General features: G+C 41.3%; 6 protein-coding genes and 2 long non-coding RNA genes across 13 annotated transcripts in view; 4 read left to right on the top strand and 4 right to left on the bottom strand.

Annotated features, from left to right (window-relative positions):
• The first annotated feature begins 43,390 nt into the window (after window positions 1-43,390).
• LOC121403922 (protein qua-1-like) lies at window positions 43,391-43,930 on the top strand. Its single transcript, XM_041592214.1, has one exon. The coding sequence runs from the start codon at window positions 43,391-43,393 to the stop codon at window positions 43,928-43,930; it is 540 nt and encodes a 179-aa protein (XP_041448148.1).
• A 21,994-nt stretch (window positions 43,931-65,924) lies between these two features.
• LOC111075307 (sarcoplasmic calcium-binding protein, beta chain) lies at window positions 65,925-92,673 on the top strand. The gene is made up of 6 exons (XM_022368496.1): window positions 65,925-66,015; window positions 66,122-66,212; window positions 67,700-67,866; window positions 89,602-89,682; window positions 91,990-92,142; window positions 92,208-92,673. Exons 2-6 carry the CDS (start codon window positions 66,161-66,163, stop codon window positions 92,322-92,324), a joined length of 570 nt encoding a protein of 189 aa, XP_022224188.1. The 5' UTR covers window positions 65,925-66,015; window positions 66,122-66,160; the 3' UTR covers window positions 92,325-92,673.
• A 15,049-nt stretch (window positions 92,674-107,722) lies between these two features.
• Window positions 107,723-108,995, bottom strand: LOC111081886. The gene is made up of 2 exons (XM_022378039.2): window positions 107,828-108,995; window positions 107,723-107,759 (listed from the first exon to the last, which is right to left on the bottom strand). Exon 1 carries the CDS (start codon window positions 108,850-108,852, stop codon window positions 108,433-108,435), a length of 420 nt encoding a protein of 139 aa, XP_022233731.2. The 5' UTR covers window positions 108,853-108,995; the 3' UTR covers window positions 107,723-107,759; window positions 107,828-108,432.
• A 3,799-nt stretch (window positions 108,996-112,794) lies between these two features.
• On the bottom strand, window positions 112,795-232,111 carry LOC111075308 (insulin receptor substrate 1). Of its 6 annotated transcripts, XM_022368500.2 has the most exons (10): window positions 232,015-232,030; window positions 222,054-222,102; window positions 211,435-211,819; window positions 188,873-189,053; window positions 187,494-187,625; window positions 172,049-172,236; window positions 138,590-138,842; window positions 121,375-121,460; window positions 121,131-121,311; window positions 112,795-114,330 (listed from the first exon to the last, which is right to left on the bottom strand). In XM_022368500.2, exons 3-10 carry the CDS (start codon window positions 211,799-211,801, stop codon window positions 112,938-112,940), a joined length of 2,781 nt encoding a protein of 926 aa, XP_022224192.1. In that variant the 5' UTR covers window positions 211,802-211,819; window positions 222,054-222,102; window positions 232,015-232,030; the 3' UTR covers window positions 112,795-112,937. The 6 variants fall into 6 exon arrangements, with proteins under 6 accessions (XP_022224192.1, XP_022224191.1, XP_022224190.2 ...); XM_022368499.2 differs by lacking the exon at window positions 222,054-222,102 and having other exon boundaries at window positions 232,015-232,111; XM_022368498.2 differs by lacking the exons at window positions 222,054-222,102; window positions 232,015-232,030 and adding an exon at window positions 231,874-231,938.
• On the top strand, window positions 115,935-116,543 carry LOC111075310. The gene is made up of 2 exons (XR_002607919.1): window positions 115,935-115,970; window positions 116,033-116,543. It is a non-coding gene; the product is annotated as an uncharacterized LOC111075310 (long non-coding RNA).
• Window positions 163,475-165,726, bottom strand: LOC111075309. The gene is made up of 3 exons (XM_022368504.2): window positions 165,690-165,726; window positions 165,123-165,626; window positions 163,475-165,056 (listed from the first exon to the last, which is right to left on the bottom strand). Exons 2-3 carry the CDS (start codon window positions 165,177-165,179, stop codon window positions 164,187-164,189), a joined length of 927 nt encoding a protein of 308 aa, XP_022224196.2. The 5' UTR covers window positions 165,180-165,626; window positions 165,690-165,726; the 3' UTR covers window positions 163,475-164,186.
• Window positions 232,112-249,320: 17,209 nt separating the features above from the next.
• Window positions 249,321-269,409, top strand: LOC121403921. Its single transcript, XM_041592213.1, has 5 exons — window positions 249,321-249,419; window positions 252,312-252,772; window positions 252,830-254,587; window positions 254,658-255,933; window positions 269,285-269,409. The coding sequence occupies exons 1-5, from the start codon at window positions 249,321-249,323 to the stop codon at window positions 269,384-269,386; spliced, it is 3,696 nt and encodes a 1,231-aa protein (XP_041448147.1). The 3' UTR covers window positions 269,387-269,409.
• Window positions 269,410-281,606: 12,197 nt separating this feature from the next.
• The window catches only part of LOC121403925, a 6,025-nt gene continuing 3,903 nt past the window's right edge, over window positions 281,607-283,728 (bottom strand). Inside the window, exon 3 of the long non-coding RNA XR_005967560.1 lies at window positions 281,607-281,688. This is a non-coding gene — a long non-coding RNA (uncharacterized LOC121403925). The remainder of the gene's footprint in view (window positions 281,689-283,728) is intronic.

Genomic DNA, 283,728 nt, shown 5'->3' with positions numbered 1-283,728 from the left:
ATTATAAAATTTGAATTTGAAAGCTTAATATCTTCCAGGCGTTAAGCTGCAGATACAAAAGATCTGGGTCGGACTTATAGATGCGTTTATCAGCTTTTCAGAACTCCAAAGTTCTATGCAACCAGATATAAAATACTTAAGTTATGTGAAAAAAGAAGCATTACCTCTGAAAAAAAAAACAAACAAAATTACCAGATTTTAAAAAATTCTTTAAAACAAAACTATACCATAAAAAAAAATAATAATTCGTTAAAAATTGTTAAACCCCGAAATCTATAAGAATCTAAATTTTGGGCCACAGCCTGATTCTAGTGTTGACTAGTGTAATTAGAGCATAAAATTCGAAAAGGGTCGTGTTGACGAAGGGACGGGTAGGTCTAAGGGGAACAGAGAAGTCAAGATTTTTTTTGGACCGATTCGAGAATGGACTGTTGATCCTTGTACTGTGGACTCCACACACAAGAACAATATTCCAGAATAGGACGAACCAAGGAAACATACAGTGTTTTGGTGACATTAATACGCTATTAAAACACATTCTATGATCGAAAAGAGCTCCAAGGTCATTTGAGCTCGAAATTCGTTCGAGAGCATGATTTCCTAGAGCGTACGAGACAAACGTGGAGCGCGACGGTAAAATGTCAAAAGTTTGCATTTAGAAAGGTTCAGAAAAAGGAGATTTTCGAACACCAAATTAGCAACTCATTTAGGTCGAGTTGAAGGCGTTTGTGCAGGTACCAATCAGAGTAGGAGAGATAGATTTTAACATCGTCAGCGTACATTAGTGTAGAAGAGTATGTTATAACTTGAGGAAGGTCATTCACAAATAAGATAAAGAGAAGTGGACCTAAATGACTACCTTGTGGCACTCCTGATGTAACATTGACGACATTCTCAATGTGAGATTTTGAACCCTTTTTGTGAAGCGGAAGGACGTAGGATTCGTTCCAAATCACCGGAAGACAAGACCGTTCCAATGACAGGTTGAAAATATATGTAAAGGGTTTGCATATGGACTGCGCACAGAGAGAATGAATGTTTGACAACCTTCTAGAATCTCACTTTCCTCAAAGAAAGGCAGAAAAATGCTATTGGAATGAGGTAAATGGTAGGGATACGGAGTGGATGCGTGGTAGATATGAGACGAGTACATTGATTGGAAGAAGGTGGCAAATAAATTTTCAATACCAGCAGCAGAAGATTCTGATGTGTTTTGATAATGAAGGGATGGAGGAAATGCATTGGACTTACGTTTAGAATTTACGAACGAATAGAATTTTGTTGGATCACTACGGACATTTTTACTACACCGAGAAAGGTATTGATTATAACACAGATTATTAACAGTAAGAAATTGATAACGAACAGAAGAATATTGGGCGAAGAAAGACATAGATCCAGTATTCTGATACTTTTTATAGAGCCTAGTTTTTCTATTCTTTAAATGAGGCAAGGTCTTAGAGAAACAGGAAGGTTTTGACGAAACAGATTTGATAACAGGACATATATATTAAGGGCGTCATTTATAGTATCATAGCACGAATTGACTGTGTCGTCAATGTTCTGTAACGCGTGGAGAAAAGACCAGATAGCGTGCGAGAGGCGAAAACTTAGCTCAGCAAAATTTTTTTTCCGAAAACATTTTATGCGGCTGGGTGCCAAGGGATTGGCTGCACAACTGGATCGGACACACTCAATGGTAAGGGTCTTCAGGAAGTGATACTGGACTTACTCTGGAGACCGTAGCTAGAGCAGCATCATAAACAAACATAAGGTCTAGGAGTCTGTCCCTACTATTTCTTTTTTTTTTGTCTGGACGTTGATATGCAATGACTGCACCATAAAGTGGCCCAAGCGACACCAATCCGGAGCCTGTTATGCGCGAAACCCAGGCGGAAACGCAGCCCCTCCTCCCGCCCAACCGACCGAGGGGCGCAGCCGCATGACGCGCGACGCGTGTTACCGAACCGATCGTGAGCATGCAGGAAAGATAGGTGTTAGATTAAAATTCCAAGAAAATTAGAGCTAAACACAACTCAAAGAGCTAAACATGCAAAGATAGCTAACAGATAGTACTAATTACGGGAAAGGTATATTAGTATTAGTGATTTAAGAAGAGGAAGGGAATTAGTAGTGGATATTATATGGTAGAGGGAATTGAAGTCCGAGCATAGGAATTCTTATTGACTTGATTTGGACAAGGGAGACATCGGTAAGCCCGTCGATAAAATCGGTGTGGTGATTAGGTAGCAACAGGTTAGACTCATCACTAGGCAGCCAAGAAAGAAGTGGTAAGTTAATATCACCCATGACAATAATATGATCGATGCAACCTAAAGTAGATGCAATAGTCTGAATTGCAGAAAGGTGATATGAGTAAACCTCAGCCTCTGATATGGGAGGAATGTAGGAGCAAGTCAAATAGATCGATACCGATCCAACACAAACTTTGACTGCAATGAATTCAATGCCATAGATATTGTTGAATGGGAACAACTCAGATGAGAAAGCCGTTTAAACAGCAATCAGAACCCCACCAGCAAAAGATGGACGGTCCATTGTATAAGTTATAAACTTAGGAATGAAAATTTCATGATCATAGACGGAAGAGTTAAACCAGGTTTCAGTTAAAGCGACAGCGTCAAAGTCAAAAGAGGCACTATTCGTATGTATTTGACACAATTTGCCTAGTCTGTTAGGCGTACGTTCTGGTAATTAGTGATAAAAAGGTTATTTAGTTTTTTGAACTACCAGGGAAAATAATATTGGGACTCTGGATAGAGTCTATATGTAGGAACTCATGCATAAATGTATGCTCAGGCCAAATAGACGGATCAAGTGTTCTAGATAGTAAAGAATCAGGAAGAAGAATCTTAATGGAGGAAATATTGCGCTTATGTCTAAAGATGAATTTGGTCACAATTATGTCATTAAGCGAGGCGTTAAGTCTAGAGCGAAGATGTTGCTTAACATTCTCTATTGTAGCCTCCGGTATAAGACGGGAGACAAAGATAGCCTTTCTAGGTACCACTGCTCTTAGTTGAAGTCCCGAGCGAAAGAGCGAAGGTGGAGCCACTCCCAAAAGAGATCTCGTGGCAGAAACGATGGCAGTGTCGGTAGCAACGGAAGGAACAGGAACAGTGACAGGAACGGTGGGGACATCATCAGCGGCCAGCACGTCCACACTGGGAGCAATCACAGCGGAGCCGAGAATGATGGACGTAGTAACTGCTTCATTGCTATTCGGTATGAGAAACACCGGAGCGACTGAAGGCGGATTGACTAACGGCGAGGCATGACCGCTCGGAGTATCAAAGAATTCCGATGTGTGTAGATGAGAAGCAGGCGTTTCAACTCCAATAGGTTGCAAGAGGTGGTTGTTACCACCACCAGCACATTTTATATGGGCGACATAGCCAGCAGCTGAGGAATGAATCGCCGACTATGTTGCCACCGAATTCGCGTTTCTTTGCACTGCAGACAACATCCATTTTTGAAAGCAGTCTAATCACTGTGCTCGAAGAAAAACGCAAAGTGGGAGCGTAAGCGAAGTAAGAGAGCTGGCAGCAGAGCGAGCGACGATCAGCAGCAGCGGCTGAGAATCCAGCGAAGTGACGAAAACAAACGGTGAAGCTCACGAAAGAAGAGGTACCATGAGAGCAATTCAAGAAGATGCAGATGCAGAGAGAGTGAAAGCAAGAGAGCTTGCATAGGCGATGCAACGGATGAAGCGCACGACCGGTGAGCAATGATCCCAAGCGGAATGGAGGTACACGATTAGTTGTAATTAATTTTGAATTAAATTGGCAAGAAATGCAGAAAATGCAGGAGCGAGGTAAAAAGAGGTCAGCCGGTCAAGCAAGAGCTAATAGCTATGATACTTCGCACCGTACTGCCACCAGGAGAATCCAGCGGAAAGGGCGGACAGAACAGTGAAGACGATGATTGCCCAAATCGTAGAAGACCACCAGAACACATGGGATGAGCTTATACCCGAGATATCTCTAGCGACCAATTCAAGCTTCTCCGAGACAACCGGGCTTAGCCCAGCATTCCTACTGCATGAAAGAGAGCCTAGCCTACCTAGAGCCCTCTTTGACGAAGTTACGCAAGGGACAGGAAGCCCTCTGGATACAGCCCTGAGCAAAGCAACAAGGCTGAAGGAGGTATTTGCAATCGTCAGGAATAATATCCAAAGATCAAGTTAAGAGCAAGGACGACAATCTCCGCCGGGGACAATGATGCCCTACGGTGGGCTCATTAGTACTGGTTCATCTCTCTAACGCATCTCTCATCCGGAAACAAAATAAAATAGTTCCACGACGAGGCAAGCCAGCAGTTTATCGGCAAGCACTCCAATGAGTCAGTCCGGAACGCAGTTCGCAACAGTCAGTCAGTGACATAACAATATACTACCAATGAAAGAACAACAAAGAACGTCAACGGATAAAAACCATTAAAGACAAAAACCCAACCCTTTGAGTTCCCACCGACTCCTCCGTATCCTCACATCGGACAACGGCCAACCCCACTGCCCTGAAAGTTCCCAGCGATTTACAAATTTCTTGTAGTAGAATCCTGGACTGACTGAGCCTACCTTAGCCTGAGATAGGTCCTCACGAGATTCCTAATATTTCATCCATTATTTGTATTTGTATATATTTTCTAAGGTTCAACCATGAGCAGTTAAACTAACGAAATTTAAAGTAATATGAATATGACAAAAACCTGAATCACCAGACTATGGCTATTGTCCTGAACCAATAGGACTAACTTATTGGCCCAAGTGGCTCCACGGCTTTCGAGGAGCCGGAGCCTACTCTCATAAGAAGGAAGATGTCTAAAGGGGTCCAAATTAAGGCATTAATTTTTGTATAATGAATTATGGTTTTTTTTCTACGGCAGAACTTTTTTAAAGAGTTTTAAAAAATGGTATTTTGTATGCTTCTTCAGAGGCAGCGCTTCTTTTTTTACATAACTTAAGTTGAGGAGAGGGCCCGATTGTGGACATAGTTTTTTTTTCCCTCATACTCTTGACCAATTGCATATTATACCAACATATGTGTACCAATTTAAAGGTATATGTATTAGCTAACTAATAGTCAAGAAAAAAATTGATTCCTTCATTCAGAAAAATTGTATCAAGAATTTAGTGAAGTAACCTTTTTTTCGAGAAAAAAAAATATAGGCATGTGTACACCCCTGAAAAAACCAATTAAAATTAAAAAATATGAATGAAAATCACCACAAATAACGTGAAATTGGAAGTTTTTTTATTTTAGAAGCCTACTGTCATAGAGAAAAAGAAAGATGACGTACTTTGCGGCGGAAACTGCAGAAGGTGCAGACAGATGATGCAAAAATCCTTGGTTCTCTTAGCTGCTGGTTAGGCTAATGATGCCTTCCGTCCACGTTTTTTCTGGGCAGAAACAGATGCCTGCATTTTTTTTTTACCTTTGAATCTTTCCTATCTTTTTTATTTTTCAAAGAAGCAGTGCAATCTGGTAAAGTAAGATTTCCATCAGAGCTTTCCATCAGCTTTCTACCACGATTCGGCGGCGTCTTTGGTTCAACCGCTTTCAGAGGACAAATTTCCTCAAAAAGTTATAGGCAGTCGTTGAACTACATTACCATAAACAATAATATTCAGGCAGGTTCAGTTTTTCACTTTCAAAAAAAAAAATGTGATTTACTTTTCAGAACGAAAAGTAAGGTGCTTGCATTCGTAAAACGCAAGACTTTTCCGTTTTCAAAACGGCAACAAATTTTTCGCCGAAATAAAGTAAACGCTTTTTATACAACTAACCAAATCTTATTTGCAAAAGGAAAAATAAAGTTTACTTTTTGATGCATTGACATGAATTTGACACAATTACCAGGGCTATTGAGCTTCTGACCTTTGCATAAATAATTTTTTTTTAAGCCAACCTAAAACTTAAATCTGAAAAAAATTGGTCAGGGCAAAAAATAGGGAATTGCTCCGAACAGTTGTGGCAGTCCGATTTGGCTATATATAAATCTCTGTTAAACAGAACAGAAACCTTTTGTATGAGCTGGCACTAACGCGTGGGTATAGCAGCAGTAAAATTTGCGATTAACAGTACAGGAGCAAAAAAAAATTAACTTTTGTGGATTCCAGAGCGGCTTGAAATGAAAAGTATGACTTTTTGCTTAAAAGTAAAACGCAAAATAAATGTGAAAACCGGAGCATGTCTGATTATGCAGATTCTCTACCAAATACACGCATTAAATACAAAAAACAGGGTGTCCACAACAGGTATCATGTCGTCATAGCCGGGCCTAGCAAACAATTAAAAAAAAATTTTTCCAATACACAGAACTGTGTATTGTTAACGAATATAATAGTCAGATCAGTAGCATCTACTTGCTGTCCAAGTTTTTGGGGTGGTGGTCACAACTAGTACCCGGTCCACAACAAGGCCCTCTCCCTTATTTTAAATCTGGTTTTAATCATCTGAAATCATTCTGAAAAGCTAATATGTGCAGCTTGGACATAATTGCCATATGACATCAGACTTTGCTAACTGACTAGCTCGACAAATAAAGATGACCTTATGGAAAATGTCTGCAGTCAGAGAGAGAGAGAGCTATATGCGTCAAGCTGGCTGACCAGTCTAGCTGGGAGCAGCGCTGCGGCAGAATTTATCGAAAAATTTACTTTGCGGATACAATTTTACTGGCTTGGTGTCTGTGTTCTGCTGAAAATAACATTGTGTGTCAAGTAGTGCCTCAGTTATTCTACTAAAGGCCATTAGATGTGTCTAGAGACGGCTACGAACAATAATGTTGCATTTTGTCTCTATTGCTATCCCTCTCTACGTCCAAGTCTAATGTCATATGGCTATAAGCACTTTGTTGTTTCCGTTTACTGTCTGAGAAATATTAAGCTTTCAAATGCAAAATAAATAATTTTTGTGCTGTACCTTTTGGAACGTTGCTGTCTGTTTTTTACTCAGAGTCTGCAGCGCAGATATACAGAATAAAAAGATTGACAAGAAAATTGTACCACCTGTCACAGGATTTTAGATTCGTGGTGATAAAATAGATATACATGAAGACATAGCGAATCAAAGTTGAAATTTACAGTTTTTGAAACTTAGGTCTTTTTATTTTCCAACATGAAATTTTTAACGTCATCTATTCTTAACAATATAAGATATTAATAAATAAAGTTCATCAAAGAATGGCAACAGTACGATGATTTTACCCCACCTTATATATGTTTGTTTACTTAGTTTGTAATTCCAATTTTGCTAAATGTAAAATTCAAAAATGTCAAAACATTTTTCATTGCTTGGTGAAATATAAAATGGTCTATATTGACTAAGAAACACGTTCCACAAAATTTTGCATTTGATAGCTTGAAATCTGCATTTATTACATTTTCAGAAAGACAAATATGGTAACAAACAGATGAAAGATACTTAAAGCCTAGAACTCAGACGCGCTAAATTTTCCGCATGGAAACGATAAGAAATCATCCCTGCTTTTCGGTCGACAAAAAATTTCGCAGCAGGCGTTTTGCAGACCGGTACTCAGTTCGGAAAAAAGACAAGTCGATAGATTTTATGCCCAGTATGTGCTCATTTTAATCATTTAAAAGGAGATAAAAACCATGTTTATGCATATCTGTCCAGCAGGATACGATTTATGCAATATTACAGTGTCCATTATCATCCTCCAGCTGCACAGCGCAGCAGGCATTTCTGCCTGCTTTAATACAACACAAAACAGTGCAACCGCAGAGCATGCAGCTTGACAACTTTGGTCACACTGAACACCGAGCGGAATATATAGCACTTCCGGTCGACGGAAAATGTAGCGCGTCTGAGTACTAGGCTTAAGTATGTGACAAAAAGCGCTTCCTCTGAACAAAGCACACAATTCTTTAAAGCACCATGCTATTATTTTTCGTTCCGATTTTTAATTGACCATCGAGAAAACCGTATTGTTTTATCGATAAGTTTATCTGGTGGTCAACTTTATCCTAACGAAAACTACCCGGTACTGTACCCCGAAGTCGAGAAACCGGCCCATAATTTTTCCTTTGGTCAGATTAAAATTTTAATTGTCATAATAATAATTCAAAAGTATTTATATTTGTAGGTGACAAACCACATGGCTGCCCGATTTGTAACAAAAAATTTGCTCTGGCGTGTAATTTAAGAGCACATATGAAGACTCATGAAGGTAAGCGTAGTCTTAGATTTTATTGCGACTGTAACATATGTTCATTTGCATCGACTTTTAACCCATTTAAGCCCGCTCCAAACCGATGATTTCGCCTTGTTGTACACGGTACTCGAAGAGTGGTGGATGCGTGTAAAACCCAGAAACAAGCGCTTAGACCCCATGAAGTATATATGTACATTAGGTTGAGACAAACAAAATTTTTTTTTAATTTAAACGGGACTCCTTAATGTTGTTATCTTGGGATTGATAGTAATATTGAAATATTTTTTTTTATTTAAAAAAATTTTTAATTATTTTATTTTTAATTTCTTTTTCTGAATGAATTGGATAATGTGGTGAAATCTATTGCATATATATTAAAACCATTAATATCGTCATTAATCAGTTATTGGCAGTGAAAAACCTGCACTAGTTTTTGCGAACAAGTTAACTAAATATATCAACCTCAGCTGAACTTCCAGACTTTCACCAATTTTAAACAGTAACTGAAAAGAAAACAAAAATACCTTGTGATCAATATGAACTAGTTTCTAAGTTTCAATATTATTTGAAAAAACCGACGAATTTAATTTTTTTTAATGTATATTTAACCAAAAAAGTGTATATTCTTTTAGTGGTAGCAACGGCCTAACATTAAACTAAAAATTTGAAAAATATTGTATAATTTTATTTACTATCAAAGAAGAGAAAAAAGAAGTGTCCGCTTGAAAAAAAATTTATATTTTGATCAAATTTGTGTTGAAAAGAGTTTGACTAATGCCGTGGAAATTATATTTTAACAGAAAACAGGTAGCCGTTGCGTTCGTTCACTTGCAATGTTTATTTGTGACTGATGAGAAGTTCTGCTCGCAGGCAGATGGAAACCAAAGAAGAAAACAAAAAGTAAAAAGAAGATGAGAAGATGTTGCTTCGACACGTCTCTCACTCATACATGTAAATATACATATGTGTGTCAAATAATGCGTGCATTGATAGCAATGGTAATGGTAATAATTCAACACCCTTGCTTACAATTGCATAAAATTCATTTGATTCAATTTAAACATAACATTTTAGTAAATGCTTTCTCTTAGGGAGATTCTTGGTCAAGACATCAGCAATCATATCGTTTGAACTAGCATACTTTAAGTTAATTGACCTTCTTCTACAACATGACGAGCGAAATGGTATCTTATATCAATATGCTTGGTCCTTGAGTGATGAACTGGGTTCTTAGCGAGCTCCTGTGCGCTCAGATTATCGCCATACAGGGTAGTTGCAGTAGTTTTATCTCCACAACCGATTTCGATAATCAAGCGCCGTAAGAATATGGATTCCTTACACGCAGCCGACAGTGCCATGTATTCTGCTTCCGTGCTGATAAGTGCCACGCTTCGTTGTTTCTCGGATCGCCAAGAAATTGGACCACCTGCCAAAAAATATACGTAGCCCGTATAGGACTTCTGGTTAGTTCGGTCTCCGCCCCAATCCGCATCCACATATCCAGTCAGAGGCTGATGACACTTTTTGGAGTGTATTTTGAAATTGACCGTTGCTCCTAGGTAACTTAGAACGTGTTTTACGCCAGCCAGATGCTCAGCGTGCGAATCTTGATTTGTCTGGGCCAACTTTGCAACTGAAAGCAAAATGTCTGGTCTGGTTGTGAGTGCCAGCCACATCAGCTCACCAATCATGGTTTGATACTTGACAGTATCAACTCTTTGACACTGCCCATCAGTACAATCTACCTGGAAACCCGCATCCAACGGAGTAGCCCCTGGTCTACATTTCTCCATGCTGTGAGCTTGCAATAGTTCCTTGATATATTGCGAATGCGATATATTGCCTAGGCCCAAGCTATCCTTCACGGTGCACCTCCATACTCCAAAAAAAAAACAGCTCAGGAACACCTTTGTCAACGCATTCGAACAAATTGGAAATAGCCGATTTAATACTGAGCAAGTCTTCTTTGGATTGGCATGCTATAAGTAAACCGTCACATATACCAGGATTAACGATAAGTTCCCTATCCCTATTTGCTGGTAGAGACAAGGCTCATTATCGCAGGAAAAAAAATCCCAATTTATTAAGGATGCCATTTCGTTTAGCATTCCATTCCCTTCCTGATTGCTTCAATCTATATATTGCCTTTTTAAGCAACAAAGCCTTACCTGGATGAGGTCTGTCAATGTACCCTTGTGGTTGCTTCATGTACACCATATAACTCAGGTCACTGTTGAGGTATACCGTGCACACATCCATTTGGTTGACAAAAAATTTCAGTTCTGCTGCTAAAGCGAGAATAAATCGCACGCTCTCCAGTCTGCAAACTGGTGAAAGTGTTTTGGCATAGTTTATGCCATACTGTTGGGAGCAACCTTTGCTACCAACCGTGCTTTGAACCGTTCAATCTGGCCATCTTTACCGCGTTTCAGGCTATACACCCATTTGCATCCAAGTGCCCGATGTCCTGTTGGTAGGTTTGCCAACTGCCATGTCTGGTTCAACATTAGTGAATCATATTCGCGTTACATCGCTTCAGGCCACTGTGATGCATGAGTACTTTTTAATGCCTCCTCATCGGATATTGGAATCTTCACGTTGCTGGCAACCAGAGAACGAAGGATGTTGTACTCCTTTCTCGGGCGGCCAGGTTTGCCGGTTCGAATCAGCCTTGGTCTGCCCGGTCCAACACGAGGGGCCGTATCATCTGAGTCTGCTTTCTCAGTTGCGCTCTCGTAGGCGTTAGAATCGCTGCTACTGGTATTGTCGTCGACATTGCTTCCTCCATCGCTGCTGTCATCCTCATCATAACTTCCCCCATAGGAAATCCGATTGTGACTGCATCCCTGTCGCTTTGGAACTCGTTAAAAAGGACATCTCGTCTCTCAATCACCAGATGGGACACCGGATCATACAGTCGATAGTCTTTAGCTGCAACCGAATACCCAATCATGCGATATTCTTTGCCTTTTGGTTGAAGCTTACTCTTCCTTGGACCCTAGTCAAAGGCAACTGCAATGGAGCCAAAAACTTTTAGATGACCAACAAAAGGTTTCTTACCAGTCTACGCTTCCATAGGCGTCATACTGGTCAGCGCACTGGTTGGTGAGCGATCCCGTTGACTGCCTCAGCCCACAAGGATTCGCCTAGTCCTGATTGGACCAGCATACACCTTGACATCTCAACTAGGGTGCGGTTTGCTCTCTCAGCAACGCCGTTTTGTTGTGGAGTGTATGCGACTGTCAGCTGCCTCTCGATTTCATGGTTCTTCAAAATTTCACCGCCATTGTCGCTCCGGATACATTTAAGGTTTTTTCCCGTTTGCCGCTCAACCAGTGTTTTAAACTCGACAAACTTATTGAAGACTTCATCCATCCGCCGTAGAAACTACACAAATATACGTCTTAATTTGTCATCGATGAAGCTTAGAAAATACTTCGATCCAGCAAATGATTGTGTGCCAAATGGCCCGCACACATCTGCATGAATTAATTTCAATATATCTTGCGCTCTATTGGTGGATGCAATAGGAAATGGCTGCGCATAAATCTTGCTGAGCATGCCAGTTTTACAATTCATACTTGCTGGGAAAACCATATTTTCAATGCCACGCACCATTCCTTTGCTTTGTAAGTCTTTCATACTGCTGATATTCAAATGGCCATATCTTTCATGCCACAAGACACTATCAGCCATAATCGCAAAAAAACAGCTGTTTTGTTTTCCTTGAAGCATATATAAGTTTCTAACTGTGATTGCCTTTATAATACAATCACCATCCTGGACGGCAACATAGTGAACATTTTGAAATAACAGCGTACATATCTCTGTCTTTAGCTGAATCTCTGCTTTACCTTCAGCTTTTAGAAAACCTGAGTCAGCCAGACCAATCATTTCTGTGTGTTTTTCTAACTTTGTGAATAACTGCCTTTCACAACACATGTGGCTTGTCGCAGCACTATCCAAACACCACCCTGCAGTACGGGTAAGCGATGTGTAAGCAACCATACATCGATGGCAACGTCATGCAACTCGATGACATAAGCGATGACCTGCCATACGATGGGTTGTTTACTTTAGCACAGGGATGTCCTAGGAACATAATCGATGACATAGTAAGCGAGAATTAGCCGAAAGTCAAGCCTTAATAAGCGCAAAATTTCCCTTAAAAAGTAAGGCCTTAATAAGCGATGAATTTCCCTTGAAAAGTAAGGCCCTAATAAGTGATGTATTTAAGTAAAAAATTTAAATATTTTGAGCAAAAAGGCATGGGTAAATTCTGTTTTAAAATATTAAATTTCTTTTATTTAATGTTTTCTTATAAAAATGTATACATATTCACATTTTTGTGCTGTGTGTTCTTTTTTCCACAGAACCTTTTTAGTTTTTTTGATTTGCTCATGTTCGCACTTCAACTGAATCGCCTTTAAAATAAGTTGGGTTAATTAAAATATTTTTAAATTTGTTAACAATGCTCTCAGTAGATCAGCAGTGCCAAAAACAAAACACCCGCCAAGATATGAATCTGTTCGACTCAAGACTCGCAAGAACCACTCAGGTGGTTTTTTTTTTTCTGTTTTCGTTGTTGGAAATGAAAAATTTCGTCCAAAACGCATTTAATTTCGCAAAATCACATTTTCTTCATTTTTTACAACGCACAATAGACTATTTTTAATTAAATGAAACACTTCACTTACCTGATAATAATTTTGCCCAAAATAAACAAAACCTGCGTCTCACTTTTCACCTCACAATTCTAACCACTTTGTCGACGCCGACGGCAAAACCGAATTCTGTTACGGCACGCGTCGTAACAGAAAGAAACAAGGAAAAAAAAGAGTTTGGTCTGACCGACGCGTTGATCGCGACGTCGACGTCATATTCTACTCGTCTGTCTTAGCGGCAGAGAAAAAATCCTGAATGACGCGTAGTTGACATTTGACATCGCTCACATCCGGTAATGCAGGGCACATACTATTTTTCAAATTATCTACGTCCATCGCATTTAATAGGCTGCACTGCTTGTTCTCTCCTTTTTTCTGATTTTCCTTCGTTTGAGCTCTCTTTCTTACACTGAGCCTTCATATGCCCGTGCTCTTATTTTTCTCGTATTTTGCGCTCTCTGCACGGCCGGCTTCTGCCTTACTTTCGGTTAGTTCTCGCTTACTATGGCATCGATTACACTACTCGACAAACCGCTCATTAAAATCTATGGAGAGAATTTGGAGCTAAAATTCGTTAACCAAACCTAAAATATGGAAAAAATGAACAAATAATACCTTTTGGAAGGTTGCTACGAACACGAAAAAGGGTTATACATTTGGTACCTGATCGCGTTCCTTTGTTCCCAATGGGCAGTTTTAGCTCCAAAGTCTCTCCATAGATTTTAATGAGCGATACCTTAAACGACGCCAAATTAAAGCACCTATACAGAAAAAAATAGAGGACACAGTATATAATTTTTTTTCGACTTTTCCTGAGTTTTTAAAGTCAAAATTTCGTAAAAAATACCTAGGACATTCCTGTGTTAAAGTAAACAGCCCATCGTATGGCAGGTCATCGCTTATGTCATCGAGCTGCATGACGTTGCCATCGATGTGTGATTGCTTACACATCGCTGCCTCGTACTGCAGGGAATGGTAATTTTCAACAACTTTGGCCCAGTCTAATGTATATTGTCCTGTACATTGGCCAAGTTACCAAATCTAAACGAAATATTCCGCACTCTATCGAGCTATACTAATATATATTTTCAATAAATTCCCGGTGGGAACTTGGCGCCCCCTAAAATGTTGTGCCTAGGGCACCCGCCCTCGAGACCGTGCCCTTATTTTACAACCCTGATTTAGTATTACTGTTATCGATGTAGAAGCCAACTGGCCCACTACGCAAATATGGACTATATTCCATATTCCTAGCATGCCCAATGCTATTTCATGATTTCAGGTGGTAATCGGATTTCTATGTATGCCAAAAATATTCTTTTGAGTCTATCTTACCATATAATACAACTTTACTATCATCAGTCAACATCATTTTTGTCACTGTGAACACAGGCCATTCCACATGCGTTTTTCGTAACTGAAGTCGTGCTCATTTGTACTGTACTCTCAGACCCAAACGCGGAGCTTTCTGGGACTTCTTGCATTCAAATAATGTTTAATCAACCGTCTACGAACTGTCACATCACTGGCAGAGCGATTTAAATTTTGCTTCATACTATTTGAGGATATTGAAGGCATGGTCTTGCTTTCGACCATCGCCGACCATCCTCTAAAAAAAAGTTTTTGTATACAAAATCGATTTTCAGTCTGCTTCTTATAGTTAATTGGGTTAAATATAATAGTGAGAGTGCATACAACTTAGCTTTCAATCCCATTATACCGCCTGCCTTAAGTTTTTGGTCTAACTTTTAGGTCTCCTCTTCTGGACCGAGAAATGATTTCTTCAACGCTCCAAGATCAAAGTACCGCTATGTCTAAGACTTTCTTTCATCCAATTATTCGATATCTAAATTAAACTTACGGATGGTGGCTTATTTAAAATAATTTGCTTTGTTTTTTCATTTTCAAAAATTAATTTAACACTACTGTTTTATTGAAAAGCAGATATCATGGGTAGTTGTCGAAAGTCATGAAAAACAAGAAGATGAAGTGCAAATATAACGGGGTTTCTTCGAATTTCTAATGCTTACATTCCAGGCTTTCCGTAAAGGTCACTTGTTCAATTTGAAAGACTAGAAATCTCTCAAAAAGAGTTTTGAAAGTAGTGAGGTGCGGCACCAATATTTCATTGAACACAACTGTTTAAAATGATAAGTTTTTCTTCATTTTTACAAGTTATTTTACAGTTATTCAATATTTACATTATACGCGGCATTTTGAAGCTTCACAGTTGCCAAGCAAAATGCATCGCTGATGAAATTATGCCAATCGAATTTCTCAATTATTTCAAGCTAACCCCTCAAAACATTTTAATGTCAAACCATTAATATCACTACAGCCACATTATCAGTATATGTCCAGTCTATCCAGCTACAGTAATAAAGGCTTGAATCTGCTCTGCAAGTTGTCAAACAACTTTTTGAAAATCTTGGGACAGACTCATCATTTGACAATTTATCTCGCCGAAGACGAAAGAAGAGGATGTTTGAATACGAGTGTCAAAATGAGTTTACAAACTTCACCAGAACATTAATTAAGAACTACATTTTTCATTGTTCTGCTTGCTATGGCTCTTAGTTCTGTTATGGAAAGATTTGAGAAGATGAAAAATCATTAAAAATCAATGGGGCACTGACTCTCCAGTAACTGTTGCTTGCAGGGAGCGAAGTTTTTTAAAATTCATCAGCTCTACTCTGTCAATATAGATAAAAGTCTTCGGCTAAATTATCTATTAAAAGAGAGGTTGCTACTCAGCTGAACTTATCGAAGACTATAAAAAAATTCACGCAGCCCAAAAACACAAAAAGATGTAATAACTAAAAAAAAACGAAACGCAAAAAGTTACGATTTGACAGTCAAATCACAAAAAAGCGTGCTCCGGTTTTTGTAAATCGTAAGATTTTTACGATTTTGAGCCGGTTGCTAGTGAACTCGCGATTTCAAAACGTTGTGATTTAACTGTCAACTTTTTGCGAAAAACGGAGCATGGCTCCGTATATGGCTCCGTATTTACATTAGGTTGAGCCAAAAAATGTTTTTTTTTAATAAAATTTTCCACTTGAAAGAAAAAAAAATGTTTTAATCAAACTTTGGTCCAGCCTTATATACATAGAATAGAATAGAATAGAAGAACTGAAAAAAAAAAAAAGTTTTTGAAAAATTCTTAAAAAAACAACCATAATTAAAAACCATAATTCTTAAAAAAAATTGTAAATCCCGAAATCTATCAAAAAAAGTCATTTGGCCACAGCGAAAATGTCGTGTCGACTAGTGTAAATGCATTTTGAAAGCAGCATATAAGCTATTTTTGCGTTCTGTCTGTATAAATCGCTGCATTCTTTCTCGGCTCTCAGCACTTTTATAGCTCTAGCATTTTCGATCTCGCTCGCCCAGTCTACGCTTCGCCTGCATTTAGGCTAGGTCAATTAGGTTTGTAGCTGCAATTACTCTTTAGTTTATCTCATCTTCAATCGATCCTACATATGTTGAAAGTGCAACCTAAATATCCCTCGAACTTTCGTTATTCCTTGCGGCTATGAATCGTGGTGAAATGTAAATTTTAAGAAATAAGCGTTTATCTTGTCATAATACTATTATTATTATTATTATGATAATACAAATTATCATTGAAATTAATTCTTCTTTTTTTAGGGTATCTTCAAACGGGCTGCAGTAAAGAAGGCCTTCAATGTGCCAACAACCGCATTCATATGGACAGAAAACTGTGTGAAAGATGTAGTACAATAAATTAAAAAAAAAAAATGGTGTTGAAAATGCTTTGGTAGATACAGAAGTTACTAAAAAAGAGGACTTAGATAATTTTTTCGTATGTTTCTGAGTTTATTCAATCCATATAAAATTTATCTAGTACATAAGGTGTGATAATAATTCGAAATAAAATAAGAAAATATCTTTAACACTTTTTGATTTCTTCTTTACAGAGGTTCCAAACAACCTGTTTGGATTAGAAATTATTTTCGGAGCATCGTTGCAAACATGAGAATATTTTGAAAACCCTTAGAGCCGGTTTTTCGACTTCAGTTTAACATTAGCTGGCCGGAAGCCTGTTAACTTCCAAAAGCCGCTGAGTAGGGCCTTCGGCCATTTCAGGAAAGAGAAATATTTCAAAATTTAGTCTGCTAGATGAAATGGTGCTACAAAGACTAGAAGCTTTACAATAAACAGTCAAAGTTGAACTTTGATTCCGGTGAATATTTGCCTGTTTTCGGCGCATTTTGTGCTAGGCTTGGTTTTTTTCCATCGATAAATAAAGTTTAACGGTTATTATCACTACATATAATAATTTAAAATTTTATTTTTAATCAAATATAATTTTAAACAACTTTTGAAAAAAATACAATTTTTTATTATTAAACTTATAAGTATATAAATAGAGGGTAGGGTATAAGAAGAGTCACGTCCCCAGATGCGACTAAAACGTTCCTTCTCGTTTTGTTTACAAATTTTGTTAAAATTCGGTATTAAACTCTAAAAAATGTTTTTTAAATAAAAATAAAAACTTTAATATTACTATCAATCCCAAGATAACAAAATTAAGGGGGTCCCGTTTAAATTAAAAAAAAACACATTTTTTTGACCCAACCTAATGTACAGTTGTGTTCAATGAAATAGTAGTGCCGCTCCTTATCACTTTCAAAACTCTTTTGGCGACTGGACTACACAGGAATAGACTGTTAGCATTAGAAATCCGAAGAAATACCCATACATTTGAGTTCCATTTTCTTGTTTTACATGACATAAGACCCATGAAGTATGCTGTTCAATGAATTAGTAGTGTTTTTTTTAGAAAATTAAAAAAAACAACGAAACTCACATAAAAACATATATTTCATGTTCTTAAGGTTTCTTGAGTTTTAATATTTAGTTTTTAATAAATTTGGTTTTCATTGCGAACTTGCACCGGCCGAACATGGGTCATTAATCTCTTGCCAACGCTTCAATAGGATTTGAGCCAATAATCTTTGAACCACTTGCTAAAACATTGCTCTGGTTGACCGATTTGCAGTTGCAATAATGTATTTGGTATTCCAGCATAAGATTCCGATGAGATTAATATCCAGTTGGACCGTTGGTCGTCTTTTCCGATAAAAATTAATGCCTAGCGAGCTTTTATGGGTGTTACAAGTCATTATCCAGTTAAAAGATCCTTTTTTCAACTTTAATATGAATTAAATTTATTCTAAAGTATGCCTTCATACACCGTTTTGCTCAATACCATACTATACTCAAACGCTAGAAAGTACTAGCTCATATGAGCTGATTTCAGGTGGTAGTCGGATTTCTATGTATGCCAAAAATATTCGTTTGAGTCTATCTTACCATATAATACAACTTTACTATCATCAGTCAACATCATTTTTGTCACTGTGAACACAGGCCATTCCACATGCGTTTTTCCTAACTGAAGTCGTGCACCTATGTACTGTACTCTCAGACCCAAACGCGGAGCTTTCTGGGACTTCTTGCATTCAAATAATGTTTAACCGTCTACGAACTGTCACATCACTGGCAGAGCGATTTAAATTTTGCTTCATACTATTTGAGGATATTGAAGGCATGGTCTTGCTTTCGACCATCGCCGACCATCCTCTAAAAAAAAAGTTTTTGTATACAAAATCGATTTTCAGTCTACTTCTTATAGTTAATTGGGTTAAATATAATAGTGAGAGTGCATACAACTAAGCTTTCAATCCCATTATACCTCCTGCCTTAAGTTTTTGGTCTAACTCTTAGGTCTCCTCTTCTGGACCGAGAAATGATTTCTTCAACGCTCCAAGATCAAAGTACCGCTATGTCTAAGACTTTCTTACATCCAATTATTCGATATCTAAATTAAGCTTACGGATGGTGGCTTATTTAAAATAATTTGCTATGTTTTTTCATTTTCAAAAATTAATTTAACACTACTGTTTTATTGAACAGCAGATATCATGGGTAGTTGTCGAATGTCAAGAAAAACAAGAAGATGAAGTGCAAATATAACGGGGTTTTTTGAATTTCTAATGCTTACATTCCAGGCTTTCCGTAAAGGTCACTTGTTCAATTTTAAATACTAGAAATCTCTCAAAAAGAGTTTTGAAAGTAGTGAGGTGCGGCACCAATATTTCATTGAACACAACTGTTTAAAATGATAAGTTTTTCTTCATTTTTACAAGTTATTTTACAATTATTCAATATTTACATTATACGCGGCATTTTGAAGCTTCACAGTTGCCAAGCAAAATGCATGGCTGATGAAATTATGCCAATCGAATTTCTCAATTATTTCAAGCTAACCCCTCAAAACATTTTAATGTCAAACCATTAATATCACTGCAGCCACATTATCAGTATATGTCCAGTCTATCCAGCTACAGTAATAAAGGCTTGAATCTGCTCTGCAAGTTGTCAAACAACTTTTTGAAAATCTTGGGACAGACTCATCATTTGATAATTTATCTCGCCGAAGACGAAAGAAGAGGATGTTTGAATACGAGTGTCAAAATGAGTTTACAAACTTCACCAGAACATTAATTAAGAACTACATTTTTCATTGTTCTGCTTGCTATGGCTTTTAGTTCTGTTATGGAAAGATTTGAGAAGATGAAAAATCATTAAAAATCAATGGGGCACTGACTCTCCAGTAACTGTTGCTTGCAGGGAGCGAAGTTTTTTAAAATTCATCAGCTCTACTCTGTCAATATAGATAAAAAGTCTTCGGCTAAATTATCTATTAAAAGAGAGGTTGCTACTCAGCTGAACTTATCGAAGACTATAAAAAAATTCACGCAGGCCAAAAACACAAAAAGATGTAATAACTAAAAAAAAACGAAACGCAAAAAGTTACGATTTGACAGTCAAATCACAAAAAAGCGTGCTCCGGTTTTTGTAAATCGTAAGATTTTTACGATTTTGAGCCGGTTGCTAGTGAACTCGCGATTTCAAAACGTTGTGATTTAACTGTCAACTTTTTGCGAAAAACGGAGCATGGCTCCGTATATGGCTCCGTATTTACATTAGGTTGAGCCAAAAAATGTTTTTTTTTTAATAAAATTTTCCACTTGAAAGAAAAAAAATGTTTTAATCAAACTTTGGTCCAGCCTAATCTACATAGAATAGAAGAACTGAAAAAAAAAAAAAAAGTTTTTAAAAAATTCTTAAAAAAAACAACCATAATTAAAAACCATAATTCTTAAAAAAAATTGTAAGTCCCGAAATCTATCAGAAAAAGTCATTTGGCCACAGCGAAAATGTCGTGTCGGCTAGTGTAAATGCATTTTGAAAGCAGCATATAAGCTATTTTTGCGTTCTGTCTGTATAAATCGCTGCATTCTTTCTCGGCTCTCAGCACTTTTATAGCTCTAGCATTTTCGATCTCGCTCGCCCAGTCTACGCTTCGCCTGCATTTAGGCTAGGTCAATTAGGTTTGTAGCTGCAATTACTCTTGAGTTTATCTCATCTTCAATCGATCCTACATATGTTGAAAGTGCAACCTAAATATCTCTCGAACTTTCGTTATTCCTTGCGGCTATGAATCGTGGTGAAATGTAAATTTAAGAAATAAGCGTTTATCTTGTCATATTACTATTATTATTATTATTATGATAATACAAATTATCATTGAAATTAATTCTTCTTTTTTTAGGGTATCTTCAAACGGACTGCAGTAAAGAAGGCCTTCAATGTGCCAACAACCGCATTTATATGGACAGAAAATTGTGTGAAGGATGTACTACAATAAATTAAAAAAAAAAAATGGTGTTGAAAATGCTTTGGTAGATACAGAAGTTACTAAAAAAGAGGACTTAGATAATTTTTTCGTATGTTTCTGAGTTTATTCAATCCATATAAAATTTATCTAGTACATAAGGTGTGATAATAATTCGAAATAAAATAAGAAAATATCTTTAACACTTTTTGATTTCTTCTTTACAGAGGTTCCAAACAACCTGTTTGGATTAGAAATTATTTTCGGAGCATCGTTGCAAACATGAGAATATTTTGAAAACCCTTAGAGCCGGTTTTTCGACTTCAGTTTAACATTAGCTGGCCGGAAGCCTGTTAACTTCCAACGGCCGCTGAGTTCAGGAAAGGAAAATATTTCAAAATTTAGTCTGCTAGATGAAATGGTGCTACAAAGACTAGAAGCTTTACAATAAACAGTCAAAGTTGAACTTTGATTCCGGTGAATATTTGCCTGTTTTCGGTGCATTTTGTGCTACGCTTGGTTTTTTTCCATCGATAAATAAAGTTTAATGGTTATTATCACTACATATAATAATTTAAAATTTTATTTTTAATCAAATATAATTTTAAACAACTTAAAAAATACATTTTTTATTATAAAACTTATAAGTATATAAATAGAGGGTAGGGTATAAGAAGAGTCGCGTCCCCAGATGCGACTAAAACGTTCCTTCTCGTTTTGTTCACAAATTTTCTTAAAATTCGGTATTAAACTCTAAAAAATGTTTTTAAATAAAAATAAAAACTTTAATATAAGGAGTCCCGTTTAAATTTAAAAAAAAAACACATTTTTTTGACCCAACCTAATGTACAGTTGTGTTCAATGAAATAGTAGTGCCGCTCCTCATCACTTTCAAAACTCTTTTGGCGACTGGACTACACAGGAATAGACTGTTAGCATTAGAAATCCGAAGAAATACCCATACATTTGAGTTCCATTTTCTTGTTTTACATGACATAAGCCCATGAAGTATGCTGTTCAATGAATTAGTAGTGTTTTTTTTAGAAAATTAAAAAAAACAACGAAACTCACATAAAAACATATATTTCATGTTCTTAAGGTTTCTTGAGTTTTAATATTTAGTTTTTAATAAATTTGGTTTTCATTGCGAACTTGCACCGGCCGAACATGGGTCATTAATCTCTTGCCAACGCTTCAATAGGATTTGAGCCAATAATCTTTGAACCACTTGCTAAAACATTGCTCTGGTTGACCGATTTGCAGTTGCAATAATGTATTTGGTATTCCAGCATAAGATTCCGATGAGATTAATATCCAGTTGGACCGTTGGTCGTCTTTTCCGATAAAAATTAATGCCTAGCGAGCTTTTATGGGTGTTACAAGTCATTATCCAGTTAAAAGATCCTTTTTTCAACTTTAATATGAATTAAATTTATTCTAAAGTATGCCTTCATACACCGTTTTGCTCAATACCATACTATACTCAAACGCTAGAAAGTACTAGCTCATATGAACTGGGCCTCATAAGGCTCAGCCTAGCATGCCCAAAGCTATTTCATGATTTCAGGTGGTAGTCGGATTTCTATGTATGCCAAAAATATTCGTTTGAGTCTATCTTACCATATAATACAACTTTACTATCATCAGTCAACATCATTTTTGTCACTGTGAACACAGGCCATTCCACATGCGTTTTTCCTAACTGAAGTCGTGCACCTATGTACTGTACTCTCAGACCCAAACGCGGAGCTTTCTGGGACTTCTTGCATTCAAATAATGTTTAACCGTCTACGAACTGTCACATCACTGGCAGAGCGATTTAAATTTTGCTTCATACTATTTGAGGATATTGAAGGCATGGTCTTGCTTTCGACCATCGCCGACCATCCTCTAAAAAAAAAGTTTTTGTATACAAAATCGGTTTTCAGTCTACTTCTTATAGTTAATTGGGTTAAATATAATAGTGAGAGTGCATACAACTAAGCTTTCAATCCCATTATACCTCCTGCCTTAAGTTTTTGGTCTAACTCTTAGGTCTCCTCTTCTGGACCGAGAAATGATTTCTTCAACGCTCCAAGATCAAAGTACCGCTATGTCTAAGACTTTCTTACATCCAATTATTCGATATCTAAATTAAGCTTACGGATGGTGGCTTATTTAAAATAATTTGCTTTGTTTTTTCATTTTCAAAAATTAATTTAACACTACTGTTTTATTGAACAGCAGATATCATGGGTAGTTGTCGAATGTCAAGAAAAACAAGAAGATGAAGTGCAAATATAACGGGGTTTTTTGAATTTCTAATGCTTACATTCCAGGCTTTCCGTAAAGGTCACTTGTTCAATTTTAAATACTAGAAATCTCTCAAAAAGAGTTTTGAAAGTAGTGAGGTGCGGCACCAATATTTCATTGAACACAACTGTTTAAAATGATAAGTTTTTCTTCATTTTTACAAGTTATTTTACAATTATTCAATATTTACATTATTCGCGGCATTTTGAAGCTTCACAGTTGCCAAGCAAAATGCATGGCTGATGAAATTATGCCAATCGAATTTCTCAATTATTTCAAGCTAACCCCTCAAAACATTTTAATGTCAAACCATTAATATCACTGCAGCCACATTATCAGTATATGTCCAGTCTATCCAGCTACAGTAATAAAGGCTTGAATCTGCTCTGCAAGTTGTCAAACAACTTTTTGAAAATCTTGGGACAGACTCATCATTTGATAATTTATCTCGCCGAAGACGAAAGAAGAGGATGTTTGAATACGAGTGTCAAAATGAGTTTACAAACTTCACCAGAACATTAATTAAGAACTACATTTTTCATTGTTCTGCTTGCTATGGCTCTTAGTTCTGTTATGGAAAGATTTGAGAAGATGAAAAATCATTAAAAATCAATGGGGCACTGACTCTCCAGTAACTGTTGCTTGCAGGGAGCGAAGTTTTTTAAAATTCATCAGCTCTACTCTGTCAATATAGATAAAAGTCTTCGGCTAAATTATCTATTAAAAGAGAGGTTGCTACTCAGCTGAACTTATCGAAGACTATAAAAAAATTCACGCAGCCCAAAAACACAAAAAGATGTAATAACTAAAAAAAAACGAAACGCAAAAAGTTACGATTTGACAGTCAAAGCACAAAAAAGCGTGCTCCGGTTTTTGTAAATCGTAAGATTTTTACGATTTTGAGCCGTATATGGCTCCGTATTTACATTAGGTTGAGCCAAAAAATGTTTTTTTTTAATAAAATTTTCCACTTGAAAGAAAAAAAAATGTTTTAATCAAACTTTGGTCCAGCCTTATATACATAGAATAGAAGAACTGAAAAAAATAAAAAGTTTTTGAAAAATTCTTTAAAAAAACAACCATAATTAAAAACCATAATTCTTAAAAAAAATTGTAAATCCCGAAATCTATCAAAAAAAGTCATTTGGCCACAGCGAAAATGTCGTGTCGACTAGTGTAAATGCATTTTGAAAGCAGCATATAAGCTATTTTTGCGTTCTGTCTGTATAAATCGCTGCATTCTTTCTCGGCTCTCAGCACTTTTATAGCTCTAGCATTTTCGATCTCGCTCGCCCAGTCTACGCTTCGCCTGCATTTAGGCTAGGTCAATTAGGTTTGTAGCTGCAATTACTCTTTAGTTTATCTCATCTTCAATCGATCCTACATATGTTGAAAGTGCAACCTAAATATCCCTCGAACTTTCGTTATTCCTTGCGGCTATGAATCGTGGTGAAATGTAAATTTAAGAAATAAGCGTTTATCTTGTCATAATACTATTATTATTATTATTATGATAATACAAATTATCATTGAAATTAATTCTTCTTTTTTTAGGGTATCTTCAAACGGGCTGCAGTAAAGAAGGCCTTCAATGTGCCAACAACCGCATTCATATGGACAGAAAATTGTGTGAAAGATGTAGTACAATAAATTTAAAAAAAAAAATGGCGTTGAAAATGCTTTGGTAGATACAGAAGTTACTAAAAAAGAGGACTTAGATAATTTTTTCGTATGTTTCTGAGTTTATTCAATCCATATAAAATTTATCTACTACATAAGGTGTGATAATAATTCGAAATAAAATAAGAAAATATCTTTAACACTTTTTGATTTCTTCTTTACAGAGGTTCCAAACAACCTGTTTGGATTAGAAATTATTTTCGGAGCATCGTTGCAAACATGAGAATATTTTGAAAACCCTTAGAGCCGGTTTTTCGACTTCAGTTTAACATTAGCTGGCCGGAAGCCTGTTAACTTCCAAAAGCCGCTGAGTAGGGCCTTCGGCCATTTCAGGAAAGAGAAATATTTCAAAATTTAGTCTGCTAGATGAAATGGTGCTACAAAGACTAGAAGCTTTACAATAAACAGTCAAAGTTGAACTTTGATTCCGGTGAATATTTGCCTGTTTTCGGCGCATTTTGTGCTAGGCTTGGTTTTTTTCCATCGATAAATAAAGTTTAACGGTTATTATCACTACATATAATAATTTAAAATTTTATTTTTAATCAAATATAATTTTAAACAACTTTTGAAAAAAATACATTTTTTATTATTAAACTTATAAGTATATAAATAGAGGGTAGGGTATAAGAAGAGTCGCGTCCCCAGATGCGACTAAAACGTTCCTTCTCGTTTTGTTTACAAATTTTGTTAAAATTCGGTATTAAACTCTAAAAAATGTTTTTAAATAAAAATAAAAACTTTAATATTACTATCAATCCCAAGATAACAAAATTAAGGGGGTCCCGTTTAAATTTAAAAAAAAACACATTTTTTTGACCCAACCTAATGTACAGTTGTGTTCAATGAAATAGTAGTGCCGCTCCTCATCACTTTCAAAACTCTTTTGGCGACTGGACTACACAGGAATAGACTGTTAGCATTAGAAATCCGAAGAAATACCCATACATTTGAGTTCCATTTTCTTGTTTTACATGACATAAGACCCATGAAGTATGCTGTTCAATGAATTAGTAGTGTTTTTTTAGAAAATTAAAAAAAACAACGAAACTCACATAAAAACATATATTTCATGTTCTTAAGGTTTCTTGAGTTTTAATATTTAGTTTTTAATAAATTTGGTTTTCATTGCGAACTTGCACCGGCCGAACATGGGTCATTAATCTCTTGCCAACGCTTCAATAGGATTTGAGCCAATAATCTTTGAACCACTTGCTAAAACATTGCTCTGGTTGACGGATTTGCAGTTGCAATAATGTATTTGGTATTCCAGCATAAGATTCCGATGAGATTAATATCCAGCTGGACCGTTGGTCGTCCGATAAAAATTAATTCCTAGCGAGCTTTTATGAGTGTTTCAAGTCATTATCCAGTTAAAAGATCCTTTTTTCAACTTTAATATGAATTATATGTATTCTAAGGTATGCCTTCATACGCCGTTTTGCTCAATACCATACTATACTCAAACGCCAGGCTAGAAAGTACTAGCTCATATGAGCTGGGCCTCATAAGGCTCAGCTTATCATGCCCAATGCTATTTCATGATTTCAGGTGGTAGTCGGATTTCTATGTATGCCAAAAATATTCGTTTGAGTCTATCTTACCATATAATACAACTTTACTATCATCAGTCAACATCATTTTTGTCACTGTGAACACAGGCCATTCCACATGCGTTTTTCCTAACTGAAGTCGTGCACCTATGTACTGTACTCTCAGACCCAAACGCGGAGCTTTCTGGGACTTCTTGCATTCAAATAATGTTTAATCAACCGTCTACGAACTGTCACATCACTGGCAGAGCGATTTAAATTTGTCTCATACATATTGAAGGCATGGTCTTGCTTTCGACCATCGCGGACCATCCTCTAAAAAAAAAGTTGTTGTATACAAAATCGATTTTCAGTCTGCTTCTTATAGTTAATTGGGTTAAATATAATAGTGAGAGTGCATACAACTAAGCTTTCAATCCCATTATACCCCCTGCCTTAAGTTTTTGGTCTAACTCTTAGGTCTCCTCTTCTGGACCGAGAAATGATTTCTTCAAGATCAAAGTACCGCTATGTCTAAGACTTTCTTTCATCCAATTATTCGATATCTAAATTAATCTTACGGATGGTGGCTTATTTAAAATAATTTGCTTTGTTTTTTCATTTTCAAAAATTAATTTAACACTACTGTTTTATTGAACAGCAGATATCATGGGTAGTTGTCGAAAGTCATGAAAAACAAGAAGATGAAGCGCAAATATAACGGGGTTTCTTCGAATTTCTAATGCTTACATTCCAGGCTTTCCGTAAAGGTCACTTGTTCAATTTGAAAGACTAGAAATCTCTCAAAAAGAGTTTTGAAGGTAGTGAGGTGCGGCACCAATATTTCATTGAACACAACTGTTTAAAATGATAAGTTTTTCTTCATTTTTACAAGTTATTTTACAATTATTCAATATTTACATTATACGCGGCATTTTGAAGCTTCACAGTTGCCAAGCAAAATGCATGGCTGATGAAATTATGCCAATCGAATTTCTCAATTATTTCAAGCTAACCCCTTAAAACATTTTAATGTCAAACCATTAATATCACTGCAGCCACATTATCAGTATATGTTCAGTCTATCCAGCTACAGTAATAAAGGCTTGAATCTGCTCTGCAAGTTGTCAAACAACTTTTTGAAAATCTTGGGACAGACTCATCATTTGACAATTTATCTCGCCGAAGACGAAAGAAGAGGATGTTTGAATACGAGTGTCAAAATGAGTTAACAAACTTCACCAGAACATTGTTTTCAAAACATTTTGTCTTCACGGTGGTTGGCACGGGAGGCGTCGCCATCTGTTGTTGCTGATAGTCAGACACATTACCTTGCCAATAAAATATTGGGGAGCCCAGGATATGCCTGGGGAAGAGCGACCCCAGCCGAAGAATTTTATGAATTTCATTTTACTTTATTTATTTTATTAACTTTAAACAAAACCAAGCAGCTGTCTGAGCAGTGTAACCATACGGAATGCAGTGCACACCTCTAGTCAAACCACTGGCCACTAGAAGAGTATATGACATTTGTTTGCTAGCAAACAGTTTTTGGATCTGAGTACTAGGCTTTAGAAATAAATTTATTAAATATATTAGGATATACGAAAAACGACTTTTAATAATATAAATATAAACTTAAAACATCAGTACAGTTGTTTATATTTTTACCCGCTCATTCAAGTTTTTATTTAGGTGCTATGTACAATTCGTTTTGAAATCGCGAGCTCACTAACAACCGGTTTAAAATCTTGCAATTTACGAAAACCGCAGCACGCTTTTTTGCGACTTAACTGTAAACTTTTTGCGAAAAACGAAGCATGGCTGTTTATTCATTAGGTTGAGCCAAAAAATGTTTTTTTTTTTTAAATATAAACGGAACACGCCTTAATTTTGTTATCTGGGAATTAATTAGAGGTTGGAACCGAATTTTAAAACTTTTTGCAAAAAAAAAAAAATAATAATAATAATATCGTCATTAATCAGTTATTGGCAGTAAAAAACCTGCACAAGTTTCTGCGAACAAGTTAACCAAATATATCAACCTCATCTGAACTTAACGTAATTTTTGAACAATAACTGAAAAAACAAGAAGGAACGTGTGAGTCGCTTTTAAAGACGCGACTCTACTTTTAGCATTTTAGCATTAAAAAAAAATTTTACATATTACATTTTTTTGCTACATCTGTTATCTACATCTACATATATTATGTATATTCTACATCTAAAATGTAGATTGTACATGTACCATTTAGATTCTACATCTCCTCCGCTAGGGGTTGCTCGCGCACTGAACGCGGCAGAGTGTGCGAGCGAGATGGAAAATGAGTTATAGGGTCGTTGGCAGGAGGGGGCAGCGGAAGCAACTGAAAATTAATTTCGTCATTCTGGCTATAAATATGATCCGATCTGATTCAGATTCAGCAGTCTGGTAGATATGGGCATTTTCTACGATACTGCGTTTTTAGTTTTATCGTATTTTTAAAAATGTGCCTGCCACAGATTTTCGTTCTTTGGGGGGCGGAAGGGGGCGGGGCGAAATTTTGAAATACACTTGTAGCAGTGGGATGTCACATGAGTCTGGAAACCAAATTTGGTTGCCCTAGCTTTTATAGTCTCTGAGATCTAGGCGCTCAACAAGTCAGACAGACGGACAGACAGACATGGCTATATCGACTCGGCTATTGATGCTGATCAAGAATATATATACTTTATGGGGTCGGAAACGTTTCCTTCTCTGCGTTACACACATCAACTTTTACCACAAATCTAATATACCCCTTAACTCTTTTTTGAGTACGGGTATAAAAACGAGAAGGAACGAGAAGGAACTACTTACACCCGTACTCAGTCAGTATATATGTCTGGACGTTGATATGCAATGACTGCACCATCAAGTGGCCCATGCGACACCAAGCCGAAGCCTGTTACGCGCGGAACCCAGGCAGAAACGCAGCCCTCCTCCCGCCCAACCGACCGAGGGGCGCTGCCGCATGACGCGTGACGCGTGTTACCGAACCGATCGCGAGCATGCAGGAAAGATAGGTGTTAGACTAAAATTCGAGAAAAATGAGAGCTAAACACAGCTCAAAGAGCTAAACATGCAAAGATAGCTAAGAAATATAACTAATTACGGGAAAGGTATGTTAGTATTAGTGATTTAAGAAGAGGAAGGGAATTAGTAGTTGATATTATGTGGTACAGGGAATTGAAGTCCGAGCAAAGTACCCTAAATGGTTCGTGCAAGGAATAATTCGATCTACAAAGCGGAAGGAACAAAGGAATGAAGTTTCTAGTAGATCTAATAGGGATCGTAAAGTTTATGCGGCTCAACAAGTCAGGGCTATCTACGTCACCCTTGATCAGGTTGTGCATAAAAATCACACCAAGCATTTTTCTACGACTAACTAAGGTTGGAAGGTTTATTAAAAGCAATCTACGAGGATAAGATGGCAGTCTCACACCTGCATCCCAGTTAAGGCCACGCAGAGCAAAAAGTAAAAAGTTTTTCTGGACTGATTCTATACGGTCCTGGTGTACTTTGTACTGGGGGCACCATACACAAGAGCCGTACTCTAAAATCGGACGAACAAGCGAGATGTAGAGAGTCTTCGTTATATAGGGGTCGTCAAATTCCTTTGACCACCTCTTTATAAACCCAAGCACACCCATGGCCCTATTTACCATGGTAGAAATGTGTTCAGAAAACTTTAACTTTGGGTCTAATTTAACACCAAGATCATCAACCAAGGTAATTCTCTCAAGAGAACCACCGCAGAGGCTATAAGGAGCCAAAAGGGGGCTGGAGCGATGAAATGTCATTACTTTGCATTTCGAGGCATTTAGGTGTAACATATTTGCACAACACCATGATTGAAAGTTATTGAGATCGGATTGCAAGCGAGAGTGAAATGAAATGTCCTTATACTGGACACAAAGTTTAACATCATCCGCATACATGAGTACTCGAGAGTTTGTTAATACTGAAGGCAGATCATTAATAAAGAGTGTGAATAGTAGGGGGCCTAGGTGGCTGCCCTGTGGTACTCCAGAAGTAACCTTAACAGGTGAAGAGAAGGAGTTTTTGAAGAGGACTCTTTGAGACCTAGAACGAAGGTAGCTAGAAATCCATCTCAAAAGATTAGGCGGAAACCCTAAAAGGTCAAGTTTTTGTGCTAAAAGGGAATGGTTTACAGAATCGAATGCTTTACTGAAATCAGTGTAAATGACATCCGTGTGCCAGTTAGCTTGAAAGCCTTTAATGATAAAAGAGGTAAACTCTAATAAATTTGTGGTTGTTGATCGTCGCCTTATAAATCCGTGCTGGGACGGAGATATAAGTGATTTGCAGAGATGTTGCAAATGCGGAGTTAAAATTTTTTCAAACATTTTAGGAATAGCGGATAACTTAGATATACCTCTATAATTATTTGCATCAGACTTGCTACCTTTCTTATGGAGCGGAATAATAAAAGATTCCTTCCAGATGGGGGGGAAGCATGAAGAGTTAATGGAAAGGGTGAATAGTTTAAGCAAGGGTCCACACAGAGCGTCGGCACAGTACCTAAGGTGGTGAAAACACCGGCTTAACTAGTCGAAGATCATGAAGCAGTGAGCTTTCATTTAACAAGGGGCTGAAGATGCCATTCGACCTTGGTAAACTGTATGGATACGGCTGACCAGAGTAGCTTTCATGAGAATAGGTTGTTTGGAAAAATTTGGCAAAAAGATCGGCAATTGCCTGATCATTGTTTGCTGACATATTGAGAAAAGATAACGAGGATTGATGTGCGGACGTTCTACGCTTACTATTTACAATGCTGTAAAACTGTTTATGGTCCTGTGAAAATCGTATCCTGCATCGAGATAGGTAGTTTTTATAACATTGAGCGTTAAGAACGGAGAAATTTGACCGAGCTAATACATAGTGAGAAAGAGAAGAGGGAGAAAAAATTCTCAAAATTTTTTATAAAGTCTTGATTTTAAATTTTTTAGACTTGGTAAACCAAGGAGGCTTTCCAGATCTAACCGGACAAGAAGTCAAACAAGAATCAAAAAATGTGTTAAGTACATTGTAAAAAATGTTTGTGCCTTTCATAACGTCAGTGCACAAGTACAGAGCGGACCAATCAAAGTCCCTAATAAGGTTATTAAGCTTCGTAAACTCGGCTTTACGAAAGCAGCGGACACGTTCAGATAGCCTATCCATTCGATCCAATACAGTAGGCCCAATATCGACCAACACTTCGAATGTAGGATGGTAGGAGTCTTCAGGTATAGTGAGCGGAAGGGCTCGGGTTTGCAACGCTATAGTCGGATCCGTGACAAAGCACAGATCAAGCAATCGACCCAAGGAATTTTTCACATGGTTGACTTGAGACAGGGATAGGTCTAGCAAGCCGTCGATAAAGTCATGTCGTGACATGGGCACAAGGTTATTAGACTCGTTTACCGAACACCAAACAGTACCTGGCAAATTGGTCATATGGTCTTTATCTGATAGCGAGGAAGAAACTGTTTTTAAAGCGGGGATGCTCGTATATTAAGATATCCGAGGAAGGTGGAATATACGAGCAAGTAATGAAAATGGAAAAGCCTGGGAGAATCAGTTTTACGCACAGGAATTCCAGGTCTTGTTGAACCTCGACCATGAAATGTTCCGACGTGAATTTTGAGTCCACTGCAATGGGGACCCCACCTCCACGCGAGACGAACGGTCATTTCTAAAATTGTGTACCGACCTGCCAAAACTTCGGAACTAAGGATGTCCGGCTTTAACCAGGTCTCGGTGAACACAATAACGTGGGATGAAAATGCGAGACTCTCAAGGAAAAGAGTGCTGAGCTTACTACGCAAGCCTCTAGCATTCTGGTAGGTAACTAAGAGAGAGGAAGTTAGTTTTTTGGATGGGTGGAAGTAGAGGTGGAAGATGAGGATGGAGATGGAGCACTGGTCTGAATGCTAGGAAGAGTAATGGGGGGCATATTCTTTTTCTTAGCCTTAAACTCTTTAACCACCAAATGCTCTGGCCAAAACTTGGCGGAACAAATGGTTTCAAATTGAGTTGGGGAGACGCTTATCTTGAAGGAAGATATCTCCCTGGCGTAAGAAAAGTTAAATTTTTCCACCTTTAAGCCGACGGCTTTTATTTTGCTTTGCATAAAAGCGGTCACATCATTGGATGTGAGGTCAGGGGCTAGCCGCGAGACAAAAACTTGTCGCTTTGGTGGGACTCCCACCAGTTGTTTTGGCACCACAGGCCTTGTACCTGTGATGGCAATATCCGGTGGTCCTGGACATCTATTAGCTGGTGGGAGCGAAACTGATGGGATAGTTAAGGAGTTGGGTGCGGACTCGACGGACACGGACGCTACAGACATTTCTAACTGCATACTCTCCGAAGTGATGCATTCGGCTCCCGAATCAGCATCACCATCAGTGATCGTTACCCTTGGAGTAGCAAACGTAATCAACTGCTGCACTAAGAAAGTGGTCGGAGTAAGTTTTTCAGATGCCGGTGGAGATGAGGCAGTCGGCACTTGCAAGTCCCGCGGAGTCGACTTCTTGCGCCTCGGAGACTCAGCCAGCAGCTGTAAACTGCTGAGCTGAGTGTTCATGGCCAAGAGCCGATCATATTGCTGTTTAAAGCCTACGATCAGCTCTTTGAAGCCACTCCGCGTCTGCCTCATGAACGAACGCATGTCGTTTTCCACAGCACTGCATTCCTCACAACTATAATGTAGGCCGTTGTTTTGGGAAATGGCGTCTCCTACACGGCCTGAGATCCCTACACATTTTGCGTGCACTACGCTTTCGCAAAGCCAGCAGGGGATATTGGGCTGGTCATGGGTGATCTGCTTCTTGCAGGTTTTTTTGGCACAGACGACAGAAAATTCCATATTTATGTCTTTTATTTTTTTTACTTTGGGAAAAAAAAGTTCAAAACAAATAGCAATCAGACCACTGTGCAGAGCAAATGCTTAGAGCAATGCTTAAAGCGAAATTGGTAAAAGATGAGAGAGGAGAGTGGTTGCAGCAACAGCTTATAAGTGAGAGCGTTACTGCACAAAAAGTTACAAAGAGCGAGAGCGAAAGAACAGTTATTGAGAGTTAGGTGATAGAGAGAGTGATAGACGGCAATATCTACGACAAAGAGCGGCTAAATGTAATGAGAGGGCGTACTTACGAAAAGCAACAACACAAACACACGACTAACCGACGCACAAAATTTATTAAATAAGTTGTGTTTTTACACAATTATCAGGCATGCACCCGCGGTAAAAGTATGATTTTAATGTAACTTAGTTAGAGAGTTAAATTATAGATTAAAAACACCGGCTGTTTAAGTTAAACAAGAGGAAAATGCGTTTTGATTAAATTTTTTCTAATTTTAGAATTAAACGAGAAGGAACGTGTGAGTCGCTTCTGGGGACGCGACTCTACTTATACCCGTACTCAGTCAGTATATACATTTTTGAGCTTATGATTTTTTAAGAATTTTAGAAAAAAAAAAAAATTTTACATTTTACATTTTTTTGCTACATTTGTTATCTACATCTACATATACAATATATATTCTACATCTAACATGTAGATTGTACATGTACCATTTAGATTCTACATCTCCTCCGCTAGGGGTTGCTCGCGCACTGAACGCGGCAGAGTGTGCGAGCGAGAAGGAAAATGAGTTATAGGGTCGTTGGCAGGAGGGGGCAGCGGAAGCAACTGAAAATTAATTTCGTCATTCTGGCTATAAATATGATCCGATCTGATTCAGATTCAGCAGTCTGGTAGATATGGGCATTCTCTACGATACTGCGTTTTTAGTTTTATCGTATCTTTAAAACTGTGCCTGCCACAGATTTTCGTCCTTTGTGTGGGCGGAAGGGGGCGGGGCGAAATTTTGAAATACACTTGTAGCAGTGTGATATCACATGAGTCTGGAAACCAAATTTGGTTTCTCTAGCTCTTATAGTCTCTGAGATCCAGGCGCTCATCAAGACAGACGGACGGACAGACGGACAGTCGGACAGACGGACAGACGGACGGACAGACGGACATGGCTATATAGACTCGGCTATTGATGCTGATCAAGAATATATATACTTTATGGGGTCGGAAACGTTTCCTTCTCTGCGTTGCACACATCCACTTTTACCACAAATCTAATATACCCCTTAACTCTTTTTTGAGTACGGGTATAAAAAAAAGTTTACATTTTAAATTTTTTTGATACATCTATTATCTACATCTACAATGTATATTATACATATAACGTGTAGGTTATAGATATACCATTTATATTCTACATCTCCTCCGCTAGAGGTTCCTCGCGCACTGAACGCGGCAGAGTGTGCGAGCGAGAAAGAGAATGAGTAGCTTGGTCGTTAGCAGGATGGAGCGGGGGAAACAACTAAAAATCAATTTCCTCATTCTGGCTATAATTATGATCCGATCTGATTCAGATTCGGCAATCTGGTAGAAATGGTCATTTTCTACGATACTGCGTTTAGTTTTAGCGTATCTTTAAAATTGTGGCTGCTACAGATTTTCGTCGTTTGTGGTGGCGGAAGGGGGCGGGGCGAAATTTTGAAATACACTTGTAGCAGTGTGATATCACATGAGTCTGAAAACCAAATTTGGTTCCTCTAGCTTTTATAGTCTCTGAGATCCAGGCGTCAAACAAGACGGACGGACGGACAGACAGACATGGCTCTATCGACTCGGCTGATCAAGAATATATATACTTTATGGGGTCGGAAACGTTTCCTTCTCTGCGTTACACACATCCACTTTTACCAAAAATCGAATATACCCCTTAACTCTTTTTGAGTACGGGTATAAAAAATACCTATTATCAGAATGAACTAGTTTCTAAGTTTTAATATTATTGGAAAAAAAACCGACAAACTCAATTTTTTTAATGTATATTTAACCAAAAAGTTTATTTTCTTTTCATGGTAGCAAACGCCAAGCTTTGCCCTACAAATTAAAAAAAAATTTCCACTTGAAAGAAAACAAAATATTTTGATCAAGCCTAATATAATAAAAATAGAAAAACTACCTCTGCAAAAAAAAAAAAAGGTTTTTAAAAAATTCTTAAAAAAAACCAAAAACCATAATTTTTAAAAAAATTGTAAATCCCAACTATCAGAAAAAGTCATTTGGCCACAGCGAAAATGTCGTGTCGACCAGGTAATCATTTTTTTAGCTCTTTTTGCCTGTCTGTAGTAAATCGCTGCATTCTTTCTCGGCTCTCACACTTTTATAGCTCTACCTTCGCTCGTCCAGTCTACCTCCTTGCTCATTTAGGTTCAATTAGGTTTGAAGTACAATCTCTTTTTTCTCATCTTCAATCGATCCTACATATCTTGAAAGTGCAACCTAAATATCTCTCGAACTTTCGTTATTCCTTGCGGCTATGAATCGTGGTGAAATGTAAATTTAAGAAATAAGCGTTTATCTTGTCATAATACTATTATTATTATTATTATGATAATACAAATTATCATTGAAATTAATTCTTCTTTTTTTAGGGTATCTTCAAACGGACTGCAGTAAAGAAGGCCTTCAATGTGCCAACAACCGCATTCATATGGACAGAAAATTGTGTGAAAGATGTAGTACAATAAATTAAAAAAAAAAAAATGGTGTTGAAAATGCTTTGGTAGATACAGAAGTTACTAAAAAAGAGGACTTAGATAATTTTTTCGTATGTTTCTGAGTTTATTCAATCCATATAAAATTTATCTAGTACATAAGGTGTGATAATAATTCGAAATAAAATAAGAAAATATCTTTAACACTTTTTGATTTCTTCTTTACAGAGGTTCCAAACAACGTGTTTGGATTAGAAATTATTTTCGGAGCATCGTTGCAAACATGAGAATATTTTGAAAACCCTTAGAGCCGGTTTTTCGACTTCAGTTTAACATTAGCTGGCCGGAAGCCTGTTAACTTCCAACCGCCGCTGAGTAGGGCCTTCGGCCATTTCAGGAAAGGGAAATATTTCAAAATTTAGTCTGCTAGATGAAATGGTGCTACAAAGACTAGACGCTTTACAATAAACAGTCAAAGTTCAACTTTGATTCCGGTGAATATTTGCCTGTTTTCGGCGCATTTTGTGCTAGGCTTAGTTTTTTTCCATCGATAAATAAAGTTTAATGGTTATTATCACTACATATAATAATTTAACATTTTATTTTTAATCAAATATATTTTTAAACAACTTTTGAAAAAAAATACATTTTTTATTATAAAACTTATTACAAAAATTTTTTTTTATATGCTTCTACCCTGTAGAAAATATCTCATAAACTTAAAATTTCTATACAAGAACTATTTTCCGATTTGTTGTGAGATATCACATGTCTAATGGATGAAATATATGAAATCATTAGAATCGACCTCATTTTTGGCCGTTTTTTCAACTTTGACCTGAATTTAAAAAAATATGTATTTGTATTCCAGACATTTTTTTATCGTGCTCTTTGCATATTCCTCTTCCTAAGTTTTAAGGCCCTTTTTGCACTTTTGAGTGACACTGGATTTTATATGGGAGATAAAGCTGCGACAACCCAATTTTCGCCGTTAAACTTTTATTTTTGAGAGCTTTGGAATATTATCTATCGGATTCGTGTTTTGGTGTATTTTTCTGCTTTAAAAGAAGATGAAAAAGAGACTATTGAAACCCTGATTTAAGAAAACCAGATCAAACAGAAGAATAATTGCGTTTAATTCTTGTAAAAATCACATCACGAACGAAAGTAACAAAGCATAAAAAGCTGATGCAATAAGATTACTCGAATTTGAAAGAAAAATTTGTTATCTGGTGTTATTTTTTCAGACTTTTTTTTTTAAATTTAAAAAAACTGGTATTTTTTTCAGACGTAAACTATTCTTGTTGTTTTTTTCCATAGCAGAACTTATTTTAAAATAGCTAAAAAATCTTGAAACAGAAAAAAAATTTTCGTCAACCAATTTTAAAGCCCCAAATATATCAGCAAAAGGTGGTTTGGTTCCTTGAAGCAATCGTGTGTTTTGCACTATACAGCATATTTGTGTTCTTAAGCACCCTGATATGTTTTTTTTCAGCGCCAACCTTCAAGAAAACCGAATTGTTTTATCAACAAGTTTATGTGGTGGTCAACATTAGCCCAACGACAACTAACAGGTACCGTTAGCGGAAGTCAAGAAACCGGCACTTAGTCAAGGACTAGAGACTATCCGCTATGCTCTGGTTGTTGTACATTTTTATACACGTACTCAAAAAGAGTTAAGGGGTATTTGTGGTAAAAGTGGATGTGTGCAAAGCAGAGAAGGAAACGTTTCCGACCCCATAAAGTATTGTGAGGAACATGGTTCCACACAGGGTTGCGAGGGTAAAGGTCGGGAAGGGTTTATTCGAGGATATCCGGCCGCGGCGAAATCACCCGGGTGGCTCTCGGAGAGCGGCAGAGAGTGGGTCGCAGATAGAGGGAGCGAGTCTCGTGAGAGATGTGGGAAGCCGGGATCGGGCCGGCAGCGCTTGGACGCATGTCCTAATAAGGTCATGAAATCACGCCACCGGTCCCGTTAAGAAGATCGTGGAGGCCGCAGAATCGCCGATGGAATAGTACTGGCCACGTGGGAGTACGTTGGCTGAGGCCTATATAAGGCGGCCGGTGGCGATGGCAAGGAGCTTCTATGCGCGCGCGTGGCCAAGGCAACAAGTCTAGTGAATAGGTGTGAAAAACGAGTGCGGTGAGAAGAAAGTGCAAGAGTGCCATGGAGTGCGCAGGGCCCAGGACAAATTCTCAGAGTGAGTCCAGCAGTGAAAAAGAGTCAATATCGACCCGGCGGTGTAACCACTGAAAGGCGAACCGTTAGAGTGCGGAATGGGTGTGGCGGGTCGTAGCGTAAGCTGCCCCCACTGGCCCCTGACAAGCAACCTTATATTAGTACATACAACATACATAAAGAGATCAATATCAGAAATCCTACACATCGTGTTTACCTGGTCGGTGGTAAAATACAAATTCGTTGCAGCGACACCCCACGATCGCTGAGTTAGCTCAGCAGAGCTAGACGGCCGGACAAAGGGCTCGTTACAACTGGCTCCCAACGTGGGGCCTCGTCGACCAGAAGGACTAGAATAGGCATATAAGAAGCGCCACTATGGGAAAGGGACATTGGATTCATACCCTTAAGAAGAAGGAGCTCGTCTAGTGTGGCCAAGCCGTTGGCGTGCATCTGGACGGCACCGTGGATGAAATGCGGAAGACATTCAAGGAATGGATGAAGGCCCTTGGGACGAAACCCGAATGGGCGGAATTACTTGAGGCATGGGAATACTGGGCAGGCAAGGCCGCGCCAGCACTCAGGGCTGACCACAAGCAAGGCGCACGGGACCACCTGTTGCTCCCGGACGACATGGCGGCGGCGACACTGTGGAAAACGCCGACGGAAAAACAACAGGAGCTCATCGCGAGCCTGGCGGTGCCGAAACGATTGGCCACTCCGACCCCTAGCCGACACCGACACGCAAGTCGAGATAGAAGCCGGGAGCTAGAGAGAACGCCTGACATCCCAAACACGAGGCCGGCACATCTGGATTACGCCAGGGTGGCTAAACAGGTGAGAGAGTGGTCGTTTCGGTTTGACGGGACGACGAAGCCCCTCGAGTTCTTGGAACAGGTCGAGTGGTCAGCCGAGACGTACGGTCTGAATCCGGATCTGATTCCAAGGGCGATGCCAGAGCTTCTAAAGGTGCGGGCGTTGATGTGTTTTGTGGCGAACAATCGGCAGTGGCAAACAAGTATAGACTTCTCCGATAGTTTCCAGGCGTATTTTTCCTCACTCGTGAGCCTTCCAACTAGGGTGTGGGGGCGGTTTCCTGCGACCCCGGCACAACCCTCCTCGGGTTGGGTCGCGGGGCCTTTCCCGTCTTCTTGCAACAATCCCATGTTGACTTTCCGACCTTCCCGCATCTCCAGCAATATGTGAGAGGCCGAGCACTGCCTTCTCGCGACCAATGCTCTTCGAGAAGCTACTACAAGAAGGACCCGGAAGCAAAAGTGGGGAGAGACGTTTAAGGAGTATATTGTGGAAATGCAGACGCTCATGCCACCCCTAAAATGTCCCAGGAAGAACAAACGGAGCTGATAAAAGAGAACAGCATGCCAGATTTGAGGGCATACATGCGGTCGCATAGATGCCGGGATTTGGATGCGATGATGGCGTTGGCGGACGAGTTCGAAGAGTTGGAGAGGGATAGCGTAGACTTCCAACGAGAGTACCCCACAACTAAAGCATGGGCGGCCAATCCGCTCGCTTTCCTCATCCGAGAGAGTGGGTGTGGCGTAGAGTGAGGGTGGGGCGTTTCGGCCTGTGGGTGGAACTGTGGGTGGCGTGGGAGAGTGTGAGGGTAGTGAAAAACTAACCCACTCCAATATATAATCCTTCCAAGGAAGGATCGACCGCACAAAAGGGAGAAGAAACCAAGTCAGCGGCCACGCCCACAATGACAAGCCACATCCAGAACGGGTAAAGAAGCGGAGAGCATTGGTCGCGAGAAGGCAGTGCTCGGCCTCTCACATATTGCTGGAGATGCGGGAAGGTCGGAAAGTCAACATGGGATTGTTGCAAGAAGACGGGAAAGGCCCCGCGACCCAACCCGAGGAGGGTTGTGCCGGGGTCGCAGGAAACCGCCCCCACACCCTAGTTGGAAGGCTCACGAGTGAGGAAATTCAGCTGGCCGCAGTGGTGACGATCGCGGGAGCTGCAGGCTACGGTGGATACGGGAGCCACCAGTAGTTTCATCAGTTTCGAATGGGCGGACAGATTAGGAGGGGCCGGGAGAAAGATAGCTACGAGGAAGAGGGTGCGTCTGGCCGCCGGCCATAGTCAAGAAATAAAGAGACAACTCGAGGTGCAGATGGCCTCCGGGAACCAGGAAGTGTCGTTGAAGTTGCTAATATTGCCGGGCGTGATCGTCGAGTTGGTTCTAGGGTGGGATTTCCTTAGATCGGTCGGGGCGGTGGTGACCTGTGCGGGGCACAGGGTGGTGAGCCCCGTCAGAGATCAGATTCGAGAAGGAATAGAAGAGAGACTGTCAGTGGCGATAGTGGAGACCGCGAACACGGCTTCGGAACCGGCAGCTTCGGCGGGGGGACCCAGGCAGAGGCCACGGCTGTGACTCCCACTGGAGCTCGGCCAGACGAAGCGCCAAGTGAGGAGTCGGTAGAGACTTCCCTCGCCCGGGAATCAGGCTGAAGCTGAAGGGAGTATCCAACGTGGCAACGCACCCAATCACCATGAGTAATGCACAGCCGGTCAAACAGCGGTTCTATCCGAACAACCCCAAGATGCAAGCAGAGATTAAAAGGAAAGTGGATGATTTGCTAGAGTTGGGATGCATAGAGCCATCGAAGAGTCCCTACAGTTCCCCGATAGTCATGGTAAAGAAAAAGACGGGCCAATTGACGATGTGTGTCGACTTTTGACAGGTGAATACCAAGTCTGTGCAGGATCGAGTACGAGTACCGAGGATCGACTATATATCCTAGAACAGCTGCGAGAGGCACGTTTCATCAGCAGTTTGGATCTGAAGGACGGATACTGGCAGATACCGCTGGAGGAAAAGTGCCGGCAGATCACTGCCTTCACCGTGCCTGGGAAGGGGTTGTACCAATGGAAGGTAATGCCGTTCGGTCTGCACTCGGCGTCGGCTACATTCCAATATCCGATATCCGAATTAAAACCGCCAATACCGGGGGGTGGCGTCATGGTATCGCTGGTTCCTGCCCGACTTTGCAACGTTGGTGCAACCACTCAAGGCATTGCTGAAGAAGAAGGTAGCCTGGGAGTGGACCAGTGAAGGGTCGACTGGTGGCAGGCCCCGTGTTGGCATGCCCAGACTTTTCAAAGAAGATTGTGTTACAAACGGACGCAAGTGATTACGGTTTGGGAGCGATTCTGATACAGGAGACAGAACGGGGAGAACGGGTAATATCGTATGCCAGCAGGTCGCTGAATGGTGCTGAGAGAAATTACTCAGCAACCAAGAAGGAATGTCTGGCCATAGTATGGGCTGTCAGGCGGCTGAAACCATACCTAGAAGGATACCGCTTCAAGGTGGTCACGGCTCACATGGTTCTGAAATAGCTGAACAGCATAGAGAGTCCGGCAGGGAGGGTGGCCAGATGGGCGTTGGAACTGCAACAGTATGACTTTGAAGTGGCATACAGGAAAGGGCAGCTCAACGTGGTCGCGAAAGCACTCTCTAGGCAGCCAGTGATGGAACGATGCCTTTGAATGGACAAGAAAGAGGGCGATGATAAGGCGGAAGGAACACCCTGCAAATGGATGACTGGCCTGAGGAAAACGCGTCAAAAAGGAACCCCAAAAGTAACCGGACTATGTGGAAAAGGCGGCAGGCCTATACCGACATATTACCCATCGAGCAGGAAACGAGGAAGTGGCTTCATGGAAGTTATGTGTGCCACGAGAGGGCCGGTAAAGGGTGCTGAAGGAGAATAACGATGACCCGGAAGCACGCGGGAGGAAGAAGGACTGCGTTGCGAATAGCGGCCAGGTATAACTGGCCGGGGATGCATAGAGACGTGAGACAGTACGTGCGGAAGCGCGACCTATGTTGACCCAAATCCTAGAGGAGCCGTGGGCGATGGTGTGTGCCAACTTCGTGGGACCACTGCCGAGGTCTAAACATGGAAATTCGGTGCTACTGGTACTCGTAGATCGTTTCTCCAAATGGACCGAACTAGTGCTAATAAGGAAGGCCACGGCCAAAGCACTCACAAAGGCGTTTAGGGAGCGCATCGTATCGCGGTTCAGGGTGCCTAAGGTGGTGATTATTTACAACGGGGTCCAATTCACAAGTCGGGCTTTCAAAAGGTTCGTCGTGGGAATGGGCGTCTGCCACCAATTAACAATTGCAAGAATTGCACGGTGAAGACCATGATAGCGCAATATACCGAGGGGAATCAGAGATGTTGGGACGATAAATGGCCTGAGTCATGTTGGTCATGAATTCTGGGGTTTCAGAATCGACGGGATATTCGCCGGCATTCATTGTCCAGGAGATAGAGAGAGCCCCGATTGCCAAGAGCCTTGTATGACGAGGAGACAATTGGAACTGGACAAGAGACTCAGACAACGGAAGATAACGCCACGCGGCTGAAAGAATTATTACAACTGGTGCGTCGGAATTTTGAGAAAGCTGCCCAGGATCAAGCCAGGTATTACAATCTGCCAAGGAGGCCGTGGAAGCCGAAGGTGGGAGAAGTGGTATGGGTTAAGCAACATCACTTGTCGAGCGCGGCGGATGGTTTCGCGGCAAAGCTGGCCCCAAGATATGATGGGCCCTGTCAAATAGTAAATTTCGTGTCGCCCGTGACAGTGAAATTAAAGAAGGAGGGTGACAAACGAACGCGGAACGCGCACATAGGGGACCTAAAGCCGCAGCCAACGGACTAATAAAAAAAAGGAGGTAGTAGGGGGCGGAGGAAGAAGTATCATCGCGCAGGATGAACGAGAAGGATTAACACTAAAAATTATTGCTAAAAGTACACCGGCAAGATGATGGTCCAGGACCAGGCTCTTACCACAGCAGACGAGCCAAGAGCGGGGACGAACATCGGAACTGATGGCGTGTGCCGCCCATGCGTGGTCTGCCGAGCGAGGTGTTGGATGAGCCTCGCGTACGAGCCACTGCATGGGGGAGTCACACGACCGAGAGTCAGATCGAGGAGACTGACCGTGGGAGGATAAGGTGAACGCAGTGATTGATTTTGTAAGCGAGCAGAACGAGATTTTGCAGGAAGGTGGCTGCGATGTCACCACCCTCAGTCAGCGACGGGCGGAAATGCTCTCGCGAGGTGACGAGGGAGGGGGCGGAGTAGCTCACCGGAGCTGCAGTTGATGGTGTCGCCGGCAACCTCGGGGCCCGAGACGAGCACGCCGATCGTGTCTCCCGGTGGCAGCGGCTCCGAAGAGATCGAGGTGGTGGAAGCGGAGCGAGGAGAGCGGTCAGCTAGCAGGAGAAACGACGGGCAGCATGGCGACGCAAGACGGCGAATGCAGCCGAAAAGGAGAGCCTCCGAATCCAGTAGGTGAGGCAGGTGATCGCAGAGATGGCGCGGCGCATCAGGGCCAAGCAGGAAGAATGACAGCAGAGGCACGCGGCGGTGACCTCCGAGGAGAGTACCAGCGAGTCGAAGGAGGAATCCGACGGCGACGGTGAAGAGAAGCCGCGCACACGTGTGGGAGGAGTTTCCGCAGCGGAGCAACAAACGTGATCCGCGGAATAGGGGCGCGGGATGGAAGGTAAACGCGGCAACGGCAGCGGAGACGGCGACGGCAGAGGCGGCGACGTGGGCGTCAGCAGAGGTACCGACAGCAGAGACGGCGACGACAGAAGCGGCGACGTTTGCGGAAACGGCGACGGCAGAGGTGCTGACGGCAGAGGAAGCGACGGCAGACGCGGCGACGGCGGCAGAGACGGCGGCAGAGACGGCGCCGGTGGCACCGACGAAGATCAGGGCGGAGATGGAGACCGGCAGGCCGAGCACAGTGACCGACACGTCGGAGAACCCACCTGGGAGGCCGGAGATCGAGTCCTGGGAGCGCGGGCCATGGGAGTGGCCGAGTACAGTGGCGGCAACGGCCGGAAGGCCCTGCCTGAAAGGGCAGGCATCGTGCCCGGAGCCTCGGACGGTCGCGGGAGCGCAGGCCCGGATCCGGTTGGTGGGGCGCCGGGTGAAGAAACTGATCAGCGTGCGGGGAGTGCTGGTACCGCCAGATGGCGCACGTCGCAGTACAGAAATCCCGCCCAATGCCAGATTCAAAACGATGGATGAGCAGCCGCCACGACGGGGCAGAAAAGGGAGTTTTCCGCTATCGGAAGAAAGAGGAGAGTGTGAGGAACATGGTTCCACACAGTGTTGCGGGGAATAAGGTCGGGAAGGGTTTATCCGAAAATATCCGGTCGCGGCAAAATCACCCGGGTTGCTCTCCGATAGCGGCAGAGAAAGGGCCGCAAATAGAGGGGCGAGTCGCGTGAGAGATGTGGAAAGCCGGGATCGGGCCGCCAGCGCTTGGACGCATGTCCTAATAAGGTGTAATATGTGTCAGTTTGATTGTTCTTTTAATCAAGAGGAACATCCGTTCCCCTCGTCTGTTCTTTATTGAATGTCTTTTTATATTTCTTACAAAGAGTTTCTTAGATAGGGCCGCATAGCTGCGCTGGCCGAGACGCCGGCAGCGGAGCGGCCGCATTCGTTTATTCTCATATATTTGTATATGCTTAGCGCTTCTGAAAGCGGGGGGGCGCGAAGGGAATATGCACATTTTTGTGCGGATCATATTCATGTGCCGTCGGCTATGTGAAATATGACGACGCTGCACTAATGTTGTACCAGGCATAAATGTGTAATCGTATTTCGTCGCACTTGAAATATGCCTGGGAATATTTATTGCATAAGCACTGCAACAAAATTTTACAGTGTGGTCCCTTTAAGTACTCTTGGTACAGTGGGTATTGGCTATATATGCATACTACATCTCCCTCCTTTTGAAAAATAACGTAATATATATGAAGTTATTTTTTTTAAACTAAATTATAGTTATGTTTATTACTTATCATATATGTATAGAAAAGTGTATTTAGAAGAAGTTAAAAATTTAATTTTTTTTTTTAATTTTTTTTTTTTTCAAATTCATTCCTATGCGTGGCCACACTAAATACAATTATGAAATACAAATTTTTAATCTATCCTTATGAACTGTTTGCTTCCTTTTTTTATTATTCGTTATTATAATGTTATTTCTATATCCTATTTCCGTTACTTTTTACGGACCAGTATATTTAGAATCTAACTTATGACCTGTTTCGTTTCTTAGCAAAACTTTATCACCTACTGATATATCGATATTTCTTACTTTCTGATCATATAGTTTCTGATTTCTTTTCTTATTTTCTTCTATCATAATTCTAGCTCTTTTGTATGCTACCTCTAGTCTATATTTACTTTTCTTAGCATAGTCATCTATATTATATATCGGTTCTATGTTATCTATACTATTAAATTCTTTTGGTAAATTATTTGTTTTACCAAAAACTAACTCATATGGACAATAATTATGTGCCATTGAGGGGGTCGTTTTGAAACAAAAAACGAAATATTGAAGCAATACGTCCCAATCAGCTTTATCAACTGATATATAAGATCGTATGTATTCATTAAAAGTTCCATGACTTCTTTCGATTGTCCCAACTATCTGGTGGTGGGTGCAGTAGATGTTATTTTTTTAATTTTTAAATATTTGCACAAGTCATTTATAATTGAATTCTTATATTCTGTTCCCATGTCGGTAATGAACGTCTTCATGGGACCGTACTTCAGAATAAATGATTCAAAAACATTTATAGGTGTATCAGTTATTGTTAATGGAGTCTTTGTATGCGATGTAATTTTCTCTTTCTGACATTTTTGACATTTTCTTACGTACTCAGTTATATCTTTAGACATACTTTTCCAGTAATAGTGTCTTTTGAATTTGGCCAAAGTTTTTTGATATGCCAGTATGACCTCCTTGAAGTGGATCGTCGTGAAATGTAGACAGTATTGCTTCTTTTTCTTTTAAACTTTTTATTTGGGTCACCGGGCTGAGTAGCGCTACTCTTAATGATTTTAATATTTTATTGCCCATATTTTTGAAATTATCGATGGATTCATACTTGATCAAAGATATTTTCCCACGGTGCCACTTTGAGTTGGCTGATTTCATTTATACCGGCTTGAATTTCAAGCCTTTGGAAGAATTGACCTAAGTCAAGAATTCCGTTAGTATATCGGTAACATCATATCTTACAATTATTTTCTTACCATATTTAAAGAAACATAGCTTAGTTTTAATATGCAAGGTCACTACTTTACGTACTTCGTCATTGTTGATGACTTCATATACGTTGGGGTTTGAAGCTTTCTCAATAGTTTGCTTAGGCAATTCTATTTCTTTATTTTCCTCGTGGAATTTTTGTATACTTTGATGTCTAGTAGTGACTTTCAGTATATGTCCTGTAATATTTTGTAGCTCTTTAATGGTTATTCTTGATAACGCATCAGCTACATAATTGTATTTACCCTTTAAATATTCGAGCCTCATACGTGTCAGTTTAGAACTTGGATTGATCATTAAAAATAGATATATCAAAGGCCTGTGATCTGTTTTAATTATAAAATGTTTTCCATAAATGTATGGTCGAAAATGTAATATTGCCCAATGAATTGCAGCTAATTCCTACTAAGTAGTACACTTGTTACTTTCTCCTTTTGTAAATGCTCGTGATGCATATGCAATTGGAAGTTAGAGTCCATCATGGTTTTGAGTTAAAACCGCTCCACTTGCTTGCTTTTTGCATCTGTAATTATACAGATTTCTTTGCTAAAATCCGGATGTTGTAGCAAAGTAGGTTCAATAAGTTTTGTTTTTAAATATTGGAATGCATTTTGACATTCATCCGTCCATTGAAAAGGAACATTCTTTTTACATAATCTTGTTATGTGCCGTGAATAGTCGGCGAAGTTTTTTATAAAGCGTCTATAATAGTTACAAAATGCTACGTCCGCGTCGTGCGGTACTGGGTAGTTCATAATGACGTCATATTTCTTGTCGTCTGGAAGTATTCCTTTATCAGTGCATTTATGACCGAAAAAAGTCACCTCATGCATAAAAAAATGAACATTTTTCTGGGTGTAACTTTAGGTTGTATTTCCTACAATTCTCAAGAACATCTGTTAAGTTTTAAAGCATATGTTTTTCGGAACAACCGATTACTATTAAGTCATCCATATAAAGGAATGCTTGAGAAGGTTCTAGTCCAGAGAATGCAATAGTCATCATTCTCGGAAATGAATTAGGCGTTATTTTTAATCCAAAAGGTAATCGCGTGAAGCGATATGAGCCGTTGCTCGTTGATAAAGACGTTATATCTCTTGAACTTTTTTCGAGTTCAATTTGATGAAATCCTGACATTAAGTCAAGGCATGAAAAGTATTTTGCTCGACCTAATTGAACCAAAATATTATCAATTCTAGGGAGTGGAAATTTATCAGATAGTATTTTTTTTATTATTCTGGCGATAGTCAATCACTAATCGCCATTTCTTTACTTCTGAACCGGGTGAGGGTTTCTTAGGTACAAGTAACAATGGACTATTATATTCAGTTACAGATGGTTCAACAATCCCGTCGGAGATCAATTTTCCTACTTGCTTTTGTATTTCGTTCACCTGACTATGTGGACTTCGGTAATTTTTTATATACACTGGTTCATCATCTTTTAATCTCAGTTTTTGTTTATAGAAATTACTAGCTGACCCGGCAAACTTCGTACCGCCTAACAGTCAATGAATGTCGTGTTACTTTTTAGCTGAACTAATTTAGGCTTTGATGAACGTAAAACAATGATACAAAATAATATATTTATATAGGAGTACCTACGATTTGATTTTGAATTATAATATTGAGGTCATATACATCTTTATTTTTAGCGTCCAAAATTGCTCGCTCACTTAACCATTTAGTATTTTTGTGGTTAGCAATGATATCCGGGAATACTTTGTTGATAAGCTCGTCTTTTGATGATACGAAATTGCAAAAATTTGGAGGAAATGAAATCAAACCGCTCGATTTGTCAACAGGAACACGGCCATTACCGATAGTCAGCAGTTGCTTCGAGAAATCATCAGCAGATAGATCGTTCAACAATGCAACTCTCATATTTACAGACAGTTGAAGTTTCTTTACATATCGCCACAGATTTGATGCTTTGAGGCAAGCGTTTATTTCGTCGGCAGCAGTAGATCTTGGAATGACTGGTAGTGTTTGTCGGAAATCGCCAGATAATAAAATCATTGCACCTCCAAAACATCTCGAGTCATTTCGCAGATCTTTTAATGTTCGGTCTAGTGCTTCCAATGCGCGTTTGTGCGCCATTGTGCATTCGTCCCATATGATGATTTTTGATGCTACTAAAACTTTGGCCATTGCGGAGTGTTTCGAAATGTTACATGTCGGTTGTTCAGTAGTTTGAAGGTTTAATGGCAATTTTAACGCTGAGTGAGCCGTACGGCATCCGTCTAACAATGTGGCCGCTATTCCAGAAGAAGCAATTGCTACCGCAATTTCGGATCTAGCACGTACAGTGGCCAAAATCAATGACATGAGGAATGTCTTCCCAGTTCCACCGGGGGCATCCAAAAAAAATAAGCCGCCATTTCCATCATCAATTGCATTAATCAGTGTATCATAGACTTCCCTCTGCTTAGGATTCAACAGAGGTACATTCGTTTGAACTGATTCGATTAGTTCATGTGGATCATATTCACGTTCACGTTCACGTTCCAATTCTCTATTAAATGCGTCATTCATTCCGCGATCTGGCGCTGGCATTCCTAACCTAACTAACAAACTGCCGCACATGAGGTAACACATATCTTCGATCAAGAGCAAAGTCTGGTTATGGATCTCCTCATTCACCTCAAGATCGTATTTTCTTGACTCGAATTCGATATAAAATATCTTCTGACATGTTATCTTTGTATTTGTTCCACAGGTCACCCGTTTCAAGGGCTGCCTCTTTTTGCTCTTGTCTTTGAGAAGCACGAATTAAGGCCCTTCTTTGCTCCATACTAACACGTCGCTGTTTTCGTGCAATTTCCCATTCTCCATTATATAATTGACTCACGATATTCCGTTGCCTAATTGCATTACGGCTTCGCTGGGAAAGATTAGATCTTCTAGGACGCGGCATTGTTATTAAAATGTGCACTCGCATAAAACCACCAAACTGATTTTTTATTCCCTAAATTCCGTTCCTTTCCGATGATTTTATGTAGAATACTGTAGAATAAATCTTAGGTATTATTTTCGGGAATTTGACTATTTGACAGGATTGGACAACAAATGTTTGACATGGAGAAAGAAAATCAATGAAAACTCGATATTTGTAATAAAAAAATCAAAATCTATTGAAATGCATCTATTCATTGCGCATATCGAGTTTTTAAGATGTATTCTGCTATTCGGGACGGAAACAAATCCAACAAATCAAAAACCATGGCAATCGGTCCAGCCGTTCTCGAGTTATAAGTGTTGTAACAGACACGACTTTCTTTTATATATATATAGATAGATTCGTAGTTATTAATTTGGTTTCCGATCCGAATACATCGCTATATCGGGTGCATAAGCTTGAAGGCTGTGACTTGAACTGTGGAGGAAAGTTTTTTGAAAGTTAAGATAATACAGACTTTTCTCTATTTCCTAGATTGGTTTTGACTAGCCAGAGAATGTGACCTGGTTTGCACAAACAAATTTGTACTTTTCTATAAATAGGTTCCTAAAGAATCAAAAATGAATCAAAAAATCTTAAATTTGGTCCAAAAGTCTGTGTTTGAACGCCTATTTCATTTCATTTCTCCGCAACGCGTGCACCAAATTGCAAAAGTTTTCACAAAAATGAAAAATTAATCAAAAAAAAAATCTCAAATTTGGTCTAAAAATGTGTGCTTGAACGCCTATTTCATTTAATTTTGTGTCACTCTGTAGAACAGAACATTTGATGATAGATTTTGTTTTTTAAACCTTTTTGTGTGAAAATTTGTTTTCTGAAAAAATTGCCATTTGTGTAAGTATATTTGTTGCTTTTGAAAATGTGTGCGTTTTAAACCAACCTGTGTGGTTTTTAAAGTTAAATGTCGAGACGATTAAATTTGGGTCGGCGAACGCGAAATTCGTTTCAAGTTGTGGCTTCAAAGAGCCGTGAAAGTAGCCAAGACATTACACATCGCAATGAAAATAATCGTCTACGCACAGCAAGGTCCCGTTCAAATCAACGGAACAATGATGCAACAATAACTGCAAATGAACGTCGTGATATTCAAAATCTACAAGGTGTTGCGTTCGCGTACAATAGTGTCACCGATTACGCTTCTTATAGGCAAATTATAATTGGTCCAATGAACGACCGTTGTCGCCATTGTCAGGCATTAAAATTTAAAGGTGAAGCAGATGGGATGTGCTGTGCGAGTGGTAAAGTGAAATTGCCTGAATTAGGCAGCTCACCACAACCATTGAGCACATTACTTAATGGATTGACACCTGAGTCTAATCCTTTTTTAAACAATATACGAAAGTATAATTCGAGTTTTCAAATGACATCTTTTGGCGATAAAAATATTATAAGAGACAACTTCATGCCAACGTTCAAGCTAATTAAATAGTTTTGTGTTGAAAATGTAAACTTAAACAACGCACTGTGTCTTCTCTTTTTTTCTTTCTGTTATACATTATCCAGCATAAGTAAACATGTATGTATGAGTCGCAATGAAGCGGCGTTCTCTCGTCTCCCTTTTTGATTTGTTGTTCGTTGTTGTTCGTAAAAATGAGCGAAAATGAATCGGTAGTGAACCACGTAAATAATTTTTGTGCGATCGTGTAAAAACTGAAAAAAATTGACTTAACAGTTCCTGAAGAAATTTTGTCTATTCTGTTGCTATCGAGCCTGCCCGAGGCCGTTTTGTGGTAGCAATGGAGACACGTGATTGTCTGTATGTAGTGTGTCGACAGTGGTGCCACGGCTCACTTGTGTTGTGAGCGATCTCGTTTTTCAGAACTAAAAGAGCACAAAGAGCGAATTGCTTTAGCGGGCAATAGTTACATAGAAGCTGAAGGGAGCGGCACAGTGCACAGTGGGCGGAAATGCCTTTTTTTTGGCATTAACCCCAAAATTAAGATGTAATATTATCATAATTTTATTATTACTCCCTTTAAATAAATGTCCATTCTGCATAAAAATATAAAAAAAATATTTTTTTACCATCCCTGGCTTTTTGGTAGCCCTTAAAAGTCGGCTGTTTGAGCCTGTCAAAATTTTCATTCTTTCTGGCTGTAAATATTGTCTACGTTTGAAGTAGGATTGGGAAAAAAAATCGATAGCGCTATCGATACTATCGATGGTTGAAAAATTAGCCAACCATCGATTGTTTCGGTTCACCATCGATAGTATCTACCGGCAGAATGCTTCATTGAGTAGGATTGGGAAAACATCGATAGTGGCCACCATCGATGTTTTCCACAATCGATGGTGGAAAAGCTCGATAGTATCGATAGTATCGGACAATTTTAAACCTCATTAAACAAAGCCAAAATTTGTGAAAACAAATAATAATACGTGTATTTCATACGGTCTTATGTATTAGGTAAAATAAAGAGATCCATTTCAAAAGGTTAAATAACTTAAAAATATTTTATATATCAATATTTTTGTTTAAAAACAGCAGTTTGTCCACATTGGATGTTTTTAGTAATGTCCTTTTTGCGGAAACTCTGTGGAAGTTGCGGGAATAAACAGACAGTGCCTCGCTATTTGTTGAAGGCCAACGGCTTCATCTGTAAAATTCTGCAATAATAAATTGTTTTAAAATTACTAATTTTAATCTTTTTAATTGTTGAATTTAATTGTATTTACCTTCCAAAATTCAAGAGGGTCCTGATTTAGATGGCTCTGCTCCATGTAGGTTTTAAGAGCTTTGATAGAATCTACCCTTTCCGAACCAGCTTTGTCAGCGTGTTTGGCTTTTAAAAAACTGAAAAGTAGATCGTTAATGGATGTTTCACATTCTTCTGGAGCATCTGGTGAAATTGGCAGTTTTTCGGGAGATTGACTTTTCAAAGAAACAAGCTCATTTTCAATTAAAATGACTGCATTTTGTGCTATATTATTAGACCGGAATCCATCTTTTTTAAACCGTGGGTCTAAAATCGTTGCTATTTTGGTCACTGATCGGTTTTCATAGTGGGAATGTCTTGAATTTATTTTTTCCAATAGAAAACTGCATACTTATTTACCTTCTTTAGTTTTTAGTGCCTTTGTTGATTCGAGTATTTCTGTACTTAGCCCGCATATGATTGGAATTATCAGGTATATTGTTACCTCTTTTGCAGAACATTTTGTGGTGGCACTATCAAAATATCCCAGTAGCACTAGCAGATCTTCCAAAATAGAAAATTCATCCGCCGTAAGCATTTCTGGAGCGATTTCACCAACTTCACTCAATGAAGCATTCTGCCGGTCGATACTATCGATGGTGAACCGAAACAATCGATGGTTGGCTAATTTTTCAACCATCGATAGTATCGATAGCGCTATCGATTTTTTCCCAACCCTATTAATTGGGGGCCTTTAGAAATAAATTTATTAAATATATTAGGATATACGAAAAACGACTTTTAATAATATAAATATAAACTTAAAACATCATTAGAGTTGTTTATATTTTTACCCGCTCATTCATGTTTTAATTTAGGTGCTATGTGCAATTCGTTTTGAAATCGCGAGCTCACTAACAACCGGTTTAAAATCGTAAAAATCTTGCGATTTACGACAACCGGAGTACGCTTTTTTTCGATTAGGCTGTAAATATTTTGATAAAACTAATATAATATATTATATTATAATATAAATATAACTAATATACATAAATACCGAAATACACTTTGTTAATCTATTTTAAATTATATAAATTTATATTTTTGTAAAGTTCATATTTTAAGCTATGTATTTATTTCTATTTAAGCGTAGAGGCGTCTCGAAGTCCCACAGTTCAGAATCCCAAGTCGAAAGGAAAGTCCAGGTTAGGTTAGATTTATAGGGCTGCTCGACTGAAGTCGAGGTCACTCGGAGGCAAGTCTGCCCATTGTGATGCCCACACTCGTCACGGGATATTGTCCGGTGCCTAGGGAGGTTTCGCGAACCATCCCGAGGCCTCTATAAAGAGCACCAGTTCCTCTAGAGGCATGTTTGCCAGGCTGTCCAGATCTTCGTAGAAGGCGCCACCGAGTATTTGGTGACGCCTCCCCATGAGTGCAGGACAGTTGCAGAGAAGGTGCTGGATGCTCTCTATTTCCTCCTCGTCCCTGCAGCTGCGGCAGAAGTCATGGTGGGGCAGTCTGTACCTTGTGGCCATGCGGCCGATGACACAGTGCCCCGTTATAACTCCCGACTCTTCCTGAAGCTTAGGAGAGTCTTGGTGCATTTAAGGTCATAGTGGGGCCAGAGCGAGCGAGAGATCTCACAGTTGGGTGTGGTGTTCCACCTCCTGTCCGATCTCGTTCTGGCTCGGCCCATCATCTGCGAGATGATGTCTCGTAGTGGTCTCCTTATGTCGCTGACTGCGTCCGCCATTGGCTTGGCCGATCCAGTTCTGGCACACTCGTTGCCCGCTATGTCGGTGTGACCCGGAACCCACGTGAGTGTGATTGAGTGCGCGCTGATCTGGTTTAGTGCGTCCACCGGATCACGTACGAGTCTGCTTGTGGTCTTGCAGGATACCAGGGCTTTGATGGCAGCTTGACTGTCAACGCAGATTGCTATGTTCCTCGGAGGTATCTCCAAGGTGTATACCAACTTTGCCGCTTGCCATACTGCATATATCTCCGCCTGGAATACATAGCACCAGTCTGGTAGTCTTAGGGATATGTTGGTTGCTAGTTCTTCGGAGAAGATTCCAGCTCCTGTCCCTTCGGCCGTCTTTGACCCGTCGGTGAAAATGGAGAGCTCGTTCTGCTCCAGGACAGTGTTACTCTTCCATTTCTCCCTATCCGGTATGTGTCCTTTAAAGTTTCTTTTCCATGAGAACTCTGAGACACAGTAGTCACTCCACCTGGCCGTTCCACTATCTTCCATACGGAGTATAGTGGCGTGGCCATAAGGCGATGGCTTGAAGAACTGCGTGGCTAATAGCCTAGCGGCACTTGTCTCAGCCTTGCACTTAAGATGAAGGTCTATCGGTTCCAGGCCTAACATGGTGTCCAGAGCTGCCTGTGGAGTGGATTTGAGAGATCCGGTGACCCCAAGGCATGCTGTCCGTTGGACTCTACGGAGGTTCTCCAGGTGGGATTTGGTGTTAACCGCTTCCCACCATACCATGCCTCCGTATGTCAGGATGGGTCTTATTACCGCTGTATACATCCAATGGATGATGTGCGGCTGTAAGCCCCATGTTCGTCCAAAAGTCTTCCTACAGGTGTAGAAAGCTGCCATTGCCTTTTTCTTCCTTTCCTCCGTGTTTCTCTTCCAGGAGAGTTTGGAGTCAAGGATTGACCCACAAACCGTTCTGGCGTGCCCAGCTGGCGGTAGTGCCCAGTGCAGATTCTAGAAGGTCACTGATTGTGGGCAGAAATTTACCCGTTACCAGTATTACTAGATCGTCTGCATAGGCCGTAACCTTATATCCGCTCCTCCCCAGCTGAAGAAGGAGGTCGTTGAGGACCAGGTTCCACAGGAGAGGGGATATAACTCCCCATTGCGGAGTACCTCGTGTGACCGTCTTTCTTGACGAGGAGGAGCCATGATTGGCGCTTATCGTTCTGCTCCTGAGAACGCTGTCTAGCCATCCGGTTACCGTCGGGTGTGTACCAATCTTGGCCAGTGCGGCCGTTATTGACTCGATCCTGACGTTGTTGAAGGCCCCTTCTATATCTAGAAAGGCCGCCAAGGCATATTCCTTATAGCTTAGATTCTTTTCGATATGCCCAACAACTTCGTGTAGTGCGGTCTCAACTGATCTACCTTTGAGGTAGGCGTGCTGAGCTCCACTGAACACTTGTTTGTCTAGCTTGGTTCTTATATATAGATCCATTAGTCGCTCCATCGTTTTAAGCAAAAATGACGACAGACTGATGGGTCTGTAGTCCTTTGGGGAGATGTGGTTTATCTTCCCGGCCTGACCTGATGACCTGATGAAGACCACTCTCACCTCCCTCCACCCATGGGGGTACCCAGTGGGCACCGAATATTCTTCAGCCATGGAGTAGGGGCGTTGCTGACTGGCTGGCGGATACACCGGTCCGGTGACTGAGGGACTGAAGATTAATGGCCCAGATAATCTTGTCTGGTGCCATTATATTTCGTATGAGATCCTCGATTTCCTCTCCTGGATGATCCTGAGTGTCGTTGGTGGCGTTGGATTCGTCACCGGTGACATCTGAGCAACCCGGGAAGTGAGTACTCATGAGGAGCTCCAGGGATTCTTGGCTGCTCTCTGCGAAGGTACCGTCCTGGCTGCGGAGCAGGCCTGGTGTGGTGGGGGCCTTCGACAGTACGCGTCGAAGCCTTGAGGCCTCAGTGGTACCATCTATGGCATCGCAGAAGGCTGCCCATGATTCCCTTTTCGCCCTCCTACAGGTGTTTTTGTAGGTATTGAAGCTGCGGCGATACTCGTCCCAACTTTCCTGTGTGTTTGTCCCTTTTGCTTTATTGAAGAGTTTCCTCGATTCCTTTCTGACTTCGCTCAACTCCCGTGTCCACCACGGGTTGTGATTGGACTTTGGGGGTCGGCTGATCGGGCAGGATTTGAGAAACGCCATCTGTAGAGCATTAGTGGCGGTCAGCGTAGCTTTCTCTAGTGCTTCCGTTTGAATTATGTCCCCCAAGGAAAGTCCAAGTTTCTTCAATATTTTCCTGGGGGTTTTATTCGTAATGTATATATAGTATATATATATATGTATATATATATTTTGCTTAGGGGGAAGAAGCGCATTAATCTGGGGGTTGCGCTCAGCAACTGCCGGTGGCTGTCGGCAGCGAGAGCGGAAGCGTAAGCGTGGTGAGTCTCATAAGCGTGAGAGCGAGGGCAACAGCTTGCGTAGCTGGATTGCTAACAGTGGTGTGGCTGGAATGCCCACAGAGCAATTGCCCCACCAGCGCCGTCCTCACTCTGAACAATTTCTATATTCAAAAGATCCTTGGCAAAAAAAAATATGTATTGCATTGATAACATTTAAAGAAAGTCCTAGTCAAACTTACCTTTATAAAACATATAGTCAAGCAGTTATGTTATGATTATGTATGTGTGCTGCTTAATGTTGCTGAAAAATAAAAATTTTATATTTTTTAATTCTTTAATATTCTATATGCTTATCTTCCTTTTATATGATTATAAATAACGGCTTATCCAATAAAGTTAAAATGTAATGCCCTTTTTAATTTTGAGCGCGGTAACGAATCACTTTTTCATCATATATTTTAAATAAAATTGTCTTTGATATTCGTCAATAAATGGACATGACTAGATCAATTTTTTTTTTGATACCGCAAATGGTTTTCTTGTTTTTTTTTTTATGTCTTTCATGATATTTTGAACTTTTTGATTCCGCAACTAGTTTTTTTGTTTTTTTTTATAGCTTTCATGATTTTTTGAATTTTAAAAAAATGTTTGAATCCATATTTTCTTAGCTCTGAGCACTAAACAACGTATATTTTAGCAGTACCTGAAACAGAAAAATGTTCTCGTCAATATTTATTTTAACAAAAATTAAACGAGAGTGACCGTTGTGAGTCGCTTCTGTGGTCGCGACTCTACTTTTATACCCGTACTTCGTCAGTATCTGTATCTGTCATCTACATCTACATCATAAAGCGAGAGAGAGAATGACTAGCGCTGAAGGGGATGGGTTAAGTTACCCGAGTACGGTTATAAAAATGTTGGATGGTGGTAGCAAGGTGAAAAATATTAACTCATGCTTCGTTTAATTTCTTTTCACATTTTTTGTTAATCTTTTTTTTAGAATAAGCGTTTCTTTTTCACATAACTTAAGTATCTTTTACCTGGTTGCATAGAACTTTGTAGTTCTGAAAAGCTGATAAATGCATCTATAAAGAAGATTTTAACACTTTGTGATTTCAGAGTACCGTGTGGGAAATATTAAGATATTGAATGCAAAAACCATGATTTTTGTGCGGTATTTTTTCCAATATTTTTACTTTAAAAACTCAGGAAAAGTTTAAACAAAATTATATCCAGTTTCCGTATTTTTGTGTAAGGGTGTATTAAACTTTTCTTCATTACAATCTATGGAGAAACGGCTGAGCTAAAATTAGTGGAACAACCCTCCAGAAATCACATTTTACCGTTTGAAACGGTATTACAAAAAAATACATAAAATAAGGTTTATAATAAAAACGAGAAGGAACGTGTGAGTCGCTTCTAGCGACGCGACTCTACTTATACCCGTACTCAGTCAGTATATACATTTCTGAGCATATGATTTTTTAGAATTTTAGAATTAAAAAAAAATTTAACATTTTACATTTTTGTATGTACATTTATATATGTACATGTACATTTATAGATGTACCATTTATATTCTACATCTCCTCCGCTAGGGGTTGCTCGCGCACTGAACGCTGCAGAGTGTGCGAGCGAGAAAGCGAATGAGTAGCGTGATCGTTGGCAGGAGGGGGCGGGCGAAACAACTGAAAATTAATTTCTTCATTCTGGCTATAAAATTGATCCGATCTGATTCAGATTCGGCAATCTGGTAGATATGGGCATTCTCTACGATACTGCGTTTTTAGTTTTATCGTATCTTTAAAAATGTGCTTGCCACAGATTTTTGTCCTTTGTGGGGGCGGGGCGAATTTTTGAAATACACTTGTAGCAGTGTGATATCACATGAGTCTGGAAACAAAATTTGGTTGCTCTAGCTTTTATAGTCTCTGAGATCCAGGCGCTCATTAAGACGGACGGACGGACAGACGGGCATCGCTATATCGACTCGGCTATTGATGCTGATCAAGAATATATATACTTTATGGGGTTGCACACATCCACTTTTACCACAAATCTAATATACCCCTTAACTCTTTTTTGAGTACGGGTATAAAAAGGTTATGTTATGTGTAATGGAAAAACCATTAGACTTAGCATTTAATGCACCGCAAACAGGCAAATATGCGCCGGAATCAAAGTTCAACTTTGACTATTAATCGTAAAGCTTTTAGACATTGTAGCACCATGTTCTCTTGCAGACTAAATTTTGGAAGATTTTTAATTTTCAATTCTGTTTTGTTACTGTTTTTTACTGAGCAACGACGCCACCAGCGAACGAAAAAGTGTCGTTTGTGTTTGTGTGCGTGCTTGTGAGTGTCGTGCCGCCTATGGCAACGATCTTTATTCATATTCAGATCACTTCCCTTTGTGAATGGTATGTATGCAATTTGACTATTGGCAATTTTCCAGATATTATTGTTCGATCATTTTCAAATGCAAACATAAATATTTGTCATTCACAACGAACAAGTGTAATTCACTGCGAAGCAATGACTGATAAGAAAAAGGGGGGAAAAAAACAACAAAACACGTCAGAAAACGTCTCAGGCACAAAAACTCGGAAGTGAGATAGTTTGTGGACTATCCTCTGGGAATTCGTTTATGAATACTCTGCAAAACTTGTGCAGGATGTTGCCCTCTGACTGCTTAGTACAGCTTGAAGTATACAATGAAATGGCGATATAAAACTTTCCTTAAAAAACGCCTCGTTGTTTTCGGGTACATCTTTCTCCCAAAGTGTCCCTAACCGCGCCTTAAAAAACATAGCATATGTATTTATTTAAAGCATTGGATTGGATTTAGTAGAAGCAGTCACAAACGACCAGAACCTTCCTAACTTAAATGTTTTCAACAGATATTGAATATTCTGCTCATTGCTGATTGGTGATATGATGGAAAAATGTCCACATTGTCATGCGCTTAAATTCCAAAAGTACTCGGATGGCTTGTGAAACCACCAGAACCATTTTACGGCTTACTCATCGCCATAGCTCATGCTTCAAAATGACACCGTTCGGAACGCGAACTCGGAAATGAACATGCACAAATAGGAAAGTGACAATCACGCTATTGTCATGAATCCTGACTGAACACCAGAAGGAGAGCATGTGCATGGTCAAAAGCTCTCATTGAACGTGTAATCCCAGATGTACAAACATAGTACTTACATACTGCATGGCTCTTAGAAAGAGCCATTTCGGCAGAAAAAAATGTGAACGTCGACGAATTAAACGTCAAGATAGAACAGTTGCTGCCAGCAGAATTGGTATTATACAAATCGATCGATTATACGCTCGCCAAAGGCAGTAGTACCAACAAAAACTGCATCACTGCAAGTGAACGACGAGAGGGCATGCTCTCTCTCCACTGCATTGCAAAGTGGGTCATGGAGTGCTCAGTGCCCATCCCCCAACTCGTAATGCCTAACCAGCGATTTGCTAATATCGACAACAACTAGTACAATGCCCTCGCTCAAAAATGTGTCTTCGACCACAACAACGACAACAACCACAACCACAACCACAACCACTGCAATTGCTCAGCGCCCGATACTGTCGACCCACTGCGACAAGCCCCACCTCTCCCAACCAATAAGTTCGAAAAACGCTTACGGAGCGTTAGTTCAGACTGGGCTCGATCGCTATGTGCAAATAAAAATAAAATTGCGATACTTAGTGTTCCAAATGAAGATGAGATCGCCCAAACACCCAAGGCCAACAAATTAAGACCTCCACCTATTTATGTTCGACAGGCAAATTGTGCTGAACTGGTCAAAAAAATAACTGATACAATTAGCGCAAACACATTCTATGTCACGTCCATATAAAGGGGTAAAATAAATGAAACAAAAATACAAGTCAATGACGAACAAAACTATGGATCCGTTGCTAAGTACCTCGAAAATTAAAAAATTAATTACTGCACCTACCAACTTAAAAGTAGCAAAGGATTACAAGTAGTTATCAAAGGAATCGAACCAACAGTCCCAATCAATGAGATAATAGATGGACTTAACGATAAGGGCTTCGAAGTCAAAATGGCTATGAAAATAATAAATAGAAATAAAATTCCCCAGCCAATGTTCAAAGTAGAACTGAAACCTGAAAGTATGCATATACATAAGTAAAAATGAAGTTCACCCAATATACAAGCTTCAATATCTACTGCACCGTGGGATCACCGTTGAGAAATCACACAAACGAAATGGACCGGTCCAATGCACAAATTTCCATAACAAATAAAAACTATTTTCACCTCGATGGCTATAACTTCTATGCGACAAATCATCCCGATGGTAAGGCACATGGACGTAAAGCCTTCTGATCGAGAATCTCATTAGGCATTATCCATTGCCTTCATTTGCTACACATTATCTACAGGCAACAGCAATTCATATTGAAATTCAGAGCGGCTACCTAAACCTAGCCGCAGTATACTGCCCACCACGCTTCTGCATTTCCGAAACAGAATATGTAACATTCTTCGACCTACTAGGTGACCGATTTATAGCAGCTGGTGACTACAATGCCAAGCACACCCATTGGGGATCTAGACTTACCAACCCGAAAGGAAGACTAAAGAACTATAAAGAAAAGAAAGAAAGAAAAGAACTATATAAAGCTATAGTAACGCCACGAAACAAGCTAGACTTAATCTCTTCGGGCAGCCACATGTTGGCTCACAGATCCAAACAAGCAACCCGACTTGATTGATTTTGCAGTTACACGAAGGGAGCTGCAAACTCAGATTCATGTAGATCACTTAACAGATCTATCATCGGTTCACTCGCCCATTCTACTTCACCTTTACGACCATCCACAGCTTTCGGAACGCCCACACTTTCTAACTTCTAGCAAAACAGATTGGCTCAAATACAGGAAGTACATTAGCTCTCATATTGATAGCTGCCCAAACATTAATTGTAAAGATGACATTGATAGGTCAGTCAAAGCATTAGTATCCTCAATGTCACTGGCGGCAAAACACTCAACACCAATATTAGCACCTAATAAACTTTCCAACAGCAGTCGTATTTCTAGGCACATTGAAGTGCTGCTACGCGATTAAAGTAGGCTTCGCTGAGAGTGGCAAGCACACAGATCACCTGCCTCGAAAGAGCGGCTAAAAATAGCCAACCACCTACTACTCAGAGGCCTAGAAGATGAAAAAAACGAAACTCAAATATCCTATGGGGAGCAACTCTCCCCAACTAGCAAACGACTCCCACTTTGTGAAAGCTAAATCAGGCGTATGCCAACCCATCGAGAGTGAATCACCTTTCCATACACAAACAGGAGAGTGGGCTCGCAGCCCAACAACAAATAGCTTTGTGCTCCCACCAACCAACAATCCCGAAGCTACTCCGCCTATCATATTCCAATCAGGAGAAGTCACAAGGGTCATTAAAGACCAAATCTCAAAGCAAAAGAAAGCTCCGGGCCACGATTTCATCTCCCCTAAAATAATCATAGAAATGCCGAGCTGTGCAGTGTATTTCCTTACTGTGATATTCAACAGCATGATCAAATGGGGCTATTATCCTCAAGAATGGAGGAAATCAGTCATCACAATGATCCATAAAGCCGGAAAAGACAAGTCCAAGCCATCATCATATTGACCCATCCAGCCTACTGCCTTGCCTATCAAAGATATTTGAAAAGCTGCTCCTGAATCGTATCAAGCAACACCTACACATCAACGGTGCCATCCCGACTTACCAATTTGGATTTCGCGAAAAACACGGAACCATTGAACAAGTAAACCGTATAACCTCTGAGATACGAAATGCATTTGAAAGACTGTTGCATTGCTCCGCTGTTTTTCTGGATGTCGCACAGGCTTTCGACCGCGTTTGGTTAGATGGCTTAATCCACAAAATCAAAATATTACTTCCACAGAACATCCATGGAATAATGGAGTCATACCTACAGGTTAAGCCATGCATACGGCTCCGAGATATGGGGAAATGCTTGCGTTAGTAATGTAAAAATTATCCAGAGAGCTCAATCGAAGATACTAAGAACTATCACTGGGGCACCATGGTATAAACGGAATGCAAATATCCATAAAGACTTAAATGTAGGATCAGTTTAAGATGAAATTGCCAAAGTGAAAGCAAAGTACCAGGCCAGTCTTTAACTTGGCACACTTGCCATACACGACTCCGGCGAAGAGACCTCCCCACCCAGCAATAATACTTAGCTAGGGACGTACTCTAAGTAATTAAGTGTAATTAATTAAATATATTAGGCTAAGATTTGTATACTTGTCGTAAGTCTCTAATAGGAAAGATTCGATAAATAAAATCCCGTAAAAAATAAAAAAGAACTGAATGTTGTTTTTAAGGTAAGGGGAACACTGAATCCAAATCTGTACTTGGTTTTTTATATCAGGTTGAGTTTTTGCGATATACCATTATGTGCAAAATTAATTCATCAAAAGATGTTTAATAGGTTGAGCCAAAAATATGTTGTTTTCAAATTTAAGCGGGACACCCCTTAATTTTGTTATCTTGAAATTGATAGTATTATTAAAGTTTTTATTTTTATTTACAATAATTTTTAAGAGGTTGCTAACGAGTTTTAAACAATTTTTAAAACAAAAAAAATTTTTTTAATTTGTTTTTGCTGAATGCGTTGGTGAAATCTATTGCATATATATTGATGCCATTAATATCGTCATTAATCAGTTATTGGCAGTAAAAAACCTGCACAAGTTTTTGGGAACAAGTTAACTAAATATATCAACCTCAGCTGAACTTCCAGATTTTCACCAATCGTTAAATTTGTAATTAAGCCTAGTACTCAGATCCGAAAAAACACCTCGCAAACAGAATCAGGGTTGATATTCGTATGATACCGATAAGAAATTTTTTCGTGCCAAAACTGTTTTCTAGGCTCTGCACAGTGGTCGATTCTGCCAATCTGGCAGGCAATAATTAATAACTCAAAAAATAAATGAGTAACATTTTTTAAAATATTTTTGTATTTTAGAATATAAATCCGCGGAGTACTTAAATAAATGTTTAATTTTTATTTTTTAACTTAAAAACTTTTAAAAATAAATTTAAAAAAAAAATAATTTTTTTTGTATTTCAAAATATTATAAAATGTTTTTATAAACACTTTATATTAATACAAAAGAGGTATAGGTCAAAATTAAAATTTTTGGTCTGTGTCTGGTTTCCCGGCCTGATATTCCCCAATAAATTCCTCAAAATAGCCAGTGCACTGGCTCCACTGCAGTGGAGCAAATTAACGTAATCTCACCTTTGTTTTCTATTTGCATTGCCCACTGCATATATATATATTGTAACCGATTATAATTACTCACGGCGGCGGCAGTTCTTTCGCCTCTTTATATCTCCTTCTTCATTTGCTACTGCAGCTGCAGCATCTATGCTGTTCTCTCGCATTCTCTCTGTCTATCTATCGCTCGTGCTCGGCTCAGCAGCAGCCGAGCTTCTATCGCTTCTTTCGTTCTCTCTCTCGCTTGCATTAGGGCACGGGCAATTCGGTCCGCCGCCCTTTTTAGTCTTTAATTAATCGTCATCATTATCGCACTCACGTTCTACCGTCTTGATCAATCACTCACTTCTCTCGCATATTGAACAGACCCTGCGTCTTCAATTCTCGCTTTGATTTGATCAACCGGCACCTCTCGCTTTATTTCGCTACACCTACGCACCCCATATTTCGCCTACTTAACAAATAAACTGTACACACATAAAGTATATTGAATCGCTCGACTTCTTAATTTAATCTAAATTCAACAGCTAGCGAAAAAGCTCCAACAGTCCGTTTTTTTAAGTATTTTAATTTTCTGATGGGGGGCAAAATGAATTAATTTTTTTTATATTCGCTAACAATCATTTTCGCTGAGTTTATTTTTATCAATTATCAATTAATTGAGTGAAAACATGGATCCAACTCGCTTCAGCTTTTTTTCTTACTCAGTTTCCTTACGAAACATCGCGAAAAGCGTGCTTTTTGACACTGCCATTTTCCCTATAAAATCAAATAAATTAACGTGTGGCACGTGTGTGCAATTTGTTTCAACACAGAAAATTAAAAAAAGACTGGTTTCATAAAGAGAAAAAGATTGAAGGCGAATGGGGTTGGATGTCAAAAGATCTATTCCATGCAAGTGCGGGTATTAATAGCACACTAAAGGAAATTTTAAGTTCTACAACGATTTACCATTAATACATGTAAGCACAGAACCAATATTTTATTGAATACTTACCAACTATGAACAAAATGGATCGCAAAAAATTAAGATTTATTTTGCTTTACCAAAAGCCATAAAAGGGCGGTAAAATGTACTAGGGTATGGATAGAAAAGTTTTCTGCGATTCAACCGCGTGCAGGTACTGGACTATCGATAGGAAAAATATATAAATATCGCAATAAATATCAGTCGGATGTTTACTTTCCAAAATTAATAAGATTCGACATTTTAATTTTTCATTTATTGCCTGCCAGATTGGCAGAATCGACTACTGTGCTCTGTACGGAAGGCAGTACTCAGATCAGCAAAAACCTGAATATCAAATATAGAGTGAAGAAGGCCACGATAGCCCTCTAGACTTGCAATGTCGCACATTGCGGTACAGTTTGCCTCCTATTGTCTGTTAGTAGCTTGAAGTGCTCTTTTATAATGTGCTTACAAGTGGCCATTGGCATACGAATGTCCTCTTTATCTTGGAGAAGGGGGATTGTAGTACCAGTTCTGGCCAGCTCATCTGCTATGCAGTTGTTCCTCCACCTCGGAAAACATTGCCTAGTTTCACAAAGAAGCGCACCACTGAGCTCTGCAAGCTCAGTAGAAAAAGGTGCAGCTCAGTCATACGCTCCCTCACAGGACATTGGCTAACCCATGCTAACAGGATGGGTTATCTTGCCTTACTTTTCAAAAAATTACAATACTCGACAAAATTTAACTTTTTATTTACGCTTCGAACAAAACCGACTTTTTCTGATAGATTACATTTTTACAGCCGTACTCAAAAAGAGTTAAGGGGTATATTAGATTTGTGGTAAAAGTGGATGTGTGTAACGCAGAGAAGGAAAACGTTTCCGACCCCATAAAGCAGGGGTGCCCAAAGTCAGCCAATACTCTGAAACAAAAACACAAATACGAATAAGGAAACAGTGCAATCTCGAAGAAAAGACAACAACAAAATCATAACAAAAGTCGGGTAACACCAATCAGAGAAGAGACAAAACTGGTTTTTGCTGGACGGATCGCATACACACAAAGTTGTTTGCGTGTGTTGGGCTTTCGGTATGCTGGTACACAGCACAAACTGTGTATGCATACAAGAATTGGTTTCCTATGCTGAGGGCAATTACAAAAACAAAAGGGCTCGCAGGGCAATGGGCCTGGGCATCGCTGCCATAAAGTATATATATTCTTGATCGGCATCAATAGCAGATTCTGTGTCTGTCTGTCTGGCTGTCTTGATGAGCGCCTAGATCTCAGAGACTATAAGAGCTAGAGCAACCAAATTTTGTTTCCAGACTAATGCACTGCTACAAGTGTATTTCAAAATTTCGCCCAGCCCCCTTCCGACCCCAAAAAGGACGATAATCTATGTCAGGCACAATTTTAAAGATACGATAGGACTAAAATTGCAGAGAATGACCAGATTGCCAAATCTGAATCAGATCGCTGATATTGTCTGGGTGAACTTTGTCGTTCAACCCGGATATCGTCCGCGACAGCACATTCCGCCACAACAGCAGAGATTCGAATAAGTAGATCAAAAATACTTTTATTAGTCGATGTAAGCTTCATTCTAATTTGTTGTTGTTTATATGAATACAATTTGTAGTGGTGTGAAGAACATTTTTAAGCTAATGAGAAAATACGTTTCAGTATGATGTTGGAAATACTCGGGCTTTTATATTTATTGAAAATATGCAGACTTTTACGTGAAACGTAAAAGATGGATAGATAGGGTAGCAACCAAGAATAATACATATGTGTAAGTTTTGTGAAAAATGTGTTTTATAATAGGTTATGCATGTACTATAAATATCTTTTTTGGGTACCTCTATGTATTTACATTATGTGTATATATCTACATAATATATGTAAATGTACATATATATATATCTATGTATATGTATAATGTATATATTTATTTATATCTATATGTATGCCTGTATAATGTTTAGATACATGCAATTTAAATGGATGTTGCGAATGTGTCTGACTTTGGTTTGAGCAAATTTAGTTAGTCTGAAGTAAGCAATTCTAAAGGTAAGGAGCTATTATATTTACTATGTCTGGGTCGTAATATTTAGCCTTCATTAGACTGTAAGATTTTTGTTCTTCTTCACACCAAAGTTTGATTTTCCAATTTCAGCACTTTTATGCGGATTAACAAAATAGAAATACCATCATAATGGCTTATTCATGGGATAACCGCGTTGATTTCGTTGTTCGGTACATGTATGGTAAGTTTTAAAGACTTATTGTATTCCAGTACAATATATTTCAAAAAATTAATTTTAAAAATGATAAGTCAACACTATAATCGCGTTTCCTGGCCATGAGATAGCTTTTCAAATTATCTGATTCAGAAAAGGATCGATTGGGGGTTTATAATAAAGGTGTGGATAAACCCGTTTAATAAGGTCACAAACGCTAATTACATTAATAACGAAAATCTGTTATCGATTCAGGAGATGATCCCCATACTTCAAAGAGTCAATGTCTGGAATGAATAGATATTTATATCCTGACTGTAAATAATTGTATTAAAAGTAGAGTATAATATTAAGCTAACCTTAAAATACAAGTGACAAGTGGAGCAGTGGTAATCGTAAACACAGGCAAACTGCAATCTAACACACAAAGCACAAAATTAAGAAAATGCAACCGCTAAAACGGGTATTATAAATAGATGATTATGGCTCTCACTGACTGACTGTCTTTCCCAAAATATTGCTTAATTTGTGTGCAAAATAAACCTGCATTCCCACACAAAGAACCAGCCTCACAAAAAAAAGAAAACAATAAATGAAAATATTAGTCAATAGAAGAAAAATTAGGAACATGATTAAAACAAAGATAATCAGGAAGTCTCCGGTTTTCACTTCCACAAAAAATTGTACTTTACTTTTCAAAACGAAAAGTCAGGCGCTCCCGCACTCGTAAAACACAAGACTTTTCCGTTTTCAAAATGGCAACAAAATCTGAATTCATCTTAACAGCTGTGGCAGCACGATTTGTAAGATTTTGTATGAGCTGGCACAAACGCGAGGGTATAACAGCAGTAAATTTGGAGCTTAACAGTACAAAGAGTACAAAATTCACAAAATTGGATTCCAGAGCGCCTTGAAATGAAAAGTATGACTTTTTGCTGAAAAGAAAAACGCAAAGTGAATGTGTAAGCCGGAGCCTCCCTGAAGAGATAAAAGCTGACAGAAAAAAAAGCTCCCATCTGTAAGAAATCTAAAATTGAGCTCAAAGGCTATGTATAAGGCCATATGCTATGTAGAACAGAAAGAGGCAGACGGAAAAACTAAGAATATGAGCAAAGTAAACATGTTAGACAGGGTCGATAATGCTGTCCTTTTTTCGGTGAAAAAATTATTGAAGAAGATTATAAAACCTTTTGCAAGTACATATGTACATATATAAAGTCGCACTATTTTTTACGACTGTTTTGAAATGTTTGATTTCCCAACCAAGCGTCAAGGTTTCTGTTCGAGAAACGAAGCTAAAATAATTTTCTGCAGTATTACGAATGTTTGTTGTTCTCGAACTTACGTCTTCCTTCCATTTTGCGTGGCATTAAGTTACCCTTAAGTAAAGTGTTAAATTTCATTTACCCGAAAATTTGAATCAATCATTAATACTGACACCAAAACTTTAAAAGCAGCTTTAAGGTATGCTAAAAATAAAATTAACTATTTAAATTTCCTTATTCGTTTTTTAGACATTGACAATAATGGATTTTTGGACCAAAATGACTTTCTTTGCATGGCTGTAAGAGCCTGTGTTGTTGAGGGAAAGGGAGATTGTAGCACTTCTCGGCTAGATGACTATAAAAAACTTATGACAAATTTATGGGATGAAATTTCAGCCATTGCTGATGATGATAAGGTACGGTAAATCAAATAATCAATCATAATCAATTTAAAAAAATATTCCCTTTTGTTCGTACATAACACAGTGATACAACTTTTAGTTTTTTCCTTATTAATAATGCTTGCTTTGACATTTTGCCTTAAAGCAACGCATCGGTTCTTGAGAACGTTGTGAGCCTAATTGTATTAAGTATTAATTATGTTCAAAAGTGTCAAATTAAATCATTTGACTATGTGAAGTGATTTTTTGTGGTTCTTGAGCATACCGATGCACTAAACAGGCTCCAGATTTCACCAATCTAGCACAGAAAAATAATTAACAGAAATAACTAAAGAAGCGACAATTACCTGGTCTTGTATCAAATTGTATATGATTCAAAAAATACTCTTTTATTTATAACCTTTTTTAAATTTAAAGAAAAACGTTCCTCGTTGTGAGTACCGTCTAAAGTTGTGCTACTTTTAAGCCCGGTAGTCAGTCAGTCCGGTTTTTAGAATATTTTATCTGTTTCCATTTTTCCGCCGATCCGCCCAACCCCCGTTCAAGATCTTTCTCCTCCGCCAGAGGGCGCACACTGCAAAATGCATAGTTTTGAGAAAAGATTGCAACCGGGGAACCCGCAACGCGGTCAAAGTGCCATGAAAGTGTCACAGCTTGCAGGAGATGAGGAAAAATATATAAACCATGCACTAGCAGCATGAACGCCAACGAGATTTAGAGAATGTGTCGAACAAGGTACAAAATAGGCATATCCGCTTACAGCAATAATTCGAACTTGCCGACCTTTATGTTTACCGGCAATATTGCAACCATTATCATACGAGCATTGAGCTTTGCAGAACCTTATATCAATGCTATTCTTTTTCAATTTGTTTAAAATTTCTTCAGCCAATCCTCCGTTAGGTATTTATTTTGTTTTAATGAGATCAATAATTCTCTCTTCAATAGAGAAAGATTCATCATCGGTAACATAAACGAATCTCATAATCTGTGTCATCTGTTCATTATGAGCCATATCTGGCGTGAAATCTGGTCTTGAAATGGTTTAATATAAGTGTTTGTATTTGTATAGTTAGTCGGAGTTGCCCGTGTGTCCAGGCAACTGCGAAATGTTGTTTATTGTTGTCAAACATATTTAACTTAGTAGCTAAGGCTAAGGATTCCCGAAAGGCCGGGAAGCTTCTGTGTCGGTCCATGAAGGGCACGGCCTTTTTATTCTATGCTTCAGGTTTGACATGATATCAGCAGCAGAGCCGATCTGCAAAGAGGTGGCAAAAATAAATTAATTTTTTGAACGCCTGAAAGCGTTCGAAAGCGTTTGAAAGCTCTGAAAAGCTTTCAAAAATGCAAAATCGGATTTAAAGTTTAGGAAATATGAGCAATCAAAGTTAAAAATTGTTTCCGTGTGCAAAAATTAAAATAAAATTAAAATTAAAAAAAAAGTATATTTTTGTATAAAAGCCCATATAAACTTAGGTAAAGGAATATTCGAAGAGAAGGTATACAAATTTCGGGAAAACAAAAATATACTTTTTTAAAGTCAAGTCAAAGTTGAAAAACGTTTAAAAATTCGGTCAATATTCTAGTGATTTCATATATTTCATCCATTAGACATGTGATATCTGAAAATAAATCGGAAAATAGTTATTCTATAGAAATTTTAAGCTTATGAAATATTCTTTACAAAATAACTGTAACAAAATTTGTTTAATAATTTTGCACCGCAAACAGGCAATTATTCACCGGAATCATAGTTCAGCTTCGACTTCTAGACACTGTTGCACCAGTTTATCTTGCAGACTACATTTTGGAAGATTTTCCTTTTAAATGCAGTTTATTTCATGAAGATATCTTGATTCGTCCAGAAGTTATCAGTTTAGCATTCTCTCGCTCTTGTAACTTTTTGTGTAGTAACGCTCTCACTTATAAGCTGTTGGTGCAACCACTTTCCTCTCTCATCTTATTTTTACACATTTCGCTTTAAGCATTGCTCTAAGCATTTGCTGTGCACAGTGTTCTGATTGATATTTGTTTTGAACTTTTTTTCCCGAAATAAAAAAAAATTAAAGACATCAATATGGAATTTTCTGTCGTCTGTGCCAAAAAAAACCTGCAAGAAACAGATCACCCATGACCAGCCCAATATCCCTTGCTGGCTTTGCGAAAGCGTAGTGCACGCAAAATGTGTAGGGATCTCGGGCCGTGTAGGAGACGCCATTTCCCAAAACAACGGACTGCATTATAGTTGTAAGGAATGCCGTGCTGTGGAAAACGACATGCGTTCGTTCATGAGGCAGACGCGGAGTGGCTTCAAAGAGCTAATCGTAGGCTTTAAGCAGTAATATGATCGGCTCTTGGCCATGGACACTCAGTTCAGCAGTTTACAGCTGCTGGCTGAGTCTCCGAGGCGAAAGAAGTCTACTCCGCGGGACTTGCAAGTGCTGACAGTCTGTAGAGAGTCCGTGTCCATCGAGTCCGCACCCAACCCCTTAACTATTCCCTCAGTTTCGCTCCCACCAGCTAATAGATGACCAGGACCACCGGATACTGCCATCACAGGTACTAGGCCTATGGTGCCAAAACCACTGGTGGGAGTCCCACCAAAGCGACAAGTTTTTGTCTCGTGGCTAGCCCCTGACCTCACATCCAATGATGTGACCGCTTTTATACAAAGCAAAATAAAAGCCGTCGGCTTAAAGGTGGAAAAATTTAACTTTTCTTACGCCAGGGAGATATCTTCCTTCAAGATAAGCGTCTCCCCAACTCAATTTGAAACCATTTGTTCCGCCAACTTTTGGCCAGAGCATTTGGTGGTTAAAGAGTTTAAGGCTAAGAAAAAGAATATGCCCCCCATTACTCTTCCTAGCATTCAGACGAGTGCTCCATCTCCATCCTCATCTTCCACCTCTACTTCCACCCATCCAAAAAACTAACTTCCTCTCTTGTAGTTACCTACCAGAATGCTAGAGGCTTGCGTAGTAAGCTCAGCACTCTTTTCCTTGAGAGTCTCGCATTCTCGTCCCACGTTATTGTGTTTACCGAGACCTGGTTAAAGCCGGACATCCTTAGTTCCGAAGTTTTGCCAGGTCGGTACACAATTTTTAGAAATGACCGTTGAGGTGGTGTCCCCATTGCAGTGGACTCAAAATTCACGTCGGAACATTTCATGGTCCAGGTTCAACAAGACCTGGAATTCCTGTGCGTAAAACTGATTCTCCCAGGCTTTTCCATTTTCATTACTTAACCGCTGCTTTCGTAAAGCCGAGTTTACGAAGCTTAATAACCTCACTAGTGATTTCGATTGGTCCGCTCTGTATTTGTGCACTGACGTTATGAAAGGCACAAACATTTTTTACAATGTACTTGACACATTTTTTGATTCTTGTGTCCCACTTTGTTGTCCGGTTAGATCTGGAAAGCCTCCTTGGTTTACTAAAGAGTTATCCAGTCTAAAAAACTTAAAATCAAGACTTTATAAAAAATTTCGAGAAGTTGGTTCTCCCTCTTCTCTTTCTCACTATGTAATAGCTCGGACAAATTTCTCCGTTCTTAACGCTCAATGCTATAAAAACTACCTATCTCGATGCAGGATACGATTTTCACAGGACCCTAAACAGTTTTACAGCTTCGTAAATAGTAAGCGTAGAACGTCCGCACATCTATCCTCGTTATCTTTTCTCAATATGTCAGCAAACAATGATCAGGCAATTGCCGATCTTTTTGCCAAATTTTTCCAAACAACCTATTCTCATGAAAGCTACTCTGGTCAGCCGTATCCATACAGTTTACCAAGGTCGAATGGCATCTTCAGCCCCTTGTTAAATGAAAGCTCACTGCTTCATGATCTTCGACTAGTTAAGCCGGTGTTTTCACCAGGTCCCGACGGAGTTCCCGGCTGTGTACTTAGGTACTGTGCCGACGCTCTGTATGGACCCCTGCTTAAACTATTCACCCCATCCATTAACTCTTCATGCTTCCCCCCATCTGGAAGGAATCTTTTATTATTCCGCTCCATAAGAAATGTAGCAAGTCTGATGCAAATAATTATAAAGGTATATCTAAGTTATCCGCTATTCCTAAAATGTTTGAAAAAATTTTAACTCCGCACTTGCAACATCTCTGCAAATCACTTATATCTCCGTCTCAGCGCGGATTTATAAGGCGACGATGAACAACCACAAATTTATTAGAGTTTACCTCTGTTATCATTAAAGGCTTTCAAGGTAACTTGCAGACGGATGTCATTCACACTGATTTCAGTAAAGCATTCAATTCTGTAAGCCATTCCCTTCTAGCACAAAAACTTGACCTTTTAGGGTTTCCGCCTAATCTTTTGAGATGGATTTCTAGCTACCTTTGTTCTAGGTCGCAAAGAGTCCTCTTCCAAAACTCCTGCTTCTAGAGTACCACAGGGCAGCCATCTAGTCATCAGCCAACTTTTCACACTCTTTATTAATGATCTGCCTTCAGTATTAACAAACTCTCGAATACTCATGTATGCGGATAATGTTAAACTCTGTGTCCAGTATAAGAACATTTCATTTCACTTTCGCTTGCAATCCGATCTCAATAACTTTCAGTCATGCCGTTGTGCAAATATGTTACACCTAAATGCCTCGAAATGCAAAGTAATGACATTTTATCGCTCCAGCCCCTTTTCGGCTCCCTATAGCCTCTGCGGTGGTTCTGTTGAGAGAATTACCTTGGTTTATGATCTTGGTATTAAACTATAGCCCAAGTTAAAGTTTTCTTAAAAAATTTCTACCGTGGTATATAAGGCCTTGAGCGTGCTTGGGTTTATAAAGAGGTGGTCAAAGGAATTTGACGAAAACTCTCTATATCTCGCTTGTTCGTCCGATTTTAGAGTACGGCTCTTGTGTATGGTGCCCCCAGTACAAAGTACACCAGGACCGTATAGAATCAGTCCAGAAATACATTTTGCTCTGAGTGGCCTTAACTGGGATGCAGGTGTGAGACTGCCATCTTACCCTCGTAGATTGCTTTTAATAAACCTTCCAACCTTAGTTAGTCGTAGAAAAATGCTTGGTGTGATTTTTATGCACAACCTGATCAAGGGTGACGTAGATAGCCCTGACTTGTTGAGCCGCATAAACTTTACGATTCCCATTAGATCTCCTAGAAACTTTATTCCTTTGTTCCTTCCGCTTTGTAGATCGAATTACTCCTTGCACGAACCATTTAGGGTCCTATGCTCGGACTTCAATTCCCTCTACCATATAATATCCACTACTAATTCCCTTCCTCTTCTTAAATCACTAATACTAACAGACCTTTCCCGTAATTAGTACTGTTTCTTAGCTATCTTTGCATGTTTAGCTCTTTGAGTTGTGTTTAGCTCTAATTTTCCTCGATATTAAGTCTAACACCTATCTTTCCTGCATGCTCGCGATTGGTTCGGTAACACGCGTCGCGCGTCATGCGGCAGTGCCCCTCGGTCGGTTGGGCGGGAGGAAGGGCTGCGTTTCTGCCTGGGTTCCGTGCGTAAAGGGCTTCGGCTTGGTGTCGCATGGGCCACTTGATGGTGCATGACGACTACTGTGCGTCGTCTCGTCAGATATGCATACGTATGTACAGATAGCGACAGCGCATCGCTGATGAAGCGACGATGCTAACTTTGACACGATCGGTCTATGCTTGCCGTTCAGTATATACAAATGTTTTGCTGATTTATTTGGTAGTTCTTATGAGTATGTAGCTATTATATTTTATGAATGCTTGTAATACAACAGCAAAAAATAGAGCTTTATAAGTCTCTTGGACAATTACGTAATTTACTTTACTTGAAAGTAGGAGCTACTTCACTCATTTTGAGTTTCGTTTGAAAAATGTGTTACTCCTCCTGGATTTTTTACTCGATGTGACAGCGTATTTCTGGTGCAGCAGTTTAAAGTAAAATAGTATTTGTATCATCAAAATCAAAAAATTTGGTTGCAAGACGGACATACGATAGACAGTTATCGGCTCGACTATTGAAGGTTTCCTTTTATAAACCCTTAAACTCTTCGAGAACTGGGTATAACTACGAGAAAAATTAATTGTTGACCACCAAAATCAACTTTAGATAATAGGATAAATAAGAGATATACATATGTTAAGCCTATTGAGCCCTAAATTTTAAAAGATTTTTCTTTCAAAGTGATGTAGATATCCTATTTCATTCAGAAGCTATATATTTAGAAAGCTGATATGGCACAAGTGCACACTGTGTGGCATTTAAGGTATCGTTCATAAAAATCTGTGAATAAACGGTTTAGCTAAAATAGTTTGACTAACCCTCGTAAAGTCGAGTACTCAGAGGCGCTAAATTTCCGTCTACCGAAATCAGGGATTCGCAGCCCGGTACTCAGTTCCGAAAAAAGGCCATTCAATACATACTAGAAAAGCAACAATTTAGAGGGTATTTATTAACAATATTAACAATCGCTAATTATGGACTAGGATAAAAATATGTTAAGTGATATTTCAGGGGATATAATATGGTAAAGGGAATTATAATTATTACATAAAACACGGAACGGTTCATGCTGGGCGTAGTTAGACCTACATAAGGGTAATCGGATAGGCTGGAAAGTACGGGTTGGGTTGGATGGAACTGCGAAATCTATCTTTCCTAAAAGTGTTTGGGAGTAAACAATCCCGACAATAAGCTTATGTATAAACATCACCCCATTGCAAATTCTGCGATGGTGTTTAGAGAAGTTTAAGCCTAGATCGGTATGGTGGTAAGAGTCAGCCAGAGTTCCAGTCCAGGTTTCTAAGGGTGAAGATTACAAATTTTTTTTGAACTGATTCAATAAGAATTTATTGCTTTTTGTATTGAGGGATCCACACACAAGAACAATACTCCAATATCAAACGAACTAAAGAGACGTAAAAAGTTTTAGTGACATACGGATCGTCAAACTCCTTTGACCAGAATAAAGGACCAAATGAGGAGGTCGGCGGTGAAAGGTCATAACTTTGCACTTAGAATGGTTCAAAAAAAGTAAGTTGTTCGAACACCACATGTTTAATTCATCAAGGTCAAGTTGTACGCGAGTATGAGAGTACCAATCAGAAAAGGAACGAGAAGGAACGTGTGAGTCGTTTCTTTGGACGCGACTCTACTTTTTATACCCGTACTCAGTCAGTATATAAATTTGTGAGCTTATGATTTATGTAGAATTTTAAAACATTTTACATTTTTACATTTTTTTTGCTACATCTGATATCTACATCTACATTTTGAATGTCGATTTTACATATAAAATGTAAATTATACGTACACAATGTAAATTCTACATATTCACCGCAAAGATCACACACTGCACAGGGGAAAGCAACAAATTAATTAACAAATTAACAAATCAATCTGGTAGATATGCTCATTCTGTAGTATCGTTTGCGTTTTTAGTTTTATCGTTTCTTTAAAATTGTGCCTGCCACAGATTTTCGTTCTTTGTGTGGGCGGAAGGGGACGGGGCAAAATTTTGAAATACACTTGTAGCAGTGTGATATCACATGAGTCTGGGAACAAAATTTGGTTTCTCTAGCTCTTATAGTCTCTGAGGTCTAGGCGCAAATCAAGACGGACAGACGGACAGACAGATAGACATAGACTAGGCTATTTATGCTGATCAAGAATATATATACTTAATGGTATCGGAAAGGATTTCTTCTCTGCGTCCACTTTTAACGTAAATACAATATACCCCTTAACTATTTTTGAGTACGGGTATAAAAACAGACTTTAACGTCATCAGCATACATTAATGTAGTTGAGCGCAGAATAACTTGAGGTAGGTTATTTACAAACAGTTTGAACAGCAGCGGACCTAAATGACTTCCTTGAGGAACACCTGAGTTTACATTAACGACATTTGACAAAACATAAGTAAACAAAACACGCTGTAAACGGTTCGATAGATACGACGATAACAAATTTATAAGATTTGTAGGAAAACCTAATAAGGATAGCTTATGGATCAGCAAAATATGATTAACAGAAACGAAAGCCTTGCTGAAATCTGTAAAAATTACATCCGTTTGCAAGCAGCTTTGATATCCGCGGTTGATTAGAGACGAGAACTCCAAAAGGTTAGTCTATGTTGATCGATGTCTACAAAAACATGTTGCGACTGGGATATTAAACTACACCATGCGTGTTGCAATTGACGAGTAACAAGTTGCTCGAGCAGCTTTGGAATAGCAGATACCGCGGTAGTTTTCGATGTTAGGGTCCAGTTTTTTATGAAGAGGAATTAGGTAGGACTCGTTCCAAATCACGGGAAGGCGAGAGCGGTCCAGAGATAAATTAAAAAGGAAGGTCAAAGGTTGACATAGGGCTTGAGCACAATATTTTAGAAGGCAGCTCGAAACTTTATCTGGACCCGCAGAGAAAGAGATGTCAATCGATGACAAACCTTAAAAAACTACGTTTTCTTCGAAGAAATAAAGAAATACGTTATTTGCATAAGGTAGATGGTATGGATAAGAGGAGGATGGGTCGTAGGTATGCGATAAGTACGTCGATTGAAAGAAGGCAGTAAATCAATTTTTGAATACCTTGAGCTGATGATTCTGTTTTATCTAGTAAATGAAGCGAAGGAGGGACTTACGTTTTGAGTTGACAAACGAAAAGAATTTTTTGAGATCATTTCAGAATTTTGTACTCTATTGGGAACGATAGACTACTAACATTGACTATTGACAGTAAGAAATTGTGAGCGAACAAAATAATATTGAGCAAAGACAGATATTGAACCAGTTTTCTGGTACTTTTTGTAGAGCCGATATTTCTTATTTTTTAGATAGGACAGATACTTGCAGCACCAGGGAGGTTTGGAGGATGCATATGTTGGATTAATATTTTCCTGGGTTGGATCTGCCATTTTAACAAGGGCTCTACGTCAATAGAGAATTACTCCGCTTGGCTCGTGGTGTGGGTAAACTCTCCAACGCAACTACTTTCTCGGTATTACAAACCAGAGCTCCGAGACAATTACGTAATTTCCCTTTGTCTCTATATCTGACTCCCTCACACTCACCCTGCAGAGGAACAACTCGACGTGCGCTACCTTTCTCTCGCTCCTTTTATCCTCTCCGAGCGAGTTTCTCAGAATACACTCGCTAATGAACACCTGGGCCGACATAGAAACAACTGCAACTCGGCCAAGGAGATAAAACAGACGACAAAGAGCGAAGTACAAAGGAAACAGTGATAATACACTTAGAACAATCAAAAAAAGGATTCGTACGCAACCGACAGACTAAAATACACTGGGAATATTATTATTATCCGATATATATAAGGAGACTACTGGAACATAGGTATTAATGGCTGAGTTTCAAGTATCGTAAAAAGAGTTTCCTCTTGCGTTCATATTCGATAACGATTAAAGAAAGGACCAATCAACTTGCAAGAGATGTAGTCTTAGATCGGTGAAATTCGTTATGCGATAACATTTTATTCGACTTGTTGATGGTGAAACGGTATTAGTACTCGAACACTCGACAACTATAGATAACGTTGGATGATACGGATCTTCAGGAATATCGGATTACCTCTAACAACAGAAGCATTACTGACAAAAGTGAGATCTAGAAGTCTGTCTCTATCGTTTTTTACGGAATTAATTTTGGCGAGGGAGACATCAGTTACACCATCGACAAAATCATGTTGACTACCAAGAAGCAACATGTTTGATTCCTCCTGATTCCAGGGAAGATATGGTATGTTAATATCACCCATTACTATGATCTGATCAGCACAGCCTAAAGCAAAAACCACAGCATATATGGCGGCAGACAGGTGGTTTAAATAAACAACGGGATCAGATCTAGGAGCATTAGATGAACAGGTCAAAAAGATAAATGCCGCTCCAACACGGATTTTCAATACCGTGTATGTTCCTAAATGAAAACAGCTCGGACGAAAAGTCAGTATTTCCTGCAATAAGAACGCCACCAGCAAATGATGGACGATTCGTTCTAAAGGTAGTGAAATTGGAAGAAATTCATGCTATTATGCATTATGCTCAAGCCATGCAGAAAGAAATGGAAAGAAATGAATCGGGGAAAAGAATTTTGAACGAAGAAATACTACGCTTATGTGTAAAATTAAATTTAGTTAAAATGAAGTCCTCAGGAGGTGCTTTGAGATAAGAGCAAAGATGAAGTTTGACATCTTCCGTTGTGTGTTCTGGCATGAGACTAGAGACAATGCTTTGCGAGAAACCACTGCAGAGTGGGCGGAAATGCCGCTTTTTTGGCATTAACACAGATTACCAGAAAGTTGAAACTTGGCAATTGGCTGTTCATATTATTAGTGAATTTCGAATTAATTTTCTGACAGATGCGAATACGTCTTCTTCACGTCCAACATTAAAAATTTGTAATAAATCAATGTTTTTAATTTTTTTAAGTCAAAATAGTTCTAATTACACTGGTCAACACGATTTTTCCTCAAGGAACAAAACCAACTTTTTATTAAAGATTTGGGGCTTAGAAATGGTTTGATGATATTTTTTTTTTCTATGGCAGAACTTTTTTTTTTTAATTTTTGAAAACTGGTATTTTTTTAAAGCTTTTTTCAGAGGTAGCGATAGTTTTTTTCACATAACTTTAGTATCTTACGTCTGGTTGTAAAGAACTTTGCTATTTTGAAAAGGTAATTAAAACAGCTAGAAGTTAAGCTCAAATACTTTGTGATTTCAGCTTACCGTCTGGGAAATACAACCAGACGTAAGATACTAGAGCTATGTGAAAAAAACAAGCGCTACCTTTGAAAAAAGCTTAAAAATAAAATACCAGACTTCAAAAATTCTTAAAAAAAAAGTTCTGCCATAGAAAAAAAACCATAATTCTTTAAAAAATTTTAAATCCCCATATCTATCAGAAAAAGTCGGTTTGGATCCTTGAGGAAAAAAAAAGTTCGGTTTTGTCGAGTAGTGTTATTTATTATTGTTACTTAAAAAATAAAAAAAATATAATTATCCACAGGATCATTTTATGGAAAGAATTTTTCTTTTTTACAAGAAAGAAAAATTGTAATTATTTTCATGTTTTTTTTTTTAGAGGTAGTAGTTTTTTTTGACATAACTTAAATATCTTACAACTTGTTGTAAAAAACTTAATCATTCTGAAACGCTTTTAAATACAGCTATAAATTAAAACAGAATTTATTGTAGGTGTAGCTTACCGTCTGAGAAATATTATCAAATGATAATGATCCTGATCAAATATCGACCCTGTCTGAATTTAATAAATTAATTTGAAATTGCGCAAATATGCGCTTAAGTTGTTAACTCTGTTTAAATATACATACAATAACACACACTACATCATACAAAATATAAGCAACCCCGCGCAATCTCACTACTTCTACTGCAACAAAGATAACTATTTTGAGGCAGGTTAGAAATAAAACATTTGCCGACAAAAGAATTAAAATCAGAACGAAACAAAACAACATTTAACTAAAGCATTAGTTCTGCCATAGTTAAAAAACCATAATTGTTTAAAAAATTTAAATCCCCATCCATTAAAAAAAGTTGGTTTGGTCCTTGAGTAAAAAGAAATTCGGTTTTGTCCAGTAAGTTATATTATACAAAAAATAAAAAAATATAATTATCCAGAGATCATTTTATGACAGATTTTCTTTTTAAACAGGTGACTTTAACGCTACCATAAATATCCAAATAAATGGGGTGACCCAAACAAATATTTTACCAGTTCATTTTTTAAGCCTACGGTTTTTTATGCAGGATTGACATTTTTTCAAAGGGAGTAATAATCAAACTATGATAATATTACAACTTAATGGTTAAAGCATAGTATCCAGCACTGCGGAATCGAAAAATTCCTGTCAAACTCCATATAAAAAAAAAACTGTGACAGGAATGTTTCGTTTACGTATTCCTGGAGTGTGTATCCAGCAACACGAGCGGAATCCACAGATTTTTGTTTTGCAACAATATATGCCGCCAATAACACAATCACTTCATCATCAGAGTGCATTTTTTTCTTTTTTTTATTTTAGCAGAATTTTACAGTTGCCTCTGTTTACAAAACACAGCTGATTCATCAACCCTGTTTTAGCTATGTTCCACACCCTCACGGAATAACTAGCAAATTCCTTGCCGCAATTTTCCGCGGTGCTGGAGACAGCCCTTAATGCCAAAAAAAACGGCACTTCCGCCCAATGTGCACTGCCCTGAGTGGTATTCCAGAAAAGCGAGCTGGTGGAGCTAAAAAGTCTCGGTGCAGGAGCTGAAGAACTAGAGGAGGCGGCAGATCCACCCGCTAACGATACCACAGAAATCAGGGGACCATCACTAGACGGTGGATGCTACTGTGGAAGGCTACATGACTGGCAACTGAATCCGAAGCTACGTTGTCGGAGGCAGTTATCAGGGTGTTAGGCGTGAAAAAGGCTGGGGCGTCTGACGGCGGATTGACTTCCATCGGTGAAGGCTGACCACTTGGAGTTAAAAATGAATCCGTTGGTTGTAGGTGAGAGGCAGGTGTTCCACTAGGTATGGCCAGCAGCAAGTTATTGTTCGGGATTTCATCTTTGCTGATTCGCTCAAGGGTTTGAGGCCTAGAAACTGCGATTCCAAGTTTCTTTGCACTGCAGATAATAGACATTATCGACAGCTGTGGAATCACGGTGCCGAGATAAGAAATAGTCGCAGTGAGAGCAAAAGCGAGATGACAGATTGGGCAGCAGAGCAAGCACGACAGTCAGCCTACTGCTGACTATGTATGTACATTTATTTATGTATATGCAGGGCAGACGGTCCAGCGACGCGATGAAAGCTAACTGCGAACTCCAATAAAGCAGAGACGCCGAGATATAAGTCAAAAACGAAGAATGCAGTCGACGTTCGGTGAGAGTGAGAGCAAGAGTGCGTGCAGCTCTTGTACGTTTCAGAGAGTGAATAGACGATGCAACGGATGATGCGCGAGAACGGTGAGCACCGAAGAGCGATGATCCAAAACAACAGATCAAATAGCAATAAAAATTGCTTAGACACAAACAATGAAACGGCAAAAAATGAGAGAGCGAGGCAAAAACGCGACCGTCTTCAGCAGTTAAGTCTCTTACAACCGATGGTACTTTCCCATCTCGAGCGGAACATAGAAATATTTCGTCGTCCAAAAGGCTCATAAACACACACACACACATTAAAAATGGAAGGAAACAAGTGCCAACCGGCTAAAAAAGTGCAACAATGAAGACAAATTCAATTTAATTAAGGCATTCGAATGAATACAGATTATATGGATTTTAATATTTATTAATTTTATACCGGGTATTCATTTTATTAATTTATAAGGAGATAAAAACATGTTGATTGCATTTCTGTTCTATTTGTAAGCAAAAAAAACAGTGTAACCGTAGAGCAGACTTGCTGACTTTAGACACACTGTGCACTGAGCGAAATATATAGCACTTTCGGTCGAGCAATAGGCCTAAAGCCTAGGACTCAGTTTCGAAAAAAATGCTCGCAAACAAAATCAGTGTTGATATTCGTAGGAAATCGATAAGAAATTTGTTCGTGCATAAACTGTTTTCTAGGGTCTATACGGAATTCAGTACTCAGTTCAACAAAAAGAAAGGTCGATTGATACTAGAAAAGTATACGATGGTATTTGCTGGTATTGGTTGGTATGTTCCTAGCCGCTCGAAAAATATATCAATGTCCTATCTTCAGCATAGTACTCAGCTCCAAAAAATTGTTGCAAGCAAAATGTGTCATATATTTTTCTAGCGTCCAGAGACCACTGCATTCCGTACGGTTACACTGCTCAGACAGCTGTATGGTTTTGTTTACAAATTTGTTTAAAGTTAAAAAAGTTAATAAAATGCAATTCTTCGGATGGGGTCGGTCTTCCCGAGGGCATGTGTCTGGCTATCAGCAGCAGCAGATGGAGGGGCTCCTGTGTAACCGCCAGCGACCACCGTGAAGATAACATGTTTTGAAGAGCAGAGACATGGACATAGACGAAAATAATTTGATAGGCAAACAAAAAACAAATATAATCAATTTATTATAATTGAGATTGGCACCTCTTTCTTTGATAGAGTAGGTACAATCAAAATGTTTCTTTTATATTCATATAAACTAATCAAATTAATACATTTTTATTTCCATTTAATGGACATTCATGTAGTTGCCTTAATTAGATTATATTTTTCTTCGTTATTCAACTATTTAATATGGTTTTGTGCTCTCCATTTTGCAATGTTCATCTTTCTATTTGCTAGATACACTAGCGGAATATGGAACAAATTTATCTTTTTCGAGCGGCTAGCAAAATATAATCATATACCAGCAAATACCATCGGCATTTCTAGTATCTAACGGCATTTTTTTTCTTGAACTGCGTACTGATTACACTAGTCAACACGACATTTAGGCTGTGGCCCAAAATTACTTTTTCTTATAAATTTCGGGGTTTAAAATTTTTTAACGAATTATGATTTTTTTTTATTGTCTAGTTTTTTTTTAAAGAATTTTTTAAAATCTGGTATTTTTTAATATTTTTTTTTCACAGGTAGTGCTTTTATTTTTTACATAACTTAAGTATCTTATATCTGGTTGCATAGAACTTTGCCGTTCTAAAAAGCTGACAAATGCAGCTATAAATCCGACCCAGACAATTTGTAGCTGCAGCTGAACGTCTGGAAGATACTTGGCATGCATTTTTAGTTTTATATAGACGCATTATTTAGGCGTAGTTTAAGGTATCGCTTAAAAAAATCGATGGATAAGCCAAGTTGCAGCAATTTAACCAAAACGACTCCAAACTCAGTTTACCCGAAAAATACCGTAAAAATTGCTGGTCCAACTGCCAAAATGGGATTGAAGGAAACAGAAAGGACCTGTAATTTCGGTTTTACCGAGTCCTAGGTATGAACAGTTACTTTTCCTCCAATGCTGTGGAGAAAACCACAGATTCACGGCTCTGAATGTTTCTTTTGTTCATTCAAAACAACCATCCGAAACAATCTGGTCAAGGCTTTACGCTTCGTGCTCCTCCGCCACTAGAGGAAATACCGCCACTAAAACTCAAAAAAGAGGAGATGTCGTCTTCGTCGCATGGAACAACGGATTCAAGTAATGACCATTCAGGAGAATATAAATATTGCAAGCCTCTTTCACAGCAAAAATTGAATGATTTTGTGGGTTGGTGGTTGACAGCAGTAAGGAAAGTTTAAAGTTTTGTTACACAATGGAAACCAAAAGCCGTCTGTTCCCATCGCCCATGCTGTTAATATAAACGAAAAATATCAAACAATGGCTAAATTGTTTGAAAATATAAAATACAAACAGCACCAGTGGAAGGTCGCGTGTGACTTATAAGTCGTAGCCATGTTAACGGGATTGCAAAATACTGCTGTTTCCTGTGCCTATGGGATAGTAGAGCTAGAAGTCAGCTTTACTCAAGAAAACTTTGGCCAAAACGGGAGGAAAATACATTGGAAAATTACGACATATAACATGCAGCTCTCGTGAAGTTTGAAGACGTTATTTTACCACCATTACACATTGAGTTGGGACTAATGAAAAATTTTGTTAAAGCACTGGATAAGGAAGGTGAATCGATGAGTTACTTAACAGTTTTTCCACGTCTGTCGCTGGCAAAAGTTAAAGAAGGCGCATTTGATGGCCCCCAAATTCGAAGACTATACTAAAAGATGATGGATTTGAAAATATTTTATCTACGAATGTAAAAGAACTGATCTCATTTCGACTGGTTAAAACAAATTTTCTTGGTAGCAGCAAGAGTGATGATTACGTTAATATCTTTAATATCAACCGTCAACGACTTCAGACGTATTTTTGTATCGCTCCGCCGTGAAAATCAATTAATCGCGATTAATCATAAATTAATTCGCGAAAAAGCGCTCGGGATAGGCATGGGTACTAGTGATCGTGCTGCCCATGAATACCATTCAATCGTGTAATAAAGATAGATAGAATAGAAATAATAGAAAAGAACAAATGTCAACGTTTAAGAGCACCAGCTCGGTAAAGAGCACAAGCACTGTAACCAAAGCCAAAATGAGCCAAGCCCGGCAACAACAACAAGACGAGCGTCGGCGCTCTCAAGCAAAAAACAACGCGTACTTCTCTATACGCTCGCCAAAGGCAGCAGTACCAACAAAAACTGAATCACTGCAAGTGAACGAGGAGAGAGCACGCTCTCTCTCCCCTGCATTGCAAAGTGGGTCATGGAGTGCTAAGTGCCCATACCCCGACTCGTACTGCATAACCAGCGATTTGCTAATATCGACAACAACTAGTACAATGCCCTCGCTCAAAACTGTGTCTTCGACCATAACAACGACAACAACCACTGCAATTGCTCAGCGCCCGATAATGTCGACCCACTGCGACAATCCCCAACTCTCCCAACCAATAAGTTCAAAAAACGCTAACGGAGCGTTAATTCAGACTGGGCTCGATCGCTATTAAAAGAAAATTGAGCCCACAAAATGTAAAGAACAACAATGCAGCTAAAATAACTAAAATAACCGAGAACACTGTGCCACATAAGGCACTAGAAAACAATAGATTTGCGATACTAAGTGTCCCAAATGAAGATAAAGAAACACCCAAGGCCAACAAATTAAGACCGCCACCTATTTATGTTCGACAGGCAAATTGTGCTGAACTGGTAAAAAAATAACTGATACAATTGGCGCGAACACATTCTATGTCACGTCCATTATAAGGGGTAACATAAATGAAACAAAAATACAAGTCAATGACGAACAAAACTATCGATCAGTTGCGAAATACCTCGAAAATGGCTATGAACATAATAAATAGAAATAAAATTCCCCAGCCAATGTTCAAAGTAGAATAAGGAGGACCCATCTGCCAAAAAATATAGCAACTGTGGGGGAAACCATACTGCCAACTATATAGCTTGTCCTGTCTATAAAGAATTGAAAAATCGCCTAAACCAACAAATACTTGCAGCTCGAAACCCGGTCGTCCGACAAAACTTACCATATATACCATCAACTACGACTCCAGGAGTTTCTTTGCTCAGGCGTTAAGTTACAACAACGGGTTGTACGCCTCAGTCTCTAAGCCGACACTTCAACCAACCACAGCTGGAATAATGCAGCTGCGGCATCAAATCAGATCCCAGAAATCTCTACCCAACATACCCCTGCTGATCTATCCCAATTGCCTAGTGGAATTGAGTCACTGCTGGTAACTATAACAAACACAATGGTAGCAATACAAATCTCCTCCTGGAGCTCCTAATCAAACAGAAATCTGTTTAACTGGCCTGTCTAAATATGTGTTTCTGGAATGCAAATGGCACTTCGCAGCAGAAATGCGAGCTCTTACAGTTCCTCGCTCAACATGACATTGACGCCATGCTCATATCAGAGACTCACCGAACAAATAAAAACTATTTTCACCTCGATGGCTATAACTTCTATGCGACAAATCATCCCGATGGTAAGGCACATTGAGGTACTGGCATTCGGATCAAGAATCGCATTAGGCATTATCCATTGCCTTCATTTGGTACACCTTATCTACAGGCAACAGCAATTCATATTGAAATTCAGAGCGGCTACCTAAACCTAGCCGCAGTATACTGCCCACCACGCTTCTGCATTTCCGAAACAGAATTTGTAACATTCTTCGACCTACTAGGTGAACGATTTATAGCAGCTGGTGACTACAATGCCAAGCACACCCATTGGGGATCTAGACTTACCAACCCGAAAGGAAGACAACTATATAACGCTAAAATAACGCCACGAAACAAGCTAGACTTTATTTCTCCGGGCAAGCCCACATATTGGCCCACAAGTCCAAGCCATCATCATATAGACCTATCAGCCTACTGCCTTGCCTATCAAAGATATTTGAAAAGCTGCTCCTGCATCGTATCAAACAACACCTACACATCAACGGTGCCATCCCGATGCACCAATTTGGATTTCGCGAAAAAGATGAATCCATTGAACAAGTAAACCGTATAACCTCTGAGATACGAAATGCATTTGAAAGACGGGAGTATTGCTCCGCTGTTTTTCTTGATGTCGCCCAGGCTTTCGACCGCGTTTGGTTAGATGGCTTAATCCACAAAATCAAAATATTAATTCCACAGAACATCCATAGAATATTGGAGTCATACCTACAGCAAAGAAGTTTCGCAGTACGATGCAAAGATTTCCTCTCTGAATATCATCCAATTGAAGCTGGTGTACCGCAAGGCAGCGTGCTTGGACCGACACTGTATATCATATTCACAGCAGATCTACCGACAAACAGCCTAACAACAACTTCGACATTTGCTGATGATACTGCCATATTAAGTCGCTCCAAGTGCCCAAGAAGGGCCACGGATCACTTATCATCTCATCTGGTGGCCTTAGAAAAATGGCTAGCAGACTGGAGGATACATGTAAATGAGCAAAAGTGCAAGCATGTCACCTTCACGTTAAACAGACAAACTTGCCCTCCATTATGTCTGAACAATATCAACATTCCACAAACCACCGAACTAACATACCTTGCTGTTCATCTGGATAGAAGGCTTACTTGGCGTAAACACATCGAAGCGAAGAGAAATCTACTTAAATTTAAAGCTAGTAATCTACATTGGCTAATAAACACCCGTTCACCACTAAAACTGGAGTACAAAGTACTTTTGTACAATGCAGTTCTCAAACCCATCTGGACATACGGCTCCGAGCTATGGGGAAATGCTTGCGTTAGTAATTTAGAAATAATCCAGAGAGCTCAATCGAAGATACTAAGAACTATCACTGGGCCACCATGGTATATACGGAATGAAAATATCCATAAAGACTTAAATGTAGGATCAGTTAAAGATGAAATTGCCAAAGTGAAATCAAAGTACCAGGCCAAGCTTCAAGCCCATCCTAATAGACTTGCGCAGTCTTTAACTTGGCACACTAGCCATACACGACTCCGGCGAAGAGACCTTCCCACCCAGCAATAATACTTAGCTAGGGACGTACTCTAAGTAATAAAGTGTAATTAATTAAATAAATATATTAGGCTAAGATTTGTATACTTGTCGTAAGTCTCTAAAAGGGAAGATTCGATAAATAAAATCCCGTAATAATAAAAAAAAAATCTTTAATACCTCATTGAGAATTATGAACAGATTGGAGCCAACATGCCACTAAAAATCCATTTTCTGCACTCCCACCTAGACTATTTTCCGACCAACCTAGGGGACGTTAGTGATGAATACTGATCGAGATTTCACCAGCAGTTAAAAGGTATCAAGGTGTTTGGAATGAGAATATGTTGGGCGACTATGTGTGGACTCTCATAAGGGAATCTGATTCGAATGACAAAGGAAGACAGCCAGAAAACTTAAATTATTTTAAGAACAGTAACAAGCAGTAGAAAACCAAATTTATCACATTCGTTTAAAAACTTATAGCAACATAACACCAAATAAAAATTTGTATATCCCTAAAATTTACTGTAAAAACTAAAAAGTACTGATTGTTGTATGGGTTGGGGAATGAAATTCTATATCTCTTTAAAGGTCAACATTTGACCTAAACAGGTATCAATACCTCAGATTGGGCACAACAAAAAAAGTAACTGTCAACAACATTTAATGCAAATACAAAGTGTCTGGGTCGGATTTATAGCTGCATTTGTCAGCTTTTCAGAACTGCAAAGTTCTATGCAACGAGGTATAAGATACTTAAGTTATTTGAAAAATAGAAGCACTACATCTGAAAAAAACATTATACTTTACAAATTTTTAAGTCCCGAAATCTATCAGAAAAAGTAATTTTGGTCCACAGCGGGAATAAAAAGTTAAATTTTGTTGAGTAGTATAACATTACTCGACACGAGTTTTGCTCAAGGAACATAACCAACTTTTTCTTAAAGATTTAGGGCTTAGAAATGCTCTGATGATAATTTTTTTTTTCTATTGCATAATTTTTTTTTGAAGAATTTTTTAAAACTGGTATTTCTTTTTAAAGATTTTTTCAGAGGTAGCGCTTTTTTCACATAACTCTAGTATCTTACGTTTGGTTGTAAAGAACTTTGCTATTTTGAAAAGATATTTAAAAAAGCTACGAGATAAGCCCAAACACTTTGTGATTTTAGCTTACCGTCTGGAAAATATAAAGCATTGAAATGCAAAAACGAGGATATTTGTGTGGTAAAAAAAATACCTTTTGGAAGGTTGCGGGCCCAACTGCCAATTGGGAATTGGGATCGCGCTCAGGTACCAAATGTACAACCCTTTTTCGTTTGCTTTGTTCCCAATCAGTTTCTCCAACCAACCGAAGCAGCATGCCGTGGCACATAACAATCCAACATAGTTGGAATTCGGTTCGTTTGACAGTATGTGGCGCCCTTGATAAGCTTGGAATTACGAATTTGGGGCATAACTTAAAAGTAGCTGATTTTACGGACGACATCATAATCCGCGAGAATTTTATGATTCGTTAATTGTCCCTGAAAAAAGGACTTCTCAAATTGTTGACAGCCTATAAGTGCAAGTGGTGCCACTTAGCCACTTTCCACTTAGCGGAAATATCAGCTGAAACCATGGTAAAATGTTACGAAGGGCCTGGATGTCTGTTGGTGTTTTGAGCCTGTTAAATCATGTTCAGGCATGTTCCGGTTTTCACATTCACTTTGCGTTTTACTTTTTAGCAAAAAGTCATACCTTCATTTCAAGGCGCTCTGGAATCCACTTTTGTGAATTTTTTTACTCTTTGTACTGTTAAGCGCCAAATTTACTGATGTTATACCCACACGTTAGTGCCAGCTCATACAAAAAGGCCTCTGTTATATTTAACAAAAATTTATTGATAGCCAAAGCTCCCACAGCTGTTAAGATGAATTCACTTTTTTTTTAACCTGACCAATTTTTTTCAGATATAATTTTTGGTTTTAAAAAATTATTTATAAAAAGGCCACAAGCTCAATTGTGTCAAATTCATGTCGATGCATCAATAAGTCATCTAGATTTTTCATTTTGCAATTAAGATTGGTTTAGTTGTATAAAAAGCCGGCGAGGAATTTGTTGCCGTTTTGAAAACGGAAAAATTTTTGGTTTTACGAATATAAAAACTACGAATATACTCATTCAGCATCGATAGCTAAAACGAAATATTTATGTCCTGTCCGCCCTTCAGTCTATCCGTCTCGGTCGTGTCTTGTTTCAGAAACTATAAGAGCTAAAGCAACTTTCTTTTGTGTATAGTCCTATGTGATATCACACTGTATAAAGTTTATCCAAATCTTTCTCTTTTTAAATATTATAATAAAAACATTAAGTTGAATTATTTCAAACTAGGGGGCACTCGCTTCACTTGAGCCCATCCCCGGATCACTCGCTCACGATCGCTCCTAATCAACAAAACATTGATACCATTGATGCCATTGATACAGTCATCCGTGTAATGTTTTTAGAAGTTGTTATTACTACTGCAGTGACTTATTTTATTTTCTGCCTTTTCTTCATATTCTCTATCTAACTCACACCCATACCCTTTTCTTCTTCCTCTAACGCAGACCCCCTCCTATACAGATTACGCAATATTTTATTTTCTGGGCCTCTTCATCTTCTTTCTCTTACTCACACACAACACACCTCCACCACCACCACACTTCTCCTTCATTATCTTCATCCTCTAACTAATTCTTGTGATTTGATTTTATTTTAAAATTTTTAAATTATATTCATATTTTTTAGGATGGAAAAATATCTAATCAAGAGTTTAAAGATGCGGTAAAAAAAACTTGCGTGGGAAAAAAGTATGAAGAATTTCCGCAGGTAAGAGCTCAAGCCGATATGAAGTTAATTCCTAATTATAATAATTTTATTTCTTTCCTCACTTATGAATATGTTGATCTTTCACTACTCGACAAATTCACCCTTTTTTATCAAGGAATCAAATCCTTTTTTATGGTTTTTTTTACGGCAGAACTATATTTTAAAGGCCTGTCTCCAGCAACGTGGAAAATTGCGGCAAGGAATTTGCTAGTTATTCCGTGAGGGTGTGGAACATAGCTAAAACAGGGTTGATGAATCAGCTGTGTTTTGTAAACAGAGGCAACTGTAAAATTCTGCTAAAATTCTGCTAAAATTAAAAAAGGAAAAAAATGCACTCTGATGATGAAGTGATTGTGTTGGTAACGGCATATTTTGTTGCAAAAAAAAGAATAATTTTCATCTCTCTTTTTGGTTTTGCGGACAGTTTTTGCCTACATATTGCACCATTCACTTCAGGACTAATTGTTGAACATATATTCCTGAGCTGGGTGTCAGCTGTTCTCTCAGTCCACACACAGTCCCGATAGGCAACTATCGATATAGATCTGTGGATTCCGCGCGTATTGCTGGATACACACTCCAGGAATACTTAACGAAACATTCCTGGCACAGTTTTTTTTATTTGGAGTTTGGCAGGAATTTTTCGATTCCGCAGTGCTGGATACTATGCTTAAATTAAAAAAAAAAACCAATATTTTTCTATGCTCTTTTTCAGAGGTACCCCTTCTCTTTTTCACATAACTTTAGTCTTTTACATCTGATTGTAATGAATTTCCACATTCTGAACGGCTGATAAATGCATAAATTAGGCTTGAATATTTTGTATCTTCAGCTTACCGTCTGTGATATATTTTTTTATTTATAAATGCATCACATTTTCAGAATAGCAAAGTTCATTACAATCACTGAAAATATAATTCTTTAAAATGAAAATTATGACGAAAAAAAAACAAACAATTTTAAAGCCCCAAATCTATCAGATAAAGTCAGTTCGGTTCAGGCAAGCTCCGGTTTTCGGTTATTTTTTCCGTTTTGCGTTTTCAACCAAAACGGTACGTTTTCGTTTTAAGATGCTGCAGTATTCGTAAATTTTTTTTCGGTATATTTTAGTTTTTCATCCCACAATTTGCTGTGCGTTTGTGAGTTTATAGCCTTCTTACACTGCCGCATGATTGTCGAAGGTGCAGAAAAATAATGCGAGGCGTCTACACCAGAGCCACATTTTTTTTCCAATCAATTTTCAGCTTTTTTTTATTGTTTGATGCGGCGGAAACAATTGTTTGCTATCGATACCCCATCGATACAAGTCGATACCCCGAATATTTCCAGCATTTTGTAAAAATACTAGGTGGAATACGGCAACACTGGCCAATGATGCGCCGCATGATTTAAGATGCGGCCTCATCATTGTCTTCTTCTATCCACAGGGCTCTTATAGGCATCATTTTCGCATGTTACGTTTAACGGAAAAGTCCAATGATGCGCTGTAAAAAGAGTAAAAAGACTATGAGGTCAAAAAAATTGTTGTACTTTTTAAAAAATTAAGATTCAGTTTGTTGTATAAAATGCCGTTTACTTTACATTTCGGAAAGAAAAAAGATTCCGATTTACAAACTGCAAAAATGTGCGACAACGGGATCATCAACTGTTGCGTTTTTAAGACTTAATCGGAAAGTTGTTACGAAATTGAAAGCCGGAGTACTGTACTCGTACATAAAGAAAGATACCGAAAATATACGTTAAATTATAAATTAGCAGGGATGAGTTTATACCTGACCTCCGCTTGATATGGGAATAAACTTTCTACCGCATTTGGGTGAAGTATGAGCCAATAGAAGGATCCATCAGGATCAGGAATTTTTCGTTTGCGTTTTCCTGACATGTGTATCCAGCAACATGAACGGAATCAACAGATTTAAATCCATGGTTGCCCATCGAGAGCGAATTTTGAATGCAAGAACAGCTTATACACAGCTCAGAAATATAAACTTTCAATTATTCCTGGAGTGAAAAGAGAAAACTGGGCGCAGAACGAAAAAGATAGATGCAAACTTCTCATTTTTATTGCAACAACATATATATTTTTTGCCTTTTGTTAATTTTATTTGAACATTCACAATTGGCACTGTTTGTAAAACACAGCCAATTTTAGTTATGTTGAACACACTCACGGAATAACTAGCTAGTTCCTGCCAGAAATTCGCCGGAGTGCTGGAGACTGGCCTTTACCAGCAAATCGAGCGATCTGGGAGAAAAATATTTCGCACATAAAGGAATAACAAGAATATATATGATGTTTTTTTGCAGGCGATGAGAGCATTCATTGAATCGAACTTTAAACTGCTGGATATAGACAGTGATGGAATAGTTGGAGTAAAAGAATATCGCTATAACTGCATAACAAGAGTAGCTATCGATGATATATCCCCCATAGACAAAGCGTTCGAAACGCTACTGAATGTGAGCAATATTATAATTAAAAATGAATTACAATTTACAATTAAATTACAAAATTTTCTTTCTAGGATGAAGATCGAAAACGCGGAGGCCTCTCACTAGAACGCTATAAGGAGCTGTATGGTCAATTTTTGGGTAACACAGCTGATAACCATCCAGCAGTAAACCTTTTTGGTCCTTTATAATCAGTTAAAATTTAATTGTCTTCGCTGTTGTTCAACTACTATTTTATTAAGTTTTATTTGTAATTACTATGACTATAAATTTACTACCACTAAGATATAAAGCATTCACATCATTTTGTGTAGAATCGTCAGATAAAGAGTTCGTTAACTTTAAATTTGTATAACTAGGTAGGTCAATTTGCTCTCAGAAGTATAAATAAGAATGCAAATGTATGTTGTTTTGCTCTCATATAAAGGCTCTTAAGTAATTTGCCTCACTCTCGAAACCTGCAAGATATAATTATATTGTTGCGTTATAAATAAATTGTAATAAGCTTAGCCCAAAAAATAAATCACAGCTTGAAATATAGCTAGAGCATTTGTGTATTATGGAATATCCAGCGTGAATAGTTCAGAAAAATAATGAAAGTTTGTGATTCGGTAAGTTGTAGTGCATTCAGGCAATGCGTTTGGTCTAATATATTTAGACACCACTCTAGCGACCAATTGCAATATAATGCAATCCAACGGCGGTCAATGTCGCTGTTCGAAATGCGATGCGTCTGCATGCAGACCGTGAGAACTTTAGAAACGTGCATTAAACAGCTACCGCCCGCCGCTGTCCGAAATGTGACGCATCATCATCTTGACTGTGAGAACTTTGATAAGAGGGCATGTTTCCCACGCCACCTGCATGGCTTTTCTGAAACGTAAACGTAAAACTCAAAAGTAAGTGTAAACCGGAGCCTTACAACGTTCTTAAAGACAAGCTTAAAAAAGGATTTATTCAACCAAAATGATTGAAGTTTATTTTTATACCCGTATTCAAAAAAGAGATAAGGGGTATATTAGATTTGTGGTAAAAGTGGATGTGTGTAACGCAGAGAAGGAAACGTTTCCGACCCCATAAAGTATATATATTCTTGATCAGCATCAATAGCCGAGTCGATATAGCCATGTCTGTCTGTCCGTCTGTCCGTCTGTCTGTCTTGTTGAGCGCCTAGATCTCAGAGACTATAAGAGCTAGGGCAACCAAATTTGGTTTCCAGACTCATGTGATATCCCACTGCCACAAGTGTATTTCAAAATTTCGCCCCGCCCCCTTCGACCCCACAAAGAACGAAACTCTGTGGCAGGCACATTTTAAAAGATACGATAAAACTAAAAACGCAGTATCGTAGAGAATGACCATATCTACCAGACTGCCGTATCTGAATCAGATCGGATCATAATTATAGCCAGAATGAAGAAATTAATTTTCAGTTGCTTGCCCAATACTACACGAATGCCGGCTTTCCTCTCCTTTCTGTAATTGCATAAAGCGGACGGGAATTTAAACAAGCAGATATTTTACATGTCAAGGTATGAACTTCATCCAGAGTGAACATGAAGGTGCCAAAAATGCGATGAATATGATATTTGACTACTTTAACCGACGCCTCCCACAAGTCCCCAAAATGCGGCGAGCCAGGTGGGATAAGGTTAGGTTAGGTTGTCCCGGACGGCCCTCACGGGGCTACGCATAGGCCAATATGGCCCTTAGTTGTCTGGATTGGTGCATATGGACCTTCTGAGTGTTTTACGCGGTTTCCAAATCCGTGAGGATCGAGGAGAATTTGGCAAAGGCAAGGAGTTCCGCTGGCGTCCTCTTGGATGCATCTTTCAGCGATGCCAGTACCGGGCTGCCAAGATATTTGTTTCTTGCCCTTAAGAGGGCCGGGCATTGGCAGATTAGATGTTCCAGGGTTTCGATTGTAAGGTTGTTTCCCAGCCAAGGTACAGTCTCTCAGTCTGTTCAGGGCCCGGTCTTCAATACAGCACGGGGGGGCGAGGTACCGCCTGGGCAGGGTGGGACGTGGGTCGGTGCTGGCCCGTGGTCGATATTGCCACGCGGTTTTCCACCACTACCCATCGGGCCCGTCCCATGGGACGCAGACCCCGTGGGAAGGTAGCGGACTACGGCTCCACGCTTGGGTAGCGGGGCGGAGGAACGGAATCAAACAAAACTACAAATGTTCATATATAGAAACGAAGGTGTGTGCGTTTTAATAATTTTCTTTATTTCCTGTCCGCGCTCGGCTTAGTGGGTGGGTGGGAGTTCCTTCGATCGCGCTACCGGCTGGGAGTCTGGGAGTCTCTCTCTACTCATCATTGCGTGCGCTTGCGCTACGGCGTGAGCAGCGGTCCGAGCTCGGCTCTGTGGGTGGGTGGGAGTTCCTTCGGTCGCGTTAGCAGCCAGGAGTCTACGCGTTTCTCCCCTGCTCATCGTTGCGTGCGCCTGCGCTACGGCGTTGCTGTTTCTCTCTTTTCGTTGTCGTTGCTGTTGCTCTCTGCTCTTTTCGCTCGCGGTTGTGGTTCTGGCGCTGGTTCCGGTGGTGGTTCTGGGGCTGGATCTGGTGCTGGTTCTGTTCCCACTAACCAGGCGGTTCTCACCAAAAAAAAGCTAGGCGCTATGTTTATGGCTATTTAAAGAGGAGGACTTAGGACTAAAAGATATACAACTAATAATAATAAGGAAAATATATATATATGAAAGAGGGGTTGGCGATAGAGAGAGAGGGTTGGGGTAGTCGAGGGTGTTGAGGTAGGTGGTGCTCGTTGTGAAAGGGTTGGCCTCCACACTCCCTTCCTACTTCGGGGGCCGGGATTTTATAAGAACTTCCCCTCCTCGGTTTACTGACACGCGGAAAGACTGGCCGTCATGGGTCTCAATCTCCCGGGTCCGGGGTCCGGGTATCAGCGCCCGCTGGCGGGCACTCTCCCGTAGGGTGACCGGGATTCGACAACCGGGGGTTTCCACGCGCCTCCCCTCTGGTGCCTCCACCCAATCCCGCTCCACCTGGATATTTGCTAAGGTGGCCAGCTCCTCGAAAAGCTCTGCCAATTCCTGCGCCTCGGGGCCGGATAGCCCTAGCGAGAGGTCGTCGTCTTCCGGCTGGGTGTCGCTACCTGGCTTTGGGGATGGTGTGGCTTGCCCTGGCATAGCTGCCCGTGCCTCTGGAGGTGGTGTAGCAGTCCGTGGTTCGGGAGATGGCGTGTCTGCCCGTGGTTCGGGAGGTGGCGTAGCTGTCCGTGGTTCGGGAGATGGCGTGTCTGCCCGTGGTTCGGGAGGTGGCGTAGCTGCCCGTGGCTCTGGGGGTGGCGTGTCTGCCCGTGGTTCGGGAGGTGGCGTGGTGGCCCGTGCCTCTGGAGGTGGCGTAGCTCGCCCGTCGTCGATGCCCGACTCCGTCCACGGGTACTCCTCCGTGCTATCCTCGTCCCCCCGGCTGGGAAAATGCGATGAATATGATATTTGGCTACTTTAACCCACGCCTCCCACAAGTCCCCAAAATGCGGCGAGCCAGGTGGGATAAGGTTAGGTTAGGTTGTCCCGGACGGCCCTCACGGGGCTACGCATAGGCCAAAATGGCCCTTAGTTGTCCGGATTGGTGCATATGGACCTTCTGAGTGTTTTACGCGGTTTCCAAATCCGTGAGGATCGAGGAGAATTTGGCAAAGGCAAGGAGTTCCGCTGGCGTCCTCTTGGATGCATCTTTCAGCGATGCCAGTACCGGGCTGCCAAGATATTTGTTTGCCCTTAAGAGGGACGGGCATTGGCAGATTAGATGTTCCAGGGTTTCGATTGTAAGGTTGTTTCCCAGCCAAGGTACAGTCTCTCAGTCTGTCCAGGGCCCGGTCTTCAATACAGCAAAAATTTGTATTAAAGACCATAGAGACGGGGTCGGGGAGGCTTGTCGGGGGGCGAGGTACCGCCTGGGCAGGGTGGGACGTGGGGCGGTGCTGGCCCAGGGTTATGGGTAGTGGTGGAAAACCGCGTGGTCGATATTACCCATCGGGCCCGTCCCATGGGATGCAGACCCTGTGGGAAGGTAGCGGACTACGGCTCCACGCTTGGGTAGCGGGGCGGAGGAACGGAATCAAACAAAACTACAAATGTTCATATATAGAAACGAAGGTGTGTGCGTTTTAATAATTTTCTTTATTTCCTGCCTACTAGCTTAGTGTGTGTTTGTGTGTGTGTGTGTGTGTGTGTGTGTGTGTCCCTACTTCCCTAACATCGAACCTATCTCTGTTCTCCTTCTCACCTACGTGAGACCAGCTTACCCCTCTTCTTTCTCCTGCTTTGGGTACATCTTTCTATTTGCTGGCTTCGCTCCTGGTCCCCTTGCTGGTTCCTTAGGATTCTTCGCTGCTCCTTCACTTTCACTCCGTACTGTGTTTTTAAGACCGGCGCGATCAAGAGTTTAAACTTCTGTCCCGATCCTCTGTTTTGCGCGTTCCGTCGATAGCCCCGAAATCTCGGCTCTCTGCCCATAGCCTCTGCTGGTGCTTCGGCTGTTTCTTCGCTCTCACCGCTCTTCCTCACGGGAGCCGGTGAGCCTACCCCTATGGTGTGGGCAGTGGTCCGCGCTCGGCTTAGTGGGTGGGTGGGAGTTCCTTCGATCGCGCTAGCGGCTGGGAGTCTGGGAGTCTCTCTCTACTCATCATTGCGTGCGCTTGCGCTACGGCGTGAGCAGCGGTCCGAGCTCGGCTCTGTGGGTGGGTGGGAGTTCCTTCGGTCGCGTTAGCAGCCGGGAGTCTACGCGTTTCTCCCCTGCTCATCGTTGCGTGCGCCTGCGCTACGGCGTTGCTGTTTCTCTCTTTTCGTTGTCGTTGCTGTTGCTCTCTACTCTTTTCGCTCGCGGTGGTGGTTCTGGCGCTGGTTCCGGTGGTGGTTCTGGGGCTGGATCTGGTGCTGGTTCTGTTCCCACTAACCAGGCGGTTCTCACCAAAAAAAAGCTAGGCGCTATGTTTATGGCTATTTAAAGAGGAGGACTTAGGACTAAAAGATATACAACTAATAATAATAAGGAAAATATATATATATGAAAGAGGGGTTGGCGATAGAGAGAGAGGGTTGGGGTAGTCGAGGGTGTTGAGGTAGGTGGTGCTCGTTGTGCCTCCACACTCCCTTCCTACTTCGGGGGCCGGGATTTTATAAGAACTTCCCCTCCTCGGTTTACTGACACGCGGAAAGACTGGCCGTCATGGGTCTCAATCTCCCGGGTCCGGGGTCCCGGTATCAGCGCCCGCTGGCGGGCACTCTCCCGTAGGGTGACCGGGATTCGACAACCGGGGGTTTCCACGCGCCTCCCCTCTGGTGCCTCCACCCAATCCCGCTCCACCTGGATATTTGCTAAGGTGGCCAGCTCCTCGAAAAGCTCTGCCAATTCCCGCGCCTCGGGGCCGGATAGCCCTAGCGAGAGGTCGTCGTCTTCCGGCTGGGTGTCGCTACCTGGCTCTGGGGATGGTGTGGCTTGCCCTGGCATAGCTGCCCGTGCCTCTGGAGGTGGCGTGTCTGCCCGTGGTTCGGGAGGTGGCGTGGTGGCCCGTGCCTCTGGAGGTGGCGTAGCTCGCCCGTCGTCGATGCCCGACTCCGTCCACGGGTACTCCTCCGTGCTATCCTCGTCACCCCGGCTGGAAAATGGGACCTCACTGTCGGTCTCGTCCGTGGTTTCCGACCCTTTCCCGCTGTCAGCCGGAGTTTCGGTTTCGCCTAGTCCCTCCTCCTCGCTCAGCTCCTCCTCCTCGTCCTCGATCAGCACCTCCTCTTCGCTCTGCTCTTCCTCCTCGCTCTGCTCCTCCTCCTCGCTCTGCTTCTCCTTAGCTGCTCGGGCGGCCTCGATCCAGGCTTTCGTGGCCCTGGTGGCGCTGGGGGCCGTCGCTGGCTCTGTCCGGGGCGTCGACAGCGTCCACTGCCAGCTGAGGGGGCAAGCTTCCCTGAGTCGGGGCTGGTGGCTGCTCCCGGTGGATTTGGATCGCTGTGCCATGGAGGGTCGGGCCTTCCCGAAGCGTCCGTCCCACAGGACCTCGACCTCGCTATCGGTTCTGCTACTGGTTTCGGGATCCCTCTTTGGGCGGCAGGTCCTCCGGGCTGTACCTGGCGGAGGATGCCAGGAGCCTAGGCGTTGTGGTGTCGCTACGGGACTTCAGCCTTCGGTGGGTTTTGGGCTCTGTATGTAGCGTCCCCGTAGTGGGTCGTCGCTGCTGTTCCCGCTGTCAGAGGCGCTTCAACTCACTACGGAGAACCGCGTTCTCCCGTCTGAGGAGCTGCAGCTCCCCGATAGGTTCTTCGGGTCGTCCTTCCTGGCTGGCTGCCGCAGTGGTGTCGCCGGCTATTGCGAGCCGTCGTAGAGCCACGCGGGAGGTGGACGGGCTTCGTCGAGCTCTGGTAGCTGGTACAGGGCTACAGGGGTACAGGGTACAGGGGTACAGGGATGCCTCCGGGATCGGCATTCTGGGTGGCGTGGTGAAGGCGTGGTGAAGGCGTGGGGTGGTGCTGACTGGACCGGTGAGAGACCGGTGACAGCTACCCCACTGTTGGCCCGTGGTGAGCCAGGCGTTGTGGTTTCATCGTTTGCAGCGTCCGGGTGACTCGTCGCTGTTTTGCTACGGAAGAAACCTTGATGGGTTCAAACTTGCCTAGCCATTTTGTGTCTATACCCTGACCTGCCTATAGGTGCGATTTACAATTGGTTCTCTGCTTTACGATTAGTCCCTTAAGGGGAGTTATACGTATCTTACTGTGGCATGGCCGTGGTCGCTACTTTCGGAGCGAGGACGTTAGGGCAGCGCACTGCCCTAAGTGGCCCTCATGACCTCGCGTGGTTGGTGGCTCCTTTGCCCGGGTCGTCTGCGATGTCTTCGTGTTGGTGGCTGCTGCCATCGTGGTGGTCGTGGAAAACCTTGAGATCCGCCAGCCCGGTGGTTCGTCGTTACCGTCCAGGGTGGTGTTGCAGCCGCACTATGGTCGGGGAGATGAACTTGATGACCCGATACGGTCCCTCAAACTTTGGGGCCAGTTTTGCGGCGAAGTTGTCGGCGGCCTTGGATAGCTGGTGTTGGCGAAGCATGACCAGTGTTCCAATCACGGGTCGCCACTCGCGCCTCCGAAGATTATAATTTTGACTTTTCTCTTGAGAAGCGCGCTGGGTGTTTTCCTGTACCACCCGGAAGATTTCGCTGAGTCTCGACGCCTTGTGTTGTGCCGCTTACCCGGAGCACTGTACGACGAGGTGACGCTAGGGCCAAGCGAGACCCCCGCTGGTCTCGCTTGGCCCTAGCGTCACCTCAGTACGGGTGGAACTAATACCGCTTCAAAGCGACAAGGCACGCTAGGGGCTTCCAGAACGCATCCTTAGCCACTGGAACGCCCAGAAAAATGAACAATCAGGGCCTCAGAAACCTCTGAATGCCGGGATGGAATGGACACCTACACCCCAGCAAACCAACGGGCAAACCTGGGATGAGCTTCTGCCCGAACTAAGTCTGGCCTTAAATAGCAGCACCTCGACCCAGGTTCTCTGGTCCTGTTCCACGTATTGTGCTATCATTGTTTTGATTGTTCTGTTGGCCCACTCGGTTGGGTTTTGCTGGGGTGTATACGGGGCAGTGTGTTCCAATTCCATCCCGGCCATTTTGCAGAAGTTTCTGAAGGACCGGCTTGTAAACTTGGTGCTGTTGTCGCATACCATTTTTCTGGGCGTTCCGAAGTGGCTAAGGATGCGTTCTCGGAATGCCTTCTCTAGCAGTGCCGTTGTCGCTTTGCGAAGCGGTATTAGTTCCACCCATTTACTGATGGAGTCCAGGAAGACTAAGAGCGTGGTGTTGCCAAGTTTGGATAGAGGAAGTGGTCCCACGAAGTCCGCGCAAAGTATGTCCAAGGGTCCCTGGGCTTGACGGGTGTGCACCTGTCCTGCAGGCTGTATCTGGCTCACCTTAAATCTCTGGCAACTCGTGTATTGTTGCACGTATCGCGGGACATCCCGATAGAGTCCAGGCCAGTAATAACGCTGGGTCACCCGGGTTGCGGTTTTACGGATTCCCAGATGTCCCGCCGTTGGGTGGTCGTGACATTCCTCTAGTACTCGTCGCCGGTGCTCCGTAGTGATCAGAGCTTCCATTGGATGGGATCCTCGTCAGCGGATCGTTTCACTGTTTTCTTATAAATTTGCCCGTTCTCGATGAGGAACTCAGCATGCTTTTCGGGCTGTGCTTGTATTCGCCTGCGTAACCGTTGTAACCAAGGACAGGTGGGTCGGTCTTCCTCTGTTCTTTGGAGGGTTTCCACCAGTTGACGAGACAGGGCATCTGCTACCTCGTTTTGGCTTACACGTCGGTAGTGGATGTCAAAACAGAACTGTTGGAGTTCCAGCGCCCAGCGTGATCAACGGTGATGACTTCAAAATGGTAGCCTTCGAGGTAGCAGCGCAGCTTTCTGACGGCCCAAACGATGGCTAGACATTCCTTCTCCGTGGCAGAGTAATTCTCCTCTGCCTTGAGGAGGCGACGGCTAGCGTAGGCAATGACCCTCTCCTCTCCGGCGATCTGCTACGTCAGCACTGCTCCCAGGCCGTAACCACTTGCGTCTGTTTGTAGTACAAACCGTTCAGTGAAATCGGGACACGCCAAGACTGGTGCCTGGGTCAACTTTTCTTTGAGGCTGTCAAATGCCTGTTGCTGCTCTTCCATCCATTCCCATTTCTGGGCCTTCTTCAACAGCTTGGTCATTGGCTGGACCACCGTGGCGAAGTTTGGGAGGAACCTTCGGTACCAGGAGGCCATTCCAATGCAGCGACGAAGTTCCTTCAGTGTGGTCGGTGGCGTTAGTTGCTGGACTGCGATGACCTTGTCCGGGTCTGTGTGGATACCCTTTTCACTTATGACATGTCCCAGGTACACCAGGCTCTTCCTGAACAGGCTGCATTTGTTCTGGTTCAGCGGAACATTGGCTTTTCGTAGTCTTCGCAGGACCTCCCGCAGATTTTCTATATGCTCCTCCAGGCTAACCCCTATGACGATGATGTCGTCCAGATATGCAAAGGCGTGTGGCTCCATGTCCGGGCCAATGACACTGTCCAGGGCTCGTTGAAAGGTGGCTGGTGCGGAGTGGAGCCCAAAGGGCATGACCTTCCACTGGTAGAGGCCTCACCAGGGACAGCCACCGGGATCTGCCAGTATCCGTTTTTGAGATCCAGCGTGGAAATGTAGCAGGCGTTCCGGAGTCTCTCCAGAATATGAGTTATGCGTGGTAGAGGGTATGCGTCGGGCACAGATCGGGCGTTTAACTGCCGATAGTCCACACACATCCGCATTTCGCCAGTCTTCTTCCCCACCAGTACGATTGGTGCGCTGTGGTGGCTTCGGGAGGTCTCGATTCGTCCGTCGTGTAGCAATTCTGTCACCTGGGCGTCGATTATCTTTTGCATTGCCGGGTTTTTGGGGAAATACCGCTGCTTCACGGGCTTATCGTCCCGCATGGTGATCGTATGCTCTGCGATCTGTGAAATTCCAGTCATCCCGTCGAATTTGGCCAATTCCTCCTTCAGGAATCTGGCTGCCTCTGGTGTGGGAGGCTCTACGTGGTCGGGGAATTGTGGCCAGGGAGAGAGGTTCTCCAATTCCATGGCTGTGACAGCAGCCAAGATTGATTGTTCGTAGTCGTTCTGATCGGTTGTGTGATCGGGTTCCTCGTCCGGGCTGCTTTGGAGTCGGCCAGTGGTTCTAGGTGGTAGTCAACGTCTTCGTTTTTGTTGCCGTCGTCTCGTTGTTCCGGGATCCTGCGCCGGCGTGTTGTCTTGCCTCGCCCGGTTTCTATGGTTGCGTCGGACGCGGTGCTCGGTTTCGACGGTATACTGGAGTTTTCCCTGTGTTCTCCTGGTGTCGGCTCCTGGTTTGACGGGCTGGTTGCAGCCGTCTCTGCCCTGGTCCTGGGTCGTCGTCGCTTTCTGACAGGTGACTCCTGGTTTGACGAGCTGTTGCTGGTCGTCTCTGCCAAAGTTCCTGCCCGTGAAGGTGTCTGGACAGGAGACTCCTGGCACACTTCCTATCCGTGAAGGTGTCTGGACATGAGACTCCTGGTTTGGCATACTGGGTGCAGCTGCCTCTGCCAAAGTCTCTGCCCGTGATCGAAGTTTTGCAGGTGACTCCTGGTTTGACGAGCTGTTGCTGGTCGTCTCTGCCAAAGTTCCTGCCCGTGAAGGTGTCTGGACATGAGACTCCTGGTTTGGCACACTGGGTGTGGCTGCCGTTGCCAAAGTCTCTGTCTGTTTTTGTCGAGGCCCTGGGGCCGCGCTGGCCATGGTTATGTTCCGTGACGTCGCTGTGCTCTTGGTCGTAGTCGGGTGCCGGTCGGGGTCGGTTGGCGGGGTTGTCTTCCTGCGTTGTTTGTTGGGGCTGGTTTATTTGGCACGGGGCGTAGCTTTGATGGCGTCGGTCGTGTCCTGGGGAATCACGCTGTCCGCGGGGTGACTTGGGGCTACCAGAGGGTTAGCGAATGTCACTGTCCGCGTGTGCGGCAGCATGGCGTTCTCTGGCTGGCGTTGGGGAGGATCCGGGCATGGCTTCAGCTGGAGATATGCTCGTCCGCAGTGGATTCTGGCTCGCACTCCACACAGAAAGTCAAGGCCTAAGATAAGGTCATCCAACACTGTGGGTAAGACTAAGAGCGATACCTGGGTTTCCTGCTGGTCGAGGCGCACCTTTACCCCTACCGCCTGAGTGATCTCCTTCCTTGACCCATCTGCTAGGCTGATCCTCACCGCTCGTTTGTTTCTCGCCGTCCCAATCTCCTCGGCCATTCGTTGACTGATAAAGGATCGTGTGGCTCCAGTGTCGAGAGTGGCTTCAAACGCTGTAGCACCGATGGTGACCAGCCCTGCGATCCTTCCTCCTACCATTCTTAGCGGGTGGATTGCTCCTGATTCTGGGCGCGTGTCTCCGTCCGTGTCCCGGTTGATCGGAGACCCGACCCGTTTCCCGACTCGGTCTTCCGGCTTCAGTTGATTGTCCTTACCCCGCGGCGGCCACATTCCCAACAGAATAGTTTCTGTGGACTGGAGCACGCACTGCTGAAGTGTCCTTCTTCTGCGCAGTTTCGGCACGCTAGTCGCACATCGAGTGGCCGCTCCTCCTCTTGGGTGATAACCCGATTGGCGACATTGGATGTCCCGTTGGCCTCATTTGGGGTGTTCCATTGAGCTGTGGTGCCGTTGCCGGTGTGCGTGGCCTGGGGTCGGTTTGACTGTCCGGATCCATTGATGCGAAGGGCGTCTCAATCCCGGGCAGTTTCGTAGGCGGCGATAAGCTGCGATAATTCGGTCAGTGACCGGAAATCATGCCTGCGAGTGTACAGTTGATATTCCGGTCTAAGATTCTCATAGATCCTGTCTAGCTCTTGCTCACGGGTGTATCGGGCGCGTTGCATCATCAGACGAAGTTCAATCATGTAATCCCGGAATGATTCTTTGGGCTTCTAGTCGGATGGTGTCTTCCAAGCGTTGGAAGTATCTGGGCGGCTGGAAGAACTCCAAGAACTCTTTGCGGAAATCAGTCCAGTTTTGTCCTTGCATCTGGAAGGTGCGGAACCATCCCTCTGCTTTGCCGGTTAAGAGGCCCGAGATGGCACGTGGTAGCTGCTCTGGGCTCCCTCCGTAGGATTCTACTCTCTCCTCCAGTCGCTCGATAAATGCCAATGGGTCGGCGTGGCCATCAAAAGTGAGTCCCCACTTCCTGAGTTTGTCCGCCAGTAAGGAATAAGAGATTCCCCTTCCGGGGCGAGGGGCTGGATGGGTCTGGGTGCCGCTTGGTTGGTAGCGTTCCTCTGAAATCGAGGATGCGGCCGCTGTGGCCCGGGGCACGCTGGCGTTGGGTCCTGGTCCGTTGACCATACGGTCTGGCTCGGTTGGGGCTCCTGGTCTCCTTAACGTTCTGGCCTGCTGCTGGTCGTTGCCACGGGCAATGGGCGTTGTCACCGGAATTACGCGTTGCCCGGTGCCAGACCCTCTGCTCGTGCTGGGCAGCTCTGGTAGCAGTAGGCGTGGTGGCCCTTGGGCCGGACGATGCGACTGGGTGCCCTCCATGGCCACCGACTCGGCTACCGATTCCTGGATTCCAGTGCCTTTGGAGTCTGGGTTTCTGTTCAGGTTGTTCAATTCGGGCACGTTCAGTTGTCGTTTCTTCTCGTCCATGTCTCCTTCTCGTTTCGTACGAGTTTCTGGCCCTGGTGACGTAGCCGGGCTTCGATGCTCCCTGGGACTAGGTATGTTTCCAAAGTGGGCATTCAACTCCTCAAGTCTCGCCTGTACTTCTTCCGAGTGTCCGCTGCGTGCGGCAAAGGCTGAAAGCCGGCCGCGTAGTTCGTCTACGGTACCGGTTTCTCCTAGCCCAAATTCCTTTGCCAAGCTCTGCAGCTCGTCCTTTCGGCGGGAGCCTATCCAACGGGTACTCATACTGTTCCTAGTGCGGTGTTGGCCTGCCCGGGTTAAATGGCGTGTCGCCCTGTTGATGTGGGGATTTATTGTGGGGATACATCACCCAAATTCGTTGGCCCTGGGCAAAGGGATGCGGCACGGCTCCGAAGATCGGGGATCCGGAGTGGAGCTTCTCCGCGTGGTGGGAAGGCCAAATGGCTTTGCACTGTGTGTCGGGGATCCCTAGAAAGGATATGCTTCACTGTGCCCGGACACGCGGCGCGGCACTGTACGTCAGGGATCCTGGTTCAGGATGTGGCTTACAGCGGTAGGATACACGGTACGGCACTGTAGGTCAGGGATCCTGGAACAGGATATGCTTTACTGTGCAAGGACACGCGGCGCGGCACTGTAGCTCAGGGATCCTGGGACAGGATATGTTTTACTGTGCAAGGACACGCGGCGCGGTACTGTAGGTCAGGGATCCTGGAACAGGATATGTTTTTCAAGACTTTGGTTTGCTCGTGATCGCTTTGAAGCCTCGGACTGAAGTGCCCGTCCTCCGCCTGTGCTCCTTCTTATATCGGCCCGCGGCTCGGTTCTGGGCAGAGAGTTCTGCAGCCAGTTCGGTCCCAGCCGACCACGACTTCTCCGCTGTCGCTTGGCGCCGCTGCCCGCGTGCCTTTTCTGTTCCAGTCTCGCTGCCGGCGCTTGTTTGCCGTCCCACCTTGGACGCGTGGTTGCCTTGCTCCTCAGGCCCCACGCTCCTTGTCGTCATGTCGCTCGTTGTCCCGCTGCAGCCGCTCTCGCGTCGGAGCGCTGCCGCCAAGCTTCTGGGCGGCAGCGGCGTGGTCAGCCACTCGCTTTGGAATGCCTGGAATATGCTGCATTGGTCCGGTAGCTTATAAGACAGCCTTATTTCAGGGTCTGTACAGTATATGCCCGCACCTACTCCTTCCTCCATCTTGGAGCCATCCGTGTATATGTTTAGGTGTTCATTCTGATCCCAACTTTCTTTCCAGTCGTCGGGTCCCATGTGTATCGCTGTTTTGACGTCCAGGCAAGTTCGGGGGATTATTTAGTCAGATGTACTAATCATGTCTCGGCCTATTGAACTGTGCCCGAATCCTTGCAGCGACATATTTCCTGATGCGACTAGGCGTTGTGCTGACTTACCTGCAGTCAGTTGAGCGTGGATGTCCAGGGGGTCAATTCCGAGTATTGTTTCGAGTGCTTTTGTTGGGGTTGACCTCAGCGCCCCAGTGATGCAGAGCAGTGCCTGCCGCTGAGTTCTATCCATTAGCTTGTTGTAGGTTCTCTTTTCTGTAGCCTGCCACCACACTAAGACTCCATACAGCAGAGACGGTCGCACTACCGAAATGTAGATCCAGTGCATTAGTGCAGGTGATAGGCCCCATGAGCTGCTAAGCATCTTCTTGGATGCATATGGCGCAATGGTGGCATTCTTCACCCTTTCCAATACATTGGGTCTCCATACCAGCTTGCTGTCCAGCACTATGCCGAGGTATTTGACTTGTGTTTTTGGGGTAAGCTTGTTTCTGTAGATTTTCGGGGGGATCCATGCCTCTTGGTGAAAAGGATGAGGTTCGTTGATACTGAGTCCTACTTTTCCCGCCCACTCACATATCTCCCTGAGTGTTGATTCCATTATAGAGCTGAGGTTCGATGGGCATACTCCCGTAATAATTATGCTTATGTCGTCCGCATAAGCTGTTATTTTTGGGGCTCTCCTCTCGAATCTCTTTATTAGGTCGTCGAACAGCAGATTCCATAGGAGGGGCGACAGGACCCCACCCTGAGGTGTGCCTCTGTGTGCCCCTTTCACCATGGAAGCGGTGCCCCACTCTGAGTACACCCGTCTACAACTTAGAAGGTTCTTTATCCAGAGGTTGATTGCGGGATGTGTGTTGATCGCTTCTAGGCGGTCCATTATCGCGCTCGTATTCACGTTGTTGAATGCTCCGGATATGTCTACGAACACTCCTAGAGCATACTTCTTATTTTGGAGGGAATTTTCGATGGTGGCTACTAGAGTTGGGTTGCTCATGAGTGAGTGAACAAAAATGAGCTGTTCACTTCACTGAGTGAACTGAACATGCTCACTCAATTTTTGTTCAGTTGTTCACTTGTTCAGTTGTTCACTCAGTTGTTCACTTGTTCAGTTGCTCACTCAGTTGTTCACTTGTTCAGTTGTTCACTCAGTTGTTCACTTGTTCAGTTGCTCACTCAGTTGTTCACTTGTTCAGTTGTTCACTCACTTGTTCAGTTGTTCCCTGTTGACTCACTTGTTCAGTTGTTCCCTGTTCAAGATTACTCTGCGATACACAAGACAAAATTACTTTTAGCCATATGACATTAGACTTAGACAATTTTGCTGCGTAGAGAGGGATTCTTACTTTTATGTATTGTTATTCGATATTCTTTAATATTTGGGTGGGGGGTTTTGCTAAACATACTTATTCATACATATGTACATCTATTTGTATGTATTTCGAATGAACCACAAAAATAAACTGGGGAAAATTAACAAATGTTTGAAAAACAAAGCATTGAACTGAGTGAACCACTGAACAGGGAACAACTGAACAACTGAACAAGTGAACAACTGAGTGAACAACTGAACAAGTGAACAACTGAGTGAACAACTGAACAAGTGAACAACTGAGTGAGCAAGTGAACAACTGAGTGAACAAATGAGCAACTGAGCAAAGTGAGCGAGTTGTTCACTCACTTAAAAGTGAGCAACTGAACTTGTTCAGTAAAGTGAACACTCTTTACCCAACTCTAGTGGCTACTAGCGAATGCAGTGCCGTCTCTACCGATTTCCCTTTGGTGTAGGCATGCTGGTTGGTTGACATCCGCCCACCTACATCGTTTCTGATGTGTAGATCCAGCAGCTTTTATAGTGTTTTGAGTAGAAAAGAGGTGAGGCTTATCGGTCTATAGTCATTGGGGCTCATATGGCTGCACGAGTGTGCTCCTCCCCCACGTTTGCTACATCTAGATTAGTGGATAGTATAAAGTCTAGAAGTGACTCACCTCTTTCTATTGATATCGGGGCTTCCCCACACGCTATGGTGGGCATTGGCGTCGTTACCAACTATGAGTTGCTGGTCTTTCGGACTGACTTCCGCCACCAGACTCTCTAGCTCCTCCGGTGGAGCTGGCCTGTCGTGTGCCATGTAGCAGGATGCTATCATCAGTGCTGTAATGAGACATAAGATAAGCATGGATTCCCTTTCGTACGAGTACGTCGGTTCTGGTCCTGCTTACCGATGGTGGGTGGAAAAGATTGTAATTAGAGGACTTTAATCTGGCCACAGCAATGCCGGAGGCAAGCCATGGCTCCTGGACCAAAGCTATGTCGACGGGCCCTTGCTCCAAGGCAATGAGGGGCGCGATCTTGCTTTTATGCAAGTTGAGCTGCAGCACTCTCAATGTCATGGGAGGCTGGCTCAACTGCACACGACGGGTTAACTATATAACAGGTAACCGTCCTCGTCCTCTGCGGCATCAGAGTCGTCCAGCGCAAGATCCTGGGCGGCCTCCACGATGGACTCCAGACCTAGGTCCTTTTCCACCTCGCCTGCCTGCAGGGTATGCGCGTCCTTGTCTTCGGGATGGCGCTTTTTGAGACGTAGGTAAACACTGCCTACGCCCCATGCCATCTTCCCGAATCTCGGGTAGAGGATGTCTTCTGCCTCCTTGTTGATCTGGAGGATCATGTGCTGGCCCCCCTCATTGGGTAATGGGATACCAACATGCAGGATTCTCCAGTCAGCCGTTGGCACATCTGTGTTCTGCCTCTGGAGGAGTTTCAGTGCTCGGTCCCCTTCGCACCTTCGCCTTTGGGATGGACGGGATCATCTCCCTGTCCACTACCTCCCGCTTGGCCCCTCCCACAGAGCTTCCAATTTGGGCGCCGTTTGCACCAGCCACTTCCTCGTCGGGTCGTCGTTGCACTTGAGGATCTTCACCCCGTTCAGCCATCCCGCACCGTCGAAGGTGGGCATGGGAGCGTCCGGCGCGTCCTCCATTCGCGCGAAAAGGGATTCCACCAGCTGGGCGTGGACCTGTTTCCACTGCGCCGCCGTCATCTTCCCATTTTCCTCGCTGCGGTCGGTCAGGGCCACGATGAGGTTTCTCTTGCACATGTCACTCAACTTGGGCTTCTGCTTGGGCTTTTTCGTCGTAAGTTGAGGGATAACCACCTTGGGCCCGCGTTGCCGCTTGCACGCCGGAGTGTCCTTGGCACTCTCGATCGAGCGTTGCCTTTTGGTGGCCATCATCTCCTTCATCTGAGGCAGCTGCGCATAGTGAAGACGCCCCTCTTATACCTTTTGCTCAGCCCAGGCTAGTTTGGACTTCTCCTCTTGGGAGATGTCCTCTTTGCCTTGTAGCCGGTTTCGGATTTTGAGGGCCGCCTTGTATTGGGCCTTAGCCTTCATCCCCTCTCTAGAACGCTTGGGCCCTTCCCTACGCAGGGAGCTGGTACCTAGTTCAGGCGAGCGGAGAAGGCTCTCTTCTTCCGTTCTTCTTACACTGAGCACGCTCTCCAGGTCCGAGTCTGTTTCGACCACGGCACCCGTGCGGCTCAGTTTGCATTGAGGCGTTTTTGTGGCAGAAGCTTTGAAACTAATATGACCTGCTCCCGCCATATAAGAGTTGTGACCGCTGGCGACACGCAGAGAGGATTGCTCCTCCCCGTGCCCGCCGGTGGTATCAGTCACGCTTTCCACCGACGTTTGAGCTGACATCCCAGTCCCTGTTCGATCCTTATTCCGCTCCATAATTTCTTTCTTTACAAATCGCAAAACATTAAGATTTATTTTGCTTTACCAAAAGCCATAAAAAGGCAGTAAAATGTACTTAGGTATGGATAGAAAAGTTTTCTGCGATTCAACCGCGTGCAGGTACTGGACTATCGATAGGAAAAATATATAAATATCGCAATAAATATCAGTGTGTGAGGTCCTACTTCAGGCTGAGGTAAGCATCAGTCTGTCCAGGATCCGCTACAAGACAATTTGTAGTTTGTAGGTGACTTCAGGTGTCGGGCTGGCTCGTAAAAGAATGTAGTAGGCAGCGAGAAATGATGAGGCGACGGTTTTGTTGGATTGTTCTTGGTTTTTATTTAGTATTCTGGTTTCTTTTCATTCACTTTCTTCATTCACTTAAATTCTGCTGCTTCAACTCGTGGTTGAATGGTGCGCTGGTGGACTGCGTAGTGCAGTGTCTTGGGTGTGTGACTGAGGGACTGCCTAGTGCAGTGTCTTGGGTGTGTGACTGAGGGACTGTGTAGTACAGTGTCTTGGGTGTGTGACTGAGGGACTGCCTTTTGCAGTGTCTTGTGTTTGGGCTGATGGACTGCCTGTGTCTTGTATTCGGGCTGATGGACTGCCTAGTGCAGTGTCTTGTGTTCGGGCTGATGGACTGCCTGTATCTTGTATTCGGGCTGATGGACTGCCTAGTGCAGTGTCTTGTGTTCGGGCTGATGGACTGCCTAGTCTTTCGGCCGATCTTGGCCCTGAGACCCGGAAATAATTGCTTATTGCTAACTTATGATTATTGGTGACAATAATTGTGGGGCGTGGTAAGTGGGTCGAAGCTTGGTGCTTCGTTGACAATTGTTAGTGGGGCAGTGTGTTTTTGCTGAGGCAGCATCCCGGAAGGTGCGGGCTGCAGTTGGAAATTGGGTTTTTGCTACCTCCGCATCGCGAAGGTGATATCTGTGATTCGAGGCCGAGTGGTTGTGAAATATCGCCAAGAAGAAGTGGGTGACCGAGAATTTCGTGCTGTGTTTTTCGCTGATCGAGAGTTCTTAATTTTAGTAACTGCGTGCGTTGCTTAAGACTATTTTATATCCGGGGTGCTGACACACCGCTATTTGGGGAGAACCGTGGCTAGAGCCATGGTTCGTTAGCTCTGTGTATATCAGTTTGGTTATTGTCTCCCGCCAGCGTGGATGCGCTGACCCTCCGCCGTTTGTGACGAGCCATGGCTAGAACCATGGTTCGTTACAAGTGGGATGTTTACTTTCCAAAAATTAAAAAAAATTAACAAGATTCGACATTTTAATTTTTTATTTATTGCCTGCCAGATTGGCAGAATCGACAACTGTGCGGTGACACCCTCTTGCGCGCTCACACTCACCACGCTCCCACTCTCGCTACCGACAGCCGCCGGCAGCTTACTTTACATTGAGATGACTTCGCTTTACACCCATAAGCAAAACGGGCGGCTTCTTTTGCACGCGACTATACATATACTGAAGAACTTTGACTTGCATTGCATCTCAATAAATTTAGATTCCAAGGTCAGGAACTTCTCGAGAGTGACAAATTGCTTCCGGACATCCAGAAAACCAGTACGAGTCCGTCTCATAAAAGTACGCAATTCAGCCTCAATGTCCCGGCCAGCTTAACATGACTAAGTAAGGCCAACACGTTTTAAAATTAAATTATGTAGCCGACCAAAATTACTACCAACATCACATGTTAAATGTGCAAAATTTTCACATATCCAGCAGCTAAGGTATAGCTCGCCGGCTATGGTGCCACCGAATTCGCATTTCTTCTAAAAACGGTGAAGCTTACGAAAGCAGAGACACCGAAAGAGCAATTGAAGAAGAATGCCGGCAAAATCCAGAGAGAGTGAGAGCAAGGGAGCTTGCACGTGTGCGCTCCAGAGAGGCGCACGAGCGATAAGCACAGAGAGCGTTGATCCAAAGCGGAATGGATAAAAGCACTAACAAATCTTTTGAGCAAGTTTGATTAATGTTTGGAATGTTTAATTTATATTGAATCAATTGTTAGCAAGTGAAACACATATAACCGGCACAATTAGTAATCAGCTATGATAGGTTCAATGATGTACACAATTATTAGCAATTAATATTGAGTTATTATCGCAAAAAGGCAGAAAATGCAGGAGCGACGTGAAAGAACGACCGGCTTAAGCAATTGAAAATTCTATAAGCAACAAATTTTTCAAATGAAACGAGAAGGAGCGTGTGAGTCGCTTCTGTTTACGCAACTCTACTTTTATACCCGTACTCAGTCAGTATATAAATTTTTGAGCTTATAATTTTTTAGAATTTTAGAATTAAACATAAAAATTTTACATTTTAAATTTTGTTGCTACATCTGTTATCTACATCTACATCTACTATGTATATTATACATCTAACATGTAGATTATACATGTACCATATATATTCTACATCTTCACAGCCAGCGGGCGCTCGAGTACAGAAAGAGGCAGAGTGTGCGAGCGAGAAAGAGAATGAGTAGTGGTTCTCTAGCGGGATGAGCCGGGGAAAGCAACTAAAATTCATTTCTTCATTCTGGCTATAATTATGCTCCGATCTGATTCAGATTCGTATTCGGATTCAGAATCCGGTGGATATCGGCATTCTCTACGATACTGCTTTTTTAGTTTTATCCTATCTTTAAAATTGTGGCTGCCACAGATTTTCGTCCTTTGTGTGAGCGGAAGGGGGCAGGGCCTGAAATTTTGAAATACACTTGTAGCAGTGTAATATCACATGAGTCCGGAAACAAGATTTGGTTGCTCTAGCTCTTATAGTCTCTGAGATCTAGGCGACAAACAAAACGGACAGACAGACATGGCTATATCGACTCGGCTATTGGTGCTGATCAAGAATATATACATTTTATCGGTCGGAAACGTTTCCTTCTCTGTGTTGCACACATCCACTTTTACCACAAATACAATATACCCCTTAAATCTTTTCTGAGTACGGGTATAATTAATGTCTTCATTCTGGCTATAATTATGAAACGTTTCCGACCCCATAAAGTATATTAATCAGCATCAATAGCCAAATCGATATAGCCCTGTCTGTCTGTGCGTCCGTCCGTCTCGATGAGCGCCCAGATCTCAGGGGCTATATAAACTAGAGCAACCAAATTTTGTTTCCAGACTCATAAGATATCATAAGATACTGTTACAAGTGTATTTTAAAATTTCACTCCGCCTCCACAAAGAACGAAAATCTGTGGCATCGAAAATTTTTAAGATACAAGAAATCGAACGCATTATATCATATGACAGAAGTCTCAGGAGCACATCAAATTTGGTTACCTTATCTGAGAACTTGGGTGCAAACGGCTCGGAAAGACATACCGACATGGCTTTATCAAGAATAAAAATATATAAAGAATAAACATATTTCACGCATTTGCAAAGCGTTCAGTTAGAGCTAAAATTCACCCAAATCGTTTACACTGTAATTAAAATTTATTGTTTATTATATAAAATTTGAAGCTTTTCCAAAAATATGTACAATAAATTTACAATGTTATATACACATAGTTAACAATTTACTTTAAATATTATAGAAGTTCGATGAGGAGGAAGATCAGTCTGATTGATCAAAATCTATTTTTGCATATGCATTCCCTGCTTCTAAAGACAATGCAACTGGCGGCGATTCACATGAGCCTCTTTTGAGAAAGGCTCCAGCGTTTTTTCCGCTATAATGGGGAAGATCAAGACTTGCGTAGTAAAGTTCAGGCTGGGATATGCGTGAAGGATGACCCGATGGGATATTTAAATTTTTAATTGGAAGAAATCTGGATATTTTACTGGCCTCATTTCTTTTCAAATCAGGTATTTTTAGCTGCAAATTGCATTTCGTGCTTGAGCTGGGAACATTGTCGGCTAGCATAATACAATTTTCTGTTGGTCTAGGCTCCGAATCGTCACTAGGAATGGCCTTTTGATTGTTCTTTAATGAGATTAGTGAGCTATCACTTTTTATTTGAATAATTTTATAGCCAAAATCGTTATATTTAGCAAAATGACTGATGTTTCCTGTAACTTGGGTATAATCTTCATTGCTTATTGAATGTACTAATTTCTTTTTATCTAAGACTGGGTAGCTTGGGTCTATAGTGCCGTCTTCTGCTTTTTTTTTCTTGTTGCTTTCAATTTCTTGACTCATGTATGTTCGTTGTCGTATTAAACCAAGATTCTCGTTACTGTCAGAAGAGGTCAATTCCATAGTTTTACAACCAATTTCATTTAAACTAGAGTTCTGCAATTCTTCAACAATTACGGATGGTTCATCTGTTTTCCTCGTATCAATAAAAGCCTGCATATGTGTTTCCGAATAGTCTTTTAGCTTGAGCTTTTCCATTTTATTTGGAAGGGAAGACACACTTGACTCGCAGTAAGCTTTACCAACAGGTTTCATTTCCAAGTATCCACCATCTGATAGGCCATGTAGGCCATTATTTATTTGATTTCTCCCAAAAACGTTTTGATCCGTAGTAACATTTAAATCCGATCGAAAGGTAGTGTTTCGAATGTATTTTGGAAATACATTTTCAATATTTTTGGGAATGTCATTGTTTTTAATGAGCTGTTTTTTTTCCCAATTCGCTGTTTGTGAAAAATCAATTTCCATCAAATCACTCATACGATCAGTGTTTATTTGATGCTTAAGGCTTAACAGAGGAGCACTTGTTGATTTTTTTTCTCGGATTGTATTAGAACGAATGACTTCATTTAAAATAGAATCGTCTATAAATATATTGTTATGGCTCCCGTTTGTTCCAGATTTGTTTTTATCCTTTTCTACAAGTACAATACGTTGCAAATCACATCGAGGTATTTTGGACTTTGACCCAACCGAATAAGCTCGAACACGATGTGAGTTCTTTCCAGTATCATTTATGTATCCAATGCGTTTAAGTTTTGAGTGCTCAACTTTATTTCCTATTGAGTAAGCACGAATAGGACGATCAAACCTGAAACAAAATTTGAGAAAACAATTTTAAATAGTTTGAATATAAGTTAAAATACTGAAAAATAGCAGTTCAATATAATCAGTTCAATTTCCAATAAAAAGCATATCTGTGATTGCCAAACCTTAAAATACGAGGGCAGTCTGAATAGTAATCGGACTTAAAAAAAGAAACGAGAAGGAACATATGAGTCGCTTCTGTGGACACGACTCTACTCTTATACCCGTAATCAGTCAATCAACTCGGTGAACGTAATACAAAAACTAACAAGAACGAGAAGGAACGTGTGCGTCGTTTCTGGGGACGCGACTTTACTTATACCCGTACTCAGTCAGTATATATATTTTTAATCTTAGGATTTTTTAGAATTTTAGAATTTAAAAAAAAATGTTACATTTTACATTTTTTTGCTCCATATGTTATCTACATATACATATACAATGTATATTCTACATCTAACATGAAGATTGTACATGTACCATTTAGATTCTACATCTCCTCCGCTAGGGGTTGCTCGCGCACTGAACGCGGCAGAGTGTGCGAGCGAGGTGGAAAATGAGTTACAGGGTCGTTGGCAGGAGGGGGCATGGGAAGCAACTGAAAATGAATTTCTTCATTCTGGCTATAATTATGATCCGATCTTATTCAGATCGGCAATCTGGGAGATGTAGTCATTCTCTACGATACTGCATTTTTAGTTTTATCGTATCTTTAAAATTGTGGCTGCCACAGATTTTCTTCCTTTGTGGGGGCGGAAGGGGGCGGTGCGAAAATTTTAAATACACTTGTAGCAGTGTGATATCACATGAGTCTGGAAACAAAATTTGGTTCCTCTAGCTTTTATAGTCTCTGAGATCCAGGCGTCAAACAAGACGGACTGACAGACATGGCTCTATCGACTAGGCTATTGATGCTGATCAAGAATATATATACTTTATGGGGTCGGTAACGTTTCCTTCTCTGCGTTACACACATCCAATTTTACCACAAATCTAATATACCCCTTAACTCTTTTTTGAGTATGGGTATAAAAAGAAGCTATTTTGTCTACATGCCAAGACGATCCCATACAAGGAGGTCACACAGGCATCACAAAAACCTTGGCCAAGGTCAAAAAACATTATTTCTGGAAAGGTTTGAGTCGAGATATAACTGAGTTCATCCGAAAATGTCAAAAATGCCAAAAAGCGAAAACAACTACGCACACTAGAACTCCATTAACAATAAATGCTACATAGTGCTACAATAAATATATAAATTTGTAGAAAAAAATCTGTATGTAAGCGGCTATCTCCGCAACGCGTGCACCAAATTGCACCATGCTATTTTTTTTTAATGATAGCCAGAGAATGTGACCTGGTTTGCACAAACTAATTTGTACTTTTCTATAAATATGTAGGTTCCTCAAGAATTAAAAATGAATCGAAAAAAAATCTCAAATTTGGTCTAAAAATGTGTGTTTGAACGCCTACTTCATTTCATTTTGTGTCATTCTGTAGAACAAATTTGGTCTAAAAATGTGTGTTTGAACGCCTATTTCATTTAATTTTGTGTCATTCTGTAGAAGAGAACATTTGATGATAGATTTTGTTTTTTAAACCTTTTTGTGTGAAAATTTGTTTTCTGAAAAACTTGCAATTTGTGTAAGTATATTTGTTGCTTTTGAAAATGTGTGCGTTTTAAACCAACCTGTGTGGTTTTAAAGTTAAATGTCGAGACGATTAAATTTAGGTCGGCGAACGCGAAATTCGTTTCAAGTTGTGGCTTCAAGGAGCCGTGAAAGTAGCCAAGACATTACACATCGCAATGAAAATAATCGTCTACGCCCAGCAAAGTCCCGTTCAAATCAACGGAACAATGATGCAACAACAACTGCAAATGAGCGTCGTGATATTCAAAATCTACAAGGTGTTGCGTTCGCGTACAGTAGTGTCACCGATTACGCTTCTCATAGGCAAATTATAATTGGTACAATGAACGACCGTTGTCGCCATTGTCAGGCATTAAAATTTAAAGGTGAAGCAGATGGGATGTGCTGTGCGAGTGGTAAAGTGAAATTGCCTTAATTGGGCAGCCCACCACAACCATTGAGCACATTACTTAATGGATTGACACCTGAGTCTAATCATTTTTTGAACAATATACGAAAGTATAATTCGAGTGTCGTAGGTTGGATAAGTAATTATATTGTTTATTGAATAAAGAATTAGAACGGATCAAGGGAAGTTTTGGTGTATACCCTTAATAGATGTTGTAGAGTTGCTGCATAGAGCGTGGCGTGACAGCGAAGTGAATGCTGTCAGCCGAGTATGTCAAAGTGTGGAAAAGGGGAAGAGTGGCAACCCTAGTGAGTCGGACAGTCAGTCAAGGTTGGAGAGAGGACACACACGCTTGGACACGCTGCAGAAAAAAGAAGTGAAGATGGCTGATAAAACCAATGAGGGAGCCGAGTCTCCGACAAATACATACGAAACTGATTTGGACGTATGGCTTCAATATTTCGAATATTGTTTTAAAACATCCCCATCAATAGCACATAATTATTGTCCATACGAGTTAGTATTTAGCAAAACTAACAACTTACCAAATCAATTCAAAAGTGCAGACAATATAGAAATGATTTATAATATAGACGACTATGCTATAGAAAGTAAACATGGACTAGAAGTAGCATACCAAAGAGCAAGAAATATGTTAGAAAAAAAATAAAAAAGAGGAAGAAAAAAAAAATTAAAAAATGAAGTAGGATATAAATTAGACTTTAAGTACACAGGGCCCTATAGAAAAATTGTTGATTGTTTTATTGCTTAGACTGCAAATTCGGCTGTTCAATAAAATAGGTGTATGAAGCAAAACATTAATTTTTAGTTTATTAAGATAACTATTCGGTTGCAGAAGGTAAGGTATTAGGAAAATATAATATAATAATATAAATATTATAATATTATAATAATAATATAATATATATAATTGTGACTTAATAGGCCTTAAAATTGTATTAGATGGGCCGTGGGCGTCAGTGCAGTGCGGAGGAGAGAAGGCTCATTCGACGACTCCGAGATGAAGGAAAAACTTATAAATCCATTTCCAGGTTAATGAAACGATATCAAAACTTCGTAACCAATGCCTTAAAATCGGAAAAAATAGGTGAAACTCGGGGAGCACCTAGAACATCATCATCTAAGACCGACGATCGCATGGTTCAGTTGGTTAAACGCGACTCGTTCAAGTCTTCCAGGACGATTACCAACGAAGTTGGTCACGAACCGTTTGGCGACGATTGGCAATAGCAAACCTACCAGGTAGGATTACTCGCAGGGTTCCTTTGCTTCGGTCGGCAAATTTACAGATGAGGAAAAAATGTTCACTACATCGTAGAACCTGGTGCGGACCGGAGGGTGAGAAAAAATGGCGTAATATCCTCTGGAGTGACGAAACCAAGATACATTTATTTGGAAATGATGCCAAAAGGAATGTTCGACGTCCGAAAGGAAAAGAATTTGATCCCAGGTAAACATGTAAAACTGTGAAACATGGAGCTGGTAGCCTAATGGTATGGGGCTGCTTTTCATGGAATGGTGTTGGTCCGATTCATCCTATTGACGGAATAATGTACAGATTCGTATACAAAGATCTATTGGAGACAATGATGCTACCATATGCCGAGGATAATATGCCGCATTTATAGAAGTTCCAGCAGGATAATGACTTGAAGCACGCCTCTCGAGTAGTAAAGGACTGGTTCCGAGAGCAAAGTGTGGATGTTCTTGGGTGGCCAAGTCAATCCCCGGACCTTAATCCCATCGAGAGTCTCTGAGGTGAACTCAAAAGAGGGGTCGGAAAGGCTTTGTGTGAAATAGTAAAATATCGATTCAATTTAAACATTAATCTTCGTACATCTATTATTGTGCCCAGCCAAAATTGGCGGATTTAAGGAAATATTTAATTTTATTGTAAATTAATGGGTTTGTGAAACTGTTTTTACTTCTTGTTTAATGAAAATTAATATAATATTTGAAAAAAACTTTGATTGGTTGATATTAGAGAAGATTTGAATTAGAAATAGGAAGTTAAAAAAGAAAAGTAAAGCACACCTATTATTTTGTCAATAAGTGTATACAGAGACAGAACATTCAGCTGAGCCACATTCGTATGCACTGGCACGTCTATATACTGTATGGTTAGTGCTAGTGCGCACTACCTAAATATAAGGTCGTCAAGAAAAAATAACAAATATATGAGATAAGATCCATTTTTCTCTGATTTCACCTATATTCCGTCGAATTAAGACGTAAAACTCAAAAGTTAGTTGTCCAGTCCTTCCGTTCCAAACTTTCGCGAAATATTCATTTTGACAATTTTTCTGGCATTAGGCGATTTCGAAGTGGGGTGATTGTCCTAACAGCATGGAACTGATCTAGTTACAACTGGCCTGCTTTTATATTATTTTGAAAGGTACCCATCGAAAGTGCATAGTACATAGTAAGCATGTTCTGTGCGTGCTCGCTTATTCAAGAAAAAGGTTGTGTGCGGACAAATTTTTTCGGAAGCCTTTTTGCCGCAAGCACGTGAAAAGAACAAAAATTGTTAATGGCTTCCGAAACAGTTAAAATTAACTTAGAAATAAAAACTTTTTATTTTAAGATTCGAATTTTTTATACCCGTACTCAAAAAAGAGTTAAGGGGTATATTAGATTTGTGGTAAAAGTGGATGTGTGTAACGCACAGAAGGAAACGTTTCCGACCCCATAAAGTATATATGTATATTCTTGATCAGCATCAATAGCCGAGTCGATATAGCCATGTCTGTCTGTCCGTCCGTCTTGTTGAGCGACTGGATCTCAGAGACTATAAGAGTTAGGGTAACCAAGTTTGGTTTCCAGACTCATGTGATATCACACTGCTATTTTTTGCACCGCCCCCTTCCGCCACACAAAGGACGAAAATCTGTGGCAGCCACAATTTTAAAGATACGATAAAACTTAAACGCAGTATCGATTGCCGAATCTTAATCAGATCGGATCATTATTATGGCCAGAATAAAGAAATTAATTTTCAGTTGCTTACCGCACCTCTGACTACTAACTAATATACTGACAATAAAAACTCTGGAAAACTCGAAAAAAAATATCCTGGATCCTTTTTTTTGTATATGTGCATTAATTAGGCGTTATTTTAAGGTATTTCTCATAAAACTCTATGGAGAGATGGCGGAAATCACATTTTATCGAATTGCACAGGGAAGAGTGTGTGCGAGCGAGAAAGAGAATGAGTAGCGTGGTCTCGTCCTTGACGAGGCGGGAGCAGCAACTGAAAATTAATTTTTTTATTGTGGCTATAATAATGATCCGATCTGATTAAGATTCGACAATCTGGTAGATATGGTCATTCGATACGATACGATACTGCGTTTTTAGTTTTATCGTATCTTGAAAATTGTGGCTGCTACAGATTTTCGTCGTTTGTCGAAATACACTTGTAGCAGTGTGATACCACAATAGTCTGAACACAAAATTTGGTTGCTCTAGCCCTTATAGTCTCTGAGAACTAGGGGACTTATATTTTATATACTTTAAGGGGTCGGAAACGTTTCCTTCACTGCGTTACACACATCCACTTTTACCACAAATCTAATATACCCCTTAACTCCTTGAGTACGACTATAATTATAAGTATTCAGATATTAGAATTATCCGAGGAACAAAGTGGTTGTAATTTTTGAGATTCCACTTAGATTAAATGTTATTTCAAGTGAATGTAATATGTAACGAGAAGGAACGTGCGAGTCGCTTCTGGGGACGCGACTCTATACCCGTACTCAGTCAGTATATCATTTTTGAGCATATGATTTTTTAGAATTTTAGAAAAAAAAAAAAAAATTTTACATATTACATTTTTTTGCTACATCTGCTATCTACATCTACATGCCAGGAGGGGGCAGGGGAAGCAACTGAAAATTAATTTCTTCATTCTGGCTATAATTATGATCCGATCTAATTCAGATTCGGCAATCTGGTAGATATGGGCATTCTCTACGATACTGCGTTTTTAGGTTTATCGTATCTTTAAAAATGTGCCTGCCACAGATTTTCGTCCTTTGTGTGGGCAGAAGGGGGCGGGGCTAAATTTTGAAATACACTTGTGGCAGTGTGATATCACATGAGTCTGGAAACCAAATTTGGTTACCCTAGCTCTTATAGTCTCTGAGATCCAGGCGTCAAACAAGACGGACAGACGGACAGACAGACAGACAGACAGACATGGCTATATCGACTCGGCTATTGATGCTGATCAAGAATATATATACTTTATGGGGTCGGAAACGTTTCCTTCTCTGCGTTACACACATCCACTTTTACCACAAATCTAATATACCCCTTTACTCTTTTTTGAGTACGGGTATAATTAGCCTGAAATAAATTTAACAACTAGTAAAAAGCTAAATATTCTTCTTTTATGAATTGAATAGACAGATCATCGTCAAACCAAACAGTTGCTCTAGCTCTCATAGTCCCTGAGAGAACTAGACCCCAATGAGAACGACATGGCCATAATACCTGGGCTGTTTATACTGACCATGACTATATGTAAGTGCTTTTATACATATTTCTACGAATTTAATAAAACCCGTTACTCCTTGAGCACCGGATATGAATGCTGTCTGTTTAAAATAAATCATGAATATCTTTAATTAAATAGGACCAGAATTTATGTATTCTGTGCATTAGAAAGAGAGTTGTAATTTCCTGCAAGGGTATGGATATGTTTACAGAACACGTAATTATAAGAGAATATATACTTACTGATTGTCCGAATCTATATCAAGATCTTTAATAAGTTTTTCGGATGTATGCTCAGGAAAATTAAAATTTAATTCTTCAGCGCCAGCACTTTTCAACAAAATATGATTAGACTGCAATATTTCATGAGCAGTATCACTTATGGGCTTAATAGGAGTCATCGGAATATAGTTATCAACTCTTTCTAAACCCATAAAATATAAAATTGGTCGGTTATTATAAAAAACACGTTTTTATGTGCAATTACCATTTTTTACAGTTGTTGAACTCAACTCAGCATTTGCAAAATCGTCAACATTTTCTTCGGGAATAACTCCTTTGGAAGACCGGGTGCTGGAAAAATGTATGAAAGTCACAAAATTACAAATTTATTCATATTTTTATACCCGTACTCAAAAAAGAGTTAAGGGGTATATTAGATTTGTGGTAAAAGTGGATGTGTGTAACGCAGAGAAGGAAACGTTTCCGACCCCATAAAGTATATATATTCTTGATCAGCATCAATAGCCGAGTCGATAGAGCCATGTCTGTCTGTCCGTCTGACCGTCTGTCCGTCTTGTTTGACACCTGGATCTCAGAGACTATAAGAGCTAGGGCAACCAAATTTGGTTTCCAGACTCATGTGATATCACACTGCTACAAGTGTATTTCAAAATTTCGCCCCGCCCCCTTTCGCCCCAACAAAGGACGAAAATCTGTGGCAGGCACATTTTTAAAGATACGATAAAACTAAAAACGCAGTATCGTAGAAAATACCCATATCTTCCAGATTGCCGAATCTGAACCAGATCGGAATATATTATAGTCAGAATGAAGAAATTAATTTTCTGTTGGTTCTTCCGCCCCCTCCCCCCTGGTACATCTATAATCTACATATTAGATGTAAAATATATATTGTTGATGTAGATAGCAGATGTAGCAAAAAAATGTAATATGTAAACTTTTTTTTAATTCTAAAAAATCTTATGCTCAAAAATGTATGTACTGACTGAGTACGGGTATTAGTAAAGTCGCGTCCCCAGAAGCGACTCACACGTTCCTTCTCGTTCTTTATATTTTGTATACCTGGCATTCAAAGAGTATAGGGGTAAGTTCTTCCTAATAGGCTGTTCAGACTGGCGCTGCGTCATGCTTCTTTGCGTCTTGCCGGAGACGTATTTTTTTTTACATAGGTTAAGCATAGGGCTCTAGTGGTGGCAAAAGGTTGCGTCACTTTCGGATGCATGTGCGGTTTGTCGAAATATTCGATTGATTTTGCGCTAAGGAGCACATTTTTGAACTTTTCTGTCTATCAGCGCAACTATCACCACTAACAAAAACTTGCAGTTCAAAAATCAAAAATGCACTAAAAAGTTATGATTGTGCGAAAAGGTAAAAATATACATAAAATCCATAAATAAAAACCTTTAAACTGATTGTATTTTTAACAGGAGAGCCTTTTTGTGACCACGTAGGCCATTAAGATTCTGCTGGATAAGAACTGTCCTAAATGAAGATGAGATCGCCCAAACACCCAATGCCAACAAATTAAAGCCGACACCTATTTATGTTTGTCAGGCAAATTGTGCTCTACTGGTAAAAAAAAAAAACTGATACAATTTGCGCAAACACATTCTATGCCACGTACATAAAAGGGGTAACATAAATGAAACAAAAATACAAGTCAATGACGAACAAAACTATCGATACGTGGCGAAATACCTCTAAAATGAAAAAATTAATTACTACACCTACAACTTAAAAGTAGCGAAGGGATTCGAAGTCAAAATGGCTATGAACATAATAAATAGAAATAAAATTCCCCAGCCAATGTTCAAGGTAGAACTGACACCTGACAGTATGCATATAAGTAAAAATGAAGTTCACCCAATCTACAAGCTTCAATATCTACTGCACCGTAGGAACTGTGGGGGAAACTATACTGCCAACTATAGAGGTTGTCCTGTCGAAACCCGGTCGTCCGACAAAACTTACAATATATACCATCAACTACGACTCCAGGAGTTTCTTTTGCTCAGGCGTTAAGTTACAACAACGGGTCGTACGCCTCAGTCTCTAAGCCGACACTTCAACCAACCACAGCAAGAATAATGCAGCATCAAATCAGATCCCAGAAATCTCTGCCCAGCATACCCTTGCAAATCCATCCCGATTGCCTAGTGGAATTGAGTCAATGCTGGTAACTATAACAAACACAATGGTAGCAATACAACAAACGATGCAGGAGCTTATGCGCAACCAAAATCTCCTCCTGGAGCTCCTAATGAAACAGAAATCTGTTTAAATGGCCTGTCTAAATATATGTTTCTGGAATGCAAATGGCATTTCGCAGCACAAAGGCGAGCTCCTACAGTTCCTCGGTCAACACGACATTGACGCCATGCTCATATCAGAGACACACCTAACAAATAAAAAATATTTTCACCTCGATGGTTATAACTTCTACGCGACAAATCATCCAGATGGTAAGGCACATGGACGTACAGCCTTCTGATCAAGCATCGCATCAGGATTTATCCATTTCCATCATTCGCAAACACCTTATTTACAGGCAACATCAATTCATATTGAAATTCACAGCGGCTACCTAAACCTAGCTGCAGTATACTGCCCACCGCGTTTCTGCATTTCCGAAACAGAATTTGTAACATTCTTCGACCTACTAGGTAACCGATTTATAGTAGCTGGTGACTACAATGACAAGCATACCTATTGGGGATCTCGACTTACCAATCCGAAAGGAAGAAAACTATATATTCTCTCTGGGCAAGCCTACATATTGGCCCCCAGATCCAAACAAGCAACACGACTTGATTGATTTTGCAGTAACAGGAAGAGCAGTCGTATTTCTAGGCACATTGAAGTGCTGCTACGCGATTAAAGTAGGCTTCGCTGAGAGTGGCAAGCACACAGATCACCTGCCTCGAAAGAGCGGCTAAAAATAGCCAACCACCTACTACTCAGAGGCCTAGAAGATGAAAAAAACGAAACTCAAATATCCTATGGGGAGCAACTCTCCCCAACTAGCAAACGATTCCCACTTTGTGAAAGCTAAATCAGGCGTATGCCCACCCATCGAGAGTGAATCACCTTTCCATACACAAACAGGAGAGTGGGCTCGCAGCCCAACAACAAATAGCTTTGTGCTGCCACCAACCAACAATCCCGAAGCTACTCCGCCTATCATATTCCAATCAGGAGAAGTCACAAGGGTCATTAAAGACCAAATCTCAAAGCAAAAGAAAGCTCCGGGCCACGATTTCATCTCCCCTAAAATAATCATAGAAATGCCGAGCTGTGCAGTGTATTTCCTTACTGTGATATTCAACAGCATGATCAAATGGGGCTATTATCCTCAAGAATGGAGGAAATCAGTCATCACAATGATCCATAAAGCCGGAAAAGACAAGTCCAAGCCATCATCATATTGACCCATCCAGCCTACTGCCTTGCCTATCAAAGATATTTGAAAAGCTGCTCCTGAATCGTATCAAGCAACACCTACACATCAACGGTGCCATCCCGACTTACCAATTTGGATTTCGCGAAAAACACGGAACCATTGAACAAGTAAACCGTATAACCTCTGAGATACGAAATGCATTTGAAAGACGGGAGTATTGCTCCGCTGTTTTTCTGGATGTCGCACAGGCTTTCGACCGCGTTTGGTTAGATGGCTTAATCCACAAAATCAAAATATTACTTCCACAGAACATCCATGGAATAATGGAGTCATACCTACAGCAAAGAAGTTTCGCAGTACGATGCAAAGATTTCCTCTCTGAATATCATCCAATTGAAGCTGGTGTACCGCAAGGCAGCGTGCTTGGACCGACACTGTATATCATATTCACAGCAGATCTACCGACAAACAGCCTAACAACAACTTCGACATTTGCTGATGATACTGCCATATTAAGTTGCTCCAAGTGCTCAAGAAGGGCCACACTTATCATCTCATCTCGTGGCCTTAGAAAAATGGCTAGTAGACTGGCGGATACATGCCAATGAGCAAAAGTGCAAGCATATCACTTTTACGTTAAACATTCCAACATTCCTCAAACCAGCGAAGTAAAATACCTTGGTGTTCATCTGGATAGAAGGCTTACTTGGCGTAAACACATGGAAGCGAAGAAAAATCTACTTAAATCTATATTGGCTACAGTATCAGTTCACCACTAAAACTGGAGTATAAAGTACTTTTGTACAATGCAGTTCTCAAAACAACGCGCGCAGTGTGAAAAAGCTATTACACTGTCAGTCTGCGCTTTTAATCTATCTGGATTTAATTCTTTTCCCACACAGTCTTGCATTAGTCATCAATTAACATCGTCTTGAATCAAATCGTCTTGAACTCAAAATATCTTGATTTGCCGCTCTTACTCTCGTTACGAACTTAGTTTTGAACATACAGGAGCGGACAGTAAAATGTCGATAATCAAAATGCGTAATTATTTCGTTTTATAAAGTTTTGGTATGTTTCTCAAGAAAAAACTTATTAAACTAAGTAAATAATATACAATTGTATATCTTACACCAAAAGTTTGAACTCATATGTCCTTGTATTCAAAATAATCCTTAAATCAAAAAGTATTAACTTTTGTATTCACTCTTATAATTACTTTTGATTCTAGAAATATTGAAGAGTATGTAATGGATTAGGTTAATATTTTTGTTTACCTCCTTTGTGTTTTAGAATCAATTTCTACCCGACGGCTAGTTCGAGGGCTGCTATTTAAGTGTCTGGCCTAGGTCACTTTTAGGCTTATTAGGACCCAATGGTCATTTGGATTAAAAAGTTTGGTAATTTCTGGGATTTCTGGCCTCCATATAAATTTTTCTTGTACGGCCACGTTTGGTATCGCCACTAACCATACAGTATATAGATGTGCCAGTTCATACAACGAAAGTGGTGCAACTGAAGTTTCAGCGTACGGTAACAGGTCTTTGGCTTTGGCGTCGACGACGTTCGGTTCTGGGATCGACCGCGTTCGGCTCATGACGTGACAAGCAAGCAAGCATATTTGTTTGTACATGTAACACTCCAAAATATATGATTGTATGCATAGAATAATTTCCTGTAGAACTAAAGGGGTGGTCAATTCTCGAACTAGCTCTACGCCTATTACCGCGCAACTAATTCTGCGACTACTTACAAGGGAAGCAAACGGCGACCAGGCGAAACAGATTCGAAATTATTTCTCCGCGCGTTTGCTTTTGTTCTTTTCACTTCTGTGCAAGTTACAGTTCCTGATAGAAGCATTTTTGAAAACGTTGCTTAAAATAAAAAAAAAGTGAGTAATATACTCTAATTTTATCAAATAAACTGTAATTAACAGGTAAGGTAAGTATTGATATATTACATAATTTGAGTGATCAACATCCATTTTCGTAGCTAATACACATGTACATACATACATATATTTTTCAGAGAATAATGCCGATAGCAAATGTTCAGAAATTAGAAAGGAATTGCAAAAAAAGAAAGGGTAAATATGTGAATTTGTAAAATAAAACGAACTAGCAGACCAGCGGGCTTGGCTGCTTATTCATGTATTTAATGTTTAGGAATTCATCGAAATTAAACAATGACACTACTCAACAATATTGAACTTTTTCTTTCCGCTGTGGACCAAAATGACTTTTTCTGATAGATTTCGGGATTTCAAAATGTTTGTAGTACTTTATTTATTTTTTTATGGTTTAAAATTTTGTTTAAGAATTCTAGTATTTTTTTTGAGAGGTAGTGCTTTTATTTTTCACATAACTTGGGGAACCAACTGAAAATTAATTTCTTCATTCTGGCTTTAATTATGATCCGATCTAATTCAGATTCGGCAATCTGGCAGATATTGGCATTCTCTACGATATTGCGTTTTTAGTTTTATCGTATCTTTAAAATTGTGGCTGCCACAGATTTTCTTCCTTTGTGGGGGCGGAAGGGGGCGGTGCGAAATTTTGAAATACACTTGTAGCAGTGTGATATTACATGAGTCTGGAAACAAAATTTGGTTGCTCTAGCTCTTATAGTCTCTGAGATCCAGGCGTCAAACAAGACGGACAGACGGTCAGACGGACGGACGGACAGACAGACATGGCTATATCGACTCGGCTATTGATGCTGATCAAGAATATATATACTTTATGGGGTCGGAAACGTTTCCTTCTCTGCGTTACACACATCCACTTTTAAAACAAATCTAATATACCCCTTAACTATTTTTTGAGTACGGGTATAAAAACATTAAAAAATACCAGATTTTAAAAAATTCTTTGAAAAAAAACTGTTTGAGATGCCAAGCTTTTTTGGCACCTATATTTATCCAAATCAGTTAAAGACTTTGATTTAAACGTTATAATGTTTATTTATACCGGCGGCTAGCTGAAGCCAATTGCTCGCTCTTTTGCCCAGCCAGATAAATGTTCACAAGCGGGGGTTCAGTATGCAACCTATGCGGCGAGAGATTAGCATAGAACTACTTGGGCCACGACGGCCGATCAATGCAAGAGCCAACGCAGCAGGTGCAGAGCGCCCTTTAAAAGCGAGAGCGCAGCAGCACTGCCGAACGCTGGGGACATACATAAGCCTAGGTTTCGATACTCTTATACAACTAGTTACAGCTACATTTAATATTATGATAGACGCTTAAGTAGCCGCTGGCCCGAACATACTCCCCCCGTTGGAAGCTCGCCTTTCAACTGACTTCTCAAGGGGCAGCAAACACAGCCGAGTAACGGCCCTCCTGATGGTTCCTGAAGCCGTCTTCAAATCAGCCACGCGGCATACTCCATCCTTGCCTTTGACGACGTCGACCACTCTAGCCAGTGGCCAACGCATTGGAGGAAGATTCTCATCCTTCACCGAGACGACCTCCAACTCGAAGTAAACCTAACGGATCGATGAACGGAGATAGCGAATTGATAGAGCTAGACTTCCTGACTTGCCCATTGCGTCTAATCTCCTTTATGTCCGACCACAAACTTGCCAGCTGAACGTGTCGAACAAGAAGATGCGTTCCTTGCTGTATGTCAGAAACCGTGAGTCCAGGATGCCTAAGACGATGAACGAATTTATGCATGTAGGCGAATGTGCGCTGCATGCCAAAGAAAGAATTAGCAAATTTGCATCCGGACGTGAGATGGGCATGTGGAGACGCGATCAGCAATACACGCTTGCGAAGCTCAATGGTCGGAGTTTCAGAAACGGCAGATACAGGCCACTCATCCTTAGAACCTAACAAAAACGAGGGGCCGTGAAACCACAGCTCTGACTGGATAAGGTAGCTGGGAAGCGAGCCTCTGGAGAGGATATCAGCGGGATTCAACAATGTGGGAACATAGCGCCATTCCATGCCTTGCGTCAACTCCTGAATTGTTGCCACTCGATTTGCCACGAAAACCTGAAATTTGGCTGGCTCATCCCGAATCCAAGATAACGCCGTAGACGAATCCGACCAGCAGTAAAACTGACCTGGGAAAATTCCCGTCTCCTTTAAGTTGCGCATAACCTTCGCAAGCAAATGGGCTCCACTCAATTCCAGCTTTGGAATCGACAATGATTTTAGTGGCGCCACTCGGGACTTTGAGCACTAAACATTGCTCGACGACTCCCCTTGCCTGGACACGACATATATGCAAGCACCATATGCTTTCATGCTGGCATCACAAAATCCATGAACCTCTACAATTGTGCTGGAATGATGGACAACGCGAGGAAAGGAAATGCGAGAGATGCTTGCCAAACTGTTTCTCAGGTCAATCCAAGTTGAGTGCAGCGCTGTCGGTAGGCTTTCATCCCAGTCCAAATGTTCTCTCCAAAGCTGCTGAAGAAAGATCTTGCACCTGACAATAACAGGTTTAATCAATCCAAGAGGGTCGTAGAAACGCGCAATAGTTGACAAAACCGACCGCTTGGAGGGCCTTGAATTCGCGTCCAGCGCGGACAAGGCAAACAGCAGCTGATCCGACGCAGGGTCCCAAGCTAAACCAAGAGTTTTGGTAATGTCGCTTCCATCATGAAACCGTAGAAATTTCTCCACGTCGTCCTCCGGTATTCCATCAAGCACCTCCTGGTTACTCGAGCACCATTTTCTAAGCTTAAAGTTACCGCAAGACAGTAGACTTGAAGTTTGGCGCATCTTTTCCATGACCTCTGCGACCGAGTTGCCGCCAGAGATGAGATCATCAACATAGAACTCCTGTTGCAGAGCAGCTGAGCCAAGAGGGCTCACTCGTACCGTATGTGACGGTGTCTAATGTGTAGACCTGAACCTCGGACTGGATGGAATCTCGCCATAGGATACACTGGAGAAAATTGTCGGGCGGAGATACATTTACGCAGCGGTACATTTTACAAATGTCACCAGTGAGAGCGACGGGATATGTGCGGAACCGGATCAGTATGTTAAACAATGCTGGCTGAATAACAGGACCTGTCATCATCACATCATTTAAGGAGCATCCAGTTGATGTAGCTACATCGAAAACGACACGGAGCTTTGTCGTGGTACTATCCTCCTTTAAAACGCAGTGATGAGGCAGAAAATACTTGCAGAGGCTACGTGAGTCAGGATGGACTTTGGACATATGCTTTAAATCAGTATACTCCTTCATAAAAGCTGAGTAACGCTCCTTGAGCGCGGGATTACGATCCAGTTTTCGCTCCAAGCTGAGAAATCGTCGATACGCCTGAGTATAGGACTCTCCCAAGTGATCAGCATCATGCTTTAAAGGCAGTCGAACAGAGTACTCCCCTGATGGCAACCGTGAAAAGTGGCTTACGAAATGCGCCGTCACAATCCACTTCTTCCTTTGTACTCAAGCTAGCCTCCGCACAATTCTCAACTTCCCAAAACATACGAAGAGTTCGATCCAACCTTGCATTCATTCTATCCTCCGAATCCGGAGAATTTTGGGTTGCCAAAAGCGACGAGCTTGATACCCTGTGTCCACCACCAGATACGATCCACCCAAGCCGGGTCTTCTGCAGAAGAGGCAATCCATCTATGAGCTTGATTTGCCCTACGCAGAGAAGGTCATAGAATATGCTCGCGCCAATGAGGAGATCTACTCGCTGAGGATTAAAGAATGCAGGATCGGCAAGCTGAATGTTGGAGGGAATGTTCCAATCGGCTACATTAACTGCCAGACTTGGTTGGCTATCTGTGATTGTGGGTGCGATGAGAGCAGTGAGTGTGGTCGAATAGTCCGAAGTGCGAGACTGCATGCAAATGCTGACGGTGGATCCCTCAGTGGAACCGCTAGTATCGCCCAGACCAGAAACAAGGGCAGACGATTGAGTTCTCCTAAGCTGAAGCTGCTGGGCGAACCTGGAGGTAACGAGATGAAGCTGAGATCCTGAATCTAGAATAGCGCGACAAGGAACCAAAACGCCAGATCGATTCTTCACCAAAACAACAGCTGTGGCCAGCAGCACAATATCGGAGTGGAGACCTTGGGCAGCAAGAGAGGTAGACGCATGAGACGGCACACTGCTGGCAGAATCCTGAACCGGCGTAATAGCTCCTGGTTGTACTGCTCGTTCTGGAAGAGAACCAGCTGGGGAGCTTTGCGCTATAGATGAGTCGAAGTGCAACAAGGTATGATGCCTCCTTCCGCAAACTCTACACTGGCCACCTGTGCATGCACGAGTCCGATGACCCGATTTTAAGCAGTTAAAACACAGTGACAGCTTCTTGACTTCTTTGTGACGCAGAAAAGGAGATAAATTTGTGAAGATGCTGCACGAGTATATTCCGTGGCCCGCTGAATGGCAGAAAGGGCATCCAGACGGGTCAGGGGAAGAGTTAGATGCAACAAAGGTTTTCTTAAGGTGTGTAGACTGGCTTTTTCCCACCTGACCGCTACCAGCGTGTGTCGCTATAGCGTATTGCACGTTCTCCATCTTCTGGCATCGCTTCTCCAGGAAATCATAGAATTCCCCAGCTGTGGGTATCCTGTCCGATGACGCAGTCTCTTCCCATTTGGTTTGGGTCTTCTCATCTAGCTTTTGCAGCAGCATGTGGATTCTCATGCATCCAGATATCTCCTCAGCACTTCCTAATGTCTGCAGGGCGCGCGTATGCAAGTTGACTGCGTCCGAAAACTCCCAAAGCCTTTTAGCAGAATGCGAATCTACCTTCTTGAGCCCAAGAATCTCCTTGATGTGTGCCTGGAAAACAAGTCGTTTATTATTTAAACGTCTGCTAAGTATGTCCAGAGCCACACGATAATTGGCACTGGAGAGCTCCAACGATCGAACCGAATCCAGGGCCGCAACATGAGCGAAGATGTTGGACCTTCTCGATTTCACTGAGATCTGCATCCCCTTCGATGACCGAATTGAACATGGCAATAAAATCCGCATATTCCACATAGCCACCGGAGAAGCTAGGTAGCTTCAGCTCAGGAAGCCGCTGCTTGTGAGCCATGATGATGGTATGACCTCCAGAGCTATTTGGCATGCTATGGGAATGAGCAGCTACGCGCAAATGTCCTAGTTCGAGAGCCGCCATCAGCTCGGCTTTCAAAGAAATGAAGAGCGTATCGAACGTTTCACGCAGCTCACTTCCAATCTCGTCTTCATCCAGTGATTCCAACTCATTATGGGACTTGTTGAACTCCTCACGCATTTCAGCCATCATATCGAGCCAACATATTCAAACGTTTTTTTGATTCATTTTTAATTCTTGGGGAAACTATTTATAGAAAAGTTCAAATTTGTTTGTGCAAACCATGTCACATTTTCTGGCTATCATTTAAAACAAAACAGTTTGCAATTTGGTACAGGCGTTGCTGAGATAGCCGCTTACACACATATTTTTTTTTTTACAAATTTTACTATACTAGCTGTACCCGCCACGTTTCACTGTGGCACATTGTGGTTGCATGGATGAGAAGTGAGTCGAATAATTGTTGGAATATTTGGAAATACCATACGTTACGCATATGGATGCTACATGTTCACACAATACAATTTTCAAAACACATACAAAATTTATTCTACATTTTCCGCACAATTTTCGAAATTTTTCAGCACTTTTAAACTATTTTTAAACAATTAGCCAAATAATTATAAGCATTATAATTATTTCATCTGTTCTATATAAGCACTCTACCAACTGAATTTATTTTTACACTCGTACTTAAAAAAGAGTTAAGGGGTATATTAGATTTGTGGTAAAAGTGGATGTGTGTAACACAGAGAAGGAAACGTTTCCGACCCCATAAAGTATATATATTCTTGATCAGCATCAATAGCCGAGTCGATTTAGCCATGTCTGTCTGTCTGTCTCGATGAGCGCCTAGATCTCAGAGACTATAAGAGCTAGGGCAACCAAATTTGGTTTCAAGACTCATATAATATCACAATGCTACAAGTGTATTTCATTCTCTTTCTCGCTCGCACACTCTTCCGCGTTAGGTACGCGTGCGCCCTCAAGTGGAGGAGATGTAAAATCTAAATGGTACATCTATAATCTACATGTTAGATGTATAATATACATAGTAGATGTATATGTATGTAACAGATGTAACAAAAAAAAAAAATGTTAAATTTTTTTTTTTAATTAAAAGTGTATAGCGTATAGCTCAAAAATGTATATACTGACTGAGTTCCGTTTTTATTCCTTCTCGTTTTTATTTGATTTATGTACCAGTTTCCATACAAAAATCAAACAAACGTTTGACAGCCCTAGAAAGGCCTACTTTATACAACAATACTTCATTTTCCGAGTATTCTTAAATTGTCTATTTTACCAAACACAACAAAAAAAAGAATTGGCGAAATCGGTCCAACCGTTCACGCGTGATGCCGGGACCAAGGCAAATAGGAATTCATTTTTATATATATAGATTATTCTATTTGAACTCAAATTTACTAGTAACTCAAACTCGAATGTTCTGATAATTCATTGTTGGATTCCATTATACATCTGAGCGTATTGCTATTCATTTATTTGTTGACTTACACCTACAATAACTGTCTCGTTTTGCTTTAGGTTGTTGCTTTTTGATATGAAAACAAGATGTTAATTAGTTTCTACTGGGGGCAATATTTAATGTTATAGCAGCGCAGATGACATTTCGCACAATTTTTGGGAGTCTGCATCGCAGTTGCTTTATACGGCGCCTTGTTACGCTTTTGTCGGGTCGGGAAGTGCAGTTAGGACTAGCAAATAAATAATATATAAGTTCAAGAACCATTCGTTCGTTCTCTTTCGTAGTGACCAGACGTGTTTTTGTTTTGCGCTCCGCATTTTCCTTTTGTTTAACTTAAACAGCCGGTGTTTTTTATCTATAATTTAACTCTCTTACTAACATGCATGCCTGTTAATTGTGTAAAAACAACTTATTTAATAAATTTTGTGCGTCGGTTAGTCGTGTGTTTGTGTTGTTGCTTTTCGTAAGTACGCCCTCTCATTACATTTAGCCGCCCGGCCCACCTAACTCTCAATAACTGTTCTTTCGCTCTCGCTCTTGTAACCTTTTGTGCAGTAACGCTCTCACTTATAAGCTGTTGCTGCAACCACTCTCCTCTCTCTCTTTTTTTCCGATTTCGCTTTAAGCATTGCTCTAAGCATTTGCTCTGCACAGTGGTCTGATTGCTATTTGTTTTGAACTTTTTTTTCCCGAAGTAAAAAAAAAATAAAAGACATAAATATGGAATTTTCTGTGGTCTGTGCCAAAAAAACCTGCAAGAAGCAGATCACCCATGACCAGCCCAATATCCCCTGCTGGCTTTGCGAAAGCGTAGTGCACGCAAAATGTGTAGGGATCTCGGGCCGTGTAGGAGACGCCATTTCCCAAAACAACGGCCTACATTATAGTTGTGAGGAATGCCGTGCTGTGGAAAACGACATGCGTTCGTTCATGAGGCAGACGCGGAGTGGCTTCAAAGAGCTGATCGTAGGCTTTAAACAGCAGTATGATCGGCTCTTGGCCATGAACACTCAGTTCAGCAGTTTACAGCTGCTGGCTGAGTCTCCGAGGCGCAAGAAGTCTACTCCGCGGGACTTGCAAGTGCCGACTGCCTCATGTCCGCCGGCATCTGAAAAACTTACTCCGACCACTCCCTTAGTGCAGCAGTTGATTACGTTTGCTACTCCAAGGGCAACGATCGCTGCTGGTGATGCAGATTCGGGAGCCGAATGCGTCACTTCGGAGAGTATGCAGTTAGAAATGTCTGTAGAGTCCGTGTCCATCGAGTCCGCACCCAACCCCTTAACTATCCCCTCAGTTTTGCTCCCACCAGCTAATAGATGTCCAGGACCACCGGATACTGCCATCACAGGTACTAGGCCTGTGGTGCCAAAACCACTGGTGGGAGTCCCACCAAAGCGACAAGTTTTTGTCTCGCGGCTAGCCCCTGACCTCACATCCAATGATGTGACCGCTTTTATACAAAGCAAAATAAAAGCCGTCGGCTTAAAGGTGGAAAAATTTAACTTTTCTTACGCCAGGGAGATATCTTCCTTCAAGATAAGCGTCTCCCCAACTCAATTTGAAACCATTTGTTCCGCCAAGTTTTGGCCAGAGCATTTGGTGGTTAAAGAGTTTAAGGCTAAGAAAAAGAATAGGCCCCCCATTACTCTTCCTAGCATTCAGACCAGTGCTCCATCTCTATCCTCATCTTCCACCTCTACTTCCACCCATCCAAAAAACTAACTTCCTCTCTTGTAGTTACCTACCAGAATGCTAGAGGCTTGCGTAGTAAGCTCAGCACTCTTTTCCTTGAGAGTCTCGCATTCTCATCCCACGTTATTGTGTTCACCGAGACCTGGTTAAAGCCGGACATCCTTAGTTCCGAAGTTTTGGCAGGTCGGTACACAATTTTTAGAAATGACCGTTCGTCTCGACGTGGAGGTGGGGTCCTTATTGCAGTGGACTCAAATTTCACGTCGGAACATTTCATGGTCCAGGTTCAACAAGACCTGGAATTCCTGTGCGTAAAACTGATTCTCCCAGGCTTTTCCATTTTCATTACTTGCTCGTATATTCCACCTTCCTCGGATATCTTAATATACGAGCATCACCTGACCGCTTTAAAAACTGTTTCTTCCTCGCTATCAGATAAAGACCATATGATAGTTCTTGGTGATTTTAATTTGCCAGGTGCTGTTTGGTCTTCGGTAAACGAGTCTAATAACCTTGTGCCCATGTCACGACATGACTTTATCGACGGCTTGCTAGACCTATCCCTGTCTCAAGTCAACCATGTGAAAAATTCCTTGGGTCGATTGCTTGATCTGTGCTTTGTCTCGGATCCGACCATAGCGTTGTTAACCCGAGCCCTTCCGCTCAGTATACCTGAAGACTCCTACCATCCTACATTCGAAGTGTCAGTCGATATTGGCCCTACTGTATTGGATCGAATGAGTAGGCTATCTGAACGTGTCCGCTGCTTTCGTAAAGCCGAGTTTACGAAGCTTAATAACCTTATTAGGGATTTTGATTGGTCCGCTCTGTACTTGTGCACTGACGTTATGAAAGGCACACACATTTTTTACAATGTACTTGACACATTTTTTGATTCTTGTGTCCCACTTTCTTGTCCGGTTATATCTGGAAAGCCTCCTTGGTTTACCAAGGAGTTATCCAGTCTAAAAAATTTAAAATCAAGACTTTATAAAAAATTTCGAGAATTTTTTCTCCCTCTTCTCTTTCTCACTATGTAATAGCTCGGTCAAATTTCTCCGTTCTTAACGCTCAATGTTATAAAAACTACCTATCTCGATGCAGGATACGATTTTCACAGGACCATAAACAGTTTTACAGCATTGTAAATAGTAAGCGTAGAACGTCCGCACATCCATCCTCGTTATCTTTTCTCAATATGTCAGCAAACAATGATCAGGCAATTGCCGATCTTTTTGCCAAATTTTTCCAAACAACCTATTCTCATGAAAGCTACTCTGGTCAGCCGTATCCATACAGTTTACCAAGGTCGAATGGCATCTTCAGCCCCTTGTTAAATGAAAGCTCACTGCTTCATGATCTTCGACTAGTTAAGCCGGTGTTTTCACCAGGTCCCGACGGAGTTCCCGGCTGTGTACTCAGGTACTGTTCCGACGCTCTGTGTGGACCCTTGCTTAAACTATTCACCCCATCCATTAACTCTTCATGCTTCCCCCCATCTGGAAGGAATCTTTTATTATTCCGCTCCATAAGAAAGGTAGCAAGTCTGATGCAAATAATTATAGGGGTATATCTAAGTTATCCGCTATTCCTAAAATGTTTGAAAAAATTTTAACTCCGCACTTGCAACATCTCTGCAAATCACTTATATCTCCGTCCCAGCACGGATTTATAAGGCGACGATCAACAACCACAAACTTATTAGAGTTTACCTCTTTTATCATTAAAGGCTTTCAAGGTAACTTGCAGACGGATGTCATTTACACTGATTTTAGTAAAGCATTTGATTCTGTAAACCATTCCCTTTTAGCACAAAAACTTGACCTTTTAGGGTTTCCGCCTAATCTTTTGAGATGGATTTCTAGCTACCTTTGTTCTAGGTCTCAAAGAGTCCTCTTCAAAAACTCCTTCTCTTCACCTGTTAAGGTTACTTCTGGAGTACCACAGGGCAGCCATCTAGGCCCCCTACTATTCACACTCTTTATTAATGATCTGCCTTCAGTATTAACAAACTCTCGAGTACTCATGTATGCGGATGATGTTAAACTTTGTGTCCAGTATAAGGACATTTCATTTCACTCTCGCTTGCAATCCGATCTCAATAACTTTCAATCATGGTGTTGTGCAAATATGTTACACCTAAATGCCTCGAAATGCAAAGTAATGACATTTCATCGCTCCAGCCCCCTATTGGCTCATTATAGCCTCTGCGGTGGTTCTCTTGAGAGAATTACCTTGGTTGATGATCTTGGTGTTAAATTAGACCCAAAGTTGAAGTTTTCTGAACACATTTCTACCATGGTAAATAAGGCCATGGGTGTGCTTGGGTTTATAAAGAGGTGGTCAAAGGAATTTGACGACCCCTATATAACGAAGACTCTCTATATCTCGCTTGTTCGTCCGATTTTAGAATACGGCTCTTGTGTATAGTGCCCCCAGTACAAAGTATACCAGGACCGTATAGAATCAGTCCAGAAAAACTTTTTACTTTTTGCTCTGCGTGGCCTTAACTGGGATGCAGGTGTGAGACTGCCATCTTATCCTCGTAGATTGCTTTTAATAAACCTTCCAACCTTAGTTAGTCGTAGAAAAATGCTTGGTGTGATTTTTATGCACAACCTGATCAAGGGTGATGTAGATAGCCCTGACTTGTTGAGCCGCATAACTTTACGATTCCTATTAGATCTACTAGAAACTTTATTCCTCTTTTCCTTCCGCTTTGTAGATCGAATTATTCCTTGCACGAACCATTTAGGGTACTTTGCTCGGACTTCAATTCCCTTTACCACATAATATCAACTACTAATTCCCTTCCTCTTCTTAAATCACTAATACTAACATACCTTTCCCGTAATTAGTTATATTTTTTAGCTATCTTTGCATGCTTAGCTCTTTGAGTTGTGTTTAGCTCTAATTTTCCTCGAATTTTAGTCTAACACCTATCTTTCCTGCATGCTCGCGATCGGTTCGGTAACACGCGTCGCGCGTCATGCGGCAGCGCCCCTCGGTCGGTTGGGCGGGAGGAGGGCTGCGTTTCTGCCTGGGTTCCGCGCGTAACAGGCTTCGGCTTGATGTCGCATGGGCCACTTGATGGTGCAGTCATTGCATATCAACGTCCAGACAAAAAAAAAAATATATATCGGCGGCAATGAACGGCAAGCTGATGATGAAGTCTGCGAGCTGTCGCTCCATGAAAGCAGACCCCATCCTCTGTGCCAAATATTATAATCTGAACTACCTCAAGAAATAAATCATTACGCAACCATTTAAACCCGCGTGTAAAACCTTTTCTGGGACAACGAATCCGCCCCCTAAGGAACGTCCGCTGCCGCTACATGTGTACATATACAATAAAAATGTTTCCCGACTGAATTTTAATATTAATAATTCGCCCCATTGGTTTAAAGTTAGTAAATATGAGTGTCCACATTTCATTGTCCGCTACTGCTCTCGTTGCGAACTTACTCTTTAACATACATACATATCTCTCCCGTTTAACTGCGCATAATTAATGTCAATAAACTGTACGTATACCCCATCAGTGGTCGGCACGCACAAATTCAAATGTTATACATTGCCATTGTGTGCGTATACAGCAGGCAAAACGGATCATTGTATTGTTTCCAACCACTGTATTACACGTGTACGTGAGCGGCAGCACAGCAGCAGCGCCTTTTCCACAATAGATAGGTCCGTGCCGACCACTGACCTACATACATCAAACAAACAAAAATTGCCTTATTTATATAAGCCTTATGGCTAGTAAAAAAGCGTAATTACTTAGCAATGGGTTATATCTTATATTTCGACTCTAATAATTCACTTACTTTCGTCGATAAGGGGTAAAACTTCCGTTATCATCGGATTCGTCGACACTAACTGATGATTCTTCAGATTCCGAGCATCGTAATGGTGTATTAAGCGGTGGACTATTATTAGGTTTGTTGGTTGTGTGTGGACGGTTCCCAGAAATCGTGTTAGATCGGAAACCATGATTTGATCCAAGGTTTAGTTGATTGCTGCAGTCGCTTAAGGTTCGATTTCTTGTTGGTAAACTATCACACCGTTCTCTTCCATAAGCTGAAAAAATAACATTTTCTTATTTAAAATAAATACATACTTCAAAAGGATGTATTCACAAATTGATTTAAATTAGCAATAAAAAATCTAAAAAAGTTTTACGAATGAATATCTGCAATGAGTGGATACGTTCAGTTAAGATTTTTTTAATGTTTTTACGTCGACAGAAAGACACGAAGTGCATCTACAATGTCGATTCCACATCTAAAATGTAGATTACACTAGTCAACACTAGAATTAGGCTGTGGTCCAAAATATAGATTCTTATAGATTTCGGGGTTTAAAAATTTAACGAATTATGGTTTTTTTATGGTGTAATTTTTTTTTAAAGATTTTTTAAAATCTGGTATTTTTTTTCATGGTTTTTTTCAGAGGTTGTGCTTCTATTTTTCACATAACTTAAGTATCTTATATCTAGTTGCATAGACCTTTGCAGTTCTGAAAAGCTGACAAATGCAGCTATAAATCCGACACAGACAATTTGTAGCTGTACCTTAACGCCTGGAAGATATGTATTAGCTTATAAATTCTAATTTCATTATTTTTTGCGGTATTTTTACCAGAAATTTTGAATCAAATTTATCACATACGTTTAAAAACTTGTAGCAACATAACACCAAATAAAAAACGAAAAACACAACGAAAAAAAGGAACTGTCAACAACATTTAATGTCAAAGGAACACGTTTAGTTTAGAAAGATCCATTAATTAGGAGTTGTTTAAAGGTATCGTTTGAAAGAATCGATGGATAAACGGCCAAGTTGCAGCCGTTTAACCAAAACAACTCAAAACTAATTTTACCTGAAAAATACCGATAGGTACGTTGCTGGTCCAACTGCCAAAATGGGATTGAAAAAGGACCTGTAATTTTGGTTTTACCGAGTCCTAGGTACTATTACTCCAATGCTGTAGAGAAAACCAGAGATTCACGGCTCTTAATGTTTCTTTTCTTCATTCAAAATAACTGGAATCGGGATATCCATGAAATGGGGTTACCCGAAACAACCTGTTCAAGGCTTTACGCTTCCTGCTCCTCCTTTAGAAGAAATATCGCCACTAAAACGCAAAAAAGAGCTGTCGTCTTCGTCGCATTGAACAACGGATTGAAGTAATGACCAATCAGGAGAATACAAATATTGCAAGCTTCTTTCACAGGAACAATTGAACGATTTTGTGGGGGTTGACAGCAGTATGGAAAGTTAAAAGGCTGTTTTGTTACACAATGGAAACCAAAAGTCGTCTGTTCCTATGCTGTTAATATGAAGAAAACATATCAAACAATGGCTAAATTTTTTGAAAATATAAATCGTAAAGAACACCAGTTCAAGGTCACGTGTGACTTAAAAGTCGTAGCCATGTTAACGGGATTGCAAGGTGGTTACACAAATTCTGCTGCTTCCTGTGCCTATGGGATAGTAGAGCTAGAACTAAGCACTACTCAAGAAAACTCTGGCTAAAACGGGAGGAAAATACATTGGAGAATTATAACATACACAATGCAGCTCTGGTAAAAATTAAAGACGTTATTTTACCACCATTACACATTAAGCTGGGATTAATGAAAAATTTGGTTAAAGCACTGGTGAATCGATGAGTTACCTAAAAACTGTTTAATTACACTAGCCAACACTAGAAGTAGGCTGTGGCCCAAAATATATATTCTTATAGTGTTCGGGGTTTACATATTTTTAATGAATTATGGTTTTTTTTTTATGGTGTAGTTTTTTTTTAAGAATATTTTAAAATCTGGTATTTTTTGTTTGTTTTTTTTTTCAGAGGTAGTGCTTCTATTTTTCACATAACTAAAGTATATGTATATATCTGGTTGCATAGAATTTTCAAACTTTTAAGCTTTCAAATTCAAATTTAATCATTTTTTTGCGGTATTTTTTATCGAAATTTTTACTTTAAAAACTGGGGAAAAGTCGAAAAAAAATTATATCCTGTGACCTCTATTTTTTTGTGGTTAGGTGCGTCTAGGTGTATAGGTGCGTATAGGTGTATTAGGCGCCGTTTAAGGTATTGATCATTACCGCAAAAAAATGATGAAATTTGCTTAATATCTTCCAGGCGTTAAGCTGCAGATACAAAAGGTCTGGGACGGATTTATAGCTGCATTTGTTAGCTTTTCAGAACTGCAAAGTTCTATGCAACCAGATATAAGATACTTAAGTTATGTGAAAAATAGAAGCACAACCTCTGAAAAAACCATGAAAAAAATACCAGATTTTAAAAAAATCTTAAAAAAAAATTACACCATAAAAAAAAAAATAAAGTACTAAAAAAAATTTTTAAATCCCGAAATCTATCCGAAGAAGTCATTTTGGTTCACAGCCTAAATAAAAAGTTCAATTTTGGCGAGTAGTGTTATCATTGTAATTATAATGTCAGAAAGTATATTTTCAAAACTATGCAAAGTATACACCAAATGCATAACAAAGAAATGCCAAAGTAGGGCAAATGACTTTGAAAATATTTTAACATAATCTCTGATATAATAAAAATCTGAAGTAAAAAAATATATATATTATATTTATATATATACACTCATGGACAAAATAATAGGTGTTTTTTTTTCTTTTTCAACTTTTAATTTCTAGTTCATATCTTCTCTAATCTCAACCAATCAAAGTTTTTTCAAATCTTATATTAATTGTCTTTAAAGAAGAAGAAGAAGAAAATTAAATATTTCCTTAAATCCGTAAATTTTGGCTGGACACAATAATAGGTGTACGAAGATAAATGTTTAAATTAAATCGATATTTCACTATTTTAGGTCTTGTTTTATATTAAATTGAGTGTGTGGCAGCTGGTATCTGGTCTGGTGCTGGTATATCCGCCATTATTTTGTAGGGCTTTCTCCATTTGTCTTGGCATGGAGGATATTAACTTGCAACAAGTTCCAATTGGAATGTTGTACCTACTCTTTGGACAATATCCCAAAGTTGATTTTTATTTTGTCAAAAAGTCTTTCCGACCTCTCTTTTGAGTTCACCCCAGGGATTTTCGATTGGATTTAGGTCCGGGGATTGACTTGGCCACCCAAGAACATCCACAGTTTGCTCCATAACAGTTTTGTCCATAAGTGTAGTTCTGGTAATAATACAATACTTATACCAGCAAGATCAAAAGTTGTCCGAAAAATCGAACTAACTTCAAGTGAATATAGTGTGCTAATTCCAAACCAGGAAATTCAAACTGGTATTTATGTTGCAAACACCATTGCAACCGCTGGAAACGTATTTATACGATTACTGAATACAACCAGTACCGACCAACTGGTAAGAATAACTAATCTAAAACACGAATTATTTTAAAACTTCGATATAGTTCAAACAAACACAGGAAGTAGAAGGAAGACGTTATGTCTCGATTATCCGAAAATTTTCCACAACGGTTTAAATCAAAACGAGAAGGAACGTGCGAGTGTCGCTTCTGGGGACGGGACTCTACTTATATCCGTACTCAGTTAGTATATACATTTTTGAGCATTTGTTTGTTTGTTTATTTTGATTTTCCTAGTGCTACAAGGTTGTACCTTATTATTAGTGCACTAGTCACAAAAATTTCAATACGATTAATTATTAAATGAAATTGGATTAGATTGAATATTTCCTATAGCTAATTTTGCTTAATTTTATACACATTTTTAATTCTAAATTTATATTTAAATATCTCCTAAGCATAATAGATTCTTAATTTTATTTTGAGGTATGTTATTCTTTTTTCTTTTAATTTAGAATTTTCAGATGTATAGTCAAATTTGTCCTGAATCTTAATGCGTCTACAGTTGTTTTTAAGCTATTTGGTAATTGGTTCCATAGGCGAACAGTGTAAATTAAAAAGTGTCTTTCAGAGCTAGCTAGTCTGTGCTTAAGACATACTATATTATTTGTTCTTCGTGATGCAGTAAACCTTAGTATGTCTGATAGATATGGTGGTTCTTTCCTGGTTATAATTTTATGTAAAAATATTAATGCTCGCGAGTCAATCCATTTCGTTAAACCCATACCAAAAATTCTGACTTCATGAGTGGTTATATTCTCCCTCTTTCTTATATTAAACACATATCTTGCTATACTATTGAATACGACGTTCAGTTTTTGCTTACAACTACTATCACAGTTTGCAAATAGCTCTACGCCATAAAAAAGTGTTGGTATCAATAGTGTTTTAGCAACTAAGAGACGAATATTTTCTGGAAGGTAACGTTGTGTCATGTTTAAAGTTCTTAGCAAACCATAGGTTCTACCTACGACCTTTATAATGTGATCATTCCATGTAAGCATGCTATTAAAAACCACTCCCAGATTATTTGCTGTTGTTGTGTATGTAATGGTATTATGATTTATTTTTATTTTGCGTAGGTTAGTAAGTTCGACTTTCTTCTTTGAGATTACTAGGCATTTAGATTTAGTTGGGTTTAATCCTAGACCGTTATTGTTTGCCCAACTGCTTATGTTTGTTAGTTCCCTATTGGTTATTATTGCACACTCATTTATGTTATTTACGGGACGGCATACATACATTTGGACGTCATCAGCATATAAATGGACTTCACACTCAGACAATACGTTGGGAAGGTCATTTACATAAACAGTAAACAATAATGGTCCAAGGATAGATCCTTGCGGAACTCCTCTCGTAGGGGACAGAGATGACGAGTTCCCAAATTTCGTGACTACAGATTGTGATCGATTTGTCAAGTATGAATGAATTAGTTCGGTTGCAGTGCTGTCCAGTCCATATAGTCTTTGTAGTTTTGTACACATAACCTCGTGATTGACGGTATCGAATGCTTTGCTATAGTCTAATAATGTCAAGAATGCCACCTGTCCTTCATCAATTTGTTTACGGATGTCTTCACTGACTTTAAGGATTGCAGAGATACAGCTCCTGTTTTTCCTAAGCCCCGATTGTTTTTCATTAAGCAGTTTATTACTTGCCATATAGTTACTAAGTTGGGTTGAGAGCAATCGTTCAAGAGCTTTTGAAAGAAAAGGCAAAATGGCAATCGGTCTAAAGTCATTATTTGACTTCGGTATTGGGATTATTTTGGCTGCTTTCCAGGCCTTAGGAAATGACGAGCTCATTATTGCACTATTAAAGACATGTGTTATATATAGTATTATCTTTGGTAGCAGTGGTTTAAGAAATTTGGAATTTATATCATCTGGTCCTGTTGCACTAGATTTAATTTTAAGAATCGACTCTACAACATCATATTGGGACACACATTATCACAATAAATATCACAGTCAAGGTATACGTTATTTAGTACAGTAGGTACGGTAGATTGCACAAATTTTCTGTTCAAATCATCAAGGTCGATATCCACCTGTGGTGATTTCGGCATCTGTTTGCCGATACCGAGTGACTTTAATTCCTGCCATTTTTGGCTAGTTGAAATGATTTCATGAAGTTTGGTCGTGTAATAGTTAGTTTTAGCTTTCTTAATGTTATTCTGCACTTTCTGTCTCGCTTCCTTAAACATGGCGTAGTGTTGGCTTGTCTTGTATCTTTTCCATCGCTCATTTTATATTGTCAGAAAACCAGTGCTTTAAAGACGGCCTAATAGTGTGTGATTTAGTTTTTATAAATTGTATATATTTTCGGCAGTGTTTTCGAAGTAAACATACGTCAGAAATATTAAGTCATGTATAGAGAATACAAGCACAGAAATTGATCATATAATAAATACTTTGACGATCACTAACAAAAAATACGTCAAGCAGGGTGTCAGTACTGTGTGAGAAATGAGTTGGGTAGTCAGAGTTTGCAGCATGCAGGCCTATCGCTCCAAATTATTTTTTAGCTGGTGCTCTTTCAGCATGTTGCTATTTAGGTCACCGGTGATTACTACATTGTCATACCTTAATGATATTGTGTCCAGTATTTAGATGGCTTCCGAAAAGTCTGTTGTGCGACTTGGTCTGTAAATGCAGCCAATAAGTAACCTGGACGCTTGTCTGGCTCCCTTTATTTCGAGAAAGATATACTCTATTTCAGTGTTCCGCAAACTTGTTGTGTTCACGGTACACCTATCAAATCCAGAAATTATGAAGGTACACCAAAGAAAAAAGAAATGTTTATTTAATTTTTATAAATTTATAGAATCAATATACCAATACATATTTAATGTACATATATTATACATGTTCAGTGAGAAATGTGAGCCTGTTTAACTGAGCACAGGCCATCAAAATTTGGAGCAATCATAGATAGGGCTGCTCGTATCTCCTCATTTATCGTTCTCAGGAGTTCTCTTTTTTTCGATTTGATTGTAGTGAGAGTTGAAAATACAAGTTAGCATAAGTACGTTGTGGCAAATGGTAATAAAGTCGCAACAGCCCGTTTTGGGTAGTGGGTACTCATTTTTTATTTACAGCCAGAAATGTGCTAGCTCAATTTCAGAAAATTTTAATTTTAATGTCCAATAATTTTTTAACTCCATGAATTCTTCCTGCTCCTTTATCGGTAAGTGTCCAAGGTTAGTGATATCCGAAAATGGATTTCGTACCCAGTCGATAGGTTGCAGGTCACACTTTGGAAAGTAACAATTCATTTTTTCAGCTAATAGCTCCAAGTGCTTCACTATCAAAGCCTGCACTTTTTTTTCTGAATCAGCAGCCATGAAATTTTCTAAACATTTTATTATTTCCATTGACAGCGTGGCTGATCCATAGCACCAACTTAGCGCGAAAGCTTTAAATTTTGTCCGAAGACGTTAAAATATTGGAGTTTCTGCCTTGCATTTTTCTGTTCAGCTCATTTAAATGAGTGAATATGTCAGACAGATATGCAAGTTTGGCCAGCCATTCTTCTTTTTTAAACACAGAAACATAATCGGAACACTGGGCCTCTAAAAACGCCTGGGTCTCATTTTTAAGCTCGTAAATCCGAGATAGAACTTTTCTCCGAGAAAGCCATCGTACTTCTGTATGAAAAAGAAGTGACCGATGATCTGCTCCCATTTCCTGACAGACTGCATTAAACAGACGAGAGTTCAGCGGTCGCGACTTGATGTAATTGACAATTTTAACAACTTATTGTAGGACAGACAACAATTCATCAGGCAAAGATTTTGTCATCAGTGCTTCCCTGTGCAAAAAACAATGTACATTTTTAATGTTAGGGTTTTTTTCAGAAGCCCTGGTTAAAAAACCTTTAATTTTTCCCGTCATAGCTGCTGCTCCGTCTGTACAAATGCTTATGCAATTGTTCCATTCCAAATTATGGTCACTGAAGTACTGGTCTGTTACTTTGAATAATTCTTCTCCTGTGGTGTAACCGGGTAGTGGCAGACAAAATAAAAATCCGTCAGTGTACCTCACATTTGAGATGAGATGTGCGTGACCACTGATATCAGTAGACTCATCCACATGTAGCACAAAAACTCCACTAAGTTGTAGTTTTTCAATTAACGTTGATTCAATGTCCTTTGAAATATCATCAATGCGATGAGAGATTGTATCTGCTGACGCCAGTATTTTTTCGATTTCCTTAGCGGCTTCTTGGCTAATCATAATCTTGACAACTTCTTTGCAGACAGGTATAATTAAAGTTTCAACGAGAGAATGAGGCTTCTTGGCTTTAACTAGCATATTAGCGATCACGAAGCTTGCTTTTTGCGCTTTGTCTGATGTTTTGAAAGACGAAGTCATGAGAGTTGCTTGTTTCTTTGAATGGTCTTTCATACGTTAAAAAAATGCTTTGTCTTTTTTAGCTAACGTTGGGTGTTAAGTATTTAAATGTCGTAAAAGTTTACTGGGCACCATCGAATTATTGCCCAAAGATTCTCCACAAACCAAACATTTTGGAACTGGGCATAACTCGTGTCCGCAATAAATAAAGCCATAGATGACATAGTTCTCATCATATTTGCGATAAACAATCTTAGGTTTTTTTTCGTTGACTCTGCTTCTTCTGACAAACTTGTGGTACGTTTAACAAATTTTTCCATTATAAAAACGTATTATTGGCAATTTATTTGTTATAAAAAAATTTATAACGATTAATATGATACCAAATCCCGCTTTGCTCGCACGGTTCAAAACTGAGTACAAATCTGGAAAAATATTTAGAATTCGCTTGCAGTTTGAGCACGCAAAGAACCTGCGTACATGCTAGGTGTGTACTGTGCATAGCAGTTCCGAGCCGCAAGTAAGCCTTTCCCTTTTATTAGAGCTTTTGCGATTGCTTGGTTGGATAATACAATAATTAGTTCCTGTATTAATCTTAATATTTAATTTCTTAGTAATATGTATTTATTTAAGCCTAGTACTCAGATCGAAAAACTGTTTGAGAGCAAACGAATGTCATATATTCTTCGAGCAGCCAGTGTGTGACCAGAGGTGTGCACTGCATTCCGAACGGTTACTCTGCTCAGACAGCTGCTTAGTTTTGTTTAAAGTTAATAAAATGCACTTCTTCGGCTGGAGCCGCTCTTCCGCAGCCATATCCTAGGCTCCCCAATATTTTATTGGCACGGTAATGTGTCTGACTATCAGCAGCAGCAGATGGCGACGCCTCCCGTGCCGGACACAGCGAAGAAAAAATGTTTTGAAAACAATATATGTTTTATATTTATAAAAATTAATAAAAATAATAAATTATAATATCCATATAATTGTCATTCATATAATACTGCATTAGGTAGATTCTATTTTTCTTCATTATTTAAATATTTCATTTGGTTTTTTGTTCTCTTATTGCAATGTTTGCTTCGTGTTTGCTGGCAAATTATATCAAATTGATATATTTTTCGAGGTGGGTCGAAACATACCAAAAATACAAGCATATACTTCGGATACTTTTCCAGTATATACCGACCTTTTTGTTTTTTGATCTGAGTATTGATATTTCATACGAATATCAACCCTGATTCTGTTCGCGAGGTGTTTTTTTCGATCTGAGTACTAGGCTTTAAATATTAAATAACAGCTTAAATACCAAAAGTATTTTCGTGCCCCAACTCTAGTTTCGGTAATCAAAATATCAGGCAGCTCGTTTGCTGAGCACATATACACACATGCATACTTATGCATGCTTGAATACGTACATATGTATTTCAAATATCATTACTTATTGACATGAATACCCTAATAAAAATTGTTCCTATTTAAAGTCATGTTCTTAATATAATTTGTATTCAAATTAACTGTTAGTTACTATTCGTACAAGAGTTGTGATTGACTGGTTGAATAATAAATTAACTATATTCTCTGTATTCCTATTTAATATTTTTTCCGCGGCACACCAGCCGATGACCACGGTACACCAGTGTGCCGCGGCACACGCTTTGCAGAACACTGCTCTATTTGACTCTCATTGGTGTGCTTACTTATTACATTAGATGTCAGGTTGGACTTAACATAGATTGCAACACCCCCAGCATGTCCCTCACGGACCGAACGAAAAGCATTGTATTCGTCACACGTAATCATAACATCACAGATATTAGATGTAAACCACGTTTCAGAAACACAGATGACATCAACATTTGAGTTAGTAAAAAGGTACCTGAGGTACTTTGAGCATTAATATGACAAATATTTATTCCTGAGTGTTGCTTGCTAAGAATACGGATTAGTGCATGACTACTCGAAGAATCCGCTGTTCGGTCTCCCGTATGAGCTGTGCCTGCTCCCCAAACTTTTCGGAGATAATCTCCAAAAGTAGTGGTGAAGGTGCATCTGTGCTGCATTGTAGGTTTATTGTAAACAATTATCAGCGACAATAAAGTACAATTACATAAAGTACTGTTACTGTTGATTATCAACTTTTGTTAAGGGTCAAGGACAATTGCTATTTACTATTTTAAGTTAAATGCGGGACCAACGGACAAAAACGGAGTTTGTGCAACAATAATTTATATGTTCCTGGTGGCCAAGTCGGACGGATGGATGCGGTTTAACCTTCGCCTGTTTCTGCTCCTTACCAATCTTCTAGCGAGGACGTTTGGGTGGCTCCTTAGTTTGGTCAAGTATCTTGTGGCTTGTTCGTTAATAATGTCACCGAATGAGGGGACTCCAAGGTCTTTGGCGATGTCTCTATTACGGACACCCCATTCAGCACCACAGATATTTTGGAGGGACTTGTTATGAAACACCCTGATCCTGTCCATTTAAATGGAACATTCTTTTTACATAATCTAGTTATGTGCCGTGAATAGTCGGCGAAGTTTTGATAAATCGTCTATAATAATTACAAAATGCAACGAAACGTCTAGCGCTATCCGCGTCATGTGGAACTGGGTAATTTTTAATGACGTCGTATTTTTTGTCGTCTGATAAGATTCCTTTATCTGTGCAACTGAACAGGAACTAGCAGCAATTCATTGGGCAATAACACATTTCAGACCATACGTTTCACTGTCAAAACAGATCACAGACCACTTACATATCTATTTTCAACGATTAACCCCAGTTCAAAATTAACACGTATGAGGCTTGAAATAGAGTAATATAATTTTACAGTAGAGTATCTAAAGGGTAAAGATAATTATGTAGAATAACCATCAAAGAAATACAAAACAGAACGGAAAATATCAATAAGGTCAAGATATAAGATATCAAAGTAGACAAAAATCCTGCGCAGTATATGAAAATACAGAATCACCTAGGCAATCTCTAGAAAAATCTTCAAAGCCCAGCGTATACGGAGTCATCAAGAATGACGAAGTACGCAAAGTAGTGACCTTCCATGTGAAAAATATGCTGTTTCTTTAAACACGGTAGGAAAATTATTGCAAGATATGATGTTAGCGATTTATATACCAATGGAAATCTTGACTTAGGACAGTTTTTCCAAAGGCTTGAAGTGCAAGCCAGTAACATAAAATCAGCCAACTCAAAGTGGCACAGTGTAAAAATATCTTTGAACACGTTTCAATTGATAATTTTATAAAAATAGGCAATAAAATATTGAAATCACTAAGAGTAGCGCTACTCAACCCGGTGAACGTAATACAAAAACTAACAAGAAAAAGAAGCTATTTTGTCTACATACCAAAACGATCCCATACAAGGAGGTCACACAGGCATCGCAAAAACCTTGGCCAAGGTCAAAAACCATTATTTCTGGAAAGGTTTGACTCGAGATATAACTGAGTCCATCCGAAGATGTCAAAAATGCCAAAAAGCGAAAACAACTACGCACACTAGAACTCCATTAACAATAAATGCTATAAATTAATATATAATATATGTAGTATATATATATATATATATACATATATTAGAGACTCAAATATGGCTTTAGCGACAGTGTTTGCACTTTTATATATAATATATATATATATTGTAACGAACCATGGATCCCATGGTTCGTCACAAACAGTGAACGCAACCCACGGTACGCCAAAGCGAGGGGACCGATACCCAGGAGTTATGTAATAAGTCTGGGAACAATATTCAATTAATAATTTCATAAAACGATATATAACATTTAGCCAAATTCCTCTCCCAGGGTACAGGTGCACATGGATCACCTTAGCTGGGAGGTAGGGCCCCTACTGGGAGTCGACTGCGTTAGGTAACCACCTGTTACCGGGTGATCAAGGAGAAATAATATATTTGTAAGACATTGGTGGGGAAGTCGATGCCCAGCCGATCCCTAAAAGGCACTGCCTAGAATGGGGCAGGGCAGTCGATCGGGAGAACATACACGTTGCGGTCAATCAGTCAACCCCCCCACCGAGTAACATAAGAACGAATTAATAAAGAAACAAATTAAAACTTCAAAGAAACCAAAAGTGTTGTGATTCCGCTAACCATTCTATTTCAGTTGCTGGCAGAGTTCCTGGTTTTTTCCAATAAAGTCTCGCGAATTATAAATAACTTGTAATTCAGGACCCTGGACAGACTGATGCCTATCCCAGGCTGAGATAGGTCCTTACAATTGGCACCCGAACAGGGACTTTAAAGGATTGTGAAGGAAAATTTCAAGAAAACCGAAAATAGGGACTTCGTGGATTAAAGACCTACAGCCAGCAAAAGGAAACTTGAATAGACAAGCTAAACTCAACAATAATTCACAACTAACGTCCGGGCGCGAAAACAATCGCGGAAGTATACGCAGTGCCGATCCTAAAAGTACCGTTTAACATTGACTCAGTGCCAAAATCAACAGAAAAACCACCATGGAATATCACGAAGAAGAACAAACAGAGGAGGCATACACTGCGGGACACTTCCAATCCAGGGGTTAGCACCGGCTGGATCCACAAACTCCGTCGAGACGTGCTAGAAGTCCTCGCCGAAGAATTCGGATTTGGCAGCGAAGGAACGGTCGATGAACGCCGAACGAAATTGGCCGCACTAGTCACCGGGCCACTCGCGCAAGAAGCCTGGGTTCGCTTAGGAGAGTTCGAGAGGCACTATGCCAAACCAGCCTCTCGCTCTCGCTCCAAGTCACCACTGCCCACTACTCCTGGACAATCCGACACTCGCCAAATGGATCCTAAGACCGAATTACGAGTCCACGCAGCCGCCGAATAACGTACTCCTGCAGCGACGTTTCCAAGGCCCCTAGCTACAGAGACTCACCCCGCGCCCGTACCGAGGGTCGTGCCAGCGATAGACCGACCTATGGAAGGGCACCACTACAACTACGCTGCACCCATGGCGGAACGAATCCGAAAATGGGGAATCCAGTTTGACGGCCAAGATGACCCTCTGTCATTCATTGACCTACTCGAAGAACGCGCGCTCTCGTATGGGGTGGACACCAACCATCTGCCGCGGGCCATGGCCGAACTTCTCACAGACCGTGCCAGTCGTCGGTTCCGCACCAGCCGCCTACAAAGTTCCACATGGGAAAATTTCCGCCTAGAATTCTTAACGTTCTTCTTGCCACCACGGTATTTTGAACAATTGGAAGACCAGATCCGAGCGCGCAACCAAGTGGCGGGGGAACTGTTCACGCAGCCAAGGAGCTAAACAGGATCTACGACAACGCCCTCCCAGCATACCAGATGTACGTGCGCCGCCACGAACTGCAAGACTTGTCACAGCTAACACTGCTGGCCACGGAGTTCGAGAGTATTCAAGAGCGGACTATCCCGATCACTCTCGCACCACGACGACACACACCCAGATACGCACGGCCGGCTACAGAGCAGAGGAGCGGCGACTCCAATCGGACACCATTCCGGAAGCCCCATTGGGACTCGGCAGACTCACCAAGGAGACAGCCATCCAACCCAACCAGTACGGCAAAGCCCGATGTGGCACATCGCATGATCACGACCCCCATCGCCAACCCACGCACAGCCTGTCGCCGGTGTGGTGAAGCAGGGCATGCGGCATACGAATGCCAAAATCCCTCGATCCTATTCTGCTGGGAATGTGGCAAGCTCGGCACTCGGACCATCGATTGCTGTCGCCAGAGCACTTCGAGAAACGACTCGCTTCCTCGACTGACACGGGATCAGCCGGGAACGACGTCTGCCCCGACCCACGAATAAAAACCGCGCTACACATGAACGAGAACCGGATAGTGGCAAACCATAGGAGGACAGGCAACGGAAGCCACCGTCGACACAGGCTTTATCAGCTTTATCAGTGCAAACCTCGCCCGACAACTAGACAACAACACCAGCCTGCAAGATGCATGCGTCCGCATACGCCTGGCCGACGGCTCGGTCAGAGAGATCACACAGATTCTACTGGCGCACATCAGGCTGGATCAAAGATAAGTTCAAATACCCCTCCTTGTCCTACCAAACATGTTGGATCAAGTTATCGTCGGCATGGACTTCCTATGCGCCATTGAAATAACGATCCAGTGCGGTACCAAACTTCTAAAATTACGAGATCAGTGCCCCACACCACGTATCCACACCGTTCCGACCAACAGAGTACAAGGCAACGAACCCCGACACCAGAAACCGAAGCCAACGGCAGCCGTCATACGTCCGCAACCTATCCCAACGATTTCGGCACCCAGCAACGCCAACATCACACCCATACAAACCCCAGCGAACATACGACCAACGAAGAAAACAACCCAGATCACCACGAAGAGCACGACACCCAGCTCAGCCCCAGCAAAGGCAAAGCGACAGAACATGAGTCCGAAGCCAACAACAAGAAACAACAACAAAGCAACCGTGAAACCGCGTCCGCGGCCAACCACAGGGGACACATACCCCAAAGAAACTACGAGAATCTCACCCACGAGACAAGCACTAGCGCAATGGAACTCGACGCTATACACAGGAAGCCCAGGTCCAAGTCCAGCAACAGAGCACGTAAGTACTATCTCCTCCAAGAAGAAAGTGAACACAGAGACACCCTCAGAGACGACAATCAGCCCTGAACCAAGACAACAACATCGACAACGGAAGCAATAGATCAACAGCCCAGCAACAAGGGAAACAGCCACGCTGACCCCACACTGGTTGGGGCCCATAATTGAACTGATATCCACAGAGCCCCTCGACGCAGGCCCGGAAACCAGGACGATGACCCCACGATACACCGACCGCAGCCCTGTCGTACCCACGGCCGACGCCACACAGATCTTCGCCAACCCATTGGAGTACCTTCCACGTACCAACATGATTCTTAGCGCCATGCACCGAGCCATGTCCGAGATCATCGTCGCCCAAACAAGTCGTTGTTGCGATACCAGAGGCGTCATCGCGACTCACCTGTTCACGTACCAGTCTGGCTGTAGTATAACACGGGTACTACATCCATCATACCAAAATATCGTACCCATGGTCGATACCACACCCATTGTCGCCCACATAAGCGAACTCCCCCGCAGAATCAAACCACCCAGCGCGCTTGACACCACCATCCTACCCGAAGCCCCGAACCAACACTTTGACCCCGAGATCGAAGACGAGTCAGAACCAGCCCCGGATCCATGGCCACCCGACATAGCGCCACAAATTCAAGCATCTCTGGACGAAGAGCTACCGAAGTTCGCTACCCTCCATCGTCATGAGGGATAATCGACCCATCAAGCAACGATACTATCCTAAAAACCCGGATATGATGCGAATCATCGACGAACAAGTAGACCAATTGGTAACGGAAGGTCTCATCGAGCCCTCCCGAAGCCCTCACAGCGCGCCAATCGTACTCGTGCGTAGGCCAATATCAATGGAAAGTGATGCCTTTTGGACTACATTCAGCGCCGGCAACGTTTCAGCGGGCCCTCGACACAGTAATTGGTGCCGATATGGAACCCTACGCATTCGCTTCCCTAGATGTTATTATCGTCATTGGGCGAGATTTTAATGAACACCTACATAATCTAAAAGTGGTCTTTTCTCGACTACGAAGAGCTAATCTACGCATTAATTCGGAAAAATTAACTTTCTTTCAAAACCGGATCAAATATCTGGGCCACATGATCAGCGAAGAAGGCATCCATACCGACCCCGACAAAATTTCCGCCGCCAAAGAACTCAGGCCTCCTACAAACCTGAAAGAACCGGAGATTTGTACCAAACTTCGCGACAGTCGTCCAACCGATGACCTGCCTACTCAAGAAGGGAAAACCATGGATATGGACCGAAGCACAGCAGGCTGCCTTTGACCTACTGAAGAAACTTCTCACGACCGCCCCCGTCCTTGCGTGCCCCGATTTCAACGTAAAATTTTCGCTGCAAACAGATGCGAGCCACCTAGGCGCAGTTCTCACCCAAGAAATTGAAGGCAAAGAACGAGTCATAGCATACATATGTATGTCAGCCGACGACTGAACCAGGCGGAAGAAAACTACTCCGCTACCGACAAGGAGTGCCTGGCGGTCATTTGGGCCATTCGAAAACTACGCTGTTACCAGGAAGGATACCGATTCGATGTAATCACCGATCATCTCGCTCTAAAATGGCTAAATACGCTTAACAGCCCATATGGTAGGGTGGCGAGATGGGCCCTCGAACTTCAGCAATACCAATATGATGTGCATTATCAAGCGGGAAAACAGAACGTAGTTGCAGATGCACTATCCAGGCAACCATTAGGAACACTCGCACGGATCGAAAAGGAGAAACAGCCTGCCCTTGGCTTCAGCGCAGGATACAACAAGTCCAGGACGAGCCTCAGAAATACCCCGACTACACTTACGCCAACGGGGAACTATATCGACATCTGGGCCATGGCGCCGACGACGACGACTACATAGCATGAAAACTCCGCGTAGCAAAAGATCAACGAGCCAGAATACTTCACGAATGCCACGACCAACCCACAGCCGGCCACCTAGGGGTCAGGAAAACCATCACCCGAATATCCCAACGGTACTATTGGCTAGGAAATATGTCCGTAGCTGCGTAAGCTGCCAGAAGTTCAAAGCTCGACAACGCAAGTCGGTGGGCCAGATGCTCACTCGCAAAGCCGAAGAGCCACTCGCTACACTATGCGCTGACTTCGTTAGACCACTACCTCGATCGAAGAAGGGAAACACCATGCTGCTCGTCCTCTCTGACACTTTCACGAAGTGTGTCGAATTGGTGCCACTCAAAAAGGCCACTACCGCTGCCCTGGAACTAGCTTTTCGAAAACGAATAGTGAGCCATTTCGGCATACCCAAACGCGCTGTGTGCGACAACGGCACGCAATTTACGAGCCGATCGTTTCGGTCATTTCTACAGACAGCAGGAGTAGAGCTGCAACATACCGCACCGTATTGCCCCCAGGAAAACCCAACGGAAAGGGCAAATCGGACGGTCAAGACCAATGATTGCCCAATTTGTAGGGGATCGCCAAAACACCTGGGACGAATTAATACCGGAAATATCACCAGCAGTAAATTCCAGCGTCTCTGAGACAACGGGATTCAGCCCAGCTTTCCTACTGCATGGAAGAGAGCCCCGTCTGCCTGGAGCACTCTATGACGAAGTCACGACAGGCACAGGGAGCCCCCAGAGACCGCTCTAAGCAAAGCAACCAAACTCAGCGAAGTATTCACAATTGTCAGAAATAACATCCAGAGGGCAAGCCAAGAACAGGGAAGGCATTACAATCTCCGCCGCCGGCAATGGCGCCGCACGATTGGATCCCTAGTACTCCTACGACAACACCACCTCTCCAACGCGGCCGACGGATTCGCCGCTAAGCATTCACCAAAATACGATGGACCCGAAAATCGAAGGTTGCTAACATCAACGACTTGAAGGAATTCCACGAGGACAGGAATGCAACCGACGAGGCAAACACTATTATTAGCCTCTCGGAACATCCCTACCCGCGTCTTTTGTTCCATACATGGGTAGCGGACCAGTCAAAGTCAACAAATTCAAAGTCGCAGCGCAGGTCAAAAGACGCCGACCGAAGAAAGACGAGAACGCAACACGCGCGCAGCCAATGACCGAAACCCGCTGGCTCAGAAGACGTAATCAACCACCACCACAGCAAAACAGAAGTAACGAACGCTCTCAAATGACGAGTTCAACACCCAACGAAATGAAAACTCAGCACACGCGCCACCAAAATCCACGAAAATGGGTTCAGCAAGAGACCAAAATAAAAAATCAACCTCAGCATACGCGCGGCCAGCAGACAGGAAAACCGAAGACTCAGCACACGTGCCATCGAACGTCAAGGAAATGCGATCACCCCACGCAGCAAAATACAACCAATAGCATGGAAAAGTGCCGATCAACCCGCAAAGCGAAACCCGAGCCCAGCTCAGAGCAATGGCCAGGCATAATAGCACTGGCCCTATCCAGAAAGGGAAGGCACTTTATATTTCTGAGTTCTACCTATACTAAATCAGTTCGATTTGCAATTCGATCGGAAGACGTTCCCGCCGAAATACCACCAACATCTACAAGAACAGCAGCCAGCCATCAGCCTACCAACGCCAACGAATATCCCTCAACAAGCCGCAGCCAATACAATGTGAACACCACCTGGATTTTTACGTCGGCCCAGGCGCTCGTCAAACTACATGACTATACGAATGCCGATTACATCCCCATAGTGGATGGAGATGCCGTCGTCTGGGATAGCTACGGATACCTACGCCACAGAACAAACGTAACCTCTTACGAAAAATATGTGGTCCAAACAGAACAGACTTAATAGCCACGCTGAAAATCCACCATCGAGAAAAGCGGAGCATCAACATCGACGGGACGGCCCTTAAAGTCATCGCCGGCACACCCGATTTCAACGACTGGGAACAGGTACGCATTAAACAAGGCCAACTGGTGGAAGCAGAGGCCAACCAGATGGAAATCAATACCAAGATCCAGGACCAATAAATGAGCTGACCCATTATATGAACACTATAAAAAAAATCCGATGACGTCGAGAGAAACCAACTGGTGGAGATAATTCTGGCTAATAACAGGATTATTATCACCGATCTAGAAAACCTCATCCTCGGACTAACTCTGGCACGGATCCATATAATCAGTCCATCCATACTAGACGGCGCCGACATCCAAGAATTCGAGGCACAACATCTAACCAACATCAGCTTGGTGGAACTTTTAGGAGTATCAAAAGTGAGCGTCTTTCAGAGCAGCGACCTTCTCACGTTCCTGATACTCACGTTCGCAAGGTGTGGTGTTTTTTGTCTTTGTGCGAATCAAGCTTTAGCTGGCTGGTCCGCGACATTTCGTTCATCGTCATATTGAGGAAAGTTCGTCGGAAAATTCAATGCCGAATCTACAGGTATTCTAGTGCCAAAAATTAAGATCAATCAAGCCACCATTTTGTAAGTTATGTGTGCTTCTTAATCGCATTATAGCCGGTGGACTCATTTTGGAATGAGGAATACCAATTTAATAAAACATAACCCAAATAAAATCAACTGAAGTGAACAGCCAAAAAATATTAAATAATTAATTATATGTGGAAAATCAATGAAAGTGTATAGTGTAAATAGTGAGGTCCCACTGTACTCGATAACACTAGTCAACACTAGAGTTAGGCTGTGGCCCAAAATAACTTTTTCTTTTAGATTTCGGGGTTTACAAATTTTTAACGATTTTTGGTTTTTGTTTATGGTGTACTCAAAACGACTTAAAAATAATTTTAACTGATATTAGTGCTTTTATTTTTCACATAACTTAAGTATCTTATATCTGGTTACATAGAACTTTGCAGTTCTGAAAAGCTGCCAAATGCAACTATAACAAATCAAACGGAAAGGTGTTGAATTTTTGGTACCTGAATGTGTTCCTTTGGCATTGGACCAGCAACGGTATTTTTCAGGTAAAATTAGTTTTGAGGCGTTTCGGTCAAACGGCTGCACGTTGACCGTTTATCCATAGATTTTAATGAACAATACCTTAAACGACGACTAATTAATGCGTCTATCTAAAACTAAAAATGCATGCCAAGAATTATTTTTTTTCGACTTTTCCCGACACAGGACACAGGATATAATTTTTTTTCTACTTTTCCTGAGTTTTTAATGTCAAAATTTCGTAAAAAATACCGCACAAAAATCATAGTTTTTGCATTTCAATGCTTTATATTTCCCAGACGGTAAGCTGTAATCACAAAGTGTTTGGGCTTAACTTCTAGCTGTTTTAATCTATGTTATCTTTTCAAAAAAGCAAAGTTCTTTACAACCAGACGTAAGATACTAGAGTTATGTGAAAAAACAAGCGCTACCTCTGAAAAAAGCTTAAAAAAAATACTAGTTTTCAAAAATTCTTTAAAAAAAGTTCTGCCATAGAAAAAAAAAATATCATCAAACCATTTCTAAGCCCCAAATCTTTGAGAAAAAGTTCGTTTTGTTCCTTGAGGAAAAATCGTGTTGACTAGTGTAATAAGGTATTTTTATTTTTTTAAAAATTTTGTCAAATTTGTTAGCAACTTCTAAGAAATTTTTTTATATACAAATAAAAACTTTAATATTACTATAAAACCCAAGATAACAAAATTAAGGGGAAAGGAAACATCTCTTGGAAACATTGGACAACCACTCTGACAAGGAGACTTGCTAGAGCTAACAAGAAGGCTGTAGGAAGAACAACAGACCTTAATGTGTTTCAAATCTAGAGTATCGTCCTGTCACCAATCTCACTCCTTTCCTTGTTAATTACTTGTAATTCTAATTAATGTCAACTGTCCGAAGTCCATAGTATAAGTTGCTAGTGTAGTAAGAGTAAACTATGTAATTTTAATGTTTCTTTGTGATATGTGTTATAGGTGGAAAACATCGATGCTACTACGATGCTCGATGTTTTTAATTTTTATAAGCATCGATGTTTTTTGGCGACACGAGTTTTGCTTTTATGTTTTGCGTCTATGAAGAAAACCTAAAGAGAGGGATCAAGCTCAAATGGTTACATTTTACATGCCATTTAAGCTGAGCCCAAAATTGTGCGCCCGGACACGGGGTACGACAACGGGCGACAATACCTGCCACGGGCGCAGGCCCGCGGGGTGTAGCGTTTCAAACCCGTGCGGGATGTCGTGGCTGCCAGGAGTAGTCACCCTGGGAGCGCTAACCCACCTCAGTCAGAGAGGATATTCAGCAAGGGTGGGCAAATTATTTCCGATCGCGTAGCCGCCTTAAGCCGGAAGTGGTGTACCAATTATTATTCTCAACAAGAATCAGACTTATTTTGATATAGTCTGGTAAATGCACTTATTTTATATATATATTTTTTGGAATGGATTTCGAACTTGATCTCAAATGAAATAAAACTGTTATTATGTATAATTTTAATTATTTCTTTGCAGTTTACTATGTATTTTTGATATTTTTTTTATGTTGCACACATCGATGTTTCATCGATGTTTTCACTAAACATCGAAACACGATGTCTCCAAACATCGATGTTTTTCCACCTCTAATGTGTTAAATAAATTAAAAAAATTACAAAAAAAAATCTAAAATAAAACTCGGAAGATAGGCCTATAAAACAGGCTTTAATCAGCTTCTTTCGGTTTAAAACTTCTATATCGTCGATTTTAGATTTTTTTTCTTCCATTTCATATTTATACATCCATGATTCGCCACCTGTTCGATTTTGAAGCGCCACGATCGTGTTATTGTATAATTATCGATTTAAAATTATTTGGTTTCCCAGAGGCAACCATCCATTTTGGGGAGGTCCGTAAGGTTTTGCCGTTCCAAATATTTTCCAAGTTATTTTACCATCAATCTGGGATGTTCCTGATTCGCACGTTTCTGTGCGGTATTTTTTCGACAATTTTCAAATGCAACCATATATAAAACGAGAAGGAACGTGTGAGTCGCTTCTGGGGACGCGACTCTACTTATACCCGTACTCAGTCAGTATATACATTTTTGAGCTTATGATTTTTAAGAATTTTAGAAAAAAAAAAAATTTTACATTTTACATTTTTTTGCTACATATGATATCTACATACATCTACATATACAATGTATATTCTACATCTAACATGTAGATTTTACATGTTCCAATTAGATTCTACATCTCCTCCGCTAGGGGTTGCTCGCGCACTGAACGCGGCAGAATGTGCGAGCGAGAAGGAAAATGAGATGCGTTGTCGGTGGCGGGAGGGGGAGGGGAAGCAACTGAAAATTAATTTCTTCATTCTGGCTATAATTATGATCCGATCTGATTCAGATTCGGCAATCTGGTAGATATGGACATTTTCTACGATACTGCGTTTTTAGATTTATCGTATCTTTAAAACTGTGCCTGCCACAGATTTTCGTCCTTTGTGTGGGCGGAAGGGGGTGGGGCGAAATTTTGAAATACACTTGTAGCAGTGTGATATCACATGAGTCTGGAAACCAAATTTGGTTTCTCTAGCTCTTATAGTCTCTGAGATCCAGGCGCTCATCAAGACGGACGGACGGACAGACGGACGGACAGACGGACATGGCTATATAGACTCGGCTATTGATGCTGATTAAGAATATATATACTTTATGGGGTCGGAAACGTTTCCTTCTCTGCGTTGCACACATCCACTTTTACCACAAATCTAATATACCCCTTAACTCTTTTTTGAGTACGGGTATAAAAAACCCCAATCACTACGAAAAACAATGACAGACAGGAAAATGGTAAAAACAGCAAAAAACATCTGGTATGTCAGAATTGTCTCAGGCACAATTACTCGGTTTGTGGAATATCCTCTGGGAATTCTTTTATGAATGCTCTGCAAAACTTATGCAATATATTGCACTCGATATTGGCTGACAGCCTTCCGACAATTCTGTACTCAGAAAAAAGCGCAAAGTATACAATGATATGGTTGTACAAAACTTTCCTTAAAAACGTCTCGTTGTTTTCGAAAAAAACAGCATATATATTTGTATTTAAAACATTGATTGGATTTACAAGCAGGCACAAACGACCACAATTTTCCTGACTTCAGTGTTTTTAACACAGATACCTATTCTATTATCTTCTGTTGCCGATGAAATTTAAACCTAACAGAGTAGCGCTGAAATTTAAACCAGAACAGCCACGTAGGCGCATACGGCAACGCCACCATGCATAAGCACCACCATTCGGCAACTCTAAAACAGAGAGACAATTGAGGATAAACCAGCGAAGCAAGAACACAAAGTTTTTTAAAGCTCTCTCTTATTATTATTATTAAACTCACATAATAAATTGGAAAAATTATACCAAAAAAACTTTTTTTATTATAAAACACTAGCAGACCCGCGCGCTTCGCTGCTTACTAAATGAATTTAATATTTAGGAATTCATCGAAATTAAAAAATGATAATTTTGATGTAATGACATTTTATTTATTGCAATACTTTGTGATAAACAATATTCTTTGTTTTGCCGTCGGTACAATGAATAATTAATGCCGAAGGTTTGCCTACTCGTGAGAACGCTACATACATGTGAAAATACCGGATGCTCAAAACTTAAACCACAAATTTGCAACGACTGTCCTTGTGAATTATTAATAGTCATAGCAAAAGCAAGACGAATCGGAAATTGTAGTCGTTTGAAATCAAATGGCATGTCAGTTGGAATCATCGGAATTCTCGGAATTAAAACGTGTTCACCACAAAATTTCCCAGTCAAAATAGTTGCTTCAAGTAAATTAGTCATAACTTTTTTCACAGAAAGTCTTGTACCATTGCAAAGTCGTGGTGGAAAGATTCCGCAGCATAATTATGGTGGCTCCAACTTTTACTTGTAAATAGTATGGCGGCAATCCAGGTAAGTCCAATGAATTTAGAAATTCGACTGGATAATTTACAACACCATCTTGATTGATAATTGTATCAACCGACCTATACGCAACCATTTCTCCTGGGATGGAATTCAAAATAGATGCGTTGCTCTTTCCCTCAACCAGTTATGGTTTCTATAATTTTGTACAATATTTGGAAACACGCTCTGAATCAAGTATTCCTTCGATGACACAAAAGTGCAAAAATTATTTGGAAGCGTTATGAAGCCAGAATTGTCAACGGGATGTATGCCATTACCAATGTCTAACAGTTGTCTGGAAAATAAATCTGCTGAAGCATCGTTTTGCATATGAACACGTACATTTGTAGTCAATCTAAGTGTTTTCACAGAGCGCCACAAATTAGATGTTTTTAAACACGCATTAATTTCATCAGCAGAAGTTCGTAGTTTGACTACAGGCAATGTTTGTCTGAAATCACCTGCTAACAATAGTAATGCACCATCAAACAATCGATTATCTCCACGAATATCTTTCAACGTACGATTAAGTGCTTCCAGTGACTTCTTGATGGCCATAGTACACTCAATCCATACAATAAGAGAGCATTGCTGCAGCACTCTCGCCATTGCAGATCTTTTTGAAATGTTGCATGTAGGATTATCGTCAACGTTCATATTCAAGGGCAACTAAAGGGCAGAGTGCGCCGTGCGACCACCATCCAAATAAAGTGGCAGCGATGCCAGACGAAGCCAAAGTTAATGCGATTCTACCTTGTGCTCGAATGGTAGCCAAAATAATCGAAATGACAAACGTTTTTCCGGTACCTCCAGCTGCATCCAAAAAGAACAGTCCATCATGTTATTCTTCGATAGCTCGCAATATTTGGTCGTAAACCGTTCTTTGGTTGATATTTAACCGTGGCTCATTGTTTTGCACAAACGCATTAAGCTCGGCACGATCATACTGCTGTTCACGCTCCAGTTCTTTGTTGAAAAGGTCGTGTATATCACGATTAGGCGCTTTCATACCTAATTGAGCTAATGCTTTGCTTGCCATCATCAAGCAAAGGTCTTCAATAGCAATCAATGCTTCGTTGTAAATTTCCGGCGTATAGTCCTTGTGTATATCACCCGTTTGACGGCGCAATCGATGTAAAAAATCCTCTGACAAATGATTTTGATGTTTTTGCCACAATTCAATTGGCTTTGCTGGACTGCACGTGGCTCTAATAATTGCGAAAAGTGTCCGAATTTCATGTGGACTTGATGACAATGATGCATCTTCAGGTGTAAGATCCCAATGCATGTCATTCTCAAGCAATCGTTCGCATGCTTCGCGATACGTCCCACACAATTCTTCATCAACAGTTCGCAAAGATTCAAATGATGTTGGTCCACGAACATTTATTAGCAACAATTGCAAATAATAACACTCTTGATTGTTAGGATGAACTGTATAAATTCGTCCTATCGCATCTGAGTGAAACAATACTGGCTGACCATGAACGGCTTTTCCGCGTTTTCGCCTTAGAAAAACTTTTGAATTTTCGAATTATTCCACGTATAATATTCGGGTACTTCGGCGTATAGCAATGTTTTCGCAAAATCATCTGCTTGACACAACGAAAAAAATGCAGTTAGAGTTGCGCAGCTCTTCGCATTGCATTCCCGGGTGTGAAAAAAGCGCGATGACCGTTTTCAAGATGAACAGCTAAATGAGCTATAGTTGGATGCCTATCATGGATGTGAATGATAATATGCGCCATACTGCTTCATTTGAACTGATGTATCTGCCCATTTGAAATTGAGTGATTTCATCGGTAACATTAGCAGCTGCTCCAAAAACAGCCATATCACTGCCCTTGTTGATGTATTTGCAAATGTATTTAATAGATTGAACTGAATTGCAAACATATACGTTTATGTGCTTTTTATAAATCTTAGATAATAACGGTGAATATGGCAAAAACCCAACGATTATCAATCTCCAAATCTTGATTTTTAACTCTCAAAATTACCGAATGGCCATTATCTTCAGTTGATCGACGACGATATTCGGGATATCCATCGTTGCCCGTCACTGTATCGGAGACCAAATTTTTTGGAAAACGTTTGCAGCATTTCCCTTCAACCATACAGGGTGAATTCAAATTCAACGCACCATATGGACCGTGAATCATATTTTTGGTGACCACTTCAAACAATACAGGATTCACTGTCAGATCTGGAATTTCTGCCGAAATCACATCGTCAATTTAATTCGGCCTTATTTTTTCAATCAATACTGGTCGACCGTAATGGCGAACGTATGACATCGCATCTTGCGCGTACTCAAACATATGACGTGGACTTCCAACATACGATGACGGTAATATTATCATAGTTCCAACGTTTTGTGCATTACCATCGTTGTTAATGGCATCACGCAAATGAACATACTCTTCGGAACGTAAATTGGCTTGGTTGAATCGAAGAAAATTTAACCGTTCCGATTCAATTTTTGCATACATGTCAACAATATACTGGTGGAAAAGTTCTCTACACCTCAATATGTGGTTGTCTTGATTTTGCCGTATCTGCAGCCTGTATGCGTAATAATTCATAGCACTAACTTTCTTTGTTCCTTCTCGACCGTTTACTGGATTTATCATTTTAATGTTGAAATTATAGCCATCTTGTCCGCTCCAAAACAATATGGGATATTGCAGTGCATCATAACAGCGATGAGTCTCGGATACACGTTCAAGTTGTTCATTTCTACGATGAAGAATATTACGATTATTAAATTGCTCACCAACTATGACTATTGCCACTTCGTCAACTGTTTGTGCATTGAAACGCCTTGCATGTTCGCCAACCGGTGTTTTATCAGCTCGAATAACAATTTTATGATCGTCAGATGGCATTCGATCAAGCGATGTTTTGATAACCTGAACCAATTCGTTGTGCTCATGGAACATATTTTGCAAATCGAAAATAATTTTTCTCCGCGTGTTGGTAATTATGGCACACCGACGATCAGCTTCGTCTTCTGCGTTCTCGATAAAATATAATTGCAAAAATTGGTGGTCTGCGTTGTCGAAAGGTAACAAAGAGCCAGCTCGATGGTATATTTGACCTTGAATCTGAATAAAATATATGATAGAATGAGAACAAACGTAAAATTTGCATAAACAAAACTATTTAATTACCTTGAACGTTGGCATGAAGTTGTCTCTTATAATATTTGTGGCGCCAAAAGATGTCATTTGAAACTCGAATTATACTTTCGTATATTGTTCAAAAAATGATTAGACTCAGGTGTCAATCCATTAAGTAATGTGCTCAATGGTTGTGGTGGGCTGCCTAATTCAGGCAATTTTACTTTACCACTCGCACAGCACATCCCATCTGCTTCACCTTTAAATTTTAATGCCTGACAATGGCGACAACGGTCGTTCATTGGACCAATTATAATTTGCCTATGAGAAGCATAATCGGTGACACTACTGTACGCGAACGCAACACCTTGTAGATTTTGAATATCACGACGTTCATTTGCAGTTGTTGTTGCATCATTGTTCCGTTGATTTGAACGCAGACGATTATTTTCATTGCGATGTGTAATGTCTTGGCTACTTTCACGGCTCCTTGAACCAACTACTTGAAACGAATTTCGCGTTCGCCGACCCAAATTTAATCGTCTCTACATTTAACTTTAAAAACCACACAGGTTGGTTTAAAACGCACACATTTTCAAAAAAAACAAATATACTTACACAAATTGCAATTTTTTCAGAAAACAAATTTTCACACAAAAAGGTTTAAAAAACAAAATCTATCATCAAATGTTCTCTTCTACAGAATGACACAAAATGAAATGAAATAGGCGTTCAAACACACATTTTTAGACCAAATTTGTTCTACAGAATGACACAAAATGAAATGAAGTAGGCGTTCAAACACACATTTTTAGACCAAATTTTTTTTTTTTGATTAAATCATCGCATGGATGACAGGGGTCTGATCGCAGCTGTGACTTGTTGTCTAGTTTTCCAGGAAAGTACGCTTGATGAGACGAAAACTATGTCTCCAGATTTTGTGTTGGGTGTAATTAGTGTGTGACTTATTGTCCGATTATTCAGGTTCGGACGCTTGATGGGCCCAAGGTGTGTCTCCAGAAATATGTGTTTAGTGAGATCTTGTGAGTTTGACAAACAGATCGAAGAGTGTAAAACCTCCGAATGTTTTGTTTAAAACTTGTTTGTAAAAATTGTATCTTTTTTGTAATTTATTTATATATATATATTTTTTTTTTTTTGAAAAACAGGCCTCCCCCTTTGGCCTGCACAGACTTCCTGTCAGCGAGCTTGACAGGCGTTAGAAGTCATTTCCCTATACTTTATTAATCTAAAATAATTTATCACAAAATGCTTAAAAGTCCATATTAGCGCTTTTTATAAACTGTGCCAGTTCTCTGAGGTGGAGTGGCTCTTTTTTGATCAAGAGTTCATTTAGATCCTTATAATATTTAAAAATTCGATACTTACCCCTAAGACGGACGAATCTTTGGCATTTAAAAAGTAGATGTTCAGCGGATTCTGTGACATTACATGACTCACAGATATCCGAATCAATCGCTTTAATTTTGTATAGAAAGGCTTTATCGTACGTGTGTCCTGTCATCAGTCTGTTTATTGTCTTTATGCTTTTTGCATTCCATTTTAAATTATAGTGCCATGGTTTTTTGGGTATGTTTGGAAAGATTTCGATTAAACTGGTGCACTTGTTACTACATTTTTGTTTATACTCCTCGTTCCACTTGTGTTCTAAGGAGTTTTTAATTTCTCTTAAGGCTTCTTTCACACTAAATTGAATGTAAATGGTTTCCCCTTCTCGTATGGCGTCTTTTGCTGCCATATCAGCCTTTTTGTTTATCGTTACCCCTTTGTGCCCTGATATCCATAGAATATCCAGTTTTTGCATGCCTGATGTGTCGATAATATTGTGAATGTCTCTTACTATGTATGAGTCTGTTTGTTTATTGTTTACTAGTTTTATCGCTCCTAGACCATCACAACAAATAACAGCTTTCTTGTATCCATTATTGGCACATATCTCACTCGCTTTTTTAATACCTATCAGTTCGGCCCCTACAGATGAAAGCCTAGTTACTGTTCTATATTTATATATATTTCCACTGGGTAACTCTACAATTCCTATACCACACCTGTCCTGCATGACCGATGCATCTGTGGACAGAATATTCCAGCCTTCTTTTGAATATTTTTCCAAGATTTCAGAGAATCTGGCTCTGATTTCCTCCCTCGAGTATTCTTCTTTGTTCTTTGTCATTTCTTATTCTCTTACATTAACCTTTTTACAGTGTTTATAATTATCACAGCTTTGTGAATTGTCGATGAAAGTTTTAAATTCTTCTAAGGTACAAGTGTAACTCGTCTTTGCTTTTGATAGTCTTATACTTTCGAACATCCTGGGATTCAGCTTCTTGACCTTGAAAAGTTCTTTGGCTGTAAGCCACTTAGCCCTGAAACTTGGAGGCATTATTCCCGCCAACACAAAGATTTCGTGCTTGCTTGTATCAGGAGGCACACCTACACATCTTCTCAGCACTCCTGCCTGTGCAATTTCCATGTCTTTATTGGACCCAACTCCCATGTCAGAGAAGCTGGTAATTGCATATTCTTGCTTGCTTCTTATAAACGATTTGAAGATATTAACGCTAGTCTTAGGTTTCAGTCCCGACTTGATAGTTGTCGCTAATTGTAAGAGCCTACTACTTTTCCTAGTTACTTCTTTTACCATTTTTATATGACTGGTATTGGACATGTTAGAACTTATAAGCCTGCCTAGAAATAAAAAGCTTTTTTTCACTGGTATTAGAACATTTTTAACTTCTATGTTCAGAGACCTTCCACCTTCTCTTCCCATGTTCATAATCACAGATTTGCTAGGATTGAAACTGAAGCCCAGATCGCCATATAATAGGCTAAAATCGTTTAATTTGTTTTTCAGATTTGCAACTACAGCCGCAAAGTTATACCCGTGTGACAGCAATATAAAGTCGTCGGCAAATTGCATGATTTGTGTATTGAAGTCCCCTACCTGATGTAGTCTTTTGGTGTAAATATTAAAAAGTAGTGGTGAAAGACATGATCCCTGGGGTAATCCTCCTTGCACCACTTCTACTGCATCTCCCAGTCTTAGCAACCTAATGGACATGAAACTTATAATCCAGTCCACATACATTTACGGAAAACTTTCATTTTCCATTAACATCTTTAAAAAATTCAAGTTTACACAATTGTAAGCGTTGTTTAAGTCAACAGCCGCTACTACCACATGCTCCTTGCTTTTTTTCCTTGCAGCTAACTCATTGATCACATCGTTAATGCACATTGCAGCTGACTTATCCTTCTGATACGCATAAGACCTATAGGGTAGAATTTCGTTGTCCTTTATATATTTTTCAAGCTTGATTTTGATAATGCTGTTAACTGTTTTGGCCAGGACCGCTATTAAGGATATTGGTCGAAAATTTTTTGTCTGATAGATCTTTGTTTTTTTTTGGGATTGGCGTGATTTTAATCGTGCGCCACACAGTTTGCAATTTTGTTGTTGTAGAATTTGACTAATTTTGCCTTAGTGTCCCTGTTTAATGCGTTGAGCATCTCATAAGTGATCTTGTCAAAGCCTCCTGATTTTTTTTTGTTTCGACCTAGGACCATTTCTAGATCTTCAAGAGCAAATTGCGGATTCTCGTTTTCTTTTGATGCATGCAATGTGGCATCAATGCTTCTGGCTTCAGCAGGTACTTGTTCTTTTAGCCATTCTAAGTACGACCCAGCTTTTTCTAAATCAAATTGTTCTTGAGTTTCTATGTTGCAATTTTTAAGGTTAGCTAGAAACTTCCAGGCTTCCCTAGTATTTGCCTTCACATTGAGCTCTGTTAGTTTCCTGGCGTAGCTAGTTTTCTTTGCAATTTTGACTGCCTTCTTCCACTTGATTTTTAGATCTACTGCCTTGCAATAATTCTGAAAAGCTGGCTCCGAACATGCCTTTTTTGGGCCTCAGAGAATTCGTTAAATAGTTTGGCTAACCTCTCATTCCACCATAACTTCGGCCATTTGTTGTCAACTTCAAAGGTAGCAGCATTGATTTCATGTTGCATGCATTTGGCTAAGTCTCCTATGTTTTTTTTTATATCTATTTTTCCCAGTTTTTTAATTAGTTTGTTTTTAGCTAGAAACTTACTTAGCTTTTTTCCTCTTCCAATCAATTCAAAACATATAGGGTGGTGATGACTGCCTCCCAGAAACAGTTTCTCACAATTCCAATTCTGAACTTTAATACCCTTTACAAAGGTGAGGTCCAAGACGGACCCTGCAATTGAATCTATATTTCTCCTAAATGTAGGACATCGATCGTTTACCAGAGCATATCTTGCATTGTTCATCGCTTGCTTTAAAAAAGCCTCTTTTCTACTGTTTATTGTGTCACCAAAACCTATGTGTCTAGCGTTAAAATCCCCTGCCACAATTGCATTTTCAAAGGGGTCTAATTTTTCCAGAAGGTTATTTATAGCTTGCTTAAAGGTTTCGATCGATGTTGTTGACCAAATTTGAGATTTTTTGTTCGATTCATTTTTAATTCTTGAGGAACCTATTTATAGAAAAGTACAAATTAGTTTGTGCAAACCAGGACACATTCTCTGGCTAGCATTAAAAAACAGCATGCAATTTGGTGCACGCGTTGCGGAGATAGCTGCTTACACACAGATTTTTTTCTACAAATTTATAGTATAGATTTGAAATATATATTTTTTTTTATTTATCCACATTGGAAGGAATACATTATAAACGTAACATTTCTATGAAATAACTATTTACCGATTTATTTTGAGATAGTATAATGGATGAAATATATGAAGTCATTAGAATATTGACCTGATTTTTTATACCCGTACTCAAAAAGGAGTTAAGGGGTATATTAGATTTGTGGTAAAAGCGGATGTGTGCAACGCAGAGAAGGAATCGCTTCCGACCCCATAAAGTATATATATTCTTGATCAGCATCAATCTGCCTGTCCGTCCGTCTGTCAGTCCGTCTTGATGAGCGCCTAGTTTTCCGAGATTATAAAAGCTGGAGCAACCAAATTTTGTTTCCAGAATCATGTGATACTGCTACAAGGTTATTTCGCCCAACCCCTTCCGCCCTAAGAAAGGACGAAAAACTGTGGCAGTTACAATTTTGAAGATACGATAAAACTAACCACGCAGTTTCGTAGAGTATGACCACATCTACCAGATTGAAGAATCTGGATCAGATCGGAGTATTATTATAGCCAGAATGAAGAGCTTAATTTTCAGTTACTTCCCCCACCTCCTCTAGCACGCGACCACGCTATTCATTCTCATTTTCGGTAGCACACACTCTGCCCTGTGCAATGAGCGACCTTTGCGAAGAAGATGTATAATCTACATTGTGTATGTATAATTTAAATTTTATATGTGGAATCGACATTGTAGATGTAGATACAGATATAGCTAAAAACTTCATAAATCATAAGCTCACAAATTTATATACTGACTGAGTACGTGTATAAATTTTGACTAATTTTGTAATGAATCTCATTAAAAACTTCAATTTTCGTTTGAATACACGTGCTGTGCTGTCATTACGATGCATTGAGTTTTGGCCTGTTAATAATAGAGAAGTTATCTCCAGCCACTTTGGAGTACATGTAAACGTTATAAATAAACACGGCCTACGTACGTGCTCACCATCTTGTGTTTTAGCCGAATTTATGACAATAGCGTGATAGTCACTTTATAATTTGAGCATGTGTGATTTTAATAATATCAATAATTCATTGTGCTGATTAAGTAATTTATCCAGCTTTCCAACTATACGCCTGGATATTGCCGACTTAGGGTTATAGCAACCGCAACGTGCTATTGAAGAATGCGCGATTTTGGTCCTCACCATCAATGAAGTATATTTGTAAAAATTTATGTGCTTCGTTTGGCATTGGCAGCAATGAGCGTACTTTGTGGTAATATCCTTTGTCCTTTAATTTTAAATGTAGAATTGTATTGTTGACCATTTTCCTCAATATTGTTGACTATTTATTTTGCTCCGAGCGATGTAATTTTTAAGCATGTATTGCATTTTCGAATGGACTTCATGAAGAGGTTTGAATCTAGATACGTGCGGATGAGCAAGCTGTTCTATGGTTCCGGTGGTGTCTCAATAACAGGTAGTTGCACTTTTCCTGATGCGCAGCACATACCATTTGACTCATGTTTATATTTGAGTGCGTGACAATGGAGCTGGTAATGCAGATTCGGGAGCCGAATGCGGCACTTCGGAGAGTATGCAGTTAGAAATGTCTGTAGAGTCCGTGTCCGTCGAGTCCGCACACAATTCCTTAACTATCCCGTCAGTTTCGCTCCCACCATCTAATAGACGTCCCGGACCAACGAATATTGCCATCACAGGTACCAGACCTGTGGTGCCAAATACTCTATGTACTTGTTGGCGTTTTCGGTCATTTTCTCTGATATTGTCAATTATGTAGCGGCGCCCACGTCTCAAATCCAATTTCTTTGTTCATTTCGCACCTTATGTGATTGAGACTCCCGCAAGTACCATATGCCCTCAGTCACATTTTCTTCGATTCGTTCGACTGTTCTTTCTGCTCTTGTCATTGTTCAGACCAAACTTAAAAAAAAAAAAAATTTGAAACGCAAAGAAAGATATTAAATTGAGATTATGTCACAAAACACACTGACAACTAAATGAAAGCATTACTTGATACAAAAATGTTTGAAAAGTCCAAAACACTAAAATCGAGATTGAAAGGATATTGGTGGAAATATGAAGATATGAAGCAGCTCTACCAAATATACGATGTCACCTTAATCTTGCATGATTTCACTTTAACACAATTTATTAGATCATGTCAAAAAAACACACTGACAGAACCACTTTACGACCTATGCACAGACCTACTTAATATACGACAAAAATCGGTCAAGCCGGTTGGGAGGAGTTCAACCACAAACACCGTGAAACGAGATTTGTATATATGTAGATTACCTTATTTTGTACTTACTGTTATTATGTAAGGAACTACTATTCCGCAATTCGACAGCACTTTGACGATTTTGTATAACGTTCATTGGTTTGGAGGATTCGTTTGCCGATGATGAACGTTTTCTCATTGGTTCATGACTAATATCAGGTCTTCCTTGATAAACATTTAAAAAGTTCATGTTAGTCTCAGTTTTTGCTGACATAGCGCTAGAAATATAGAGATAAAATAAACTTAGTTGAAATTAAGGAATAAAGCTGAAAATTTAAACAAAATTTAATTGTAAATTGTAAATATACTAGTACCGGGTCTGAACCTCTGTTTAAGTTTCCGTCTTGGCGGTTCCTGTCATACCTTTTATGCGGTTTGAGAGGTATGTATATTACAGTTGTCAGAAGTTTGTAACGTACAAAATTTTAATTAAGAAAATAACTAACATATAATGTACACATAAGCTTATGTACACATTTACAGTGTGTAGCAACAATAAAAATAACTAGCGACAAAAAAAACCGCAATTTGAAATGTTATGCATTTGTGACTTCTGTAGAATGTGGTTTTTGCAACTGTTATTCTATTCCTCTAATTAAATTTTTGGTAATCACCTAATCAATTTAAAAAAAAAATTCCAGACTAATTTTTGTATATCTAATATATACTTTAGATGAAAGTTTCCGGTTGTCAAGAAGAAAAATAATTTCTTTATTCTGGCTTTAATAATGATCCGATCTGTACCAAATTCGGCATATCTGCTATATATAGGCATTCTCTACGATACTGCGTTTTTAGTTTTATCGTATCTTCAAAATTGTGGATGACGGAGATTTCGGCCTTTGTAGGGGCGGAAGGGGGCTGGAAAAAATTTTGAAATACACTTGTAGCAGTGTGATGTTCCATGAGTCTGGAAATTAAATATGGTTTCTCTAGCTCTTATAGTCTCTAGACGACAAACAAGACGGCCGGACAGACGGACATCGACTCGATCGACTGGCGCTGATCAAGAATAAGACTGGATACTTTCACCTATGGCACAAAACCAGCATCAGTTCTAGCCGTCCGTTCTATGCAACAACTAGCAGCAGACGATTTTTATGTGGATGATTTGCTAACGTGGGAAGAGTCAAAAATGATGTGCTGGGAATTTTTCGCCAGGTTTCAGAACTCTTCGACCAAGAAAATTTTAAGATCAGGAAATACAGCGATACAGCTGTGCTTGATCAAACACCCAGTGAACATAGGGAAACATTTGTTAAATTCACTGATGGCTGCGACGTGAGCAAGACGCAAGGTTTGGCATGGAATCCCATCCCATATCATTACCCGCTAAGCATATCATTTCTCATCTTTGGAAGCATGGACCTCCATACCTGACAGCCAGTATGGATCAGTGGCCAAGTTCGCCCGGTCTTCCATAGCTGGTTTTGGAGGCACGGAAAACCATACTAATTATAAACTGCGTGAAGATATTTGGTGGGAGAATCAAAATTTGCTAATTCCTTCCCCAAAATGCTGCGAATTTTTGCGTATGTCTGCAAATTTATTCGTCGACGAAAGTTGGAATTAACGGTGGAGGACTGCGCTTGGAAACCGAATTACTTCTTCGCCTTACCCAGCAATATCGTCTAGCTACTGAAATAAGAGCCCTAAAATGGACATCAAGGCTTTTAGTTCGATCGCCTGGCTCTCGCTATTTTTAGCACACGTAATCCAGAAGTGTGTCAGATCAAAGATTCTATAACACAACAAGATGCGTAACGACCATACTGCTGAAAAGCACACGAAATTTTTAGCGGGATTTTCGATGTGGATTTTCGATTTTTCTATGTGTGCGTTGTGTTGTCCGTGTTTGAGCGCTTGGTTGTGTGAGTGCGTTTTTTCGTATGTTCTGTCGCAACAAAGGAGTCAACGTGACATATTGACGACTGTATGTCTCCTAAGTCCATGGCTCAGCGTACTAAGGGGCTGACTGCAAAGTGAAATTAAGCGAGTTCAAGCCTCACTCAGTGCATGTTTATTTATTTTTATCTTTTTTTTTGGGCCTCAACGGGGCCCTAGGCAACCATCAATTTGGTGGCCCCTCCTTTTTTCCCGACCCTGCTTTTTTTCATTTGAAATAACTCATAACTTTTATCTTTGTTTGATTATTCTGTATTTTTTTTTTTAATTTTCAGTGGCTATTATAATCGTTATTTTTTATTTGGAATTTTGTTTTATTCATGGCATTCATTATTAAGTATATTTGATTTTAAAATAAAGATAACCATGGTGGTCCGCAATAGTGGGGGGCCCCCGCCGGGGGGGGCGGGGCGGGGGGGGGGGGGGCGGGGGGGGGGGGGGGGCGGTCCTGGGCCCGGGGGTCCGGGTGCGGGCCGGATCGGGAGTGGTGGGGGGGGAAGGGGGGGGGCCACATACATATGTACATACATATGTGTGTGTATGCCCGAGAGACACAACGAAATTCTAAAAATAGAATACATTTTGTGTAGCGCACTCACACATACGCAAGTGTGGAGTTAGATTTCTTTAAAAATTGTGCTGCTGTCATACATTTTTTTCTTCCTCGTTACGCATTTTGTTGTATTATAGAATCTTTGGTCAGATGCTTTCGAGTGAAGCATCGAACTCTAGAGCAAATAATGGCAGATCTTCCGGCAGACAGAGTTAGCGAATCTCGTCACAGGAGTGGACTATTGCGGCCAGTTTCTGTATAAATCAGAAGTTCGGAATCGGCACAAAACAACGTGCTACATGAGCATTTGTATGTGCTTCTCCACTATGGCGGTTCACATCGAGCTTGTGAAAGATCTTAAAACGTCTGCGTTCTTTTCTGCTCTTCGCCGTTTTATTTGGAAACGTGGAAGACTGATTCGTATTGGGTCAGAAATTGGCGCCAATTTCGTTGGAGCGCGAAGCAAACTTAAGTCGCCATTCTTAATCGACAGCCATCAAGCTTGTCTTAACGATTGCTTCGAGTGACGTTTCATTCATCCTAGATCGCCACATTTTGGAAAATTGTGGGAGGTTTCAGCCAAGGCTGCTTAACATCATCTTCGAGGTGTACTTGGATCCTCAAATCTTGGATTTGATGAGCTGCGCACTCTTGCGTGCAATATTTGTTCAGTCATTAACTCAAGTCCAATGTTTCCTCTTTCAGAGAACCCTACAGAACTTGACGTGCTTACGCCTGCACTTTTTTTTGGTTGGCGCCCGTATCACAACATTCTTGAAACCTGACTTGGCGCATTTAAACGCCGATCACTTGGTCCGTTGGCAGAAAGTCACACAGCTTCAGCAAATCTTTTGGTCTCGATGGCGTGAATCTTATTTAACTAGCCTTCAGGAGCGAACGAAGTGTCGCACCCGAAATCCTGTGCCTCAAGTAAAATTGTGTCGTTCTTGTTAAGGACGAGAACTTCCCTCTGAACTTCCCTCGCCGCTAGCGAGAATCCTCGAACTCATCCCAGGAGCTGATGGCGTATCTCGAGACGCATTGATCAAGATGGCTATAGGTGTTAGCCGAAGAGCAATAGCAAAACTATGTCTCTTACCTCTACGAAATGAGGTGAGAGGCATGGATCCCTTTACGGGGGGATTATGTTCGGGCGAAGCCCATGTGTAAATGAAAGTATAATAGAAGAGAGTTATATTATGCTTTCATTATCGTAACGTAATCGAAACTCGCTTGACGCCATATCATTGTATCATCTATTTTTTGTATCTATGCTCGCTCTTGCTTGCGTCGCTAAGCCGTCTGCAGCTGCTCTTAACATCATCTTCGCCGTGTACCTTTTTATACCCGTACTCAAAATGAGTTAAGGGGTATATTAGAAATGTAGTAAAAGTGGATGTGTGTAACGCAGAGAAGGAAACGTTTCCGACCCCATAAAGTATATATATTCTTGATCAGCATCAATAGCCGAGTCGATATAGCCATGTCTGCCTGTCCGTCTGTTGGTCTTGTTGAGCGCCTAGATCTCAGAGACTATAAGAGCTAGGGCAACCAAATTTGGTTTCCAGTGTATTTCAAAATTTCGCCCCGCCCCCTTTCACCACAACAAATTTAAAGATACGATAAAACTAAAAACGCGGTATCGTAGAGAATGATTATATCTATTAGATCTGAATCAGATCGGATCATAATTTTAGCCATAATGAAGAAATTAATTTTCAGTTGCTTCCCCCGCCTCCCCATCCAGCGACACGCTACTCATTCTCTTTCTCGCTCGCACACTCTGCCGCGTTCAGTGCGCGAGCAACCCCTAGCGGAGGAGATGTAGAATCTAATAGTACATGTACAATCTACATGTTAGATGTAGAATATACATTGTATATGTAGATGTAGCAAAAAAAAATGTAAAATGTAACATTTTTTTAAATTCTAAAATTCTAAAAAATCATAAGCTCAAAAATGTATATACTGACTGACGGGTATAAAGAGAGTCTCGTCCCTTGAAGCGACTCAAACGTTCCTTCGCGTTTGTCCTCAAGTTATTATTTTGGCACGAGATTGGCTCGCTTGCCTCTTCCAAGTAAAGCTCGATATACCAGATCCTACTAGCATTTAAAATAAACATTAAAACAATTAAGAGAAATGAATAATTGTCAACTTATTGTCAATATAGTCAACGAAAAAGCTCGTGGTCTTAAAAAATATACTTGGACAAAATGTACATCCCTATGAATCTATTGGTCCCGGCTTCACGCGTAAATGGCTGGACCGATTTCGCTAATTCTTTTTTTTGTTGTGTTGGTTATTGTCAGGAGAAGGTTTTATGTTCTAGAATCCCCGATATATTGGCTGCAAAAAACGTTAACAAATGGTTATAACTTTGACAGAGAGACCTATCAGTAGAAAAGCTAGCTTTGTATACGAAACACTTCGATCATTAGATTCGTTGCAATAGTTTTCTTTAATTTACAAAGGAATCTTCGTTTTTAAAAACGCCAGCAGCTAGACGTACAGGCTCAAGTCGCATAACTCAGAATTCTGCAAGTCACAGATATAGAAGAGCACGTCATACCGACGAGCAACGCGAAGCGAGGAATGAAGTTGAACGGAATCGAAATCATCAAAAAGATAGAAATGTTGCCTTAGACCACTATCGAGCTGCATTCAATTATAACGCGTTAATAGATTACAGTTCACAGCAAATCGTTGCTGTTGGACAAATGAACTTTCAATATTCAGGGTCAAATATATCATCTAACAGGTTCATTATTGCCAACTTCGGGTAGTGACTCAAAATTTTTGCAAATTTATTTTATGGGCGATTCAGCAAGACAAGTCGATCAGCGTTGTGCACACAACAATTCAGTGAAAAGACCAATTGGGAAACAACTCCAAACGTTTTTCCATCAACATAACGAATTGATTGCATAATTCACGACCCATTGGATCGCATGCCGTCTGATAACCACGAAATTGTCGTCAGAGCTGATAAGACGATTGTAGGAGAACACGCGAGACGTTTTAATGCGCCAACAATTACCGAAGTTGCTATTGTCGTCGTGGGTGAAAATTTAGTAAACCGAGATATTGTTTTACAATGGCGTGGCAATCAACTGCAGCGTTTATCCGAAACACATCGATCATATGAAGGTTACAACATCCTATCTTATTTTGGCAAGGTGAAGATGGGTATTATTATTGAATGAATTATTATTCATACAGAGTCTGTATTACAGATTGATGGTTAGGGAAAAGGAGGACAATCATATATTAAAATGTCGGCGTCTCTTCCACCAATATGCTGTGGATATTTACATGAAAGATTAAACGGAGCGATTGACATTTATCAGGTTGAACCAGGCAAAACTGCGTTCTGTAGAATAAATTCATCTTTGGGATGCTATCAATGACGGAAATGCACAGAATGTAGGTAGAACAACGATTCTCCCAGCAACATACGTCGGATGTCCGCGACATATGCATGAATACGCTCAGTATACTATGTCGTATGTACGTAATTATGGCACACCAGATTTTTTTATAACGTTCACATGCAATTGAAAGTGGACAGAAATTAGACAAGAATTATTTCATGGCCAATCACCCATTGATCGCCACGACATTACCGCAAGGGTGTTCAAAAGAATGTTAAAATCACTTATGGATTACATTGTTAAGCATCGTGTATTGATTCCGTAAAATCAATCAAATATATCTGCAAGTACATGAACAAAGGTGACATGGCTGTTTTCGGAGTTGCTGCCGAAAATAATACGATGAGATAACTCATTTTCAAATGGGACGCTATGTCAGTAGTAATGAGGCGATGTGGCGTATTTTTTCATTTCCAGTACATGAAAGATACCCCACTGTTGTTCATTTGGCCGTAAATCTGGAAAATGGTCAAAGGGTGTACTTTACAACGATAAACTTATTACAACGAATTGAGAGGCCGCCATCGACAAATTTGCCATGCTTCTTTGAAATTTGCCAGAATGATGACATTACAAGAACACTTACAATTCCGAAATGACACGATATTACACCTGGAATCAATCATTAAAGAAATTTCAACGACGAAAACAAGGCTAGCCAGTTCCAAATTACCAACAAGTATTTTCCACAGATGCACTAGGACGTCTTTCCACAGTGCATCCCAGCCAAGACGAGTGTTTTAATTTGCGTTTACTGTTAGTCAATTTTGGTGGCCCAACATCATTCCAACATCTGCGAACTGTTAATGGTGTATTGTGCGGTACATACAGAGAAGCATGTCAACGTATGGGACTGCTCGAGAATGACACTCATTGGGGCCACACTCTCGAAGATGCTGTGATTTCGTCAAATGCTAAACAAATACGAACATTCTTTTCCATACTTTTGTCTACATGCTTCCCATCAACACCGATTAATTTAAGGAACAAATATAATGATCACATGGCCGAAGATATATTACATCAGAAGCGTGTTAGAACCTTAAATGATAATTTGCAAATAAATGAAGAAATGTACAATAAAGCATTAATTTTAAGACATGTGCTCGATGCTTGCCAACAAAGTATTAATCAGTTAGGAATGACAGCGCCCAATCGCCAAATGCACGAAGCATTTCATAGAGTTGAGACGCGAAACGAAATATGATTCCGAAGCATTAAAAGAAACCGTTCAAAGAAACGTTCCCCTTTTAAATGAGCAACAAAAATATGACTACGGTACGCTAATGAAAGTAGTGAACGATGGAACTGGCGGATTTTTTGTTTTAGATGCTCCCGGCGGGACTGGGAAAACGTATTTGATATTATTGATTTTGGCAACGATTCGATCGCAAAATGGTATCGCACTTGCACTTGCTCCGTCAGGTATTGCAGCTACGTTGTTGGAAGGCGGTCGAACAGCTCATTCTACACTCAAGTTGCCGTTAAACATGCAAATAAATTAAACACCAACTTACAACCTTTGAAGAAATTCTGCCATGGCCAAAGTGTTTGTTCGGCTAAGCGCCGGCCCATGGCAGCACATAGAGTAGTTGAGCATCTCTTAATGTAATGTCTCTCTTTATAACCGTTTGTTTGCTTGAACTTATGCTCTTGCTGGTGCCTTGCTCTTTCTCGGCTTTCGTCAGCCGCTGTGGGGGAGGCTCATTCGATCATCACCGTAGTTAAACGTCTGGCTGTCTGGCACAGTGACCTGCCTGCCACAGAGTTCTAAACTAAACCTAACATAAACATATCAACTTCAACAGTCTTGAACCGGCCCCCGCGTCTTCAATTGACCCATCGTTAACTCTCGTTATCAAATCCGCACACCTTTCGCTAGTTTTGGATAATACATATATGTATATTAACTTAAGTAAAATAAACTGTGAATATATTAACTGAACAATCATCGTCTCTTAAATAATCTTGCAAAACAACGCTACTGAAGAAGCTCAGTAGCTCAACAATGTTGCAAAAGAGAAAATTAATAGTTTGGGATGAGTGCACACAAAAAAACATTAGACCGCACGTTGAAAGATTTCCGATAGAACCAAACCCGGTTTGGCGGTGCACTGATTTTATTAGCAGGAGATTTTCGCCACTAGGTGGCGTACCAGTAATACCACAATCAACACCAGCCGACGAACTTAACGCATGTTTAAAGTCATCCATTTTATGGAAAGACGTTAAAACGCTCAAATTAAATATAAACATGCTATTCGAATTGCAGAACGATCAATCTGGAGAAGTTTTTTCCAAACAATTGTTAGATATTGGTAATGGGAAAATACCTGTTGACTCATTGTCTGGATACATCACATTTCCTACCAATTTTTGTAACTTTACTGAAACAAAGACAAAACTCATCGACATGGTTTTCCCAAATATTGATCAAAATTTTTTAAATCATGTATTGTTGAGCGAAAGAGTTATATTGGCTGCAAAAAACGTTGATGTCAACGAAATGAATTTCCAAATTCAAAATAATATAGCTGGCGAATTAATAACATACAAATCGATTGATTCCATTACTAACCAAGATAATGTTGTCAGCTATCCAACGGAGTTCTTAAATTCGATGGAATTGCCCGGACTACCACCTCATAATCTGCAACTAAAGATCGGATCGGTAATTATTATGTTGCGGAATATAAACCAGGCACTTCTTTGTAATGACACCCGACTTGCGGTGAAGAAATTAATGAACAACGTCATCGAAGCCACAATTTTGATAGGGAAATATAAAGGAGAAGACGTTTTGATTCCTCGGATTCCTTTGATTTCGAACGACATGCCATACGACTTTAAACGGTTAGAGTTTCCAGTGAGACTAGCATTTTCAATATCGATAAATAAATCTCAAAGGCAGTCGATAATTGTTTGTGGCATTAATCTTGAAAATCAATGTTTTTCGCATGGACAGTTATATGTCGCTTGTTCCCGAGTCGGAGTACCAACCAAACTATTAATATACGCGCCACAGAAAAAAACGAAGAATGATAAACAATATCATAAAACATTACAATAATAAACACTTTCTTTCTGAAATATTTTTTAGTTAATTATACCAATTCGAAATCAATATTTATAGTTAACAGCACAACGTCTGTCGGGTCCGCTAGAAATGATTTTCATGTGGAACAAACGGATAAAAAGGCGCATCTGAAAAATTAGTTTACTGTCGGAAAATCGAAAATTATAGAAATATATACAGCCGTGGTCATATAAATAGCACAAAAAAATATTCAATTTATGGAATGCTTTTATTAATTAAAAAATATTATTTTAAAATAAAACACATTTGGCTCTTCATAGCTTAACTTACATATACTACTCGACAAAATCGAACTTTTTTTTTCCTCAAGGATCCAAACCGACTTTTTCTGATAGATATGGGGCTTTAAAATTTTTTAAAGAATTATGGTTTTTTTTCTATGGCAGAACTTTTTTTTGAAGTATTTTTTAAGTCTGGTATTTTTTTTTTTAAGCTTTTTTCAGAGGTGTCGTTGGTTTTTTTAACTCTAGCTCCAAAGTCTCTCCATAGATTTTAATGAGCGATACCTGGAACGACGCCAAATTAATGCACCTATACACAAAAAAAATAGAGGACACAGGATAATTTTTTTCGACTTTTCCTGAGTTTTTAAAGTCAAAATTTCATAAAAAATACCGCACAAAAATTATCATTTTTGCATTTCAATGCTTTATATTTCCCAGACGGTAAGCTGTAATCACAAAGTGTTTGGGCTTAACTTCTAGCTGTTTTAATTATCTTTTCAAAATAGCAAAGTTCATTACAACAAAAAACCAAGCGCTACCTCTGAAAAAAGCTTAAAACGAGAAGGAACGTGTGAGTCGTTTCTGGGGACACGACTCTACTTATACCCGTACTCAGTCAGTATATACATTATTGAGCTTATGATTTTTTAGAATTTTAGAAAAAAAAAAAATTTACATATTACATTTTTTTGCTACATCTGCTATCTACATCTACATATACAATGTCTATTCTACATCTAACATGTAGATTGTACATGTTCCATTCATATTCTACATCTCCTCCGCTAGGGGTTGCTCGCGCACTGAACGCGGCAGAGTGTGCGAGCGAGAAGGAAAATGAGTTGCGTTGTCTGGAACGGGAGGGGGAGGGGAAGCAACTGAAAATTAATTTCTTCATTCTGGCTATAATTATGATCCGATCTGATTCAAATGGTAGATATGGACATTCTCTACGATACTGCGTTTTTAGTTTTATCGTATCTTTAAAATTGTGCCTGCCACAGATTTTCGTCCTTTGTGGGGGCGGAAGGGGGCGGGGCGAAATTTTGAAATACACTTGTAGCAGTGGGATATCACATGAGTCTGGAAACCAAATTTGGTTGCCCTAGCTCTTATAGTCTCTGAGATCTAGGCGCTCAACAAGACCAGACAGACGGACAGACAGACATGGCTATATCGACTCGGCTATTGATGCTGATCAAGAATATATATACTTTATGGGGTCGGAAACGTTTCCTTCTCTGCGTTACACACATCCACTTTTACCACAAATCTAATATACCCCTTAACTCTTTTTTGAGTACGGGTATAAAAAAATACCAGTTTTAAAATATTCTTTAAAAAAAAGTTCTGCCATAGAAAAAAAAAATATCATCATACCATTTGTAAGCCCCAAATCTTTAAGAAAAAGTTCGTTTTGTTCCTTGAGGAAAAATCGTGTTGACTAGTGTTATTAACTAATTAATTCATAAAGAGAAATTTATAAATGTTTTGAAAGAGCAGAGATAAAAATGAAAAAATAACGAAATATGGGTGGTCACATAAATATCACAATTTGAAAATGTTGCCAATAATTCATAGAAAATAAGCTCAAAAGCTATAATTGTTACACAAATTTAATATTTAGTTGAATATCCACGATTTTCAATAACGGCGTTACATCTACGTCCCATACTTTCCACAAGCTTCTGACATCTCTCCTTCGGAATGGAGTTCCAAGCTTCTTTGACACCTGGCCACAAATCGTCAAGATTGGCAAAAATTTTTCTGGATATCATGACCTTAACATCATTCCATTGATTTTCTATTGGATTTAGGTCAGGGCTTTGAGCCGGCCACTCCAGAACTTTAATGGATTCGTCCTTCAACCACTTTTCAACGACGCAAGATGTGTGCTTTGGGTCGTTATCGTGTTGAAATATCCATTTCACAGGCATATTCTCCAATGTAAATGGTTGCATTTGATTTTTGAGAATATCAGCATACATGAAACGGTCCATTGATTCGGTAGAGCGGGCCCACACCAAGCCAGGAAAATGCACCCTAACACATAATGCATCCGCCACCGTGCTTCACGGTCTTCATTGTGTACCTGGGGTTAAGAGCTTGGCATTCTGGACGACGAACAAATGTTTTTCATCGGGTCCTACTTTATTTATCTTAGTTTCATCGCTCCATAGCACATTTTTCCAATAATTCAGACTCTGATCCCAGAGGGTCCGTGCGAAACTCAATCTTTGTTTGATGTTTCGTTTTGACAGGAGTGGCTTCTTCCTGCTGATGCGTCCAAAGAGCGATGCTTCATTCAGTCTTCTAACCACTAGTCTCCTTGACATATCCGTACCACATTCATCATTAATTTCCTTCATAATCTCTCGAGGAAATAAAAGGGTCCGCTTTGCTCTTCCGCACTATGAGCCTATCCGTCATAGAATCCGTTTTTCTTGGCTTTTTCTTACGATTTTTTGTATCATTCAAATAAGTTGGGCTTGACTTCACTAATTTAAGTGCGTTGTACACCATCTTTCTGGAGCATTTAATTATTTCGGCTATTTCAGACGGTTTTTTTCCAGATTCACTTAGTGTGAATATAATCTTCCTTTTTCAACTGAGCAATTCCTCCCACGACCCATTTTAGCACGTTTTCGATAAATTATATCAATTCGTTACCAAAATATTTAAAATGAAAGAAAGAATTCTGCGAAAACAACTTTTTACTCGAAAGTAGCTGCCGCTTCATCAAAATGTGCTATTTCTGTTACCATGCAAAAAAGGAGCACGCGAACGAAAATTAAGCATAAAGCAAAAGAGAAAAATGATAACGATAAATTTTTTGCCTGTATACCATGTGAAAGAGTGCACTAATCGTTTGTGATCAAAATTTTTAAAATCGGATGTAAAATATTGTCGAAATGATCGATCGTTATATTTGTTTTGGTTTGTGCTATTTATATGACCACTGCTGTATATCACATTTTGTGTTGTGACAGGCAACATTTGATCAGCTGGCAAGTGATCCCGTATTTGGTCTAGTCTAGTTGCTCTCTTAATTGCTAACTTTGGGCTTATTGTCCGATGGTGAATACCGATTAATACATCAGATATGTCGGACTGCATACGTTGTCAGCAGAGTTAGTTGTGTTGCGAGCCCTAGGTATGACTGAGTTAGATGATCGCCGTGATATGTTCCTCTTTCTCGGCTGATGGTTGCCACTTGTTGTTCCAATACTTTTAGGCGGTTGCCATGGCTGACTTATCCTTCCTGATTACGTTCATTGTGGAGTCAACAATTGACGTTCGATTTCGTAGTAGATGTAGCAGAAAGTCTTTGTTGGTTTGTACCTTCGATTAGTTCGGCCATTTTCTCAGCGTATGTAGTCAAGTACACCGAACAGCTGGGGTGCCACATTTCCTACTATACCAGCGGTGATCTGCGATGTCGAGAGGCTTTCATTAGCATATTTCCTGTTTGTAGTTTTTGTACAAATGTTGTAATATGGAGTTGCACGCTGGAACATTTTTTAGTTCCGGCTGACATGACTTGCAAATCCTTCCAATATGGATCCAAGTCGTAGTATATAATCATGGTCCATTCGGAAGTGTTCATTCTTGAGGTTCCAGGTTTCTCATAGAATATTACAGGCTTGTTTGCAAATTGCGTCACATTTATTGATTGTCAAAATGCTTATGGCAGCATTAATCCACTAACAATATGGATGTTAATGTAGGTAAGAATCATGTCTTTAATAACATTTTGGAGCGTTTTGTTGCTACCTCCTCTGAGAATAATGTCAATTTATTCAAATAGGAAAGCATCAGCAAAGCAACACCATACATTTTTTGAATGAGGTTTACTTTTCTAAATAACGTAACGTTTTTTTGTAAGTGAAAGGATATTGGTCATTGTTATTTAAATACACAATCGCTTGCGAAGACTTGCGAAATGTTGCTTTGATTACGAAGTGCCTAGCAAATTCAAATTCAAATTCCATCATATTTTCCCGAAATTTTGACTTTATAAACTCAGGAAAAGTCGAAAAAAAAATATTTCTTGGCATGCATTTTTAGGTTTAAATGGACGCATATTGATTTGGCGTCGTTTAAGTTATTGTCCATAAAAATCTATGGAGAGGCGGTGAAGCTAAAATTCGTTAACCAAACATAAAAAAAAACTTTAAAAAAAAAAAAAAACAAAAAAAACCTACTTTTTGGAGGGTTACGGGCCCAACTGCCGATAAGGAACAAGCAAACGAAAAGGGGTTGAATATTTGGTACCTGAACGTGTTCCTTTGGCATTAAATGTTGTTGACAGTTACTTTTTTTCGTTGTGTTTTTCATTTTTTATTTGGTGTTATGTTGCTACAACTTTTTAAACTTATGTGATAGATTTGGTTTTCTACTGCTTGTTACTGTTCTTAAAATAATTTAAGTTTTTTGGCCGTCTTCTTTTGTCGTTCGAATCAGATTTCCTTATGAGAGTCCACACATAGTCGCCCAACATTTTCTCATTCCAAACACCTTGATACCGTCGTTCCATATCTTTTAATTGTTGGTGAAATCTTTCTCCGTGTTCGTCACGTCCCCTAGTTTTGTCGGAAAAAGTCTAAGTGGGAGTGCAGGATATGTATTTGTAGTGCAATGTTGGCTCCAATTTTTTCATAATTCTCAATTAGGTCTTGAACGATATTAACGTAATCATCACTCTTGCTGTTACCAAGAAAAATGTTTGTGACCAGTCGGAGTGAGTTCCAGGCTGCTTTTTCATTCTTTGATAAAATATTTTCAAATCCATAATCTTTTAGTAGTTTTCGAATTTGGGGGCCATCAAATACGCCTTCTTTAACTTTTGCCAGCGACAGACATGGAAAAACAGTTTTTAGGTAACTCATCGACTCACCTTCCTTATCCAGTGCGTTAACCAAATTTTTCATTAGTCCCGTCTTCCGTGTTCAATTTTCAAGAGAGCTGCATTTTGTATGTTGTAATTCTCCAATTTATTTTCCTCCCGTTTTAGCCAGAGTTTTCTTGCGTAATGCTCAGTTCTAGATCTACTATCCCATAGGCACAGGAAGCAGCAGAATTTGTGTAACCACCTTGCAATCCCGTTAACATGGCTACGACTTTTAAGTCACACGTGACCTTCCAAGGGTGTTCTTTACGATTTATATTTTCAAAAAATTTAGCCATTGTTTGATATGTTTCCTTCAAATTACGGCTTTTGGTTTCCATTGTGTAACAAAACAGCCTTTAAACTTTCCATACTGATGTCAACCCCCAGAAAATCGTTCAATTCTTCTTGTGAAAGAGTCTTGCAGTATTTATATTCTCCTGATTGGTCATTACTTAAATCCGTTGTTCAATGCGACGAAGACGACATCTCTTTTTTGCGTTTTAGTGGCGATATTTCTTCTAAAGGAGGAGCAGGAAGCGTAAAGCCTTGAACAGGTTGTTTCGGGTAGCCCCATTTCATGGATCTCCCGATTCCAGTTATTTTGAATGAAGAAAAGAAACATTCAGAGCCGTGAATCTCTGGTTTTCTCCACAGCATTGGAGCAAAAGTACCTAGAACTCGGTAAAACCAAAATTTCAGGTCCTTTTTCAATCCCATTTTGGCAGTTGGACCAGCAACGTACCGTACGGTATTTTTCAGGTAAAATGAGTTTTGAGTAGTTTTGGTTAAACGGCTACAACTTGGCCGTTTATCCATCGATTCTTTCAAACAATACCTTAAACCTTATTAATGCGTCTATCTAAAACCAAACTTTTCCTCGGTTTTTAATGTCAAAATTTCGGAAAAAATACCGCGAAAAAACCGCAGTGTCCAGGTCGGATTTATAGCTGAATTCGTCAGCTTTTTAGAACAGCAAAGTTCTATGCAACCAGATATAAGATACTTCAGTTATGTAAAAAATAGAAGGATAGAAATAGAAAAAAAAAAATTAAAAAAACCAAATTTCTCAAATTAAAAACAAAAAAAAAAACAAAAAACTATACAATACTATACTAAACAAATTTTGAAATCCCGAAATCTATTCGAAAAAGTCATTTTGGTCCACAGCGGGAAGAAAAAGTTAAATTTTGTCGAGTAGTGTTATTTGAAAAAAAAGAAGCGCTACCTCTGTAAAAATTTCACAATAGCTAATAAAAAGCTCACTAGCTTAACAGAAACAGCCTAAACACCTTTCGCATCGCAATAAAAACTTATATTTAGATGAACGCTATAATTCAGCATTATAGATATGCATACAAATTTGATAATTACCTCAATATTATATTATGCATATTGGTAGCGACAGCAGCATTATCCGTTTCCATCCATAATTCACCACAGCCCAAAACACTCTGACGGCCAAGTTCCATATAGAAAATGCATTGAGGAGATGCATGTCCGCATCTAGAAAAAAAAAAATTTAATGTTATAAAAATAAATAAAGAACGAGATACAGTCGACTGTTCTTAATGTGAGTTGCAATTTTCAGTTAATAGTATTTTTCCGCCTCTCGTATATAAGCACACGATAATAATAATGGGTATACACCTCTACGTAAACTTTACTTTTTACTTCAAAGTCAATATCAGGCTGAACAAAACAATATGTACACTTCAAGTACTGTTATAATTCCTGTTGGCATACTTTAAATAAGCGTCTGGGTCTGGCATGTTTTAATAGTTGTCACAATTTTTGGACGCCTTTTTTTGGCTATTTTGAAATTTAAAGATATGTTTTCGATTGGATTTAAGTCGGGAGATTGTCTAGGCCAATATAAAACTTAAATTTTTTGGTCCTCAAAAAAGTTGGTTATGTCTTGATGTGTGCTTTGGGTCGTTATATTACTGAAATACCAAATATTTTCTTCAGCATAATGTAGCAAAGCACTCTCCAATATGGACTTGTATTCCTCAGCATTCATTCTCTTTGTTGTCTGAAAATGTGGACCTACGCCGTACTAGGAGAAGCAGCCCCATATCATTATATTGCCACCTCCATGTTTGACGGTTTTTTTTTTGGTGAAACGACGATCAATTTCCTTTCCTTTTCACAATCATTACCAAAATCCTACCCAGGATTTTTTTTTTTTTAAGAAATTCTTTTTATTTTTCTTAAGCAAATTTTGTTTTCACGCACAAGAACGCTTTGCTTTGCTATCCACAAACCAGAAAAGCCCGTTAAACTTGCATTTTGAAATTGACCAGCAAAACAAATTTTTATTATGTTGACTTCATTGCCGACGCACTGCTCGATATTATTTTTATATGCACTGTGCATAGTAAAAAATCTCGGGCAGCGCAGTCGGAACTCGTACAGCGTACGAGCTTCGTGTAGAACGGCTTGGCTGCCGCAGCAGCAGAGAAATAAGTGACGTATTTGCCTTCGTTTCTGTTGTCTTCGTTTTCTTTTTATTTTTTTAATGCAAATATATGCTGCTATTTGTATACCCGTACTCGAAAAGTTAAGGGGTATATTAGATTTGTGGTAAAGTGAATGTGTGTAACGCAGAAACGCAGGAAACGTTTCCGACCCCATAAAATATATATATTCTTGATCAGCATCAATAGCCGAGTCGATGATTATATTGACTGAGTACGGGTATACAATTTTTCTTCACAATAAAATGTTTTGATTTAAATAAAAGTACTTACCGACGTATTGTTGTCAAAAGAATCTCAATACTAGAGATTCGATTATCGCCATTTGTTGTTTTTTCCGGACCTATGCAAACGAGTGTTAGGGATTTTGCGGTTAGGCAGCAGTGATAGGTTCCAGTAATTCCTACTTTTTCTGACATTCCTTTTTTTTGAATGAAAACTTGCCAGACATGGTCTGTAAGAAAAAAAATATCCCTATTAACATTTTTGTCTTTTCGAAATAATAAAGAATAAATAAGCTCTTTGTGACTTTTTGAGTAGATGCATACGTGACTGCCCAATCCTAGGTATGTTTATAAGTATGTACTAGGGGGCAATATGATAAAATATGATATGATGATTTTTTTACTTTTTTTTTATTATGTAGGTTTATTGTAACAATTATCACAGACAATAAAGTACAATTAGTTAACGTACTGTTACTGTTGATTAGCAACTTTTGTTAAGGGTCAAGTAAAATTTCTATTTACAATTTACTATTTTAAATTAAATGCGGGACCAACGGACGAAAACGGAGTTTGTGCAACAATAATTTATATGTTCCTGGTGGCCAAGTCGCTGCGATACCATAGACATGGATGCCATACCTCCATGTACCTCCATGCAGGCGTCAGGATTACCTTATATATGCGGATCTTGTTGGCCAGGTTGAGCTTGTTGTTAGGCTTAAGAAGCCAGTAGAGTTTTCTAGCTTGCTTTCCAAGGCGTTTCTGACCATCCTTGTGTGGCTGGTAAAGGTCAGGCGGGTGTCCAGCGTGATTCCCAGGTACTTAATGTCCTTCCGCTGCTCCAACAGCTCGCCATGAAGAAATACCCCAGGGCACGTTCCTTTCCTAAGCGTGTGTGTCCCTACAACACACTTCTCAGGGTTCACACTGATATTCCACCTACATGCCCAGTTCTCAAACCGAGGGGTTGCTCGCGCACTGAACGCGGCAGAGTGTGCGAGCGAGATGGAAAATGAGTTGTGTTGTCGTTGTCTGGAGGGGGCAGGGGAAGCAACTGAAAATTAATTTCGTCATTCTGGCTATAATTATGATCCGATCCAATTAAGATTCGGAGATCTGGTAGATATGGGCATTCTCTACGATACTGCGTTTTTAGTTTCATCGTATCTTTAAAACTGTGCCTGCCACAGATTTTCGTCCTTTGTGTGGGCGGAAGGGGGCAAGGCGAAATTTTGAAATACACTTGTAGCAGTGTGATATCACATGAGTCTGGAAACCAAATTTGGTTTCTCTAGCTCTTATAGTCTCTGAGATCCAGGCGCTCATCAAGACGGACGGACGGACAGACGGACAGACGGACATGGCTATATAGACTCGGCTATTGATGCTGATCAAGAATATATATACTTTATGGGGTCGGAAACGTTTCCTTCTCTGCGTTGCACACATCCACTTTTACCACAAATCTAATATACCCCTTAACTCTTTTTTGAGTACGGGTATAAAAAATCATAAGCTGAAAAATGTATATACTGACAGAGTAAGGGTATAAGTAGAGTCGCGTCTCCATAAGCGACTCACACGTTCCTTCTCGTTATTTATTTAATTAAGATAATTTAAAAAAAAATTTTTGCTGAATGAGTTGGATAATTGGTGTCGCGTCACGACGTGACCTTTATATTTTTGTTAAATTTTGAAGTCTAGTGTAATTTAGTTTAGGGCGAAGCGGGAGCGCAAGAAAGCTCTCTCTCGCTCTTGGCGAATTCGCCGCGCTTCGCCGCCCTAGATAAGTAAGGCTTAAGAATATGTTATAACGTAAAAGAAAAGAAGACGAAGAATAGTATTTAATTCGAGCGCACACGAGTGGTGATATATATAAAACACATATATTGAGAAGTTTAAGTGCATATAATATACACCTGCCCGCGTCGCGTGGGTGTGCAGCAACAACCCCCAAATATAACACCTAAAACTACCGCGCCGGTCGGCTAACAAGCATACAACAACAAAAATACCTAGCGATCTCAACCACCGAGGGATATCCATACCTAAAGAAGTTTGCCACTTGCCAAGGAAAGTGGAATTTACCAGGATCCCATCTTATATACATAGAGGTATTTGTGCAAAGAATTGAAAGCTCGAGTAAAGACAAAATCATTAAAACCTCGCAATTACTGTCTTGTGCAAAAATAAGTGCACCTCGCTTTCAATTCTTGGCACATCCGTATGACATAGTAGATCTAGATTGCATATATTTAGTAGACTATTACATATATCACATATTTACATACATCAAACCATCTTGGACGCAGAACATATATACATATAATTTATAACTGCAATCACTGTCGCCCCTTCCCCCCTTTCTCATTTTCGTTGCGGAAATATATAGTTGGGTCATTGGCCAAGCGCACACATACCAACATGCAGTATGTCAACTAATTGTTTGCAAAATGAAATAAGTCAGACAATTTCAACTTTAGCATTAAAAATATAAATACTGGCATTTTTTGGAAAAAATTTGTTAATTAATTATTATATAGATATGTATTGGCTATAGGTATGACAAAAAAAAATTACGAAATTCCAAGCAAAACGTAAAAGAAATGAAGAAAACCAAAAAACGGCATTTTTGACGCTGTCAATAAATTCTTTGCAAAATGCAAACACTGCTTGAAAGAATACCTCAGAAAAACTAACGGGTCAGAAAATTCGAAAACGACGGATTGTGTGCTCTTTTCTAGACTTCCTTGGTCTCATTCCAGCTAAAAGTTGCTTCGGTTCAAGTCCCGTTTTTTTTATTGATGATTTTTGCAATGCTTGACAAACGCACTGAGGATAATTTGATTTAATTAGTTTATTATAATTTTACAAATAAAAAAATAGCTGAAACTTTTAAAATTAGACTTAGAACAATTTATAATATAAATAACCATCCGGACAATGAGAAAAAGCTGGAATTACAGAGCTCTGAAGGCTGACCACCAAATCTTTCTCGGCGGGACAGTGCAGAAGTTTAAAAAAAAATTGAAATTAAACCGTAAAAAAGCCTCAGAGAATTGACGAATGACATTAAAATACTTTGCAATAAGACCATATGCCATGAGAAAGAAAAAAAAGTACTGAATCGACACAAGTACTCATCATATGTTGCAAGGAAGAAGCCATTGCTATCCTCTGTTAACATTGAAAGCGCTTGAATTTCGCTATATTTAATTCTAGAAATTCGCCGGAGTATTGGAACGATGTCATTTTTTGTGACGAGACAAAGATATCGATGTATTATAATGAAGGACCAGGAAAAGTTTGGCGGAAGCCAAACACAGCACTCCAGGCCAAGAACATTGTGCCAACCGTCAAATTTGGCAAGCTCTCAGGGTTGGTGTGGGGCTTTAGATGATAATCTAAAGGCGTTGGAGAGCTGCGCATTTTCAATGATATAATGATCAAAAAGTTCTACTTGGACATTTTAAAAAATGAATTGACCAAAAGTGCGCAAAAGTTTGGCTTTGTTGATCCAGGAAACAGCAGCAAACTCAAATACAAGCTCTACCAAAACAATGATCCGAAGCCAAAATCGCTGCTGAGTCGCACCTGGGTGCTTCATAATTGCAGTAAAGTTATTGACACGCCCGCCCAGAGTCCAGATCTCAATCCTATGAAAAATTTGTGGGCATTGCTCAAGAAAAGGATGGCCAAACGTCGCCCCAAGTTCAAAAATTGATTTGATAAAGTGTATAAATGAGGAGTGGGGAAAAATATCTGAATATTACGATATAGAGGCACTTATATCGTCGATGTCGCGTCGCCTCAGGGCAGTTATGGATGCTAATGTTATGCATACAAAATATTAGCCAATTATATCTTGTTTTTACAAAGATATATAATTTTTGAGTATTATTGTTTGCATTTTGCAAAGAATTTATTGACAGCGTCAAAAATGCCGTTATTTGGTTTCCTTCATTTCTTTTACGATTTGCTTGGAATTTCGTAATTTTTTTTTGTCCTACCTATAGCTTATACATATATATAATATAATTAATAAACCCACAATTTTCCCAAATAATGTCTGTATTTTTATTTTTAATGCTAAAGTTGAAATTGTCTGACTTATTTCATTTTGCAAACAATTAGTTGACATACTGTAGAAGCTGCAGCGGTGAATTTTCGTTCTCGCTTTTGCTCGTCACCGTTGCTGACCGTCGTTGTTGTTGGTGTGTTCTTTTCGTTTGGCGCGTTTGACTCAAACGGTTTTCCCTTTCGCTTGTCACCGTTACTGTTTGTTGTTGTTCTTGTGTGTTTTGTGTTTGTGGCACGCCTGCGCCAACAGATCGCCAAGTGCCTCGATACCCTTTAATCCTCGGGTATATCGGTTTTTTGCCGCATTTGGCATCGACACCCTAGGTCCGTATTAAACCGATCGCCAAGTTGTGCGATACCCTCTAGTCGCCGGGTATATTGTTTTCGACCTAATTTGGGTACACCTTCCTGTTTCAACAATTTGCGCCGCAGCAAATAATATTATCGTGAGAAAAGCCTTGATTAGTGATTCACTTAAGCATCGAGAGTCAAGATGAATCCAAAATCAGATCATAAGCCTATTCGTGAAAAGCTGAAAAAGAAGCTAGCGGACCGGCTGGAAGCTGGGAAGATTCCGTTGCAGTTGAAAGAGCTCGAGTGCAGACTCGACGTACTGAAAGCAACTATGGCCAAGGCAACCCAAGTTCAAGAATCAATAGAGGAAATAGATAGTGACGATGAGTTTGGAACCGAGTTGGAAGAACTCTCGATTGTAACCAAGGCAAAGATAATGTCGCTTATCGACGCCTTGAAGACAGCCAGCGATACAATGCCTTCAGTATCAGCTGAAGTCGTGCTCGGGTTCCGAAGTTAGCTCTGCCAAAGTTCAGTGGCAAATATTCGGAATTCAAAAGCTTCATTAGTTTATTTGAGACTCTTGTTCACAATGACGAAAGCATTCCACTTAACGAAAAGTTTAAACATTTGCTTTCATGCCTCTCTGGTGAAGCGTTGGGAACGGTAAGGGCGTTCCAAGTAACCGAGAGTAATTATGAGAAAGCCATGGCCAGCTTAAAACGGGTCTATGATGACGAATGTCTGATCTTTATGAACCATATTCCTGCCCTATTTAGTATTCCGAAAATGACCCAGTAATCAGCATTGTCCTTAAGGAACCTAATCGATACCACTTCATCGATATATTGTTCCTTGTTGTCGATAGGCGATGACCAAAAGATCTCGAATGCAATGCTTATTCATCTCGTCTTGAACAGAGTCGATCCTGTGACCAAAAATAAATGGAAAGAACATCTCGATTATGAGAAGCTGCCGCTTTTGGGCTGACTGCGAAAAAATGCTTAATCGCAGCATCTTTCCGACGAAGAATCGGCAAAACCAAAGCAGGAGCAGAAAGCTGTGCCAAGCAAGCCGCACCATCGGAGCTCATTGGCGTGTTCAACTGCGAATGCTAAAAACCAACAATGCAGTTACTGCAATGCAAAAGACCATTTGTTGACTACTTGCAGTCCATTTTCGCGGCTTACAGTGATGCAAAGATTCGAATTTGTTAAATTGACATCGCTCTGCATCAACTGTCTGCAACAAGGACACATTGTGGTACGATGCAAAGCTAGCAAGTTTCGACTGTGTGGCCGCTCACATCATGCCTTATTGCATAGGTACACAGTTGTGGATAAAAGTTTAGCGTTACCATCACCCCCAGAGAATACTTCTCCAAGTCCTCGTCTGAATAACCCTTCCACTTCGCATGCACTCCATGCGACAGCTTTGGAAAGAGTTATTCTGGCAACGTCGATCGTAAGCGTCCGAACCAAAAATGGATAGTACCTTTTCTGCTCGAGCACTTGCTTGGAATTAGCGAATCTAATTCACAAATCAAGAAAAAGATACACACGATGGTGAAGTCGCGAATCAATGGTAGTGAGTTCTCGGTCAATTTCTGGATTCTGAAGTCAATCTCGGGATACCACCCTGATCACGCACTTAATGTGAGTGACTGGAAAATCCCGAAGAACATACCTCTTACAAAGAATAGATATGTTGATAGAGTCATTTTTCGAACTCTTATCTTTTGGTCAAATTAGACAAGGTCCTGACTATCCAACTCTGCAGAAAATGCTTCTCGGTTGGATTGTGTCTGGAAGATACAGTCAAAAGGTGACCGTCACCCAGGAAGCGAAGAACTGTCTGAGTTGTCGAGAAGAGTCAGTTGTGTCTATCGACAGCACACTACAAAAGTTTTGGTCACTAGAAGAATTGCCATCTTCTAAAAAGTCTTTATCTCCTGAACACAAGGTATGTGAGGAGCATTATAGAAAGACTACTCAAGTCTTGCCTTCAGGTCGGTCTGAAGTACGGCTGCCGTTTAAATCCGATCCAAACTGCTTGGGCAATTCCTTCGAGATTGCTAAACGGCAGTTTTTGTCGCTCTAAAGAAAATTGTCCCGCGACCCTGAGTTGAAGAAAATGTACTTGGAATTCATGGAAGAGTACCTCTCCTTAGGTCATATATCGCCGACCGACTTTTCCTTCTGCTCCACACTACGTAATTCCACATCAGTGTGTCCTTCGGCCCCAAAGTACGTCCACGAAGCTTCGCGTCGTGTTCGATGCGTCGTCGAAGACGTCCTCTCAGGTGGCCTTGAATGACATTCCGATGGTCGGACCGACTATTCAAGAGGCGTTATACTCAACGCTGCTCCGCTTCCGTCTGCACAGGTTCGCCCTGACTGCCGATGTAAAAAATATGTATCGCCAAGTGATGGTGAATGAAGCGGACAGGCAGTTTCAGTTGATCGTGTGGAGAAGAGACCCATATGAGTCCTTGAGAATATACCAGCTCAACACTGTAGCATATGGGACTGGACCTGCCCCATTTTTGGCTATTCGGTGTCTGAAAAGGTTGAGTGAGTCTGCAAAGCTCTCATTCCCAAAGGCTGCTAAAGTTATAGGGTCCGAATTTTATGTCGATGATATGTTGACTGGTGCTGGTTGCGTTGAGGAGTTAAAGACAATTAAGTCTGATGTGGCTCAGGTTCTTCAAACCGCAGGGTTTTAGCTAACCAAGTGATTCTCGAACTCACCTGAGGTCACAGCATCCGACAGCACAGTTAAACCGATAACGATCTCGGACTCCGAGTCAACCAAGGCGTTAGGAATATCGTGGCAACCGCACGAAGACGTCTTTCGGTTTCAAATTGACAGTTCAGTCATGGGTCTCCGAGCGACAAAAAACGGAACATATTCTCGGTGACATCACAGCTGTTTGATCCCCTTGGTTTGTTAAGCCCCTTGGTAATCAAGGGAAAGATCCTACTGCAGGAGCTGTGACTTAAAAAACTAGATTGGGATGAGTCAATTCCAATGAATCTGGAAACATCTTGGAACTTTCTAAAAGAATCATTGGGTCAGCTGGAGAAGATTGCCATACCTCGGTTTGTGCATACTGATCTCATGTCACGGATTCAAGTACATTGCCGACGCCTCCATGAGAGCTTATGGAGCATGCGTCTATATCCGTAGTAAGACTGCAGAAGGTTTCAAGGTCTCGTTGTTGCCTGCAAAGCCGAAAGTAGCACCGCTCAAGACAAAAACGCTTCCAAGGCTTGAGTTATGTGCCGCTCACCATCTCGCAGATCTCTGTCACTGACTCAAACCGCTACTCGAGGTACCGATTGAACGAATGGTATTTTGGTCGGATTCGGAAGTGACCCTTCATGGGATCCGATCCCACCCTTCGTCGCTATCAACATTCGTTGCGAACTGAGTAGCTTAGATTCAGGAGTGGTCAGATGATGCTACGTGGCGGCATGTTCCAACTAAATAGAACCCTGCAGACATAGCTTCGAGAGGTTGTGACATTGAGGAGATTTCGTAGTCGATCTGGTTTAGTGGACCAGCGTTTTTGAAGGAAGAAGAAGAGAGCTGGCCCAGAAACACCCAACTTCGAGCTTTCTGAGGAAGAGCTGAAGCTGGAAACTAGGAAGACAGCGGTCGGACTGACCGTGGCCGCTAAATCAAATGATTTAGTGAAGATAATCGAGGGATACTCGTCACACCTCAAGCTGCTAAGAGTTTTCGTTTACGTGTTCCGCTTCATGCAAAGACAAAAATCTTAAATTTGAAGTCACTCCGTCACCAGTAGACTACGATGAGGCTTTTCACAAAATTGTCGAGCTGATCCAGAAAAACGAGTATCAGGAAGAGATCGAAAGGGTTCGTTAAGGCACCAGGTTAGGCCCCAGTCTTCAGCGATTGAATCCCTTCATCCACGAAGAAATGGGGACTTGGTGCTCTTTTTCGTTATTGCGAGTTGCGGGGCGTCTAGTAAACGCTCCTATGTCATACCATGCGAAGTTTTCGCTGCTTTCGGAGCAAGTCGCCACTTCGACGAGCTGAGGAGGACGATAGAGACAGAAGCGGACGCAATACGCGAGTTCGCAGCGAGAAGTGACTGGGCATGGGCGGACTGTGGGAGGCAGCAGTGAAGTCGGCCAAAAACCTTCTGCTGAGGTCGGCCGGAAGCGCGCTCTTCACCGCCGAGGAGCTAGAGAGCGTGATGGTGGGCATCGAGGCGGTGCTCAACTCGCGCCCTCTAGGACCACTAAGCCCAGACCCAAGCGACGGAGACGCTCTGAATCCCAGGCACCTGCTGACAGGCGGGCCGCTCATCGCACCCCCAGCAACCCGGACCAAGAGGGTCTGAGTTGCTTAAGGCGGTGGCGGCTTTTCTCGTCAGCCAGGCAAATGTTCTAGCAGAGATGGTCCCGGGAGTATGTGCTGGGCTTGCAAATTCAATTCAAGTGGCACCAGGAGCAGCCCTACGTCGAGGAAGGCGACCTCGTCATCGTCGCAAAGGACAACCTTCCGCCCCAACAGTGGCTCCTCGGAAGGGTCGTCGCAACCCACCCCGGGCAGGACGGAAAGGTCAGGGTGGTCGAACTCAGAGCCCTTGACCCTGGCTATCGATAGTTAGCGGTCATCTCGAACGGGCAGACTTAGGGAAGAGAAAAAGAAGAAGAAAGCACATGTATGAAGAAAAGATTACGCACGAAGGTTATGTGTGAAGAATAAACTGGAGAAATAAAGTAGAAGGAGTGTTATATTTTACTGAATAGGACGGCTACCAAGTTTGGGCTGCTGCCTTCATTAAAGCTCAGCCCAAACATAAAAAGAATCCGCTCGGCCCGCCGCGTAGCACAATTTTGTTACATTGATGCAAGGTGTGGGGTTAGCGATCAGATCTGCAACGATCTCAAGCCATTATGCCAAAACGAGGAGCAAAACCACGTGACCGTTCCGTGAACCCGGAGCCCGAGGTAGTGACGCCAGCTTCATTGTCGGCGATTTTAACCGCTTCCCAGCACCAGATGGATCTCAAAATAGAGAAGATGCTCGATTCGTTTCAACGAACGATGCAACGTGTAATGGAGGCTCCCCACACGAAATTCGTCGGTCCCTTCCCCCCGCCGCATGGACGTTCGCAGCAGATGCAAGGGAAAACGACGCGGTGACTGCGTGCCCAAAGAGTCCACAGGCCACCTCTACCCTGCGACATTCAAGCGGCCGAGTAACTGCCTTTCAACCTGGTAGACTGCCTTCGTACGACGGCTCGACATCATGGTCTGACTACGAGCGAATTCTGGAAATGGTAGCGGAGAATCAACAGTGGAGCGACGCTGAGCGCTGCCTGGGAATAGCACTGAATGTTCAAGGGCAAGCCCAAAGGTACTTCAGCACACTACCAGTCAGCACAACTCGCAACTATCAGCAGCTAGTGGTATTGATGCGAACAAAGTTTGCTCTGGACTGCCAGGCCAGCTACCAACAGTTGCGCAACCGCGCACAACGATCCAAGGAGTCTCTTATGGATTTCGCCATAGAGCTGGAACGCTTGGGTCGCGTGGTGTTTGCCGGTACTTCGGAAGACATCTATAATTCCATACTTCACTTCATACGGCACTTCAATATACCGTGCTGGCCAGTAAGCCCTCGACTCTCGCCGAAGCACGAGATATGGCCATTAAACTCCAAACGCTGGGGGTGCGAAACACCGGTCGCTCCGTTTTCTACGTGGCCGACGCCCCTAGTGGACAAGGATCGAATGCCACACCCCGCAATCGAGGTCGAGAGTCCACCGCATCGCGAGCAGGGCCCAAACCACTCGAAGAGGTCGCCGCAGGAAACTAACGGAAGTCAGCTCCGCGGGGTGAGAGTTGACTGCCACCTACAAAGCCCCCAATAAAAAAATATAGACGTCCAGCCGCCGCCACAACAGGTGTCGCGGCCAGCAGAAGCCGCCAATGACGAGCAAAGGGTGCCAGAAGAGGAAGAAGTACTTCGGATATGGGAGCTCAACAACCTCACTGGGCATTCCGCGTTGGAGCCGGCAACGTCGACACAAACAGACAAACCCAAAAACGAAGCGGGCAGCGTTCTAGCGTTTCCCTTCAAAGAATCGATGCCCACAACAGATGGAGAGGCGGAAGATGGCAGCCAAGGCAGGCGTGCCCACCGCGGGATCCCCAGCGATGCACCGACAGCTACGTACTCCCGTAACACATTAAGTGACAGAAGCTTACATTGTGTAATTCTATTTCAGAAACGCCCGGTACGGATGGTAGTAAATACAGAGGCCTCAGTATCCCTGCTCAACAAGCGGGACGTGAGGGACGCACTGCATACCACCGCTTGCCATGTTGTCCTGCGGGGGCCATCCTCCGAGACCTTTGCTGCGACTCAGCGCGTCTCCGCAACTATACGGATCGGCCACCGCTCTGTGCTGCAAGATTTTCTGCCGCACAGCCTGCTGGGAGTCGACTTTCTCCTCCAGAACGAAGTGACGGTGGACCTAAGCGCGATGCTCCTTAAGTTTGCCTGGGGTACGGTGCCATTCAACGTTACGAGTTCTATACAAGGGAACGGAAACAGCGTGCATACCACCCCGGAGCGACACGCAATTTAACCTGAGCTGCGCCCCGGTGACGCCGCAGAAACAAGTGGTCCTAGAACGTGGAGAAGTATCGGATCTACCCCCGGGCACGGCTCTGGGTAGTGCCATCGTAGATGCTACCAGTGACACCCTAGTGGTACGGATCCTGAATTTCAACGACCAAGAAGTGAGCCTGCCACCGCTAACGGTGTTGGGCGAATTGAAAGCGGTAGACGAAGTGCATAAGAGGGCGGAGTCAGAGGAGGATCCCATAGATTGGAATCCTCTGCTGAATTACGTCGAGCTGTCGTTATCGCAAATCATTTGCCAGAAACGACGACGAGACGTGCATGACCGACATCACGCACCATGTCATAAACACGGGGCAAGCACGGCCCCATAAGCAACCACCCCGGCGGTTGGCGCTAGCGAAGAGCGAAGTGGAGCGCCTGCTAGCGGAGATGCGCGCCAACGGAGTGATACGTCCTTCCAACAGCCCCTGGCCATCACCTGTAGTATTAGTCCGTAAGAAGGATGGTGCGACCAGGTTCTGCGTGGACTACCGACGGCTCAATGACGTCACTATTAAAGACTCGTATCCCCTGCCGAGAACGGAGGACATTCTGACGACCCTGCATGGTTGCAATTGGTTCTCTACAATGGATCTTCAGAACGGCTACTGGCAGGTGGAAATGAACGAACTTTCCAGGCCAAAGACTGCCTTTGCCTGTGGCGCCGGATTGTTCGAGTTCAACGTAATGCCGTTCGGATTGACCAATGCCGCGGCAACGTTCGAGAGGCTGATGGACGGATTGTTTGCTGGCCCCACCTGGAGATCAACGCTGGTATACTTAGACGACATCATCGTGCATTCGAGCACGGCAGAGGAGCATTTGGAAAAGGTTTTCGAACGACTGGCAGCAGCGGGATTAAGACTGAGCCCAAAGAAATGTCAATTTTTGAAGAACGATGTCAACTTTCTAGGACACGTGGTGGGCAGTCAGAGCCTGCGGGCTTGCCCGGAAAAGATAACTAAGGTCACTGACTGGCCAAGACCAGAAAACCAAAAGGAGGTGCGCTCATTTGTAGGGCTCTGCTCTTATTACCGGAAATTTATCAACGACTTCGCAACGATCTCCAAACCCCTCCACGAATTGACGGAGGCTCGTCGCACCTTCACCTGGACCACAACTACGGATCAATCTTTCGACACGCTGAAGACTAAGCTAACTACAGCTCCGATCCTAGCCTTTCCAGAACCAAAAGAGCTTTTCGTGTTGGACACGGATGCCTCTGACCATGGGGTAGGCGCCGTACTGAGTCAGATGCAGAACGGTCAAGAGGTGGTCATCGAATATTACAGCAAAACTTTCAGTCCTGCAGAGCGCAATTATTGCGTAACTCGAAGAGAACTGTTGGCCGTAGTTAAAGCCACCAAACATTTTCACCATTATCTCTACGGACAGAAATTTTTCGTACGGACGGACCACGCGTCACTTAAATGGCTCCTCACATTTCGGGAGCCGGAAGGCCAAGTAGCAAGATGGATCGAGAGACTGCAACAGTACAATATGGAGATACAGCACCACCCTGGGAAACGCCACGGTAATGCAAACGGACTATCTCGCCGTCCCTGCAACGATTGTCGAGTCTGCGAGAAAGCAGAAGAAAAGGCGGGTCGAGTACTTTTCCTAGAAGCAGTACCAGAACCTCTAAGCGAACACCAGAAGAAAGACACGAAGCTATGAATGGGTTGTGCAAGGAGAGAGGGCGCCGAAGAGTAAAATTTGGGGTGAGCGTCCCGATGTGAAAGCTTATTGGCACCTATTTTCTTGTTTACAGCTGAAGGAGCTAGTGCTTATGGTCACCAACCGAGATGGCGAGCAGGTCCCTGTCATCCCGATCGCAGTACAGCCGCAAATCCTGCAGCCGTCCACCAATCTTCCACCGGAGGCCACTTCGGTATAAGGAAAACTCTGGCCAAGGCTAAGAAACGGTTTTACTGGATTGGGCTAAGCGCGGACGTAGCAATATACTGCGCTCGTTGTTTGGCGTGTCAAGCCAGAAGCGGTCCGGCCAGACGAACGGTCGGCAGACTCCAGCCCAGTGCCATAGGTGCCCCATTCGAACGAATCGCCATCGACATACTGGGCCCCTTACCCACCACCACCCGGGGCAAACGATACATAGCTGTCGTTATGTGCTACTTTACCAAGTGGCCGGAATCCTTAGCTCTACCGGACCAGACAGCAGAGAAGGTGGCGTGCGCCCTAACGGAAGAGGTTTTCTGCCGGTATGGAGTCCCCTTTGTACTTCATTCGGATCAAGGAAGGAACTTTGAATCGGAAGTTTTTCGGCACGCTGCTCAGCTATCTGGCTAAATTTGTAGATGACCATCAACGGAACTGGGATGAACGACTGCCGTGGGCGCTGTGGGCCTACCGAGCAGCAGTTCACGAGGCTACTGGATTCTCGCCCGCGAATTCTCCCTTCGCCGGGAGATGCGATTGCAGTGTGAGCTGCTGTATAGCCGCCCAACACCCGACGCGGAGAGCTAAACGGCCTTTATAGGTAAACTACAATCTCATTTGCGAGAAACGCATCATGCCGCAAGGGATCACCTGAAGGCCGCGGCAGACAAACAAAAGGACCGTTACTACCTACGCTCCCACACCGTCCAGTTCGATCCGGGTGATCTCGTATGACTGTATGCACCCGTTCGGAAAGTGGGACGATGTCGGAAACTCCGATCAGACTGGATTGGCCCCGCCATTGTTATCCGCAGTTCTTTCGACCTAGTCTACGAGATACGCCTTCCCGCGCCACCAGGACGGTACACGTAAACCGACTAGCGAGATACAAGGAACCTGTTCCTGAATAAGTCGGCCAGGAGGCTCAACTCTAAGAGGGGGGCAATATAACGAAATATCGAATTCAAAGTTTAGAGCCCTTGACCCGGGCTATCGATAGTTAGCGGTCATCTCGAACGGGCAGACGTAGGGCAGAAAAGAAGAAGAAGAAAGCACATGTATGAAGAAAAGGTCAGGCACGAAGGTTATGTGCTAAAGAAATATAGAGAAGGTGTGTTATAATTTCACGGACGGGTACGGATAGGACGGCTACCAAGTTTAGGCTGCTGCCTTCGTTAAAGCTCAGCCCCCCAACCTGAAAGGAAAATCCGCTCGTCCCGCCGCGTAGCACAATTTTGTTGCAGTATTTTATAAATTGTATAATTTTATTGAATAACAAAGAACAGAATTGGAGGGTGTCCACTTGAAAAAACATGTTTTGGTCCAATTTTGGCCCAGCCTACTGTACAGCGTTGGCCCTAGCACGCTGCCTTGCGGGACTCCGGCTTCAATCACATTCACCGTAGAAACTGCTCCGCTCTGTGCGACTTGGAACGTTCTGTCCTTTAGGACAGAAAATTTGATACCATTTATGCCATTGATCGGTGTAATGTTATTAGAAGTAGTTATTAGTACAGCAGTGCATCTTCTTCCTCTTTACTTCCTATTTTTCCAAATTGTTCGCATAGAGCGGGAAATCATTGCCTCCACCCTCTTCGTTTTCTTATGGTTTTACTTTCAGGTTCATCATTGAAACCTTTTGCCAAGTCCAGATTCTTTGTTTTGAATATCAAATATTTAATTTTCTCATGTTGTTCATTATACTCGTAGCTTGAAGACTTTTTTAAGAATTCTGTCAATGTCTATAATAATATTTATAGTACAAATTAGAGGTGGGCATAGACCGTGTTTTCTTCGTGTCACGTCGTGACACGATGGGCGCCCGCGTGTGCGTGTTGAAAAATGAAATTTTGTCCATGGGCAGAGCAAAATCGGCACGAAAAAACACGACGAACAAAAAAACTAAAGTTTTTTTGCCGGATACAAATGTACTAAAATTTTGGAAGAATGCAAATAACATCAACTTTTAGCTAGAAAAATATTAAATATTCCAGCCAGCTCGGCTACAAGCGAGAGGGTGTTTTCTACCTCTGGACAAATAATAAATTAACGCCGTACACATTTATAAAGCTCAACCTTGATAAATTGTTATTTCTATACAAGAATATGTTAATAAAAACGTATATGTAATTAAAATCGATGTTAATAAAGGTATTAAAAAAAAAGTATAATATTTCGTGTTGGACCGTGCTGGACCGTGTTCGGAAATTTTTTAGCCGTGCGTGTTAGTGCGTGTTGAAAATTTTAATTTTCGTGTCGTGTTGGGTCGACAGTCCATGACCATCTCTAGTACAAATCATTAAATCAAACTATCAGAAATGTATCTGAATAAAAAAACGTTTTCGTGCACCCGATACGGGGTAAGAGACAAAACAAATATAACCAAAAAGAATTTGCAAGTAAGCGCAGTTTCATTTTTCGTTTTCTTTTGCTGATCCGATCTGATCATTACTCTGCAATCTATGAAATATGGTAATTTTTCTTTTTTTTTTTGTCACAGATGCCACAGATTTTTATTCTTAGTGGAGGCGGTTGCGAAATTTTTAAATACATTTGTAACTGTGTGATTTCACAGGATACAAAATTTGGTTTTTCTAGCTTTTATAGTCTCTGAGAAATAGGCCTAAAAAAAAAAAAGACGGACGGACAGACAGATAGGCTATATAGAATCGCCTATTTATGCTAACTTATATTCATGCAGGGCCCTGCATGAATCCACAGTATTCACCAAATAATAGCTATACTAGGTGGGGTGAAATATAACCTCCTTGACCGCCAAAATGCGGGCTATCGCAACAAAATTGTTGGTGCCGTATATTCCATTTTTATTTAGGCAGACGTAAAATTTCAGCGTGATTCAGTGATTCGTTTTTTTATACCCGTACTCAAAAAAGAGTTAAGGGGTATATTAGATTTGTGGTAAAAGTGGATGTGTGTAACGGGGTCCCCCACCGCCGGCACCCCCGCACGACACCTATATTCCGCCCCACCCACCCGCCCCGGCGGGGGGAGGACGAGACTACCCAAGAATAGAGCGCCGCCCCCACCGCAGCGGGGGAAAGGACAGAGGGGGGGGGGGGCCTACACAGCGGCGCGCGCGCCCGAGCCCGGGGGGGCAACGCAGAGAAGGAAACGTTTCCGACCCCATAAAGTATATATATTCTTGATCAGCATCAATACCCGAGTCTATATAGCCATGTCCGTCTGTCCGTCTGTCCGTCTTGATGAGCGCCTGGATCTCAGAGACTATAAGAGCTAGAGAAACCAAATTTGGTTTCCAGACTCATGTGATATCACACTGCTACAAGTGTATTTCAAAAATTCGCCCCGCCCCCTTCCGCCCACACAAAGGACGAAAATCTGTGGCAGGCACAGTTTTAAAGATACGATGAAACAGTACAGTATCGTAGAGAATGCCCATATCTACCAGATTGCCGAATCTGAATTAGATCGGATCATAATTATAGCCAGAATGAAGAAATTAATTTTCAGTTGCTTCCCCTCCCCCTCCCGTTTCAGACAACGCAACTCATTTTCCTTCTCGCTCGCACACTCTGCCGCGTTCAGTGCGCGAGCAAGCCCTAGCGGAGGAGATGTAGAATATGAATGGAACATGTAAAATCTACATGTTAGATGTAGAATAGACATTGTATATGTAGATGTAGATAACAAATGTAGCAAAAAAATGTAAAATGTAAAATTTTTTTTTAATTCTAAAATTCTAAAAAATCATGCTCAAAAATGTATATACTGACTGAGTACGGGTATAAGTAGAGTCGCGTCCCCAGAAGCGACTCACACGTTCCTTCTCGTTTTAATTTGAAAATTCTAAAAAATCATAAGCTTAAAAATGAATATACTGACTGAGTACGGGTGTAAGTAGAGTCGCGTCCCCAGAAGCAAGAATGGAAGAATGCAAAGATCCGAGTCACACGTTCCTTCTCGTTTTTTTTTTGACAAATATTTGTTGATGAGGTGTGCTTGGAGCAGCCGCTGGCAACAAGCTCTTTGCGTTAGCTGGCGCTCTTACATCAAATGCACGCTCGCTCTTACCATCAAACGCTCGCTCACTGATCGTAGATCAAGACCGTGTGCATAGCGTTGAGCGGGCTAAGTGAGTTGCATTGCTCTTGAGTGCGAGTCCAAGCCGTGAGAGCAAACGGAACGGAACGATATAGTCCGACGACCCTTGGAAAGTAGTTATATGTTCAGTAACCCTTCGCCATAAAACACACGGATTGAATTTGTCGCTTGTTGAGAATAAAGCTATTGTTAAGTTTAAACGATTTCGCGTTCTGACTTTCTTTTTTTGGAAATTATTCAAGCGGTCGGAAAAGCACGACAGCTCACAACATTTGGAGGTTCTACCGAGATATCCTTGTATCCGCAGCTTTCTACCTGCATTCGCTGCCCTTGACCGCACTTTCGCTCGCATCGTTAGAGTTTACCGTAAACTAGACTATTACATAAACAAACTAAAAATTAAACAAAATGAGTGACGACAATATAAACATCGCGCCCGCCTAGGATCTCACGCCGTCGAGTGGCACTCCAGTTGGTGAAGTGGCGGCTAGTGCTGATCCAGCTACTAGCCGAATTGCATTCTTGACCCTCAAGACAAGGGCCATCTTTCACCGACTTCAGGTCCTGTGCTCCCAATTGGACGTCGAAAAGTTGCGAAGCTTGGACGAGTATGATCTGAAAGGCTTTCTAGATCTGTTGGACAAATTGGAGTCGAATTTTTATGTAGCTATTACTAGTTCGGTACTGCCTTACTAAAAGTGAAAACCCTTCCCTACAGGCTCACATTAGAGAGGTGTTTGGGCTGGAGCGAGCGAATTTATCGGTTGGCAAGCTGAGGTCGTTTACGGACTCCGTCACAGCTCACAACAAGGTGTTTGTCACTAAATTTATTTGCTTATAAAAAAGAATATATTGGAGACAAAACGGAGAATGAAAAAGAAAATTTGGATAAATATTATGGTGGCTAATGCTTTTTCCAATTACACCGGTAAATATTGTTTTCGAAAATTTCATGGTGGCCGAAACTCCACTGCCGATGAAGTCCTACGTGGCAGGCCTACTGATAAGGTTACACAGGAAAATGTCAAAAAATAAATGAAATGGTGTTGGCTGACCGGAAAGTGAAGGTGCGCGAGCAAGCAGATGCCACAAGGATTAGTACTAAGCGCACACGCCAATTTTTGAGCGAGATTATGCATATGAAAAAGTTATCCACGTTTGCTGACTCCAGACCACAAACGCTAACTTCGAAAGAGTGTCAGGCCAGGCTCCAATTGCTTCCCCATCCACCTTCTTCGCCTGATTTGGCTCCATCGGATTATTATCTCTTCCCAAACCTCCAAAGATAGCTCATTAAAATAAAAATTCAGCTGACACGAAGAGAGCATCGACGCCGAGGAGGAGTATTTTAAAGACCTTTCGGAAAATTATTTTTAGGACGGGATAAAATAATTAGAAAATCGCTGGACTAAGTGTATCGTAAAAAGGGGACTACATTGAATAAAATAAAACAAAATTAAAAAAATTAAATTTTTTCATTCCCAAGGAGGTTACTTTTCACTCCACCTCATGCCCCCTTTAATGTGTTTGATCATTACGAATCCATCAATAAGTCACAACCGATTTCGAGCACGGCGGATTAATATCAGCATATTTCGTTCGCATGTTTCTGAATTGACTCGAAACATGCTACGGATTTCGTGTGCCTTCGGATACGCACATTCGGTATTTTTTTGCACTGAAAAAAATGTTTAACGAATATTTTTCTTCTACTTGGTGCAAAAAATTTCTTGTTAAATCTGAATCTAATTTTTTTTTCAGTTTAAAGCAAGAAAACGTACGCACACACACGAGATTTTTCGACTGATGCTGATCGAGAATATATGTATATACTTTATGGGGTCGGAAACGTTTCCTTCTCTGCGTTGCATACTTTTTGAGTACGGGAATAAAAACCAGCTAATTATACCGGTACTCAAAAAAGAGTTAAGGGGTATATTAGATTTGTGATAAAAGTGGATGTGTGTGAAAACCAGCTAATTATACCCGTACTGAGCGCCTGGATCTCAGAGACTATAAGAGCTAGAGAAACCAAATTTAGTTTCCAGACTCCACACTGCTAGAAGTGTATTTCAAAATTTCGCCTCGGCCTGTGCAGGCACAATTTTGATGAAACGATAAAACTAAAAACGCAGCATCGTAGAGAATGACCATATCTACCAAATTGCCGAATCTGAATCAGATCGGATCATAATTATAGCCAGCATGAAGAAATTAATTCTCAGTTGCTTCCCCGCCTTCTGCAGAATAAGACCCGCTACTTATTCTGCTTTTCGCTCGCACACTCATCCGCGTTCAGTGCGCGAGCGCCCTCTAGCGGAGATGATGTAGAATCGAAATGGTACATGTACAATGTACATATTAGATGTAGATAACAGATGTAGCAAAAAAATTCAAAGTGTAAAATTTTTTTTTTAAATCTAAATTTCTGAAAAATCATAAGCTCAAAAATGACTAAGTACGGGTATAAGTAGAGTCGCGTCCCCAGAAGCGACTCACACGTTCCTTCTCGTTTTTATGTTGTTTTCTCATCTTCTCTACCACAAAATGACGTGTATAGTGAGCGAAGTAAAAACTGAATTTTTCGGATCTGACACTGCAAAAATGGCGAGACCAGCTTTGTTCAGTCGCTCAGAATCAATATTATGAGAAAGCTGAGTCGCTGATTCTAACGGACCGGACGAAGCGAATACCGAATTCCTCCGAGGTATACGTATGACCCTCGGTTACACCCTTTCTTATGACAACCCGAAATCATGCTTTACAGCGGGGGCTAGGAATCGACTTCACCAACACATAGTTTCTTGTTGAAGTTATGCGAGTTAATACTGTAAAAATCCTATTAAATATCACGTTTAAAACAAAATTGGTAGTCCCAAAAATATCGTTGCGTCTTGCTGGCATTGTTCTCGGTACTCTGTAACACGCACAAATTGACCAAATTTACAAAAAATGTAACAAACACACAGACAAATATTAGACCATGTTACAAAACACACTGACAATTAAATCATAGCATTACTTGATACAAAAGCACTAAAATCGCGATTACAAAATACGTGGTAGGAAGGTGAAAAATGCTTAACGACCTATTCGCAGACCTATTATATTCACAGGCCTATGATATTAATATACAACACAAGTTTTATAAGAATCGGTCGAGCCGTTTAGGAGGAGTTAAACCAGAAATACCGTGAAAAGAGATTTATATAAAGATTTAAATAGCATGGACATTAAGCTGGGCTAATTTTTTTGAAATTCAAACGGGACAGCCCTTAGTTTTGATATCTTGGACTTAATAGTAATTTAAATATTTTTATTTTATTTTATTTTATTTTTTAGAGGTTGCTACCGAATTTTACAAAAATATTTAATCAAGAAAATTAAAAAAAGTTTTTTGCTGAATGAGTTGGATAACACTAGTCAACACGATTTTTCCTCAAGGAACAAAACGAACTTTTTTTTAAAGATTTGGGGCTTAGAAATAGTTTGATGATATTTTTTTTTTCTATGGCAGAACTTTTTTTTAAAGAATTTTTGAAAACTGGTATTTTTTTTAAACCTTTTTTCAGAGGTAGCGCTTTTTTTTCACATAACTCTAGTATCTTACGTCTCGTTGTAAAAAACTTTGCTATTTTGAAAAGATAATTGAAACATCTAGAAGTTGAGCCCAAATACTTTGTGATTTCAGCTTACCGTCTGGGAAATATAAAGCATTGAAATGCAAAAATGATTATTTTTGTGCGGTATTTTTTACGAAATTTTTACTTTAAAAACTCAGGAAAAGTCGAAAAAAAATTATATCCTGTGTCCTCTATTTTTTTGTGTATAGGTGCATTAATTTGGCGTCGTTTAAGGTATTGCTCATTAAAATCTATGGAGAGACTTTGGAGCTAAAATTCGTTAACCAAACCTAAAATATGGAAAAAATGAACAAAAAATGCCTTTTGGAAGGTTGCGGGACAAACTGCCAATTGGGAACAAAGGAACGCGATCAGGTACCAAATGTACAACCCTTTTTCGTTTGCTTTTTATCTTTTCAAAATAGCAAAGTTCTTTACAACAGGACGTAAGATACTAGAGTTATGTGAAAAAAACAAGCGCTACCTCTGAAAAAAGCTTTAAAAAAAAATACCAGACTTCAAAAATTCTTCAAAAAAAGTTCTGCCATAAAAAAAAAAAAAATAATTCTTTTATCCATATCTATCAGAAAAAGTCGGTTTGGATCCTTGAGGAAAAAAAAGGTCGATTTTGTCGAGTAGTGTAATTGGAGAAATCTATTGCAAATATATTGATACCTTTTATATATGTAGGCATTAATCAGTTATTGGCAGTAAAAACCCTGCACAAATTTTTGCGAACTAGCTAACTAAATATATTAACCTCAGCTGAGCTTCTCCATTTTCACCAATCGTTAATTTTTTAAAACTAACTAAGAAAAAAACGAGAAGGAACGTGTGAGTCGCTTCTGGAGACGCGACTCTACTTATACCCGTACTCAGTCAGTATATACATTTTTGAGCTTATGATTTTTAAGAATTTTGGAAAAAAAAAAAAATTTTACATTTTTTTGCTACATATGCTGACTACATCTACATATACAATGTATATTCTACATCTAACATGTAGATTGTACATGTTCCAATTAGATTCTACATCTCCTCCGCTAGGGGTTGCTCGCGCACTGAACGCGGCAGAATGTGCGAGCGAGAAGGAAAATGAGTTGTGTTGTCGTGGGCGGGAGGGGGAGGGGAAGCAACTGAAAATTAATTTCTTCATTCTGGCTATAATTATAATCCGATCTGATTCAGATTCGGCAATCTGGTAGATATGGGCATTCTCTACGATACTGTACTGTTTCATCGTATCTTTAAAACTGTGCCTGCCACAGATTTTCGTCCTTTGTGTGGGCGGAAGGGGGCGGGGCGAAATTTTGAAATACACTTGTAGCAGTGTGATATCACATGAGTCTGGAAACCAAATTTGGTTTCTCTAGCTCTTATAGTCTCTGAGATCCAGGCGCTCATCAAGACGGACGGACGGACAGACGGACATGGCTATATAGACTCGGCTATTGATGCTGATCAAGAATATATATACTTTATGGGGTCGGAAACGTTTCCTTCTCTGCGTTGCACACATCCACTTTTACCACAAATCTAATATACCCCTTAACTCTTTTTTGAGTACGGGTATAAAAATTCCTTATTATCAATATGAACTAGTTTCTAAGCTTCAATATTATTTTAAAAAACCGATGAATTCAATTTTTTTAATGTATATACCCCAAAATTTGTATTTTCTTTTCGTGGCAGCAACCCCCAAACATTAAACTAAAAATTTGAAAAAAATTTTATAATTTTATTGAATGACAAAGAACCGAATTGGGGGGTGTCCCCTTGAAAACAAAACAGAAATTTGTTGCTCAAATTTTGGCCCAGCCTAATGGACATGCTTGGTGTAAGCAGTCATCGGGTTCAAAAGAGATAACGAGACACCATCTTAATTTCCTAGCAATTCCGTTTTGAAGTTGATTGAAATTAGTCACCTTATAATAAATAAAATTATTTTAATTCAACCTACCATATGTTGACTGCATTTGACCATTTGTATTTGACTGATGGCGTTGCAAGAATACTAATTTTTCTAACCATTTACGTAAATCATTTTCAGATTCGAGCACAATTCCAAATCCGCCTTCTCTTGAGGATAATACAATAACAAACCTATGTTTTGTATCAAAACGTGGATTTATATTAAAGCAGCTACTTAAATAAATAACTCGTTTTGGTTCAGCTTTTTGCATAAATTTTTTTTCTGTATCGTAATATTCTAAACGTGCAGCTGAATTGTTCGTTTTTTCATACAAAACAAAAAATTTTTTTTTCATTGTTTTCAGTTTTTTCTGGTAACCGCTCAGCACTAATCCATCATCCGATGTTGAAGCCATTTTTTCAATATTTATAACCTGAAATATAAGAAGTTGGAAATTAGTGGGAATATTTTTTTGCTATTTTCGAGTTTTCACTTTTATTATACATATACCCATTTAATATACTAATTATGACCTATATTAATACAAATGTATGTATGTATATTGCTCCGGTTATCGAAAATCGCGAATCACCCTTTCAATCGCAAAAATGTATGCTCCGGTTTTCACAAATCGTAGAATTTTTACGATTTCCAAAAATGAATTACACAGCACATATACACACATATACATGTTTTTATGTAAACATTTTTGCTGATGTTTTATGTCAGTGCTCGGCACACACACACGCACATGTTTTGCAGTGCTTTTGTGTGCGTAAACAGCAGGCAAAACGGTACATTGTTTGGTGCCACACACTGTGATACACTTGTACGTGAGCGGCAGCAGCGCATTTTCCTAAGCGCAATAGATAGGGCCGTGCCTAGCCCTGTTTTAAGTTTATGTTGATATACTTAACAATTTATTATACCCGTACTCAAAGAGTTAAGTGGTATATTCGATTTGTGGTAAAAGGGGACCCCATAAAGTTTATATATTTTTGATCAGCATCAATAGCTGAGTCGATATAGCCATGTCTGTATGTCCGTCTGTCCGTCTTAATGAGCGCCTAGTTCTGTGTGAGCTACAATTTTAAAGATACGATAAAACTAAAAACGCATTATCGTAGAGACCATATCTATCAGATTGCCGAATCTGAATCAGATCGGATCATTATTATAGCCAGAATAAAGAGATTAATTTTTAGTTGCTTCCCCCAGCGACCTCAAATTAGTAAAAACTTCAATGACTGATTGATCAATCAATTGATTAAATCAACACACTAAAAGTTTAATTTTGTTCCCTTGTGTTATCAAATCGGTTTTATGGGGGACTTAATGCAATACATTCTCCGATTTTCACTTTCACAATGTGTCGATGTGGGTATATCGACTCGGTCAAAATCACGCACTGTTACATTTCATTTGCATGCATATTTTGACGGAAATTGTCGCAAAAATACATGAAACTGTGTATTTTTAATATTTATTGTTTTTAATTCAAAATGTCAACCTTGTATATTTCTGTAAGCGTTGTTATTTAAGAGGTTTGGAAGTCTCAAATTGACTGTTACGTTACACAAATTTTTTGTGTCGGAAACACTTCCTTCTAGGTGTTACACACATCCACTGCCACGACAAAACTTATAAATATATTAAAAATGTATATCCTGGATGCATTAACATTTAAATGACACCACTAATTAAGAATTAAGAGAAACCGATCAGTGACAGCAGCAGACGAAATGGTTCTGACTTGAAGGAAGGAATGGGTCAAGAAACTTTTTTTATTTTCTATAACATATGTACATATTTATTTATCACCATCTCCACTTTTAAATAAAGGACTAACAATAACTCAAATCTTATTCTAATTAATTTTACAATTAGTTTAATTGCAACCCTATTAGAAAGTCGGTCGCTTGGTTGGCTAATTATTGTGCTGTGACTGCAAACTCGTAGCAGCGATATTGCATGGGGATTTGGAGGGAAAGGGAGCTTGGCTTGCTGTTTTGATTATTGTTTCAGTATCTCCTCTGTAACGATTGTGATGTTCTCTGTGGATATTTTCGTTGCGGAGGTGCCCGAGTAATGGTTCACAGGATTCAGGACTGTGCTCGCTGGATAATGTCGACATTGCTTCTGCTTGCGTTGCCCCATGGCTCTGAGCTATAATTTTAAGGTTTCAGAACGGAGTTGTATATTAGGGCTTTTTAGTCCAAGCTGAAGGGAGAGCAAGTGTTTATTAGCCAGTGGAGAATATTTTATTTAATTTAATTAAAAGATGCGTATTCTTGGCTTCTATGTGCTTACGTCTGGTGAGCCGCCTGTCCAGATAGGCGCTTACGGGATGCGTGCATTGCTCAGAACGAAAGGAAGGCAGCTTTGTTTGTTGAGTAACATGATTGCATTTTTTTGTTCGATTATTTGTATGCGTCAATCTGCAAGCAGTCTTTCCACATTTAAAAGAAGGCGGTATAGTGGGACAGTTGCCTTTACTGTCATCAGAAAACTTTTAGGTTGTTACCTGGTTTATTTTTAGGGATATCCGCCGTGTACAGGATGTTGACGATTGGTCCGATAACTCTGCCTTGAGGCACTCCAACTTTGGTTATGTGATCATGTAAGGTGCTTGCGTTTTATCTCACGGCGTAGTGGGACATTTGGTCATTTCAACTTGCAAAATGAATACCTTCTGAGCAAATTAAGTTGCATATGTTCATGAAAATGTTCTAAAATTTAGTCTGCAACAATTGTACGCTGCTTTAATGTCTAGAAGCTCAACACAACGCTTTATTTATATTTTGGTCGATAAAACACTTTAATGATCAATTTCACGCTTGGTATTAATGTTATAATTAATTTATAACCTAATTGGATTGAAAATAAATAAAAAAATGTAAATGTATTATTTGTATACCTGCGATGCCGCAGACAAGCCAATTTTTCGCATGTTAGCGCTTAAAAATAGATACCAACACACAAATCATACATGGCAGACGTGTATAACCGCGCACCTGGGATTTCTATTATCATTCTATTAACATTTTTAGAGTTAAATAGGTCAAAGCCCGGTGATTTTCGGGGCTTTAGTTGCTCTACGCTTACTTTTAGGATTTCACTTGGCCGGAATTCGATAGGTTCTTGAGGAGCACGCAAATTTTCACGTGTTGATTTTGGGAGCACAAATAAATTAGTGGCAGGTTTCGGCTAGACCACATTTTGTAAATAGGCTGCAAAAGCACTAGCTTTCTTTATCACTGCGGGACCAACTGCCTTTGGGGTTTTGTCGGGCGTGTTCTTTATCCATTTTTATAAACTTGGTGAGAATTCATGTACCACTTTTTAGCCATTTCTTGGAAGATGGCGATCTATAAGTTGCTCAATGTGCTGGTTAGTTCTGATATGATTGGTTTTCACAGGCATTACTTATTTTGGTTTTTTTGTGGTAAACCTTTTATATAGCTTCGCAATAAATGAAAAATTCATTTAAAAAAAAAAACGAAATTAATACATGAAAAGTTCTGCCATGTTCCTTCGTTTTTTTACGCCGAAAGCGGCTAATAAAGCCATGTTTTAAAAAATGGCAGCCAAAGCCCATTGCTCCGCGTTCTTTTGTTTTTGTAATTGTTCCCAGCATAGGAAACCAATTCTTGTATCCATCTACACGCCTTGTGGTGTGTACACAGCATACCGAAGGCCCAACACATGCAAACTACTTTTTGTGTATGCGATGCGTCCAGAAAAAACCGGTTTTGTCTCCTCTCTTTTTTTTTTTTTGTATTTCAAAAGTTTCAAAAGTTATATTTTTTTTTAACTTTTTGCACTTTTCATCACTTGGTATAAGAAAACACGAAACTTTGACATTTTCTGAAAAAAAACCATATTCGACTGCTAGTTAGTTTTTGCACCTAAATTGTATATAACACTAGTCAACACGACATTTAGGCTGTGGCCCAAAATGACTTTTCTCTTATAGATTTATAGTTTTAGGATTGGTTAACGAATTTTAGCTCACCGTTTATCCATAGATTTTAATGAACAATACCTTAAACGACGCCTAATTAATGTGTCTATCTAAAACTAAAAATGCATGGCAAGAATTTTTTTTCGACTTTTCCCGAAATTTTAAAGGTAAAATTTCCGGAAAAAATACCAGGCGTTAAGCTGCAGATACAAAGTGTCTGGGTCGGATTTAAAGCTGCATTTGTCAGTTTTTTAGAACTGCAAAGTTCTATGCAACCAGATATAAGATATTTAAGTTATGTGAAGAATAGAAGCACTACCTCTGAAGAAAACCATTAAAAAAAAAAATACCAGATTTTAACATTTCTTTAAAAAAAAATTAGACCATAAAAAAAAAATAAAGTACTACAAAAAGTTTTAAATACCGAAATCTATCAGAAAAAGTCATTTTGGTCCACAGCCGAAAGAAAAAGTTAAATTTTGTTGAGTAGTGTAATTCACGGTCTATGAACGGTTTTTTTTTAAGGAGTACTGACTCTTGAACTACTTATATACCCAAATTTTGACTTACTGGGCCAAAAGAAAATTTTTCATACTCGATGAGCGAGGGCCAAACGTTAACCGATTTCAAACAATTTGTTTACCCTCTCCTTAGAATCCCTTAATACAACTGCTCTATACCGAGCCGAAATAAGATTAAAAAATTTTGATTTTTCAGCCCGCTGTTTTACAGCCAAAAGGCGTTTGCGGCCCCATAAAGTAAGTATGGTTGATGAGCATCAACTGATCCCGACTGACTTATAAACTTTTCAATTAGCCCCATCGCACACTAGCTAGAGCAACCAAATTTGGTTTACAGACTCATGTGATATCACACTGCTACAAGTGTATTTCAAAATTTCGCCCCGCCCCCTTCCGTCCACACAAAGAACGAAAATCTGTGGCAGGCACATTTTTAAAGAAACGATAAAACTAAGAACGCAGGATCGTAGAGAATGCCCATATCTACCAGATTGCCGAATCTGAATTAGATCGGATCATAATTATAGCCAGAATAAAGAAATTAATTTTGTGTTGGTTCCCCCACCCCATCCAGCAAGAAACCAACCACTCATTCTCTTTCTCGCTCACTCTCTCTCACCATGCCGCGTTCAGTGCGCGAGCAACCCCCAGCGGAGGAGATGTAGAATCTAAATGGTACATGTACAATCTACATGTTATATGTAGAATATACATTGTGTATGTATATGTAGATAACATATGTAGCAAAATAAAATGTAAATTTTTTTTTTAATTCTAATATTCTAAAAAATCATAAGCTCAAAAATGTATATACTGACTGAGTACGGGTATAAGTAGAGTCGCGTCCCCAGAAGCGACTCACACGTTCCTTCTCGTTTACACTCCAAAGTTGTTGCTTGCAAATTACTTAAAATTGATTGTTTTTCATATTTGTTTTGGTTTCGTTTGATTTCAACATATTTACTAATTTTAAAAAATTAGTCTGTTGACTTTGCGTATGTGCTGTATACCACGCGTAAGATTGCAGTCAGACCTAACTTAGGCAAGAAGCTCTTTTTTGACATTCGTGGACTGTAACTTGCCAAATTCGACTCAATTTTTTTTCTATTTATTAATGTGGCTAATTTTCGTTTGTAAGTTTGAAATTTAGGCTGCAATACACGGCAAATTTTTTGACACAGCTATCTCTTTTTAGGCACGATGTCAGTTTGCAAGCGCACTCTTTTCTTGGGGTGGCTGGCGGAAGGTGACTTTTTGCGTGTGAGGAATATATTTTTGCGAACATTTTAGACAAAACCAAATATAATGAAAACGAGCTACAAGAAATCAAAAAACGTATACGAAATTTTATCAGCAAACTGATGGAAAAATGGAAGAGGGCTTTTAGTAAAGAATGGTTGGATGGAATGATCTTCCTTGCAGAGATAAAAGATCAAACTCTAACAGGACGACTTGTTAAAGACTTCGGTGAATGCCACACAAAAAATAAGACGCTTAAAGTATCAGAGTTAACTGAAATAATACATGCAAATAGCTTATGGCGGCAGCACGAGTCAGTTTGTATAAGGCTGGAAAACGAAGTGCTTCTCAAGTGCTGTCCATGATGGATACTGATTTAAAAAAAGTTAAGAAATGCGTTGATTCAAGCACTCAACTTCCAATTAAATATACTCCAGACTAAGCGTTAGCATTATACATTGATGGAGGTTTCACGAAAAACTCGTACAAGCATATGCAAGCTGGCACAAAAAAGCGGAAAGCCAACGTTTTTCCGAGCTATGAAGCGATCAGATCTGCAAAAACACGTTGCTATCCTGATATTGTCGAAATAACAGAATGTTCTGCTGAAGTACCTTTGCAAGAATTACTGGATCATACAATTATGAGGATTGTCGAAGGAAACGAAAATGCATTTATTGTAGAAAATTATGAAACGCTTTCTGCAATTTATAAATGGGGATGTGACGGCAGCAGCGGGCATTCAAGCTATCGGCAAAACTATAGCAACCCCGAAAATAAAATTTTCGATGAAAAGTGGTTTGCTATCTGCATTGTACCTCTGCAGGTACAGCGAGGTACTTCAATAATTTGGAAAAATGAGCGCCCTTCTTCGACTCGTTATTGCAGGCCAATAAAAATAATTTTTGAAAAGGAGACTGCAGACTTAATTTGTAAAGAGGTGGAAAATATGAAGACCCAAATATCCAATCTAACGCCAACATCACTTTCTTATTTTCAAGTTGAGCATAATTTGCAAATGAATATAATTGATGGCAAAACCTTTAGCGTTATTGCAGAAACATCAGCACAAACATGCGGAATTTGTAAAGCATCGCCAAAAGACATGAACAATTTAAGACTGATTAAAAAGTTTGTCAACTTTACACGCTTGGATTCGATGCTTTGAGTGCATGATTCATATTGCTTACCGACTTCCTATCAAAAAGTGGCAGGTTCGTGGTTCCGACAAAGAAATTGTCAGCAGACACAAAAGCGAAATTCAAAGTAAATTTAGAGCTGAAATGGCGTTATTAGTAGATATTCCGATGCCTGGTTCCGGGAATACAAATAATGGAAACACCGCTAGACGTTTTTTTGAAAATCCAAAAATGTCAGCTAGAATAACAGGCGTAAGTGAAGACCTTATTCACAGACTTGGAGTTATCCTATGTGCTATGGTTTCTGGGCGTGAAGTAGACCCAAATGCCTTTCGAGTCTATGCTTACAAAACTGCAGACATTTTTGTAAAAGAATATCCGTGGATTTATATGCCTTCTTAGCTTCACAAAATTTTAATGCATGGAGCCGATATAATATCTGCTGTAATTTTACCCATAGGCATGATGTCGGAAGAGGCGCTAGAAGCGAGAAACAAAGACTTTCGAAATATAAGACAATCACACGCGTAAAACTTCAAGTACAAACAATATGCAGGATTTAATGCATGCACTGTTGTATTCATCCGATCCATTAATTAGCTCGTTGTCAGAACGTGAATTGCGTTTTAAAAAAAAACATATTAAATTAGATGTGGAGGTAAAGAATTTACTGCTAAGTCTGGACTCGAAAGCTTCCAGTTCTGAGGAAAGTAGTAGTTCAGACTCAGAATAATGCAAACAATGAGGAGCGTTATTGTTTTTTTTCAATTCAAATATTTTTTTTTTTCTATCAACAAACTATAATTAAAATATATTGAAAATATTTTATTTCATTTTTAATTAAATTTTTTTTTTTTTTAAGTAAAAATAAAATACAATTTTTTTTAAAATGCCTTAAAATATTATTATTACAAGAAAAAAATGTTGCTCTATTATTTTAGAAGGTATGACTTTAAATCCACTAGATTGGCTGTTTTGCCCAGTGTGCATCGGTTTGAAGTTAGTTAAGATGTGTGTCCACATTTCCCTGCCCGCTAATACAATTCTCGGGCCAAATTTTAGACAGATTTTTGGTTAATATATTTGTGTGGGAAGAAATCCTCTGAACACATCCTGAACATTTTTATACCCGTACTCAAAAAAGAGTTAAGGGGTATATTAGATTTGTTGTAAAAGTGGATGTGTGTAACGCAGAGAAAGAAACGTTTCCGACCCCATAAAGTATATATATTCTTGATCAGCATCAATAGCCGAGTCGATATAGCCATGTCTGTCTGTCCGTCCGTCCGTCCATCCGTCTTGTTGAGCGCCTGGATCTCAGAGACTATAAGAGTTAGGGTAACCAAATTTGGTTTCCAGACTCATGTGATATCACAATGCTACAAGTGTATTTCAAAATTTCGCCCCGCCCCCTTCCGTCCACACAAAGGACAGGCACAATTTTAAAGACACGATAAAACTAAAAACGCAGGATCGTAGAAAATGCCCATATCTACCAGATTGCCGAATCTGAATTAGATCGGATCATAATTAAAGCCAGAATGAAGAAATTAATTTTCTGTTGTTTCCCCCGCCCCATCCTGCAAGAAACCAACCACTCATTCTCTTATTCGCTCACTCTCTCTCACCATGCCACGTTCAGTGCGCGAGCAACCCCTAGCGGAGGAAATGTAGAATATAAATGGTACATGTATAATCTACATGTTAGATGTAGAATATACATAGTATATGTAGATGTAGATAACAGATGTAGCAAAAAAATTTAAAACGTAAAAATGTGTCAACAGAAGCGACTCACGTTCCTACTCGTTTTCTTTGCAGTTCATAATAAGTTCATTACACCCAGATGTAAGATACTTAAGTTATATAAAAAAACACCGTTTTTTACAATAACAAAAAACAAAAATTCGTTCCATAGAAAAAAAACAGATGATGCACCGCGATTTTGTCAAGAATTTAAGTGCAGAAACTATTTGGCGGCCATGGTAATTTTTTATCCGTACTCGAAGAGACACATCAATAACAAACTCAGAGAGAGCGGACGCATTTGGAGATCGCTCCATAAAGAAATTGGAAAAAGTTCAGAAGTCGTGTTTGTATAGTGTTATAATTGTGCCAGTGAATGGATGAGCGGTGCTTTGCTTTTAATAAAGCATAGCCCAGTGAAGCAACCCCAGCTAGTTCAGCATAAATTTAGTATAAAATAATAGAAGCGCCAGCCCTTGGTGTTGTTGTGAGTGCTTGACCCTCAGCTGGCGCGGTGACATACCTTTGGCGGACTCAGAGAGAGCATTAGGCTACCAGATCGGAAGAGAGTAGGTAAGCAGTACACACCGAAACAGTACGAGGGGTGTGCAAGTGCAAGCAGTACATCGAGACATAATATCTGTGGATACTCAAAAATATGTGAATTTTTCTGTTTTATACAATTTTTGTATGTTTCTCAAGAAAAAACTAATGTAACTAAGATTTCCTTGTTTTCAAAAGAATCCTTAAATAAAAAAACAGTGGCTTTTGTATTCTTTCTTGTATTTTTACAGAAAAATTCACTCTGAGTTTTTGATCAGCAAATAAAATTGTTATGGTATAGCGTTTGATTCTATGAATATTGAAGAAAATATAATGAACTAGAATAATACTTTTTTCAACATCCTGTGAGTTTTAGAACTAGTTTTCTACGGGAAAACCTGGAATATACTAGATTTCAGAAGTTTTGGGTCTCGGCTTTCATATAAAAACATTGATAACACTAATCGACAAAATCGAACTTTTTTTTTTAAGGGTTTGCAGTATTTTTGAAGTCTGTTAATTTTTTTAAGCGTTTTTCAGAGGTAGCTATACTGTTTTTTCAAAAACCTTAAGTATCTTACATTTCGTTGGAATAAACTTTGCCATTCTGAAAAGTTCTTTGCTTCTGGGGACGCGACTCTACTGTTATACCCGTACTCAGTCAATATATAAATTTTTGATGTTATGATTTATGTAGAATTTTACATATTACATTTTTTTGCTACATCTGTTATCTACATCTACAATGTCGATTACACATCTAAAATGTAGATTCTACATACACGCGCATTGCACAGGGCAGAGTGTGTTCGAGCGAGAAAGAGAATGAGTAGCGGGTCTCTTGCTAGTGGAGGTGGAGGAAGCAACTGAAAAACAGAAGATATTTTTTGCACGGCTTGCACTAGCTTTTGAGATTTGCTTCCCAAATTTCTTTCATTTTCGGCCGGTTTCGCACACCTGGCCATTCATGTCCTTGACTTCAATTGTACAGTATGTCACATATATTTTTTGGGCTTCCATACTTCCACAAAATTAATCTGTAATTATTTCACATACAAAAAATCGACTAGTTTAATGGCTAATGGCTACATCGCCAAACAAAATCCATGCCCTTCAACTTTAATGTAGCTATTTGTGGCTAATCTAATTCGCTATTTGTGATTGCTTAGTTCGGCAAATCAAGATCTGTCACAACAAAAGTGATTCGGTTTCGTTATTCCCTTTCGCTTTGTTTTCGCGATTTTTCTTAGCTTTATACCTTGACTTAATGGCAAAGTGAAATTGTAAATCAATCGAAATCCTTAGTCGGAATAGTACAAGATAGCTTTCAAATATAAAGGAGGAAGAAGGGGAGTCCGCACGGGAGAGAAAAACACGAAGCATCCATATGCGTAGCGGAAGACGAATGCGGAAATGATCGACTAAAGATGACGGAAGCAAGAACGGAATACGGATATTTTATACCTTCCATTTATTTCAAAATTAAATTTATATTAAACGTATTATTCGACTCACTTCTCATCCAAGTAAACACAATGTGCCACAGGGAAGCGTGGCCGGGCCGCTAGTAAAATAAAAAACAATAAGAAACTGTTTCGAAATTTGGTATTACTTGCGTAGAAACTGACAACACAAATTGTTTGCTTTACCAGAATCCACGTCTTTTTTTTCGTTAGTCTTAAAACTAATTTCGTAGCTCGCAGACAACCTAGGCGAGACCTTAAGCGAAACTGAGAAAGTAAATCATGCGATCTCTCAGAGAGCTAGTTTGTTGAATTATTTTAATTACACTTTCATCTTTAAAGCTGGTTGTTAACGATGCAGCGGCTGCATGGCAGCATCTGTACGTGTGACGCATACAATCTCATTTTACAAATACAGTCATGCATGCACATCCCAGTGGACCACAAGACGATAGAAATGATAAAAATCCGTGAGTTGTTACTGAAGCCTCGCTCAATGTCCGCAAGCGGACTCAAAAAAGAGCATTTAGCGGATAAAAAGCATGGGACGTTTAAGTATCGCAAAACTATTGCAAACGGGCTTAAAATTGAGTGAAAACTGTACAAGAAAGTAAAAAAAAACGGAAATATAGCTAGCTACCGGTAAAGTCTCGCTAAATGTGCGCACGCGGACTCAAAAAAGAGAATTGAGCGAACAAGAAACGAGCGGAATATATTTCCCCCTTCATGACCAGTTTGCCCTCATTTTTAAGTCCGTTTGCGATCATTTTGCGATAGTTTAGCCGTCGCTCGCGGATTTTTTCGCTCAATGCTCTTTTTTGAGTCCGCTTGCGGACATTTAGCGTGGATAGCAACAAAAAGGTAACGGAAAAATAGGTAGCTACGGTCGGTGGATCGCAAACGGACTTAAAAAGGAGTACGATGCGCAAGAAACACCGGATGACGTCATCGACCAACAGTTCGTACCGATTTTGTCGCATGCCGAAGTGTTTTTTTGGCACACGACAAACGCCGAAGTATGTTTCGGCACGCGTCGCGTGTTCGGTTTCATCCATTTTTTCGTTTGTTCGTTTCTTTGTGATTGAAAATCTGCAGCAGACGGACGTGTTGACGACATAAAAGTGCAAATTGTGTGAAAAATCATAAAATCGGTAGGTACAAATTTTAATATCTTGTCTAGTTTTGTACTGTGAACAGAATTTAAGATTGGGAGCAAGCTAACAACAGAAAAAACACAATCATTCTTCTTGTATTTATGACTTTAGACAACTACCCATGATATCTGCTGTTCAATAAAATAGTAGTGCTGGGTTAAATTAATTTTAAAAAATGAAAAAGCAAAGCAAATTTTTTTAAATAAGTCACCATCCGTATGCTCAATTTGGTTATTGAATAATTTGATGAAAGAAAGTTTTGGACATAGCGGTACTTTTGATTTTGAGGCGTTGAAGAAATCATTGCTCGGTCCAGAAGAGGAGACTTAAGAGTTAGACTAAAAACTTAAGGCAGGAGGCATAATGGGATTGAAAACTAAGTTGTAGGCACTCTCACTATTGTATTTAACCCAATTAACTAAAAGAAGAATCGATTTTTTATGCGAAAAAATTATTTTTTAGAGGATGGTCGGCGATGGTCGAAGGCAAGACCAGGCCTTTAATATCCTCAAAAAAAAATTTTAAATCGCTCTGTCAGTGATTTGACGGTTCTTAGACGGTTGATTACACATTATTTGAATGCAAGAAGTCCCAGAAAGCTCCGCGTTTGGGTCTGAGAGTACATGGGTGCACGACTTCAGTTTGGAAAAACGCATGTGAATTGGCTTGTGTCACAGTGTCAAAAATACTTTTGACTAAAGATAGTAAAGTTGTATTATATGTTAAGATAAACTCAAAAGATTATGTTTGGCATTCACAGAAATCCGATTACCACCTAAAATCATGAAAAAATTAGCATTGGGCATGCTAGGCTGAGCCCTATGGGGCCCAGCTCTTATAAGCTATTACTTTCTAGCCTGGCGTTTGAGTATAGTATGGTTTTGAGCGAAACTGGGTATGTAGGTATACTTTAGAATACATTAAATTCATATTACAGTTGAAAAATTCATGTTAACAGGATCTTTTAACAGGATAATGACTTAAAATGCCCAGAAAAGCTCGCTAGGAATTTATTTTTTCCATGGCCAACTGTCCAACTGGATATAAATCTCATCGAAATCTTATGCTGGAATACCAAATACATTTTTGCAACTGCAAATCCGTGAACCAGAGCCAAGTTTTAGCAAGTGTTTCATGGATTATTGGCTCAAATCCTATTGAAGCGTTGGCAAGAGATTAATGACATAGCCGGCCGGTGCAAGGTCGCAATGAAAACCAAATTATTAAAAAACTAAATATTAAAGCTCAAGAAACATGAAGAACATGAAATATATGTTTTTATTTGAGTTTCGTTGTTTTTTTTTAATTTTCTAAAAAAACACTACTATTTCATTGAACAGCATATTTTATGGGTATTCGGCTTATGTCATGTAAAACAAGAAGATGGAACTGAAATGTATGGATATCTATGGATCTAATGCTAACAGTCCAGTCTATTTAAAAAGGTGTCATTTGTTCAATTTGGATAACTGAAAGTGTCTCAAAAAGAGTTTTGAAAGTGATGAGGTGCGGCACTACTATTTCATTGAACACAACTGTATGTCCACACATTTTGTTTTCCAGCCATCTTTCTGGAATTTTCTGCGAATTTACGCTGGAATTGACTGTGCGCTTCATTTTTCTACACAAAGGGGAGTATAATTACTAGAAATGCCATTTAGACGTAAAAGCAGGAAATATATATGCGAATCGAAGCATATAAATAAATGTACAGATAGTATTAATACTAGTGAAGAACAGGCAGCTGATTTTAGTATTCCCACACCTTGTAGAGATTTTCCTAATTTGTCCGATGTTTTAGTTAAGAGTGCCGAACCAACTTGTTTTAGTACGCGCTTAGGGCAGTGGATGTCCGAAAAAAATATTAGCAAAAGACCAGGTAATGATTTGCTTCAGCTTTTGTCCGAAAAAATTCCAGGGTTGCCACGAGATGTTCGAGCATTGAAATGCACGCCTCGGGGGGTTATTAAAAGGGATGTGGCTCCGGGAAGCTATGTGCACTACGGTGTAAAAGATGCGCTAACTGATTTTCTCAGTAATTTTGCATTTCAAGCAGATAACCTAAGCCTCAATATCAATGTGGATGGACTTCCATTATTTAAAAGTTCACTTTAACAAGCCTGGCCTATTTTAATTAATGTAAATGGCACTAAGCCAATTCTTGTAGCTGGGATATATGTTGGCAATTCCAAGCCCAGCAATCCCAATATTTATTTAGAAGAATTCGTGTGCGAGGTATTAGAATTGATTGAGGATGGGATCCATTTTAAAGGTAGAAAACTTCACATTAGAATTAGATCCATTGTTTGCGATGCACCAGCGCGATATTATATTTTAGGTGTTAAGCATCACTCTGGATTTTATTCCTGCAACAAATGCACTCAAAGGGGAGAAAGTTTTCAAAGGCGAATAGTTTTCAAAATTTCTGAGAACCTCTCTCGAACAGATTTTAGCTTTAGAAATCGTTTACAGCCAGAGCATCACAACTTACAGGAGAAATTAGTTTTAGAAAACTTGCCAATTGATATGGTCAATCAGTTTCCCTTCGATTATATGCATGTAGTTTGCCTTGGTATTGTGAAAACCCTACTAGTGGCTTCAGTGAGAGTTAAAGGTCATCAATTTTCTTTGGATCGGCATAAAATCAGCTCAATTAGTTCCAAATTGATTTCTTTTCGTAAATTTATACCTAGGGAATTTAATAGAAAGCCGAGATCTCTTGATGATCTTGAAAGATTCAAGGCGACAGAATTCCGAACATTTTTGCTGTATACTGGACCCATTGTGTTGAAACAAACTCTAGACACGACTTCTATACGACTTCTTCTTCACAAAGAATATTGTGTAACTAAAAATGCACTTGCTTGCAGTTTACTTAATGATTTTGTAAAACAAATTCCCTCCTTATATATATTTTCCATGCTTACATTCAATTTTCATTGCCTAACGCATTTAAGCGCATTAGCGCTGCTGGGTCTCTGGAATATTTTCGATAAATTTACGAAAAGAAATCAATTTGGAGCGAGAAAGCCTTTGATAAATGGATTAGGAGCACTTGGCGCTCGATTGTGTCGGACGAGGTCGCACGTCAGTGCTCTTGGCGTGGAACAGATGCCAAAAAGTGCATAAGGGGCTTGCGTGTGACCCTAGCAATCCGTAGTAAGTTTTGTTTTAATATTTATATTACAACATACTAAGAAAGGTTTGCACTTGAGGATGCCGATTTTGATAGGGTGACTCAAAATTCTTTCAATACGCACAGGATCGAGTTTCAAAGACTCAAAAGCTAATGAAAATTTAGATTAAAGTTTTTCTTTTTAGGTGTTAAGTTTTTTTCATATTGAAATATCCCCAGAACCGAGTGTTTAATTTTTACTTTTAAGTTTTTTCATATTGAAATATTAATATCAATATTAAATATTTTCAATTTCTTTTTGTTCAATATATATCATCACATATATCAAATATATGCGTATTGAAATACGCTCATATATTTTTATTTTCTTTATGTTCAATATAAAATATCATCACATATATCAAATATTTGCAAATAAACACCAAGAACTGAAAAAAACAAAAACATTTTTATTATCGGAACAAAATGGAATGAAACGTTTTAAGCTATCGCAGAAGGTATAATTTGCGGACTTTTTATATCTTTTACGATCCAGTTCTAATATGAAAAACGAGTCAAAAATAATATTATTTTTAATTTACTTTTAATATTACTAGTGGGCTACTTTTCATATTACTTTCGGCTCGATAATGATATTAAAAACGTATTGTAAATGATAAAGCATAAAAGGCTCGCAAAAGATATTATAAAAGGTCCGCAAACGATACCTTCTGCGAGCTACCGAAAACGAAACTTTCACTGCCACAAAGTGAGCGACTAGTGATTCATTTTATTATCGTTTTTGGATCTTAATTCGATAGTTTTACCCGCTTGAGTTTCGCGTAACTCACGTTTGCGATATCGTTTACGAAGTTTTGGTCCACTGGGATGCTCCAGAGAATATCAAAATTATTTAGATGTTTTCGCTCAGACATGACGTTTTAGCTATTTCTCTCTCTTCTGACCTCTGTCTGACCAATGCTGCTTGCAAAATGCAATTTATGCGATTAAATCTCATGTCACCTTTTTGACATATTAACACGTAAAGAATCATGAATATATATTTGCACACATATTTGCATACATATGTATGTATGTATGAATTTGAGTCCGAAACAAAATTGAAATTGATTCAAAGCGTATCAAATGCCATAAAAGTTGTCGTATCAAATGATCACCAGTTTTTTTAAATTTTAATGTTGTCAAGAACAATTGTTCAAATCCAAAGCCAGATTCATACATTGTACATACACATGTAGTTAGTTACAATAAATTAAAACGTTTTTAGAATAGATATTTTCTGGAATATATTTTTAACGAGAAGGATCGTGTGAGTCGCTTCTGGGGACGCGACTTTACTTATCTCCGTACTCAGTCAGTATATATATTTTTAAACTTAGGATTTTTTAGAATTTTAGAATTGAAAAAAAAATTTTACATTTTACATTTTTTTGCTACATTTGTTATCTACATCTACAATGTATATTATACGTATAACATGTAGATTACAGATGTACCATTTATATTCTACATCTCCTTCGCTAGGGGTTGCTCGCGCACTGAACGCGGCAGAGTGAGAGAGAGTGAGCGAGAAAGAGAATGAGTAGCGTTTCTCTGGCTGGGGCTGGGGAGGCGGGCGAACCAACAGAAAATTAATTTCTTCATTCTGGCTATAATTATGATCCGATCTGATTCAGATTCGGCAATAGATATGGTCATTTTCTACGATACTGCGTTTTTAGTTATAGCGTATCTTTAAAATTGTGCGTGCCACAAATTTTCGTCCTTTGTGGGGGCGGGGCGAAATTTTGAAATACACGGACAGACAGACATGGCTCTATCGACTGGGCTATTGATGCTAATCAAGAATATACAGTGATGGAAAATATAATAGAAACGACAATTTTTTTTCGCATTTTTCAAAATTTTCTTCAGTCAAAATTTTTATTTTTTAAGTTAAATAATTTTGATTGATAGTCTATACAGTTATGTATCAAAACATAACAAAATAATAATTTTTAAAAAATTAGTGTAGCAAAAAGCATTAAGCATTAAGATCTCCTAAATGTGGTCTATAGGATTAAGGTCTGATATTCCATCAGGCCAATCCATCAGGGAAACTTCTTTGTCCAGGAACCATTTCTTGGTCAGCATTTAGGAGTGATTCGGGTCATTATTCTGATCGAACTACCACTTTAATGGTATTTCCTACTTATAATTATACTGTAGAGTATAGACGGAGGCACACATTTTTTTCTATATCCAAATTATTGGACCAATAACACTACTCGACAAAATCGAACTTTTTTTTTCCTCAAGGGTCCAAACCGACTTTTTCTGATAGATATGGGGATTTACAATTTTTTTTAAGAATTATGGTTTTTTTTCTATGGCAGAACTTTTTTTTGAAGAATTTTTTAAGTCTGGTATTTTTTGTTTAAGCTTTTTTCAAAGGTAGCGCTTGTTTTTTTCACATAGCTCTAGTATCTTACGTCTGGTTGTAAAGAACTTTGCTATTTTCAGAAGATAATTAAAACAGCTAGAAGTTAAGCCCAAACAATTTGTGATTACAGCTTACCGTCTGGGAAATATAAAGCATTGAAATGCAAAAATGATTATTTTTGGGCGGTATTTTTTACGAAATTTTGACTTTAAAAACTCAGGAAAAGTCGAAAAAAAATTATATCCTGTGTCCTCTATTTTTTTGTGTATAGGTGCATTAATTTGGCGTCGTTCCAGGTATCGCTCATTAAAATCTATGGAGAGACTTTGGAGCTAAAATTCGTTAGCCAAACCTAAAAAATGAAAAAAATGAACAAAAAATACCTTTTTAATGGTTGCCAATTGGGAACAAAGCAAACGAAAAAGAGTTGTACATTTGGTACCTGATCGCGTTTGGAGCCCAATTCCCATTGGGAATTGGGATCGCAACCTTCGAAAAGGTATTTTTTGTTCATTTTTTCCATATTTTAGGTTTGGTTAACGAACCGCCCAAAAATCATCATTTTTGCATTTCAATGCTTTATATTTCCCAGACGGTAAGCTGTAATCACAAAGTGTTTGGGCTTAACTTCTAGCTGTTTTAATTATCTTCTGAAAATAGCAAAGTTCTTTACAACCCAGGTGTTTTAATTATCTTCTCAAAATAGCAAAGTTCTTTACAACCAGACGTAAGATACTAGAGCTATGTGAAAAAAACAAGCGCTACCTCTGAAAAAAGTTAAAAAAAAAAATACCAGTTTTCAAAAATTCTTCAAAAAAAAGTTCTGCCATAGAAAAAAAAAAAAATATTATCAAACCATTTCTAAGCCCCAAATCTTTAAGAAAAAGTTCGTTTTGTTCCTTGAGGAAAAATCGTGTTGACTAGTGTAATCGAATGGATAAAGCATCCCCACAACATTATGTGCCCACCACCATGCATACCCGCTTTAACAGAATACCTGGGTCGTGAGAAGTAGTATTAAAATGCCTTATATGAAGTTCCCCAACAAATATACGCCCATTTACCTTAGTTTCATATGACTTTAACACATTTTTCTAACTTGGACGACATAAATGCACCTTCGCGAAATTTACTCGGTTTCTAAACTTTTTTTTGGAAAGTAGTGTTATATTATTTGAGCTATATGACCTTTTAAATTGACATCAATCAACCTATTCCTTATAGTGCGACTACTAACACGTGCTTTAATATCATTTTACAGATCTATCGACGAGAGAAAGGGATTTTTCTTGGATTTTCGAACAATGCGCAACATGTCTCGCTTTTTTTTGTAGTAAATCGAAGTAAACACTTTTTTAAATCCATTTTAGATATGTGTGACTATCTGACCTTGTGTGGCCTTCCGTTTTTAGATTTAGGATATGTTTTCTTTTAATATCCCTACAATATACTCCACGACCCATTCTGAACCGAATAATAACAACAACAAAAACGGAATCCTTAGGCGATAATATATTACCTATATAATTCGATTTTAACCGTTTTATTACAATATAAAAACAAAATTTGAATGCGTTTCTATTATTTTTTCCAAGACAAAAACGTGATCTTCCTACAAATTAGTGTACCTAGCTCATCATTTTTACGAAAGGATCACAAAAGAGAATCCAAAGTAAACACCCATTATCCTGAAACCAAGCAGTTGTTTTTGTTCAAACAATTTGCTCCTAAAATAAAATATTTGGTTTTAAATTCGAATGCGCATGCCGTTTCTATTATTTTTTCCATGACTGTATATACTTTATGGGGTCGGAAACGTTTCCTTCTCTGCGTTACACACATTCACTTTTACCACAAATCTAATATACCCCTTAACTCTTTTTTGAGTACGGGTATAAAAACTAAACCATAAACGAGAAGGAACGTGCGAGTCGCTTCTGGGGACGCGACTCTACTTATACCCGTACTCAGTCAGTATATACATTTTTAAGCATATGATTTTTTAGAATTTTAGAATTTAAAAAAAATTTACATTTTACATCTTTTGCTACATCTGTTATCTACGTCTACATATATTATGTATATTCTACATCTAACATGTAGATTGTACATGTACCATTTAGATTCTACATCTCCTCCGCTAGGGGTTGCTCGCGCACTGAACGCGGCGAGTGTGCGAGCGAGAAGGAAAATGAGTAGCTTGTTCGTGGGCAGGAGGGTGTAGGGGAAGAACTGAAAAAGAATTTCTTCATTCTGGCTATAATTATGATCCGATCTTATTCAGATTCGGCAATCTGGTAGATATGGGCATTCTCTACGATATAACGTTTTTAGTTTTAGCGTATCTTTAAAATTGTGGCTGCCACAGATTTTCGTTCTTTGTGGAGGCGGGGCGAAATTTTGAAATACACTTGTAGCAGTGTGATATCACATGAGCCTGGAAACAAAGTTCCTCTAGCTTTTTTAGTCTCCGAGATCCAGGCGTCAAACAAGACGGACAGACAGATATGGCTCTATCGACTCGGCTATTGATGCTGATCAAGAATATATATACTTTATGGGGTCGGAAACGATTTCTTCTCTGCGTTACACACATCCACTTTTTCCACAAATCTAATATACCCCTTAACTCTTTTTTGAGTACGGGTATAAAAATACATAATGCGTTAAAAATTGTAAATCCTGAAATCTATCAGAAAAAGTAATTTTGGGCCACAGCGTAAATATCGTGTTGACTAGTGTAATCAGAAAAGTTTGCTATGAACAGTTTTTGTTTAGTTTTATGTTATGGTGTTATTCGGAACTATTTATAGGGTTAACAGTGACATTTGAACAGTTTGGAAATGTGTGTGTAAAATGTGTATTCACGTTTTAATAAAACATGCGCATATTAAAATCAGATGGTCACATGTGATTTTGGGCGCAACTGAATGGTTTATTATCGTAACATATCCTTCAAAAAAATTCTAAACAATTTAATCAGCATTTAATGGTTTTACATACATACATATATAAAAACATTTTTATACTTTTGCACAGGTATTGAACACTTCGGGAATGTTTTTTAATTAAAAACTTTCTGCAGTTAACAAGAATATTGCTTTTCTATTACAATATAGTTAATTTATGTATACAGAAAGGAGCATAATACATAACTTACGAAGTGGCACATTAATGTATAATAATTTCACATGCACACATACATACATTACATAGATAAATATGAAAGTATATTATGGCATGAAAACTGTTACATATACATACATACATTATTGCATTTAATTACATGAATTATATTTACTTTTTTTAAATTTCATTACAGATCTGCATTGTAATTGACAACAAACAAACTAAAGTTTTTATTTTCAAGAAGATATTTAGTAGTGATGACACCAAAACATATCAAAGATATAGGTAGAGATTCATCGATTTCTTCGATGTTTTTATAAAATTTTCCTCAAAGATATCTTTGTGAAACGGTGGGGAATTTAGGCAGATGTGAAACAGCGGAACACACACTGGCAATATCCACTAAATACAGCTGATGCACACAATTTGGTGCGGCGGAAAACTTTTGCATCTCTCTCACAAAAATCAATATTTTTCCTAGCCCACTTTCATAATAATATGTGAATCTTCTTCGAATCCTATTTCTTATCAAAGGCGACTCTTTTTCGAATAATGTTTCTAATCAAATGAGACCCAAAATAGAAGAATATTCAATTGTAAATATTATTGGCGTATAATAATAGTAATGAAATTATATATAGTATATACAAATTATTCTACGCATTTTCGCGTGGCACTGAGTTCATTTCCTTATCCGTACAATTGTATTTTATGTGGAAAATATCTAAGAGAAGAAATATATTTATTTAAGCTTTCAATAATATAAATATTTGCTTACTTTTTATAATTGTGACAAGAAAACACTATTCGGCGTCTGACTTAATGATGGTCCCATTCCAGGTATAAAAAAAGGCAATTCGTCTGAAAAATTTTTCGAACGGCTTCTCTAATAAATTGAGTGGGTCTTGACTTATACAGGGGTGCCACAGAAATCACTTCCGCTGGAAAATCACCTCAATTACATTCCGCCGTGCCACACACCGAATTTTCAGCGGAATCAAAATCGCTCACAATTTATCCAGGATTTGATTAAATATACCCATAAAACACACCTAAAACGATTTGAATCTTACTTTCCCATAAAGGTTGTTTAATTGGTGATTAACCCTCATCCAAATAATTTAACATTATTCATGTTAAGTTAATAAAATAAGCATTTTAGTAAATCACTATCCAATCCGCTGACTGAGTTTTCACTTAACGATTCCGCGCTCTATCCGCTGCAGACCGAGGTGGCCTCCTAGGGCGTTTCGGACTTTCGAAGTTAATACAGTAATGCCACCTTTTTAAAGCCGAATTCGGAGCAAGATATTTAATATGAACTATATATTAAAAGCATTCTGTTTTTATTTAATTAAGCATTAAACAAAAAAAGCTGATTACAGTAAAACTTCCTTTACGTCAAACATGTGCACACTTTTTGTGCGAATTGTGAAAACATTTGTAGTCATTTGTAGTTCTACCAGGTGACATAGCTTCAAAATGGCAGAACAGAACTAACAAACCATTTCTACACATTATTGCCATTGCATTTATGTCAAAAACACCTGTTTGGCTAAGCGCAGACCCATGGCAGCACAAATAGAAGCATAGTGATCATAATACCAAAAACTGGTAATTGTAATGAACTAAATTAGCAGTAGTTTGTGAATTGTGAAAACATTTGTAGTCATTTGTAGTTCTACCAGGTGGCATCGCTTCAAAATGCCAAAACAGAACTAATAGCCTTTTTACACTGGGCGCGTCTGCTATCGATATCGGAATAGACGCAATGAAGCAGAAAAGGCGTTTACATTGGCAGACGTGCGTCTTGAATTTTGATTTGGGTGCTTGATGACAAGGAAAGTAAACAAATTTTGAGAAATCAACAGAATTATGCAAGACGACAAGAAAATGGATGAAAGAGAATTGATTCTTATATTTATTTATTATTTTCAGACATTTCTTTGTAGAGCTTGTGGGAGTTCTTTTTAAAATTATGAAAACCATCAAGGTTCGTCTCCAGCAGTGTCATAATGGCATCAGGGGATCACAAAAATGTCGTATGATAATAATACAATCAGTTTCAAGTATTTTATTTCATGATTTTATGTATATTTTCACCTTTTTGCACAACCATTCATTTTAGCGCCAAAATTTGATTTTTAACTACAAGTTTTTGTTGTTCTTAGAGGTGATAGTTGCGCTGATAGGCAGAAAAGTGCAAAAATGTGCAGTTAAGCGCAAAAGCAATCGAATATATCGAATAGACGCACATGAATCAGAGACCGACGCAACTTTTTACCACCACTAGGGCCCTATGCTTAACCTATGTAAAAAAAACTGCGTCTTCGCCAAGACGCAAAGAAGCATGACGCAGTCCCAATGTAAACAGCCTATAACAAACCATTTCTACACATTATTGCCATTGCATTTATGTCAAAAACTCCTGCTTGGCTAAGCGCAGACCCATGGCAGCACAAATAGAAGCATAGCGATCATAATACCAAAAACTGGTATTTGTAATGAACTAAATTAGCAGTAGTTTGAGAAGAAAATCACAAAAACCACATACGTATCGTCTGAACGTGAAAACGAGTCCCATGCGCATCTGAGAAGCCTGCGCTGCAAGGTTTGTATTCTAATATGTTGCCTCCTAAGTTCTTCGATGGCCAACAGTCTCGGTAAAAGCATTTTAGTTAAGTTTACCGTAAAATTCAGATGTGTGTTTTTGTTGAACAGCTGATTGCTGCCATGCATGGAGAGTTGCCAGACAGCTACTAGAGTTGCCGAGTACATTGTTTTGTTTTACTCGCACGATATGGGATGTTTTTTTTTGCTTTGAAATTATAAAAGTACAGCTTTGAAAAAGCAATTATTTTATTTCATAAAAGAAAAAAGAAAATCCAATAGTTTTGATATGATGAAATCAATAAAACTGCAAAATTAGCCCTATTCGAATTGAATCTTGAAAGGTGTCAACCCTAGCCTTAGTTCGAATTTGGTTTGTGACAATGCTAAGAAAAATGAACTCGCTCGGAATTCTGTGGCACGTCGGAAATTTTGAAGCAGAAATCCTCTGCGCGGTTTCTCATATCACTAGTGATTTCTGTGGCACCCCTGATAGGCTGTTTACATTGGCGCTGCGTCATGCTTCTTTGCTTCTTGCCGGAGACGCAGTTTTTTTTACATAGGTTAAGCATAGGGCCCTAGTGGTGGCAAACAGTTGCGTCGGTCTTTGATTCATTAGACGCACATGAATATATATATATCGATATATTCGATTGCTTTTGCGCCTAACAGCACATTTTTGCACTTTTCTGCCTATCAGCGCAACTATCACCACCAATAACTCCTGACTGGCTCGCGCGTGTGAGTGAATTGCCCGGCTACCGAGGGTTACCTTATGCAATCGCCTACCAACAAATGTCCCAGGTAAGGTGATCGGTGTGCACCGGTACCGTGGGAAAGGAATTTTGTTGACACTTCGTGAATAAACTCTAAGGAATATTTATTTATCTAATATTTTTTTTAGGTAATCATTGCGTAAGCCCCCTTGTGCCAGTCTCCTGTTGTTTAGGGTGTGCTGAGTTTTCGTTTTTGTTGGGTGTTGAACGCGTCATTTGAGAGCGTTTGGTTACTTAGGTTTTGCTGTGGTGGGGGTTGATTATATAATCTTGGTCAGCGCCTTTCCGTCGATTGGCCGCGCGTGTTCTGAGTTTTTGGTTTTTCTTTCTTTCTGTGGAAGTAGCGTTGCTTGTATCGACTGCTTGTGACGAACCATGGGGTCCATGGTTCTTTAAACGGTTTATTTCTTTTTTATATAGGACTTCGTATATTTTTGGCACCTTAAGACATTTTTTGATACTCTTATTAGGAGTGTTTTTTTTATTATTAATTTTTCGGCCTCCGACCATGTTGTTACATTGAGTATTTGGCTGCCTTGGCAGTTAAACTTTTCAAATCGGATATTTCTTTGCGGGATAGCGCATCCGCTACATAGTTTTCTTTCCCTGCTATGTACTCCACCACAAAATCATATTCTTCTAATCGCATTCGTGTTAATTTGGACGGGGGTTTTTCATTGAAAATAAGTATGTTAATAGACGATGATCGGTTTTTACCAAAAATTTGGTACCGTGAATGGCTATTAATACTTTTTATACCCGTACTCAAAAAAGAGTTAAGGGGTTTATTGTATTTGTGGTAAAAGTGGATGTGTGCAACGCAGAGAAGGAAACGTTTCCGACCCCATAAAGTATATATATTCTTGATCAGCATCAATAGCCGAGTCGATATAGCTATATCCGTCTGTCCGTCCGAGACTCAGAGACTATAAGAGCTAGAGAAACCAAATTTGGTTTCCAGACTCATGTGATATCACACTGCTAAAAGTGTATTTCAAAATTTCGCCCCGCCCACTTCCGCCCCCACAAAGGACGAAAATCTGTGTCAGGTACAATTTTAAAGATACGATCAAACTAAAAACGCAGTATCGTAGAGATTGATCAAATTTACCAGATTGCCGAATCTGAATTAGATCGAATCATAAATATAGCCAGAATGAAGAAATTAATTTTCAGTTGCTTCCCCCGTCTACTTCAGCCAGAGATCTATTCATTCTCTTTCTCGCTCGCACACTCTGCTGCGTTCAGTGCGCCAGCAACCCCCAGCGGAGGAGATGTAAAATCTAAATGGTACATGTACAATCTACATGTTAGATGTAGAATAGACATTGTATATGTAGATGTAGATAGCAGATGTAGCAAAAAAATAGCAATGCCCTTTTGGGCATTGACAGCGATTGCCGCTGGGGCCGCATCATATTGCAATTTGTCTTTAGAGTGGTGCTTAAATTGATTGGCCAAACACACTTCATGAATACACTACACCTCCCCTTTTTGTAAGAATAACGTAATATATATAGAGTTATTCTAAGGTGTATATGATGTATTATTTGTGTGTTCCTTATAATGCATTTATGCGATTTTGTTAACTTATAATAGTTTTAAAGTGTACATACGTGTATTTTGTTTTAAGTGTACATTGCTTCTGTATAAAGTATATATATAAAAGTTTTAGAGTGTGCGTGTACGTTGTATTAAGTGTACATTTTTATACCCGTACTAAAAAAAAGTTAAGAGGTATATTGTATTTGTGGTAAAAGTGGATGTGTGCAACGCAGAGAAGGAAACGTTTCCGAACCCATAAAGTATATATATTCTTGGTCAGCATCAAAAGCCGACTCGATATACCCATGTCCGTCTGTCCGTCTTGATGAGCGTCTAGATCTCAAAGACTATAAGAGCTAGAGCAACCAAATCTTGTTTCCAGACTCATGTGATATCACACTGCTACAAGTGTATTTCAAAATTTAGCCCCGCCCCCCTACGATCCCATGAAAGACGAAAACCTGTGGCAGGCACAATTTTAAAGATACGATAAAACTGAAAACGCAGTATCGTAGAGAATGACCTACATATCTACCAGACTGCAGAATCTGAATCAGATCGGATCATAATTATAGCCAGAATGAAGAAATTAATTTTCAGTTGCTTCCCCCGCCACCACAGCCAGAGACACGCTACTCATTCTCTTTCTCGCTCGCACACTCTGCCGCGTTCAGTGCGCGAGCAACCCATAGCGGAGGAGATGTAGAATCTAAATGGTTCATGTGTAATCTACATTTTAGATGTAGAATATACCTTGTAGATGTAGATGTAGATAGCAGATGTAGCAAAAAAAGTGTAAAATGTTTTTTTGAATTCTAAAATTCTAATAAATCATATGCTTAAAAATGTATATACTGACTGAGTACGGGTATAAGTAGAGTCGCGTCTCGAGAAGCGACTCACATGTTCCTTCTCGTTATACCCGTACTCAAAATAGTGTTAAAGGGTAAAAGTGGATTGTTGTCTAGTTGTCCGAAATGGTGTCCAATTGAACTCGCCGCTCCTCTGCTCTGTTGCCGGCCTTGCGTATCTGGGCGTGTGTGGCGAGGGTGCAAGAGTGGTCGGGATGGTCCGCTCTGGAATACTCTCGAACTCCGTGGCCAGCAGTGTTAGCTGTGACAGGTCTGGTAGGGCATGGTTGTAAGTCCTGTTTAGTTCTTTAACCGCGTAGTAGCCAGCGTGGTGCATGAGTAGCCGCATCTCGATGAGGACATCTTTGAACAATTCCCCCACCGCTTGCTTGCGGGCTCGGATCTGGTCTTCCGATTGTCAAAATAGCGTGCGTGTCGGATGGTCCAGGAGTAGTGGGCAGTGGTGGCTCTAGTGGGCAGTGGTGACTTTCCTAGTGGCCCGGCGACTAGTGCGGAAAATTTCTTTCTGTGCTCATCGACCGTTCCTTCGTTGCCGAATCCGAATTCTTTGGCGAGGACTTCTAGTTCGTCCCGACGGAGTTTGTGGATCCAGCCGGTGCTGGCCCCTGGATTGCAAAAGTGTTCCGCAGGGTATGCCTCCTCTGGTTCTTCCTCGTCGTGATATTCCATGGTGGTTTTCTGTTGATTTTGGCACTGAGTCACTGTCATTTGTTATTGATGAGCTGTTATTGGTGAGTTTGGCTTGTGTGGGCAGTGAGTCGTTATTCCACGAAGTCCCTGATTTCGGTTTTCTTGAAATTTTCCTACAAAAATCCTTTAAAGTCCCTGTTTGGGCACCACTTGTAAGAACCTATCTCAGGCTGGGATATGCATCAGTCTGTCCAGAGTCCTGAATTACTAGATAATTTATAATTCACGAGGACTTTATTGGAAAAACGGGGACTTTGCCAGCACCTGAAATAAAATGATTAGCGAAATCACAACACTTTTGGTTCCTTGACTTTTAATGGGTATCTTTATTTTCCATATTATTATGCTACCGTGTTATGTTATGTATTAGGTTATTTTTATTTGTTCTATGACGCGTATGGTTGACCGACTGCCTGACTTGCGTGTTTGTTATTTGCCTGACTGCTATGGCTGATGGACTGCCTCGTCTCAAAGGCAGGGCCTTTTACGGATCGGCCAGCCATCGATTTTTCCACCAATGTCTTACAGATGTCGTATTTCTACTTCGGAATGTTGGAAGGATTCTAATAGGCCGTTTATACTGGGGCTGCGTCATGCTTCTTTGCGTCTTGCCGGAGACGCAGTTTTTTTTACATAGGTTAAGCATAGGGCCCTAGTGGTGGCAAACAGTTGCGTCGGTCTTTGATTCATGTGCGTCTATTCGATATATTCGATTGCTTTTGCGCCTAACAGCACATTTTTGCACTTTTCTGCCTATCAGCGCAACTATCACCACCAATAACTCCTGACTGGCTCGCGCGTGTGAGTGAATTGCCCGACTACCGAGGGTTACCTTATGCAAACGCCTACCAACAAATGTCCCAGGTAAGGTGATCGGTGTGCACCGGTACCGTGGGAAAGGAATTTTGTTGACACTTCGTGAATAAACTCTAAGGAATATTTATTTATCTAATATTTTTTTTAGGTAGTCATTGCGTAAGCCCCCTTGTGCCAGTCTCCTGTTGTTTAGGGTGTGCTGAGTTTTCGTTTTTGTTGGGTGTTGAACGCGTCATTTGAGAGCGTTTGGTTACTTAGGTTTTGCTGTGGTGGGGGTTGATTATATAATCTTGGTCAGCGCCTTTCCGTCGATTGGCCGCGCGTGTTCTGAGTTTTTGGTTTTTCTTTCTTTCTGTGGAAGTAGCGTTGCTTGTATCGACTGCTTGTGACGAACCATGGGGTCCATGGTTCTTTAAACGGTTTATTTCTTTTTTATATAGGACTTCGTATATTTTTGGCACCTTAAGACATTTTTTGATACTCTTATTAGGAGTGTTTTTTTTATTATTAATTTTTCGGCCTCCGACCATGTTGTTACATTGAGTATTTGGCTGCCTTGGCAGTTAAACTTTTCAAATCGGATATTTCTTTGCGGGATAGCGCATCCGCTACATAGTTTTCTTTCCCTGCTATGTACTCCACCACAAAATCATATTCTTCTAATCGCATTCGTGTTAATTTGGACGGGGGTTTTTCATTGAAAATAAGTATGTTAATAGACGATGATCGGTTTTTACCAAAAATTTGGTACCGTGAATGGCTATTAATACTTTTTATACCCGTACTCAAAAAAGAGTTAAGGGGTTTATTGTATTTGTGGTAAAAGTGGATGTGTGCAACGCAGAGAAGGAAACGTTTCCGACCCCATAAAGTATATATATTCTTGATCAGCATCAATAGCCGAGTCGATATAGCTATATCCGTCTGTCCGTCCGAGACTCAGAGACTATAAGAGCTAGAGAAACCAAATTTGGTTTCCAGACTCATGTGATATCACACTGCTAAAAGTGTATTTCAAAATTTCGCCCCGCCCACTTCCGCCCCCACAAAGGACGAAAATCTGTGTCAGGTACAATTTTAAAGATACGATCAAACTAAAAACGCAGTATCGTAGAGATTGATCATATTTACCAGATTGCCGAATCTGAATCAGATCGAATCAAAAATATAGCCAGAATGAAGAAATTAATTTTCAGTTGCTTCCCCCGTCTACTTCAGCCAGAGATCTACTCATTCTCTTTCTCGCTCGCACACTCTGCTGCGTTCAGTGCGCCAGCAACCCCCAGCGGAGGAGATGTAGAATCTAAATGGTACATGTACAATCTACATGTAGTCCAACTCTAACAGTCCTGGGCTTGAGTGCCCTGCTCAACGGAACGGGCTGGCACGAACTGGCACATTTCGTTAAGGAAATGTTGCTTTACAGAGAGAATGTATTGAGAGAGCGGCTTTAGAGTAGAAAATATCTTAAATAAAATTAAGTAACAATAATAACGGCATCCCAGCCACGCCAACAGAATAGTTCGAAAATTTAATTTAATTATTTATATTTATCCTTAATACAAATTAAAAAACGAGAAGGAACGTGTGAGTCGTTTCTGGGGACACGACTCTACTTATACCCGTACTCAGTCAGTATATACATTATTGAGCTTATAATTTTTTAGAATTTTAGAAAAAAAAAAAATTTTACATTTTACATTTTTTTGCTACATCTGCTATCTACATCTACATATACAATGTCTATTCTACATCTAACATGTAGATTGTACATGTTCCATTCATATTCTACATCTCCTCCGCTAGGGGTTGCTCGCGCACTGAACGCGGCAGAGTGTGCGAGCGAGAAGGAAAATGAGTTGCGTTGTCGTTTGCTGGAGGGGGCAGGGGAAGCAACTGAAAATTAATTTCTTCATTCTGACTATAATTATGATCCGATCTGATTCAGATTCTGCAGTCTGGTAGATATGTAGGTCATTCTCTACGATACTGCGTTTTCAGTTTTATCGTATCTTTAAAATTGTGCCTGCCACAGGTTTTCGTCTTTCATGGGATCGTAGGGGGGCGGGGCTAAATTTTGAAATACACTTGTAGCAGTGTGATATCACATGAGTCTGGAAACAAGATTTGGTTGCTCTAGCTCTTATAGTCTCTGAGATCTAGACGCTCATCAAGACGGACAGACGGACATGGGTATATCGAGTCGGCTTTTGATGCTGACCAAGAATATATATACTTTATGGGTTCGGAAACGTTTCCTTCTCTGCGTTGCACACATCCACTTTTACCACAAATACAATATACCTCTTAACTTTTTTTTAGTACGGGTATAAAAATGTACACTTAATACAACGTACACGCACACTCTAAAACTTTTATATATATACTTTATACAGAAGCAATGTACACTTAAAACAAAATACACGTATGTACACTTTAAAACTATTATAAGTTAACAAAATCGCATAAATGCATTATAAGGAACACACAAATAATACATCATATACACCTTAGAATAACTCTATATATATTACGTTATTCTTACAAAAAGGGGAGGTGTAGTGTATTCATGAAGTGTGTTTGGCCAATCAATTTAAGCACCACTCTAAAGACAAATTGCAATATGATGCGGCCCCAGCGGCAATCGCTGTCAATGCCCAAAAGGGATGCGTCTGCTCCCAGACAGAGAACCTTGCGTAAGGGGCATTGGGCAGCTACCGCCACCGTCCGAAATCCGACGCGCTATATTGCAAATTGACCGTGGGAGCCTTACGTAACGAGGCTTTGTTTCCCACGCCAAGACACCTGTATGGAGGCAACACATTCTGACAATTTTCAAATATAAGTTTTATTTCAATAACGAATTAATTAATAATTAATAGTCACTTCAAGGGCTCCGATAAGCCAATCGGGCCCCTCCACGTCGGGAGGCACCGGGGACAAATCGGTTAACGGAACAAGCTCGCAATCTAACAGGATTAAGTAGAAAAAATATACCTTTATATGGACGGAAGAGTGAGGTACAGCTTTCAATTATCTTAAACAGGCTCTTATAAACCCTCAAATCTTACAATACCCAGATTAATAAAAATCATTTTGCTTTACCACAGATGCTAGCCGGTGCGCATGTGGAGCAGTACTAAGCCAAGAGTACGATGAAAAGCAACTACCAATTGCATATGCATCTAAGGCGAACACAAATGGCGAATCCAATAAATTAACAGTAGAGCGCGAAGGAAGGTGTGAGTCGCTTCTGGGGACGCGACTCTACTTATACCCGTACTCAGTCATTTTTAGGATTATAATTATTTAGAATTTTTTTAGAATTTTAAAATTAAAAAAAAAAAATTTACATTTTAAAATTTTTGCTACATCTGATATCTACATCTACGCATACATCTACAATGTGTATTCTACATCTAACATGTAGATTGTAGTAGTAGTAGTTCTTTATTATACCCGTACTCAAAAAAGAGTTAAGGGGTATATTAGATTTGTGGTAAAAGTGGATGTGTGTAACGCAGAGAAGGAAACGTTTCCGACCCCATAAAGTATATATATTCTTGATCAGCATCAATAGCCGAGTTGATATAGCCATGTCTGTCTGTCCCTCTGTCCGTCTGTCCGTCTGTCTGTCTTGTTGAGCGCCTAGATCTCAGAGACTATAAGAGCTAGGGCAACCAAATTTGGTTTCCAGACTTATGTGATATCCCACTGCTACAAGTGTATTTCAAAATTTCGCCCCGCCCCCTTCCGCCCACACAAAGAACGAAAATCTGTGGCAGGCACATTTTTAAAGGTACGATAAAACTAAAAACGCAGTATCGTAGAGAATGACCATATCTACCAGACTCATCTGAATCAGATCGGATCATAATTATAGCCAGAATGAAGAAATTAATTTTCAGTTGCTTCCCCTGCCCCCTCCAGCAAACGACAACGCAACTCATTTTCCTTCTCGCTCGCACACTCTGCCGCGTTCAGTGCGCGAGCAACCCCTAGCGGAGGAGATGTAGAATATGAATGGAACATGTACAATCTACATGTTAGATGTAGAATAGACATTGTATATGTAGATGTAGATAGCAGATGTAGCAAAAAAATAGCAATGCCCTTTTGGGCATTGACAGCGATTGCCGCTGGGGCCGCATCATATTGCAATTTGTCTTTAGAGTGGTGCTTAAATTGATTGGCCAAACACACTTCATGAATACACTACACCTCCCCTTTTTGTAAGAATAACGTAATATATATAGAGTTATTCTAAGGTGTATATGATGTATTATTTGTGTGTTCCTTATAATGCATTTATGCGATTTTGTTAACTTATAATAGTTTTAAAGTGTACATACGTGTATTTTGTTTTAAGTGTACATTGCTTCTGTATAAAGTATATATATAAAAGTTTTAGAGTGTGCGTGTACGTTGTATTAAGTGTACATTTTTATACCCGTACTAAAAAAAAGTTAAGAGGTATATTGTATTTGTGGTAAAAGTGGATGTGTGCAACGCAGAGAAGGAAACGTTTCCGAACCCATAAAGTATATATATTCTTGGTCAGCATCAAAAGCCGACTCGATATACCCATGTCCGTCTGTCCGTCTTGATGAGCGTCTAGATCTCAAAGACTATAAGAGCTAGAGCAACCAAATCTTGTTTCCAGACTCATGTGATATCACACTGCTACAAGTGTATTTCAAAATTTAGCCCCGCCCCCCTACGATCCCATGAAAGACGAAAACCTGTGGCAGGCACAATTTTAAAGATACGATAAAACTGAAAACGCAGTATCGTAGAGAATGACCTACATATCTACCAGACTGCAGAATCTGAATCAGATCGGATCATAATTATAGCCAGAATGAAGAAATTAATTTTCAGTTGCTTCCCCTCCCCCCCCAGCCAGACGACAACGCAACTCATTTTCCTTCTCGCTCGCACACTCTGCCGCGTTCAGTGCGCGAGCAACCCATAGCGGAGGAGATGTAGAATCTAAATGGTTCATGTGTAATCTACATTTTAGATGTAGAATATACCTTGTAGATGTAGATGTAGATAGCAGATGTAGCAAAAAAAGTGTAAAATGTTTTTTTGAATTCTAAAATTCTAATAAATCATATGCTTAAAAATGTATATACTGACTGAGTACGGGTATAAGTAGAGTCGCGTCTCGAGAAGCGACTCACATGTTCCTTCTCGTTATACCCGTACTCAAAATAGTGTTAAAGGGTAAAAGTGGATTTTTGTCTAGTTGTCCGAAATGGTGTCCAATTGAACTCGCCGCTCCTCTGCTCTGTTGCCGGCCTTGCGTATCTGGGCGTGTGTGGCGAGGGTGCAAGAGTGGTCGGGATGGTCCGCTCTGGAATACTCTCGAACTCCGTGGCCAGCAGTGTTAGCTGTGACAGGTCTTGCAGTTCGTAGCGGCGCAAGTACATATGGTATGCTGGTAGGGCATGGTTGTAAGTCCTGTTTAGTTCTTTAACCGCGTAGTAGCCAGCGTGGTGCATGAGTAGCCGCATCTCGATGAGGACATCTTTGAACAATTCCCCCACCGCTTGCTTGCGGGCTCGGATCTGGTCTTCCGATTGTCAAAATAGCGTGCGTGTCGGATGGTCCAGGAGTAGTGGGCAGTGGTGGCTCTAGTGGGCAGTGGTGACTTTCCTAGTGGCCCGGCGACTAGTGCGGAAAATTTCTTTCTGTGCTCATCGACCGTTCCTTCGTTGCCGAATCCGAATTCTTTGGCGAGGACTTCTAGTTCGTCCCGACGGAGTTTGTGGATCCAGCCGGTGCTGGCCCCTGGATTGCAAAAGTGTTCCGCAGGGTATGCCTCCTCTGGTTCTTCCTCGTCGTGATATTCCATGGTGGTTTTCTGTTGATTTTGGCACTGAGTCACTGTCATTTGTTATTGATGAGCTGTTATTGGTGAGTTTGGCTTGTGTGGGCAGTGAGTCGTTATTCCACGAAGTCCCTGATTTCGGTTTTCTTGAAATTTTCCTACAAAAATCCTTTAAAGTCCCTGTTTGGGCACCACTTGTAAGAACCTATCTCAGGCTGGGATATGCATCAGTCTGTCCAGAGTCCTGAATTACTAGATAATTTATAATTCACGAGGACTTTATTGGAAAAACGGGGACTTTGCCAGCACCTGAAATAAAATGATTAGCGAAATCACAACACTTTTGGTTCCTTGACTTTTAATGGGTATCTTTATTTTCCATATTATTATGCTACCGTGTTATGTTATGTATTAGGTTATTTTTATTTGTTCTATGACGCGTATGGTTGACCGACTGCCTGACTTGCGTGTTTGTTATTTGCCTGACTGCTATGGCTGATGGACTGCCTCGTCTCAAAGGCAGGGCCTTTTACGGATCGGCCAGCCATCGATTTTTCCACCAATGTCTTACAGATGTCGTATTTCTACTTCGGAATGTTGGAAGGATTCTAATAGGCCGTTTATACTGGGGCTGCGTCATGCTTCTTTGCGTCTTGCCGGAGACGCAGTTTTTTTTACATAGGTTAAGCATAGGGCCCTAGTGGTGGCAAACAGTTGCGTCGGTCTTTGATTCATGTGCGTCTATTCGATATATTCGATTGCTTTTGCGCCTAACAGCACATTTTTGCACTTTTCTGCCTATCAGCGCAACTATCACCACCAATAACTCCTGACTGGCTCGCGCGTGTGAGTGAATTGCCCGACTACCGAGGGTTACCTTATGCAAACGCCTACCAACAAATGTCCCAGGTAAGGTGATCGGTGTGCACCGGTACCGTGGGAAAGGAATTTTGTTGACACTTCGTGAATAAACTCTAAGGAATATTTATTTATCTAATATTTTTTTTAGGTAATCATTGCGTAAGCCCCCTTGTGCCAGTCTCCTGTTGTTTAGGGTGTGCTGAGTTTTCGTTTTTGTTGGGTGTTGAACGCGTCATTTGAGAGCGTTTGGTTACTTAGGTTTTGCTGTGGTGGGGGTTGATTATATAATCTTGGTCAGCGCCTTTCCGTCGATTGGCCGCGCGTGTTCTGAGTTTTTGGTTTTTCTTTCTTTCTGTGGAAGTAGCGTTGCTTGTATCGACTGCTTGTGACGAACCATGGGGTCCATGGTTCTTTAAACGGTTTACTTCTTTTTTATATAGGACTTCGTATATTTTTGGCACCTTAAGACATTTTTTGATACTCTTATTAGGAGTGTTTTTTTTATTATTAATTTTTCGGCCTCCGACCATGTTGTTACATTGAGTATTTGGCTGCCTTGGCAGTTAAACTTTTCAAATCGGATATTTCTTTGCGGGATAGCGCATCCGCTACATAGTTTTCTTTCCCTGCTATGTACTCCACCACAAAATCATATTCTTCTAATCGCATTCGTGTTAATTTGGACGGGGGTTTTTCATTGAAAATAAGTATGTTAATAGACGATGATCGGTTTTTACCAAAAATTTGGTACCGTGAATGGCTATTAATACTTTTTATACCCGTACTCAAAAAAGAGTTAAGGGGTTTATTGTATTTGTGGTAAAAGTGGATGTGTGCAACGCAGAGAAGGAAACGTTTCCGACCCCATAAAGTATATATATTCTTGATCAGCATCAATAGCCGAGTCGATATAGCTATATCCGTCTGTCCGTCCGAGACTCAGAGACTATAAGAGCTAGAGAAACCAAATTTGGTTTCCAGACTCATGTGATATCACACTGCTAAAAGTGTATTTCAAAATTTCGCCCCGCCCACTTCCGCCCCCACAAAGGACGAAAATCTGTGTCAGGTACAATTTTAAAGATACGATCAAACTAAAAACGCAGTATCGTAGAGATTGATCATATTTACCAGATTGCCGAATCTGAATCAGATCGAATCATAAATATAGCCAGAATGAAGAAATTAATTTTCAGTTGCTTCCCCCGTCTACTTCAGCCAGAGATCTACTCATTCTCTTTCTCGCTCGCACACTCTGCTGCGTTCAGTGCGCCAGCAACCCCCAGCGGAGGAGATGTAGAATCTAAATGGTACATGTACAATCTACATGTTAGATGTAGAATAGACATTGTATATGTAGATGTAGATAGCAGATGTAGCAAAAAAATAGCAATGCCCTTTTGGGCATTGACAGCGATTGCCGCTGGGGCCGCATCATATTGCAATTTGTCTTTAGAGTGGTGCTTAAATTGATTGGCCAAACACACTTCATGAATACACTACACCTCCCCTTTTTGTAAGAATAACGTAATATATATAGAGTTATTCTAAGGTGTATATGATGTATTATTTGTGTGTTCCTTATAATGCATTTATGCGATTTTGTTAACTTATAATAGTTTTAAAGTGTACATACGTGTATTTTGTTTTAAGTGTACATTGCTTCTGTATAAAGTATATATATAAAAGTTTTAGAGTGTGCGTGTACGTTGTATTAAGTGTACATTTTTATACCCGTACTAAAAAAAAGTTAAGAGGTATATTGTATTTGTGGTAAAAGTGGATGTGTGCAACGCAGAGAAGGAAACGTTTCCGAACCCATAAAGTATATATATTCTTGGTCAGCATCAAAAGCCGACTCGATATACCCATGTCCGTCTGTCCGTCTTGATGAGCGTCTAGATCTCAGAGACTATAAGAGCTAGAGCAACCAAATCTTGTTTCCAGACTCATGTGATATCACACTGCTACAAGTGTATTTCAAAATTTAGCCCCGCCCCCCTACGATCCCATGAAAGACGAAAACCTGTGGCAGGCACAATTTTAAAGATACGATAAAACTGAAAACGCAGTATCGTAGAGAATGACCTACATATCTACCAGACTGCAGAATCTGAATCAGATCGGATCATAATTATAGCCAGAATGAAGAAATTAATTTTCAGTTGCTTCCCCCGCCACCACAGCCAGAGACACGCTACTCATTCTCTTTCTCGCTCGCACACTCTGCCGCGTTCAGTGCGCGAGCAACCCATAGCGGAGGAGATGTAGAATCTAAATGGTTCATGTGTAATCTACATTTTAGATGTAGAATATACCTTGTAGATGTAGATGTAGATAGCAGATGTAGCAAAAAAAGTGTAAAATGTTTTTTTGAATTCTAAAATTCTAATAAATCATATGCTTAAAAATGTATATACTGACTGAGTACGGGTATACGTAGAGTCGCGTCTCGAGAAGCGACTCACATGTTCCTTCTCGTTATACCCGTACTCAAAATAGTGTTAAAGGGTAAAAGTGGATTGTTGTCTAGTTGTCGGGCGAGGTTTGCACTGATAAAGCTTCGGGATGCCCCGGTGTCGATCGTGGCTTCCGTTGCGTGTTCTCCTATGGTCACCCTCTCCACTATCCTGCCGTCGCTCACGTGCAGGAGATTCTTTGGTTGCGGGTCGTTTTCAACTGCACCCGTGTCAGGCGACAGCAATCGATGGTCCGTGTGCCGCACTTGCCACATTCCCAGCTGAACAGGATCGAGGGATTATGGCAGTCGTATGCCGCATGTCCTGCTTCACCATACCGGCGACAGGCTGCGCGTGGGGTGGCGATGGGGGTCGTGATCATGGGATGCGCTACATCGGAATTTGCTGTACTGGCTGGGTGACTCTAACGAGTCCTAATGGGGCTTCCGAAATGGTGTCCAATTGAACTCGCCGCTCCTCTGCTCTGTTGCCGGCCTTGCGTATCTGGGCGTGTGTGGCGAGGGTGCAAGAGTGGTCGGGATGGTCCGCTCTGGAATACTCTCGAACTCCGTGGCCAGCAGTGTTAGCTGTGACAGGTCTTGCAGTTCGTAGCGGCGCAAGTACATATGGTATGCTGGTAGGGCATGGTTGTAAGTCCTGTTTAGTTCTTTAACCGCGTAGTAGCCAGCGTGGTGCATGAGTAGCCGCATCTCGATGAGGACATCTTTGAACGATTCCCCCACCGCTTGCTTGCGGGCTCGGATCTGGTCTTCCGATTGTCAAAATAGCGTGCGTGTCGGATGGTCCAGGAGTAGTGGGCAGTGGTGGCTCTAGTGGGCAGTGGTGACTTTCCTAGTGGCCCGGCGACTAGTGCGGAAAATTTCTTTCTGTGCTCATCGACCGTTCCTTCGTTGCCGAATCCGAATTCTTTGGCGAGGACTTCTAGTTCGTCCCGACGGAGTTTGTGGATCCAGCCGGTGCTGGCCCCTGGATTGCAAAAGTGTTCCGCAGGTATGCCTCCTCTGGTTCTTCCTCGTCGTGATATTCCATGGTGGTTTTCTGTTGATTTTGGCACTGAGTCACTGTCATTTGTTATTGATGAGCTGTTATTGGTGAGTTTGGCTTGTGTGGGCAGTGAGTCGTTATTCCACGAAGTCCCTGATTTCGGTTTTCTTGAAATTTTCCTACAAAAATCCTTTAAAGTCCCTGTTTGGGCACCACTTGTAAGAACCTATCTCAGGCTGGGATATGCATCAGTCTGTCCAGAGTCCTGAATTACTAGATAATTTATAATTCACGAGGACTTTATTGGAAAAACGGGACTTTGCCAGCACCTGAAATAAAATGATTAGCGAAATCACAACACTTTTGGTTCCTTGACTTTTAATGGGTATCTTTATTTTCCATATTATTATGCTACCGTGTTATGTTATGTATTAGGTTATTTTTATTTGTTCTATGACGCGTATGGTTGACCGACTACCTGACTTGCGTGTTTGTTATTTGCCTGACTGCTATGGCTGATGGACTGCCTCGTCTCAAAGGCAGTGCCTTTTACGGATCGGCCAGCCATCGTTTTTTCCACCAATGTCTTACAGATGTCGTATTTCTACTTCGGAATGTTGGAAGGATTCTAATAGGCCGTTTATACTGGGGCTGCGTCATGCTTCTTTGCGTCTTGCTGGAGACCCAGTTTTTTTTACATAGGTTAAGCATAGGGCCCTAGTGGTGGCAAAAAGTTGCGTCGGTCTCTGATTCATGTGCGTCTATTCGATATATTCGATTGCTTTTGCGCCTAACAGCACATTTTTGCACTTTTTTGCCTATCAGCGCAACTATCACCACTAATAACAACAAAAACTTGTAGATCAAAAATTAAATTTTGGCGCCAGGAATTTATGGTTGTGCAAAAAGGTAAAAATATACATAAAATCATTAAATAAAATACTTGGAACTGATTGTATTATTTTCATACGACATTTGTGTGACCCCTGATGCCATTAAGACACTGCTGCAGACGAACTTCGATGGTTTTTATAATTTGAAGAAGAACTCCCAAAATCTCTACAAAGAAATGTCTGAAAATAATACATAAATATGAGAATCAATTCTCTTTCAATTTTCTTGTCGTCTTGCATAATTCTGTTGATTTCTCAAAATTTGTTTTTCTTTCCATGTCATCAAGCACCCAAATCAAAGTTCAAGACGCACGTCTGCCAATGTAAAAGCCTTTTCTGCTTTATTGTATCTATTCCGATATCGATAGCAGTGTCCCAGTGTCCAATATTTCCGGTAAGGGAAGTCGCAGACTGCTGACTGGCTCGCGCGTGTGAGTGGATTGCCCCGTAATCGAGGGTTACCTTAGGCAATCGCCTCCCAACAAATGTGCCAGGTAAGGGGATCGGTGTACACCGGTACCGTGGGAAAGGAATTTTGTTGACACTTCGTGAATAAACTCTAAGGAATATTCATTTATTTAATATTTATTTAATTTTTTTTAGGTAATCATTGCGTAAGCCCCCTTGTGCCAGGCTCCTGTTGTTTGGGGTGTGCTGAGTTTTCGTTTTTGTTGGGTGTTGAACGCGTCATTTGAGAGCGTTTGGTTACTTAGGTTTTGCTGTGGTGGGGGTTGAATATATAATCTTGGTCAGCGCCTTTCCGTCGATTGGCCGCGCGTGTTCTGGGTTTTTGGTTTTTCTTTCTTTCTTCGGTCGACCTCTGTCTGTCTTTCGAACTGTGCTGCGCCTTCAATTTCTTTGGTGTTGATATTTTCACCTGGGAGTAGCGTGGCTTGCATCGATGGGATCCATGGGGCCCATGGTTCGTTACACGGTGTTGAGAGTAGCAGCAGCGAGTTGGCAGGGGGCTGTTGTTAACAGCCGGAGCGCGCTCTCTCTTGCCTGGCGCTAGCGAGTTGGCGGGCAGCCAGCTCACTAAGCTGGAGTTTAGTATTCTACCCACCCCCGTACATTCCGGTACGCGTCGATACATAGAATCGTTTATATTCACACCCACATACATACACACATATAATCAAACAACCGCGCCGTTTCGAGTGCCCAATAAACCGATTTGTTAACCATCATACTGTGCCTATTCATTGCGGGACACTTTGGATCTTCTGAGGGCTTATCTGCAGCACTAGGAAGCGCCCTACTACAAACATTGGTCCTTCGAGCCGGATTCTTGCTGAATCGAGATTGTCCCAGCAAGCATCGGTGGATTCCAGAGAGAACTGCAGATAAGTACGCTCATATTGTGCCGCCAATCGATTCCTTCCGCGATTGGCGTTCCGCACTATTCACGTCCGAGTGTCCACTTATCCATATGTACATATATATTTTTATGTACATATTGTCCGATCTCACTAACACTTTCCGTTAGCTATTAGCAATTATCCGCTACACAGCCACAATAGCGGCGTCCGACACGTATGTATATATGCATGTGCATATGTTGTGCCTGATTCGCACACACATACCCCGCCCCCAATAAAACACTCATCCGAAGTAATTTATTGGCGTTGTTTATTGTATTTATTGTTTATTGTGTATATCGAATTGTATATTCTTACAATCTTATTTTCACTCAATACTTCTCATAAATAATAAACCTCATTAATCCCGGTGGGAAAATACCTAAAAAATACCGATTACTCCACATCTACATACCACACTTAGTATATGTAGGCACGAACGCGTTCGTCCGATACGCGGTACCAGCACTCCGCTGCTTATGCAAATTTCGCAATTACCAAGAATTTAAGCATTCCAGGCGCCCCTAAAGTGACCCACAGCCCGTCCGACGCTCAGCCCACCGTGCAAAATTATTTCACCTCGGGCACCAGGCCCGTTCTTCTAGGCACGGCAATAATTAACATTTGCCACCTGGGGACAAATTTCCGCGCCCGCGCTCTAATCTAATCGCTCTAATCGGGCTCCGAGGCTACGTTCATTACGGAACGGCTTTTTAACATCATCAAACTACCATTCCGCCTTATTCAGGCACAAGTCTCAGGCCTGAGTCAGTCGGTAGCAGCTCAGTCCAAGAAGCTCTGCCACTTTTCCATTCGTTCCCCGACTAAGCCGGGCTTGCAGTTGAAAGCCGCGGCTTACGTATTGCCGGAACTAGCAGGCAATCTCCCTTCATATCCAATTCTGCTAAGTGCGTTGCGAGATTTGCCGAACCTGCCATTAGCTGATCCCACCTTCTATGAGAGCTCGCAGATAGATGTCCTGATCGGAGCCGATATCCTTCCCTCCATCCTTCTGAGCGGTTCACAGACCGACATTTGTGGCTCTCTCCTTGGGCAGGAAACGATTTTCGGGTGGTTGCTTACTGGTCCGGTGCCCAGTGCCCCCCCGAACCGAATCGCATCTTTCTCCACACAAGTGTCCAACGTCCTCGATGCTCCATTAGACAAGCTCCTCACAAAGTTTTGGGAGGTGGAGGATCTACCAACCAAGTTAGTAGGAGAGTCCGATTCCTATTGCTAAAGCAACTTCCTACAAACCACCACGAGGGCAACAAGCGGAAAATACATGGTAACCCTACCATTCCGCGACCCGGGTCATCTCGGGTCTGGCCTAGGGTATTCAAGGTCCATCGCACTAGCCCAGTTCTTAAGGAACGAGAATCGGCTGAAGAGAGATTCGCCGTTGCACGAACAGTACGTTTCCGTAATCCAAGAATACTCAGATCTGGGCCACATGACAGAGGTCCCTCCGAGCCACGACTCCAACAACTACTATCTCCCTCACCACGCAGTAATCAAACCCGATAGCACTACAACGAAGCTTCGTGTGGTGTTTAACGCATCCAGCCCATCCGCGAACGGAACGAGCTTGAATGACCTCCTTCACGCGGGCCCGGTCCTACAATCCGATTTGACCCTTCAGATTCTGAAATGGCGCTACTTCCGATATGCGTTCAACGCCGACATCACCAAAATGTACCGTCAGATTTGGATGGATCCAGAACACACTCGTTTCCAGAGAATATTGTTTCGAAACGCAGAGGGGGAAATTCGTGATTACGAATTGAAAACCGTCACCTTTGGCGTCAACTGCGCCCCCTTTCTCGCCATTCGAGTCCTTCAACAGCTTTCCAACGACGTCCAATCGCAATTCCCCAGGGCTAGTCATATCATTCGGCACTTTATGTACGTCGACGATGTCCTCGCCGGCGCTGACTCCACACAGGAGGCTCAGCTAGCCATCCGCGAATTACAGGCCGCCCTCAGTTCGGCAGGTTTTCCGCTACGAAAATGGACAGCCAACCACAAGGACGTATTGGCCGAGATTCCGAGTGACCACCTCCTTCACACTGATTTCCTGGAGATTGACGCACAGAGCACGGCAAAGACCCTCGGCATTCGCTGGAAAGCGACCTCCGACGAGTTCTTCTTTGTTCCTCCGGTGCTCTCGCTTGAGTCATCCTACAGCAAGCGAGAAGTCCTCTCGCAGATAGCGAAACTGTTTGATCCTGCAGGGTGGCTGGCACCGTTCATCGTCCGCTCCAAGATCTTCATGCAGGAAATTTGGTTGCAGGAACTGGAGTGGGACGAGAACCTTCCCAACGAACTGTGTCAATACTGGCAAGCCTTCCTGCGTAGCTACTCCTGTCTCACCAAGATCCGTATCCCAAGGTGGATTGGTTCCCAGCCATCCGTTAAGGTGGAGCACCATGGGTTCTGTGATGCCTCAGAAAAGGCTTACGGCGCCGCGATTTATGTTCGCGTTGAGATGGGCCAGCGTATCGACGTGCATCTACTGGCAGCGAAGACACGAGTTGCGCCCGTAAAAACCGTATCGCTTCCCCGGTTAGAGCTGTGCGGGGCCGTGCTTCTAGCCGAAATGGCGACGGCTATCCTGCCAAGTATGCCGACGACAGGGTCTACCTGTTACTACTGGACAGATTCCACAATCGTTCTCGCCTGGTTGAACAAGCCTGCATGCCATTGGACCACCTTCGTGGCCAATCGAGTGACGAAAATCGCTCAAACCACCGAGACCCAAAAGTGGTCTCATGTTCGCTCCGAGCACAACCCGGCGGATTTAGCCAGTCGGGGGGTTCCTCTACAGGATCTGGTTGACAACCATCTCTGGTGGCATGGGCCCTCGTGGTTACAGCAACCACGCTCTCAATGGCCGCTCCAAGATCAGGAAACCCCCGTCATAGACCTCGAGCAGCGGGCTGTGAAAGTCCATTTCACAACCAGCCCACCCGAAGACTTCCTCGAGCGATTCTCCACGCTTGAAAAAGCTCTACGAGTCCGCGCGTACGTCCTGCGTTTCCTACAGCGCTGCCGAAAACTACCGTACCGTACTACAGGAGATCCATCCTACAAGCGGAGAAATTAACCAGGCTGAACGAACTCTTATCCTAGAAACTCAGCGCCGAGAATATTCTCAAGAGTATCACTCCTTACGTGAGAAGCGTCCAGTGCCTCGATCAAGTTCTATCCTGAATTTGAATCCGTTTATGGATCAACATGGGGTCATACGCTCCTGCGGCCGTGTATCTACGGCGCAAGGGCTGAAGTATGACGAGCGACATCCCATAATTCTTCCGTATAACTGTCGTTTGTCGCGACTCCTCACGCAGTTCACACACCGGATCACTCTTCACGGGGGCAGCCAATTGATGGTGCGACTTATCCGATCCAAGTATTGGATTCCACGGATTCAGAAGCTGATGAAGGGTGTCGTGAACTCTTGCAAAGTGTGCCTTATCCACAAAAGGAAGTTGCAAACTCAACTGATGGGGGATCTCCCCAGGGAGCGAACTTCATTCTCCCGACCTTTCACGCACACCGGAATTGACTACGCCGGTCCCTTCGAAATCCGCAACTACACAGGGCGGGCGTGCCTTATTACCAAGGGGTATGTGTGCGTGTTCGTGTGTTTCTCCACGAAGGCTATTCATTTGGAGCCTACGTCCGACCTCACCACCGAGAAATTTCTCGCTGCCTTCGCGCGGTTCGTCGCGAGACGAGGCTGTCCACAGAGTATCCACTCCGATAACGGCAAGACCTTTGTGGGCGCAGCCACAGTACTGGCCCGTGATTTCCTAGAAGCATTTAAGGACTCTGTGATTGATGCGTATAGTCACCAAAGGGTCTCGTGGAAATTCATCCCACCAGGGGCCCCACATATGGGGGGACTTTGGGAAGCCGGAGTGAAGAGCTTCAAAACCCTGTTCTATAAGGCCACGTCCACTCGTAGATACACCTTCGAGGAGCTCTCCACGCTTCTCTCGAAAATAGAGGCGTGCCTTAATTCCAGACCGCTCTCGCCTATGTCCGAAGATCCGACGGAGTTACTGGCCCTAACTCCCGGGCATTTCCTTACGGGGGGACCCTTAATGGCGACGGCGGAGCCAGAAGTTAAGGGTGACCTCACCTCGATCATAAATCGATGGCAACATCTGAAGGCACTCAACCAACAGTTCTGTCGTAGGTGGAAAGAGGAATACCTCAAGGAACTCCACAAGCGGACCAAATGGCAAACGCCCACGCCCAATCTGCAGATTGGTGATATGGTCGTCGTCAAGGAAGACAACTTGCCGTCTAATGAATGGCGTCTCGGACGAATCCATTCCGTGTACCCCGGCGCCGACGATCGGGTCCGTGTAGTCGACAAAAAAAAAAAAATTTACATTTTAAAATTTTTGCTACATCTGATATCTACATCTACGCATACATCTACAATGTGTATTCTACATCTAACATGTAGATTGTAGTAGTAGTAGTTCTTTATTATACCCGTACTCAAAAAAGAGTTAAGGGGTATATTAGATTTGTGGTAAAAGTGGATGTGTGTAACGCAGAGAAGGAAACGTTTCCGACCCCATAAAGTATATATATTCTTGATCAGCATCAATAGCCGAGTTGATATAGCCATGTCTGTCTGTCCCTCTGTCCGTCTGTCCGTCTGTCTGTCTTGTTGAGCGCCTAGATCTCAGAGACTATAAGAGCTAGGGCAACCAAATTTGGTTTCCAGACTTATGTGATATCCCACTGCTACAAGTGTAGCGCCCCGCCCCCTTCCGCCCACACAAAGAACGAAAATCTGTGGCAGGCACATTTTTAAAGGTACGATAAAACTAAAAACGCAGTATCGTAGAGAATGACCATATCTACCAGACTATCTGAATCAGATCGGATCATAATTATAGCCAGAATGAAGAAATTAATTTTCAGTTGCTTCCCCTGCCCCCTCCAGCAAACGACAACGCAACTCATTTTCCTTCTCGCTCGCACACTCTGCCGCGTTCAGTGCGCGAGCAACCCCTAGCGGAGGAGATGTAGAATATGAATGGAACATGTACAATCTACATGTTAGATGTAGAATAGACATTGTATATGTAGATGTAGATAGCAGATGTAGCAAAAAAATAGCAATGCCCTTTTGGGCATTGACAGCGATTGCCGCTGGGGCCGCATCATATTGCAATTTGTCTTTAGAGTGGTGCTTAAATTGATTGGCCAAACACACTTCATGAATACACTACACCTCCCCTTTTTGTAAGAATAACGTAATATATATAGAGTTATTCTAAGGTGTATATGATGTATTATTTGTGTGTTCCTTATAATGCATTTATGCGATTTTGTTAACTTATAATAGTTTTAAAGTGTACATACGTGTATTTTGTTTTAAGTGTACATTGCTTCTGTATAAAGTATATATATAAAAGTTTTAGAGTGTGCGTGTACGTTGTATTAAGTGTACATTTTTATACCCGTACTAAAAAAAAGTTAAGAGGTATATTGTATTTGTGGTAAAAGTGGATGTGTGCAACGCAGAGAAGGAAACGTTTCCGAACCCATAAAGTATATATATTCTTGGTCAGCATCAAAAGCCGACTCGATATACCCATGTCCGTCTGTCCGTCTTGATGAGCGTCTAGATCTCAGAGACTATAAGAGCTAGAGCAACCAAATCTTGTTTCCAGACTCATGTGATATCACACTGCTACAAGTGTATTTCAAAATTTAGCCCCGCCCCCCTACGATCCCATGAAAGACGAAAACCTGTGGCAGGCACAATTTTAAAGATACGATAAAACTGAAAACGCAGTATCGTAGAGAATGACCTACATATCTACCAGACTGCAGAATCTGAATCAGATCGGATCATAATTATAGCCAGAATGAAGAAATTAATTTTCAGTTGCTTCCCCCGCCACCACAGCCAGAGACACGCTACTCATTCTCTTTCTCGCTCGCACACTCTGCCGCGTTCAGTGCGCGAGCAACCCATAGCGGAGGAGATGTAGAATCTAAATGGTTCATGTGTAATCTACATTTTAGATGTAGAATATACCTTGTAGATGTAGATGTAGATAGCAGATGTAGCAAAAAAAGTGTAAAATGTTTTTTTGAATTCTAAAATTCTAATAAATCATATGCTTAAAAATGTATATACTGACTGAGTACGGGTATAGTAGAGTCGCATCTCGAGAAGCGACTCACATGTTCCTTCTCGTTATACCCGTACTCAAAATAGTGTTAAAGGGTAAAAGTGGATTGTTGTCTAGTTGTCCGAAATGGTGTCCAATTGAACTCGCCGCTCCTCTGCTCTGTTGCCGGCCTTGCGTATCTGGGCGTGTGTGGCGAGGGTGCAAAGTGGTCGGGATGGTCCGCTCTGGAATACTCTCGAACTCCGTGGCCAGCAGTGTTAGCTGTGACAGGTCTTGCAGTTCGTAGCGGCGCAAGTACATATGGTATGCTGGTAGGGCATGGTTGTAAGTCCTGTTTAGTTCTTTAACCGCGTAGTAGCCAGCGTGGTGCATGAGTAGCCGCATCTCGATGAGGACATCTTTGAACAATTCCCCCACCGCTTGCTTGCGGGCTCGGATCTGGTCTTCCGATTGTCAAAATAGCGTGCGTGTCGGATGGTCCAGGAGTAGTGGGCAGTGGTGGCTCTAGTGGGCAGTGGTGACTTTCCTAGTGGCCCGGCGACTAGTGCGGAAAATTTCTTTCTGTGCTCATCGACCGTTCCTTCGTTGCCGAATCCGAATTCTTTGGCGAGGACTTCTAGTTCGTCCCGACGGAGTTTGTGGATCCAGCCGGTGCTGGCCCCTGGATTGCAAAAGTGTTCCGCAGGGTATGCCTCCTCTGGTTCTTCCTCGTCGTGATATTCCATGGTGGTTTTCTGTTGATTTTGGCACTGAGTCACTGTCATTTGTTATTGATGAGCTGTTATTGGTGAGTTTGGCTTGTGTGGGCAGTGAGTCGTTATTCCACGAAGTCCCTGATTTCGGTTTTCTTGAAATTTTCCTACAAAAATCCTTTAAAGTCCCTGTTTGGGCACCACTTGTAAGAACCTATCTCAGGCTGGGATATGCATCAGTCTGTCCAGAGTCCTGAATTACTAGATAATTTATAATTCACGAGGAATTATTGGAAAAACGGGGACTTTGCCAGCACCTGAAATAAAATGATTAGCGAAATCACAACACTTTTGGTTCCTTGACTTTTAATGGGTATCTTTATTTTCCATATTATTATGCTACCGTGTTATGTTATGTATTAGGTTATTTTTATTTGTTCTATGACGCGTATGGTTGACCGACTGCCTGACTTGCGTGTTTGTTATTTGCCTGACTGCTATGGCTGATGGACTGCCTCGTCTCAAAGGCAGGGCCTTTTACGGATCGGCCAGCCATCGATTTTTCCACCAATGTCTTACAGATGTCGTATTTCTACTTCGGAATGTTGGAAGGATTCTAATAGGCCGTTTATACTGGGGCTGCGTCATGCTTCTTTGCGTCTTGCCGGAGACGCAGTTTTTTTTCATAGGTTAAGCATAGGGCCCTAGTGGTGGCAAACAGTTGCGTCGGTCTTTGATTCATGTGCGTCTATTCGATATATTCGATTGCTTTTGCGCCTAACAGCACATTTTTGCACTTTTCTGCCTATCAGCGCAACTATCACCACCAATAACTCCTGACTGGCTCGCGCGTGTGAGTGAATTGCCCGACTACCGAGGGTTACCTTATGCAAACGCCTACCAACAAATGTCCCAGGTAAGGTGATCGGTGTGCACCGGTACCGTGGGAAAGGAATTTTGTTGACACTTCGTGAATAAACTCTAAGGAATATTTATTTATCTAATATTTTTTTTAGGTAATCATTGCGTAAGCCCCCTTGTGCCAGTCTCCTGTTGTTTAGGGTGTGCTGAGTTTTCGTTTTTGTTGGGTGTTGAACGCGTCATTTGAGAGCGTTTGGTTACTTAGGTTTTGCTGTGGTGGGGGTTGATTATATAATCTTGGTCAGCGCCTTTCCGTCGATTGGCCGCGCGTGTTCTGAGTTTTTGGTTTTTCTTTCTTTCTGTGGAAGTAGCGTTGCTTGTATCGACTGCTTGTGACGAACCATGGGGTCCATGGTTCTTTAAACGGTTTACTTCTTTTTTATATAGGACTTCGTATATTTTTGGCACCTTAAGACATTTTTTGATACTCTTATTAGGAGTGTTTTTTTTATTATTAATTTTTCGGCCTCCGACCATGTTGTTACATTGAGTATTTGGCTGCCTTGGCAGTTAAACTTTTCAAATCGGATATTTCTTTGCGGGATAGCGCATCCGCTACATAGTTTTCTTTCCCTGCTATGTACTCCACCACAAAATCATATTCTTCTAATCGCATTCGTGTTAATTTGGACGGGGGTTTTTCATTGAAAATAAGTATGTTAATAGACGATGATCGGTTTTTACCAAAAATTTGGTACCGTGAATGGCTATTAATACTTTTTATACCCGTACTCAAAAAAGAGTTAAGGGGTTTATTGTATTTGTGGTAAAAGTGGATGTGTGCAACGCAGAGAAGGAAACGTTTCCGACCCCATAAAGTATATATATTCTTGATCAGCATCAATAGCCGAGTCGATATAGCTATATCCGTCTGTCCGTCCGAGACTCAGAGACTATAAGAGCTAGAGAAACCAAATTTGGTTTCCAGACTCATGTGATATCACACTGCTAAAAGTGTATTTCAAAATTTCGCCCCGCCCACTTCCGCCCCCACAAAGGACGAAAATCTGTGTCAGGTACAATTTTAAAGATACGATCAAACTAAAAACGCAGTATCGTAGAGATTGATCATATTTACCAGATTGCCGAATCTGAATCAGATCGAATCATAAATATAGCCAGAATGAAGAAATTAATTTTCAGTTGCTTCCCCCGTCTACTTCAGCCAGAGATCTACTCATTCTCTTTCTCGCTCGCACACTCTGCTGCGTTCAGTGCGCCAGCAACCCCCAGCGGAGGAGATGTAGAATCTAAATGGTACATGTACAATCTACATGTTAGATGTAGAATAGACATTGTATATGTAGATGTAGATAGCAGATGTAGCAAAAAAATAGCAATGCCCTTTTGGGCATTGACAGCGATTGCCGCTGGGGCCGCATCATATTGCAATTTGTCTTTAGAGTGGTGCTTAAATTGATTGGCCAAACACACTTCATGAATACACTACACCTCCCCTTTTTGTAAGAATAACGTAATATATATAGAGTTATTCTAAGGTGTATATGATGTATTATTTGTGTGTTCCTTATAATGCATTTATGCGATTTTGTTAACTTATAATAGTTTTAAAGTGTACATACGTGTATTTTGTTTTAAGTGTACATTGCTTCTGTATAAAGTATATATATAAAAGTTTTAGAGTGTGCGTGTACGTTGTATTAAGTGTACATTTTTATACCCGTACTAAAAAAAAGTTAAGAGGTATATTGTATTTGTGGTAAAAGTGGATGTGTGCAACGCAGAGAAGGAAACGTTTCCGAACCCATAAAGTATATATATTCTTGGTCAGCATCAAAAGCCGACTCGATATACCAATGTCCGTCTGTCCGTCTTGATGAGCATCTCGATCTCAAGACTATAAGAGCTAGAGCAACCAAATCTTGTTTCCAGACTCATGTGATATCACACTGCTACAAGTGTATTTCAAAATTTAGCCCCGCCCCCCTACGATCCCATGAAAGACGAAAACCTGTGGCAGGCACAATTTTAAAGATACGATAAAACTGAAAACGCAGTATCGTAGAGAATGACCTACATATCTACCAGACTGCAGAATCTGAATCAGATCGGATCATAATTATAGCCAGAATGAAGAAATTAATTTTCAGTTGCTTCCCCCGCCACCACAGCCAGAGACACGCTACTCATTCTCTTTCTCGCTCGCACACTCTGCCGCGTTCAGTGCGCGAGCAACCCATAGCGGAGGAGATGTAGAATCTAAATGGTTCATGTGTAATCTACATTTTAGATGTAAAAAAGTGTAAAATGTTTTTTTGAATTCTAAAATTCTAATAAATCATATGCTTAAAAATGTATATACTGACTGAGTACGGGTATACGTAGAGTCGCGTCTTGAGAAGCGACTGACATGTTCCTTCTCGTTATACCCGTACTCAAAATAGTGTTAAAGGGTAAAAGTGGATTGTTGTCTAGTTGTCGGGCGAGGTTTGCACTGATAAAGCTTCGGGATGCCCCGGTGTCGATCGTGGCTTCCGTTGCGTGTTCTCCTATGGTCACCCTCTCCACTATCCTGCCGTCGCTCACGTGCAGGAGATTCTTTGGTTGCGGGTCGTTTTCAACTGCACCCGTGTCAGGCGACAGCAATCGATGGTCCGTGTGCCGCACTTGCCACATTCCCAGCTGAACAGGATCGAGGGATTATGGCAGTCGGATGCCGCATGTCCTGCTTCACCATACCGGCGACAGGCTGCGCGTGGGGTGGCGATGGGGGTCGTGATCATGGGATGCGCTACATCGGAATTTGCTGTACTGGCTGGGTGACTCTGACGAGTCCTAATGGGGCTTCCGAAATGGTGTCCAATTGAACTCGCCGCTCCTCTGCTCTGTTGCCGGCCTTGCGTATCTGGGCGTGTGTGGCGAGGGTGCAAGAGTGGTCGGGATGGTCCGCTCTGGAATACTCTCGAACTCCGTGGCCAGCAGTGTTAGCTGTGACAGGTCTTGCAGTTCGTAGCGGCGCAAGTACATATGGTATGCTGGTAGGGCATGGTTGTAAGTCCTGTTTAGTTCTTTAACCGCGTAGTAGCCAGCGTGGTGCATGAGTAGCCGCATCTCGATGAGGACATCTTTGAACAATTCCCCCACCGCTTGCTTGCGGGCTCGGATCTGGTCTTCCGATTGTCAAAATAGCGTGCGTGTCGGATGGTCCAGGAGTAGTGGGCAGTGGTGGCTCTAGTGGGCAGTGGTGACTTTCCTAGTGGCCCGGCGACTAGTGCGGAAAATTTCTTTCTGTGCTCATTGACCGTTCCTTCGTTGCCGAATCCGAATTCTTTGGCGAGGACTTCTAGTTCGTCCCGACGGAGTTTGTGGATCCAGCCGGTGCTGGCCCCTGGATTGCAAAAGTGTTCCGCAGGTATGCCTCCTCTGGTTCTTCCTCGTCGTGATATTCCATGGTGGTTTTCTGTTGATTTTGGCACTGAGTCACTGTCATTTGTTATTGATGAGCTGTTATTGGTGAGTTTGGCTTGTGTGGGCAGTGAGTCGTTATTCCACGAAGTCCCTGATTTCGGTTTTCTTGAAATTTTCCTACAAAAATCCTTTAAAGTCCCTGTTTGGGCACCACTTGTAAGAACCTATCTCAGGCTGGGATATGCATCAGTCTGTCCAGAGTCCTGAATTACTAGATAATTTATAATTCACGAGGACTTTATTGGAAAAACAGGGACTTTGCCAGCACCTGAAATAAAATGATTAGCGAAATCACAACACTTTTGGTTCCTTGACTTTTAATGGGTATCTTTATTTTCCATATTATTATGCTACCGTGTTATGTTATGTATTAGGTTATTTTTATTTGTTCTATGACGCGTATGGTTGACCGACTGCCTGACTTGCGTGTTTGTTATTTGCCTGACTGCTATGGCTGATGGACTGCCTCGTCTCAAAGGCAGGGCCTTTTACGGATCGGCCAGCCATCGATTTTTCCACCAATGTCTTACAGATGTCGTATTTCTACTTCGGAATGTTGGAAGGATTCTAATAGGCCGTTTATACTGGGGCTGCGTCATGCTTCTTTGCGTCTTGCTGGAGACCCAGTTTTTTTTACATAGGTTAAGCATAGGGCCCTAGTGGTGGCAAAAAGTTGCGTCGGTCTCTGATTCATGTGCGTCTATTCGATATATTCGATTGCTTTTGCGCCTAACAGCACATTTTTGCACTTTTTTGCCTATCAGCGCAACTATCACCACTAATAACAACAAAAACTTGTAGATCAAAAATTAAATTTTGGCGCCAGGAATTTATGGTTGTGCAAAAAGGTAAAAATATACATAAAATCATTAAATAAAATACTTGGAACTGGTTGTATTATTTTCATACGACATTTGTGTGACCCCTAATGTCATTAAGACACTGCTGCAGACGAACTTCGATGGTTTTTATAATTTGAAGAAGAACTCCCAAAATCTCTACAAAGAAATGTCTGAAAATAATACATAAATATGAGAATCAATTCTCTTTCAATTTTCTTGTCGTCTTGCATAATTCTGTTGATTTCTCAAAATTTGTTTTTCTTTCCATGTCATCAAGCACCCAAATCAAAGTTCAAGACGCACGTCTGCCAATGTAAAAGCCTTTTCTGCTTTATTGTATCTATTCCGATATCGATAGCAGTGTCCCAGTGTCCAATATTTCCGGTAAGGGAAGTCGCAGACTGCTGACTGGCTCGCGCGTGTGAGTGGATTGCCCCGTAATCGAGGGTTACCTTAGGCAATCGCCTCCCAACAAATGTGCCAGGTAAGGGGATCGGTGTACACCGGTACCGTGGGAAAGGAATTTTGTTGACACTTCGTGAATAAACTCTAAGGAATATTCATTTATTTAATATTTATTTAATTTTTTTTAGGTAATCATTGCGTAAGCCCCCTTGTGCCAGGCTCCTGTTGTTTGGGGTGTGCTGAGTTTTCGTTTTTGTTGGGTGTTGAACGCGTCATTTGAGAGCGTTTGGTTACTTAGGTTTTGCTGTGGTGGGGGTTGAATATATAATCTTGGTCAGCGCCTTTCCGTCGATTGGCCGCGCGTGTTCTGGGTTTTTGGTTTTTCTTTCTTTCTTCGGTCGACCTCTGTCTGTCTTTCGAACTGTGCTGCGCCTTCAATTTCTTTGGTGTTGATATTTTCACCTGGGAGTAGCGTGTCTTGCATCGATGGGATCCATGGGGCCCATGGTTCGTTACACGGTGTTGAGAGTAGCAGCAGCGAGTTGGCAGGGGGCTGTTGTTAACAGCCGGAGCGCGCTCTCTCTTGCCTGGCGCTAGCGAGTTGGCGGGCAGCCAGCTCACTAAGCTGGAGTTTAGTATTCTACCCACCCCCGTACGTTCCGGTACGCGTCGATACATAGAATCGTTTATATTCACACCCACATACATACACACATATAATCAAACAACCGCGCCGTTTCGAGTGCCCAATAAACCGATTTGTTAACCATCATACTGTGCCTATTCATTGCGGGACACTTTGGATCTTCTGAGGGCTTATCTGCAGCACTAGGAAGCGCCCTACTACAAACATTGGTCCTTCGAGCCGGATTCTTGCTGAATCGAGATTGTCCCAGCAGCATCGGTGGATTCCAAGAGAGACTGCAGATAAGTACGCTCATATTGTGCCGCCAATCGATTCCTTCCGCGATTGGCGTTCCGCACTATTCACGTCCGAGTGTCCACTATCCATATGTACATATATTCTTATGTACATATTGTCCGATCTCACTAACACTTTCCGTTAGCTATTAGCAATTATCCGCTACACAGCCACAATACCGGCGTCCGACACGTATGTATATATGCATGTGCATATGTTGTGCCTGATTCGCACACACATACCCCGCCCCCAATAAAACACTCATCCGAAGTAATTTATTGGCGTTGTTTATTGTATTTATTGTTTATTGTGTATATCGAATTGTATATTCTTACAATCTTATTTTCACTCAATACTTCTCATAAATAATAAACCTCATTAATCCCGGTGGGAAAAATACCTAAAAAATACCGATTACTCCACATCTACATACCACACTTAGTATATGTAGGCACGAACGCGTTCGTCCGATACGCGGTACCAGCACTCCGCTGCTTATGCAAATTTCGCAATTACCAAGAATTTAAGCATTCCAGGCGCCCCTAAAGTGACCCACAGCCCGTCCGACGCTCAGCCCACCGTGCAAAATTATTTCACCTCGGGCACCAGGCCCGTTCTTCTAGGCACGGCAATAATTAACATTTGCCACCTGGGGACAAATTTCCGCGCCCGCGCTCTAATCGACTCGGGCTCCGAGGCTACGTTCATTACGGAACGGCTTTTTAACATCATCAAACTACCATTCCGCCTTATTCAGGCACAAGTCTCAGGCCTGAGTCAGTCGGTAGCAGCTCAGTCCAAGAAGCTCTGCCACTTTTCCATTCGTTCCCCGACTAAGCCGGGCTTGCAGTTGAAAGCCGCGGCTTACGTATTGCCGGAACTAGCAGGCAATCTCCCTTCATATCCAATTCTGCTAAGTGCGTTGCGAGATTTGCCGAACCTGCCATTAGCTGATCCCACCTTCTATGAGAGCTCGCAGATAGATGTCCTGATCGGAGCCGATATCCTTCCCTCCATCCTTCTGAGCGGTTCACAGACCGACATTTGTGGCTCTCTCCTTGGGCAGGAAACGATTTTCGGGTGGTTGCTTACTGGTCCGGTGCCCAGTGCCCCCCCCCGAACCGAATCGCATCTTTCTCCACACAAGTGTCCAACGTCCTCGATGCTCCATTAGACAAGCTCCTCACAAAGTTTTGGGAGGTGGAGGATCTACCAACCAAGTTAGTAGGAGAGTCCGATTCCTATTGCTAAAGCAACTTCCTACAAACCACCACGAGGGCAACAAGCGGAAAATACATGGTAACCCTACCATTCCGCGACCCGGGTCATCTCGGGTCTGGCCTAGGGTATTCAAGGTCCATCGCACTAGCCCAGTTCTTAAGGAACGAGAATCGGCTGAAGAGAGATTCGCCGTTGCACGAACAGTACGTTTCCGTAATCCAAGAATACTCAGATCTGGGCCACATGACAGAGGTCCCTCCGAGCCACGACTCCAACAACTACTATCTCCCTCACCACGCAGTAATCAAACCCGATAGCACTACAACGAAGCTTCGTGTGGTGTTTAACGCATCCAGCCCATCCGCGAACGGAACGAGCTTGAATGACCTCCTTCACGCGGGCCCGGTCCTACAATCCGATTTGACCCTTCAGATTCTGAAATGGCGCTACTTCCGATATGCGTTCAACGCCGACATCACCAAAATGTACCGTCAGATTTGGGTGGATCCAGAACACACTCGTTTCCAGAGAATATTGTTTCGAAACGCAGAGGGGGAAATTCGTGATTACGAATTGAAAACCGTCACCTTTGGCGTCAACTGCGCCCCCTTTCTCGCCATTCGAGTCCTTCAACAGCTTTCCAACGACGTCCAATCGCAATTCCCCAGGCTAGTCATATCATTCGGCACTTTATGTACGTCGACGATGTCCTCGCCGGCGCTGACTCCACACAGGAGGCTCAGCTAGCCATCCGCGAATTACAGGCCGCCCTCAGTTCGGCAGGTTTTCCGCTACGAAAATGGACAGCCAACCACAAGGACGTATTGGCCGAGATTCCGAGTGACCACCTCCTTCACACTGATTTCCTGTAGATTGACGCACAGAGCACGAGTTCTTCTTTGTTCCTCCGGTGCTCTCGCTTGAGTCATCCTACAGCAAGCGAGAAGTCCTCTCGCAGATAGCGAAACTGTTTGATCCTGCAGGGTGGCTGGCACCGTTCATCGTCCGCTCCAAGATCTTCATGCAGGAAATTTGGTTGCAGGAACTGGAGTGGGACGAGAACCTTCCGAACGAACTGTGTCAATACTGGCAAGCCTTCCTGCGTAGCTACTCCTGTCTCACCAAGATCCGTATCCCAAGGTGGATTGGTTCCCAGCCATCCGTTAAGGTGGAGCACCATGGGTTCTGTGATGCCTCAGAAAAGGCTTACGGCGCCGCGATTTATGTTCGCGTTGAGATGGGCCAGCGTATCGACGTGCATCTACTGGCAGCGAAGACACGAGTTGCGCCCGTAAAAACCGTATCGCTTCCCCGGTTAGAGCTGTGCGGGGCCGTGCTTCTAGCCGAAATGGCGACGGCTATCCTGCCAAGTATGCCGACGACAGGGTCTACCTGTTACTACTGGACAGATTCCACAATCGTTCTCGCCTGGTTGAACAAGCCTGCATGCCATTGGACCACCTTCGTGGCCAATCGAGTGACGAAAATCGCTCAAACCACCGAGACCCAAAAGTGGTCTCATGTTCGCTCCGAGCACAACCCGGCGGATTTAGCCAGTCGGGGGGTTCCTCTACAGGATCTGGTTGACAACCATCTCTGGTGGCATGGGCCCTCGTGGTTACAGCAACCACGCTCTCAATGGCCGCTCCAAGATCAGGAAACCCCCGTCATAGACCTCGAGCAGCGGGCTGTGAAAGTCCATTTCACAACCAGCCCACCCGAAGACTTCCTCGAGCGATTCTCCACGCTTGAAAAAGCTCTACGAGTCCGCGCGTACGTCCTGCGTTTCCTACAGCGCTGCCGAAAACTACCGTACCGTACTACAGGAGATCCATCCTACAAGCGGAGAAATTAACCAGGCTGAACGAACTCTTATCCTAGAAACTCAGCGCCGAGAATATTCTCAAGAGTATCACTCCTTACGTGAGAAGCGTCCAGTGCCTCGATCAAGTTCTATCCTGAATTTGAATCCGTTTATGGATCAACATGGGGTCATACGCTCCTGCGGCCGTGTATCTACGGCGCAAGGGCTGAAGTATGACGAGCGACATCCCATAATTCTTCCGTATAACTGTCGTTTGTCGCGACTCCTCACGCAGTTCACACACCGGATCACTCTTCACGGGGGCAGCCAATTGATGGTGCGACTTATCCGATCCAAGTATTGGATTCCACGGATTCAGAAGCTGATGAAGGGTGTCGTGAACTCTTGCAAAGTGTGCCTTATCCACAAAAGGAAGTTGCAAACTCAACTGATGGGGGATCTCCCCAGGGAGCGAACTTCATTCTCCCGACCTTTCACGCACACCGGAATTGACTACGCCGGTCCCTTCGAAATCCGCAACTACACAGGGCGGGCGTGCCTTATTACCAAGGGGTATGTGTGCGTGTTCGTGTGTTTCTCCACGAAGGCTATTCATTTGGAGCCTACGTCCGACCTCACCACCGAGAAATTTCTCGCTGCCTTCGCGCGGTTCGTCGCGAGACGAGGCTGTCCACAGAGTATCCACTCCGATAACGGCAAGACCTTTGTGGGCGCAGCCACAGTACTGGCCCGTGATTTCCTAGAAGCATTTAAGGACTCTGTGATTGATGCGTATAGTCACCAAAGGGTCTCGTGGAAATTCATCCCACCAGGGGCCCCACATATGGGGGGACTTTGGGAAGCCGGAGTGAAGAGCTTCAAAACCCTGTTCTATAAGGCCACGTCCACTCGTAGATACACCTTCGAGGTGCTCTCCACGCTTCTCTCGAAAATAGAGGCGTGCCTTAATTCCAGACCGCTCTCGCCTATGTCCGAAGATCCGACGGAGTTACTGGCCCTAACTCCCGGGCATTTCCTTACGGGGAGACCCTTAATGGCGACGGCGGAGCCAGAAGTTAAGGGTGACCTCACCTCGATCATAAATCGATGGCAACATCTGAAGGCACTCAACCAACAGTTCTGTCGTAGGTGGAAAGAGGAATACCTCAAGGAACTCCACAAGCGGACCAAATGGCAAACGCCCACGCCCCATCTGCAGATTGGTGATATGGTCGTCGTCAAGGAAGACAACTTGCCGTCTAATGAATGGCGTCTCGGACGAATCCATTCCGTGTACCCCGGCGCCAACGATCGGGTCCGTGTAGTCGACATCCTCACTGCACGGGGGGTCCTCAAAAGGCCCGTCGCAAAGGTCGTTCTTCTGTCCGTAGAACCTCCTCGCTCCATCCAACATTAACGAAGAGCGTGCGCGTCCCCGCTTCCTATCCCGTTACTAACCCGTCTCCTATTCTTTGTCTTCTTCTTTCGCCATAGTTTCCGTATTTAGAGATGGCTCCACGGTCTCGTAACACCCGCACTTCGGAGAGTAGACGTTCTCGAGGTAGTAACTCCTACCGTTGCCGAGTCTGCTCCGGAAGCCATCCGCTCCGTGCCTGCCGACGCTTTCTTCGCCTGGACGCCGAGAAGAGACTCCGAGCCGTCTTGATTAACAAGTACTGCGCTAATTGCCTGGCTCATCGGCACTCCGGCAGAGACTGCCGCAGTACCAAGGGCTGCAAAGTGTGCGGTGGGAACCACCACACGCTACTCCACAACCGTGCGTTCCAGCGTTCAGGCCGCGCTTCCGGACCAGCCCCTCCGGCGGCTCCAGCCTCTAGCGTTGAACGACGCCGTCGTCTCCCCGAAAGCCGCCCTGTCGTGGAAGATCCGGCACCATCCGTGGCTACGCTCCTCCAGAACCGGAGCATCAACGTTCTCCCGACGGCCTGGTGGTCTTAGATACGGGTTCCAGAACTTTTGAGACAGTGGCTCTTATAGTACCCCAGTGAGCAGCATCGACGAGTCATTGGCCATCGCCTTCAAACTGCCCTCCACGCGGGTTGGCACCGAAAAGGTGTGCACTGCGACTGTCCGCGCCAAGAATGGAAACTTCCAAGTGGACGCAGTGCTGAAGGTCGAGCCCCGCCTGCGCGTCCGCACGCCACTACGCCCCGTGACCGAGGCGGTGCGAACCCGTTTCGACGACATTCGCCTCGCCGACGATCGCTTCCATCGCCCATCCACTGTCTCCCTCGTGCTCGGCGCCGACGTTTACCAGAAGGTGATCCAACCCGGGTTCCTCGCCCTAGGAGAAGGTTTTCCCGTGGCCCAAAGCACCGTATTCGGATGGATTGTTTCTGGGGCGTGCACTCAGCCATAGAGGTTCTCCATTGCAGTCCTGCAAGGGGGGGGAGGATGTTGAGAGTAGCAGCAGCGAGTTGGCAGGGGGCTGTTGTTAACAGCCGGAGCGCGCTCTCTCTTGCCTGGCGCTAGCGAGTTGGCGGGCAGCCAGCTCACTAAGCGGGAGTTTAGTATTCTACCCACCCCCGTACATTCCGGTACGCGTCGATACATAGAATCGTTTATATTCACACCCACATACATACACACATATAATCAAACAACCGCGCCGTTTCGAGTGCCCAATAAACCGATTTGTTAACCATCATACTGTGCCTATTCATTGCGGGACACTTTGGATCTTCTGAGGGCTTATCTGCAGCACTAGGAAGCGCCCTACTACAAACACACGGTTTACTTCTTTTTTATATAGCGCTTCGTATATTTTTGGCACCTTAAGACTTTTTTTGATACTCTTATTAGGAGTGTTTTTATTTTTAATTTTTCGGCCTCCGACCATGTTGTTACATTGAGTATTTGGCTGCCTTGGTAGTTAAACTATTCAAATCGGATATTTCTTTGCGGGATAGCGCATCCGCTACATAGTTTTCCCTCTGTTCGATCAAACTTTTAAGGCCATAATATAATATAATAATCACTTAAATGACCCTCGCCTTGTGGTACCTTACGCTCATGTTTTACTCTCTTTGTTACGCTCTTGCACTAAATTTGTAATTGAATTCACCACACAGAAGCCCGCTTATGCTCAGTGCTCATGCACTTAGAAACCAAATAAATAGTCATTGGCTAGCACTCAACTGAACCCCCTCGACCTTGCGGATTATTATTGGATTCCAGCAGATTTCTTCGCATCGAGTTAATTAGCTCACTTGGAGATTGACACACCCCCATCCTTGAACAACGATATTGAGGACAACGCTCCTCGATCAAACATTTTGGCGCCCAACGTGGGGCACGTGTGTTAATTCTGTGAACAATTAAATTACTCGCATTTTATGTATATTCCATCAAACAGCTTCGTCGGTACATAATTTGCAAGTGCAACAACTACACTTTCGTTTCGTCTCGCAGTCGCCGTCGAAATTTCTGAAAAGCATATCAGAAGCGAACTGATCGATCGCGGGTTCATCAACCTCTCACTGTGCTCTCGCCATTCTCGCTTAATTCTATCATTCGCTTATCACCCACATCGCATTTAACGGCGCTTGCGCTCTCGTTTCGTTTGCATTGCTGCTACCTGCTGTGGTCCATCGGTCAACGCAGTCATCTATCTCTTCGAATTTCTCTGCTTCACTTTCGCTTTCGTTGCCGTCGTTGGAATTTTTGCTCACTCTCTGGACTGGAATTGCGCTCAACCCTTTTTTTTTTGTCGCCGTCGCTCGCTTCTAAATTTGTTCTCTTGCTGCTGCTGATCTGGTGCCTGCTTGCTGTTGTTGCGTGCATTTGAATTTGGAATCTCTAGTTCTGTGTGCGTGTAATTTACACTACACAACAAAATGACGACGCTCGAAGATTTGAAACGCCAACGGAGCAATATTAAGCGCAATATTTCTCGTATCAAATCTGTGGTGGAAGGCAAATCGGAAAACCCAATTTGTAATGATGAGCTTCGCTATCGCTTGAGCATCTTGGAAACGTGTTTCAAGAAAATTCTAAACGTTCAATCTGACATCGAGGATCTTAGTCCGAACGATGAAGGACGTGCGGACTTGGAAGATACCTACATAGCAATAAAGCTATCCATAAAGGAAAAACTAGGAGGAGATCTGAACGCTAGCATATTGACGCCGGATCACCACCCGCCGCCAGTGCGGTCATCGTTGCCGAGGTTATCGCTGCCTACGTTTGACGGCACTTATGCGAATTATAAGAATTTCATAAATTCGTTCGATCAACTTATTGTGCGTGAGTCTGGACTGTCTAACATAGAAAGGTTTAATTATTTGCTGACCTGCCTAAAGGGGCCGGCGTTAGACACAGTTCAGGCATTCCAGGTTACCAGCGAAAACTATCCGAAGGCTCTTGAAAAACTCAAAGAACGTTATGACAATTCTACTCTTATTTTTCTAGAAGGAATCGAATCATTGTTTGCACTACAACCTGTGGAAAGGGCTAACAGTCAGCAGCTTCGTAGTTTAGTGGATAAAGCCTCCGCTATCTTCAGCTCTTTGGAATCCATCGGCAAACCTGAGAATATTGCTCAAGCTATGCTCATATATATAGTTATGGAGAAGTGTGATCAGCCAACTCGGATTAAGTGGAAGGAATCGCTGGACTACAAGACTCTGCCGACCTGGCTAAAATGCACACAGTTGTTGGAACGCCACTGTCAGTTTCTCCATTCGTCTGGAACCTCGGCTGGTACTTCGTCGCAACGAAAGGCTGAAACCAATAAGTCCAATCGTCATTCAAATCACCATACAACCTCATCGTTTGCCATTACTAATTTGTCTTGTACCCTTTGTTCTAGTTCTGGTCATAAAATTACGAACTGTTCGCAGTTCAAGGCTATGAACAGCAATCAACGGTTCGATAATGTGAAACGCCTCGGTCTCTGCATCAATTGTCTTGGAAACGGCCATAGAGTGGCACAATGCTCATCGACTCATCGTTGCCGTACCTGTAATCGGAATCATCATTCAACCTTGCATCACTCTCAGCCGCAACAAACACCACAATCGTCAGAAGGACAAACCTCAACTCCAGCACAAGAAACACAATCATCGCTACCCTCCTGGCCACCTACTGCTAGTCAGTCTCATCAAGCAGCGTCTCATTCACACATGGAAGTAGCAGCAGAGGATCAGATACTGTTAGCGACAGCGATGGTATTGGTCAAGGATGTCTCAGGTGAATACAAACTTGGTAGAGCATTGCTTGATTCGTGTTCGCAGGTTAATTTTGTAACCGAGAACTTCGCTCAAAAACTTCGCCTTCGTCGTGAAAAGCACCACATCGGAATCCGCAGTATCGGAGAGTCCCTTACTAACCTTAAGGCTCGTACGACGACTTCTATTAAGTCGCGCACATCTGGCTATCAGCTAACTCTCCAGTTCGGAATAACCTCTCACATTGCCTACCAGCCAGATAGTGAGATCGACATATCAAATTGGAACCTACCTGCCAATACTCCACTGGCAGATGAATCGTTCTTTAGGTCTAGGCGCATTGATTTGTTATTGGGAACCGAAGCCTTCTATGGAGCTCTTGCTGTTGGCCAGATTCGCATTGGTCCCAATCTTCCCACGTTGCAGAAGACTCTGTTCGGTTGGGTTGTTGCTGGGAGGTACCAACGCCAGCAGAATATACAGCCATCGTTGTGCTTGGTGACTGTAGAAGAGGCGATCGACAAAAACTTACAGCAGTTATGGAAGGTTGACTTAATCGGCGATTCAAGAGCTAAAAGTCTCCCAACTCATCGTCGCTGTGAGGAACACTATAGGGATACAACACAGAAGGATGCCAGTGGGCGAATTGTCGTGCGCTTGCCATTCCAAGAAGACCCAAACTGTCTTGGAAATTCAGTCGATACAGCTCGTAATCGATTTTATGCCATTGAGAGACGTCTTGCTCGTTTACCGGAGATTCGCTCGCAGTATCTATCGTTTATGCAGGAATATGAAAGTCTTGGTCACATGTCCATAGTACCGAAGCCAAACTTAGAGGAACCACATTATTACATTCCTCACCATTTCGTTCTCAAGCCAAGCAGCACCTCGACGAAGCTCAGAGTCGTATTTGACGCTTCTTGCCGTACAACATCGCAGAAGTCACTTAACGATATTCTGTTAGTCGGTCCGACCATTCAGGATGATTTGTACCTGCAATTGCTACGATTCCGCATGCATAGGTTCGGCATCACTGCTGACGTCACTAAGATGTATAGACAGGTGCTTGTGGGGGAGAAGGATCGAAAATTCCAGTATATTTTGTGGCGAACGTCCCCAAATGCCGAGCTTCAAACCTATCAACTCAATACCGTAACATATGGGACCGCGTCCGCCCCATACCTCGCAACTCGTAGTTTGCATCACTTGGCGGATGATTGTAAGGATATGTGGCCCTTAGGAGCTGCGGCTGTTAAAAAGGCGTTTTATGTTGATGATCTTCTGGGAGGGGCTGATGAAATAGAAACTCTTCTCAAACTCAAAACAGAAATCACAGCTACCCTCGCTTATGGTCAGTTTCCCTTATGCAAATGGCATTCCAATCATCCAGGCGTGATGGAAGATGACTCTATTAAGAAACTAAACACATCAGAGAATGAGAGTAGTAGCACACTCGGCGTAACGTGGCATCAAAAAATTGATGTATTTAGCTTTACCTTCACTCCCAAGGAAATCTTTGCCACCACCACAAAACGAACAATCTTATCCACTGCATCATCGCTATTCGATCCAATAGGTCTGCTGTCGCCGCTAGTCATCGTCGCTAAGATTATTCTTCAGGAGTTGTGGCTGTTAAAACTGGATTGGGACGAGTCTATTTCACAGACTCTAAGCAATGCATGGAGCAACTGTTTGGAGTCATTGAATTCACTCTCGTCACTATCGGTACCGCGGTTTTGTTTGCAGCCCGACGCCAGGACTATTCAACTGCATGGATTTTGCGATGCCTCGATTCGGGCATACGGCTGCTGTATTTATGTGCGCACTGAGAATTCGCTAGGACAGGTCGCAGTGAAATTGTTCACGTCTAAGTCGAGAGTAGCACCAGTGAAGAAACAGTCTCTTCCGAAGCTTGAACTGTGCGGCGCACATTTGCTGTCTCAGCTGTTCTACAAAATCAAGGATATATTCTCTGAACACAACATCACGTCATATTTTTGGAGCGACTCACAGCTCGTATTGCATTGGCTGCAACAACACTCAATCACGTTATCGACCTTTGTTGGGAATAGGGTTTCTGACATTCAGGAGATGACGTCTGGTGGGAAGTGGCGCTACGTCCCAACATATCAAAATCCAGCTGATCTTCTGTCGCGAGGCTGCAACGTTAGCGAGCTTATCAAATCGACATGGTTTTCTGGTCCCTTATTTCTGCTGGAAGATTCGTTGAAATGGCCCACCAGCAGTAAACAGCTTGTCATTGACATGGACGTGGTCAACTCGGAGAAGCGGAAAAGCATGTTCACCGCCGTACAGGAGAGAAATTATATCCTCGAGATAGTCGATAATGTCAGCTCGTACAGTCATAGTCTTCGTCTCATTGCCTGGATGGTAAGGTTCATAAAGAGATGTCGGAAGCAATCGACGCCTACCACATCCTCACCGACACCAAATGAGCTTCGTTTTGCGTCGCACTGCCTTATTTGGAACATTCAACAAACTCATTTCACAGAAGATATTCGTTTACTTCAGAAGCAAAAACCATTGAAGAGTAGTTTGAAGTTTCTTACTCCCTTTTTAGAACTCGTAAATGGATTCGAGCTCGTCAAGGTTGGTGGACGATTGGAATATTCAGACCTACCAGACGGTCAAAAACATCCGTTGCTGCTGCCTAGCCAGTCTAAACTTGTTTGGAATTATATTCGTCACTTGCATATTCGCAACTATCACGCTGGCCCTAAGGCTTTAGTCGCTCTCATTCGTTTGGAATACTGGATCGTTAACGCCAGAGACTTGGCACGTCGAATTGTCCGCTCCTGTGTACACTGTGTTCGCTACAGACCAAAGCTGCTACACCAACTTATGGGCTCATTACCACCATCTCGACTCTCTCCTGCCCGACCGTTTGAACGCTGTGGAGTGGATTTTTGTGGACCCATTAATACCTATCTACGGATTCGAGGAAAGGGGCCTACAAAATCGTACTTGGCCGTGTTCGTTTGCCTTCTCACCAAAGCCGTTCACATTGAAGTAGTTTCGGACTTATCAACGAAGGCGTTCTTGAATGCATTGAAGCGGATGGGAGGTCGTCGAAAATTTCCGGCAGACATTTTCTGCGATAATGCCACTAATTTTGTCGGGGCATCAAATCAACTGCTTGAACTCAAAAGGTTTATGTTCAAAAAGGAGACCCAAGATGAAATTTATAGATTTTGCGCCACAGATTTTATTAATTTCCACTTTATTCCTCCCAGGGCACCTCACTTCGGAGGCCTTTGGGAAGCGGCCGTCAAGAGTGCGAAGGGGCTCTTGAATCGAACATTGGCAAACACAAGGTTTACGTTTGAAGAACTGAGCACCGTCGTAGTGGAGATTGAAGCCATCCTTAACTCGCGCCCGATATCACCACTCTCGTCAGACCCGAACGACTTCAACGCTCTTACGGCTGGTCACCTCTTGGTTGGCGAATCATTGCGTTCGTTGCCTGAGAGATCCCTCGAAAACGTCAAGTTGTCGAATTTGGACCGCTACGACATGATCACCGCCGTCAAGCAACGGTTTTGGCAGCAATGGTCGATGGATTACGTCAACGAATTGCGATCTCGCACGAAATGGACAGCACCCTCAACGAATCTCACTGAGGGCACAATGGTCATCATTCATGAGGACAACCTGCCCCCACTACGCTGGAAACTAGGCCGATGCAGTCTACAGTGCTCGGAAGGGATGGTCGTGTACGCGTGGTGCACCTCCGCACCGCGAATGGAACTTGCTGCAGGCCAGTACACAAGTTGGCAATTCTTCCGGTAGTTTGAAAGCAATCCTTTCAACGGGGCCGGGATGTTCGATCAAACTCTTAAGGCCATAATATAATATAATAATCACTTAAATGACCCTCGCCTTGTGGTACCTTACGCTCATGTTTTACTCTCTTTGTTACGCTCTTGCACTAAATTTGTAATTGAATTCACCACACAGAAGCCCGCTTATGCTCAGTGCTCATGCACTTAGAAACCAAATAAATAGTCATTGGCTAGCACTCAACTGAACCCCCTCGACCTTGCGGATTATTATTGGATTCCAGCAGATTTCTTCGCATCGAGTTAATTAGCTCACTTGGAGAATTACACACCCCCATCCTTGAACAACGATATTGAGGAAAACGCTCCTCGATCAAACACCCTCCCTGCTATGAACTCCACCACAAAATCATATTCTTCTAAATCCAATCGCATTCGTGCTAATTTGGACGGGGGTTTTTCATTGAAAATAAGTATGATGATGGATGATGATCGGTTTTTACCAAAAATTTGGTACCGTATAGGTATGGTCTGAAATATGTGATTGCCCAGTGAATGGCTCCTTATTCTTTTTATACCCGTACTCAAAAAAGAGTACGCCGGCGCTCTCCCCACTCTGCACATTCTCCCCCCCCTTACAGGATTGCAAAGATTAGCTCTGCGTGCATGCCCCGGACACTATCCACCCAAAAACGGTGCTTTAAGCCACAGGACGGCCGTCTGCTCGGGCGGGGAAGCCTGATTGGATGACCTTAAAGTACAGGTTGGCACCCAAAATGAGCGAGATGGTCGTCGGCGCCAGGCAATTCGAGCAATACTTGTGGAGGAGAACGGCTCGGAGCCTCTTGTCGACGCCCAAGCGGATGAATTTACGGCAATTCATCAAGGGATGGGATCCTGAGCACAAGCGGCATGGATATGAGGTCGTAGCTCCTGACCGTGTGCGATCCGCTCTGCGGCTTGATCTGGAACGTGAGGGAGCTTGCGGGGCTATGTCTGGATTCCGGAAAATGCTAGGATGAAAGAAAGCATTAGTACAGCGCTGGCACGGGTTGTCAACTACTTCAACTGTGATGATCCTGGGATTACTTAGGAGATACGTGGAACTAAGCTGGACTTAAGACAAAAAAAAACGGAGCGACGGGTTTTTTTTATGGATCGGAGCCTACGTGAGAGTAGGTGGAATGGACCTCCGATTCCATGGGCAGGAGGACACCCTTCGTGTTTAGTCGTTTGATAAGGCCGCGGGCCATGAGTAGGTCTACCACACGGACCTAACCATCGGGTCCAGGATACGTTTGCTGTACCCGCTTGAGACGCCATTCCTGAGAGGGGATGTTATCTTCCTTAATCACGACGAGGTCTCTTGTTGGGTGCTGCCATTTGTTACGCTTGTGCAACTCTCGCAGGTACTCTGTCTTCCAGCGCGAACAGAATTACTGGTTGAGAGCCTTGAGATGTTGCCGGTAGGTCAACCACACGGACCTTATCATCGGGTCCTGGATACGATTGCTGTACCCGCCCGAGACGCCATTCCTGAGAGGGGATGTTATCTTCCTTAATCACGATGAGGTCTCCAACCTCTAGGTCTCTTGTCGGGTGCTGCCATTTGTTACGCTTGTGCAACTCTCTGTCTTTCAGCGCGAACAGAATTGCTGGTTGAGAGCCTTAAGATGTTGCGATTTAGGATGGAGGAGGCGCTCGCTTTTATTTCGGGATCCGCCACAGAGAAAGGCGGCCCACCAATCAGGAAGTGGCCTGGTCTTAAAGCCAGCGGATCAGTTAGATCCGTAGACATTGGTCGCGAGTTAAAACAGGCCTCTTTTTTCGAAAGTAAGGTCGCGAACTCCTCTAATGTGTACGTACACATCGACCGTTGGAACAGAGCCTTGAAGCTCTTCACGCCCGCTTCCCCCAAGCCCACCATATGTAGGGCTCCTGGAGGGATACCACAGAGGTCCGAGTGCGAATGGCCTCGAGAAGGTCCACAGCAAGAGAGTGGGATGCGCCGACAAAATTCCTGCCGTTATCGGATTGAACCTCGTGAGGACAACCTCGTCTCGCGACAAAACGAGTGAAAGCGGCTAGGAAGGTGTCGGTGGATAAGTCGGACGTGGCCTCTAGGTGGATGTCTTGGATGGTGGATGGTGAAACACATGAACACGCACACATACCCCTTCGAGATGCGACATGCGCGCCCTGTGAATCTTTTGACATCGAAGTCGACTCCGGTGTATGAGAACGGCCTCGAGAATGTGACTCTTGAGGCAGGAAGGTCGCCCATTAGTTGGGTTTGGAGTCGCTTGCGATGGATGACGCAAACCTTACAGGAGTGGATCACATCCCTCACTGCATGACGTAGTCGAGGGATCCAGTATGTTGCCCGGAGAAGGCGGATAACCATCTGGTTCCCACCATGTAGGGCTATGTGGTGGGTGAATCCAACCAGCAGGCGAACCAGGAGACATGCGGGAGGCAGCAGGATCGGATGCCGTTCGTTGTAGGACATGGATGCCGAGGCTTGGACTCGGCCACATGCCCGCATGACTCCGTTCTGGTCAAGGAACGGATTAAGATTCTGGAGAGAACTCGTGGCCGGGAGTGGCTGCTTGTTTACGAGGCACCGATGTTCCTCCGCATAATGGAAACGTTGTGTTGTTAGGGTGACAGCTTGGAGAGCGGCAGCGACCTCTTTTCTGTTCAGTTCCTCGGGGACATGGGTTGTCTGCCCTTTAACTCGCTGGGTGATCCGCCTAACATAGGCGATCACGCGCAGAGCGGGCCCGAGTTCGGAGAAACGGCTGAGGATATCAGAGGCGCTGCTGGTGATATGGTGCACCTTGACGACTCGCTTCTCCAGGTCAGTCTCAAGGACGGAGTCCCGTGGATATGGCCACTCCGCCTGCGGACCACGCAAACAAGTAGGGCCATGCCACCACATGTCACTTCCGACCAGGTCAGTGGGTCCTAGCCTTCGACTGGCCAGGTCGGCCGGATTGTCCTCGGATCGGACGTGGCTCCATCACGCTCCACTCGACTCTCCAGCACTGGCGCTAGCATTATGCTGCCCAAAATACATAGGGGGAGTCTCTCTTCAACTACGAACCGATTAAAAGCGCACACCAACCCCCAGCTGTATCAATTACCCGCAAATATGTAATTGATGCCCCCGACTACTTTTATTTGGGAATACGGTCTTTGGGAACCTCCAACATCCACCCTCCTACAATCAAACATTTTTGCTTGGATGACAAAGGGGTCAAGCCATCCCGCTGGTTCGAACAGCTGCACAATCTGAAACAGAACATTGCGCTTCGTACAGGACTCCCGCTGAATTAATTCGGGAGGAGCAAAGAAGAACTCATCGGCACTGGCTTGCCATCGGATCCCCAAAGTCGTAGCGATGCTACTTTCTTCAAGCTCTAGAAAGACAGCTCGGAGTAGGTGGTCGACCGGAATGTCGCGCAGTACGCCATTATGGTTTGCTGTCCATTTTCGGAAAGGAAACCCTGCGGAGTCGAGTGCTTCACGTAATTCGAAAATGTAGGAAATCGCCTGCGACTGAGTGTGAGCACCAGCTAGCACGTCGTCCACATACATGAAGGTTACCAGGATGTCGCTGGCCATTGGCAACTGGTGCCGCACCTCTTGTGCAAGTTGCTTGATGACGCGAAGGGCGAGGAACGGTGCGCAATTCACTCCGAAAGTGACCGTGGTGAGCTCATGGTCACCCAAGTCCCCGTTACGGTCGCGAAAGAGTATTCGCTGGTAAGGCGTGTGTTGGGAGGCCACTTGGATCTGGCGATACATCTTGTTGATGTCGGCATTAAAGACGTAATGGAAGACGCGCCACCTCAAGATTTGCATGGTCAAGTCAGACTGAAGGACTGGCCCAGCATGCAAAGTGTCGTTAAGGCTGATCCCGTTGGAAGACGGACTGGAGGCGTTAAAAACGACGCGCAATTTGGTTGTGGTGCTGTTGGGTTTGAACACGGCGTTATGTGGAAAGTAAAAATGGCCGGAGTCATGACTGGGTGTAACCGCTGTCATGTGGCCTAGTTCTAGATATTCTTGAAGAACGGCATCGTACTGCTCCTTTAGCGGCAAATTCCGCTGCAGACGCTGCTCGTTATTAAGGAACAATGTGACAATGTATCTCCCATCGGGGCCTCGTTTAGTGGTCTGGCGGAAGTTTCCCTCGCACATGGAATCTGACTCACTCGTAGGTCTTCCCGGAAGATCCTCCACCTCCCAGAATTTGGTGAGAAGCTCTCCATCGAGAGCTTCGTGGTGAAGGCGGAAATCGTCCGAGTCGAGTCATATGATACCGGACCGTAGGGTTGGGAAAACATCGATAGTGGCCACCATCGATGTTTTCCACAATCGATGGTGTAAAAGCTCGATAGTATCGGAAAATTTTAAACCTCATTAAACAAAGCCAAAATTTGTGAAAACAAATAATAATACGTGTATTTCATACGGTCTTATGTATTAGGTAAAATAAAGAGATCCATTTCAAAAGGTTAAATAACTTAAAAATATTTTATATATCAATATTTTTGTTTAAAAACAGCAGTTTGTCCACATTGGATGTTTTTAGTAATGTCCTTTTTTGCGGAAACTATATCCGCCACTATGCTGAACATTGGTTCAGACTCTGTGGAAGTTGCGGGAATAAACAGACAGTGCCTCGCTATTTGTTGAAGGCCAACGGTTTCATCTGTAAAATTCTGCAACAATAAATTGTTTTAAAATTACTAATTTTAAGCTTTTTAATGGCCGGCAAAAATCCTCCAGCTGAACCCTCCCAGAGGGTGCCGACTGGGCAATGGGCACTGCATTATCCCGAATCGGGTAATGCATTGCCGCTTGCTCTGTCCGGGGTAATGCAGTGTCTAGCCAAGGCCAGGTCCAGGTCTTCCCGACCAAAAATTTGGGGGAACTGAACCATGGCCATGGCTGGAGGTGCCTGGCGGGTAGGCATAAAACGCTAGGGGGTGGTCCCCCCGAAAAATATTAACCAGCATGGACCCTCTGGGCCAACAATGGAGCGGACGGAAGATAAAGCAAGGGTTGGGATGTCAACCCAAACGTCGGTGGAAAGCGTGGCTGCTACCACCGGCGGGCACGGGGAGGAGCAATCCTCTCTGCGTGTCGCCAGCGGCCACACCTCTGATATGACGGGAGCAGGTCATATCAGTTGCAATGCTACTGCCACAAAAACGACTCACTCCAGGTTGAGCCGCACAGGTGCCGTGGTCGATACAGATTCGGACCTGGAGAGCGTGCTCTCCGTAACCAAGACGGAGGAAGACAGCCTTCTCCGCTCCCCGGAACCAGGTTCCAGCTCCCCGCGTAGGGAAGGGCCGAAGCGTTCCAAGGAGGGGTTGAAGGCGAAGGCGCATTACAAAGCGGCCCTCAAGATCGTGGGACGGCTCCAGGGCAGGAAGGACCTCTCTGAGGAGGAGAAGGCCAAAATGACCTGGGCCGAAGGACGGATAAAGGAGGGCCGGCTGCACTTCTCGCAGATGCCGCAGATGAAGGCATCGACGGAGGGATTTGCCAACAAGGTGGAGGAGAGTCTCGCCACCAAAAGGCAACGCTCGACCGAGAGTGCCAAGAACGACACTCCGGTGAGCAAGCGGCAACGCGGGCCCAAGGTGGCAGCCCCCACACCCAAACAGGCGAAACGTCCCCAAAAAGCGAAGGTCAGTGAGGTGACCAAACGACATTTAATCGTGGCACTCATAGACCGGAGCGAAGAGAATGGCAAAATAACGGCGGCGCGGTGGAAGACGGTGCACGCGCGGCTCGTGGATGCGCTGTTCGCCAGAATGGAGGAGGACCCAACGGCCCCCATGCCCACGTTCGATGGTGCAGGGTGGCTCAACGGGGTGAAAATACTTAAATGTATGGACGACCCCACACTCAAGTGGCTGACGCAAACGGTCTGCCAACTGGAAGCGTTGTGGGAGGGGGCCAAGCTGGAGGTGGTGGACAGGGAGCTAATCCCGTCCATACCAAAGGCAAAGGTACTCTTCCCCATCGTAATCCAAGGGGACCGTGCGCTGAAGCTGCTACAGAGGCAGAACCCCGACGTGCCAACGGCTAACTGGAAGATTCTGCACATCGGGAGCCCACTACCCAACGAGGGGGGCCAGAGTGCGATCATCCAGATCAGCAAGGAGGCAGAGGACCTGCTATACCCAAGATTCGGGAAGATGGCGTGGGGGATGGGCAGTGTTTACCTGCGGTTGAGAAAGCGCCACCCCGAGGACAAAGATGCGCACACTCTGCAGGCGGGCGAGGTGGAGAAAGACCTTGGTCTGGACACCATCGTGGAGGCCGCACAGGGTCTTGCGCTGGACTCGGAGGAAGAGGGGGAGGACGGTGACCTGACGGTAGTAGTCAACCCGTCGAGTGGAGCTGAGCCAGACGCACATGGTGAGTGTGCTGCAGCTCAACCTCCACAAAAGTAAAATTGCGTCGGCGGAGCTCCTCTTTGCCATGGAGCAAGGGCCCGCCGACATAGCCTTAGTCCAGGAGCCATGGGTTGCCTCAGGCAATGCTGTGGCCGGGCTAAAGTCCTCAAATTTTAACGTATTCTATACACCATCGGTAAGCAGGAACAGAACCGCCGTACTCGTACGGAAGGGAATCCATGCTCACCTTATGTCTCATTACAGCACTGACGATCTAACCGTGGTGATGCTAGAAAGCAAGGAAAGGCGCCTGATGGTAGCCTCCTGCTACATGGCACACGACAGGCC

Source organism: Drosophila obscura, unplaced genomic scaffold (assembly GCF_018151105.1).
Source record: "Drosophila obscura isolate BZ-5 IFL unplaced genomic scaffold, ASM1815110v1 contig_176, whole genome shotgun sequence".
Taxonomy (NCBI): Eukaryota; Metazoa; Arthropoda; class Insecta; order Diptera; family Drosophilidae; genus Drosophila; species Drosophila obscura.
This window is presented reverse-complemented; position numbering and strand designations above follow the sequence as displayed.

Bases quoted from the DNA above. Each gene is read 5' to 3' on its own strand.
- LOC121403922 (XM_041592214.1), top strand. From the start codon at position 43,391: ATGGAAGGTAAACGCGGCAACGGCAGCGGAGACGGCGACGGCAGAGGC.
- LOC111075307 (XM_022368496.1), top strand. From the start codon at position 66,161: ATGGCTTATTCATGGGATAACCGCGTTGATTTCGTTGTTCGGTACATG. The intron at 66,213-67,699 runs GTAAGTTTTAAA...TTCGTTTTTTAG, and splicing joins CGTTGTTCGGTACATGTATG to ACATTGACAATAATGGATTT. The intron at 67,867-89,601 runs GTACGGTAAATC...CATATTTTTTAG, and splicing joins CCATTGCTGATGATGATAAG to GATGGAAAAATATCTAATCA.
- LOC111081886 (XM_022378039.2), bottom strand. From the start codon at position 108,852: ATGAAGGAGATGATGGCCACCAAAAGGCAACGCTCGATCGAGAGTGCC.
- LOC111075309 (XM_022368504.2), bottom strand. From the start codon at position 165,179: ATGACATCTTTTGGCGCCACAAATATTATAAGAGACAACTTCATGCCA. The intron at 165,057-165,122 runs GTAATTAAATAG...TATTTTATTCAG, and splicing joins ACTTCATGCCAACGTTCAAG to ATTCAAGGTCAAATATACCA.
- LOC111075308 (XM_022368498.2), bottom strand. The intron at 172,237-187,493 runs GTAATTATCAAA...CTATATTTCTAG, and splicing joins ATGCATAATATAATATTGAG to CGCTATGTCAGCAAAAACTG. The intron at 121,461-138,589 runs GTAAGTGAATTA...ACATTTTTCCAG, and splicing joins TTTACCCCTTATCGACGAAA to CACCCGGTCTTCCAAAGGAG.
- LOC121403921 (XM_041592213.1), top strand. From the start codon at position 249,321: ATGCCTCCTCTGGTTCTTCCTCGTCGTGATATTCCATGGTGGTTTTCT. The intron at 249,420-252,311 runs GTGAGTTTGGCT...CGCCTTATTCAG, and splicing joins TTATTGATGAGCTGTTATTG to GCACAAGTCTCAGGCCTGAG. The intron at 252,773-252,829 runs GTTAGTAGGAGA...AACCACCACGAG, and splicing joins GTGGAGGATCTACCAACCAA to GGCAACAAGCGGAAAATACA.